The following is a 212,986-nucleotide window of genomic DNA, read 5'->3' as shown; positions in this document are numbered from 1 at the left end:
ATGCAGGAATTCACTGGTGTGGTAGAAGCCACTTCAAATTTCTTCCAAGAATATAAAGGTTATAATGTGCTAAAGTACATTTTCTGTTGCAGATGGACCCGTGTTCCCCTCAGTGACCATGGATACGGGAGGAGAGAAAGATGGTTTAGTCTTCTAAAGACAAGTTACCATAGCTGGGGTGGTGATGGAATATATTAAAATGTTTTTGATCCATGCATTAAGTTACATATCTATATAACTCTACTGGTTGTTAAATATTTTAATAACTAGTGGCCCAGTGCATGAAATTCGTGCACGGAGGGGGGGGTTCTCCCTCAGTCCGACCTGCCCTCTCTCCAATCTGGAACCCCTCGGACATTCCTCTCGCAATCTGGGACCGCTGGCTCCTAACCGCTCACCTGCCTGCCTGCCTGATCGCCCCTAATCACTCTGTCTGCTGGCCTGCTTGCCCCCAACTGCCCCCCCACCAGCCTGCTTGCCCCCATCTGCCCCCCCTGCCAGCCTGATTGCCCCCAACTGTCCCCCCTGCTGGCCTGCTTGCCCCCAACTGCCCCCCCCCCACCAACCTGCTCATCCCCAACTGTCCTCCCCTCCTGGCCTGATCACCTCTAACCACCTCTGCCTCGGCCCCGCCACCATGGCTTTGTCCGGAAGGTCTCCCGGTCTAATTAGCATATTACCCTTTTATTAGTATAGATACTTCTGGCCTTAGCTGGTTTGGTTCAGTAGATAGAGCATCGGCCTGCGGACTGAAGGGTCCTGGGTTAGATTCCAGTCAAGGGCATATGCCCAGGTTGTGGGCTCAATTTCCAGTAGGGGGTGTGCAGGAGGCAGCCAATCAATGATTTGTCTCATTAATGTTTCTATCTCTCTCTGATAGAAACATCATCTCATTGATGTTTCCCTTCCTCTTTGAAATCAATAAAAATATATTTTAAAATAATAATAATAATAATAATAATAATAATAATACCTCTGTATACCTTATAGCAGTTTTATAGGGATTAAAATTATAGGTATTACACAAAGACAATGTAAGATCTGTGTAAGGCTTAGACAACAGGAAGGAATATAGTACCTTTCCTGTTTGTATGACTATATTTATTGTTATTACCAATCTTACCAATATGGTGAGTTACAGTGGACCACGACAATGTGGGTTTGGCATGATTTGGGCCCCCAGGAATGTGCCACATCCATATACGAACTTTGTTTTTTTCCATTTCAGCTGTCACTTCTGGTTTATTGTGTAACTTTTAACAAATTACGTCCCTTTTCCTGGGGCCTCACTAAAGTGCTCCTAGCAACGTTTACTAACAGCTGCAAGTAGCACTTCCTCTGGTTTCCTCTGCTATACTTGTATCTAAGCTGTGGTCTGCAAGCTTCCTGCCCCAGCTGAAACATTCCAGACACACAAATGCCCCAGCCATGTCAGCTTTTCTGAAAGGCACCCAGTCTTCTCAGGCACAATGGCTCTCAGGGGCCCAGCCCCACCCTCTGCCCAGGCACGAATGGATGAGATGCTGGTTGGTAAAGTGTCAAGAAGAAAACCTCCAACACCCTTAGCAGAAACTCTGGCATTCCCAGGGTCATCTTACCAGAGATCAAATTTGTGGGGTTCTTTTCCTTCCTTTATTGAAAGAAATTGCCAATAATATCACAATGTGAAAATCACCATCAATCACTGAGTGCCGTCTTTCTTAGGAGAGTTGGTGCCCAGTAGTAAATTTGACTGTCAGAAGGGAATTAGGACCTTTTGCAAACTGAGGGCTACATAAGAGGATTTGCTTCCAGACAGTAGTGGGCCGCCAGGGAAGCAGTAGGAGTGGCAGCAGCTGGCCCTGGCTCCGTTCAGACCCCAGTGGTGGCTAGGTGCGGGACTGGGAATGAATGATCACCATAGTTGATAGTAGAGGTTGGAGAATGTCCTAGAACAGGGGTGGGAAACCTTTTTTCTGCCAAGGGTCATTTGGATATTTATAACATCATTCACGAGCCATACAAAATTATCAACTTAAAAATTAGCCTGGTATATTTGGTCAAACATGTAATTAACTTACCCCTAATGCCTCGGCAGGGCCAAACCAAATGATTTTGTGGGTCTTACGTAGCCCTCGGGTCGGACGTTCCCCACCCCTATCCTAGAACAACCCAAACCCGGGCAGGGACCTGGCTTCCCCACAGAGAGGGCACCTGACCACAGGAACGTGCGAGACCTACAAGGCCAACCCTGGGTGGCAACAAGAATCAGTAACCCAAGCAGCCCAGTCACAGTTCCCTCCACTTGGGAAGCCCCTCAGCACTTTCCAAGCCCCACTTCAGAGTGGCGACACCGGAGTATGTGGTTTTATCTGTGTACACTTCACAGAGCCTGGAGAATTCTGCATCAGGTAGAAGTGAACCACAGTACATTCTGGGATGTAATTGAGAGACTCTGAGACAGCTGGGGCCCTTGTTAAAATTCAGAGTCCCAGGTTTCATCCCCAGTAAGTGTGGAATAGGGCCTAAGAATCTACATTTCACAAAATCAGGCATTTCTGATGCCATGCTTGTGTATGTCTGCTCTAGACAGTCAATATTTGTTTCCCAAGACTAAAGCAAATTTCCATTAAGTTCCTTTTGATATAGGCCAAATCCAAAGAGAGATGATCAGGTGGGTTTTCACAAAGACAACACAACAGTCATATTTTTATCCCTCCCCCACCCCGCCCACACACACACAGTTCAACTTCCCATCCAACCTGAGTTAGCACAACCTCCCACATCTCTCTCTCTTCTTACAAGAAGTCATTGAGGAACACGTGTTGGGCAAACCAACCAGTCGTATTATGCCAAGCTTATGCAGGCAACTGTGATCTCTATAACTTGGTCTAAAAGAAGGAAGTTCTCTAAGTGACTCACCACTATGGTGCCACCACGCCTCCTTTGTCCTCTTCTTCAATTTCATTCGGGAGAATGTGAAGCCATATGAACAGACAAGGGCATTTTTCTTCTGTCACATCTAAAGCTTGCATCTCAAAACCAAACTGTGATGTGGAAAAAGAGTTTTTTTGTGTTTCTTTTCTCTCTTTTGACTCTAAAAGCAGAACTGGATTGTGAGAACATGAAAAAAACAAACAGTAAGTTTCATTTACTTCTCTCTCTTGTACTGAAACCGTCTTCACCAAAACAGTAGATGGTCAGCTTTAAACATGATCTTTCATGAATAAGTTTTTCTATGCTTTTAGATGAATAACCAGAGTAAAGTCTTTTCTATTACCTGCTGTTTAAAATGAAGTGATTTTAGGGAGGGGGTTGGAGTATCTTTCCTGAGACTCAGAGATAAATTATTGTTAATTGTTAGACATGATAACGGTAATTGTTATGTTCACAAAAGAGTCCATATCTTTTAGCGATACAAACTACCAACATCCTCCAGCCAAAGATCACCAGGGATACACATGTAGTTAGTTGAACAAAGCTGGGTTTGGGGAGAAAATGTATACCAAGAAAATCATGGGATGTCTCAGCAGGAGGGTAATAGAAAGGTCTTATGATAGGATTTAGATCTGTGTTAGGTGGTTTGGAGGAAGAGTCAAAGCAGCGGCCTCTACTCTGGATTGGATCCAATTAGAAAGTGGAAATAATGATATAATTGGGTATGTTAATAATTCTGATCTGTGTCCAGACATGGTTATGGAGTTGTCTTGTTTTTGTCTTGATCCAACATGGTCATAGAGTGGCCTTGTTTGGTATTGGTATTCTAGCTGTGAGTGGCAGGCCAGTTCCTAGCCAGGCCAGTCCCCAACTGTCAGGGGCTGTTTTTCTCTTTCTCAATACTGAAATTTATGGATACAAAAACATGCGGTCTGTGATTTTCTTTAAAATAATGGAAAGGGGTGGGAGGCAGATGAAACAGGATGGACCATGAGTTGATCATTATTGAAGCTGGGTGATAGGTCCATGGGGGATCATTGTACTCTCTTTTCTACTATTATTTTGAAAGTTCTTATTTTCCAAAATAAGAAATTTAAAATAAATAATGGACAAAACTAGCTACCAGACATAATGGTTGGTCATAGAATCTAGAACTTTACTATTTTTAAGTCAGCATAGCCAGTCTTTAGAGGGTCCACTTCAGGCTCTTACTGGCCAGAGAGATAGCAAGCACAAAAAGGCTTGTTGAGGCCACCATCTCTCATTGGGTGGGGCCTCTGAAGGCCCTGAGGCTTCCTCACACACTGATCAGCCAGGCTATGTAGGCAAGAAACGCCCCCTTAGGAAAGTTTGCCAAGAGCATTATCTCCACCACTTTGATCCACAAAATGTGGCCAGACGATTATTATCAAGGGACATTAACAAGAACTTTCTCTTATGTTATTTTGTTTTCCAGAATTCAATTCTCCAAGTTTGTACTCAAAAACAAATATAGTCATGAAGGGTCAAAATGTATCTCTAAGTTGTTCCCACCAGAACAAAGAACTACAAATCACCTATTATTTGTTTCGGGATATGAAACACATGGGAACCCAGGATAGCAAAGGAAAACCTGTGATTTTTAATTTAAGCATCTCAGAAGCCCATGATTCGGGGCCCTACAAATGCAAAGCTGAAGTTTCCAACTGTTCAAAATACAGTCACGAGGTCAACTTCACAATTGTGGGTAAGAAGAGCACTCGTTCCATGGGGCCCTGTGACGTGTAGGACCCTCTTCTATTCTATAATGGTCTCTCTGTTCCCCTTGCAAGCACTCACTCGAGAGTTTGGAAAGTATGTCACTGAGACCTTTATTCTTAACTAGAGGCCCTGTGCATGAATTCGTGCACAGGTGGGGTCTGGCCGGCCCTCCCCAATTGGGGCAATTGGGTGGGGCTGGTGGGAGGGAGGGGCTGAGGGTGGTTGGTCAGTTGGCCCCGCCTCCCAGTCAAGGGGACAATTTGCATATTAGCCTTTTATTATATAGGATAATTCCATTTCACTTTCTCCCCAAAGACTTTTTGGCTATTTCAGATAATAATAGGCTGGTTTCCGAAACCGGTTTGGCTCAATGGATAGAGCGTTGGCCTGCGGACCGAAAGGTCCCAGGTTCGATTACGGTCAAGGGCATATACATTGGTTGCGGGCACATCCCCGGTAGGGGGTGTGCAGGAGGCAGCTGGTCGATGTTTCTCTCTCATTGATGTTTCTAGCTCTCTATCCCTCTCCCTTCCTCTCTGTAAAAAATCAATAAAAATATATTTAAAAATAATAATAATAATAGGCTGGTTATCTAAGACAAAAAGTCTTACATCAATGATTTGGAAAATTGTTGAAATCTTTTCTAGAGGCTTTACTCTAGGATTCCCAACAGGTAGGCAAAAATGACTTTTTCTCTGCAGATTCGAGTGAGAAGTCTGAGAATCAATGTTGGGCCTGGTGGCAAGGGTCTCCAAAGTCCCAGGCTTTGCCCACCTCTTCCCTTCGCAATGACCACCCACCAGCCCATGTTCTTCCTGCCCAACCACATCTTATTACTTCTATATTTTTCTCTCCCATATCCCACCCTAAGCCTCTCACAACCTAGCATTAATGGGCTCCTCTATAAAGGTGACGTTGATAATAAACTCCCGGGAGAGAGGGTTTCCAGGTAATACATGTACAGTGTACCTGGATTCTTCTAAACATAAATGCTCTGATACTGGTAAAATCTTTGAGTGGTTCTCTAGATCTATATTCTCCATTATGGTAGCCATCAGTCACACATGGCTTTTTAAATTTAAATTTTAATTAATTAAAATTAGATGGAATAAAATAACTTAGTTCCTCAGTCTCCTTAGTCACATTTCAAGTGTTCAGTAGCCACAGGTGGCTGCCATATTAGACACCACAGACATAGAACATTTCTATCATTACAGAATGTTCTATTGGACAAATCTGCTCTAGGTCCGTGGTTCTTAGCTTTTTAGATTATCGCTATTTTAACAATCTAATGATAGAGTGGTCATTGGCCTTTCCCAATGGTTGCAAGCTTCTTGACTTCTCAAGAAGGGTGTCCATCATCCCTGGGACCACATCGGGGAATAGAGTAGGGGTTCGATCCACATTTATGGACTGGGTGAGTGAACCCAATCTGTATCCCTGTAACATGCACTTTCATTTTTCTAGACCCAGTGACCACTCCAGAGCTGAACATTGTCGTTCAAAAACAGACAAACCTTTATATAACACTAAGCTGCATCTCCTTCAACGGTACTCTGCCCATCAATTATACTTTCTTTAAAAAAGGCATCGCCCTGTCACCAGTTATTTCCAAGGACGTAAGGGAACCTGCTGAATTTAATTTAACCAAGAGCAACACCAGAGAAGGGGAAGAGTATAGATGCGAAGCTAAAAACAGCCTGCCTGACTATGCAAGAAACAGTCATCCCGCCACCATGCCTTCAACAAGTAAGGACTACCTGAGCTCTTTCCACAGGGTCTGGATTTGCTCCCAGAAACGTCTTCTGCCAGTCCACTTCCCACTTTGGCCACCTGCTTCCAAGTGCTTTTCCTTTGGTAGGGTCCATACAAACTGTGATGGGATTGCTTTCTGCCATAAAAACAAAACAAAAAAAGTCATAGAAAAGCCTAGACACTGTGGCAGGAAGGGACCTTGCAATGAGACTTCCTGACTGGACCCTGCTTCCTGCCTTGACCTTCCACTGCCTGGGTTCTGAGCAATCACACTAGAATTTGCATCGCTCTTGGAGCTGCCAGGTCTCTTTTCTTTTGCTTTTTCGGTGACTTCTAAACGCCTACGTGGCTGTTTATTGCCCCGCTGCTAACACTTGGTGAGTCGAGACTTTCGGTGCCACCCTTGGCTTGGGGCAAGAGGGGCCCCTGTCGCTTCCCTGGGTTTTGGAGGGTACTGCTCTAGTGTCTCTTGGCCATGCACATTCCCACAGGCTGAGGAGTCCAGGGGGCCATGGGAATATGCCCACCTGGACCCTGTATCCCCACTTTTTTACACCACACTCTTGGTACCTGGGTCCAAATTCCCTACCCAATCAGATCAGAACCCACCCACAGGGCCCGGGCAAGTCTCTTTCCCAGTTCATCCTCCCAAGGGTGGACCACAGTGAAGAAAGTCGAGCATTCCTGGACCCAAGCTAAGGGAGCTGCTTGTGGGGGAGTGGGGGGTGTAAATGGCATTTGGACATGCAGGCTAGAGTCCACATGCATGCAAGGGCCCTTAGGGTGCAGGTCAGAGCCTGGGTGGGAAGGGGGGTCAGGCTGGAAAAGGGGGGTCAGGCTGGAACTGGGGCTGGCTCTCACCCATGCTGCCATGTTCCAGTACAGAACTCCCAAAAGCCTGTGAATGCTAGATTCAAACCTGGCCAAAAGTTAGGTTAGCAAAGGCAATAGGCACACTTGGGCATGAACGCTCCACCCGGCCTCATCCTTGGAAGAGCCTACACCCTAGCTTTAAGTCCTAAAAAGTGAAGCAGTCTGTGGGAGTCAGACCCCAGAATCAGGCTTTTGCCCACAAATCACAGCCTTTCCGTCTACTAGATGTGTGACCTTGAGAAAGTCACTTAACCCTTCCTGAGCCTTACTCTCCTCATTTGTAAAATGGGAGTGACACTAATAAGACAAATAAGGCAATGCATGTGAAGTGCTTAACACAGTGTCTGACAGGCAGTTAATAACAAATGGTAGCTGTTTGGGTGCCGTAAATTATGCCAACACGACTAAGGGCTTTGTCCAATAAATGGCCAGGCCATTCGGAAGCTTATGATGACCCTAACATTGTAGCCACGATTTGGTCTGTTAAATGCTGCCTTGTCTCCTTGTGTGACCCGTGTGGAAGATGCCCTTGGTCGTGACTTTAAGAACTTCACTGGGAGTTACAGATGTCCACAGCAGTGCAGGGATAGGGTGCACAACACATTGGTTACCATGGGAGACAGCCGCGATCACCTTTTCCAGAACAATTCACAGTCCACCGTCATTAGGAAAGAAAGCTGTGCGCTGACCTGTGAATGCTGTCTTCCTCCAGGTGGAGACAGCTGTCCACTCTGCCTGCAGCTACTGCTTCCGCTGCTGATGCTAATTGTAATCCTACTTCTGGCATTTTGGATCCGACAGAAGTACAAAGCCAGTAAGTTCTATTGGAGCTTTTCCATTGTTTCCCACGGGTTTTGGACACAGACCGAAGGGGAGGTGAGGAGGAAGGGAAAGGGGAATCAGAAATGGATGTGAAGAAATAAAAAGAGAAGAAAAAGCTGAGAAAGGGGAAGGTAAATGAAACAGACTTGCTGTCGTTATTGGGTCAGAGCTTTTCTCATTTAGATTGCTCAGCCGTGGGCCCTGTGTAGCCACACAAGGCCTGGGCTAAGAAGAGCCCCACACTTGGTTTAATGCTCCATGGCTGTCACTGGCTTGAAATTCTTAATACTTTCCTTTTCACTTTTTAAAATTAATTTTTAAAAATATATGTGTTTTTTTTTAATTTCAGAGAGAGATAGAAACATCAATGATGATAGAGAATCATTAATTGGCTGCCTCCTGCACACCCCCTATTGGGGATCAAATCTCAACCCAGTCATATGTCCTGACCGGGAATCAAACCGTGACCTTCTGGTTCATAGGTCGACAGTCAACCACTGAGGGAAAATTACTTTTTAAATTGTGGTAAAATATATATGACCATAAAATGTACCATCTTAATCAGGTTAAGTATACAGTTCAGGGGCATCGAGTATTCTCATTGTTGTGCAACCATCACCACCATCCATCCCCAGCACTTTTCTCATCTTGTAAAACTGAAACTCTGCCCCCATCAAACACTAACTCACCAGTCACTTCCCTCTTCCCCTAGCCCCGGGCCACTACCATTCTGCTTGTCTACTCTAGGGAGGACCTCATATAAATGGAATCATAGAGAATCTGTCCTTTTGTAACTAGTTCATGTCAGTTAGCATCATGTCCTCAAGGCCCATCCATGTTGTGCTCTTGGGTTATTCCACCTTTGGGCTATGAATAGTGTGCTATGAACATAAGTATATAAATATTAATAATTTTTAACATGAGGCCCCACATTTTTATTTTGCCCTGAGCCCTGCAAATGATGGAGCGGTCCTGATTGCCAGCACCTCAAAGGCAAGAGCTTTCTTTGCCGTGTATTTTTCAGCCACTCGGAGGACACCCAGTACATGAAGACAAACATGAGCAGCCTTCCTCTCCGCTCCACCTTAAGTGCTGTGTCAAGCCCCAGTGACTAACCTCGTCTTATGGCCACCTCTAGTTAAGATTTCAAAACGGCCTTTTCATTGGGCACACAAGTGTAGAAAAATATTGAGATTTGCACAAAAGATACTTTGTGTCTCAGCGCTGGCACCCACCAGTGAACATGTCTGAGCCTCAGCATTCTGACCTGTAGAATGGGGTCATGGGAGAAACTGCCACAACTGGGGAGAGAACTAAGCGATAAATGTTAGGCTCCTGTGCCTCATCCACCTCTGGATTATAATTCAGAGAAATCAGGGACTCAGTTAGTATGAAACTTGAAAATTGCTGTCAAGCCCCATCCGGTTTGGCTCAGTGGATAGAGCGTAGACCTGCGGACTGAAGGGTCCTGGGTTCAATTCCTGTCAAGGGCACATGCCAGGGTTTCGGGCTCGATCCCCAGTAGGGGGTGTGCAGGAGGCAGCTGATCAATGATTCTCTCTCATCATTGATGTTTCTAGCTCTCTCTCCTTTCCTCTCTGAAATCAATGAAAAAAATATATATGTTAAAATATATATATACTAGCGTTCCCGTTGCAGGAAAAATCCTGCAATAGGGTTTCCTGCTGCACTCTACCCCACCCTGCCTGCTCTCCTCCCTTGTCCCCCGCCCCGCGTTCTCCGCCAGCCCCCCTGCTTTTCTAACTTCTCCACCAGCCGGCTCTCCTTCCTTCTCCCCTGGCCCCGCCTCCGCTCCTCCCTTCTCCCCCAGCCCCGCCTCCGCTCCTCCCTTCTCCTCCCCTCGGCTTGCTTGCTTCTCTGCAGCTTTGCTCCCTTCTGCAGCTCTTGGCTTCTTTCTACGCTGTCGCGATATGCAAATTAGCCGCCATCTTTGTTGGGATAATTTGCATATTCGTCCTGATTGGCTGGTGGGCGTGGCTTGGGCGTAGCGAAGGTGCGGTCAATTTGCATATTTGTCTATTATTAGATTAGATATTTAAAAAATAGAGGTAAAAGTGTATACACCTCATACATTTTTTTCTTTTTTGCACAGATGTGTGTGTTTTATCCTCACCCGAGGATATGTTTTTTATTGCTTTAGAGAGAAAGTGAGAGAGAAAGAAACACTGATGTGAGAGAAAAATATCAATCAGTTGCCTCCCATACACAACGCTCCAACCAACTGAACCTCCCAGCCAAGGCTGACATCGCATACATTTTCAGAACCTGTCTCCCTTCCTACAAAAAGCCTAGAATTTTGCAAAAGTGGAATTAATATTCTTTGAGTACTGGCCACAGCTAAAGAGAACTCAGCTGGGTAATTTACTATCTGTTGCAGATATTACAAAGCCTTTGACAGACTGCTCTTTTCAGCGAAGGAAAGAAAATGTGTCTCTGGCCATCTCAAGCGTAATCTGATAGGCAAAGGATGTCACTTGCAGAGCTGGGAGAATAAATCAGAAGGGTTCTTGGCTTGGGAAAGCGGGTGCTACGGACTCCTTACTGAGTCCACAGTTTTCCTTCAATAGACAGCAAGGCCATTGGAGCAGCTCATTGTTTGTTTCAGAACTTTGGGGAATTCTGCTCCTTGGCAGAGGAGATCAGAAAAATGTGGCTGAATTGGTTTAATTTAATTAATTCTGCACAATTTATACAGGAAAAGCTATGAGAAATAAAGCACCCAGAGACTATGGAAATACACCCATAGAAGTTGGAATATATGCAAATGTCCATGAAAATCAAGCAGGTAAGATAACTTTTGGGGGTATTTTCATTGGTTTGGTTGGTTGGTTTTCATCTTATTTTTTTAAGGTCATACAGACACACAGGTACAATGTTTCCTTCCCACTCCTGATGCCCAGTCCCACTTTCCAGGGACAACAATCAGTTTTGAAAATCTTTCTACAGATAGTCTATGTGTGTGCTGACATCTAAACACGGGGCAGAAATGGCGGCATGTCACAGAGAGGCTATTCTACATCTTGATTTTTTTTTTCACTTAACAACATATCTTGGAACTTTTTAAAAAATATATTTTATTGATATTTTACAGAGAGGAAGAGAGAGGGATAGAGAGCTAGAAACATCGATGAGAGAGAAACATCGATCAGCTGCCTCCTGCACGCTCCCTACTGGGTATGTGCCTGCAACCAAGGTACATGCCCTTGACTGGAATCAAACCTGGACCCTTCAGTCTGCAGGCCGACGTTCTAGCCACTGAGCCAAACCAGTTAGGGCTCTTGGAAATTTTTTATATCAGTTTGGAACGATCTTCACTGTGCCCCAAGTCCCTTTATGATCACTTTTTAAATATATATACACATATTTTATTGATTTCAGAAAGGGAGGGAGAGGGGAACAGAGAGAAAGAAACATCAAGGATGAGAAAGAATCATTGATTGGCTGCCTTCTGCACGCCCCGCACTGGGGATTGAGCCCGCAACCCAGGCACGTGCCCCAACCAGGAATCTAACCGTTACCTCCTGTTTCACAGGTCAACGCTCAACCACTGAGCCATGCCAGCTAGGCACCTTTTTTTTAAAATTGATTTTAGAGAGAGAGGAAGGGCGAGGGAGAGAGACAGAAACATTGATTTGCTGCCTCCTGCAGGCCCTCTCCTGGGAATCGAGCCCAAAACCGGGCATGTGCCCTGACCGGGAATGAAACTGGTGACCTCTTGGTGCATGGGGCGATGCTCAACCAATTGAGCTACCCTGACTGGGCTATGATCACCTCTTAAAGCAGCCATTATACACAGCTTTATGGTAAACAGACCCACAGCCTTGGCCAACAAGAACAAATCCAGTTAACACGGACTGAGGGCCAGCCATGTTCCAGGCACAGTGCTAAGCAATTTACCTGCCCTGTCCAACATAAACAGCCCTAACTCCCAATTTATGTCGTTCCCATTTTACAGATAAGGAGTCAGTGCCAGGCTTGGAACCAAGACAGTGTGTTTCCACAGCCCAAGATGGTAAGCACTCCCTGCAAAGTCCAGAGGCTACATGCCATTGCGAGGGCAGCCAGCTGAGCCACTGCCCTTGAGTGAGTAGGGATTCAGCTTTATAAGCCCAATAACTCTGTTTCTTGTCTTTTGCCCAGAAACTGAACATTCTCATGAGATACATTATGCCACCCCCATGTTCCTGGAGGTGACATCAGGTGAGCCACAGTTTGGGATAAGAGATACTAGTGAATGAGACAGTGGTCCCTGTGAGACCACCATATTCTAGGACTTTAAAACAGGTGAAGGGATTAAGAAGTACAAATTGGTAGTTACAAAATAGTCATGGGGATGTAAAGTACAGCATAGAGAATATAGACAGTAATATTGTAATAACTATGTCTGGTGTCAGGTGGCTATTAGAAATATCGGGAGAACACGATGTAAAGTATATGATTATCTAACCACTGTGCTATATACCTGAACCTAGTACAAAATAATATTGAATTTAAAGTGTAATTAGAGAATAATTTTATTTTTAAATAATAAATTACTTGATATAGTCCAGGAAAAAAGTTCACCCTGCTACTAAAATAAAAAAATTTAAGCGACTCTATGGATATATATTCTAATTTTACTAAAATATTTCTTCTTTTATATTTCAGAAGCCCATAATGATGATAAAACTGGATGTGTCTATGCTGAACTCAGCTTATGAAATTTAAAGATACAAACTACATCTCAGGGTAAGATAATTTTTACAAAGCTGATTTACATGAAGAAAAGGCAAACTTGATTTGACATTTTAAATATGTTTGTATTGATTTCAGAGAGGAAGGGAGAAGGAGAGAGATATAGAAACATCAATGATGAGAGAGAATCATTGATCGGCTGGGGATTGAGCCCACAACCCAGGCATTTGCCCTGACCAGGAATTGAACCATAACCTCTGGTTAATAGGTTGATGTTCAACCACTAAGCCACACCAGCTGGGCTTGACTGACACTTTAAAACATCTCTCTTGCCCAGCTGGTGTGGCTCAGCAAATGAGCATCCACCTATGAATCAGGAGGTCACAGTTTGATTCCAGTCAGGGCACATGACCGGGTTGTGGGCTCGATCCCCAGTAGGGGGCATGCAGGAGGCAGCCAATCAATGATTCTCTCTCATTGATGTTTCTGTCTCTCCCTCTCCCTTCCTCTCTGAAATCAATTTTTTTTAAATGTCTCTCCTGGAGTATTATGCTAAGTGAAATAAGTCAGTCAGAGAAAGATAAGTATCCCATGATCTCACTCATAAGTGGAATCTCAGTAACAAACTAACTGATGAATGGAGTGGATCCAGAGACTCCAAGCCTGGAACAGAGTGCGGAATCTTGGAGGGAAGGTGGGGGAGGGTGAGTGGGTGGGAGGTAATCAACCAAGGACCCGGTATGCATATAGGCATGCCCCATGGACAAAAAAAAAGTCTCTCCTGGTTACCTACAGTGAATCACTGGTTCTTATGATTAAACACTCTCCCTTTGGCACATTCAGGTACTGCCAATCCTGTCATCAGACAACAGCTTTGTCAGGTGGGATCCTGACTGGTGACAGTTCTTAAATGCTTTTGCTATTTTTAGGCATGAACCGTTCTCCCCATTTTCACGTCACTTAACCGTTAGGCCACTGTGCTTTTCATAAATGCATCCTGAAAACATTATGGTCATCTTTCTGGTTTCCCTGGCCCTGTGCCCATTAAAGGTTCAAAAGCAAAAACACAAAGGTCTAAATTCTAAAAAAACGGTGACCTTGAAAATATGTCTGAGGAAAACAGTGAGAGGCAGGCAAGATTACTCAACAAGTACGTGCTTCTTACTCATTGCCATTGAAATTTGTTCTCAAATTTTCAGAGGCTGCAAAAATATTTATTTATTTATAACATATTTTTTATTTATTTCAGAAATGGAGAGATAGAAACATCAATGATGAAAGAGAATCATTGATTAGCTACCTCCTGCATGCCCCCTACTGGGGATTGAGCCCCCATCTGGGCATATGCCCTGACGAATCAAACCAGTGACCTCTTGGTTCTTGGGTTAAGGCTCAACCGCTGAGCCACACCCAGCTGGGCTGCAAAAATATTTATATTGATTTTTCAGGGATTTTTCTGTCCTCAAGTCTGAGCTAATGTCAAAGGCATGCCTGTATGTGTTGCATATCCGATCAGTGTTCTGTGGAGAGAACAGCCCAGAGCTGAGTTGGTGGAGAACAAAGAATGGATTAGTTTCCTAAGACTGTGGTAACAAATTATCATTAACTGGTGAATTAAAACAGAAAATTTTTTCTCACAGTTCTGGAGGCCAGAAATCCAAAATCAAGGTGCCGGCAGGCCCACGCGCTCTCCAAAGGCTCTATGGGAGAATCCTTGCCTGCCTCTCCGTTTCCGGTGGCTCTTGGTTCCTGGCAGCATCACTCCAATCTCTGCCTCTGTCTTCATGTGGCCTCCCCTTCCTCTGACATTCTCTTATAGGAAAACTGGTCACAAGATTTAGGAACCACCTGGATAATCCAGAATGACCTCATCTTAAAATCCTTAACCTAATTTCATCTGCAAACACCCTTTTTCCAAATAAGGTGACATTCACAGGTTCCAGGAGTTAGGACTTGGACGTATGTTTTTGGGGAGTCACTATTCAGCCCACTACAGGGGACAAATGAGAGAGAAATAACACCTATGTCATGGAGCTTCTATGAGAGTTAATTCAGGCTTCTTCATGTCTTAACCTGAGCTCCTTCCTGAAGCAGAGCTGAGACAAGACTTGGGTGCAAGCTGTTTATATGGGAGGTGATCCTAGGGAGCAGGAGAGTTCAGGGAGAGTGAAACAGGGAAGGAAAAGAAGCCAACACAAAGGGTAGGGAGGGGCTACATCTACACAATGAAATAGTACACCACTATAAAAAAGAAGGAACTTTTACCATTTGCAACAGCGTCGGAGAAAGATAAATATCACATGATCTCACTCATATGTGGGATATATAATGATCAACATAATTTGATGAACAAAAATAGATCCAGAGACAAATGGCAGGGGAGGTGGGAGGGGGGGCGGGTAGAGAGCAACCAAAGGACTTGTATGCATGCACATTAGCATAACCAATGGACACAAACACTGGGGTGGTGGGGGCTTGCCCAGGATGGGAATGGCTGCGGGGGGGGGGGGGGGGGGGGAAGGTGTCAATCGGGGGAAAAAGGAGACATATGTAAAACTTTAGACAATAATAAAAATTAAAAAAAAAGAGTAGGGAGGGGCTAGCAAATGAGTGACCATACTGGTAACTGGATTTGGTCCTATCTAGACCTCCCAAGGTCTTAAAGTGCAGAATGCTGCTGAGTTGCACAGCTTGCCCTCAACCTATCAATAGCCTCTCATTTTCTCCTTGCAAAGCTTCTAAAGTGGTTAGTAAAGCCAACCAACACCACCATCCATATAATTACCATTGCCCTGTGTCTTCCAAGTGCTAGAACTATTGCATAACCTAGTGCTCACTATCTACTTCCACAGCGGAAAGTCTTACTAAGTGTGAAGCTATGGCGTGTAAGAGTTATCACAACTCCCCTTACTTCCATCCAGGAAGTATTTCACTTTCTCAGGGCTGCTTTCTAGGACCTTCTAATACCCTGTCTTAGCCCTGAAAGCAGAGCCTGAGATAAGATCTGGGCAAGCCCTGGCCAGTGTTGCTCAGTTGGTTAAGCATTGTCCCAAGGATTAAGAGATTGCTGGTTCGATTCCCAGTCAGGGCACATGCCCAAGTTGTGGGTTCGATCCTCAGTAGGGGGCATGCAGGAGGCAGCCAATCGATGTTTCCCTCTCCTATCAATGTTTCTTCTCCCTTCCTTGATCTCTAAAAATCAATAAAAATATATTTTTTAAAAGACCTTTCGGGCAAATAATTTATTTGTGAGGAAACAGGCATGAGGGACTGGAGAAAAAGCCAGTCCAAGGATGTACTGCTGTGTTGAGCACTGCTGTGGGCCACTGGGGCTGGATCCCACTGGAACCTGCTGAGGAATGAAAAAGGTCTCTCTCAGAATTGTCCACTTGAGGAACATAGTGAGAATCATGTATCCAGGAGGTGAAGAACACCCCCCACCAACCCTCCAGCCCGACTTCTGGGCTATGCCTGTGGGCATTCCAAGCAGTCTTCCAGTAGTCTCTCACCCAGGACACTGGGAAGCCCCAGGGCAGAAAATGAGTGGTATGTGTTGTACACTTGAAGCATGCAACTGTCAACACAAAGTGAGTGAAGTCGCAGATGCAGCTGGAGTCAGAGGTGAGGCCCAGAGGATGTGACACAGGACACAGAGGTGGCTGGTATGCCATCTCTCAACATTTCCTGTATAACAACTATAAGGACAATAACGATCAAGTGTTGAGCACGTAGCAGGTTCCAGGTACTTCAGTGCTTCGTGTACTTATCCTCATGTAGTCCTCAAAATCCCCTTCTCCCCCAGCTCCACCTCAGCCCTGCACAGACATCAGCAACCCCTGCCATGTGCCACCCACCATGGCTTCTGGACTGAATTGTGTAGGAAGGGAAGAAGAAAAGGAAGAGGAGAACCTACTGGATTTTCATTTCAGTATCTACTTTTTTTCATGTCTAGAAGTTTCACTTTGATTCTTTTTCAAATCCACCAATTCTTTCAATATTTTTTTTGTTGTGAAATACAGCACACATTATATGGAGATGAATAAAAATATATATGCCGTTTAATAAATTATATCAAGTGAACACTAGTGATAAAATGTCACCAGCAGCCCAGAAACCCTTGGCAGGTCTCTTCCCAATCACAACCCCACCTCCCCAACTTAACTACTCTTTTATGGGATATTTAGGTGGTTGTGAGTTTGGAGCTAGTACAAGTAATGGGGCTATGCCTGGCTGGCGTGGCTCAGTGGTTGAGCGTTGACCTGTGAATCAGGAAGTCATGGTTTGATTCCTCATCAGAGTACATGCCTGGGTTTCAGGCTCAATCCCCAGTAGGGGGCGTGCAGGAGGCAGCTGATCAATGATTCTCTCTCATCATTGATGTTTCTCTCTCTCTCTCTCCCTCTCCCCTCTCTGAAATCAATAGAAAAATATATTGTTTAATAAGACAAAAAATGGGGCTATGACTACTCTTATGCTAGGGCCATGTCTCCTGGTTCCCATGCACATGCAATCATGTTAAATATACACTGAGTGGCCAGATTATTATCATCTCTGAACGCATAATAATCTGGCCACTCAGTGTGTCTGTGTGTGTGTGTGTGTGCGTGTGTGTGTGTATATTAGAGGCCCAGTGCATGAATTTGTGCATGGGTGGGGTCCGGCCAGCCTGGCCAGGAGGAGGGGACATGGGCGGTTGGCCGGCCTGCCTGCTGGTTGAACTCCTGGTCAAGGGGACAATTTGCATATTAGCCTTTTATTATATAGGTTGTATACTGAGTGGCCAGAATATTATGCATTCAGAGATCATAATAATCTGGTCACTCAGTGTATGTACAAATGGGTCATGGGCTATGTTTATCTCCAGTCTAAGCAGACGAAGCCACACTATTTTCCAAAGTGGTTCTATGTTGCCCATTATAGCATTCTATGATCAGAGACCATGAATACAATCCTCCTGTGAAGGCTGAAGTCCCTAAGACGAAGTACCTGAATAAAGGTACCTTTGGGGAGAACTAAGATTTTCTTCAGAAAAATCACTTGTAAAAAATAAACTTTTAAATCTCTCATAGTTATATTAAAACAAAGTATTGAACCCCAAACTACAAAAATAAAATTGAAAATTTTAGATAGATATATGGTGGTAATATTGGTCTTTTAATTCTGAGACTGCTGTGATTACGATGAGACAAAGCAAATGAGCATGGCATGGCATTCCAGTATCCTCAATATTCTTGAGAACTGGGATTCTTGCCATGAGAGGAGATACAATGTATGATAGAAGAGTTAAGTAAAAACCCTAAAGTCCTAAAGGGGCACAAAGGGACTTTTTTTCAGTTATGGAAATGTTCTATATTGTCATTATGGTAGTGGATACACATTTCTCAAAACCTGTATTTGTACCTTTAAAATAGGTCAATTTATTGTATGTAAAATTATGTATTAATAAAGTTGATTAAAAAACACCCACATTTTGCAATCCTGAATTCGAATTGAAAACATCAGTGTGGCCTTAGCTGGTTTGGCTCAGTGGATAGAGCACCGGCCTGCGGACCAAAGGGTCCTGGGTTTGATTCCAGTCACATACTGTGGTTGCAGGCTCCTCCCCAGCCCTGGCCCTGGTTGGGGCACATGCAGGAGGCAACCAATCGAGGTGTTTCTCTCACATCGATATTTCTCTCTGTCTTTCCCTCTCTCTTCAATTCTCTCTAAAAATCAATGGAAAAATATCCTCAGGTGAGAATTAAAAAAAAAAAGAAAGAAAGAAAATATCAGTGTGAATTCATTATGAATTTTTTAATTTGTGGGGAAATACACATACACACAGATATGTTTGCTAGCTCTAAACACTGAAAAGGCATCCAATTTAGCATCCAAAAGATTAACTTTAGAAGTGATGAATCCAATATTTATCCCAAACCTTTTCCACACCACTAAGCAAACAGTAGATGAAACATTTTCCTTTATAGAATTACTAGAGGCCCGGTGCACAAGATTCATGCACTTGGAGGGTCCCTCAGCCCGGCCTGTGCCCTCTCTCAGTCCAGGAGCCCTCAGAGGATGTCGAATTTTAGCGCTGCCACGAGAGCAGAAGAGGCTCCCACCACCGCTGCTGCACTCGCCAACTATGAGCCTGGATCAGGGCTTCTGGTTGAGCATCGCTCCCCCTGTGGAAGCGCACTGACTACCAGGGGCAGCTCCTGCGTTGAGTGTATGCCCCCTGGTGGTCAGTGCACGTCAGAGCGACCTGTCGTTCTGCCGTTCAATCGATTTGCATATTAGCCTTTTATTATATAGGGTAGTAATCTAGCCAACAAAAGAAGACAGAATCAGAATATCACCACTTTGCCATCTCTAAAGAACTGACTGATCTAGGCATTGATCAATGACTGCTAGCATCCCCACAAAAGAAACAACCAGACATTACTGACTCCTGATGGGAGAATACAACAACCTAAATAATCTGGCTACAAAAATTGAACTTAAAAGCTGATCAAGCCTTCTGGATTCAATTTCCAATCTAGAGGAACAGGTTAAATAAACTACATCCTGGGGATGTAATAAAATCCAAACAGTAAAAAACCCGATAATAATTCAATTCTGAGAGAGAGAATGAACCTATAGGATAAGAGAGCTAACAACCAATTTCAATAAATTAATATGACACCCAAATTAAAAAACACAAATATTTATTACACCAATATTGAAATTTATACATTCTTAGCTGATGATATATACTTGGTTAAAAAGTCTTTTACTTTGGATATATGCATCATTTCCTTCATAGTGGTGTCTCTACTTCTCAGATGTATTAATCCATTCTCCAAAGTAGCATCAGTAATCAAAACTGTGAAGAGGATACTCATTTCATCATATCTAAGAAAAAAAGGTAGTTAAACAAAATACATGCACACAAACATAAATTGTAAATGCACATTAGCAGCTTTAATTACTTTAGAACTCATGACACTTTCAGAGTCATGAAATTCAAAGCAGGGCTGGAGGGCTAGACGAAAACCACTTTTTTCAAGTTTCTGAATCACATTCAAAGTAAAATTTTCAGAAAGTTTCTGACTCATTGTAATAGCTGAAAGTCATAAAAAGAAAATAAAATCTGAAATAATCAAAATACCATTTGGGATGATATTATAGGTAAACCTCAGAATAACCTCCACCTTTTGGAACTTTAATGCAGTCCAAGAAAATTATTTTAGATAAAAGTCTCTTATAATGCTACCATAATAAAAGTCCAGTGCACAATATATCATACTAAAATCATGCTTGATATGTAACTTTGTAGGCTAACACTTTTTAGCCAGTCACACTATCTCATTGTTTCTTTGCTTTGTTGAACTCTTATCAACATTATCTTACTGATCTATTTACTTGTTTATTGTCTATTTATCCCACTAGAGCATAAGCTGCATAAGGACAGGAAACTTCTCTGCCTTTTTTACTGCTATATCAAAGTACAGAAAACACACTAGGTGCTTAATAAATATTTGGATAAAAATATCCTAAAACAATAAAGCCTTTACTGTATCAAGAACAACTATAACTTGATAACGTCCACATGACTCAAAAGATATAATTCTAGAACCGAGAGGACTGGAAAGTTTAAATACCATCCCTTCATTTTGGTTTATCTTACCCATAGCAACCTACTTTCTTTTTACATCATCTGAAAGGTGGCTTTTAACCAGTTATTAGAGAACTAAGGAGCAAAATACCAAGTTTGACAACTTTTCACCCAAAAGATATGTATTCAACACAAAAAGCTACATAAAATAACAAAATAAACCCAGAGGGAAGAATGAATTCCTTTATTTAAAAACAGAAGTTTTAAAACTAGAGACAGAAAGGTCAATTAGGAGATTACTTCAATAATCCAGGCAAGAGATATTGGTGACCTTCACTTGGTTAGTAGCAGTGAAGATGGAGAGATGTGCATTTGAAATGTATTTAAGAAGCAGAGGACAACATTTAGTGACGAAATGAATGTGGAGAATAAGGAAGAGGGAGGAGCTAAGGATGACACCCAGGTTTTAATCTTGAGCGACCAGGTAAACACAGGTGCCAATCACTGAGGAGACTAGTTTTCTGTCCTCTGGGATGGAATTATTTTCCACTCAGCCTCAAAATAAACCACACCAGTAAGGAAAAGGCACTCGATTCAATAAATGCATCCAATGTACATAATTCCAATCCTGATAAATCGATAAACTCAGGTATACATACTTCATGACATTAAGTCTTGAAGATGCACATAGTATGTACTCAAGTATGCCTGATGAAGAGTGTTTCCTGCTGTAGCAATTAACTATGGGCATGTGGTTCTGTAAATGGAAAAATTAGGAATACTTTCAAGTTACATTATATAAAGATATATTTAGAAGGGAGATCTGTTACTCATAAAATAAAAAAGGAACATCTAAAAAAAAAAACAACTCTGAAAAAAATACTGTTTTATCGAAAGGAAGACAATTCTTACTTTGAATAAAGTTGTTCCAATGAGGATTGTGCAGTTTCCAAATAACCAGGCCACACAGAAATTCCACTTTCTAGTAATTCATTAAGCAGCCCTTGACAAACCTGGAAAAAAAAATTCAAACATGAAATAAAAGTAGCTAGAGTGATTACTCTATTTTTTTGAAACCACAAGTCACCTTTTTCAATCTTAAAAATGGGCATAAATTCCCTTAATTATGTGATAATATTGCTTATAATTTATATATTGTACACTTAAAAATTGTATACTTTCTCTGAAAATAAAGAAATTAAGCTCTGCAGAGCTAAATATTAAATGCAAGTCTTCTGAGAGAAAATTTTATACCAAATATAAGAATTTTTATCATCATTATCATTCAAAACACAAATAAAACCAAAATAGGTTTATTCAGAGAAAAACGTAAGTCCAAAGGGCTATCTGTGTCCACTCTAAACTCCTCTGAGTTGAGAAACGGAGCCTGAAGGTTTTACTATCATGTCAGGAAGAGAAGAGCGAGCCAGAAAAGGAAACTATGGAGAAGCCACCAGAGAAGTATGAGGACAACTTCGAGAGTAGTATTCTTGGAGCAAACTAAAGAAAATGCCTCGAAAAGAAAAGATGATTGATTAGTTACAGTGGAATGCTGGAGACAAAAGCCTGACTGGAAATAGAGACGTAATAATGAGTCAATGACATAGTAAATTTACTGTGTTCTTAACAAGCAATGGTGAAGCAAAATGAAGCAAAATTTTATTTTATTTATTTTTTAAAATATTTTTATTGATTTTTTACAGAGAGGAAGAGAGAGGGATAGAGAGTTAGAAACATCGATGAGAGAGAAACATCGATCAGCTGCCTCTTGCACACCCCCTACTGGGGATGTGCCCGCAACCAAGGTACATGCCCTTGACCTGAATCGAACCTGGGACCCCTCAGTCCGCAGGCCGACGCTCTATCCACTGAGCCAAACCGGTTTCGGCAGAAGCAAAATTTTAAATGCCCCTGCCCGGTCAGTGTTTTTTAGTGGTTGGAGCATCGGCCAACCACCCAAAGGTCTCCTGTTCAATTTCTGGTCAAAGGCATATACCTGGGTTTCGGGTTCGGGAGGCAACCAGTCAATGTGTCTCTCTCACATCAATGTTTCTCTCTTTCTTCCTCTTCCTCCCTCCCTCCTTCCTTTACTCTCTCCCTTTTCCCCTCCCTGAAAAAACAATGGACAAAAATATCCTCCAGTGAGGATTAACAACAACAACAAAAAAACACCAAAAAAAAAAAAGTGGTTTGTTTTGTAAACACCCTTAACAATCTAGAGCTAAAACATTAGAGCAGGATTTCTCCCATTCGGCTCTGCTGACATAATATGTTTAGAAGCATCCCTGGCCTCCATTAGATCGATTCCAATAGCACCCCTTCCCCACTGTGACAACCAAAAGTGTCCTACTTGAAGAAAAAGAATTGAACCAAAATAAAATTCTAAATGGCAAACTCATTTACTTGAAATAATGGTTATAATTAAAAATCATGACATCAGAACTCATTTAACGCACCTGTCTTAGTTCCACTGTTGGGCCTTTTCCCATATCCAAAGCAACCTTAATAGGAGCTAGACAAGGGTGAAGCTTAAGTACCTAAAGCAAATGAAAGGGGTGGGAGAACAATACATCTTATGTAAGTAAAATACAAGCACTAACAAACATGGGCTTCTTGAACGGTAAAATTTTCTGTGTGAAAATGGAAGCTAGCTGGGGCCGTACAAAATCCTGTAATGATGTCTTCAGTTGTGTATATCCAGCTGTTCATGGATTTCTCCAGATGTTCTGCAGAAATGAGTTCACCTGATAACTCTCCCATTTTCTGACAACTCCATTTTTTGTCAGTCAAAATGCCTCCTGGCATCATTGTTTTCCCACTCAGCTGGGGCCATATGGACTTACCACTTAGAAAGAGTGGAGGTGGGAAGAAATGATCAGATTCAGGATATATTTTGAAGGCAAAGTCAATTAGGTTTTGCTGATGGTTTGATGTGGGGTATAAGAGAAAGGATCCACCTTGTTTGTATGCTACAGACACCCTATAACTCCCATCCCTCAGAGCAGTTCTATAATCTGACTTTCTCTATGGCCACAGGTTAACTGAGCACTGAATAATCAATCACTTAACTACACAGAGTGGTGCTACAAACTCACGATTTCCAAATCCAGTTGAACACTCAACATGTTAAAACTTTGATTTGGGACAGCTGCCTTTCACATTCAAGGGGAATATGACTATTCTAAACTCTTGCCACTTAAATCCCTACTCCTCCACATTTTAAGCTAATACTTGCCTCCTAATTTCCTAAGAAAATACAGTGTATCAGTAAAACTTCCTGCAAAGGCTAACCAGTCCTGGTAGCCTATTTATATCTATACCATCATTTCTTTCCTCCCTGTTTCAACTAACTCCTTTTCAAATCCCTCCACCTATACTCTTGATTCTGTCTTGACTCTTCCTGTTTCTTCCAAAATTTTACTTCTTTAAAAAAAATTCATCTTTATTGTTGAAAGTATTACAGATGTCCATTTTCCTCCCATTAACTCCCCAAATCTTACTCTTTAGTAATTTCTTTCCTTTCCTACATAGTAATTTCTTTCCTTTCCTATAGCATTAATTCCTTCTGCCTCTTGATTTTCAGTGCACCCTCCCCTCCCGCACCAAAAAATTGTTTGTCCTAAAATAAGCCTTTCCCTTAACCCATCCCATATCTAATCCCTATGATCCAGTGATCAGCCACTCGGAATCAGACCAGAAGCAGAGGTCAATACCACAGTTTTGACCTCGTCTGTCTTATTTACTCTTACTTAACCCTCAGCTTCTGAGGCAAATGGAAGCTATCAATGGAAAGGCTTAGAGGCTAAAAATCAGAGATAGCTGTCTAGCTCCCTAAGATGAAACAGAAATGCCTTTGGGATTACCCAATAGGAATTTCTTGTTCTATTCTGTGAGCACCTGCTTATTATTCCTGCAGCCAGATTCTAAAACAAACTGAAAAATACTCAAATTACTTGCACTAAAATAAAATTATTTTTCAGACTTTATGTTAGAAACTAAGCACACTAACATTAAAAAAAGGAGGGAAACTTATATATTTTTTTGTTTCCCAAGTCTATCTCTGAAATATCAAAAGCACCTTTCTATGAAGATTTTTCTTTCTTGTAAAGGAGTTCTCTGTTAGCTGGAAAGAATCGTAGAGGTAAGCCAGCATGCCTCGGTCTAGATCTCCATTTATAGATAAAACAGAAGGAACCACATTTTTTCGTCCATCTCGGCCCTTCACAGAAAAGTAGAACAAAAACAAAGTATCATTTAGCAGAGCTATCTTTTAAAATTACATATTTTAGACTTATAAAATCAGAACATAAACTGACCAATAAATCTAGAAGAAATGATAAAATTAATTATTTAAAAATCACCATTTGGCAACCCTTTGTGGTAATAATTGATTTGGGCAAGAATCATCAATGGAAGCTGCAAATGGTAGGTCAAAATCAAATAGTCTTTAAGTATCTGCCCACAAAAGACTTATCAATTACTCATCAATTAATAAATACAACTTTACATTGGAGAAACTCAGCAACATCTAGCAACATGTTAACCAAGTGATAAAAGTTAATATTGCCAATAACCAATTTGTATCACAAGCCTCCTGTGATATAATGAATGGGCGGCACCATTTCTGTGGCTGAAGAAATATGAAAGAAACTCAAACTAAGGAACATCCTACAAAGGAACTGGCCTGTACTCTTCAAAAACATCAAGATTATGAAAGACAAGGAAAGACACAAGGAATTGTTCATTTGAAGGAGACTATAAGGATACACGACAACTGCGCGAAGTATGTGACTAGATAAGGTCCAGAACCTATAAAGGGCATACTGGAATAATCGGTTACATTTGAAGGGTTGTCTGATTGGATGGTAATCCTGGATTACTGTTACTTTCCTCGTTTTGATGGTTGCATTGTGGTTATGTAGGTGAGTGTCCTTCCACTCGAGAAATACACACTGAAGTATTAAGAGATCATGTGCACATGTCTGTAGCAGCTTACTAGTATTTTCATTCAAATGGTCCAAAAACGATCACAGAGAATCAGGATAAAGGATACATTAGGAGTTCAAGGTAATACACACATGTAATTGAGACACATTTCCAGGATACATGTGTAAAAGTTCCTGATCTCCTAGATTCCACAGGGTTTCTATTGGCTCCTTTCCCCAGGGAAAATTGTAGTAAAGTTTGTTTCCTTTTCGTCCCTCTTCATCCTGACAGTCACTGCTGCTGAAGTTAGATGGACTCACAGCAAACTGAAAAAGAAAGTTTGTCTTATTAACTTATTAAAATAAGTGTTGAAAAGTAAGTTGCCTAAGGCTATTATGCAGCAGCTGAATAAAAATGGTCAAGCCCAAATCAAAACTACAGAGAAAAACTGTTGATGATTATATATATATATCCTAATTAATAAGAGGGGAAGGCAACAAGAACTAAGTGAGATGAAGAAGTAAGTATCACATACCATACTTATCCTTTTGTAAAGAACTTGATTGTTTGTGATTATTCCACTTAATTTAGGTTGGTGTTTTGGGGATTTTAAGAGTTGGAGAAATGGGGAGACAGAAATGCTTACTTCAACTCTTTCGTCTTCAGCATATACTAAAACTTGATTACAAATTATAGAACCATTTTGACTAATATGGAGAGTTCATGGAGATAGGGAATAAAAGTTAAAGCAGTAAGAGTGGACAAGGGTCAAATTCCTATCAGCCAGGAATGCCAGGTGAGGAATGTGAACTTTACCTTGAATGTAAAAGCTTATCAACAAAGGCTTCTGAGCAAGAGAGAAATATTAACAAATGTCTTTACCAAAGTAACTTTGTTAGAAGGAACAATGAAAATCATTAGAGTTTTTTATTCGTATTTGTTGATTTAATATAGCTGTATCTTATAAATATAACATAGCTCCATCAAAAATGTTCATTTATTAAAAAAATTTTTTTTCATTTATTAATGATAAATATTACCTCAGACACGTTAAGACAACATACTGATTAACTACTGAAATAAGGGTAATTATTGTCCTACCTTTCTCCACCACAGGAGTCGATGACGTAACCAGAAATCAAGCCACTGGCTGGCAGTTCTTGCTGAAGTAAACCATACCAGTGAAGCTTCTGTCGTCTCACCGATTCTTCGAATATCAGAAATATCAAATAGTTACTTATTTGAAAGTTATATAATCTATTTCAAAGTGAAAATGACTGGTTCTTGATTATTTAAACACTAGCCATTTTTCTGTACCTTTTAACGCCATTAGGTGTCTGCTTAGTATCAGAAGCAGGATGAAAACACACTCCAATCTGAGCGAGGCCATAAGGCAGCCTCTTGTTTACCAGATCCAAGCAATTAACATAGTGCTCCAAGGCACCTGTCAAAAGGTAAATCAATCATCATATAAATCTATTCTAAAGAAACCCATATCATTTTGGTCAATTCACAGACAAATTAATAATATATTAATGCTAACACAACAGTACAAGCAGCGTGGAACTATTTATTAAGGCAGATCTTAATTACCACTTAATTTTAGGTAGCTTTCCCCTAACTTTTCAGTTTGAAGATTTTCAAATCTACAAGGAAGTTGAAATAGTACAAGAAACAAATATCTGTAAACCTTTTACCAACATTCACCAATTATCAACATTTTGCCACACTTTTTTGTTCACCCCAAAAACATTTCAGCATTCATCTAATTTTCTGTTATCATAAAATTAATTTTATACCATAAAATTAATCATAATACCATAATTTCACCTAACATATGGTCAATATCCTTATTTTGTCCCAATTATCACCCAACATGTCATTCATTGCTGTTCTCCTTCTCCCTAAGGTTCAAACACCATTTTGACCAGGTCTCTTTAATCTCTTTGAATCTAGAACATTTCCCCTGACTCCTCCCTCTCTAACTTTGCTTTTAATGACATTGACTTTTGAGTCCAAGCCAATCATAGATTATCTCACATTAGCTATTTGTCTGATTGCTTCCTTATGATTTAATTTGGGTTAATTATTTTTAGCAGAAATAATACTACGTAGTCGATGTGAATGTCTTAGTCATAGTGGATCTTAACAGGGGGAACAAAATATCAAATTATCCTATTAATGAAACAAATTTGATTACCTGATTAAGGTAATCCATTTCCTAACAATACCCTGCTCCCCAATAATCTTCCACTTATATTTTAGAATCCACTGATGATCCTTGCTTGAATCAATTATCCCTTTGGGGATTATAAAATCATAGCATGGTGATTTTTCTAATCAATCTTTCCTTCTACATTTATTGCAGTTTCTGTACTGGCAAAAACATAAATTTTCTAGAGGAGAAACCAAGATGGCGGCATAGTTAAACACCTAAACTGCAGCCTCGCACAACAATTTCAAAAATACAACTAAAAGACAAAACGGACATCATCCAGAACCACAGGAAAGCTGGCTGACTGGAAATCCTACAACTAGAAGGAAAGAGAAAACCACAAGGAAAATCAGAGGAGCTGTAAAAGCCTGAGGTACGGAGACACGGGCGGCTAGTGCCTGGCTGTCGTTCTCTAGCGGGAAGGAGATAAAAGATCCAGACTGCGCTGAACCCCAGTTCCGGGTGAGACCCTGGGGACCCAGGCTCATACTGGGGGAATCTGGGCTGTAAGGCAGAAACTCAGGGGAGCAGCAAAAGGCAGAGCTCCGGAGGCGCGCACGTGAATGCGCGCAGAGGACAGACTGTTGACTGTGCCACTGAGTTGCCCTAGCGGGAAGGAGACAAAAGCTCCGGACTGCGTTGAACCCCAGTTCTGACTGCACTGAACCCCAGTTCTGGGCGAGAATCTGGGAATCCAGATTCATTGGGGGAGAGACTAGACTGTTTGGCAGCGGGCGAAACTCCAGGGCGCCTTTCTCTCAGAGGTGCTTGCAGCAAGTACTGAGGGACACTGAGACCCAGGAACCTCATAGGGCGGGGCTGACGGAAAGCCAAGGCTGTAGGCTCCACCCTGAAGCTCCACCCTGAAACTCCGCCCCATCCAAGCTGAGCACAGAGGCTTTTACAATTTTGCAAGTCTAGCCGAATAAGGCTGTCTCCCAGCATAGACACAGCTGATCCTCACAGCCAATTGGACTGGAGGTCAACTCCTCCCACTGATACCAACAACAATCAAGACTTAACTACAACAAGGCTGTACACACAGTCCACAAAGGGGTGCACCAAGAGTGTCCACCTCAGGTAACTGGGGAGGCCGAGCCACTGGCCCATATAGGACAACTAGCACACAAAGCTACCCTCCCAACTCAGGGAAGCAGCGAAAATGCGGAGACAAAGAAACAGATCAAAAACCAAAGAAATGGAGGAAAATAAACGACTGGAGATAGAGTTCAAAACCACGGTTATAAGGTTTTTCAAGAATTTCCTAGAAAAGGCCGATAAATTTAGCGAGACCCTCGAGGATATGGAAAAGGATCAACTAGAAATTAAACATACACTGACTGAAACAAAAAATATTATACAGACACCCAACAGCAAACTAGAGGAACGCAAGAATCAAGTCAAAGATTTGAAATACAAAGAAGCAAAAACCACTCAACTGGAAAAGCTAAAAGAAAAAATAATCCAAAAATTTGAAGATAGTGTAAGAAGCCTCTGGGACAACTTCAAGCATACCAACATCTGAATTATGGGGGGTGCCGGAAGAAGAGAGAGAACAAGATACTGAAAACCTATTTGAAGAAATAAGGACTGAAAACTTCCCCCACCTGGTGAAAGAAATAGACTTACAAGTCCAGGAAGCGCACAGAACCCCAAACAAGAGGAATCCAAAGAGGACCACACCAAGACACCTCATAATTAAAATGCCAAGAGCAAAAGACAAAGAGAGAATATTAAAAGCAGCAAGAGAAAAACAGTTAATTACCTACAAGGGAGCACCCATACGATTGTCAAGCTGATTTCTCAACAGAAACTATGCAGGCCAGACGGGAGTGGCAAGAAATAGTCAAAGTGATGAATAGCAAGAACCTACAACCAAGGGTACTCTACCCAGCCAAGCTGACATTCAGAATTGAAGGTCAGATAAAGAGCTTCACAGATAAGAAAAAGCTAAAGGAGTTCATCAACACCAAACCAGTATTATATGAAACTAGAGGCCTGTTGCAGGAAGATTCCTGCAAGAACAGGGCTTCTGGCGGGCTTCCCTCCCGCCCCCCCCCCCCCGCGCTTTCCCTGCCGCCTCTACTCCCCACCCCCCACCCCACGATTTTCCTCCCGCTGCCGCTGCCCCCTCATCCTCCACGCTTTCCCTCCCGCAGCTGCTGCCCCCCCTGTGCTTTCCCTTCTGCTGCCGCCCCGCACTTTTCTGCCACCCGCCGCCGCCTGCCCCGCCCGCCCTGCCCGCTCTTTCCCTCCCGCAGCCTTCTTGCTTTCTGCTTTCCCTCCCTCTTCCTTCTATGCTGTCTTCAGTCTTCACTCCTCCCTCCCTCAGCATATGCAAATTAACCGCCATCTTTGTTGGGTTAATTTGCATACTCGCTCTGATTGGCTGTGGGCATAGCGAAGGTAAGGTCAATTAGCATTTTTCTCTTTTATTAGTGTAGATGCTGAAAGGTATTCTCTAAGAAGAGGAAGAAGAAAAAGGTAAAGATAAAAATTATGAACAACAAATACATATCTATCAAAAAGTGAATCTAAAAATCAAGTGAATTAAAAATCTGATGTACAGAATAAACTAGTGAATATAATAGAATCAGGAGCATAGAAAGGGAGTGGACTGACAACTCTCAGGGGTAAAGAGGTGTGGGGGGTGCAGGAAGAGACTGGACAAAAATCGTACACCTATGGATGAGGACAGTGAGGGGGAGGTAAGGGAAGAGGGTGGGATGGGAACTAGGTGGAGGGGAGCTATGGGGGGAAAAAAGAGGAACAACTGTAATAATCTGAACAATAAAGATTAAATTAAAGAAAAATAAAATAAAATATAAGGATTAAAAAAAAAAAAACATAAATTTTCTCCACTTTTCCCTCCAACAGCAGCCTCAATTATTTACTTCTTTCATTAACACTATGGTTTAAATTTAACATGTTATGATCCATTACCATCAATATTTAATGTTCAATTCGTCTCAAATTTAGCCAGTGGGAGTCTCCTTCAAGCCAACATGTGTCCTTTTGACAAGTTTTCAAGTAATTCATTGCTTTCTAGCACCATAAAATGTCCCAAACTCACCTTGTACTTTCCCTGCCCCGGACCTGGAATCAGCCATTTCTCCAAGCACTGGTTTATTTCAGAAACCAAATATTGGATACTAGGTGTACTCATTGCTATTGTCATTGCTTCCAGGTCCTTTCAATGAAGAAAGTTAGGAAATTTTTTTTTTAAATCCTGAGTTCATACTGATATTGCCAATTCAAATTTAGCATTACAAAATTTATTGTATTTTTTTATATTTGCATATTTTCTATTACTGAGAAAATCTTGGTTTTTAACAACATTAATCTATTTGCTTTATTCTATAATATATATGAAATAGCCTCAGAGTTATAATTCCAACATTCCTACTTAGAGTAAACCTAAGTTCAAAATTTCTTTGTAGTTGTCTATGCTAGTTATATAAAAGGTTATATCCCACTAAATGACAGGAATGTGTTCAAAAGTTACTTGAGATTCCCACTAGCTTGGTGATAGCTGGTCCAGAAACTTAAAAAAAAAAAAAAAAATCTGTTTAAAGACACGCGAGAATGCCCTAGCTGGTTTGCTTCAGTGGCTAGAGCGTTGGCCTGTGGATTGAAGGGTACCGGGTTCGATTCCAGGCAAGGGCACAATATATATTTTTTAAAAAGACACAGGAGAACTATCAAGGCAGTAAGGACTTGAGGATCCAAATTTTGGAGAAAAGGAAAGAACATAGAGAATCCAACATTCAGTGCTACTTTTCCAATTCTCAAGTAGCAGAGCTGAGCAGAGCTTCCTGACATTTTATGTGATTGGAAAGTACAAAAATTATGGTTCCTGCCCTAGCCGGTTTGGCTCAGTGGATAGAGCGTTGGCCTGTGAACTGAAGGGTCCCGGGTTCGATTCTGGTCAAGGGCACATGCCCAGGTTGTGGGCTGGATCCCAGCAGGGGGTGTGCAGGAGGCAGCCAATCAATGATTCTCCCTCATCATTGATGTTTCTATCTCTCTCTCCCTCTCCCATCTCTGCAGCAGCGCTAAGGACCCCTAAGCCGCGGAGCAAGCCTAAGCCAGCAAGTGGACATCCCCCAAGGGGTCCTGGACTGCGAGAGGGCGCAGGCCAGGCTGAGAACCCCTGCCCTAGTGCATGAATGTCCTGCACCGGGCCTCTAGTATATATACAAAATTATAGTTCCTGGTTCATCAAGGAGGGGCCCTGTGTAAATAGCCCCACCTTTTACTAGGGACACTACATACACTCTAGGGGCAGAGATGACTGATATGACTGAAGCCCAGCCTCCAAATAAACTTAATCCTGGATTGTTATTAAGAAGACATGCTCCCACTCTAGCTGCCTTCGAAAAGCAAAAGTAAACCCTCCAGAAGAAGGAAACACCACTCAAAGCCTCAATTTCTCTCTACAATTTTCACAACTTACCTGGAATATCAGGGAAGTCCAAATGACCAAAAGCCCAGAGAAAAACAGATAGTAGAAACAGATACATGTGAGTTACTGGACATGGACTTTAAAATGGGATTGTGTTTAACTAAAATATGAAATGGGATTGTGTTTAACTAAAATATGTGTAATTGTTACAGAAAGGCAGAAGAGAATGAGTAAAAATATTTGAAGACATAATGGCCAAGAATTTTAAAATACTAATAATAAAGAAAGGAAGGGTGCCCAGCCAGTGTGACTCAGTGGTTGAGCATCGACCTATGAACCAGAAGGTAAAGGTTCAATTCCTGGTCAGGGCACATGCACAGGGCAATTTCAGGGTTGCAGGCTGGATCCCCAGTGGGGGACGTGCAGGAGGCAGCCGATCAATGATTCTCTCTCATCACTGATGTTTCTGTCTCTCTCTCCCCCTCTCTGAAATCAATATATTAAAACAAAACAAAACAAAAGGAAAGAGAGGTTATTGGAAATAGAAAGCAATGGCAAACCAGGTGACTCTAAGCTAAAAACACTAGATTACCAAAGGATTTGGCAAATAGATAAAGTTTCCTACAGGCAACAAAAAGTCTGGCACAACATAGATGCTTTGATGGGTGGGCATCTAAGAGAGCTAAGTTTCATTTTCCAATAAGGAAGAAAAGATTGATTTGTTTTGGGACATGGTAATGAGCAGTGGTTTAACTCCCCCAAAGTAAAACCATCATGGAATAAAATAATGTAAATAAAAATTATCACACTTATTCATTTGTTTCCATTTGATTTATTCCCTTAAGGAAATCTTTAACAATTTATAATTTAAGTACTGATTTTCAGAGAACCATGGACATTGGTTATTTTAAATTATAGTACCACTTAATGAAAAATGGCAAGGATAGCATTTTGCAAAGATGAGATGCTGTGACCCTAATCGGTTTGGCTCAGTGGATAGAGCGACGGCCTGTGGACTGAAGGGTCCCAGGTTCGGTTCCGGTGTCAAGGGCATATACCCTGGTTTCGGGCACATCCCCAGTATGTGTGCAGAAGGCAGCTGGTGGATGTTTCTCTCTCATCGATATTTCTGGCTCTCTATCCCTTTCCCTTCCTCTCTGTAAAAATTCAATAAAATATATTAAAAAAAAAAAAAAAGATGAGATGCTGTGGCTGCAAGTTGGTCCTTTAAAGAACCTGAGTTGTTTTGTTTTCAGCATCTCTGCAATCATGTTCTATTTGACTTTAAAGGCAAACGGTCCCCTATAAGTTTGTTTATCCACTCAAAAATCACTTATAAAGCTTGATTAGTCCTATTTTGCCTACATGACTCTCGAAACAAGATTGTAGATCAGAAAAACCAGGGAAGGGCATTTTCTTTTTGCTTTAGAAAAATGTTGATTTTGTGTAAAACTGAAGGGTGACTGTGGAAGTACTTACAAGCATTTTAGTAACAATGAACAAATGATTGAAATACAGGCTTTAATTTAGGTCCTAATTCTAGGGCTGCTCAATTAACTCTAAAATGATAAGGGTTGCTCTGTGAAATGGAGAGCATTACCAGGTTGGTCCTTCGGTCAGATTCTTTAAGTAACAGTAAGGATTACATGGACCAGTTTTCTCCAGCGCAGAAGCACTGTCAACACACCCAACTACTTCAAAAAGTTGAGAACCACGTAACTTCCTTTCCACGTGATTGAAGGGCCAGTTGCAATTCGCGGAATCGCACGAGATTGCCTATCCACCCCGACACCTATTTTGAAGCATGAAATCATGAAGCATACCGTGAAGAAGGTTCTCCCGTAGTTTCCCAGAAGTTTTTAATAAGTTCTCAAGAAATGCTACTAGCTGTTCCTTACTCAGTTCTTTGTCTTGCAGGATTTCGCGTAGAGTTTCTGCGGCAACTAACCTGAAGGCATTGTCCCCGGGCAGCGAAGGGCCCGACTCGTGGTGGAGGGCGTCCACCGGAAAGACCTGTTCCCTGAACACCACCACGGAGGACCACCATTCTGCCACCAGGTTCTTCCGCAACTCTAAGCCCAAGGGGCCAAAGCCGGCGTGGCACCCGCTCAGGAGAGAATCTCGGCTAACCCGCCGCTGGGCGCCATTGAGGAAGTGCCTTCTCTGACAGATCTCTACCAGCGTTTCGCTCCCCTCTCCAGACTCTGGGGCTTCTCTTGGTTCGCTCCCCCCGGGCAGTTCCGCGTGCGAACTCGGGGGCCCTCCAAGGAGGCTACGCCCTTCCGTCAACGGTTCTGGCTGGCCCCCATCTACTCGACCCCCAAAACCAGACAACAGGCATCTGCACACTTTCTGGCAGGACCTGACAGCGGCCCCAGAGCGCATCGCCCTCGGGAGTTAAAGCACACAGTCTATTAGCTGGCAACCCCTACGAACAGCCGCAACTGTAAGAACCCGGAAACTAACTTCGCAGCCGCGTCGGAAGTGAGCTTGCGTGCAGCTGGCCCCGCCCACGGAAGCGCGTCGGGATCCCGGCTGCGGCCGCCCGGGGCCTACCTCGCTCGCCGAGGCAGAGACAGGCCCGCCTCACCTGGTCCCCCAGCCATTGTTTTCATCTGTCATCAGCAGAGAGGGGGCATTCCCATCTACTTTTCACTATCGTGCGGTAGCCGCAGCTGCATCAGCTTCACTTTCCTTCTCCATTCTCTTGCGTATCAAACGTGAAAATACTTAAGATTGAGAAGGTGATGTGGAGAACATCTTAAGTGTTAACGAAAATAAACTTTGGTTCCCTTTTTAGTCTTTTGTGGTATAGAAACCCAGATCTTCCAAATGTACCACCAGCGTGCCTACCTCTCAGTTCTCTCCTGGATGTGAATGGGGTTGTAACTGGGAAGAGGTAGGGTCACTTTACTGTCTCAAGGGGCAGTGCGGGGCCAGTACCATCTGCACCACTTGGGAACCTTAACCTGAGGGACTCAATGTTTTAAATAAGCCCTGCATGTGAATGCATTCGTAGAAGTGAGAACCAATAGTAAGTTGCTTTACCAGAGGTTCCTTTTAGGGTTTCATCAAAACATGCAAAACTTGACAACCCAAGATTGCCTAGCAGGCCTGTTAATTTAAAAATCTCCATTTTATAAGTAAAAGCCCATAAGAAAATTGCCCAGAAAGTGTAAAAAATGAAAATGGTTCATCCCCAAACCCATGATTCTTGTCTTCCAGGTTCCCTTCAAGTTTGGTTAGGAAAACCTTGAAAAATTCAGGTGAAATGAACAAACTACTAGATTCCACTGGGGCAGTTTTCGGAGGGTAATAGAACAGCTAAAATTTTTCATCACTATAGTGCTGTAGGGACAACCTCAGAAAATCATTCCATACAGCAAGTGTGTAAGTTTATAAAAAGAGAAGCTAGAAAATGGAAACAATTGCTAGAAAGCAATTACATTAACTGCAAAGCTGGGCACTATTAATGTACGTTGCCCACACTCAAGAAAGAACCAAAGAGGCCTACACGCAAATAAATCAGAGAGCGAATGGGGAGAAAAAAAAAACATTTATTAAAGACAACCACAGGCTGGACACAACACACATGCTAAAAAGTGGACTGTCTTTTAAAACTTACTTCAAAGGTAAATAGGTAAATGTTTCCCACAGCCCCACAATCATTGTTTACAAATTTAAAGGCCCCACATTAGACATTAAACAGTAAAATATGTAATAGATACTCCAACCTACCCCGAAAGCTTATGAGTTGTCATTACGAATTTGACCTATCATGCTATTGAAAACTGTTAGAGGTTGACCAGTTTTCAATGTATTAGTCCTAAAAATACCACTCCACCCCCCTCCAAATCGATTTCAAGGATAAGGCATTAACACCAATTAAAGCCTGTTTAATAATCAGAATTTAAATATCTTAAGACTTCTCTCCTGGCAAGAACATAAATACCACTTTCTGGGTAGACAATCAGACCTACTTCTAGCCATTATTGAAATAAAGTATTAAGAAATATTGGTGAGCTAAAGCTAGTTCCTGGTTCTTTCTAGCAATAAACCCATGTTGACACTAACAAGACTTGTACTATAGTCACTGTGCTTTTGGTTATGTTACTTCCTCTTGGTTAACCATTAACTTTGATGAGGATTTTTTTTGTGTTCAAAAGATGAGTAGACCTTAGTTTGAAGTGCTGTAGAGAGTTCCCTGGATTATTGGAAAGACATTCAATGATTCCCAGTGTGACTGCAATTAAGAGTCCCTGGGAGCCTGTGAAGACTAGAATCTGCACTAAGAAAACAAATTAAAACAGCTCCTGCCACCCTTATCTTTAAAGATGTAGTCTTAGCTTTGCTCAACATTCCAGTAATTCACAATAGACAAGAGCATGAATATAATCTTCGAAAAAGCAAGTTTTTGAAGCTATTAAATGATAAATTTTGCAAAAGGAACAAAGTCATCCATGTTCCCACACTAACCAGTTTGAAGGTGGGGCTATTCAGTTGATTATTTCCTATCTACTTTAATATCTCATTTCACCATTCTAACAAATAGGCTACTAAATGACTCACATTATGTTGGGAGGTACTGACAGAAAGCCATTACGCAATTTAGCCTAGAATTATAAATTAACCTAAATCTCACTTTAATTCTTGCAATATAAATAGATCACTGCAAAGGCCTTCTGATCTCCCCACTTCCCAAAACTAAATTATGAAAAGCAGTTTAGTTTTTGATTAAAAAAACAACAAAAAAAAAACAAAAAACAAAACCAACAGACCACCTAAGCAGTTTTACATGACATTATATATGTAAAATAAAGTACAATTTCCACTTAATTCAGTCTTCAAATATTTTTTATTGGAAGGCCATGCATTGCCTTCATTCATTGTATTTCAAATCACTGTACATTTACTTTGTGAAAACACTGCCTGCATTTTCTAGTACAAAAAAAACCTAAAAATTGTTTCAGGAATGTAGAGAAATATCCAACTTAAATAGCGAAAAAGTGCACCATAATTACTGCTGCACTGCAGTCATTTCTGCATTTCCCATGTTTCTTAAATAACTATCTTGTCTGATAACACACAATATAAAGAGCAATTATGAAAAACAGACATTTACATATACTTCTAAAGTCTTATTGAGAATATCCTGTTGGCATGGGATAACCAATCATAGGTGCAGCTGCAGTAGCAGGATATGCATATGCCTGTTGGTTCATACCATTGTGCATATTTGGAACATTACTTCCATATTGCTGAGTGCTATCATAACCATTCTGGTAAGTCCCTGTTGGATTACCAGTCCTAAAACTGGTCTGTAACCCAGCCGACACAAAATTACTTCCAAAGCTCCCATTGGTGTAATTTGTAGCACTGTAAACACCATTCTGGGTCTTTGCCCCAAAATCTCTCTTAAGCAGACTAGAGTAACCTCTGTCATAATTTTCCCTGTCTCTAAAGGTATTAAATCCACCCCTTTTGCCTGCAGAATATCTGTCCCGACGGTCATCCTTCATGCCTCCTCTACCCCTGGAACGACCTGTTAAGAAAAAACAATTGCAAGCTGATTATTTGTGGCACAAATAATTTTTAACACAGAAGGAACTAGGTACCTCTCACTATAGACGAGGATCACTTTCTCAACTTGTGTCACACCCGTTTCCTTCACCTGCCAATCCCTTTTAAAAATGGGTTTGTAGACAATTATGAAACCCAAAACCACCAATATTTATTTCTTAATGAAGATTAGTCTTACCTGAACCTCTGTCTTCAACCAACTGAAGCAACTTGGGATTAATTGCTTGATTAGCTTCACGAAGCACAGAGATAAGGTCGCTCACTTGCTTTATATTATTAGGTGTAAAGAAAGTGTATGCTGTGCCTGTTTTGGTACTGCGAGCAGTTCTTCCAATTCGATGAATATAATCCTCTGAGGAGTTAGGGTAGTCATAATTGATGACAAATTTCACATCTTCCACATCTGTAAGGTGTTGCAGTGTGGCAAAATAGCAATGTATGGAGTTTTGCACACCACAACAGCCAGACCAAAAATAAAAAGTTAGACATTTGTATTCCCAAGAAGGTATGGGCTGCAAAAAATAGTTAAAATGGTTATCCGTTCCCTGTAGGAATTCCATTGAGGTTGGGGGGGAAAAAAAAAAGCACACTTCATGTGTTATTGCCCACCCAATGATAGAACCTGTCAAAAGGATGTATGTGTATTCCCTAACACATTCCCAAATCAGCAAGTCCCCGTATAGGTCATCAAGTGACATCTGAATGCTTCTGTGCAGTAGGGCCACTTAAAAGGTTCACAGCAACCTCTTCATGTGCTCATTTTTAGGACCTTTAGACAAAAATGTACATGGGTCCTTTGCATTACACACTCATCAGAAGTTCAAAATTCTGGCCACACTGCTTGTCTTGCCAAGACCTTACAACTGCAGCTGCAAGAAAAACATACCTGTCCCCAAAAAGTTGTTTTTATGCACTGTGTCTCGTCTAGGCAAGCACTTCCAAGAAGCCAGGATTCACTTGAGAATGTGTCTCTCTCTGGCAGGTCTCGACATGACGACTACTGTGTAGGTGAGGGAGGAACTTTCAAAGCAGTTTTATTTTCCCACTGACTAAGTGTGGGAAGTTGTTCCTGCTCTAGAGGCTCATGTGCCAGTACTCACCAATTTGTAAAAGGCTTTTAGTACCTTTTAAAGCTGCTCTCTCCATTTCAAACTTGAACAAAAATGTCATTGAACATTGAAGTTTGGAAATATTTCTTCGACATTTCAGCAAACTCACTGAAACTCAAAGACTCACAGATCACAGTAAACAGTCTGAAACAATGCAGTACCATGGCAGTCATGCAAAGCATGGGACAGAAGAAATACCACGGCAGTGACTGTGAGGATAACTTCCATTTTTTTCCCCCGGAGAGAACAGTTTATGCGGCAGAGGTGGTATGTTCTGCCTTTTGAAGATTACTGGCACACTTTCAGTTTTTCACCTCTCTAATCGACTGGAAGCAGCCAGCCGATCACTAGTCCTCCATCCCCCTCGAGTCCTCCGATTGTCATGCCTAGGCCTTGCCACAAAGACTGCACCTTTATATGAAAAAAAACTTAGAAAAATGCAGAGGTTAAAGAAAGCAATAAACTTTCTTTAAAAATTGTATGGAGATCTTCCGGAAAACTAAGCCATGAATTCGAGTTTGTACTAACCTAGCCCTCTGGAAGCCACATCTGTAGCAATCAGAATAGGAGCTTTTCCATGTTTGAATTCTGCAAAACAAGGTATATATATGATCACTAATCTGAGCAAAATCCTATGTTGTGGGGAGGGGATCTTCATTTGAAATACTTACCATTTAGAACCCAATCACGTTCCTGTTGACTCTTGTCACCATGAATACCCATGGCAGGCCACCTAAATTAGAGAGGTTATATTAGTAGACTCGCATATAAAACCTGATAGATTTTAGTTTTAACACCTAACCATTCTGGGGGTCACAGATCCCTTCAATTTCCCCTGAAATAAAGTTATACAGTTTTACCTACAAGATGACTCTCATCCACAAAACTCAAATCTATCACTCCTGATCTAAGTTTGTCCTTCCCCTAAACTCAGCTCTAATACATCTGCTCCAATGGAAGAAGCCCACATACCCGTCTCTCCTCATTTTTCTAGTAAGTTCATCACATCTCCTTTTGGTTTCAACAAAGACAATGGTTTTATTCTCCTTCTCACTCATGATCTCTTCCATCAGACGAATAAGTCTTGAAAGAAAAAAAAAAGATGGTCAATTTTAAAAGAAGTCCACGGTGTGACCATAAATTTATGGTCAATGTAAATGGTTACAAATAAAAAGGCAGACACCTGATTAGTAATCACTTATCAAGCAATTATACCCCTTTGCCTTTAAACCACAGGACACCATTTTCTACAGGGATTCTGTAGTGATAGCCAATTATTTGAACGAAGCAAGAATTTTTAGAAATACCGACAGGCTAATTTTAAATTAACATATTCAGGTTACACACACCTGCAAGTCACTTTTAAGATAACCTATAAAACAGGAACTGAATTTACACAGTAGTTCTTTTTGTGTAAGACATAACTTACTTTTCATCCTTTTCTACATCATGACAAACGTCCACAATCTGAAGAATGTTGTGGTTTGCACTCAGTTCCAGTGCACCAATGTTTATATGAATATAGTCTTTCAGGAAATCTTCAGCAAGCTGTCTTACTTCTTTTGGCCAAGTTGCACTCCACATTAGGGTTTGCCTGTCAGGCTAAAGAATTTTCAATTAAAAAAACAAAAACACACAAAATAACCACACCAATCTTGTATTCTAAGAATAAACTTAGAGCTAAGTTTGAAAAAATATATGTATGGGCACTTACTCTTATCTGATCCACAATCTTTCTTATTTGGGGTTCGAAGCCCATATCAAGCATTCTATCTGCTTCATCAAGGACAAGGTAGGTAGTTCGTCTCAGATTTGTTTTTCCACACTCCAAAAAGTCAATCAGTCTTCCAGGTGTTGCAATGCAGATTTCCACACCTTCAATTAAACACATAGACTAAGACGTCTAGAACTTTTCATAGCATCAGTGACAAAAAGAATCTTTTGTTACGTACCTCTCTCCAAATCTCGTATTTGTGGTCCCTTGGGAGCACCACCATAGATGCAAGTAGACTTCAATCGGCATGCTCTACAGTACTCAGCAGCCACTTGCTGCACCTGCTGGGCCAGTTCCCGAGTTGGTGCCAGCACCAAGCACTAAAGAAAGAGGAACAAAAAAGTAGAGCAGCTTTTAGCAGAATCCTGAAGCCTACTTTTAAACTATTATACCAACAAATGACAATATCCAACTAAACCAAGTAAGATAATTAGTATCTCTACATAAAATCACAAATTGTGTCTTTTGTTATATATTCTACAGTATCTCCACACTAAACTTCTGGCTAAAAATTGAAAAAATATACTTACAATAGGTCCATCACCTCTCTCTAGGAACGGCTGATGATTGATGTGGACAATGGCAGGCAGCAAATACTATTTAAGGGGTAACAGAGAACATAGGTAAATTAAAAAATATTTCTGGTTTCATTTTATTCCCAATCTATTCCCTCCAAACATCTCAAAAGTTCTCCAAACTTACAGACAATGTTTTCCCAGATCCAGTCTGTGCTACTCCAACCATATCCAATCCACTTAGGGCAACTGGCCATCCCTGAGCTTGAATAGCAGTGGGTTCAGTAAAGTTCTGTCTTGCAATCACATCCATGATGTTTGCTGAAATTAGTAGCAATTTAGAAAAATTAGTAATGCCAAGAGAAAGAAGGGCATTTTTTTAAAAAGAAAGGAAACGCAAAACTAGCACTTACCAGGAAAGTTTGCTTCATAAAAATTCAGAACTGGCTTTGGGCAGTTGTGACCTCTAACTGTAATTTCCTTGCTTCTTCTGTATGTCTCTACCTCTTGCTACAAAACAAACAATTTAGTTAAATCTTTTGACAGTTCCCCTAACTTAAATATGCAACTAGTAAACCCCTAAGTTTATAAATGATTAGGTACTTCAACATGGCCATTTTAAATCTGGATCCACATATAAAAACCTCATTTAACACCCAAAACGCCTATTGTGTTATACACAATCATCCTAAGTAGAAAAATTCAAAGCCATCTGTTTCCAAAAGTAACACTTCTTCCCCAACAAATTAAGCATGAATTTCCTACAATTTGGTCATTTGGAAAACATTTTTTTTCCTGATTTTGATTCACTATGTTATTTTTTAGTTTAAGCTTGATGAAGCTACATGAAATTACTCACCGCTGTGCGCCTGGCCAAATCAGGATGTTCTTGATAAAAATTCTTCTCAAATTTGGGCAGCTCATCAAGATTCCACTTCTTTTTAACTAGTTTCTCCCCAGGGTTTCCAAACTTCTTTCCTGATAGAGGCCCTGCCCTACTTCCTCCAAATCGAGGTGCACCAAACCTGAAATTAAAAACAAAACAAGTAAGAAAACCTCACGCTTTCAAATGTCTACAGAGCAACCTACCATCCGCTTGGCACACCCTAAAGATCAATAAAAGACTTGTAGTTGTGAGATAGAGCGCTGTCCTTAGCACCCCAGGTTTCATTTCCCGTTGCCCTAAGTACACACTACAGAAGCCAAGTCAATAGCCCAGGATTTATCTGGTCGGAAACTGGCTGCCCAAAGGCCAAAAGCTTAGATTACACGGGTAGACTACAGCTTGTGGCTACCAGTCTTTCCCACGAGCTCAGGAATTAAGTATCTGGGAGAGACAATACAAGAAGGGAGGAGCTTAGCGGTGATATTCTTTACCAGCTGTTTTCAAGCCAAGCAGCTTTGGTTTTCATGAATAACGGGGTAGAACAGGCAAGGAGAGCAGAACGTGGACGGTGGGGGGGTCTCTGGGACACTTAAGAAAGCCAATCGAAATCCCGCGGAAGGGCTCCCGATCCCGGTAGCAAAATTATATAACTAAAAAAAAAAAAAGAGGAGGAGGAGCCGGCGACTACCGGGGGAGGAGTCGCGGCCCGGGCGGAGTCGGCCGGGCGGCGTTCCCGCTGGGGCGGCGCTTCCCCCTTTGTCTCGCATTTCTCTCTGCGCCACATTTTCTCGCCGCTGCCATTTTGAGCTCCTCCGCCGGGCGGGGTAACAAAGGCGCCGCCATGTCCGGCAGCGGCATTTTGTACCCGCGGCCCCGCCACATGGCCGAATCCCGTGGCGCCGGCCACCGTCCTGCCCCCGCCGCACCCATGGCTTTGAAGGCGGCCCTCTCCGCTCCCACAGAATTCCTGGGGCCCCTAAAACGCCTCTCGAAAGTAGCACCTAGCAGCGGCGACTTCGCCCGCCTCGAAGCGTCGCGCCTCTCCCCGTTTACAATCGTACGTTCCTCAGAATTCTCCTCACAGCGGCCTAATCGTCGAGGCCCCAAAGCCCCCTCCCAAACTAAAGGCGAAGTTGACGGCCGTTAACAGAAAATTTTTCCAGTCAGCTTTGGACAAAAATCGAAATGGCGCAATCCTTCGACGGATGAGACCCAAAAATTCGGTTGAAAACATAGGTTCCCATCGCTACCCACCCCTCATTACCTCATCGGCCTCCCATCCCCCACCCGTCGGGCCTGACAGGTCTGTTCCCACACTCACCCTCGATCCCGACCGCGGTCTCGGTCACTCGAATAGCCCGACATGGCGTCAATGATTGCGGTTGGCGGGGAACGAAGTGGAGAGAATCGGGTGCGACGAGTCGCAGGTGGAGGCTTCGGCGATAGCGAAGCCTTGCGGGGGCGGCAGCGGCGGAGGGACGGCGATGATAGAAGCCGGAGCTGCTCGCCTACAGGCCGGTGGAAATGAATGAGGTGCCGGCCGCGTCCCGGCAGCCGGTTTTATAGGCTGGACCGCCTCCTCTGCCGCAGAGGATGCTGGGAACCGCTCTATGACCTAATCACCCCGCCCCTGCGCAGAGGCCGCAACGCCCGCCGGCGTTCCGGAATCCGCCATGTTCTCGCCCCTCCCCCCGAGCCCCTCCCTCAGATTCGCCCGTTGTTGTTTTTTTGCCCCTTTCTTGGCTGGGCCCACCCACCACCGCGATGCCTCAGCCGGCACTCTCTTGACTTCACCTTTTTCTCGTCTTTCTACACCTCGAGGAAGCCACACCACCCTTTTTCAGGTCCGGCCCAGGCGATAAAATGGCCAACACAAGACAACCCACTCCGCCTCCTCAGAGTTGTTTACGTCTCCAAAGAGCCTTCAAGCCCAGAACCAAACGAGACGAGAAGGCGGAGCCCGTATTGTCACGTGGCTGCCCCGCCCACCGGGTGAGAGGGCCGCACTATTTCCTCAGTTGGTGTCGGCGGAGGAATACCAAACGAAAAGCTCCCCGGAAGTGCCGCGCTAAGGCCGCGCTAAGGCCACGGGGAGACCACCAGGGGCTGTTGGTGACCCGCCCTGTCAAACCCACCCACCTGAGAATCCCTCAGCGCGATCTTGCCTGAGGAGAAATAGTATCTAAGGTCCCCAAACCGCCGCCTCGGCGCGCGCGGCGAGAGGAAGTGCTCTGATGACCAATCAGCAGCGAGAAGCCGTTTTACCGTTCCTCCCTCTCTCACCCCTCCTTTCCTTCCCCTCTCCGTTCTGGGTGTGCGCCGTGCGACCCTTCCCGGACACCGTCCCTCGCGCGCCCAGCTCGGATTCCGGCCGCGACCGGCCTCCGCGACATGGCCGGCTCAGAGGCTGGTGAGTCTCGGTCTGGAGTCCGGGTTTGTGTGGACTAAAAGCCTTCCAAGTCCCCGGACGCCCCGGCCCGCTTTATATTGAGACCTCAGGCCAGCTCTACTAGGTCTGGCTCCTGACGGTCTCCCGTCGCATTGGACGTGTTCTCTGGATAGGGTGTCTCAGCCCAGCTCTCTGTCCGATGGGAGGCCGGGGAGTGCGATTTGGGGATAAGGGTAGAGAAGGCCCGTGGGACACCCGCATCCTGGCTGCAAAAAGCAGTGGAACGTTTCTGCCCCGGACTCGTAGTTCTCTGCGGAATCTAGCCGCTGTCAAGGTGCTCTCTGCTCGTGCATTGCGGGGGCTGAGGTCGTGCCTGCGTCTGGACTTAGAAGGAATGGCACTTACAAGAAAGACCTGTCGGTGCCCCTGCCAAAGTAGAAGGGTTGTGGGTTTTTCTCGTTAGTGCCCTATGGAGTTACCGTCTTTGTCTAGCACCGCTTTTGAAAGCGACTTGATCGGGTTGTCTAGGACGCTTTCATCCTTTGCTCCAGGACAGCGTTCAAACCAGTTGTCATGGTTTGGTCATGTGTGAGAAACGGGCATGGGAGAGAGGGAGATAATGTGTCTTTAACACACAATCACACGCATGTCTAGAACATATTGAAGGTAATCGAAGACAGAATAAAATAACTTTCCCTTTAATCACCAATCACTTCAGGGAATATATTTCAAGGTTTTTAAGCTACCTTGGTCGAGAAACCTTAGAAATAACTTCGCTAATTCCAACAATATGGGTGGGGGGAGGGTACACAGGAAATTTAAACAGTATTGGCAATATGCTAATTCTGAATTTAGGGACTTTTGGTGTGTATTTTCCATATTTTCTTTAATATAATCAAATATAAAAAACTAACAAATGCACTAATGTTGGACAGCCTAAGTTAATCACTACCTATTTGGGCACCAGAGAAATTCTGTCTTGCACAAGATAAGTGGATAAAACTATGACTAATGCTATTGGGAATTTGAAACAACATCCATTAATTAGTTTCTAGTAGCCTCAATATCATTAACATGTCTTGTTTAGGACATAATCGCATTTACTTGTAAACATGTTCTAAATAAAAAAAACACTAAAGTATGGCTTGCAAATTGGAACTACAGTAAATAACAAGATTTAAGGTTCCAAACAGTGAATATTGGATTTGCATCATATTTTTGACTGCACTGGAATTATAGAAGTCTGGAAGACATTCCAAGACATTATAAAATCATGCCTTGGAGGGTCTTTGAAATTCTGTCATAATCAAATTTATACAGAGTTCAATCCCTATTCTTTGTCAGTTTTGTGAGGATTGGTGTTTTAAAAATGTATGACTTTTTCTAGTGCTATTTAAAGCTGAACTTTTCCCTATCTTTCCCAACAGAGTGGGTAACGGTTGCTAATAATCTTCTCCTGAAATGTCACATACACCTGAGGATACATGAACTAGAAGATTGTGATGCTAATGTCTTTATTGCTCTTTATCAATCCATTTTGGGAGAAAAGGTACCAGGTAAGGATATTAAAAAGTGGGAGTAATAATGTTTGTATCTTGAGCCAGAAGTTTCTAGTGCCTTTAGTTAGAGCCTATAGTATTTATAAAACCTTGAGTTTTCTCTTTGTCTACATGTTATTTCTTCTAAATTATTGCATTTATTTCTGTAATGATACCTTCTTAGACCAAGGCATAATAACAGCGTAGGTCAGATCTGTTTGACTGGTCTTGGTCATCACTGTTTAATCTAATCATGCTAAATGCCCTGTGAAAGTCACACCTTTTCTGTAAATGTACCTTCAGAGGTTCTAAAATTGAGTGGAACTTAAATATTTGTCAGGTTCTCTTATTTAACCAATATTATGGATAAGAATTGGTATTTGTACTGTATCCTTGGACATTCAGTAAGTCTCCTTTCACACCTGTTGTGGGGTTTTTTCTCTCATTGAAAGGAACCCATGATTATTGGTTCAAGTCTCACCCTCATGTATTGCCTCACTTATTATCATACTAGAGGCCCGATGCACGAAAATTCATGCAGGAGTAGGCCTGCCTTCCCAAGCTGCCCGCACTGGTTTCCCTCTGGGACCCCGGCTTCCCTCCTCCGGCCGCTGGCAGGCACCTAGGACCCGGGCTGGCTTCCCTCGGGCTGCCTGCAGGCACCTGGGACCCGGGCCACTTTCCTCCTGGCCCAGCTTTGTCAGGAAGGACATCTGGAATTGATGTCGGTCTAATTGGCAAATTACTCTTTTATTATTATACTAGGGGCCTGGTGCACGAAATTTGTGCACTGGGGAGGGGTCCCTCAGCCCAGCTTGCCCCCTCTCACATACTGGGAGCCCTCAGGGGATGTCCTACTGATGACTTAGGCCCGCTCCCCATTGGGTTCGGACCTAAGTCGCAGTCTGGCCTCCCTTTGTGGGAGGCGACTGGGCTGATCAGGGGAAGGCGCCAGCCCCATTACCCCGCTGCTGCAGCCACTGCCAGTCACTGAAGCCGCCAAGGTATTTTCATCAACACGGACTCCAGTCCCTTCACCATGAAAAAATGACAACTTTCTTTTAGGCATTTTCAAGATGTCTTTCATAAGATATGACATTTCTTTCTTTATTTTCCTTTTTATCCTCTCCTGGGGATATGTTTCCATTGACTTTTTTCCCTTCCCTCTGATCCCAGGCTCGGCCCCTCCCCACCCCCTGCCCCTCTGATCGCCAGCTCAGGCCGTCCCCCACCCCTCCCATCGCAGGCTTGGCCCCTTCCCAAGCCTAAAGCCTCCGCCCAAGGCTTTAGGCTTGGGAAGGGGGACCCCCGCACGTCCGATGGCCTGCTGGGAGTGACCTGGGTGCTGAGGAGGTTCCCAGGACCCAGGTATGTATGCAAATTAACCGCCATCTTTGTTGGGTAAATTTGCATACTCACTCTGCTTGGCTGTGGGCGTAGCAGAGGTACAGTCAATTTACATGTTTCTCTATTATTAGGTAAGATATATCATCTCCTTGAATTTAGGGACCTTTTTTATCTTTTTTTAGCATGGTGCTTAATGTAGAGCATCATATCCTATATAATATAAGGCTAATATGCAAATTGTCCCCTCGGGAGTTTGACCCACTAGGAGTTTGACTGCTTGCTATGATGTGCGCTGACCACCAGGGGGCGGCACAGAACAAAGGAAGGCCCCGATCGGCCCTGCTCTCCAGCCAGGCCTAGGGACCCTACGAAATTTCATGCACTGGGCCTCCTGTGTTCATATATTTACTAAACTATATTCAATCAATAAATAGTCAACCAATAAAGATTCTGTGTGGAATTCATGTATGCTCTGTTACCTTTATCTGTACTTTTAAAAACCTGTTCTATTTGGAGCAGAGTTTACTTTTGTGATAGGTGAGCTTATTTAGAAGCCTAATCAGAGACAGATGAAAATATGGACCCTCATAGATGCAAAATCATGTAGCTTTCTCCCTCTCCTCTCCTCCCCCCAGACCTCATAACTAATCCCAGGAGTCAAGAGGATGAAGCTCACAATGTACAAGCAGTAATTGATTCTTTGGCCTTGGATTACCTGCAGGTCAGCTTGTCTCACATAACAGGTTGGTATATACTTAACCATCAGATAATTTTGCATTCTACTAACATAACTTGTTTAGAACCCTAGACATTGTTTAGCAAAATGACTAAGCTTATGATATAGACCAAACAACAAGATTGAGCCAAGACTGGGTATAGTTAAGGCAGCCACCCTTGAGAGCTTTTCTAGGACAGTCAAACATCCTATATAATAAAGAGCTAATATGCAAATGGTCATCACACCCTCACGCCATCACGGTTCAGACAGTCAACATTGGGGAGAGAGGAATGGGGATCAGCCAGGCTGTGGCCTGGGAGAGGGACAAGCCGCCTGCTCTGCGGTCCTGGGCGCCAGTAGCTGCACCTGCGCCTGTGGCCGGGAAAGGGACAAACTGCATGCCCCATGGTCCCAGGCACCTGCAGCTGCAGCCTGGGCAAAGACGCCTGCCCACGGTCCCCTGCAGCTGCGGCTGGCCTGGGTCCTAGGTGCCTGTGGCCATCCAGAGGGAGGGAAACCTGGGTCCCGGGTGCCTGAGACTGGCCGGAAGAGGGAATCCTGGGTCCTGGGTGCAGGGCAAGGCAGAGGCGGTTAGGGGTGATCAGGCCAGCAGGGGAGCAGTTAGGAGCTATCAGGCCAGTAGGGGAGCAGTTAGGGGCGATCAGGCAGGCAGCCAGAGGTGGTTAGGGGCAATCAGGCAGGCAGACAGGCGCACGGTTAGGAGCCAGCGGTCCCTGATTGCTAGAGGCAGTTGGACATCCCCCAAAGGGTCCCGGATTGGAGAGGGTGCAGGCCGGGCTGAGGGACCACCCCCTGCCCCCGCACAAATTTCATGCACTGGGCCTCTAGTTGAGTTTATAATTTATCTGGGTCCATAATCCTAGCTGGTAGTTTGAAGTGTGATTTTTTTTTTATTTTAAAGCTACCATGCTGCTTGTTTGTAGTAGCTAAGAAACACTTAGATGTCCATTAATGGCAACAGGTTAAGTAAATTATGGTAGCTCCATAGAGGGAGCTACTCTGCAGGTAATTATGATGCTCTTTATGTACAGTGTTCCATGTTAGTGAAATAATCTCCAGTAGAGTGTGAGAAAAAGGTGGTGTAGTTACAATGACAATATGTAGAGTATGCTGTTATTTATAAATACAAAGGTAGGGACAACATATGTGCAGTTGATTTCATGCAGAAGGACAGAAACCCATGATACTGTTTGCCTCCAATAAGAGGAACTAAAGGGCTCCAGGACAGGGAGGATGAAACTTTCCATTGTATGTCTTTTATACTTTTTGAATTTTGACTTGTGAATATTATCTATTCAAAATAAATGAAACTGTAAATTGTTTCTGAACCTTTCTCTTAGAGTGAATTATTTCCAGCTAACAAACAGAGGGTATCTTGAAGACTTGAAACTATATTTAAATCACTTAAGAGAAGGTTTATATTGTTGATCTATTCTTTGACAGTAGTTAAAGGAGATAAATGTTAATCAGGATAGGTCATTTACATCTCTTAATTTGATATTGACAAGAACAAATTTTTGTAAAAATACTATCTTAAGTTTTTGAGTACAGTTCTAGGTGAGTAAATGTGATAAATTAGGTTTGGAAATAATTTATTTTGAGGGATAATCCTGGGGTTTGTTTCCCTGTTCTTTTGCAACTTAGAATTGCTTTATCACTGGAGTAGGGCAATTTCTAGTATTTGTGCTTTTTAAACATACTATATAGCAATGCTGTGTCTGCTTACAGAACTTTTTTTATTGTAGAACTTCCCCTGATAACTCATTCCCACCCCATGAAAAGTTGCAAAACTGCTTACCTCTTCCAGTAGACTGCAAAGCAGCTTTTTACTCCTTGTGTTTTGTTTAAATCAGTTTCCATGAATTACTGGATTTTGGCAGGCAGTCTTAGTTGCTGGGTTGACAGAGTATACACCCCTTCCTGGAAACTGGGAAGTCCTAAGTATGCCCTTGGGTATACCTGTGTATCTTGTTAAGCCAGAAAAACATAAAGCTACAAGATTTCTGTTCAGTTGTTTTAAACACAAAAAATCTGTCAAATATTGTTTGACTAGCAGTATTGCAAAACATTAAGTTTCTGGTTGGTTTTGCATCATAACTAAAGTTATAAATGGCTAGATTCTCTCAAATATCAAATTTCCACTCTGCTTCTTCCATGCTACTTTGAACACATGAGAATGCCAGGCATGATGTCCCATCTTGAGTGTCTCAGAATTAAGTTTGTCCATACCTGATGTTGATTGGAGTTTATCTTATGGGACATTTAACATGTCAAGTTTCCATGCTTTTAGTAACCCATTTCTTGTCAACTCTTTCAATTTAACTTTTATTAAAAATCTATTCTGGGCCAGGTGGTGTGCTAGGTTCTATTTCAAGATTAATTTATGGGCATAAAGTGGATGTGGTGGGAGATGAAGCTGGAGAGGTTGAGGATGAGGTGAGATTAAAAAGGGTTTTACAGCCCTCGCTGGTTTGACTCAGTGGATAGAGCATCAGCCTACAGACTGAAGGGTCCCAGGTTCGATTCCGGTAAAGGGCACATGCCTGGGTTGCAGGCTCGATCCCCAGTAGGGGGCGTGCAGGAGGCAGCCAATCAATGATTCTCATCATTGAAATTTCTCCCTCTCCTTTCCTCTCTCTGAAAGCAATAAAAAATGTGTGTGTGTGTGTGTGTGTGTGTGTGTGTGTGTGTGTGTGTGTTTTAAGAAGTGGTTTATATGTTGGGAGCCATTGGCGGTTTGTTACTCGTTTGTTTTTATTGATTTAAGAAAGAGAAACATCAACCCTAACTGGTAACCGAACCCACCACCTTTGGTTTTTGATGTACGGAGATGAGGTTCAAACCAACTGAGCCACACTACCAGGGTGCATTGATAGTTTGTTTTTGTTTTTTTGGTAATTCTCACCTGAGGATATTTTTTCCAATAATATTTAGAGAGTGGAAGGGGTGGGGTAGAGAAAGAGAGAGAAGCATTGATGTTAGACAGACACATCAATCAATTGCCTCCAGCAAGCATCCTGACTGGGTCTGGGATAAACCTGCAACCCAGGTATGTGCCCTTGATCCTGAATTGAACCCTCCACCCTTCAGTGCTATGCACACCAACACTCTACCACTGAGCCACACCAGCCAGGGCCCATTTACAGTTTTTAATTTTTAAAAAATAACATATTTGAAAAAATTAGGAAATCTGATTAAAGTATCCCAACACATTTTTTATTGTTTTCTTTTTATACTTCTTTTTTTTTTTAATATATTTTATTAATTTTTTTACAGAGAGGAAGGGAGAGGGATAGAGAGTTAGAAACATCGATCAGCTGCCTCCTGCACACCCCCTACTGGGGATGTGCCCGCAACCAAGGTACATGCCCTTGACCGGAATTGAACCTGGGACCTTTCAGTCCGCAGGCCGACGCTCTATCCACTGAGCCAAACCGGTTTTGGCTTTTTATTCCTCTTTATTGCAATTATCTCCAAAAATCCACCATCTAGGAGTAGGATTCCACAATCTGAAACAGTGTTCTCTCCTGCCATTTTTTTTTCACCAGCCAAATAAAGTTCTGCTTAGCTGTTTTATACTTTGGTATAAATTTTATCAGAGCATGTTTTCTTAAGTCCATTTATATTGCTTCTTGATAAAGGGGGGAATATGCCAATGAATTATCAAACACCATATTCAAGCCTACCCTCTTTGTTTCTTCAGATAAACTCAGGTATCAGGAAATTGATGTTTTTAGTACAGTAATCCTTGAGCAACACAGGAGTTAGGAGTGCCAATCCTTGCGCAGTCAGAAATTCAGGTATAACTTAAGTTAGCACTCCACATGTGCGCCTTCCCAACCACAGATAGAAAATACTGTTTTCGAACTGTGTTTGGTTAAATTCGCAGATGTAAAACCCGAGGATACAGAGGGCTGATGGTATATTTATTGGGGGGAAAAATCTGTGTAAGTGGATCCATGGAGTTCAAACCTGTGTTGTTCAGGGTCAATAGTATTACATTGTTTCTCCAGTGTTGTTTTATAGCCCTTGTATCTTGAACAATATTTTCATAGTGGTATATCCATTTCAAAATTATGAGGCTTTTGATTTCTTGGTTAAATTTTTTAATAGCTCTGTATTCTGTGTCCAGGAGAAAATATAATGAAAGGAGATAAAGAATCTATTAAGAATCTCCTAGAAATATTTGATGGGTTGCTGGAGTATCTTACAGAACACATCAGTGAAGCATCTCACGAGAAAAGTAAGTTTACGAACAGAAACTTGGTTCAGTTTATTTGTTATGTCCCTTTCTGCCTCTTATATTTGGACCTCCCTATGTAGTCGTACCTTAGTTGGACAGTGTTTTCTAAAGTCTGATTGTTACCTTTGCAGGTCTAAGTTTATATGGCAGTATTACCTGTAGCTGATCAGATTCCTCAAAACACCAATTAATGAAGGGAAATAAGTCTTTATTAATACTAGTCCCATCTGGTGTGCAGAGCAGCTTCTTCGGTACCTGACCTAGCATTTCACTTACCAATGATTAAAAAGGTATTTGAAGGCAGACCATGGGCTAAGTGCTGTTCACTGTATGACTGAAGCTCTCTAAACCTGTTTTCTCATCTGAAATTCACTTACAGCTGTAAAGAAGGTTAAGTAAGTAGATATGCATAAATAGTTTAGCACCAAGCCTAGCTCAGAATAAATGCACAATGATTGTTACCTAATGTTATTAAAATGTTGCTTGGTAAATACAGAGGGGTAGATCTGAATCATAGGATGTTTTACCCACATACCTCCTGAAATCCCTCCCCTGGTGAGTTAATGCCTCTAGTGAAAGCGTATTCATCATGTATGTTGGGGTAGAAAAAGGTTGATAGTCCTAAGGAAAATATTATCCAAGACTTGATGTGGTCTCACTCTTAGATAGAGCTTAAGGTAGGCTAACACAGTCATTTTTTTCTGAAGCCACACGCTAGTCATCTTGCCTCAGACATACCTTACAGATAGAGAAGTATAAGAAGAATAAATAAATCTGCTACCTAACTTAACCCTTTGCACTCACTTGCTTTTTTTCTCGATTCCTTTATTCTACTCGGGATTTAATTTTTTAAATACCCCAGATTTTACAAAGCACGGCAGTAGAATAAAAAACTGGAGTTTCTTTTCATACAAACTTATTTATTTGGATTTTTTTATATTTCAAATTATTGATACATTCAAAGAGTAATTTGCACTCGACATCCGAGTGCAAAAGGTTAAATAATAAAACATTGCTAATACAACTGTAGACCCATCTTTTTTGTTTGTTTTTTGTTTGTTAATCCTCACCCAAGGATATTTTTCCATTGATTTTTAGAGAAAGTGGAAGGGAGAGGGAGAGAAAAACATCTATGTGAGAGAGACACATCGATTAGTTGCCTCCTGCACGCACCCCATCCAGGGCTGGGGAACCTGCAACTGAGGTACGTGCCCTGAACCAAAATCGAACCCAGGACCCTTCAGTCCAAGGGCTGACGCTCTATCCACTATGCCAGGGCTAGGGCTAGAGCCTGCTTTTGTGCCCTAGCTGGTTTGGTTCAGTAGATGGAGTGTCAGCCTTTGGACTGAGGGGTCCCAGGTTCGATTCCGGTCAAAGGGCACATGCCTGGGTTGCAGGCTCGATCCTCAGTAGAGGGTGTGCAGGATGCAGCTGATCATTGATTCTCTCTCATCATTGATGTTTCTATCTCTCTCTCCTTTTCCCTTCCTCTCTAAAATAAAATATAGCTAAAAAAAAACACAACAATACTTGTATTGTTTCTTTGTTACCCAAATAATACATTCTCATTATAAGTGATGATTTGGTCCTTTCAAATTTCACTTTTGCAAGAGCCAAGTTTACCAGGAAGCATTGAGGGTGCCATACTGTTCTTACCTTTACCCACTCCTGTATAGAAATAGTAGTATATTAACTTGGGGTTTTGTGTGTGGTGTTTTTGGTATTGTTTTTATCTATTCTAAACAGGTGAAACTGGAGAGTGTTTTAAAGAATCCCATGGAGAAGAACCTTTGGAAGAGTCAGAAAGTACTAAAGAATCCAAATCATCATGGAAAAGAGTTTCTTCTGGGAGGTACCACTCAATGTCTGAATTTAATCATAACAAGTTATACTTTTTCCTTCTCCTAAGAATTAAAATTGTACACAATATACCAGAATGGCAGCAAAAAAACCACACACACACACAAAGCCAATGTGAAAATTTTACTAACTTTTAAACCTCTCTGAGGGAGTTTTAAGAACCTTGAGCTATATACACAGAGCTTAATTCTCAGCATTAACTACCTACTTATTTTTTTAATTTTCCACCACCTTCCAAATAGTTTACATTCCTTGCAAAAAGCCTGGAAAGGAGAGAAATAAAAAAAAAGAAAAAAAGAAATCTACCATTTAGAATAAATAGCTACTTTAACAGTTTGTTATACTTCAGTTTTCCTTACTGTGTTTTTTTATTTAGTTATATTGTTTATATAACTTTGTTTCCTGCATTTTAAAATTAGCATATCAAGTCTTTTTCCAACTTGTTAAACTCTTTTTTTTTTTTTTTAATTTCTTTATTGACCAAGGTGTCACATATTTGTCCTCATCCCCCCATTCCCATCCCCCACCCCTCCCCTTGGATGCCCCAACCCTCTGTTGAACATAAGCATTGATTAGGCTCATATGCATGCACACAAGACCTTTGGTTGATCTCTCCCCCCTCCCCACACCCTCCCCTATCCTCCCTCTGAGGCCCGATAGTCCGATCGATGCCTCCTTGTTTCTGGTTCTGTTCTTGTTCATCAGTCTATGTTGTTCATCATTTCCCCTAGATGAGCGAAATCATGTGTCAATAGAGATATACTTATAAGAATTGAATGTGCGACGAGCAATAATAGTTATGCTGACAGGCAAATGAATCAGTCTGTAGTGAGTTTCTTTCTGGACCAACAGTTCTTTTGAGACCCAATATCAATGTCCATCAGTTCCCTATGAGTACATGTCGGCACTGACCCCTCAGCTCTGGATGGTGGACAAATGGTGGTAATGCAGGTCCGACTCCCTCTGGTTTGGTCTCGGCCGGACCCAGGGGCACTGATACACCCGGATCCAGGGGCCCACGGGCTCACCCGGACCCGGGGCCAGGCTCACCCGGATCCAGGGGCCCGCGGCCTCACCCGGACCCGGGGCCAGGCTCACCCGGATCCAGGGGCCCGCGGCCTCACCCGGACCCGGGGCCAGGCCCACCCGGATCCAGGGGCCCGCGGCCTCACCCGGACCCGGGGCCAGGCCCACCCGGATCCAGGGGCCCGCGGCCCCACCCGGACCCGGGGCCAGGCCCACCCGGATCCAGGGGCCCGCGGCCCCCCCCGGACCCGGGGCCAGGCCCACCCGGATCCAGGGGCCCGCGGCCCCCCCCGGACCCGGGTTGTTAAACTCTTTATAATCATTTTTAATCACTGTGATAACATACCATTCTTACGGGTGTATCATAATTTACTAAACCACTTCTCTAAAGTGGAGGTGGTTGTTCCTGTGTGTGTGTTCTTTTTAATTTTATATATATATTTTAAAGAATAGTTGATTGATTGATTGATTGATGGGGGGGAGGAAAAAAACATTGATGCGAGAGTGCAACATTGATTCGCTCCCCCCTCCTCCCCCGTGCGCACCAACCGGGGATGGAGCCCACAACCCAGGCATGTGTTTATATTATTTTTTAAATGTGATCTGTACCTTTGTTTATTCTTTCTTCCCCTTCCCTCCCAATATCTTTAAGTTGCATTCAGAGTCAAAGAGTATAAATGCTACAAAGCTGTCAAAAGTTGTTAAATTGCTTTCCCAAAAGGTCATGACTGATTATACACCCACTAGCAGGATGAAAATGCTGGGTTACTGAACCCTCGTGTACCAATATCAGAGTTTTAAAATTTGTGCTACTTTCATAGAAAAAATAATTATTACAGGCTTGATTGTACTTCTGCTAACTAGATGTTGAACATTATAATATTACTTTCTTTTAAATATCTGATTCTCAGATAAGCATCAAGAAGTAATAAGTGATAGGAGGGGGTATCTTTCTCTTTCTCTGTATAGCAATGAGCAATCTGAATACTCACAGGCAGGCTGCTTGAAGCAGCTCTTGGGGTTCTCATGGGAGGGGCCCTCTATGGTCAGGCTGGGCCCTGAGTAACTAAGGGAACTCTTTCAGGTGTTCCTGGTCATCTGAGGCTTTGGACCCCTCTTGGGATGGAGATGAAGTAGAATCTACTGGTGAAATAATTAGACTTGGAGACACAGCACACACCTTTTCTCTAAGAAGTAATGGTGAGTAGTTAAACTTTAAATATCAGTTATTGTTATTCAGCATGCAACTATTAAAATGTAAATAATTATATTTAGAAGTGTTTAAAGTTGAGAATAGAGAGAGCTCTAACTGGACTTAAGAATTGAAATCCCTGAATACCACCATTACCCACTAAATATGAACAGTTATCTGAAATCTGGAAGTGGGAATCATAGGCACATGGGCAAATAACGAATGCAAGTTTGTCCTGTAATATGTGGGACTTGATGCCATGGGAATGGAATTCTAGATGCAGCTTAACAATCTAGTCACATTCAGAGTACCCCTTAAGTATAGTTTCCTGAACTGGGTGACTCTTTTTTTCATGGTTTCAACCAACAGGTCTGTACATCCAGTGGCAGTTTTTCTCTCAGGCTTCAGCACACATATCCTACAATCTACTGCTTATATACAATAAACGTGAATATCTTTCAGGCCCATTTTGAGCCTTTCTCCTTACCCTCCTCCAACCATCCCAATTCCCTGTGCTGTCCACTTGATTGCCATGCTCTTTTCTGATATTATATTGTTTCTTCTGCAGGGATGCTCTTCCTTTCTATTCCTGGCAAATTCACCCTACAAAGTTGTGTCTCTCCCTGACCTGCCTCAGGCTCTGAGGCTCTTTAACCCTCAGTATAACCCCCACCTTACTTGGGTAACACCATTTTATAATTTTTTTATATATCATGAAAGATGAGTTTAAATTATGAAACCAGTGGTTTCTCAAGTATACAAATCAGAGATATCTTATGTAACATTTTAAAAAATATATATATATATATTTTTTTTAATTTAATAAATCTTTATTGTTCAGATTATTACAGTTGTTTCTTTTTCGCCCCATAGCTCCTCTCCACCCGGTTCCCACCCACCCTCTGCCCTTACCTGCCCCCCACTGTCCTCATCCATAGGTGTACAATTTTTGTCCAGTCTCTTCCTGCAAGCCCATATCCCTTTCCTCCCTGAGAATTATCAGCCCACTCCCTTTCTATGCCTCTGATTCTATTATATTCACCAGTTTATTCTGTTCCTCAGATTTTTAATTCCCTTGATTTTTAGGTTCACCTGTTGATAGATATGTATTTGTTGTTCATAATTTTTATCTTTACTTTTTTCTTCTTCCTCTTCTTAAAGAATACCTTTCAGCATTTCATATAATACTGGTTTGGTGGTGATGAACTCCTTTAGCTTTTTCTTATCTGTGAAGCTCTTTAGCTGACCTTCAATTCTGCATGATAACTTTTCTGGGTAGAGTAATCTTTGTTGTAGGTTCTTGCTATTCATCACTTTGAATATTTCTTGCCACTCCCATCTGGCCTGCATAGTTTCTGTTGAGAAATCAGCTGACAATCGTATGGGTGCTCCCTTGTAGGTAATTAACTGTTTTTCTCTTGCTGCTTTTAATATTCTCTCTTTGTCTTTTGCTCTTGGCATTTTAATTATGGTGTATCTTGGTGTGGTCCTCTTTGGATTCCTTTTGTTTGGGGTTCTGTGCGCTTCCTGGACTTGTAAGTCTATTTCTTTCACCAGGTGGGGAAGTTTTCAGTCATTATTTCTTCAAATAGGTTTTCAGTATCTTGCTCTCTCTCTTCTTCTGGCACCCCCATAATTCTGATGTTGATAGGCTTGAAGTTGTCCCAGAGGCTCCTTACACTATCTTCATATTTTTGGATTCTTTTTTCTTTTCCAGTTGGGTGTTTTTTGCTTCTTTGTATTTCAAATCTTTCACTTGATTCTTGAGTTCCTCTAGTCTGCTGTTGGGTCTGTATAATATTTTTTATTTCAGTCAGTGTATGTTTAATTTCTAGTTGGTCCTTTTTCATATCCTCTAGGGCAGGCGTCCTCAAACTACGGCCCGCGGACCACATGCGGGTGTTTTTGCCATTTTGTTTTTTTACTTCAAAGTAAGATATGTGCAGTGTGCATAGGAATTTGTTCATAGTTTTTTTTAAACTATAGTTCGGCCCTCCAACGGTCTGAGGGACAGTGAACTGGCCCCCTGTTTAAAAAGTTTGAGGACCCCTGCTCTAGGGTCTCACTAAATTTATCGGCCTTTTCTAGAAAATTCTTGAAAAACCTTATAACCATGATTTTGAACTCTATATCCAGTCATTTATTTTCCTACATTTCTTTTGTTTATGACCTGTTTCTTTGTCTCCACATTTTTGCTGCTTTTCTGAGTTGGTAGGGTAGCTTTGTGTGCTAGGTGTTATATGGCCCAGTGGGTCGGCCTCCCCAGTTACCTGAGGTGGACACTCTTGGTGCACCCCTTTGTGGACTGTGTGTACAGCCTTGTTGTAGTTAAGTCTTGATTGTTGTTGGTATCACTGGGAGGAATTGACCTCCAGGCCAATTGGATGTGAGTATCAGCTGTGTCTACACCAGGAGAACTTCTGTGCTGGAGACAGCCTTATGGGACCAGACTTGCAAAATTGCAAAAGCCTCTGTGCTCAGCTTGGATGGGGCGGAGTCTCAGGGTGAGCAGACAGTCTTGGCTTCCCGTCAGCCCTGCTCTTGTGCACGCACCTCCAGACCTCTGCCTTTTGCAGTTCCCGTGAGTTTCCACCTGACAGTCCAGATTCCCCCCGTAAGAGTGTGGGTCCCCAGAGGCTCACCCGCAACTGGGGTTCAGTGCAGTCGGAACTGGGGTTCAGTGCAGTCGGGAGCTTCCGACTCCCTCCCACTAGGGAGAACCAGCAGCAACCTCGGCAGTCTATCTTCTTTGCGTGCACTAATGCGTGCATGCTTCCAGACCCCTGCCCGCCGCGGCTCCCCCGAGTCTCCGAATCTCCGTGTGCCTTTCTCTCTACCTGACAGTCCAGACTCCCCTCATGTGAGCCTGGGTCCACAGGGTTTCGCCCGGAACTGGGGTTCAGTGCATTCGGGAGCTTCCTTCTCCCTCCTGCCAGAGAAAGCCAGCCAGGCACTCAGCCGCCCTTCCTCTCTGCGCGCGTCTCCGTACCTCAGCCCTTTGCAGCTCCTCTGATTCTCTGTGAGCTTTTCCCTTTCCTTCTAGTTGTAGAATTTCCACTCAGTCAGCCTTCCTGTAGTTCTGGATGATGTCCATTCTGTGTTTTAGTTGTAGTTTTGAAATTGTTGTGCGAGGCAGCGGTTTAGGAGCTTACCTATGCCACCATCTTGGTTTCTCCTTTAAAAATATACTTTATTGATTTTTTTACAGAGAGGAAGGGAGAGGGATATAGAGTTAGAAACATCAATCAGTTGCATCCTGAACACTCCCTACTGGGTATGTGCCCTCAACCAAGGTACGTGCCCTTGACCAGAATCGAGCCTGGGACCCTTAAGTCCGCAGGCCGATGCTCTATTCACTGAGCCAAACCGGTTAGGGCTATAATTTTTTGAATGTGTTTTTATTGATTTTAGAGAGAGAGGAAGGGATAGGGAGAGAGAGATAGAAACATAAATGATGAGAGAGAATCATTAATTGTCTGCCTCCTGTATGCTCCCTACTGGGGATCAAGCCCACAACCCTAGCAGGTGCCCTGATCAGGAATCAAACCAAGACCTCAGTTCATGGGTCGGTGCTCAACCACTAAGCCACACTGACCAGGCTTGGTGGTAACACCATTTTTACTTTGCATATTAACTTTGAGTTTTTCTATTATATTAACTGTTAAGTTCCAAGAACAGTAGCCATATCACGCTCATTCAGTAAAGAAGGACATTTCATAATGATAAAGGGATCAATCCAATAAGGGGATATAATCCTTGTAAACATTTACACACCCAACATAAGAGCATCTAAATATATAAAGCAAATATTGACAGACGAAAGGAGACATCAACAGTAATACATTATAGTATAGGAAACTTTAACATCACGTTGAAATCAATGAGTAGATCATCTAAACAGAAAATTAACAGGAAACTGGCCTTAAAATACACATTAGAACAGATAGATTTAAAGATTTAAATGATAATTTTAGAACATTTTAGTCAAAAACAGCAGAATATGTATTCTTTTAAAATGCATATGGATCATTTCCCAGGATAGACCACATGTTAAGCCACAAAACAAATCTCAATTTAAGAAAATTCAAATTCTATCAGGCATCTTCTCCACAATGGTATGAAACTAGAAATCAGCTACAAGAAGAAAACTGAAAAACAAATGGATGAAGGCAAAATAGCATGCTACTAAATAAATGGGTTAACAATAAGATTGAGGAAAACATCAAAAGATACCTTGAGACATGAAAGCATGACCCAAAAATCTATGGGATGCAGCCAAAGCAGTCCTGAGAGGGAAATTCATAGTAATACAGAGCTACCTCAAGAAACAAGAAAAATCTAAAATAAACAATCTTAATTCCTTACACCTAAAGGAACTAGAAAAAGGAGAGCAAACAAAACCAAAGTGAGGAGGAAGGAAATAATAAAGATCATAGTGAAAATAAACAAAATAGAGTCTAAAACAACAGTACAAACAATCACTAAAACCAAGAGCTGATTATTTGAAAAGATAAAAACAAAAAACCTTTAACCAGACTCATCAAGAAAAAGAGAGGACCCAAATAAATAAAATCTGAAATGCAAGAGAAGTGACAACTGGCAGCACAGAAATACAAAGGATTGTAAGAAAATACTAGAATATCCTGGCCAGTTTGGCTCAGTGGATAGAGCTTCCACCTATGGACTGAAGAGTCCCGGGTTCCATTCCTGTCAAGGGCACATGCCTGGGTCGCAGGCTCAATTTCCACTAGGGGCCGTGCAGGGGGCGGCCAATCCATAATTTTCTCTCATGGATAATATTTATATCTCCCTCCCTTCATCTCTGAAATCAATAAAAATATTTTTTTAAAAAAAGAAAATACTAGAATAATTAGTTATATGCCAACAAATTGGACTATTGGGAGAAATGGGTAAATTTTTAGAAACATTCCATTTTTTAAGATTAAAACAAGAAGAAACAAAATCTGAACAGACTGATTACTAATAAAATCAAATCAGTAATCAAAAACTCCCAACAAACAAAAGTTCTGAACCAGATGGTTTCACAGGTGAATTTACCAAACATTCAAACTATTAACCATTGTCCTTCTCAAACTATTCCAAAAAATTGAAAATGAGTGAAGGCTCTCAAGCTCATTTTACAAGGCCACTATTACTCTGATTCCCAAACCAGATAAAGACATTATAAAATATGAATGTATATATATCACAGTATCACGGAACATAGATGCAAAAATCCCTAACAAAATATCAGCAAACTGAACCCAATGTGTTAATAAGATCATATTCCGTGATCAAATGGGATTTTTTTCTTGTGATACCATACATCTATTAAAGTGATATGCCATGTAAACAAAGGATAAAAATCATGATCAAATCAATAGATGCAGATTAAGCATTTGACAATATAAAGCATTTGTGTTAAAAACTCAGCAAAGTGAGAATAGAGGGAACATATCTCAATATTGTAAGAGCCATGTATGACAAACTCAAAGCTAACATCATACTCAATGGTGAAAAGCTAACAGCATTTTCCTTACAATCAGGAACACTGTATTGGAAGCCCTAGCCACAGCAGTCAGACAAGAAAAAGAAATAAAAGGTATCTAAAAAGACAGAAGTAAAACTGTCATTATTTGTAGATGATAGGATACTATATCTAGAGAACCTTAAATATTTCCAAAAAAAAACTATTAGAATTGATCAATGAATTCAGTAAAGTAGCATATTACAAAATTAATAATCAGAAATCAGTTGCTTTTTTTTTTTAATCCTTGCCCAAGGATATATTTATTGATTTTTTTGGAGAGGGAAGAAGGACGAGAGAAAGAGAAACATCAATGTGAAAGAGAAACATGGGTGAGTTGCCTCCTATACACACCCAAACTGGGGATCGAAACCACAACCTTTTGGTGTATGGGAGGATGCCCCAACCAACTGAGCCACCCGGCCAGAGCATTAGTTGCATTTTTGTATACTAATAACGAACTACCAGAGAGAGAAAACAATCACATTTATAATTGTATAAAACAAACAAAATGAAAATCCTAGGAATAAATTCAACCAAGAAGGTTAAAGACCTGTACTTAGAAAATTATAAGATTTTGCTTGCTATCTGTTGAAGGAGATACAAATAAAGGAAGGATATACTATGCTCATGGATAGGAAGAATTAAAATTGTTTAAATGTCCACACTACCCAAAGCAATCTATAGATTCACTGCAATCCCTATCAAAATACCAATGGCATTTTTCACAGTACTAGAACAAATAATCCTAAAATTTGTAAGGAACCACTAAAGACCTCGAATAACCACAGCAATCTTGAAAAAGAAAAGTTGGAAAAAAAAAAAAAGAAAAGTTGGAGGTATCATATCATGCTACCTGATAACAAACTATACTAGGAGGCCATAATAATAACAACATAGTACTCATATAAAAACAGACACATAGATCAATGGAATAATAAAGAGCCCAGAAAGAAACCCACACCTATATCATCAATTAATCTATGAAAAAGGAGGCAAGAATATACAATGACAGTGTCTTGAATGAATGGCATTGGGAAAACTGGACAAATAATGCAAAAACTGAAACTAGACCACTTTCTTACACCATATACCAGAATAAACTCAAAATGAATTAAAGACTTAAATGTAAGACCTGAAACTAAAACTCCTAGAAGAAAACAAGCAGTAACTCTGATATTGCTCTTAGTAATATTTTTTTGTATACATCTCCTTAAACAAGGGAAACAAAAGAAAAAAAACTGAGACTACATCAAACTAAAAAATTTTTGCACAGTAAAGGAAACCACCTTCAAAATGAAAAGATAACCTACTGAATATGAGAATATATTCACCAATGGCAGATCCAATAAGATTTAATATTCAAAATTTACAGCCCTAGCCAGTTTAACTCAGTGGATAGAGTGTCGGGTTGCCAACCGAAGGGTCCGGGTTCGATTCCAGTCAAGGGCATGTACCTTGGTTGCAGGATCCTCCCTGGCCCGGGCCCTGGTCGTGGCTCGGGCAGAAGGCAACCAATCGATGTGTGTCTCTCACATCGATGTTTCTCTTTGTCTTTCCCTCTCTTCCACTCTCCCTAAAAATCAATGGAAAAATATCCTCTGGTGAGTATTAACAAAAAAAAATTCAAAATATCCTTGGGTGAGGATTAACAAAAAAAATTCAAAATATTAACAAAAAAAATTCAAAATACAACTTAACAACAAAAAAATTCCAATTAAAAAATGCACAGCTGCCCTAGTTGGTTTGGCTCAATGTTTAGAGCATCAATCAGCCTGTGAACTGAAAGGTCCCAGGTTTGATTCTGGTCAAGGGCACATGCCCATGTGTGGGCTCGATCCCAAATGTGAAGCATGCAGGAGGCAGCCGATCAATGATTCTCTCATCATTGGTGTTTCTATCTCCTTCTCTCTTTCTCTCTGAAATCAATAAATATATATATAATATATATATATATTAAAAATGCACAGCCCTAGCTGGTTTGGCTCAGTGGGTAGAGCGTCAGCCTGCAGACTGAAGGGTCCAGGGTTCATTTCCGGTCAAGGGTACATGCCCAGGTGGCGGGCTTAATCCCCAGTGAGGGGCATGTAGGAGGCAGTTAATCAATGATTCTCTCTCATCATTGATGTTTCTGTCTCTCTCCCTCTCTAAAATCAATAAAAATATATATATTTTTTAACTTTACTTTTTTTAAATTTCTTTATTGATTAAGGCAGGGGTCCTCAAACTTTTTAAACAGGGGGCCAGTTCACTGTCCCTCAGACCGTTGGAGGGCTGAACTATAGTTTAAAAAAAACTATGAACAAATTCCTATGCACACTGCACATATCTTATTTTGAAGTAAAAAAACAAAACGGCAAAAACACCCGCATGTGGCCCGCGGGCCGTAGTTTGAGGACGCCTGCATTAAGGTATAACATATGTATCCTTATCACCCCATATCCTCCCCACTCCCCCACTCATGCCCTCACCCCCCTGTAAATGCACAGAGACCCTGGCCGGGTAGCTCAGTAACTTGGAACCAAGGTTTTGGCTTCAATCCCAGTCAGGGCACATACAGGAATTAGCCAGTGAATGCATAAATAAGTGGAACAAATAAGGGGGGGGAAAGGAGATACTACAATAATGTCAACATTAAAAATTTAAATAATTTTAAAAATAAAAATTGAAAAAGGGATTAAAAAGTCAGGAGAGGAGAAGTTATGAATCCATTTCATTTATGCAAAGTTTGTGTATGGTAGATTTATAAAGGAGCAAAGTGGATATCCCCTCAATTGCAATAATATTTTAATATAATTTGTTTGATCTATAAATCTTTGATTATGGTATCATCCAAGACTCCTAGCTCAGAGCTATACCTACACAACAGTCAGCATTTCTACAACTCTGGCATCTATTTTTCTAAAGCAAACTAATGAAACACTAGTTTGTAAAACTTATCTTTCAAGTTGTATACATGATTCTGGGCTACAGAACTACATCTTGCTATCTGACAGTCATTAAAAATAATTGTTAATTTGAAAAATCACACCAACATAGTTCTATTATTATGTCATTCCTGAGATTTTTATCTTCTGGGTACAAAATTTTTGTTTCAGTATGACATTCACAATTTTAAAAATTTACCTTTAATATTTTTTAGGTACCCAAGATCCTAACAAAATGCATTCTGAACAGTCCTCAACTGTACCATGTTCTAAGTCAGGTGAAGAAGTGTTGAACCCTCTCTCACCCAGTATTTTGTCCAAGAGTAAGACATCCTTTCTTAAAGACAGTGAGTAGCAATGTTATTAGTTCTTGGACAATTTCTATGTGTTGGAGATAATAATTAGTTCCTGGGACAATGCTGTTGCTGTTAGCCCTTTTCCTTTTGTTGCTCTACACTTTACGCAGTTTTTTTGAGTTTTACATGATCTTATTTGTAAACTAGAGGCCCAGTGCACAAAAATCGTGCACTCGGGGGGTGCCTCAGCCCGGCCTGTGCCCTCTTGCAGTCTGGGAGCCCGCAGGGGATGTCCAGCTGACAGCTTAGGCCCGCTCGGCAGTTGGACATCCTTAGCACTGCCACAGAGGAGGGAAAGGCTCCCACCACTGCCCTTGCGCTCGCCAGCCATGAGCTCGGCCTCTGGTTGAGTGGCCATCCCCCCGTGGGAGGACACTGACCACCAGGGGGCAGCTCCTGCATTGAGCGTCTGCCCCTTGGTGGTCAGTGTGCATCATAGCAACCGGTCGTTCTGCCGTTTGGTCGATTTGCATATTAGCCTTTTATTATATAGGACTAGGGGCCCAGTGCACGAATTCATGCACCTTGAAAGGAACTGTGGGCCGCGAGGCTGCAGTGAGCACAGGGGTGGGTCTCATCCCATCCTCCACACCGCTGCCCGGCCCCTCCTGCTGTGGACTCCAGTCCCCTCTCTACTGGCAGCCCTGGTCCCACTGCTGCCGCTCCCATGTGCTGATGGTGCCAGCCCCACTCGTACCCGCTGACGGCACAGAGCAATCAGGGCCGCCAGCCAACGCTCGCACCCGCTGACAGCACCAAGTGATCTGGACCGGCGCCAGGCGCCAGCAGCCAGGTGCAAGCACCAGGCAGGACCACGGCATGCGGGAGCAAAGAATTTTCAGTAACCACCAGAGGTTCTCTCCAATGACAGCGACCGGTGCCCCACCTTGGTCTGGTGCTCCTGCTCATCTGCTCCACCATCCCTCTGCAGCTGACACCCGCCATCTTCCACACATGCCCCTTGGTGGTCAGCGCACATCATAGTGACCGGTTGTTCTGCCGTTCGGTCTATTTGCATATTAGCCTTTTATTATATAGGAGAATGTTTGCTATTAAGTATGAGCTCTGATTTCTTTTTAAGATGTTCTTTGGGCATACATTTTACATCCCCTATTTTATTACCTAAGTCCTCTCTTCTCAAAGACTTTAAGACAATAAGAGTCCCTGATATATTAGTTTATCAAGTGGTAGTCTTCAAATTATTCGTGAATGACAAAATGTAGTAACTTGAAAAATATTGTTTCTTATTGTTATATCTGGGATTTTCATGTGGTTAGTATTACATAAAACCATTGTTATTGACTGCCTTTATAACATGTGGACAACCATAATTATATAATTATTCTTCAAGCCATTTAGGGTTTTTAGTAGGTTTTTCATTGCTTTTAAATAACTTCTCAGGAAACTTTTATGATAATTAAAATTACATTCTTCCTAATTTAATTAGATCCCTACTTGTTTACTGAGAATGAGTCCCTGATTTGTTTTTTTGTGTGCTTTTTTAAAAAAATCAAGTTAAAATATATTTCTAAGTAGTATTTTGAACATGTTTATATAGGTATATGTATATATAAGATGATTTATTTCTTAGAATTTCATTTTAATGTCCACTTAAATTCATCCAACTAGCAGAAATTCCTTCTGTGGATATGACTCCAAGTGCTAGGAAGCTAGGAGAGCCTATCCAATCAGCTATTCCTTTACATCCACCTTATCAGCCTTCAGAGCCTCGTGCACCCTACCCAATAGGAAAAGAATACTTGCATTCAAGTCACTGCTCCCCTGCCATGAATTCTATTGGAGAGGGCACAGAATTTTCTGTGGTAAGTAAAAAAGCTTGCTTTCAATTGGTTAGATGTCTATAGATTTAAAGAAGCCTCTGCTAGAATAGTAGTCAAGGATATTACACTAATCAGAGCACTGTACTTCTTAAACTTTACCACTGCATACTCCTAATGGTCTTACTTTAGGAATATAGGGGCAGGATGAATGTGTAAAAAGGGGAATAATAAGAGCCAACACATTTACTTTGTACCAGGCACAGTTCTAGTTACTTTACAAATAGTGAATGATTTACTCTTCTCAGCTCTGGGAGTAGACACTATTTTTATTTCCCATTGAGAAGCTGATCTTGTCCCAGGTCACACAGCAATTGTAGAGCCAGGATTTGAACTCAGGTATTCTGGCTTCAAAACCCACATTGTATGTCCCTGATTAAATAAAATGTTTAAAAGTATAAAAAGTGTGAAAAATAACCTTTTATTCAGCATGAACTACTATTAATATCTTGGCCTATTTGCTTCCACTCTTATTCTTTAAAAGAAAAAAATTTTTTATAGAGTTAACCTGTCCTTTATCTTCCTAGAAATAAGAACAGGCAAGTATATGCAAAGAGTAAATTTATAAATAATGATATATTCTCATTTTGGAAAAAGTCAAACAATGCAGAAAAAGTACAGAGAAAAAATGAGCATCATTAGCGTTAGGTGACCATCATTTTAAACATTCTATGTATCTATTCAGATAGGATGGTGGATGAAAGAAAAGAGAGAGAAAAGGAATTATAGGACAATGATTGCATTTGGAAGAGGCTTGGGGGGTGCAGTGGTGAAAGGACTTATGAGTTGCTGGTAATACTCTATTTCTTGACCTGAGTGGCAGGTGGGAATATTCATTTTGAAGTAATTGTTGAGCAGGACACTTAAACTTCAATTAAGTTTTTAAAGTATTTTTAAAGTTTTAAAAAATATTATAGTTATTTACTAAAAAATATTAAATTTAACTTCAAGAGAAGAAAAAGATACTGAAGTGAAACTGAAGACATTGTTAAATATCAAATATTCCTTTACCGCAAGAAATATTTTCCATAAGATTCCCTCTGAGGTTAAGAAATAATTAAAAATGTTACGAATTTATATTCATATTTTAGGAGATTTTGTCTTTAACTGTTTCAATTTTGGACAATTTATATTGATTGCTTGATATGAAAGATAATGACTTCAATACTTTCCACTTGTGATTTGATCATTTTTCATTGTTCAGGTTTACCCATAATCCCTGAATTTTCATATTTGCAAATACCTCACCTGCCTTTATAGTTGAATGGCATCCTGAGCCACGCTTTTTCTCCCAAGTACAAGTTTACAGACATTGCTCCATTCTTTTAGTATTGAGGATCCATAGAGTATTTTGACAAATTCTCTATTTTATTAAAAAAAAGGAAAACATGGAGAATAAAGGGACCTAGCTTTGTGCAACAGATCCTCCCCCTCCCCCACACTCAAAATGTTATTTTTATGTGTCTTCCTTATAGTTTTTCAAATCAACTCTCTTTTGTTTTTAATAGGAACCAGATAATAGAGTTTTCTTAACTTCCAAGTTGCCTGAAGATAGCAAACAGGAAACACGCTCAACTCAAGTCCAGAGCCCTAGGACAAGGAAGCTTCCTAAAGGAAAAAGGTAACATTACTGCTGGCTTCATTGTTTACAATCTGGTAAAGGGATTTGAAGTTAGGGGTATTCTCTCCAAATTTAGCTGTGAAGACCAGTATGAAATACTTGTTAAAGCACATTTTAAACTAAGTAATGTACAGTTGGCTACCTAAATATCACATGGCCATTTTTATTACAGATATGAAAACAGAGCTGCAGTCTCATCCTGGGATTCTCCTTTCTCCCAGAAGCCAGAAGATAGGTTAACAGGACAAGAATTACACGCAGTATCAGAGAAACTCTCTCAACGGCTCTCTGAACTAGATTGGGCAAGTCTTGTTTTTATCTATATTGATATTGCCATAGTTAGTGATCATTAAATCATTTTATAATTGAAAGTGAACGCTAAGCTAAAAAAACAGAAAGCTACTTGTGTTTTAGTTGCTGTGAAAATGTTCCTTAAATAAGATAGAACATAGGATGAAAAACAATATAGCCTTTCGTGATATAACCAAATTTGGTACAGACTTACCCAAATTTTTATTGAATTCTGATGAAAACAAATCACTTAACGTAAGTGATTACATAGTCATTTATCTTTTTTGTTTGTTTTAAAATATATTTGTAGGAGCTCCAGTGGCGCAATCGGTTAGCGTGGTACTTATAAAATATATTTGTATTGATGTCAGAAAGGGAGAGGGAAAGAGAGATAGAAACATCAGTGATGAGAGAGAACCATTGATTGGCTGTCTCCTGCACACCCCCCAAATGGGGATCAAGCCCACAACCTGGGCATGTGCCCTGACCAGGAATTGAACTGTGCATGACCTGGTTCATAGCTCCACACTCAACCACGGAGCCACACTGGCTGAGCTAAATCATTTATCTTTTGATACATCTATAATATAGTTTCCTTTTGTCACTAAAATTATATAGATCTCTGATTCTCACAAAATACAATATAATAGTTTGGGGTTATCACTGAATAAATGTATTAAATCCTTATTGAATTACTCTAATGTTTATTGAAACTGAATAGTCCATAGCACTGGTGTACACTCTTTAGAAATTAAACATGCATAAACATCTGAAAACTTGTTATTAGTGCCTAATTATCAGGGGAAGCTTTCTAAAGGTTACATCTGTCCTGTCCTTCCAACTTGCTTTCTGCTAAAATCAATGAAAAGATGTTGAATTTCATTGGTAGATGTTAAAAAGTGCCCTGGGTGATCGAATTAAAGAAAAGACTCACCACAAAGAAGATACTGGAAATGAAGAGGTGAAGAGTGCAAATGATGAGATACTGTCACAGCACAGTGACGGCATCATAGAGCATGGGCCGAAGAAGCGAAAGCCAGGTACCTATCCCAGAGGGGCAGGATGAGGACAGGCTAGGGAACCACATAGGCACTTCTATGTGTTTATAATGACTGTCTTTCTCATCTTAAATAGTTCATAAATATAAAAAGGATAAAAAATAATATCAAATACCTGTATCTTCACCATCTAGAAGTAGCAGATGTTAATAGTTATATTTACTTTACACCTTTGTGTTGATATCTTATCTGTCCTTCCCACAGTCCATTCTTTTTCCTTCCCTCAAAGAAACCCCTCAAAATTAGCATATTTTTTTCTTATTCCTGTTTTTATTTTTTCTTTGCAGTTTTATTGAGATATAATTGACATATATCATTGTATTAATTTAAGGTGTACATCATGATGATTTGATATGTGTATCTACTGCAAAATGATCCCACAACTTTAGTTAACATATAACCGTTAAGATCTAATCTCTTAGCAACTTTCAAATATGCAATACAGTATTTTTAACTAAAGTCTCCATGAAGAACATTACATCTCCAGAACTTAGAACAGGAAGTTTGTACCTTTTGTCCACCTCCACACATTTCGCCCACTCCTAACCCCTACACCTTTGACACCCGCAAATCTGTTCTCTGTATCTGAGTGGGGTTTTTTTTAGGTTCTACATATGAGTGAGAAAATACACCATTTATCTTTTTTTGTCTGACATAATTCATTCAGCATAATACCCTCAATGCCTGTCTATGTTGCCACAATGGCAGGATTTCCTTCTTCTTTTATGGTTGAATAATATTGCATTGCGTTTATATGCATTCTTTATCCATTTATCTGTTAGTGGACACTTAGGTTGTTTCCATGTCTTGACTGTTGTAATACTACTACTTTTCACGTGGGGGTATAGATATCTTTTACATTACTACATGTTTGAAAGTAGCAAACAAACCAACCCCCAGCACTGTGGCTCCAAGTCCTTAGCATCCACATTGCCTTGAATTCTCTCATTTAGATGACAATGTTCCATCACTGTGGTTTCTGGAGTTTTGCCGTTTTCTGTTACCTGTGACCTTGGTTATTCATGGTACTTGATGGGTTATTCCTCTGTTGGCATATTTGAAGTAGTGAACACCTTTATTTAGGTATAGTCTTGATTTTAACAATCCAGCAGGTTGATAATTAGGTCTTTCTTTTTCCCCCCAGTAGGTGGTGCTATAGCACAAGTTTTTGTTTTCTCTTACCTGTGCTACTTTGCACCTCTGGGATTGTGGTTGGTGGGGGTGGGGTGGGGGGGGGGGGGTTGTAGGAGTCTCCACCTGGATGACTGGGTGTGTGTCCCTGCTGTGTATTAGTCACCTGGATCTCCAGACATCACCTTCATGGTGGGGAGATGTGACATGTGGGGATAGGCTGGATTTTCGAGCCTGCTACACTGCTACCTGGTTCCCTGTGGCTGCTGGTGCCACTGTGCTATAGCCAAGAGGCTGTAGACATGTCTCCACTGCTGCTGCACAGCCCACTGCAGTCAGGGGAGGGAGCATATTCTCAGGTGCAGACACTGCTTCTGCCCCTCTTACCCTCTGCCAGGCTGTAATGTGTGGGCTGCACCCCTACTACACCACCGCCACCACTGTTGTGTTAGCTGGAGCCATTGGTCTAGCCACAGCAGCAGGGAACTGCATCTGCAGGCATCATCCTTGTCCTTACCCCATCTCCCCTCCCCTATACTAGTACATTCTATCTAATACACCCACCTTCAGATGTACCAATGTATGGATCTCTCAGGCGTGGTAGTGTTGAACAGAGGAACCTTTGTTGGGTTATAGATATCTGATTAGTTGTAAATTTAAGGGTAGATACATAGGGGTCTTCCTACTCCACAATGATGCTGACATCACTCCTATACTGCCATCTTGAACAGGAACCCTTTTAACCCTGTGTTTATATGTCTCTTCTGTGTTATAGCACTTACCATGCCTAGAAAGCCACCCTACAGATCTCATTCGCGCTCTCCATCTCCAGTTAACAAAAACAAACAGTTCCATATGGAAAGAAAAAAGCAGAGAAAGCCAAAAGAAACAGATACCCGCCAATTCCAAGCTAAGGTACATTCCATCTCTTGACTACCATTGGACAGCAGGCAGTATCATTCACCCTCAGCCAAATGCAATAATGAACATGCTGTTGGTTAAAGGCTAAAATGCATTTAATATTATTGAGCTAAGTAGATGATAGGAAATTATGTGACATGGCTTTTATGTCCCCCATCAGGGAGCATAAAACTTGTACTCACAAAATTTTAAGAAGACTAACCTTGTCAGATATAGACCAGTACTGAAGGAAATTAAGAAAGAGTTGATAGTTTCAGAGAGAGCTTTAGACATTAACAGAATTTGAGGTAGATTAAATGTGACAGGCCACTTGCGGTACAGATAGGATGACAGTAAGCAAGACAGGAATGAGAGGAGATGGTTAGGATTCAACAAGGAGAATGTATGATTACTAAGGAAGACTTTCTGTTATGGAATAGGGATTTTGAAATGTAATATAAATTTAGAACACTTAAGTTGTTTTTTATAGTATCCTATATAATGAAAACCTAATATGCAAATTGTGCCCTCGGGTGGTTATTCACCCAGGAGACCGGGAGTTTAACTGCTTGCTATGACATGTGCCGACCACCAGGGGACAGCGTGGAAAATGGCAGGAGTTGGTGATGCACTGCGACCTCTCGCCGGCTACCTGGGGGTGGAGGTGACGGGGATAGAGGTGCAGTGAGAATGTGGGGTGTCCACTGAGCTCACTCTCATTCCCCCTGCTAACTTCCCCCGGGACGCCAGGGCTCAGGTGCCAGGTGCCTGCAAGGAGCCCTTCCCACACCCGTGTGGCCTCTTTCGGCTGAGCCGGGCCGCAGCCGCCAGAACCGCAGGGACTCGTTGGGCTTCCCATGGGTTCATGCAGGAGCCGGTCTGCAAGGCTGGCTGGGAGAGAGTGCGCTGCCCGCCCCATGGGGACTTGGGCACTGTGACTCAGGTGGAGAAGGGCGTGTGGGGGCCCAGAGACCCAGGTGCTGCCCAGGGCCCAGAGATTGGCTGGGACCTGCCTTTCCACGCCAGACATTCACGCTTCGATCGCAGGCCAGGCCTAGGGACTGCACCGATGCACGAATTCATGCACAGGTGGGGTCCCTCAGCCTGGCCAACAATCGGGGCCATCTTGCCCAGTCCCAGTCAGGGCCGATGGGGGCGGGCCGGCTGAGGGAGGGATCATGGAAGGTGGAGGTTGGCTGTGGGAGTGCACTGACCACCAGGGGGCAGCTCCTGCACTGAGTATCTGCCCCCTGGTGGTCAGTGCACATCATAGCTACCGTCCAGTCATAACGGTTGCTTAGGCCAGCGGTCGCCAACCTTTCGGACCTCATGGACCACCAGTGGTCCGCGGACCACCAGTTGGCGATTGCTGGCTTAGGCTTTTATATATAGAGATGTGTTACAATAGCATGTAACTTCAATTCAATATGTAAATTCCACTCAAGGGAGTATCAAAATAATTTCAAGAACTATGAGAACAAAAAATACATTATGTAGAATTTTATTTTATGTCTCAAGTACATGTCTATTAAATAATGTATATTTGTGATACAGAGCCTGAAAGGTACTTTTTAAAAAAGTGAATACATTGGCAGGATCTTAGATGGATTTTCTTCCTTCATTTTCATTTGTATGTTTTTTATAACTAAATGTTATATGGCCTTTTCCTGTGTAGGCACTAACTGAGGCATTTGAAAGGGAACTAAGAAGAAATAAAGTTCAAGAGAATATTGGACCTCCAGAAACAAATGAGGAGGAAACAGTGGGTAAAAGTCTCTACTGTAATAAATGCCATTTGATCAGATCAGTGGAAAGTACAGAGAGATGAACTTTTTAATCTGAAAAAGAATCAGCAGGGCATTAGCTCCTTAGAAAAAGGCGGGATTTCATTTCATGATGTGGGATTTTTCTCTTACTTATAGGGTATCCAAGTTGCTGAAAATAGCAATACATTATACCAAAGAACACGAGCATTTTTCCTTCCTGCCCAGAGGTTTAATAGATAGTCTAGGCCAGTGGTCGGCAAACTCATTAGTCAACAGAGCCAAATCTCAACATACAACAATTGAAATTTCTTTTGAGAGCCAAATTTTTTAAACTTAAACTTCTTCTAACGCCACTTCTTCAAAATAGACTCGCCCAGGCCGTGGTATTTTGTGGAAGAGCCACACTCAAGTGGCCAAAGAGCCGCATGTGGCTCGTGAGCCGCAGTTTGCCGACCACGGGTCTAGGCTAACAAGTTAAAGGGACGTGAGAGAAGACAGGAAATCTCAGTTGTTACATACCTGGTAGGAAGAAACCCAAAGCATCAGTTTCCATTGCCTTTCAAAAGGATGGCTACAGAAACTGAAAGCATGGAAAAAATGCTTATGCTAAAGAGTTCATAAATAAAAGAGGATACAACTAAACATTGGGAACTTTGACAACTTTTTCCATGTAGATTTAAAAAGAAACAAGCACACCAAAACATTATTAGTTGTATTTAGGGTGTAGGAATATGGCAACTATGAAATTTAAAAAAAAAAATTCAGTCCTTTTTCAAATTCCAGAGGGTGCCAAAAGTCAGAGATTCTTTTTACTTAGAGTAGATAAAAACCAGATTTTAGAAATCTAAAGTAAGATGATTTGGTTCGGGATTAGTTAGCTATTTTTGTCAATATGTAATATTTAAGATGATGTATTAACAAATTATTAGACTTCTGTCTTACTTCTGTTTTATATCTGCTTTTAAGGAAAAAATATACAGAGAAGGTGGTCATAAAAGAACTCCAAAACGTAGTCAACCCTGGAAGATTTACTCGAGAAACACCACAACTCCAAGTCCAAGAGGTGGCTTGCCAAAAGCAAATAAAGTAGTTCCAAGTAAGAACCACAAAATTGTACTTTGTGCAAAACTGGCACCCTTTAAAAGTGTGTGCTACATCCCAAGGACATGCACTGAAAACTGACATCCACAAGTTAGTTGCAGAAAGTTACCTCTTTTGTCACTGCCATGCACTAGATTTCTGTAAAAAGATAAAACTCTTCAATGAGGTATTTATTTAAAACTCATCAATAATATCTTAGGGAGGCTTATATCTTGCCACCAAAGGAATGCTAGGGCCACTCACTACCTGCTGCTCCGGCTTTTGCTTTACTCTGCTCATTTATGCTGGCTGCCTTTTCTTTGTTTCTGGGAAGTTGGTAGAATCAGAGGGATGCGCCAAAGCAAGCAGATGACCTGTCCAGCTCCTGTTATACTGACAGTTGGTGCCAGTGAGTACTAGAGTCCTGTTACAAGGAAAATGAGGTCATATGAAATGCCAAGGTGCGGTTTCAAAGACGGCTGGCCTTCTAACTACATCCCATCAGACACACACTTTGCCAACCAGTAGGGCTGAGGAGTCTGTGTGACCACACACACAGCATCCACCCAAGGCAGCCGAGTCAGCTGAGCAGTTAGGAAGGACTTCACAAGACCAGCTTGTCATCAATCAGAACTGTTGAGCTTATTTTCATTTGTACTAGTAGTTGGCTCACTCTGAGCAGGGATGCAAAAGTAATAACATACTTTTAGAATTGTTCTTTTCAGGATCAGAACCACATCACTTAGGTAAGCTTTGATCTATCAGGAAGGTGGGATGAGAGTTCTTATTAAAAGCTGTCAGCAGCTCTCTCAGAGTAAGAGCTTTTTTTTTTTTTTCCTTGCAGTGAAAGTAAATGAACACAGTCTCCTGCCCCTGATGCTTGAGCAGTTTCCATTTCTCTATGTTTCTGGCCAAACACTAAGCAAAATGTGGAAACAGCAAATTGCACAGGTTGAACAGCTCAAAAAAGATGCATATAGAGAAGATCGATCAAAGAAGAAACTCCAGGATGAAGTAAGCTGTCAATTTTAAGCGTAGGAATAATCAAAAAGGGAAAGAACTTATCCCTGAAATTTTAATGAACAGAATTATTAACCTCCTTCCCTGTTGTCCCACTTAAAGATAGAAGAAGCCTTAAGAAGGCATGACCTGCTTACTGCACTTGTCAAGAAAGAATATGAACATAACAAGAGATTGGTATGTCAAGAGCAAGTTGGTATAACTTTGAATTTATAACTTGTATTAATTACTTTTACTTGTACCAGCTGGGCAGTAGCCCCACAGATTGTTACCTTGAACACTTGCCTGTGGAAGCATCTGGGACTTGAACCAAAACTGATGAGGGGGAAGTTGTTAGGTGCTTTTTAGCACACAGTTTTACTTAGTCTTTATTGAAACAAGATGGACACATTTTCTTTATATCTGCTTTATATCTGAAATGAAAAACCCAAGGCTTTGAGATGTTAACTTGCCCTGGATCCCACCATAATCAGTAAGGAGCAAGGTTGAGATTTTAATCCAGGTCTGTTTCTATCTTCATGGCCCCTTTGAGGTACCATGTGGTTGTAACTAGTGCTTTAGTCCTCTCCCAGGTCCCAGGTAGAGATGAAGTAGTTTACCAGCCTCCATTATAATTTGGATAGAAAATCATACACAGCACGTTATCCTCTGTTGAGAATAATGAAGGGAAAGGACAGAGGTCAGAGACAATATGCCAAAGAAAGAGATTTAAAAACGATTGGCTGAATGTAGAGATAAGCAATGAGAACCATAATCCCAAACATTTCCAAAGAAGGGGAAGCCATCTGAGGAACTGCATTTGGTACTTTGATATGAGGGAAAGGAAATAGATATCTGAACACCTAGTTAGAGGGTTTATGTACATGACCTCATTTCATCCTCACTACTTTGTAAGAAGATAGTGCTTAATTTCCTTAGTATTGATGTAAATACTCTTGGTAACTCAAATTTTGCTTGAAAGAGAGCCATTTTTCTACTCCTAAGCTGGCATGTGGTGTGGAATGGGGAGATGAGATCCTCAGCTCCACCAGGTCTCTGCTGCTCTCTGCAGCAGAGGGGGCTCATTGGGGCAGCTCTTAGGACTGAGGCGATGAACCACCAAAGGCTAGAGGACATCTGGGGGCTGAGTCTTTCACACTCTGTGCCCAGGCAGTAGGCCACTGGTCCTCCATACCCGGCTGACTGCTGGAAGACACTGGTGGGGAGTGGGACAGATGAGAATGCTGGAGTCTGTATTCCTCTTATCCTTACTTCTGTTTCTCTTTCCCTTTCCCAGCAAGACTTCAAGGACCGCATTCATAGGCAGAAGTTGACCCAATCAAAAATAAAAGAAAGTCGACAGCAGATTGTTCGAGCCCGAAAATATTATGATGATTATCGAGTTCAGTTGCGTGCAAAAATGATGAGAATGAGGACACGAGAAGAATTGGTAAATATGGCTTTTCTAGCTAACCCTGTTAAGAAGGTGAATTTTGTCTGTTACCTTTCAGGACCACCTTCTTTGTTTGTAACTCTTGTCCCAGTTTGAATCCAAAATTCAAATACAAGTCCTAAAATGCTGGCTGTGAGAGTTCAGACTTGACCATACCTCATATTATTATCCCAGTCTCTTCTCAGTCTCCACTGCCCTCATCCGAATTCCCTCTGACTTACTGCACACAGGTACTTCTCCCATAAAACGGCTTTAGGGGCTTGGGAGCATATTATCAAAGACAGGAACTTAAGATGTGATTAGATGGCCTCCGTTTCCACATAAAATCAGGAAAAGACACAGGGCAGATATGCTTTGAGATGTTTCCACAAAGTATTTGCTGTCTCATCCAAATCAGGCTGAAATGCTTAATATTTGAGATTCTAAACTGGCAATAAATTTCATTCCTAAAGTAAAACTTTAAGGTAATTATAGTTAACTGGGCTGAATACTCTGAAGTGGATCATACATATATTTTCCTCATTTCTAGAAGATACTAAGAAGGCTTTGAGAGGTTAAGTGACTTGAGTAAGGTAATATGGCTGGCTAGTGCATACATGGCTCTAAGAACCAGTTCTTGATCAAGAATTCTTTTAATCACTGGAGGACAAGTGGGCATATCCAAATCCATTGAACAGTTTGCTTTCCTGTGGCCTGTTATGTGCTAATCAACATCACCCTCAGTTATTCACAAGAGTAGATGCAACAGTTGTTTCTGCTTTGGGGTTTTTGCCCTATATACATGGCTGCTTTAGATATCTTTTCTGAAAGCAATAAAGAATCTTTGGGCTCCAGGAAAAGATGCTGAAACATCATTAGTCATAATGGAAATATAAATCAAAACCACAGTGAGATACCAGCACACCCACTAAGATGGCTAAAATAAAAAAGACAAGTGTTGGCAAGGATGTGAACATGGAACCCTCATGCAGTGCTGGTGGGGCTATAAAATAGTACAATAACTTTAGAACAGTCTGGGAGTTCCTCAAAAGGTTAACATAGACGTACCATATCACTCAGCAATTTCACTCCTAGGTATCTGTCTACACAGATAACTTACACACAGGTGTTTGCAGAAGCACTATTTATAGTAGCCAAAACGAGGAAATAACCCAAATGCTATGCTGATGAATGGATAAAAGAAAATGATATCCATACAGTATAATAAACTTTGGCAATAACAAGGAATGACACATTGATACATGCTACGATATAGATGAACCTTGAAGACAAGACATGCTAAGTGAAAGAAGCCAGATACAAAAGGTCACATAGTATATGATTCCATTTATATGAAATGCCCAAAATAGGCAAATCTATAGACATAGAAAGTAGATTAGTGGTTGCCTGGGGAGGGCAGAATGGGAAGTAGGGTTTCTTTTTGTAGTGATGAAAATATTCTGAAATTAATGGTTGCACAACTCTGAATATAATAAAACCTACTGAATTAAACATCTTCAGAAAGTGAACTTTATGGTATGTGTACTGACTCAACAAATCTGTTACTTAAAAAAAAAAATCTTTGTGCCCTAGCTGGTTTGGCTCGGTGGATAGAGCGTCAGCCTGTGGACTGAAGGGTCCCCGGTTTGATTCTGGTCGGGGGGCACATGCCTGGGTTGCGGGCTTGATCCCCAGTGGGAGGTGTGCAAGAGGCAGCCAATCAGTGATTCTCTCTCGTCATTGATGTTTCTATCTCTCTCTACCTCCCCCTTCCTCTCTGAAATTAATAAAAATATGTATTTTTAAAAATCTTTGTGAAATATAATGAGTATATACCTCCATTTGGGTAAAATGATTATATTCCTCCATGAAAAGTTCAGCATAACTTAATTTTTCTAATTAAATAACTTACAGATATTTAAGAAACTGTTTGAAGAAGGCTTACAAATTCAAAAGCAAAGATTACGAGACCTAAGAAACTATGCCAAAGAAAAGCGAGATGAACAAAAGAGACAGCACCAGAATGAACTGTACTCGATGGAGAACTACTATAAAGACCAGGTGGGCTTACTGCTGCCTGCTTACATTCTCATGTGCTTAGTACTGACCACCCTGTCAAAAGTCAGCTCAGTCTGCTGAACAGTAGCTCTACACATTAATTCAGAACTTGTGACTATACAGGTTAGACTATCCCATTTTCAAGATTGAAATTTAAGACTAAATAAGTTAGTGCTTAACTAAAGTACAGGTTCTGTATTGCCCTATTTCTATTAAAATAAAAATATAGAACTGTTACATTTAGACTACAAATAAAATATTTGATTTTTTTTTCTTCCCTGTAAACAGTTTTCATTGCTGGCAGAAGCCATATCACAGGAACATCAAGAACTCAAAGCCAGAGAAAAATCCCAGGCCCAGGTAATGATTAACAGGATAGAAATTTATTTACATTTTTAAGAAGTAAAAAAACCAATTATATTACACCTTAAGGGGAACGGAGATAATACTAGTAAGAAGGTTCATCTATGGTCCAAAACATTTATCCTGTGATTTCAACTTTACCTACTAAGGCCTCTATATATTAAATTATTAAAATTATTGCAGGAGCTTGATCAGCTGTAAGTTGGAGAAGGAATAAAAATAGTGAGGGTGGCCTGGCTATATGTTCTGAATAGCAGGATGACATGAATTCTCTTTTAGACATTATATAAGGTGAAGAGGGAGCTAAGATCTAAGATGGAGAAGGAAATTCAACAACTGCAGTACATGATCACACAGAACGATGAAGATGCTTTCTTCCGGGAATTAGAAGCTGAGCGCTTCAAATCTCGGCTTCACCTGGCTTCCTTTCAGTACAGTAAAAGTCCCTTCCCCTGAGGCTACTTCCATAAGTGGTCAAGTCTTCCAGACTTGACCAGGGCAGACTTAGAATTGAGTAAGTAAACTAAACCAAAAGAATCATTTCTAAACGTCTTGTCTACATATTCATTCTAATACTTTTAATGAAATAACATAATAAAAATTGTTTTCTTAAAATATATTGCTCTTAAATTTATGAACTAAAACCTTAAAGGCACACATTCTTCATTAGTCATTTGTACTAAAGCAATCAACAAGCCTTGATTGAGCAGCCAGCTCCTGAAGCCTATTGTGGGTCAACAAAAATAGAAAGGGAAAAAAAGTGCCCGAGGACAAAAAAAACTCTCTAATTCAAAAAAAGGGAAGTGTGAGCTTGTATTCAGAGATGGGACATAGGAGTAAACCTTAAAGACAGGTTCAGTTGTATGTAGCTTTTTCACATGGTGGCCAGAAGAATAGAATTTATGCATATGGCTTCCAGCGGTTGGTAGAGGATAGCATGAGGAGAGGCCAAGGTGGAAGGCCAAATGGTGTGTGTCTCAAAAGCAAATTAGTGATGGCAGGTGGGATAGAGGCATAATGGACTTGAAGCAAGCAAGAGTACACCAACCCTAGTGTGGGGGAACATGAGAAAAAAGAAAACCCACTTGGTGTGGTGTCTTCCATGGAGAAGAGGGCTTCAATGAAGGCCAAGAACTAGAGGAAGGCTTCAGAGCAGTTGAGGATATGGGGACTTTTGCTGATCAAAGCCACAGAATGGCAGAGGACACAAGGAAAGGATGGTTGGAAGGGAGAAGAGAGATTCCCATTAGGGCGTGTAGAAAGGAGCATGGCGCCCTAGCTGGTTTGGCTCAGTGGATAGAGTCTCAGCTTGCGGACTATAGGGTCCTGGGTTTGATTCCTCTCAAAGGCACATGCTGGGGTGGCGGGCTCGATCCCCAGTAGGGGGCATGCAGGAGGCAGCTGATCAGTGATTCTTATCATTGATGTTTCTATCTCTTCCCCTATGAAATCACTAAAAATATATTTTTTTAAAAAAAGGAAAGTAGCATGGTGATGAGCTTATGAACAGTGGTCAATGGAACAGAACAGCCCGCACATATATGGTCAATTAATTTATGACAAGTAAGCCAAAAATATGGGGCAAGGACAATGTCTTTAAATGTTGGGCAAACTGGATAGCAACATGCGAAAGAATGACACTGGACCAGCAGATCTTACACTGTACACAAAAATTAACTCAAAGTGGATTAAAGACTTGAACATAAAATTACAAGAAAACATAGGTGATGAACTCCTTGACATTGATATTGGTAACGATGTTTTTTATTTGACGCAAAAGCACAATGAAAAAGTAAACTATATCAAACTAAACAGCTTCTGCATAACAAAGGAAACCAACAAAATGAAAAGGCAACCTATGAAATAGAAAATTTTTTTTGCAAATCAGGTATCTGATAAGGGGTTACTATCCAAAATAATAGAGAACTCATACAACTCAATAGCAAAAAATCAATCCTATTAAAAAATGGGCAGAGGAACTGAACATTTTTCCAAAGAAGACAAAGACAACCAAAGGTACATGAAAAGATGCTCAGCATCACTACTCATCTGGGAAATGCAAATCAAAACCACAAGGAGATACCTCTCAACTATTAGAATGGCTGCTACCAAAAAGACAAGAAATAAATGTTCAGGGCATCAAGAAAAAGGAGCCCTGTGCACTACTGGTAGGAATGTAAATGGATGTAGCTACTGTGGAAAACATGAAGTTCCTCAAAATATTAAAAATAGAACTACCTAGCACTTCCACTCTGGGCATTTATCCAAAGAAAACAGAAACACTAACTGGAAAAGGTATCTGCACACCCTGCCCATGTTCACTGCAGCATTATTTACAATAGTCAAGATGGAACAAGTGTCCATCAGCAGATGAGTGAAGAAATGTGGTGTATATGTATACAATGGAATATTACTCAGCCTTGAAAAAAGGACATTTTGCCATTTGCAACAACAAGGTGGACCCTGAGGGCATTATGCTAAGTGAAATAAGTCAGAAAGAAATACCATATGATCTCACATATACTGTATGTGGAAAACAAAAAAACTGAGCTCATAGATAAAAATAGCTGATTGGTGGTTGCCAGAAAGGGTTGGGGAGTTTAGTGAAAGGGGTCAAAAGGTATAAACTTGCAGTTATGAGATGTGATGTACAGAATGGAGACCATTGTTAATACTGTATGGCATAAAAGTTCCCTTCACACACAAAAAAATCTATGTACGGTGGTGGGTATTAACTAGATTTATTGTGGTGATCATTTCAGAATATATACAAATCATTATGTTGTACACCTGACACTAATGTTATATGTCAATTACCCTTCAATTAAAAGAAATACCTTTTTGGTCTTGATAGTTCTCCACCACCTGGCCATGCCAGCATTGTCTTTGGGGGAAGTGAGTAGTCTGAAAGGTTGAATCTGATGTGCTCTCCATCTTCACTCCCAAATCCGGGGCTGAAAGTGAGACAACTTCATGAACACTAAAGTGGGCAGGAAAAACATCTTGGAAGGGTCCCTTGCCTACCCCACGGGCTGCTGTATTTGCCTCTCTCCACTTCTTTTACTTATAAAACACTCACCATAAGGGAGACAGAAGTGGGGTTTACAGCTCATATTAGAGACTAATTGATAACCCAGATAAGCCCCAGCCCAAATATTCACAAGAGGTATGAAAGAGTTGAGCGCATTACCTTGGAAATGCAGCCAACTGTATGATGAACTTGAACACAAGGAAGGAGCTACCTGTCCTGGAGACCAGTGTCTCTAGATCTGAAGTATCATGAGGGCAGGAGGTAGGAGAACAAAACCGATTGTTTTAAAAACCACGTCTGGGACTCGAGGCCTTGCTGAAGAAAGCTATTTAATCCTGTGCTCCCATCATGACGGACTTCTTTGCTATACACAAACTGAGTTGTGAGTACCTAGGTTTGAATTACAGTTTCTAACAACTATCCTTAGCTAGTACAGAGCCTGACACATGGTAGCAGCATAGTAGTTATCTGCTGAATGAACAAAGAACAAGTCACATTTAAGGCAAATACCTTTTAATACAATGTAACTTTAAAATCTGCTTTGTCTATTTAGCCAAGAATATTAATGTAGGACTGTAACCCTTTTTCTGTATAATTACCTCTGTCCTGTCACTAGGCTCTTGTTATGTTGTATATTTCCTACTATAAGAATTTAGGACAAATAAATGCAGTGGGTGCCAAGGTTAACCTTAACATCACATATTAGTCAAATCAAACTTTTGGGTAATTTATAGATTACTAGAAGCCTAGTGCACGAATTCGTGCACCACTGGGTCCCTCGGCGTGGCCTGTGGGGATCGGGCCGAAACCAGCAGTCCGCTGCCTACACTCCTGCTCATCCTGGCCCCACTGCACCTGCCACCGCTGCCGCTCAGCTGCAGTCTCCGGGCTGTGGTGGCCAGCCGCAAGCCCTGCATCTGGTGCCCATCAGTCAGCTGAGTGGCACTCCCGTTGTGGGAGCTCACTGACCACCAGAGGGAAGCTCTTTCGTTGAGCGTCTGCCCACTGGTGGTCAGTGCACGTCATAGCTAACGGTCAGAGTCGCTATGACACGCACTGACCACCAGGGGGCAGACACAACACAGGAGCTGCCCCTTGGTGTTCAGTGTGCTCCCACAGCCAGCCAACCTCTCACGGTCCCTCCCCGCCTCCCCCCCCTCTTCCCTCCCCCCCCCCCCCCCCCCCCCGCCAGCCGGCCCCCATTGGGACTGTGCAAGATGGCCCCGATTGCCAGCCAGGCCAAGGGACCCCACCCATGCATAAATTCATTCACCAGGCCTCTAGTATAGGTAATACTAAATTCCTTAATGTACTAAAACTTTACAAATTTTTTATATATTTTTTTTAAATATGACTTTTATTGGCACCAAAGCCACAGGATTTTTTTAAATATATATTTTATTGACTTCAGAGAGGAAGGGAGAGGGAGAGATGGACAGAAACATCAATGATGAGAGAGAATCACCGATCGGCTGCCTCCTGTACGCCCCCCACTGGGGATCAAGCCCGCAACCCAGGCATGTGCCCTCGACCGAAATCGAACCTGGGACTCCTCAGTTCACAGACCGATGCTCTATCCACTGAGCCAAACCAGCTAGGGCTATGTATTTTTTTTTTTTTATTGCTTTCAGAGAGGAAAGGCGAAGAAGAGATAGAAACATCAATGATGAGAGAATCATTGATTGGCTGTCTCCTGCACACCCCCTGTTGGGGATCAAGCCTGCAACCCTGGCATATGCCTTTGACCAGAATCAAACCTGGGACCCTTCAGTCCTCAGACCAATGCTCTATCCACTGAGCCAATCCGATTAGGGCGAATTTTATAGATTTTAGATAATAACCAGTAAACGTGGCAATATGAGGCAAAGCAAAAAATAAATTTCAAAAGGATAAAAATGGACAGCATGCCCACTCCTGGAATTTTAATACACTGCTGCTACATCACTATTTCCCAGACCTTTACTGTGGAGAGACAACACAGAATACACTGTGGATGAAGAAGCATCATCTCCATTCTTTTCCCACCCATGTGTTTAAGCTGGGCTTTCATCCACTATCATGTATAGAGTTGTGAATAATTACCCTTAATGAAAGTCATGGCTTCATTTCATTCTGAGGATTCCACTGCTCAACACCAGGGCAGGAAGTGAAGCCCCGACTGTAGCTCTGCCCTCCAGAGCCCTGGCACATGGTTTGCTGGACTGGAGCACTTCCCCAGTAAGCCCAAGAAACCCATCTCTACATGACCACACACACACACAGCAACTATTGACCAATCCATCTGCATGGCAGCACAAATGCCATTAGGCACCTTCCCTGCTTTACCTGAGCGCTCTGAAGCTCCAGCTCTCCAACGTGACAGAGGCATCAACTAAGGAAGGTGTGTGAAACTTCTTAAACTTCTCACTTTATGGTTCACATGCTGTCACTTTTCATAGAGCCAATCAAGTTTTTTTCAAAACAATTCATTATAAACTCAATCTTCTTTAAAAACTTTGATGCTGTGACAGTGCAAACAGCATTCATTTTATTGCTCAACTTCGGCATGGGCACATACATAGTTAATTTTTTAAAACCATTTATACAGATGTTATTGATAAAGCTCATGTAACAACTGAGTGAAAATACAAAGAATATCAAAGCTAAAACACTCTGTAATAAATACAAATACAATGAAAATGATAAAACTTTGTTTTTAAAGTCAGTTTGAGAGAAGGAAGAATTTTACATTAAGTGAACTAATTACATCGAGAAACAAAACAACTCAGCATCTGGTACAATCATCACCCTAACAGAAGGTTAAATACCACAAATGGTACCCACGTGTGGTGCTGCAGCTTACAAACAGAAGCGGAGGCTGCTCTGTCAACGAAAAGATGGCTGGACAACCTCTAACTCCCATCAATGCAATCAGCTCAATGCACCAGAAGTTCAAAGCGGACTTAGTGTTGTAAAATAAAGCAAATTACATTGTATTTAAAAGAAAGGAAACTTGTGCTCTGGACTGTAAATACAAGAAAAAAATGACAATAAAAATAAAACTCATTCAAGGCAACAAACTATGTGCAAAACAAGATGTACATTATACACAGCACTATTTAAAAACTCTTTACACCGAGAAATAAGACCCTCTAAAATAAAACTCACCTCTGTACTGCATATGAGCTCTACAAAGTAACCACTGTTCATAATTAAGAATTCATGATGGAAAGGCAATGCACGGATACACGACAGCACATATCTGAAATAACACTAGAGGATTAGGAAAAAACCCAGTTAAGAGGGACATGTGGAAATAAATATTCACATTAAACATGAGGTGCAAGTCTAAGGTTCAAGGACACATTGGGGGGGTTTTTGCTTAGCACCTATTTGGAAATAATTAGGTAACATACTTTTGAAAATGAAATCTAAATCATGTTTTTATAAATTACGTTGGTGATACCACAGACTATTAGGGTAATTTATTTCTTTAAAGCTCTATTAAGTCATTTTATAAAATTTAAAAAGGCACTCAGAAAGCGATAGTATTTGCCTGCTTGATATTGTCCATTATGACAGTAGCATTTCATTAGCACTGCCTCCATCAGCTATGATTTCTCTAAAGTGTTCATGTACTTAATTTTTACCGAAAGATTCTAAGAGTAGGCACAATGACACTGCACTAGTGCTGTAATACGAGAGAGATGGACCTGCGACTGATTATCAAATAATATACAAACCTTTTCTGTACCTTTCAAGATGTTCTTCCGTACTACTAAGAATGCAGAGGGAAAGCACAAATTGGTAAGAAAAAGGTCAGTAAAAGCACAGTTAAGATTATAACTAGGTCTGCATGTAACAGTCAAATTTGGCTGAATACAATGAATTTAAATTCTTAGAAACTACACAAGTAGTTTTCAACTTTTTTAAAAAAGCAGGTTTCTACTTCTTTTATCCTCCCCTACCCTGTGAAAGCGTACTTGGAATTCCTATAAAAGAGAAAATCTGGAGCTGCTCTGGGTAAAGGTTGGGAGTGGGGAGTTAGAAGCCCCTGCTGAATACCAACTAGTCCTTTCCTCTCCCTCACTCTGTCCCTCCTCTCGCAAACCACTATTCTGAGGCACCTCTGAGGAACCCCTTGGCTCCATGAACAGACTGAAAACCAGTCCATCCCATGAAAGAACACATGGGCCTATTATTCACTTGATAAGCCACAAAACTTAAAGCTATATCATCAAAATTTGCTATTGTTGGTTTCACATCAATATATTTTAAAAAAGAATAGTTCAGACTTCCAATGGCTGAGTTTAAAAAAAAATCTGCCCATGATTTCAGATTTTTCCAATCCCTCACTCCAGAATTTTGGTTGCCTTCTGGATCATGCGACATGCCACACCCTGAAAGCTAAATCTGGATATTTCAAAATCAGAAGCTGATCTTCAACACCAAGAGAACTGGGATTCCCTTACTTCCAAAATTCACTCTTCGGTTTAAAGTCATTTATACCATAGAGTTAGAATCACTGTTTCTTTAGTAATCACATCCCCTGCCCCACCAGCCGCACCAGCCCCACTTCATTTTGTTAAGTAAAAGCAGGGTTTTTTAAGTTTGCTAAATAATCTTTAGAGCAAATTTTTTTTCCTATTTCATAACTTTAGCTGATTAAAATATGAGCAGCTGAATAAAGATTTACGATGATTTGCTTGATAGAAACTTACACCATAATTAATATATAATATAAACTAGGTGTATTGGTCAGAGGAGACTTTGGTTTACAAGAAATAGTATATCTATTAAAGTTAAGTTGACCCAGCAAAAGAGTTAAAATCCTATCCCATCCACATGATCTGAGAAGCTATAAAAATGCAGGATTTCCATTTAAGATGAAAAGTAAAATCCAGAACACCTGGTCATACTGATTCAAGATAAAAAATTAGGATTTGTTTTCAAAGTCTTAAAAATAGGGAGCCCCTGAAAGCATCTTATGTAGCAAATAAGCTACTAAGTTTAGACTAAATGGTTGCATTAGGAATTTGACAACCAAAATTATATAGCTGTATTTCAGGTAATTTGTGCTTGAAAAAATATTTAAAAAGACTCACCTAGGCTAGGTTGAAACATATAATGCTTTTAAAATATAATGCTTTGCTATAAAAAAATGTAATTAAATGTGTAAATGGCTTACTTTTTTAAAGACAATGATTCTTTTAGCCAATTGTTTACAAAGGTAGAATAATTCAAAATAATTTTATTTCATTTTTTTTACAAAGAGCAAGTACAGGAGCTGTTCAAAATCATGTATTCAATCAAAATGAAATGTGACTTGTACCGCCTGCTGAAGTTGTCTTGATGTCTGAGACTTGAAATCTGTGAAGCGATGTGAATAGGTTACCTTTTATAAAAATAGTAGTAGTCTTTAAGTGTAGAATACTGCCTAACTCTGGAAATGTAGGAAAAGTCAGCATTCTTTAGGTTCAAGATATTAATTTTAAATAGCAGCTGAATGCGGCCTCATGGCAATGCATAAAGACCTGTTTTTTTCCTTGAAAAGGAATTTCAAAATTGTCCTTTCCCCTCACAGTGTCCTAAAACTTAAAAAGGGGGAGGGGACACGTTCCTGCACTTCAGCATCCCTTGAAACTGCTGAGAGGAGGCTGTTGAGCATAAATAGAGTCCGTGAAGTCTGTCATTCCACAGCAAACCCACACGTTTCTTCGATGGCTGTTAGCAGCTTCTCATATAACTTTTCATAGCTTTCATAGGGCGGAATGTCGATTCGATTGAAGCTGTAAATAAGCACATCAGGTTTAACACAGTTCCTTCAAAATAAGCAAACCAGCCTCATCTAGCCACATCGCTCTTTGTGTCACACAGAGAAGTAAAGGAATAAGGTTCTTTCTCGACAGCAGAGATTACCACTTTTGGGTGTTCCTACCAATGTCAGAATAACCTTAAATCACTGAGTTGCTTATCATTCCTTTTAAAGGTCCAGTTAATAGACCAATAAATGAAAAGAACAATAAATGAAAAGTCACCTGCTTAAACTAATACACACATGGAATAAGGGGGGAAAGCTACAAAAATAACTCACCACGTGTGGGCTTTGGGCAGGTTGTTAGTGCAGGCATCAATTTGGTGGATGGTAAAGAGTCGTGGGCCTGCAGCACCTGCCAAAGAAGCAAGCATGGGTCAGGGCAGGTGCCTGTATTCGTCTCTAAGATATCACGATGAATCTGGTACATAAACCACAGGGTCTAGGGATAGAGGAAAACTGGTGACTCCACACAAGCTGCCAAAAAAAATTCTTTTGCCAGGAAAAGAATCTGGGTTTGAAAGCTGGAATTGACTTTGGATAAGGCTGGATTCCTTAATATCCTAGCATTTCAAATTTGAGAAAAGGTTCAGGATTGAAATCCTCTGCCAACTTCTTTCTTATATAGGATATCAATGTCCCAAAAGCATGAGAAGAAAAGTAAATGGGCAAATCCAAGATTAAATATACACACATTCAGAAAGATGATGGCCTAAATGCAAATTTAGGTTTCAATGACTCAAACTTGGCTGAGAGCAAAAGATCAGCAGTCTACAGAATAAATTTGTTAACGTAAGACAGCCATACAAATATATGTGGAAATACAACTTCACTTTATGGGCAGGCTGGTAAGGATGAGTTCTCCAAGTAGGGACAGTCAGCACAACTCCAGGTATGCTTTCCCCAGGGACTCTGACTCTGCCCTGTGGGCAACAGTGTCGGAGCAGGTACTGTCTGGCTTTGTATGTCCTCAGTCATCAGCAGCAGCAACTTGGAAAATGAAGAGCTTCAAAGATAAAGCACTACCATCCAGTGAAGCGCCATCGTCCAGTCATTAGCCATATTACCAACTCATCCAAAAGGTAAGCAGCTATTCCACAGAAAACTATGCTGTAAAACTGAATATGTTTGTAAGTAAACAGGCTGATGCCATGCAGTAATGCACATGCGCTGACCCAACAAATGGCTTCCACAACTCATGCTGCCTTTCTGTTAAAGGATGCAAAAGGAGAGGAGAGAGGCACCCCAGGGGGGGAACCTTTTGCCAGGCTGAGATGTGGAGATGGCAGTGGGCAGACTTCCCCCACAGGAATGTGCAGCAGAATCGAAAGCAAGGGGCGTGGAGAGGCAGAGCATCACCACACACAGTCCAGCGTGCGGCACTCACTACAATCACAGAGAACCCCAGCAGAAAAGGCTCTTGGGAGAATAACAAAGAAGAAGGAGGGTTCAAGATGTGAGAGTTACAGATCAGAAACAGGGTGAAAAGCGAATCGATGGATGGATAAGCACCGGTTGTAAACCAGCTAGATAACCCAAATACAGACCCTCCCCCCAATCGTGTGGTGCCAGGCGCCGGGCCGCTGGCTGGCTACCTTGTAAAGCTTTGAAGCCCTGCAGAGGCACTCGAGACGATCCCGTCACAAACTGAAGCAACCGTGCTCGCTGCTCTTCATCAAAAAACTCCACGGCTTTCCAGAACCACTTGACCACATTGCTGTCCGGAGTGCAGTGTTTCAACCGGGTGTTGACCTTCCAGTCGTTAACATCTATCTTTCCAAGTCCACAAATAATGAGCTGTTAAAATATTGCACAAAGCATGAGCCAATGGAAACCCAAGTTAAGCCAAAAATTCCTCAAAATAGGACTTCAGATTTGCAGTGTTGGCTCTCATAGGGTGATTCTTAAATTCATTGAGGGTACACACCAGAATCATCTTGAAAGTTTTTCAAAATACACACACCAGGTCCTATGCGTGGAGATTTTAATTCTGTGGATTAGGGTGATACTCAGAAGCTGTGTTTTAAAAAGCTCTATAGGCACCTATATTCACTTTCAAATTCCCCACCCAGAGTCTGAGAACCACCCCTGTGAGCGACTCGGCAAGACGGAAGTTCCATAATTTCACATAATTCTACCTTTTTTTTTTATGGACAGAAACTAGACACCACAAGTAAATACAATTTATATGTGCCTTCCTTAAGACCTGCATCATATTCTAGTTTCAACACTTATTAACTTGGGGATTCTGAGCAATTCAGTACATCCCTTGGCCAGCAATTAGTTCCCTATGGCAGTAACATCTATTTCACTGCATCCTTGACAGCAACCTGTGGTGTATAGGAACTCAAAATATGTTGAAAATGAAAGAAATGTGTTGAAAAGTGATGCAATATGTTTGATAATCTTACAATTGTATCAAAGTACAAAATACATAAATGCACTGATCTAGCGCTCTGTGCGGTGTCCTGATGCAGGGTCAGTGTAGGTGAACTCTATCAACATCACCTCGACGCTATTAATACTTAGGGTCCTTAGGTCCAATGCTAGCTCATCTCAGTAATGTGCTTCTAACAGTGAATTAGGATAGTGTGTAGTGTAAAACATAACTTGCAAATCCTATCATTATATTAACCCAGTATAACACTAAAATAAGTTATATATTTTTGTTAAACATAAAAACTAATTTCATTAGCAGCAGAAGCTATATAATAAACCCTATCTCTATTGAATAAAATCTCCAACAAAGCTTCTACAGGGTTCTGAGGATTACGGAGCCACAGCCACACTGAAGAGGGAAGTGGCTATCCAAACAGGATCACAGAAGTATTTATACCAAAAAGGTAACTCCTAAATTATTTTCTTCAGACGAGTGGTAATTATAAGGCCAAATTCCTCATTCATTGTATGAACTAATGAAAATGCATTGTATTTCAACTTTATTGTCAATCCTGTTTTCTTCCTCCTCCTGACTACTTCCGTCTGACCATTCACTGTTGAGTAATTCAATTACCAAGAGGAAAGGGGATGGTACTGAGTCAAATCAATTTTTACACTTGTTTGCTAACAGGTCTGCTAACAGATTTAGTTTAAAAAGACACTGAGGTTAATAAATCATGTAGACTTTGAATATTTATGCTCTCCATAGTTAAATTTGGAACCTCTGGTAGAATAAAACCTCATTGATTTTTTTTTACAAAGTAGTTCAATGAAAATTCAGATGTATTTGTTAAAGGTCTTAATTTAAAAACCAGACCTAACGTGCTTTAAGGACCAGCTTTAAATGAAAACAAAACCCCCAAAAAGTTAACTGTTTATTATTGCTACTGTTACTAATGAATGTTTCCAAAGAGACTGAGGATGTTTAGATACAGTTTATCCTAAATGTTTTAATTATTTCCTCTATGATCTTGTTTACCAAATGCTTTCTTGCAAAGCTTCCTGTAAATCGACTGAGCTTAGTATTTCATTCCAAATAAATTTCAATAGAAAACAACATTGGAAGAAGTTATACATAAGACATGAAATCTGTTGAAAGCAAGAAAGACTAATATGAAAAAAATAAAATGTTCACAATATAAGGGAGATTGCTCACTTGTAGAAATTCCACAGCAAGATGGACTTCCTGTGAATAAGAATGCTCACAGTACTGTGCCATGAAACTTCAAAAGTGCCAGAAATACAACTTTCCTCTAAAACTAAGAGAAAATTCCTAACCTTTCCTTGTTACACTAGATGTCATGACATTAATATACTGACCTCTAACTCCTTCTCGTCAAATGTCTTCAGCAGATGCTGTGGAATGACTTCATTAAATCCTTTCTGCAGAGCCAGGAACTGTGCCTCAATGCCTCGTAAAAACCTCCAGTTCACATAGAGCCTAGAAACATGGGGCAGGGTTTCATATGATCCGATATGTTCAGATTTGGTCATTATGATGAATCTCTACTTTAGCAATATTAAAAGGTGGTAACCTTCCACTAACAAAAGCTGCATCAGTAAAGCAACTCTTCACATCACAGAAATTCTGAGTAAACTGGAAGTTGGCTGGAGCTTGGATGGGTCTGAAGTCACAATCTGGATGAGATTTCCTTCTAAACTTCTAGCCAAAAGCCACAAACAAGAGCCCATTCAAAAAAATCACTATTTTTCTGGTTTCACTTGAAAATATGGTCTGAATATGTTAGGTGTTTTGTTTTTATTTTGGGAGCACTAGATGAGGGAAGAGGAGGTAAAGAGAATGAGGAGAAATAGTAAAAGCCAATAGTAAGCACCTTTTAGTTAAATATTCATTGTTCCCTGGAGGCTTTAAAACCCCCAGAAGATGTAATTTACCAACAAAAAGTACACTACATCCAATGTGTAGCCTTTTTGATGCTTTTGACTTGTAATTTTATAAGTGAATTGCTTTTTTAAAAAATCTACCCAAGAAAACCTCTCCATCTCACACATCTCAGAACTATTCATCTTCCAAGTTTGTCAATATATCCTTTTCCAAATTTGGAGAAATAGTTCTCTACTTTAAGAAATAAGTTACTTAACATTAATTATATGCTTTGGGGGACCTCATTTTTGTGTGTTTGGTTAAGGGGACACCAAAACTGCTCATCTGTAAAAAGGTTTTCTTTGTCTCAAAACTCTACTGGATGAAGGATATTACTAAGCGCTATAAACACAACCGACTCCTGGAGAGTGGGAGCCAGGGACTGAGCAGTCCACACCAGGTCCTGGAAGTGATGCACGCAAATTCAGGAAATGCCCATCCGTTCTTTCATATTTTAATTAGAAATATCATAGATGCTTGTTAGATAAAGAAGAAAAAAAACCCCTAACTGTGGAGACAGAGTAAAAGCTGAAAGTCCATTATTTTATCTTTTCCCTCTCTACTCCCAGGCCCGGCACCTCCGCTCCCTCATCCCAAACACTTCATTTGGTGAACAGCCTTTCTGAACATCTTCCATATGATTATAAAACACAGACTTTGTCCCTACATAATTTTTCTAAGACTTGCTTTTTATTTTTTTAGACTTGCTTTTTAAATCCAACAGCTTATACAGAGTCTCTCTTCCTTTTAAAAATCCACATACTATTCTGCCAAATATATGTATTTAATCATTCTCCTCTAAAAACACTTAGCAGTTTTTAATTTTTTACAAGTAATATTTAGTTGAACATCCTTTCTCGTAATTACGTAATTACATGTGTTTCCACAGCACAGATTCCTAAAGCTGGAGCTGCTAGTTAAAAAGCATACACATTTTTATTTTGGAAGCTATTATCAAACTGCTTTCCAAAAAAAGCTAACTCAATGCTCACGCCCATCAACTGTCTGTGAGACTGATGGGCCTTGTGTATAAAGTGGGAACATTTTAGCCAGTAAGACTTGAGGACATAATCTATATAAAGTAGTATAGATGCATGTTTTTATTTATACTCTTAATGTGGTTACCAGTTTTATGTTCAGGTGAACTTTAGTTGCCACAGCCAAATGATCTAACCCACTACTTTTAAATTCCTCCATCAACAGGTGATTTTGTAAAACTTGGAGAACATTTTCTTGTATCTACCCGTAACCTCACAGCATGCTTATTTACAACAGGGCAGGTGCTAGAATACAGCACACAAGTGCTTCTGCATAGCCAGCCCTGGTAGCTCACGGCACACGCCCATGCACCACGTTTCCTGGTATCTGTGCCTGTGCGGTCTCCTCCACCCTGAACCTGGGTTGGCATGTGACTGGCTCTAACCAAAAATATACAGCACAGAGGTGGCGCCAGCCAGTTCTAGGCTTAGGCCTTAAAAAGCTCCGACAACTTCTCTTGTGCTCTGGGAAACAAGCCATCCACCCTCTGATTCCACGTGGGGATAACCATGGAACCCAGCCAACAGTGAGAACGAGGCCCCAGTGGCTGGTCCAGCCAGCCCCAGCCCTCGGAGCCACCCCCACTGGGTCATCAGACATGTGAGCGAGGAGGCTATCTTGCCGTTTCCGTCCCACCAACACCAGGCGGAGGAGCAGTGTGCTATCCTGTTATTCATCCAAACTCCTGACCCTCAGGACTGAGCAAGAATAAAATGAGAGTTGTTTTTAAGCCACTAATTTCTGCAGAAACCTATTTTGTAGCAATAAGTAACATGACCTAAATACTGAAATGTTTTTCTGTTCTGCTACTCTAGAACATTCAAACAGTTCTCAGTTTGGGGAACATAGAAGTGTTTACCTGACATATTCCTTTTTATTTTCTTCGGTAACGGGGATACTCTTGCCATTTGGCTTAAGTTCATGCTGAATAATTTCCCCATATGCATTATGTTCGACACAGAAGGTATGGTCCAAAACACCTGTAATATCATTCTCACTAGAAAGGAAAGATACTTAATTGGAAAATCTAAAATACAGATGTATTAACTGTGAGACAAATAAAACTAGAACAGTTTATGGCATGACAAATACAAGATCAGATTCCTCTGAATATTCCTATACTCCAAACCTCCTAGTTCTTGGGCAGAAAAGTCAGAGCTTTAACCCTCATCAACACAGGAAGCATTTCACTTCCTGAGCAACGAGAAAGGGCGCTGGCCACGGCCGGGCTTTACACGGGGAAACTTCAGTTGTGTCTGGCCCGCAGGTAAGAGGCCCTACTTGAGTCTCATTGGTTTGGCAAATAAGTATGGCCAATATATCTTCATAAGATAATGCCCTCCCACAAAACAGAACTGGTTCTTACAGATGCCCCTTTTTAAAGCATGGCTTCAACAATCCACTTCTGCAGGAATCTGCTATTCTAACACATGCAGGACTGGAAACAAACTTGCATCACTTTGAGAAAATCACTTACATATAGTAGTACTTTTTACAATAGAATATATTAGATATTATTTTCCTTTTTAAAGTAATAAAGTTCACTAACTTCTAGGAATTTGAAATATACAGGAAAGCAGTAGACAAAGGAAAAATCTAATGTGGTCCTATCATTCAAATAGTCACTCTTCGTATTTTCTATATTTTTTAAATTTTAAAGAAGTACATCCATTGAGACAGGATCTTTTTTAAAAGCTCAGATTCTAACTATAATGAACAAGACTCAATACATACAGTATCCACACTAAACTGTTATGAAGATCTGGATCAACTAACTCCATGTCATCCAAAGTAATTGACTTCCCAAGCAGCTGTTTATAAAACGGCAATGTGAAGCCACCATCAATGTAATGTCCATGAAACACAGCCATTCCCATTATTCGTCCAACAAAATGGAAATATGATAAGTGTTCCTGAAATGGAAAAGAGTTTATATAAATACTGAATATATTAGAATGAAGTTAGACACCATTCAGGGAATTTTTAATAAAAAATTAAATATTTAAGCAACATTAATCGTTTCATAATATCAACTTATACTCTAATTTACAACTATTTCAATGGAATAGGCTATCATACCAAAACTCAGTAATCATTAGGGAGAGTTTCTATTGGGCATGTTCAAGATTCCCTACATTGCTATAAAATGTTACAGAGTCAAGCCTCTCTCAAAGGATATAGTTACTTTGTAAAATTCATCGTTAGAAATTAAGTCCAGACAAGAGTCCCATTGCAGCTTCATTAAACCACCCATAGATCCTGTTCTCTTCCTCTCACATCCTGCTAAGCCCTTTACAATCTTGGCTGTCACAGAGAAAAAAAAAAGAAAAAAGCTTTCAACCCTAAACCTCCCTATTTCCCTGACCTAACCAGAAACTGAAATTCAAAACCTCACAGATTTAGGGCACAGATTTCATGTCTAACTTGGACTTGAGTCCTGATTCTGCCAGTTACTAGCTATGCATACTTGGGCAAATTACTTAACCCCTATAGGATTTATTTTCCACATCTGGAAAAATAAGTAATAATAGTATCTAAAAAGGATCTCTGTGAGGAGTAAAATGAGATAATGGAGCCCATGGCACTGTAGCTGGCAGAGGATAAAAGCTCAACAACAAACATGAACTGTTATTACTACAACTACAATGGCAGTAATGGGACCCCAAGCAGAACCTTCGCCTAAAAATCTTCCCTTTATGAAGGATTGCCTGCAATGAATCTAACATTCCTACCATGTTTGGGTATATCTGGTCTTTCCTGATAAATTGTTTTGCTTATTAGTATTTTAAACTTCTTTTACTTCTCTATTTAGTAAGTAATCTTTAAACCCCCCCTTATCTTAAAAACAGCATTTGTTTCTTTGTAAAAAGTAATATATGTTCACTACCCATAGTCTAATACCCAGAAGTAACTAATGTCAATATTACAGGGTAGAGCCTTTCGATGTTGACACATATACAAATTTATCAAAATTGTATCATACTATTTTCCAACCATCTTTTCACTTAATACATCACAAATACCATCTTGACATGTCATTAACTTTTATCCCACAATGTCATTTTAGTGGCTATATAGTATGCCCTTGTATGGAAAGCTAATGGAAATAATGTAGTAACAAATTAGTAACAGCTGCTAATTTTGTTGAGTGCTGAATAATTTTTATATGGTTAATAATGTAAAGCGCAATGCTAAATAGTTAATGTGCAGAATCTCATTGAATTCTCACAGCCCTTCTCTTAGGTACAAACTATATTATTATTAGCAACTAGAGGCCCGTTGCATGATATTCGTGCAAGAATAGGCCTTCCTTCCCCTGGCTTCACTCCCGGCCACCCAGGAGCCTGCAAGTCCTCGCTCCCTGCCAGAGCACCGCTCCTGTAGCTCCCTCCGCCACCCCTCTCCTCCTTATAGCAGGTGTCCCGCCCCTCCTGGCCACTCTGTGTCAGCATATGCAAATTAACCCGCCATCTTTGTCAGGTTAATTTGCATACTCACTCCTGATTGACTGTGGGCGTAGGGGAGGTACAGTCAATTTACATGTTTGTCTATTATTAGGTAATAAAATTGAAGCTCAAGTCAATGAATTTGCCTGAGGTCACAAAGCTATTAAGTAATAGGACCTGGTTATGATCTCATGTCTAACTCCAGCATTTATGTTTTGTAACTGCTAATGTCATTCTGCTTCATGTCACAATGTAATAAACCCTCTGCTTATGGACAATGATGCTCTTTCGAATTGGGGCTACTACAAACAAAGATGCATGCATGTCAATATCCCTAGGCCCAAATTGCTGAACACATCCATAAGCATTTACTTGAGAAGAAAATAATCCAGACTGCATTGACATTTTAAAGATAACAAGTATTGTAGGTCACTTGTTAATTCACATCACCAGAACAGCAACCATACCGGGTTAACTGCAGAATCAGGATTGATCTGCAATGTATAGATATCATCTCTTGAATACTGGAAGAGGCCATAGTATGGATTCAACATTTCATGCGACAAGAGATATAACCACTCCCTAGAAAACAAGGCATGACAAAGGAATTTTTTGTTAAAGAATATATTTTTATTAAAATATGCTATTGATCATTTTAGCAAATAATTTTTTAAATAAAATAAAATAAAGCACTAACTAGTTATAGATCACACTGGAAAAATCTACCATGCCCAGAAAGCAAATGGAAACGCTTGTTTTATTATTATGCAGTCACTTCTCAATCACGCAGGCAACTTATAACATAGCAGCAGAGTACAAAGGTATTACCCAGAAGTACCAACTATTAATTACGTAATGCATCCCAGCAGTCTGCTCCTTTTAACTGCTAAATAAATTTTAATCCATCATAAATATAAAATAAAGGGAAGGGAATAGTTCAAAATATCCACGTGACCTACACTTCCTGTCTGCTGCTGTCACAGCAGACTTGTACTCAGATAATGACACAGCAGTAATTTACTCTCGTTTTCGGATAGGGTGTGCTTGCTGTTGGTATTGTTTTATAAGGAAATTTCATTCCATCATCTTTTTTGTGTAAACCTTGAAATGTGGCGTGATAAAAGTGTAAGTGGTCACTTAAAACCAGGAAGTGGTATAGAACATACCAAAAAATACATGCTTGTCCTCACCTGTATTTTTTGGTGTGTTCCTTACCACTTCTTGGTTTCAAGTGCTCATCAATATTTTTAAAACCTCATAATAAATAGTACTATCACCTTAAATTTATTAAATCCTTCATATTTTTCAAAGGATGAAAGCTAACACTCATCTTGAGGAAACTGAAATACAATCACTAGACTATCACAGATGCAGTTCTCATCCCAATTCCTGTCACTCCTCAGCTAGGAAAGGTATTTAAATGGTATGTTCTGTTGTTATGGATTAAACACATTGAATAACACACTTTAAGGAAATACAGTGAAATACTTTTAACAAAAAGTTAAAGAAAAATGTTTCTCAGTTCTATAATGTGATGAAGTCTAGCTCAAATCACCACCATTTATGTAATATTTGAAAAACCCTAGAGATTAAAAACAAAAGTGAGGTCTCCATATAAGCAACTTTCACAACACACATAACACTCACAGACATGTCTTGTACGTTTCTTATATATGTATGTGTGTTTTTAAAAAAAATCCTAATTTTTGTTTTGTTTCACCCTGTATTTAGAACACACGTGAAAGCAGAACCCAACTACTTTTGGCTTCTAGCATGGAATTAAGATCAGAAAAAGCAGTTTTCTGCCACATCCCTTTTACTCTGCCCAAACCCTGAGAATAGTGGGGTTAAGAAATAAATAAATAACAAAAACGATTTATTTGACTTATATATATAATATTATATGCTATAATGCATTTAGATCCCATCAGCAGGTAATTAATAAGTTTTCACAATAAGCATTCAAAACCAAGTTATAAACAAATCATAAAAATACCACAGAAATGATCAAGTCCTGAGTATGATGTACAAGCAATCAATTCTAAAAATCCAAATTAAAGGTACTTCCATTCGCAGGTAAAGAGGTTGCAGAATGAAAATAAGTCTACAGGTAAAAACAAGTAATGCTAAGTAATAATTATGGGACTTGGTGAAAATACAATTTAATTAATCCTGGATTTAGATTAGGGTAAGTGGAATTATCATGATGGTCCTTTAGAATGTTTCAATACGGAGCTATAATGTTTCTGCTACATTTACATAACGTGAATTTTCACACCTAAAAAAATACTTTATGTATGAATTTAACAACAGGACCATTGAGGGGACACACACACTCCTTTAACAAGGTTAAAAAGCATGTCAATGAAAGCAAAGGGAGCAGTATTCCGTTTAGATTATGTCATTAAAGCCTGAAGATTGCCCCCGACAATATAAAGCAGAGGGAATAACATGCACTAAAGGGGAGATGAAGAACATACAGGGCCTGCCGGTCTACCAACAGCCCCTGTATGGTTGCAGCTAGTTTTCAGAGGGCGTTCCATTGGGCTCTATGATCCATTAAGGAGTCCCAAATGGAAATTCCAAAAGAATGTAAGTAATCATTAGTGTCCTCTTCTGGTGAAAGTACTATCCTAACCTCATTATGAATGTATTGATTAGGATATCCTCCTTTTTCAAACACTGGGGAATATTATACTAGAAAATACTTATCAATGAGAAGTTTACACCACAAGGAGTCTCTTAAATTTGTATATATAAGGATTCATGTGCCAATTCCTGATGAGCGAGTCTTTACCTGGCAACCCCTCCATAGTCAAGACCTTCTTCTCCACGAAATTTTATCATCAATCGCTTCCAAAGATCTTTTGGTCTCATTTTCATGACCTGTCGATAAGATTCCTAAAAAAAAAATTAATATACTATAATTACTAGGTGCTTTTAACCTGTTATTTAAACTCTTCCTCCCATTCCACCTACAAAGCATGATTATAAATAAGGTGAAATTCAACAATCAAATCAATGGATAAACTCCAAGTGTTTGAAACCTCTTTGGAACTTCTAAAAACAAAATGAATATTGCTTAATGCTACTGAAACCAATTCACGTGATAAATATTATATTAAAACCTACTAAGTGCAAAACTCCATAGTTAAGTTCTATGAACCATAGCAATTATTTCACTCATATTAAAAACAGAATTTGATAGAAGTACCAAAATTTTCAAGTTGATTGACCTAAATCTAGGGTCACAGGCAACAATAGAAAGTAAAGGTAAGAAAAAGAAAATTCCAAAAGAATATCAGTAATCATTAGTGTTCTCTTCATTAAATGAATAATGTTATTATTTTAAAATACAAATGATGGACTACAGACAAGGCCAGGACGGTTCTGAGAGAAAAAAAGTTCATCTTTTGGGAAAAGGGTTCTCAAGTCCCCAAACCTCTTGCCCAGGAATCCTCTAAAGAGTGGAAGTCCCTGCCTTGGAGCTCTGCCACAATTCTGTAAGAACGCTGAAGGTGATGTTAGGGGTATAAAATCTAAAGATAAAAAGTATGCTAGGAAGGAGGATTTTCAGTAAACGAAGGAATGAAACAAATGATTTTCTGAGTTAAAAGCCCCTTACCTTGGGAAGCGTTAGAAAGTAAGAGGTGGGTGATACTTAAGGTCTTTCAAAACTCATTATTAACCAACACTGGCAATGCAGAGGCCAAGCGGAACCACTGGAACCCCACACTCTCTTCATCCTATTTAAACGTTTACCTTCTACGTTACATCTCTCCCAGGTTATTGCCATTAATCCCCACAATCGAAAAAGAAATTAATGAAAACTTTCATTCTAAAGAGTCTCAAAAAGTTTATTGGAAAACAGAGCAAAAACACTAAAATGTCATTTTTCAGTAAGACTTGAAAGTTTACCTCAAAAATCTCTTCCCTGGAAACCTCAATTCGGCAATGGCCAGCCTGAGGCTGTTGTTGGGAAAGTTCTTGCCGCAAAATTTTTAGTTTCTGGACCAGGTCTCGCTTGTACCGTGGGACTGTCAGACACTCAGTGTCGTCAGGGCATAACGATACCACCTGCTGTTGCTGTTGATCTTTCAACTGGTTCTGCCGACTAGAAGTAAACAAAAATACTATTGAACGAAAAAGATTACAATTACACATTTAAAATAGCCATCAACTATAAAAAAAATCTAGCTGTATCATTTCCACACCTTATGTGTTCTTGGCTTGTCATTTTTGACAACGATAAACTAGCTCCCAAGTTTATTTCTGAGAATCCATATGACTGTGTGGAGCTGGAAAACGGAGTTTTATCCATCTGCCCCATAAAGCAGCCTGTCTCTTCAGGTGTGCCACGGTGAGGTTGCTGCTTAAGCACAGCAGGATTACAATACTCAGATATCAAAGTAAAAGCTGTCATATTCTTATATAACATTCTGTTCAACAAAAGTAATAATTGAAGACAGCAGTCTATCACATTTATTACAGAAAGCACCATCAGTCTTCTCTTGTTCAGACTCGCATTTTCACACATATTGTTTCAAAAACTTACTTTAAAACTAAATGCAAGTTAGCAGAGAGCCGAGGATCTGTGAACTGTGTTGTTCTGTTGTTATGGTCAACAAAATAAACTCTGCCTGTTGCCGTATTACGGATCTCCCATCCAGGAGGCAATGGACCAAGCTCTTCACAATTGATGTTGCTAAGATCCCTGCAAAAACAAATAAAAAATAAAAAATACCTCATTGCTGGGCCTGCTGAGCCAAGCAAGTGTAAATGACACAGAACAATTCCATGAAGTCTGAGAAAATGTATTGTTTCAGAAACTTGAGATGTTCAGCTGGAATGTTTAATTCCCAATGGTTTAACAAACTTGCATATTGAAAACTCAATCCATAAATGGCCCAGAAACTTATCACATAGCCTACATTTTTTAAAAGTTTGTTCCTGGGCTTTAATGTGACACAGATTTTAAATTAATATAAAAGCAATCACAACACTTGCCAATATAAACTGTACTTCAATCCTTATCTGACAAAATATTGTTTTACAAATGTCAGTGGTATAAGGAATGAAATGTTTTCTAAAATTTCCCTTCAATTTTTCTTTTATTACTACACTGTAAAATGTGGGTAAATAAATGTTCATTCCATTATTAATTTTAAGCTCTCCAACAAAGCAAAACTTTAAGTTATATTAAAATCCGGATCCTTAAAATAATCACAGTATATATTTTAAAGAATAACATCTGCATTTTGAATTTTTAAGCTAGTGAGTGAAGAACCTGTTCAAGATACGTAAGGAAGAATAGTCTAAGGCTTGCTGCTACAATTAAAAAAAAAAAAGCAGAAAGACGTTTAATGGACCAATCCCATTGTTATGTATCATACATTCTTAAATATTATTATATACAAAGATTTACAAGACCTTAAGAATGAAATAAGAGCAGCATGTCTAATGTAAACTTAAACTATAACAGATAATTATAATGACAAATATCTTCAAAATCATGTTTTAAAGGTTAAACTAGGAAAAAAATCTGCCTGGTCATAATGAAACACAGCTATGGGCACATAAAGCACCCACAGATTTGTTGAAACCACAATTCTGGCTTCTGCTTATGGGTGCTCCAGGAGACTCCTGCTACAGAACGACAGCTTGACAAGAACACACTATTTGAGACACTGCTAGTCTCAAAAGAGACAAGGGCGAAGTTCTAAAAATCCTTCTCAAATTAAAAAAAAAAAAAAGTAGACTGAGCTTGCCCTAGCTGACACGGCTCAGTGGTTAGAGCGTCAGCCCAAGCACCAGAGGGTCGAGAGTTCGATTCCCAGTCAAGGGCACGTACCCGGGGTGCAGGCTCAATCCCCAGCCCTAGTCAGGGCACATGCAGGACGCAACCAATCTGTGTGTCTCTCTCACATGGATGTTTCTCTCTCTCTCTCTCTCTCTCTCTCTCTCTCTCTCTCTCTCTCTCTCTCTCTCTCCCCCCCCTCCTCCTTCCCTCCCCACATCTCTTCCACTCTCTAAAAATCAATGGAAAAAAAACAAATATTCTCAGGTGAGGATTAAAAAATAAAGTGGATTGAAATGGAGCTGGTACCCAAGTGGCAAGAAGGCACAGGGGTAGGACTGCCAGTGGGTAGCTGTTAATTGGAAAACAGCCTCAGGTCAGCAGCAAGGTTGGAAAAGGAAATCTGACACTTCCTCCCTAAGCTGGAAACTAAAAAAAAAAAAATGAAGGGATCCCAGGAAAACTTCCTAAATTCCAACTTAGGTCCACAGAACTCAAACTAATTAAGATCAAACAAATTCACACAGATCACCAAACACTTCAGAAAGGAAAGTCATGCTGACTGAGAGTCAGTGGAAACAATAAACCACAGAATCAGATCCCTAAGTACTGTCAGAGATCAGAGAACAGCTATGACATGGGACATTAAAAAAGTAAGGGGAAAAATAATAATAAAATAAGGAAACAATTACAAAGGCAAACTATCAATGAAGAGATTATTAAAAATGAACAGCTGGATTTTTAAGTGGAGCTTTTAGAAATGAAAAGCAAATACTGAAATCAAAGGACAATTTTGATATAATGCAGATTTTTATTTCATATACTTTTACTTCGAACTTTATAAATCTACAGTTTTATATGGAGAGCTCTAAAGAATTGATTAAAAGAGCAGAAAAGTGGGAACAATATTTATTTCCACTTGGAAAATGATTGAAGAAAAATGTTTCATAGCCATAAAAAGTAATACAGAGCTGTATTTCAAGACTACACAGTCAGGATACAATGGCATTAATCACTGTTTTAAAGAGATATGCAAAACTTGATGAAATGGGACTTCTCAGATAAACCTAAGTTTACTGGATATCTTGAAATGAAGTATCTGAGTTACACTATTTTATAAATGTCTTTGAATAGTGATTTTTTTAAAATGTACTTTTATTGATTTCAGAGAGGAAGGGAGATGGGAGAGAGAGAGAGAAACATCAATGATGAGAGAATCATTGATAGGCTGCCACCTGCACATCCCCTACTGTGGATTGAGCCCGCAACCCGGGCATGTGCCCTTGACTGGAATCAAACCCCGGAACCTTTCAGTCCACAGGCCGACACTATCCACTGAGCCAAACCAGCTAGGGCTGAATAGTAATATTTTAACAGAATCTAGATATTTATACTCTGCTTTGATAAAAGATCCTCCATACAAACAGCATGTTTACTAAAGGATCCTCCAAAAACAAGAGATATGATGATACTAGGGCCATTCGTGCACATTGAAAGGAAATTAATTAGAAGAAATATTTTATTATCGCTATTCGCCCTTTCTCTATAATAAAAGTGTCAACCAAATTCACGATCGACAATGACAGATGAGAAACACACACGTGACTGGCGTCAGTGAGAGCTTTATATGTATTGCGCATGCGTGAGTCAACTTAGCGTTTTATACACACACACACACACACACACACATATATGTGAATATATATATATATATATATATATATATATATAGAGAGAGAGAGAGAGAGAGAGAGAGAGAGAGAGAGAGAGAGAAAACCTGCTTTCTGATTTAGCTAAACTTTTCCAGCCCAGTGAAACACCCCAACTTCTTTTTCAGGTAATTGTCAGCAACACAGCAATAAATATCAACATGAAGCAGATTATTACTGTAGATCACGCAGGGAGAACAAAGGGTAAAATATTTAACTGCAGCAGTGTTTGACTATATTCTGTGCAGTGAGAAAACCTGAAGTCATTTTCAAGGTCCACCATTTCTTACTTCTTTTCAGTCGGGTCAAGTTTCTAAGCTTTCTAAATCTCCATTTTCTGGCTAATGAAAAGAAAATAGGATTCCACTGAGTCTCCTATCTACCTACTCCAGGACTTCTGTGAGGATCAAATGAGATGAGGCACGGGAAATGCTTCACAGACATTTGGTTACAGTGTAAAATGTTTCCACCTGGCTAAAAAGCAAGTCGTGTTCCTGGGCTGAAGAAACTCCAAGGAGGCTAGTCATCACTAGGGAAAGGAAGCCAGGTGTTGCTATGTGACATCATTACCTGGACGAACAGTTAGCATATTAGCCTTTTATATATATAGATATGATGATATGAAGATTGATTGTTAAGATAACAATTTGGAGCATAGAGATTAAGGAAAAGAAAAATAATCCAGAGCATGATTTAATAAAGCCATTATTCAGTACTCAACATGAAATATTCTTAAACCTTTATTGAAACCACATATACATTAATGAAAAACTGACACGTTTCCTTAGGAATAAGAACATATTACCAACAGTGCTGCCAAGACCTCTCTCTATTTCATCTTCTGATGCCAACTTACATACTATTCTTTCAACAGATAACTCAAGATCTACTTTCTCACTACTGTAAAACATTTAGTTTTTAAAAATCACTTTCTTCTATACATTTCCTTCTAATGGTTTTAAATTATTTTATTGAAAAGCTCATCACTGACCTTCAATTGGACCCATACCACTTTTTATAATTTACATAATAAAAGTCTTGTTGCTAAAAGTCAGGCCCATGGATTTTTTCAGTGAGCTTATTAATAAAACAAAAATTTCCTCCCCATGACTTTCTTTAAACTAACAACTTATATTACCAAGACAGAGAAATGGCAATCTTGATACGAAAGTTAGTGATAGCACATTTCTTTGGTTGCCAACCTCAAAAGACTAAGCTCTATGACAAAGTAAAGCATTTTTATTACTTTGCTTTATTTATAAATAAAGAGAGGGTATCAAAGCAATCCAAAATCAGCTAGTCACATCTGGTTTTGACATGAATCTTGACAAATAGAGCTCTGAGTATAAGCTTTGGAATTTAATAGAAATTTAATTTAATTAGGTTATTTCTTTTCTACATTAAAATGAAGTTTTATTAAGGAACACATAAAGGAACACTGGATACACTCATATAAGGTTAAAATAAATAAACCCTTTGTAAAAAAAAAAAAGCCTAACCAGAGATAAAAATATCAATTTACTACCCTTTAAAAAATGGGTATATTTTTTGTAAGATTTTGTATGTTTTTTCCCCAGGTCAGTTTTCAAACTCCCGAAAGACTCATGTTTTTGCCCAGACTTTTTATTATTTTTTTGATTTTTTTAATGCATTTTATTGATTTCATAGAGGAAGGAAGAGGGAGAGATAGAAACATCAATGATGAGAATCATTGATCGGCTGCCTCCTGCACACCCCCTACTGGGGATCTAGCCTGCAACAGGGGCATGTGCCCTGACCGGGAATCAAACCCTGATCTCCTGGTTCACAGGTAGAAGTTCAACTACTAAGCCACACTGGCCAGGCATTTTGCCCAGATTTTTTAAAAGGGAAGAGTGGTGAGGGACTGGTTAGGGGTAGGACACTGGGGTAGGATTGCAGAGAGATAGGTAAGACTTTCTACAGACATCAAACTGAAATGAGTATTAGAAAGATCCAACTTTTACATAAGCTATTTTAAGACATTAAAGATTAAATAATCAAAGAAATCCTAAGTAAAATGGAGATTCAATGGTATGAGGAACATTTAGAATGTGTTCTTACCTAGGCACTCTTGGATCATGCCATGTGCTCACACCAGTTTGAGTATGTAAGAAATACACCTGACCTTGTTGTGTTGTCCTCTGTTCTGTAAAATTAAGAAACACTAATAATAAAGACATATTCAGAATGTCCAAATCAAAGATAGCTATAGACATGAGAATATTATATTAAGTTATCCAAATGACCAACCTGTATCATTACAACAATTTTGTTTCACAAATCATTTGTTCTGAACTCAGAATACATTTTCTCCTAAAAACAATCTTATAAGTAGTAATGAGGGATCACAGGTCAGCTATTTATTTATTTATTTTTAATATATTTTATTGATTTTTACAGGGAGGAAGGGAGAGGGATAGAGAGCTAGAAACGTCAATGAGAGAGAAACATCGACCAGCTGCCTCCTGCACACCCCCTACTGGGGATGTGCCCGCAACCAAGGTACATGCCCTTGACCGGAATCGAACCTGGGACCTTCCAGTCCGCAGGCCGACGCTCTATCCACTGAGCCAAACCGGTTTCGGCCACAGGTCAGCTATTTAAAGCCAACTATACTTATAATATGGCTCAAATACTAACCATGGTGCAATGCAAAGTAGAAAACATGATTGTGACAGTACCAATAATTCAACAAGACAAACGTGAAGAAGTGATCCTTTATTTGTCTTGAATGTGGAATGTGAGGGAACAAGAGAAGGCTCAGAGAAAGAGGCTAGCCAACTTTGGGAAGATTTTGAGGAACTTTCAGAAACTTTCAAAGGGCTTGCAGGACAGTAATGTTTGTTTTTTCTTATGCCTAATTCTTCTCCTTAGGTATATTCTCAAGACTACATTTGGACTTAAAAGGGAGACACTCTATAGTCAAAAATAGGCAAAGATGAGGACTAAAGAGCAGTGTACATATTGGGGAGTGAGGAAGCCAGGGCAGAGAGGGGGTCTGTGAAAGGTTCCCTCACTCGTGGTTTCGGTCTTTACTTATCCATTTTTTAAAAACAAAATCTAATGAAAAATTCCAACATATAAAATGACAACACTATTGCTAATATTTATTAGTATAAATTTGTTTATAAACTTATAATTAAGTCAATGAACTTCAAGTTTAAACTTTTTAAAATTATAAACATAAAAATATTTAAAATTCGTTATAGATGACAACTGCCAAGATTTCAGCCTTGGTACCCACTTTACTCCTATGTTTTGGTTGGATTTTTAAAAAATTTAATCCATACCGTACAAATATTATAAAAGTATAACCACCCTCACTCCAAACAGCTTGCCTTATAATCTCAATTAAAGAGAAATGGCAGAAAATACTTTATTCTGAGGTCTGAGCATTAATAATAGCAGCTACAATTTACTAAGTGCTTTCTATGCCAGACATTGTGTCAGGCACTTCAAAGGAAATTACCATTTATTTCTTGTAACAAGCCTACATGGTTGGTACTATTATTTTCCCCTTTTTCTAGAAGATAAAACTGGGGTTCAGAGAGGTTAAATAATGTGCCCACTATTACACAACTAATATGTGGCCAAGCCAGGATATAAACCATGCCTGCCTGTCCCCCAAGCCCAAGCTGTGCTGTAAGTTTACCTGTGTAGCATAGCACAATGGAAAAAAAGGGTATTTAAAATTTAAGTAAAGAGTTAAAATACGTTAAAAAATAAAGTTAAAATCGTGTGTCTGTAGAAAAGTTTTAAAAATATCCTACATTAAAAATAAAAGTTAGAGCAGGCGATTCCCAATATTGGCCACTAGGTGTCACCAGCAGTCCAGGACAGTTTATGGGCAGGCTGTTGAGAGTACAAGGTTGTAAGTAACTGATTAGCATTTAGCAAGAAAGAAGAGGACAGTTGAGTTCATACTATCTGCAAGTGTTCACAAGTTGTGATTTTGAAAGTTTCGTATTCAACTAGAAGATTCATGTCATCCTTCACATGAAATTCTACAATTCAGGAAATTATATAAGATTATAATTTTATACAAACAGAAATTACTAAATCATTTATAAGAATAACCCAATTACTCAGATAATTCAAAATTACAGGCAATACAAATATATAAATACCATTAGAAATATGCTTTTGAAATTATTTCTAAAATGTATGTCTAGAAAATTACATTTCAGGTCTAACTGCAGATTTCCATTATCAATAACAATACCATCTTACCTTTATACAGTGACTATTTACAAGGAAGTAAATTATTTCATATGCTGTTCACAATACTTTTGTGATACAGAGAGGTATCATTCATCTTATTTCATTATAAAAGAGCAAAAAGGCCATGGCTGGTTTGGCTCAGTGGATAGAGCATCGGCCTGTGGACTGAAGGGTACCAGGTTTGATTCCTGTCAAGGGCACATGCCCGGGTTGTGGGGTCGATCCCCAGTGGGCGGCCTGCAGGAGGCAGCCAGTCAATGATTCTCATCACTGATGTTTCTCTCTCCCCCTTTCCCTTCCTCTCTGAAACCAATAAAAATATCTTTAAAAAAAAACACAGAAGAGCAAAAAGGCTGAGGTTAAATGACTAGCCCAAGGTCAAACTATTGGTTAGGCAGTCTTCTACCACTTCAAAGACTTTTCAAAGTTGGGAGGTTTTACATTTACTTTTATTTTCATGCAGAATTCCTAAACCCAGATTAATAACTTATTTAAAAAGTTGATTTTCCGGATTTCTTTGTAAACCACACTTTATTTTTGAAATTAATAAACCACACTTTATTTTTCCTCTGCTAGTTGTCATACCATAGCCTTCTGGTAGGTCTGGAGGAGTATGTAAATGTGTCCTGCTCATGTAATTTCTATGTCGCTGTGACCTGACTCTCCTCTCTGCCAGTCTGGGATCTGAAGATTGTCCACATGTTGCACCATTTGTTCCACTAATTGGAGTGTTCTCATCAACAAAGCAGCTAAGAGGTCTGCCAGGACTAGAATATTCAGATGCCGGTCTATTGAAAAGTAACAGGGAAAAAAGGTTACTCAGTTCAAATGTCAAAAGTAGAGCTCTCTAAACAATGTATGTACTTGCAGTAACAATCACTTATAGGAAAATGGAATGACTAATACAAATATAATGATTTCACAACCTCTGAATAAAAGCCTGAAACCTCTAAGCACCAATGAAATTCAAGTGATCAGCAGAATGTCAATTATGTCTTTAAATCATTTAATATTTATTTTAATTACGTTTTATATGAAATCCACATATATCTGTAGATATAAGTACTAGCTCATCAAGCACGATTTGACTTAGCTACAGCCCACCTCTCAGACCTGACTTCCCACCACTCTCCCACTCTGCTTCTGCCACACTGACATTCTCCCTGCTCCCTGAACTTGCACAGGCCGGCTACCTGTAGTTCTGGTCGGTAAGCTCCTCCTTCCACCTAAAATGTGTTTTTTTTCCTATTCCACCTAGGCCAGGGTCCTTTATTTTCTTTCTTTCTTTCTTTCTTTTTCTTTCTTTCTTTCTTTCTTTCTTTCTTTTCTTTCTTTCTTTCTTTTTCTTTCTTGTGTGTGTGTGTGTGTGTGTGTGTGTGTGTGTGTGTGTGTGTGTGTCTATCATTCAAATCATAGCTTTAGCTTTAATGTGGCCTTGAAGAGGTCCTTCCTGACATTAGAATCTGAAGTAACCAGCAGGCATTTGATAGTACATCACCCTAATTCATCAGCATAGCAATTATTTCTGATATTGTTCTTATTTGCATCCTTGTTTTGTCCGTCTTCCAGCACTAGAATACTTACTGAGAGACTAGAGTGCCTAGTTTGTTCCCCACTACACATACCCCTACACCCAGAATAGTGCATGGCATACATGTAAGAGCAGCTCAATAAATATTGAATAAATAAAAGAAAGAAAATAGTCTGTCTCTTCAAAGAGCTTCCAGTCTATTGAAGGTCATCCAAAGTAAGAGGATAATCAAGAGTTAATTTTTAAACTAACATTTACAACACCATCAACTTTATACATGTGGAAATTAAAGTCAATTTTATCAGTTTGAATGAAGTAGAAGGAAACGGATTTCGCTAAAACACTGACATAAGTACACATTCGTTTACACTCAGGTATAATAAAAAAGCTATCTGACTTCAATAAAAACCTTGGTCATTTAATGCAACTCTCAAGCATTTTTTTTTTAAGAGACTGGGGTAGGCTTTTATTTCAGAAAGGCAAGTCTGATAAACAGAGTGAAGGCTGGGCATGGGAGTAAATTCTATCAGCAGAAAAAAATTTTCTGCTAGATTCTCAAAGTCCAGGACAATAACCTGACACAAAAACCAAAATGCTAATTTGCTCATTGTGCTATCAAGCATTTTTTAAAATAGTAACATGAGCTAAGTCTTTAACCAAGAATCACAACAGGGAAAACTGTGATTCAATGAGTTAAACAATTAATCCCTAGCAAATAAAAGTACGTATAGCTAATGAGAAGCATTTGATGTTCTATGTCTGGTGCCAGCCAGGCCTGCTGGGGGGTGGGGGGAAGAAAAGGGTGGGGGCAAAACAAACACTGAGTACAGGTGGCAAATAAACTTTGTTCTTACTTTTTTTTTGGTTATTGAACTTTGTTCTTACTTTAAAGAAAATGAAAAAATATTCAGCCACTTATCCTACTCATTTTCAGTTACGTATAAAGCACTCCCTTGGAGTTTCCAAAAAATATCTTGCATCCCTGTCTTTACACATTAAGCTCCATGAAGGTCTTTCCAACGTGTTCAATGTTACAGCCCAAATGCTGAGCACAGTGCCTAGCATATAACTATTGGTGCACTGCACGATAGCTGTGAGCACTACTACCTTCCCCTTACCTGGCTAAATCCTAACATTTTTCAGGATTTAGTTCAGAGATTCTGCCCCTTCAGACTTTTTCTCTGCAAGTTCCACCATCCCCTTGCTCCCCATGCTAAGCCAGGTGCCCCTCCATATAACCTCAGAGCATCTGGTTCTTATCCTGATTACAGACCTTACTGGATGCAATATAATATATTCATCCCCCTACATGACTGAACAAATGTAGATCCTGTATACATATTTTGTTACAGCTATTCAATAATGGGCTCAAAAAATTTTAAGAGTCCCAGAAATAAGATGACTTCTCGATTTATTCATTTACCTTATTTAATAAATATTTATTGAGTATCATCGCAGGCCCTGCAGCTACAATAACAGGATAACCTGCTAAACAATCCTTATTGAAAATTACTTTTAAAAATAATAATGGCACTTGCTATAAGATCTACTGATCTACAGCAGTATAAACCAAGATAGGAAATCTGGTAAAGCTGATAGCTAACCAGAAAGGAACGCCTTCAGGAGGGTGAACAACACAGACCATGGGAAGATATCTGTATGTTCTTACCGTGTTGGGCGTTCCCATTGCGTAGTTCTTGTTATGTGGTTTAGATACTGGATTCTTCCAGAGGCAGTTCTCCTCTCTTCCCAGCTTAAACAAAAACAGTGAAAGATAAGGTATTAGCAGGAAGCTGGATACAACATGTTTTTAGTGCAGTAACCAAGCCAGGAAAAGATTTGTGAGTATGAATCAAAAATGACAAATTGAAAGATCAAGCCACAGACTATAGGAATTTTTTCAACTTATTTTTAAAATGTACAATATATTTTCTGGAATTCTGAAGCTTCTAAAATATTTACATTGAGGTGTAATTAATATTTTCCATCAACCAAACTGAGAATTTTTCAATAATGTCAATTAAATTACACTAATTTATCAAGAATTTAGTGGGGAGGGGGGGTGCAGACCATACTAAAATCCACATAATTTTTTAAATATTTAATTTAACTAAGAAAATACATAAAAGCTTTTTAAAGCATTTAGCCTACTCAAACTAATTTTTTAAAAAGCAAGAATGTCATCCTCTTTTATAAATAAGTATAAACCAAAACTTACAGAATTAATAAATTTATTATATTCATACAGCTAGTAAGCATAAGAGTAAGGATTAGATACCAGATCGTCTAATTCCAGAACCATATGCTATGAGAATTAAATTATATAAATGCATTATATAAGTGCTTATAACAGTATTTGACACATGTATGCTCAATAAATGTTACTATGTTATTACAATTACTATTATATAGATTCTCAATCCTATACCTCTAAACAGAGCAATGTTTCAGATTCAGTAATTACTAGTATATAGCCAGTTTTGAGTAATTTTTTAACATATATTTTATTGATTTCAGAGAGGAAGGGAAAGGGAAAGAGAGATAGAAACATCAGTGATGAGAGAGAATCACTGATCAGCTCCCTCCTACATGCCCCACACTGGGATCAAGCCTGCAACCCAGGCATGTGCCCTGACCAGAAATCAAACCGTGACCTCCTCGTCAGATGCTCAACCACTGACCCAAACCGGCCAGGCTTGAGTAATTTCATAAAACAAAATGTTTTCTTTTGAATATATAATATTTACAAAAGAGTTCTATTTGTCAAAAAATTGTTTCCTAATCAAAACTCTTAAAAACCAAGTTTAGCATCTAATTCTTGGTTTATTTTATAAATTTATGACAAGATCCCTTACTAATTTTCCAGTACAAGGAAAACCTAGATTTTGGAATTGATCAGCAAATTTTTAAAGTTACGTATACAATAAACACCAACTTCTTTCTCATTATTTTAAGGATATTATCCACATATTTCTCTAATGATTTTAGCTTACCCATCTGGTAAATCGTTATCAAACAAGCGACTGCAGTCCACAACTTGTCCTCCTGTGCCTATCCGGTCTCTGGACTGAAGACTTACTATTAAACAACAGAAGCATTACTAAGAGTCATAGATAAGAAAGAATTGTTACAATTTCGTAAGACATCTGGCTTAATTTAATATTTTAGAATGAACTCTTTAGTAATTTATTTTTCCATGAGATTTTTTCCTTTACGAATGATATTAGAATTTTAAGGTTTCCTACGCTTTATCATGTTCATGGAGAAGAGTCTAATTACTTTTTTCCACTATAATGGGCAATGCAAAGCTACTACTTCATTTAAGAAGAGGCGGCACACATCAACGGTATATTCATGTACAGAAGAATTTGAAAAGATCACATTAATTTCAGTTTAATTTTTGACTCATCTTTTTTTTTAAAATACACTAGATTCTGGCATTGGGCAATATCTGAATTCCATGAGTTAAAACAGTAATCATCATCCAGTGTAGTATAAAACTATCACTATAAACTTGGCAGCAAGAAATGTGAACTCTAAACCAGGCTATACCGACTAGTTTAGCTCTGTGACCTTGAACAAAACACTTTTAAATTTTTGAGGGTAAGATAATCCCAATCTGAATAATGAGGAAGTTTGGCTAAATAATATGCCTGAAATTCTTGCTGCTCTATTATTCTTTAACTAGAGGCCCAATGCACGAAATTCGTGCAAGAGTAGGCCTTTCTTCCCCAGGCTGCTGGCACCGGCTTCCCTCTGGCACCTGGGATCCAGGCTTCCCTCGCAGCCCAGCTTCATCTGGAAGAATGTCCGGTCTAATTAGCATATTACGCTTTTATTATTATAGATTGTATTTTTGGCAACTCTCTCAAATCTAGAAGGAATACAGGAAAACTTGACTATAGCCCAACTTCTTAAAAGAACACTACATAAAGTATGACATCTTAAGACCCTTCATTCTAGGAAGGGTCTCAAAATTCTGAAATTTTCCAGGTCTGTAAAAATTTTGAAAAATCAGACAGTTCAATGCACTGTTCCATTTACAGGAGATAATACCCTAACACACCTTCTCAGTGAATGCAAATAAGACATTAGTGTTAGAATTATACTAGAAAGGCTAAGTGAAATGCTTACCACAATACAATCCCAGCAGAAACAAGGTATTTTCTCATTAGCTTTGTTTAGAATAATATTAAAGATCAAAGTTACAGGATTTCATGAGCTTCAATGTACATCTCCAGAATGCTGTCTTACAAAAGACCTAAGAAATTTTTAGATGATACTCTGATTTTAAGTAACCTAATTCTAGCAATATATAAAATGAGTCATAGAAACACTATGTTTATCACAGCACTGCTCATAGTATTAAAACATCAGAAACAACCTAAATGTCCAACAATAAAGACTGGCTAAATTAGTTATTTGTCTTACCACAGACTACCAAACAAAATTTTAAAATACTATAGAAATGTATCCATGTTCCCTGACTGGGCATCGAACCCATGACCTTCCTGTGCATGGGATGATGCTCCAACTAACTGAACCACACCGGCCAGGGCTGCACTTTTATTTAAAAGGTATTTAGAGTTTAGGTCAGCTTAAATGAAGGCAAAAATTCATGTAACTTTGAGTCCCACACTTACCTACTATCTGTCCTCTAACTGTATCATTGTCATTTGGCCCAAGTTTGCAGAGATCCAACCTCTGATCTATTTCAAATCAACAACAACAAAAAGCAATTAAAAAAGAGGCTGGTTGCAGAGATTCTAACAGCTATTAAGTGATAGTAAATTTCCACAATCCACTGGAAATCAGGCCTATCATTTAAAGCAAGCATGTCAAACTCACGGTTGGCGGGCTGAATTTGACATGCTTGATTTAAAAAATTAATCATGTTTTAATGATAAAACATGTTTTAAATTTTCTGACTGTATATACAATTAAAGTAAATGTCTCAACAAAAGTTTTGATAAATTTAGATTTCAAAAACCGTGAGACACTGGTGTGATACTGCCAATATGCAATTACTTTCTCTCCAAAGATTTCAGACCACTTCAGTCTGTGTCTTGGCTTGACACTTAAGTAGTTGTTGTTCTTAAGCAATTTATCCCTGAGTAACATTCAATAAATGTTAGTGTCATTGTTTTTCTCTCTAACCACTGCAAACATCCCCCACCACCACCACCACTACCACCACACACAAAGTAAGTACTAACAAGCAGCCAAGTATAAACTGTAAGATAAAGGTTTGAGTCAGTTCTGCTACTAACTCATGTAGGGGCAACTGATTCTCTCATGCCTCATCTATAATGTTTACCTTTCTATAACTTTAATTTTTTCAGTTTTATATATCATTTTTATTCACTAGTAATTCCCCTTTAACTGCCACCTTAAACACTCCAATTGCCTAAATAAAACTCACTTTATTTCACAAATCCACCAAAACCAGAGAAGGGTGCTAAGAAATAAAAAAGGCACATATATTCTGACATCTTTCTTTCTTTCTTTCTTTTTTTAATATATGTTATTGATTTTTTACAGAGAGGAAGGGAGAGGGATAGAGAGCTAGAAACATCAATGAGAAAGAAACATCGATCAGCCACCTCCTGCACACTCCCCACAGGGGATGTGCTCGCAACCAAGGTACATGCCCTTGACCGGAATCGAACCCGGGACCCTTGAGTCCGCAGGCCGACGCTCTATCCACTGAGCCAAACCAGTTTTGGCCTGACATCTTTCTTATTACTCTGGATAGCAATCATTTCTGAACCCTTACATATTCACTGGAAACCTAGCACTAGCTCTGATTCAGTTTTAGGATTCACATATCTAAAATGTTTCGTTGCTTCTTTTAAATAATATGAAATAAATTTAGACCAGGAATTATTACCAGTGTTTCAAACATGCACATAAGTTTTTGAACTCCTCCCCAAAACATGTATATATGTGTATGTATATATGTACATTTTAAAAAGTACTAGTATCTACTCACAACCAGTGTCTTTGAGGCGGTTGATGGCATTGGAAAGAAGACGAACACAACCAAGAAATCCAGCACCTTGTTTTTTATGGATCTTCTTGTGATTCCATACACTGATTGTAACTGAATCAGACTTTCCAATATACCTAAAAACACAAAAAGACTACATGAGTAACTTGGTAATTATAAGTAAGCAGTATAAAATTTTCATTTTGCTTTTGTAGCCTAGAGTCACAAATGTTTCAGAGTATAGCTAGGTAATGTACAACATGTTTTGAGTTCAATCAATCCATAGTATTGAATTTAAATTTTTTTTTGTAATCTTAAGAGTAAAATCTAAAAAGAATTGGTTTTTTAATTGCTTTTTAGAGAGAGGAAGGGAGAGAGAGAGAAAGAGAGAGAGAGAGAGAGAGAGAGAAACATTGATGTGTTGCTTTCCATAAGTGCCCCAACTGGGGATTGAACCTGCAAACTTTTGGTGCATGGAATGATGCTCCAACCAACTAAGCCACACCGGCCAGGGCTAAAAAGAATTTGTAATATATCCTTTATCACATCTGCCACTCTCAGGCTGAGTTACAATTTTTGTTAGTGAAAAAAACTATTTTAGTAGCTGGTGTTAAATAACACCATGAGAGTGTATGGTTATTCCAAGAACAAAATCTTGTAAAAACATTTTATAGTAACATTTTAAATATATCTCAATGATATGACCTGCTACCTCATCAGTACTCCGTTCATTTTCAAGGGGCAGTGTCAAGGCTGACAGACCAAAAATCTGACATACCTGTTATGTTTTTAAATGCTGTAGAACAAAAGCTGACTGTAACGCTTTTTCCCTGCTTCTTTCCTGTATGCAGGCCTTGAGCGAGCAGGACTCTTGCAGATTTCACTTCACTGCCTGCAGACAAGCAGAGCAGGGAAAAGCGTTACTACACTTGTCTGTGCATATACCTGCAAGCATGTAAAAGCTCTACCACAGCCAATTGTTCACATGGTGTCATCCCATGCAAAAATATAGTAAGATAACATAATGCTATCAGCAGGACGACCCTAACTATATTTCAATGTCTCTAAGAGGTCAAATTTTTGGTCCAGCAACCTTGATCTTAATGTCATTTAATAAAGCAGCAAATTCAGAAAAAATCACCTAATACATTAAAAAGCCTAAACCAGTAAGTGAGGACTAAAACTTTTACATGAGGAACATGGAAGCCACATGTGTGTTCCTGGATCCAGCTGTGTTTAAAGCATGCCCACCCCATCCCCTAACTTTTAATTAAGCCAATTTGAATTTCATGTCTGTTGCTTGAAATAAAATATCTGAACTAAAGTATCACTCAGTATGAATGTACCGATTTTCAAATAAACCTAACAGACCTAACATGGCAAGTATCTACCACATGACATGTTAAAATTCTAGAACCAGATCATGTATTAAATAGCTAAATACCCCAAACCAAACATTTTTATTAAATCAGTTTCCCAACTGGGAAGCTGATTTATAGGTATGCTAAAATACTGATCCCCTCAGATCTGAGAACAGCCCACCATGGCTAAAGTAGCCTGTTGGGAAGCTAGATGTCAAGGCCCATAGAGACCCTGAGACCACACACTGCAAACAGGGAAGCTTCAGTCAGCCTGCATTCCTGAATGACTGGCAGTGTCTCACCTCCCTGCCAAATGGACTTATACATAAAATACTAGTACACTTCTACTGTATTAAGCCAATGAAAATTTGATGCTGTCTGCTCTAATCAATAGAGAAGACAAGTCATAAAGGGCCTTGTCAGTCATGGTATGAACTCTGGCTTCTACCTGGAAGTTAAAAATGTGAGAGCAGAAATAAGGGAGCAGAGAATTGCATTTTCCCATTAAAAGTCTCACAGTGGTATTATTTGCCTTTTTGAAAAAGTACATATCCTATCCTACATAATAAAAGCCTAATATGCTAATTGTCCGATTGTCCGTTCAACCAATCAAAGCGTAATATGCTAATGATATGCTAAGGATGCTCAACCGCTCACCATGATGTGCACTGACCACCAGAGGGCAGACAGTTGACCGGTAGACCAGTTGCTATGACGTGCACTGACCACCAGGGGGAAGATGCTCTGACAGGTAGGTGAGCTTGCTGCTTGGGTCCAGCTGATGGGTCTGAGCAAGACGGACCAGACACACCCCGGAGCCCTCCCGCAGTCCCTCCCTGGCTAGCCAACCTCCCACGTCCCTTCCCAGCCCCAATCATGCACCGGTGGGGTCCCTGGGCTTGGCCTGCGCCCGCTCACAATCCGGGACCTCTCAGGGGATGTCGGGGAGCCAGTTTCAGCCCAATCCCACAGGCCAGGCCGAGGGACCACACTGGTGCACCAGGCCTCTAGTATTATTATGATTAAAATAAAATTTAAAGGAAAGAAACCATCCATACAGAAGCAAAAAGAATGCCTATGAGTGAACCTCAATTATGATTTCTGGTTTTATACTTATAATTGGCCTAAAGTGAATTAATACCTTCATTTAATTGATAGAAGTGGAGGGAGGGAACTGTGTATACATTTTGTTCTTCATAGAGTCATCATGAAGGTTACTTCATTTTACAAAAACCAGCTATAAATTAACCAAAGTACCTTCTCAGTAGGTTTTATATCCCTCTGTGAAGAACAAATTATACCATAGATCAAACCCAGATCTTTTTTAGTGTTTCTTTTCCAAGCCTATCAAATAATACTGATTTCTATGTTTCATTTCAGATTAATCATTTAAACCTACAGGTCATAATGCTGATTCCACTTTGGATCGAGTGTATTCTTCACAGTATCTGTAGAATGGCATTGCCCAGATCCATCAACCACCACCTTAGCAAATGGGTCTGGAAGTCCTGTGAAAAAGGAGATGATTTTTTTTATTAAAAAATATTTGACATAAAGATTATTATTTGCTACAAAGATAACTTCATTCTTTATAAAAGTTTGTTTACCTAAAAAAGTGATCCATTTAAAAACTAAGATTAAAGTTAATTCTACGTTAAATACCAAAAACTACATTTTTCTTATTCCTACCTCAAAACATTCTCAGCTCTAAACTACCTAGGTCTAGAGGTTACCTCAAATGTGGAAGTTTTTATAGATCTTTACCTCTGACCCCAGAAAGGAGAATGCTTAAAACACTCCTGGTTCTCAGAGCTTTTCCAAGGTCTCCCTGGGTAGCTTATTTAAAGAAAGAGCTTACTAAAGGTTTTCACACAGGAACATGGGCCATGGAGAAATTAAGTTAGCCAAAAAGTTTTACTGAGTAACTTCCATGAGTGTTGAGAAATTGAAACAAAAAATCTAATACCCTGCCTTAAAAGAGATGAATATCTAATTAGGGAAATAAGAATGCCACACACTCACACACACACACACACACACCCCTGAGAATAAGTAAGTGTTTGATTGTACTGATCTGTAATACTATGAATGTTTTACATATGTATTAAATCTCTTAATCCTCACAATAACCCTATGGAGTATATAATACTATTATCTCTACTTTATCTATAAGGAACCTGAGGCACAAAGGGTAATTAACTAGTCCAAGGTGACAGCAGTAAGTGGCAAAGCCAGGGTCTAAAGTTTAGATTCTAAACCCAACCACACACAATCTGGTTCTAGATTTCATGCTTTTAACTACTATGCTGTACTATATCTCTCTCTTACTATGTGATTCACCAGTCTGTACAAAAGCTCCGAAAAAGAGAACAGTTTGAGTTTGAACAGTAAAGAAAAACTTTTTTTTTTCTTTTGAGGGGATGGGACTCATTTGGGCTTTAAAGAATAAGTAGGAAGAGCACCAAGGAGAGTATTATAATATCTGAAAGGCTCAGAGTAGTCTAACCAAAGGGTTTGTGCTAAGGTGTGAAAGTAAATATGGTTGGAGAAATAAGACTGATCCAAGAGAGGCTGAAAAGTCAGAAAATCCAGGCTGAGAGTGCTGAGGTAGATAGCAGGGAGCCATTTTAGGTTCCTGAGCTGGCTGTGAATATATTTTCATAATTTCTATTAGTGGTATTCAGATGGGCTAAGCAGCATAAAGAACACTAAGATGAGTAGACCCTGAACTAGTGAAGTCACATGGAAAGGAAAAGGAAATGACAGTGAAGAAAGCTACTCTCAAAGATCTAATTCTATTTATAAAAGAGAAACATGCAAATTGACCATACCTCTGCTACGCCAACAAGCCATGCCCACCAGCCAATCAGGAGCGGGTATGCAAATTAACACAACCAATATGGTGGTTAATTTGCATATCCAGGTGCAGAGCGAAGACTGAAGACAGCACAGAAGGAAGCCAAGTGCTGCAGAAGGGAGTGAAGCTGTGGAGAAGCAAGCGGGGCGGCGGGGAAGCAGGCGGGGCTGCAGAGAAGGGAGGGAAGCAGGCGGGGCGGGAAGCAGGGGGGGCTGTGGAGAAGGGAGGGAAGCAGGTGGGGTGGCGGAGAAGGCCGCAGGAAGCCCTATTCTTGCAGGAATCTTCCTGCAACGGGCCTCTAGTATAATTCATAAGAAACTAACGTCAAAAATGACACTACATTTTTCAGCCCAGACAATACTTCAAATAGTGGCCCTTTTGGCCAAAAAAAGTTAGAAGAAAGTAGAACTAAATAAAATATTAAAAAGACAAAAATGACCGTTTAGATGTGAGACATATTGGTATATGGTATAGATTTCCTATGGAGAGCTGAAAATACTACAACAAAATTTGGTTAAGTGTTAATAATTGGAGAAACTTTGCACCTAGACATCTATGCTAGTTTCTTTTTAAAGTCACGATACTAACATGCCAAGATTCAAGGTCAGACAGAAATCAGGACATCTGTAATGGTGTCAACAAAAATAAAGTTATTTTTAAAAGTATGAATGCCTGAATCTCACCTTCCTATGTCTCTCTTCTGTTAAAAAACACAAAATACAAGCTCTATATCCTAACCAAAAAATACCTCTTTCAACTTACCTAATTATATTATTCTACAAAATTTTCACCTGAGAGCCAAGTTAATCTAATGTTGTCAAGAGCTATCAAGTTTGCTAAAATTAGTGAGACCTCTAAGAGTGGTAAATATAAAGTGGCTAAAGTATTTTCTGTATTTTTTTTAAATTTCTCAATTCTCCCCATCACTCCTGAGTCATATAAAATAGCTAAAGCTCAAGAACTTTTTCACTACACAAATTTACTTAATGAGCTGAAAATAATAATAAAATAAAAATTTCAACTTAAAACTGAGTTACTTACTGGGGAAAAGAAAGCTTTGTTTTGATTAGGGGAAGAAAAAAAAATTCAGCTAACCAATCGTGGTTCTGAGTGACTTCAGTATGGCCCCTATACAACATCTCAACAGAGTATGTTACACACAGATATTTAAATGTTGCATATGAGAAAAAATAATTTGATGCTAATAGCATTCTTTTAAAAATAAAAATAATGGATATATGGATAAAGTTAATGGTAAAATCAAATGGTGAGTTTTCAGTGTAAAATTCTTTATATGGTCCTATATGTTTGAACATTTTGCTGCTAAAATTTTGGAAGAAGGAGAAGTACCTATTTTTAAAAGCCAATAAGCTGGTAAACAGTTCTAAAAAAATGACTGAGCAAAACTTTTCTCAGCAAGGGTAGATACCCTGAATTAAATAGTATTATCTCAAATTACTCTACAAAAGATCACACATGGCAGTACATTTTTTCCTATAGTTAAATATATATAGTCCCCTGCCTCATATTAAAATTTACTTTTCTCATACAACACGATTTAAACTGAACTACAACAAAAAAATTAGCTATATTTCAGTAACAATGATAATTACATTCTGGTTTCACTCAAACTTAATTAAGAGATTTAGGAATTATTATTTAATTCTTTCTCTGAAATTAATGTGAGCAACCTTCAACTTATAAACAGAGGGAAATAAGTGTAAATCTACCACAGCGGGAGGACCGTCATCACAGTGTGAACCTGGGGATGGTCCATCCTGGCTGATTCCCTTCTGAAGCCTCAGGACTGGCTTTCCTGTTTCCCTTTCCAGGGCCATCAAGTGTTTCTTCTACTCTGGGTTTTAAAGATAGTCACAGTTTCCCCTAATTTTCTTATCCCTAAACACAAGCTCTTAAGAATCTTTAACATGGCTATCTGGATATTCCATTGGAGAAGCTGTATCTTGGGGCTCTGAAGGAAGGAAAACAATTTGGGGAGGAAGGCTGGAAGACAAAACTGAAGACTTTATCTTTAAAACCAGAGCAGATGTCTTGGGAAATATGCAGCTGAACGTGTGCAGTCCTCACTTCCCCATCCTTTTCTCCTTGTCACCAACCTATCTGATCCTACTTGCCATATTGCAGTCCTACTAGGATAAATCCTATCTCAGACCAACCTTAAGAAGGGTAAAAAGAGTACACACTGGCCCAGCGGGCATGGCTCGGTGTTTGAGCCTCCACCTATGAAGCAGGAGGTCACGGTTCAATTCCCGGTCAGGGCACATGCCCGGGTTATGGGCTTAATCCCCAATAGGAAGCATGGAGGAGGCAACCAATCAGTGATTCTCTCTCATCATTGATGTTTCTATCATTTCTCTCCCTCTCCCTTCCTCTCTGAAATCAATAAAAATATATATTTTTAAAAAGAATACACACTGGTTACTAGGTTATTAGAGACAGGGTTGATTGAGGTGAGTAGTCCAGCACCAGCTTGTGAAGACAACAGTAATTAATGGTAGCCCAGAGAAAGACCACTGGGTACAAAACTGGGGCATAGGGTACATGGTACATCAAATGCTGATATCTTTCTTCTTAACTATGTTCTACTAGAGGCCCAGTGCATGATTGAATCATGCACATGTAGGGTCCCCCACACGCTTTTGCTTTTCGCGGTGGAGCTGGGTGCCTGTCCGCTGGTGCACCAGGCACCCAGCTCCCCCACTTTTGATGGTCCGCGGCCACTGAGGGGGGCTACCCTGCTGTTGAGAGGCACAGGGGGCGGGACTCCCGCCGCCTGCGCCTCTCAACGGCCGCTGAGGGGGGCTGCCGCGGACACCTGGCTACCCTGCCGTTGAGAGGCGCAGCTTGGTGTCCACGGCAGGCCCCCTCAGCGGCCGCGGATCTGGCCGTTGAGAGGCACAGGGGGCAGGAGTCCCGAACCCTGCGCCTCTCAACAGCAGGGTAGCCCCCCTCAGTGGCAGCGGATCCGTGCCTCTCATTGGCCGGATAGGCCACCCCAAGTCCCGCCCCCCAGCCTCCCGCCGCCCAATCGTGGGCATAGCGGAGTGATGGTAATTTACATGTTACTCTATTATTAGATAGGATAGCACAGATACCATACCGATTTTTAATTATAGAGTTTTATAAGAAGTTATTTTATAAGCTTTAATTCAGATTCTACACTAGGAAGATTGGAAGTAGTAAAATTTCAAGTGGAATGAATAAGTATGATTTAAAAATATATCAAGAGCTTGTTATTTCTTTTAACCAAACCCTCAAGAATTATCTAATGTCATATTAAATTAGCACTTACAGCTAGTTTTTGCTGGCTAGTAGGACATGAATTTCTTAAAATATATTTTTCTTAATTTCAGAGAGGAAGGGAGAGGGAGAGAGATAGAAACATCAATGATGAGAGAGAATCACTGACTGGCTGCCTCCTGCACGCCCCCTACTGGGGATCAAGCCTGCAACCCAGGCATGTGGCCCTGACCAGAATCCAACCTGGGATCCTTCAGTCCACAGGCCAATGCTCTAGCCACTGAGCCAAACCAGCTAGGGCTAGGACATGAATTTAAAAATCTAATAATTCTTTATTTCTAACTTCAAATACTTTACATATAAAATTTTGTTGGCTTAGAGTTTTTAATAAAATTTTTATCATGTTTTACTCAATAAATTAAAGCTACCCACAATCCTTCTTCACAAAACTTAATCCTAAATAAAGCCACAAGAAAATTTCACAAGAGATCAGCAAAGAGACTGCAAATGCGGGAACCAAATGTCCACTTCGGAGTCTGAGACAAGAGCATCTATGATCAAATGTGGCAGAGATTTCTTTCCTACAGCCTGGAAACTCCAAGCAAGCTGAATGACTTTGCTACTTTCCAAGGAATCCTGAACGCATGGGTAAAATTTGCTATAAAATGTTAGGGAGGAAAGTGTTTACAAAATAATCTCATACCTTTTCTAGAAATCTAGTAGCATGAACACCTTTAATATACATTACACACATCTGCATATACACAGCAGCGCACGCACACACACACTTCACACGAATATATGGGAGGGGTGACTAAAGGGAAAAGGGTTAAAACTAAAAAGATCAAAATCCTCTAAAAGCAGAAAAAGTGCTCTAGCTAGTTTGGCTCAGTGGATAGAGCGTCAGCCTGCAAACTGAAAGGCCTCGGGTTCGATTCCAAACCAGGGCACATGTCTGGGTGGCGGGCCAGATCCCCAGTGGGGGGCATGCAGGAGGCAGCTAATCAATGACTGTCGTCTTTGATGTTTCTATATCTCTCCCCCTCTCCCTTCCTCTCTTAAAATCAATAAAAAATATATTTTTAAAAAACACAGAAAAAGTGATGCCAAAAGGCTCTGAACCAAAAAAACAAAAACAACAACACTGAGTATATTTCTGAATAGAAAAATTCCTAAATCAGACAATTTTGAAAATGATATCCAAAAAATTCACATACAACATACAAGATTTAAAGTTAATTTTACTTACGGAAAAAATCCTTTTTCACCAAGTTTTTTGCACAGAGTACTGTAAAGGAAACAAAAAATACATAGGAAAATTAAAATAAAATGGTAAAGCTGCATTGTCAAAAGTGTCATTTTTAAACACTGAAAACACCACTGAATAATAAACACTAACTACAGCAAGGTATGAAATATGATCACAAACTTTCATTAAAAGACTAGCAGAAGACAGTTGAATTAGTTAGTGGTTGCAACTTTAGCAATGTAACAGCTGAGGACAGAAAGTTTGTAAATCTGGTATTCTAATAAGGACCCAATTCCTATCTTCCATCAAGATCTGTTCTCAGGGTAGCTTAGTGGCAAGGGGAAAACAGTTCTAAGGCAGAAATATTTAAATTCGGGTTGACTTATATTTTAGGACAGTGGTCACCAACCGGTGGTCTGTGAGGTCCGAAAGGTTGGCAACCACTGTTTTAGGAGATAAAGTAATTTTATACTGAAGAGGATCATAAATAAAATAAAGCTTCCCTGATATAGATGAGTTTTTTTAAAATAACACTCTGTTATTTACTCTGCATCTAAATGCCACAGAAACTTTACAAGAGAGATAAATAACCTTCTAAGTTATCAGCTCAACTAGTGGCCCGGTGCACAGATTTGTGCATATTGAAAGGAAATTAATTAGAAAAAACATTTTAATATTGCTATTCGCCCTTTCTCTATAATAGAAGTGTGAGAGATGAAAGAAAATTGGTAAAATGTATATGAGAATAATATGTAAATTGATTAATAAACAATATGATATAACAATAAAGACATGATATAAGAACAACTAAAACATGATATAAAAACAACAAAAACATTATATAAAAACATTGATAAAAACAATGACTGATAAATTGATTAAACTTATTCTAATATCTCCCTGTATACCACATTAAGAGTAAAAACACTTTCAGAGTGTTTGACTAATTTCCCTTGTGATGAAGTATTTACAACTTTAATGTCACATGCTCTTCAAACTCAAGAGAGAGCAACATATAACTGACCATGTCTGAAAACGGGTTCAGGTAGGAATATTCCTACTCTGTCTAGAGTTTGTCCTTATGATTTATTAATAGTCATCACAAATGCTGGCATCACAGGATATTGTCTTCGAATTAATTTAAATGGGAGGCCAGGCATAACGGAAGAAATGTTTTAAGGAGAAGATGGCGGCGGAGGTGAACGGCTGATCTGCTGCCTCGCATGGCAGTTTTGGAAAAACAACTAAAAGATGGACTGGTGAGCGCGGCGACTCCTGCTCGTGTCTCCCCAGACCGGGCGGCGGCTCCTCTCAGCCAGCACCGCAGCCGGGGCCATGAGCTCGTGGGCGCCGCGGCAGCTGCTGTGGCGGCGGCCGCGGACTCGGCGCAGCGGCTCTCGGTGAAGGAAGAGACCATCTTTCTGCGAGACGGGCCCACCCGCGTCACCGACCTGGCCCAGCTCCCCACTGAGATCCTCGGGGCCCCGGAGACCGCCAACACCGACTTAGAGGATTCTTAAGACTTCCTGTCTTACACTCAAGTCCTCTAGCCATTTTGAGAGAGGAGAAATAAGAAGGCAGCGAAGTCAAACAAAGGAACTTCGCGCACAGCAATTTCAAAGTTAAACAAAGGAACTTCGCCGCGCACAGAGCGTCTGCCACCCAGAACCACAGGAGAGCTGGCTGAATGGTGGATTTACAGCTAAGAGAGAAGAGGAAAGAGCGAACTCTGGAGAAGCTGAGACACAGAGGATCTGCACGGCCAATTGGCCTGGAGGACAATTCCTCCCAGCGACACCAACAACAATCAAGACTTAACTATACAAAGGAAGACCAAGATGGAGGCATAGGGCGGAAGCCTGATTGCTGCCTACCACAACAATTTTGAGTCTACGACGGGAGAGCGGAGCAGACACCATCCAGAACCACCGGAGGGCTGACTGAGCAGACGCTCTACAACTAGAATAAAAGAGAGGGGTACTCGGGATGATGCTGATGCCGGCGACCCAAAGATCACACTTTAAGAACTACGGCTCAGACGACACAGTGGCGGCCTGGAACGTGCTCGGCGCAGTTCCCCCGGCGGTCTCCGGCTGAGGGGAAGGCCCCACTCGCTGCCGAGCACGGACAGACGAGCCCCTGGGAGTCATGGGGTGGGAGACTCCGCGCTTGCTGACCTCCGAGTCCTTCAAGAATCTCAACGCCCCGGAAGCGGCCAGGTGCGCACGCTCGGTGACTGGCCACCGCTGCAGACCCAAGGGCCGACGCAGCCACCCCGGACCAGCCCGCTGCCGCGCACCGGGCACACCGGAGCTTCGCCGAGCCCGCCGCCCAACGAGTTCTGCGGCGGCTGCCCTGGAGCTCTGAGAAAATGGCCGAAGGAATTACTGAGATGGAATTGACCAACAGGAAATGGGATCAAGAAGACGAAACCCCGCTGGGTCCCGGATCCGGGTGAAGCTGCGCGCCCCTGGGTCCGGGTGAGGCTGGGAACTGGGTCAGGGTGAGTCTGGGTCCCGGGTCCGGGCGAGGCCGCGGGCCCCTGGATCCGGGTGAGCCTGGGCCCCGGGTCCGGGCGAGGCCGCGGGCCCCTGGATCCGGGTGAGCCTGGGCCCCGGGTCCGGGCGAGGCCGCGGGCCCCGGGTCCGGGCGAGGCCGCGGGCCCCTGGATCCGGGTGAGCCTGGGCCCCGGGTCCGGGCGAGGCCGCGGGCCCCTGGATCCGGGTGAGCCTGGGCCCCGGGTCCGGGCGAGGCCGCGGGCCCCTGGATCCGGGTGAGCCTGGGCCCCGGGTCCGGGCGAGGCCGCGGGCCCCTGGATCCGGGTGAGCCTGGGCCCCGGGTCCGGGCGAGGCCGCGGGCCCCGGGTCCGGGTGAGGCCGCGGGCCCCGGGTCCGGGCGAGGCCGCGGGCCCCGGGTCCGGGCGAGGCCGCGGGCCCCGGGTCCGGGCGAGGCCGCGGGCCCCTGGATCCGGGTGAGCCTGGGCCCCGGGTCCGGGTGAGGCCGCGGGCCCCTGGATCCGGGTGAGCCTGGGCCCCGGGTCCGGGTGAGGCCGCGGGCCCCTGGATCCGGGTGAGCCTGGCCCCGGGTCCGGGTGAGGCCGCGGGCCCCTGGATCCGGGTGAGCCTGGGTCCCGGGTCCGGGTGAGGCCGCGGGCCCCTGGATCCGGGTGAGCCTGGGTCCCGGGTCCGGGTGAGGCCGCGGGCCCCTGGATCCGGGTGAGCCTGGGTCCCGGGTCCGGGTGAGCCTGGGTCCCGGGTCCGGGTGAGGCCGCGGGCCCCTGGATCCGGGTGAGCCTGGGTCCCGGGTCCGGGGGAGGCCGCGGGCCCCTGGATCCGGGTGAGCCTGGGTCCCGGGTCCGGGGGAGGCCGCGGGCCCCTGGATCCGGGTGAGCCTGGGTCCCGGGTCCGGGTGAGGCCGCGGGCCCCTGGATCCGGGTGAGCCTGGGTCCCGGGTCCGGGGGAGGCCGCGGGCCCCTGGATCCGGGTGAGCCTGGGTCCCGGGTCCGGGTGAGCCTGGGTCCCGGGTCCGGGTGAGGCCGCGGGCCCCTGGATCCGGGTGAGCCTGGGTCCCGGGTCCGGGTGAGGCCGCGGGCCCCTGGATCCGGGTGAGCGTGGGTGCCAGGTCCGGGTGAAGCCGTGCCCCCCCTGGGTCCGGCCGAGACCAAACCAGAGGGAGTCGGACCTGCATTATCACCATTTGTCCACCATCCAGAGCTGAGGGGTCAGTGCCGACATGTACTCATAAGGAACTGGTGGACATTGATATTGGGTCTCAAAAGAACTGTTGGTCCAGAAAGAAACTCACTACAGACTGATTTTTTGCCTGTCAGCATAACTATTATTGCCCGTCGCACATTCAATTCTTATAAGTACATCTCTAGTGACACATGATTTCGCTCATCTAGGGGAAATGATGAACAACATGGACTGATGAACAAGAACAGAACCAGAAACAAGGAGGCACCGATCGGACTATCGGGCCTCAGAGGGAGGATAGGGGAGGGTGGGGGGAGAAGGGAGAGATCAACCAAAGGTCTTGTGTGCATGCATAAGAGCCTAACCAATGGTTAAGTTCAACAGGGGGTTGGGGCATCCATGGGGAGGGGTGTGGGATGGGAATGGGGGGATGAGGACAAATATGTGACACCTTAATCAATAAAGAAATTAAAAAATAAATAAATAAATAAATAAATAAATAAATAAATGGGAGGCCAGTGTCAGATGGGGACAAATCAATTCTTGGAATCAGAACAACCTCTCCTTCTGCAGATCCTGTTAATACTTCAGCTTTGATTATGTTAGGTCACAATCTTTTGATAATAAATCTAGTACCATTACAAAGACCCCATTTACTATTAAGATTTCTCATATTGCACCTACAGATTTATGACACAGCATTCCTGAAGGGGTAATACTATTAAGAAATTTGATGGGAATATTTTCCTTTTCAGCATCATCTGTCGAATTGATGGAATCATCACTCAAATAGTGCTCATATTTACACAGATGCTCATATTTGTAAACCTTAGAATTATTTGTAAACTGTTATATGTACATGAAAGAACTCAGTTTTTTTTTTTTCTGGGAGAAAGTTCAGAGTTTAATAGACTGACAAGTTTCTTCCCTCTTAAAATATACATCTGAAAAGCCATTTCCATCAAGTATATCCAAAATTTCTTCATTTAATTTATGAACGTGCTCTTTTTTAGGTCAAAGAATCACACGTTTAAATGTATTTTTAATATTATCTATAGATATACTATTTCCAAAGGTAGCTTAAATAATAGATCCATTACAAATCATTTCACGGGGGATTTCAATAATATCCATTCTGAGAGCTTTATATGTATCATGCATGTGCGAGTCAACACTTATTTTTAAATTGCCAGTGCACGTCAGATGTACTAGCTGGTTGGTCAGTTGGTCAGTCAGACGGTCGGATGGATGGTCAGTCACTTAGCCTTTTATATATAGGTGACAAGATAGATCTACTATATCTTAAAAAAATTAAGAATTAGTATACTGAGCTAGATATCCCAAATCTACATTCTCTTGATTACCTTGCATTAAATTATTATTTATAGGATGATAGATGCACAATCTTGTGAATATATTAAAACCACTAAATTGCAGCCCTGGCCAGGTGGCTCAGTTGGTTGAAGTGCCATCCTATACACCAAAAGGTCTGGGGTTCGATTTACAGCCAGAGTACACAGCTAGGTTGTGGGTCTGAATCCCAGTCAGGGTGCATATGGGAGGCAACCAACTAATGTCTCTCTCACATATCAATGTTTCTTTCTCTTTCTCTCTCTCCTCCCTCCATCTCTCTCTAAAAATCAATTTTAAAAAAATAACACCATTGAATTACACACTATAAAGGGGTGAATTTTATAGCATGGGAATTTTATTTAAATTAAAATATTACTGCTTATACAGAGTCATAAACTTCACTTCTTTAATTCAAGCCCAATACAAGTGAAGGGGAAACATCAATTTCCATGTGTTTATAATTTAATTTATAAAATATCTATGAAAGTAATGACTGATTAATTTCTACCCACTTCTACTCACCATTTAAATAGTATATTCAATTAGTTACAATTATTGGAAGTTTAGTGTGTAAAAATTCATTTAACATTATAAACCTTGGGAACAAATCTAAATATAACTAATCACTTTTCAAGTTCAAATAAAAGTCATTTTGAAGACAGAGCCCATTAGTAAATGAATAAAATTATTAAGTAAATACAAGATATTTACTAATCAAAGTCTCTTAGAAACAGTTTTATTTTTCAAATCATGGTAACTCAATCATGAAAACTATGGCCATAACTAAGAGTACCAAATCACAAACTTGATTTGAAGTCTTCTCCAAATTTTTACTATCATCAGATAAACTAAATAGAATACTCAGGATCAACACATATACAATATAAATACAAATTATAGTCTTCAGTATTAAAGAGGTGATCATAATTCAAGAAGTGAAATGATTTCACATCCTACTTCAGAGAAACAGAAAAATATGCAAATTCTCTCAACTTCTTGTTACTAAACCTACAAACTTAATGTTTTGATACTCATTCTTTTTTCTTCTTTTCACTTATAATGTCTACTCTACTCTCCCACCTAACTACTCTTCTGCCTTTGCTCTGGATCTTAAAACCAACTCACCACTTTCTCAGGGATAGTATCTCTCTTCTCCTCTACTAAACAGTCTCGTCAGCACTTAAACATATTCAAGTCTCACCCATGTCTCCTACCTCCAGCCACCATCCAACCTCTTCTCCTTTATAATGAAACTACTTTAAAGAACTGTCTACACTTTGTGGCTCCACTTCTTTACCTCCCACTATATAGGGCTTCCTCTCCCACCATTTCCCTACACTGCTTCTCCAAAGCCCTGGGAACCTAATAACTAAATTCATCCAATGGACACTTTTCATTCTTTATTACATTTGACCCCTGAAGGGCATTTGCCTCTACTGACTACTCCCTCCTCTGGAACCTCTCTCTTCTTTTGGTTCTGTTTAACCCTTTGCACTTGCTTGCTTTTTTCTATTCCTTTATTCTACTGCTAACCGTGTCGAGTCACACTCGACATCCGAGTGCAAATTAACACCACATCCACCTGGTTTTACACCAGGCATAAAACTCATTCTAAGTCTTCCTTGCCAGATTTTTTTTCCTGTGTACCATCCATGCAAGTTAAGGTTCTTCATGGTTTTGCCCTAAGTTTCTTTAAATCTATAACCTGAGGAACACAGATGCTCATATTTGTAAACCTTAGAATTATTTGTAAACTGTTATATGTACATGAAAGAACTCTTTTTTTTTTCTTGGAGAAAGTTCATAGTTTAATGGACTGACAAATCTCTTCCCTCTCAAAATATACATCTGAAAAGCCATTTCCCCATACATTCCTCCCTGATCTGTACCATTTTAATGACACCTAAATCTATAAACCCAAACCTTTGCTCTCTCCTAAACTCCAGGTCCACACAGGCAAACTAAATATATCCCCAAAATAAAATCCCCATCGTCTCTCTCCCCCCAAACTTCCCATTTACTTTTTTTCAATAAATAGCTTTGCTTTCCACTCCACTGCCTCAGACAGAAACCTTCATAGCAGCCTTCATTACTCCTCCCTCTCCTCACCTCCTGGCAATTACCAGTTCTAACTAATATCCGTCATCTGGCCACTTCTTTTATCAGTGCCACCACCCTAGTCCAGGCCACATAAACCACTATCTATGTCATTACAGTAGCCTCCCAATCAGTCCCCTGCCTCAACTCCCTCCAATCAGTTCTCCACACCGGACCCAAAGTGATCTTCCTAAAAATATGATTAAGTCCTTCCAGCCATTTCCCCTCCTAATAATATTACAAAGCATCCTTAAAGCATTCCTCAAAACTATCATTTTACCTGTGCTCTGTATCTCATACCCAACCTACCACTTCCTTAGGGACCTTGTCTCTGTCTCCTCTGCTGACCTTCATCCTTAAAACATTCCCAAGGTCTTCAGGCCCAAACTTTACTTTGGTTTACAATACCCTTCTGGCCCTGGTCCTGCTTACCTCTCTGACTTCATCTTTCATCACCGTCTCTCTCCTTCAAACCCCCAAGTCCAAGATCCAGACACTCTAAACTTTCACTTTCTTAAATGTACACCATCTCTCACCCACAACCTTCCCAGGCCTGACACATTTTTCTCAGGCTTCACCTTCTCATCATTTAGGTCTCAAAAGGGAAAGAAGCCTTTTAGAACATGTTTCTCTCAACCCTCCACCCACTTGTATTTTCACAGAAGCCCATTGTTAGCACAAGCATTCATCACACTTCATTATAACTGTTTAAGTGCAGAATCTACAATAAAGAGGTAACATGCTAATTGGTCCTAACAGTGTCACAGTCACGACCACGCTGCGCGCGCACAGGAGCTGGTGGGCAGGGATGGGGTCGGGGACTTGCGCCACCAGGAGAAGAGGCTGCCACAGGGGGCAGCCCCCCCAGTGGAAGCGCGCACAGGCCTGCGGCACCACCTGGCCTGGAGGGGGGCATCAGGACGGGCCGCAGCAGTGCCCCCGGCGGAAGCACGCACAGGCCCACAGCACTGCCCGGCCCGGAGGGGGGCATCAGGACAGGGGCTGGGCCTTGGTGGAGAGCTCTCAGCACTCCTGCGCCAGGGTCTGAAGGCGCAAAGAGGAAAGGAGAGCAGATAGGCAGTTAGGGGGTTTAGGCCAGGAGGGGAGAGCAGATAGGCAGTTAGGGGGGGTCAGGCCAGGAGGGGAGTGCAGACAGGCAGTTAGGGGGATCAGGCCAGGAGGGGAGAGCAGATAGGCAGTTAGGGGGATCAGACAAGGAGGGGAGAGCAGTTGGGGCATCAGGCAGGCAGGAGAGCAGTTAGGGGCATCAGGCAGGCAGGTGAGTGCTTAGGAGCCAGTGGTTCTAGATTGTGAGAGGGATTCCCAGATTGGAGAGGGTACAGGCCAGGTTGAGGTACCCCTCCCCGCCCCTGTGCATGAATTTTGTGCACTGGGCCACTAGTCTATACTATAATAGAGGAATATTTAAATTGTCCAGGATGCCGTCACAGTAACAGTAACGGCCAGCTGCCTGGGGTGACAAGGCCAGCAGGGGGGTTAGTGAGGGACAACCAAATGACTAAACAGCAGGCTGCGTGGGGTGACCAGGCCCGCAGGGGAGGCAGTTGGGGGCCGACCAGGCCAGCAGAGCGGGGCAGAAAGGGGTAACCAGGCCGGCGGGAGCGGGGGGCAGTTAGGGGCTATCAGGCAAGCAGGCAGATGAGCAGTTAGGAGCCAGTGGTCCCGGATTGTGAGAGTGATGTCCGACTACCAGCAGTTGGACATCCCCCGAGGGGTCCCGGATTGGAGAGGGTGCAGGCTGGGCTGAGGGGACCCTCCCTCCCATGCACAAATTTCATGCACTGGACCTCTAGTGTTGCTTATAACTATAGAGGTGGTAAACTCCATACAGCAAAAACCATGTCTGCCTCATTTCTTTGTACTTCCAGCCTCAATTACACATTGCCAGCCATTTGATGGGCCCTCAATAAATACTTATTGAATGAATGAAGCAGACTTCAAAAAAATCTAAAATAATTTCATTGAAAGAGGAACTTTTATTCTGTATGATAAATAAATTGCCAATTCTCAAGTAATCATGATTTTGACTTATGAAATCTTATTTTTAGTGTATCCGTTTATTTAAAACATACTCATCAGACAAATTTTCTTTTAAAAATCACAAATAAGATGTTGCTAATATATGAAAAAGTTTCAAAGGGCAACTGAAAAATCAAAATAACAAATAATTTTAAAATCAAGTTTAAAGTTTATGAAGAGAAACTGAAATTCAGTAACCCAGAGACTAGGGAAGATAAAACAGGGTCCTACAAGAGGTTCATTTAGAGGTTAATTTAAAACATAAAGAAATACCAGGATTGGTCAGATTGCTAACCTTAACACTAGATAGACGGCTCCAACCAATTTTGTTTTAAGATTTTTTATTGATTTTTAGAGAGAGAGGAAGGGAGAGGGAGAGAAACATTGAGACACTGATAGACTGCCTCTGCACACTCCCAACCAGGGATCAAGCTACAACCCAGGCATGTGCCCTGACCAGAAATCGAACCATCAACCTTTTGCTGCATGGAATGACGCCCAAACAAATGAGCCATACCAGCCACGGCCAGCCAGTTTTTCCTTAAATGATTTTATACCCTAAAAGGAAAAAAACTCTCAGTTGTATATTTTAAAAGACTGATTCTTAAACATAATTTGAGATTTGGTTATTTGCATAAATAAATAATTTTCATGCCTTGGAGTCTTTATTGCACTGTTCTTTTTCTTGGGAATATACTCTGGGTACTTGAACCAGCGCCCATCGCTCTTTCCATCCTTAGTACCAATTATAAGAGCTCAGGAAATGCTCAGTGAATTAATGTATTAATAGGACAAATCCTATTTGTCACCATAATAAATTCTCAACAAAGGGGTTACTGTATATATCAGAATCTCCTGGGGAATGTATGCACCATATTATAATGTAACTTTATATGTATAACAAATTTATATTTGTATAAATTTGTATTTGTAAATTTAACATTTTTTGTAACAGATACAATCGAAATTTGAAACAAGATTGGAAATCGTAGAGCTAGGGAGGGGTAGCAGTGTGGAAGAACTTTCATTTTAGTTTTCTAAATGATTATTACAGAAGAAAGGTAAAAATAATTTTTAGAAACACCAGACTAAGCTACTAGAAGGTAGACTAGCAGGAGAGAAAACCTGTAAGGTGGATGGGACCAGAGCAAAGGCTGGAGAGTATATACTTTCTCCTAAATAGTTACCAATATTTCAATAATTTTAATGTTTAGTAAGCTTTCTACTGAAGTAACATATACATAAAGGTGCAAAAATCTTAAGTATATAATTCAATAAATTTTCACTAATTTTTGTACTAAAACAAAACATTAAACTGGACTCTAGATATTTATGTAACAGTCATGTGTCAATTTGATTAATGCTAACCACAAATGTAGCATTACACCAGCACAACCCCATTACTCCAGAATCCATTAGGGACCATGTCTCACATGGCCTATAGATTTGCACTAGATTAATCTTACTCGGCTACTTTGATCATGTACCTTTCTCAAATTCCTTCAAAGCATTTCTCATTCTTAAGTTTACACTCCTAAAACCTAACCTGTTCTAGCTATTCTAATCACCCCTTCTACAGATAGATGGTTTGAAATAGGTGGAGGAGATTATCAAAATAAGCTAAGGTTGGCCTCATTGGTATACGGGTAATTCCTATTTCACACAGATGCAGATGTGACCATCTTGAGATGCTTAATGAGAAGGGATCACTGCCTACATCATTCATTCATTCATTCATTCAACATTTCCTGAGCACCCACTTTGAGCCAAGTGCTATGATAGATTCTGCAGATACAAAGATAAATAAGATGTAGTCCTTTGCCCTGAGAGCCTGCAAGTCAAGTATAATTCAAATATGCTATAAATGCCTTTGTTGTTGTTGTTTTCTCAAGAAATGTTCTCAAATTTTGCAAAAATCCCCTTTTAGTAACTTTTATTTGAGGCAGTAACTGAAGGAAATCATTTGCAGAAGTGCAGATGTAATAAATATTACCATTTCACTTAAGTCAATAATTCTTTTCTGGATGGAAAGGAGTTACTACATGCAAAACACTATGTAATAATATCAGAGTATAAATCCCAGCTGTAGAAATAGAATGCTATTGCTGTTCTTACTGAGTTGTACTCATAATGAATGGCTGTCTATGCTTCATCTGAATAAAACTCCCAACTGCTCAGTGTCTTCTTGCCAAAAATTCCCTTTCCTCCTCCAGATTGGAGTTGCATTCCAATTACACTGCTGATTGGAATGAGACTGCTTGAGAGAAAGGAAAAAGAAACACTCAGACATCCCGTCTTCCTTCGTTGTACAAAAACAGATTTTATAATACTGTTCCTGCAACTCAAAAGTTGTACAGACTATTTTTGAACAGAGTAGATTTCTCTGGGTTTTCTTTGAACTTATATTATCATTGTAAAATAAAACTGAAGTTCAGGATAACATTCCTATGCAAATTCCAACAAGATGGGCTAGTGTTTTAAAAATGTCTACTAATATGAACCCTTCCTGATTGCTGGCACATAACAGCAATTGAGATTTTTCTGCTCCAAGAAACAACCTCTACCTCAACTCTTAAATGTGAAGTGAAAATGAAATAAGTTCTACAGAAAACTTGCACACAATATAATTTTTATAGGTTTTGTTGTAGTAGTTATTGTTGCTTGAAACAGGAGCACTACACAAAGGGCCACATTCAAGAGCATTATTATAAAACGAGAGGCCAGTGCACGAAAATTTGTGCAAGAGTAGGCCTTCCCCCAGCTGCCGGCACCGGCTTCCCTCCGGCACCCAGGACCCGGGCTGCTTCCCTCCTCCGGCCACCCGCAGGCACCCGGGACCCAGGCTGGCTTCCCTCGGGCCACCTGCAGGCACCCGGGACCCAGGCTGGCTTCCCTCGGGCCACCCGCAGGCACCCGGGACCCAGGCTGGCTTCCCTCGGGCCACCTGCAGGCACCCAGGACTTGGGCTGGCTTCCCTCTGGCCCCGCTTCATCAGGAATGATATCCGGAAGATGTCGGTCTAATTAGCATATTACCCTTTTATTATTATAGATGTTGCAATGAGCAAAAATATCAGATACAACCCTATTTGCCCAATAATAATCAAATGGATAAGGATGACAAACAGCATCTTGAAATATTACAGAGCCATTAAAATTATGTAAATATGTTTACTAACAAAATATTTTCTTAACATGCTATTAAGAATAAAAGTCCAACCATAGCCGGTGTGGTTTGGTGGTTAAGCATCGACCCATGAACCAGGAGGTTTGATTCCTGGTCAGGGGACATGCCCACTTTGAGGGCTGGATCCCCAGTAGGGGGCATGCAGGAGGCAGCCGATCAATGATTCTCTCTCATCATTAATGTTTCTATCCCTCTCCCTTCCTCTCTCTGAAATCAATAAAAGCACTTTTAAAAAGGTTAAAAGTCTATTTACAAATAGTACATTTAATACAATGTAATTTTAGTAAGGAATATAAAAAGATTGTATAACGTTTACTGAATATTTACTATGTGCAAGTAAGTATGTATCAACCACTCTATGAAGTCAATAGTATTACCTACATTTTATTTATTTACTAGTGGCCCGGTGCACGAAATTCGTGCACATTAAAAGGGAATTAGAGGAAATAATTTAATATTGCCCTTTCTCTATAATAGAAGTGTCAGAGATGAAAGAAAAGTAGTAAAATGTATATAAAAACCTTCCTCCTGTCAGAGTCTGGGGCGCACCACAGGACCCAGAGTCAAGTCCCTGCCTACCCACATGCGCCTCAAAATTGCATGAGACCCAGACCCAGCCACCCCCACCCCAGTGGGCTAGATCCAGACCCAGCCAGTCCCACCCTTGTCAAGCCCCACCGGGCAGGGGGCGTAGCCTCAGGTCCCCTGGCCCGGCGCCAGGACGGGGGGCATAGCCTGAGGTCTCCCAGCCCAGACCAGGGCGGGGCGGGGGGCATGCCTTGAGGTACCCCGTCAAGCCCTGCCAGGCGGGGGGGGGGGGGGGGGGCGGGGCGGGCACAGCCTCAGGTCCCCCAGCCCAGCACCAGGAGGGGGGTGCAGCCTTAGGTCCCCCATCAAGCCCCACCGGCAGGGGGGCGCAGCCTCAGGTCCCCCATCAAGCCCCGCTGGGCGGGGGGCGCGGCCTGAGTTCCCCCGACCCAGCACTGGGGGTGCACCTTGAGGTCCCCTGTCAAGCCCCACTGGGTGGGGGCATGGCCTGAGGTCCCCTGTCAAGCCCAGCCAGGCAGGGGGCACAGCCTCAGTGCTGGGGCGGGGGGCGCGGCCTGAGGTCCCCCGACCCAGCACTGGGGGTGCACCTTGAGGTCCCCTGTCAAGCCCCGCTGGGTGGGGGGCATGGCCTGAGGTCCCCTGTCAAGCCCAGCCAGGCAGGGGGCACAGCCTCAGTGCTGGGGCGGGGGGTGCAGCCTGAGGTCCCCAGTCAAGCCCCGCTGGGCGGGAGGTGCAGTCTGAGGTCCCCCGGCCTGGTGCTGGGTGGGGGGCGTGGCCTGAAGTCCCCTGACCCAGCACTGGGGGTGCACCTTGAGGTCTCCCGTCAAGCCCAGCCAGGCAGGGGGGTGCAGCCTCAGGTCCCCTGGCCCGGTGCTGGGGCGGGGGGCACAGCCTGAGGTCCCCTGTCAAGCCCCACCGGGTGGGGAGTGCAGTCTGAGGTACCCCGGCCTGGTGCCGGGGTGGGGGGCGCGGCCTGAAGTCCCCTGTCAAGCCCCACCTGGTGGGGGGGCGCGGCCTGAGGTTCCCCAGCCTGGCGCTGGGGCGGGGGGAGCAGCCTGAGGTCCCCTAGCCCAGCACCAGACGGGAAGCGCACCTTGAGGTCCCCTGTCAAGCCCCGCCGGGTGGGGGACACAGCCTGAGGTCCCCTGTCAAGCCCCACGGGAGCGGGGGAGGGCATAGCCTCAGGTCCCTGCTGATTGCTCGTTAAGGCTCCTTATGGGAATTTGGCCTCAGCTGTGGGTGCAGCCATCTTTGTGATGGAGTGATGGTCAATCAGCATATTCCCTCTTTATTAGATAGGATTTTTGTATTACCTACATTTTAGAAATAAAGAAACTAAAGTTCAGGCATAAAAGACTTGCCAAAGATTACACTAAGTTCCAGAGGTTAGATTCCAAGTCAAATTAATCTAATTACAGAACCCAAACTCTTAACCATCCTACCTAATAATAGACAAATATGCAAATTGACCATACTTCCGACACGCCCACAAGCCATGCCCACCATCCAATCAGAGCGAGTATGCAAATTAACCCAACCAAGATGGCTACAGCCAGCGAGAGCAAGGTTTCCTGGGTAACAGAGGAAGCCAAGCTTTCCGCCTGCCCTTGCCAGGCCTAAGCCTCCACTCAAGCTACAAAGTTTCAATTATAGAAGGTAAACAAATTCAAACAGAAATGGCGGCAGAATGGAGCTTGAGAGAGCAGGCCAGCGTTGCCCCCGGCAACAGGGGAAGCAAAGCTTTCCGCACACCCTGGCTGGGCCCACCCGCTTAAGGCTACAAAGTTTCAATTATAACCCCAACAGAAATGGCTGCCGGCCGCGGAGGGAGCCCCAGGCTTGGCTGCGCTCCAGGCTACAAAGTTTCAATTGTAGAAGGAAAATAAATTCCAGATACCAGGGACTCTGCTTGGGTTGCCAGGGGGCGTGGCCAGCCTGCAAACCACCACAGGCCCCTCGCTCAGGCCGCCCCACGCCCCAAGGGAACCCCACCCTGATCAGGGACAACCTTCAGGGCAAACCAGCTAGCCCCCACCCCTGTACCAGGCCTCTATCCTATCTAATAAAAGAGTAATATGCAGATTGATCATCACTGCAACACACAAAATATAGCTGCCCCCATGTGGTCAAAGATCCTGCCCCCATGTGGACACAAGATGGCCACCACAAGATGGCCAGCAGGAGAGGGCAGTTGGGAGGCACCCGGCCTGCAAGGGAGGGCAGTTGAGAAGGACCAGGCCTGCAAGGGAGGGCAGTTGGAGGTGATCAACCCTGCAGGAGAGGGCAGTTAGGGGTGACCAGGCCAGCAGAGGAGGGAAGTTGGGGGCAAACAGGCTGGCAGCGGAGTGGTTAGGGGGTGATCAGGCTGGCAGGCAGAAGCGGTTAAGGGCAATCAGGAAGGCAGGCAGGCAAGCAGTTGGGAGCCAGCAGTCCTGGATTGTGAGAGGGATGTCCGACTGCCCGTTTAGGCCCGATCCCACTGGGGTCGGACATCCCTCGAGGGTTCCCAGATTGGAGAGGGTACAGGCTGGGCTGAGGGACAACCCCTCTCCATGCACGAATTTCGTGCACCGGGCGTCTAGTCATATATAAAATGAAACAGTCCCTCAGGTCAGCTCTTCCTTTTCAAAGCAACTTAAAGCAATTATTGGTGATACAGTTTCACAAGATGGTTAATAAAAACTTAGATTGCAGAAGAGCCTTCTACAAAACATAAGAGCTTTCTCCCACCTTCATGTAATCTTCCCTCCTTAATTCCAAATGCAGAAAATAAACTGCAAACTGTTATTCTGGGAAGCACTGTTCTCAGTCTGTTGAAATCTTGCTTCCAGATATACCCTCTGTTTGGCTCAAATAAACTCTTTAAAAAAATACACATAGGAACTTTCCTCTTTCAATAGATATAATAGTTTACCTCTACAACCATATTAGACCTACTTTTAGCTAAATATCTTGCTACAATGCGATCTAATCAAGGAATTTTAGGCAATTCATGCTGCAAAACAAACTGGACCTCTAAGTTTAACTTACTGTACTTAGTACCTGGCAGGTAATTTAATTAGTGTATAAGATGATGTATTAAAAGACACAGGTTCTACCACAATGAGGTAAATATTCTTACTAAAATAACAAGCAATATCAGCATTTAAATATTTCACCAAAGGAAAAACTGGTTCTCAAGTTAACCAATTAAAAATGACCTTTCTAGCCCTAGCCAGTTTGGCTCAGTGGATAGAGGGTGGGCCTGTGGACTGAAGGGTCTCGGGGTTTGATTCCGGTCAAGGGCACATACCTCGGCTGCAGGCTCCATTCCCAGCCCTTGCAGGGCCTCACTGTGGGAGGTAACCAATCGATGTGTCTCTCTCACATCATGTTTTTCTCTCTCTGTCTCTTCCCCTCCATTCCACTCTCTAAAAAATCAATGGAAAAATATCCTCGGGTGAAGATTAACAACAACAAAAATGACTCCCTTATATCAAACGTATGAAGATTTTAGTCAAAAAGTTTCCCAACACGTGTAGTTTTTAACTGAATAAAACTGAAACAAGATTAGCATATACAAATAAGCCTTTTTGAAGTTAAGTGCAAGTTTATTAACTTTCTCAACACAAAAACAATGTTCTACTTTGATATAATAAATGCAGATATTATTTGTTCTAGCCAGCCACAAGTGTAAATTGTTACCTTACAGAGATCAGAGGTAGCTTTAAAATAAAGCTTCTCTTAGGAACATAATAATCATGTTCTGGTGTAAATTCACGTTAAAAAGTAAATAAGGTTCAGCTAAAGCCAAGCAAGACATTGAGCACGAAATAAATGCAAAGCAAGTAGTCTAGGTGCCTGGCACATAGCAGGCACACTGTGGAAGCTATTACTGCAAGAAACTATCTGAAAGCATTTCAGCTATATATCTTAAATCAGTATTTCCGTAACTTAATTTCTCCAACTTGAGGATGAAAACACATAAAAGTACTTTCATTCACTATGACTTAAGAATCTCCTATGCTAATTGTAGACTGAACACTATCCTGGCTAGTGCTATTGGAGACTAAGCCACCCACTACCTTCTCTCTACTGGTCACCTTCATTCAAACAGACCCACTTCCTTATTGAGGACTAGAGGCCCGATGCACGAATTGTGCACGGGGCGGGGTCCCTCAGGTTGGCCTACAGAGATCGGGCCCCAGCTCGCACCCCCAGGCTCGCAGCCCTGCAACCCTGCTTGGCACCCAGCCTTGGCCTGGCGCCGCCCCTCACCTGCTCCACCATTCTGCCTGCAGGGCAATAGATCGGGGCCACCCTCCCCCCCGTCACACCCACCTTGGCCTGGCGCTGCCCGCTCACCTGCTCTGCCATCCCGCCGTGGTCCCGCTCTCATCGGGGCCCATCGGGGCTGGCAGCACCTCCACTGCCGCCCACTGCCAGCGCTGCGTCACCGACGCCCACCATGGTCCACGCCGCCCCCTGGTGGTCAGCACACATCATAGCAAGTGGTTGAACTCTCGGTCTCCTGGTCAAACGACCGCCCGAGGGGACAATTTGCATATTAGGCTTTTATTATACAGGATGACTGTTCAAGAGATTTGATACAGTATATCTAAATTTAGCCACACAGTAATTTCTTCATGGGAACACCAAGAGAAAGAAACCTTATTATATGATTCAAGTATATAGTTGCAATGAAGCCACAACACTATTCTGTATGTAGGGGGGAAATTGCATCACTTTCTGGGCATTCCTAAATTTCTCTTCTTTGCCTTCCTTTTCTATAGACACTCATAAAAGACAGCATAGTTTAGTGTTAAGCTATCTATAATAATAAAAGCCTAAGCGACCATCGCAACCAAAAGGACAACCGAACAGACTGCATGGGGCAACTAGGCCAGCAGGGGGGTTGGGGAGGGACAACCAAACAACTGAGCAGCAGGCTGCGTGGGGCGACCAGCCGGCAGGGGGGTTAATGAGAGGTGACCAAATGACCGAACAGCAGGCTGCGTGGGGGAACCAGTCCTGCAGGGGGGGCAGTTGGGAGCAACCAGGCCGGCAAGGGGGGGGGGGGCGACCAGGCCGGCGGGGGGGGGGGGGCAGTGAGGGGCAACCAGGCTGGCGGGAGGGGGGCAGTTGGGGGCAGCCAGGCTGGTGGGGGGGGGGGCAGTTAGAGGCGACCAGGCTGGCAGGGAGGGGGATGCAGTAAGAGGCGACCATGCCGGCAGGGGCACAGTTAGGGGCAACCAGGCCAGTGGGGTGGGGGGCAGTTGGGGCAACCAGGCCAGCAGGCAGAGGCGGTTAGGGGTGATAAGGCTGGCGGGGGGGGGGGGGGCAGTTAGGGGCGAACTGCACCACATGCTTCCCATTATCCAGAAAGCAAATGTCTTTGCCTGCAGTTAGGCAGGCAGGCAGGTGAGCAGTTAGGAGCCAGTGGTCCTGGACTGTGAGAGGGATCGGGCCTAAACTGGCAGTTGGACATCCCCCAAGGGGTCCCAGATTGGAGAGGGTGCAGGCTGGGCTGAGGGGAGCCCCCTCCCCCCCGTGCACAAATTTCATGCACCGGACCTCTAGTAAGACTATATAAAGTTAAACACTTAGAGTCAGATGCCTGGGTTTTACTGTCACTTATTAACTTGTGACCCTGAACAACTACTTAATATCTCTTTACCTCAGATATCTTATCTGTAAAAATGAAGGTACTATGAGACAGATACCTAATAGTGCTGATTTAAAGATTAAATAAATTGAAATATAAAACACTTGGAATATTACCTGATATACAAGTGCTCAATAAATATCAGCTATTATTATTCCTTCTACTCTAAAATTTAAAATAAAATTAATCCACCAGGTTGTAAATCTTAAAGAGCAAGAAAGGGATCTTCTCACAACATGGTGAGAAACCTGTTTTTGTTTGGACTGCCATAACACAGAGGTGGCTTAACATTTATCTCCCAAAGTTCTGGAGGCTGCGAAGACCAAGATCAAGGTGTCAGCAGATTCAATGCCTGGTGAAGGCCCTCTTCCTGTTCTGCAGACAGCGCCTTCTTGCTGTATCCTCACGTGGCCAAGAAAATGGTGACCTCTCTTAAGTCTCTTCTTATAATGGCACAAATCCAAATATAGGAGCTCCACCCTCTGTACCTAATTACCTCCCCAAAGCCCCACCCTCAAATATCATCACATTGAGGATTGGGGCTTCAACATATGAAATTTGGGGGACACATTCAATCAATAACAAAGTTTATGCATCTAATAAGCTTTCAGTAAACATGAATAAGTTCAAAAAACCACAAAACTCTGTATGTCTAGCCTCACTCCTCTCTCAAGCTCCAAGCCCACATTTCAATCAACTACCACATACCCACTTTGAAATCTTACCAGCATTTCAAATTATATTTACTCAAAGTTGAATTAATCAGCTTCCCTAGTGAACCAGCTCTTCTTTCTTTTTGACCTCCCTGGTTCTGTGAACTGCACCACATGCTTCCCATTATCCAGAAAGCAAATGTCTTCCTTATCTCTCCCTCTCCCTGGCCACCCCACATCTAAAGCAGTTGCCAGATTACATCAAGTATCACATATCTCTCTGCCTATTTCCATTTCCAGTATTCACATTTAAATAATATATCTATTTTATAATGTGCCAAAAGAAAAAAAAAAGACCTCCACACAAAGTTTCTTGCTTGATCCTTAAAAGTTTGTGAGTTATGTTTTAATATCCACAGAAAAGGAAATTACAGCTGAGAGCTGTGGCTTGCCCCAACCTGTCACTAGTAAAATGAGCATTCTGAATCCAGGCTCCATCCTCTTTTTTCTATAGATTCCTCACACAAAAGGCTATCAATGATCCCAGCCTGTCTCTCATTAATCTATAGACTGAAAATCTGAACCTCTTTGTTCCCACTAATAAGCCCAGGACTTTTCTGCCTTAGCCTTTATTCAAAATATTCCCCTCATCTCAAGTGCTATAATTCTAACCACTGACCCTCAAAATCTTATCCATTTATTAAATTTTTTGTTGTTTTGTTTATTAACCCTCACCTGAGGATATTTTTCCATCGATTTTTAGAGAGAGTGGAAGGAAGGGGGAGACACAGATAGAAACAAGAATGTGAGAGAGACACATCAATTGATTGCCTCCTGCACGTTCCCTGACTGGGGCACGGGATCAAGCCTGCAACTGAGGTACGTACATATGTGCTCTTGACTGGAATCGAACCCAGGACCCTTCAGTCCGTGGGCCGATACTCTATCCACTGAGTCAACCTGGCTAGGGCACCATTTATCAAATTTTAATTCCATGTGAAACCTTCTCTGATTCTCCTTTTTCACAATCTGATTTTGTTCTCTCCCTTCCTGTGAACTTCCAACAACATTTTGACTCGTTTTATATGTCTCTTCTCACTTGCTAGTATTAAAGTTATTCAAATGTCCTATCCTTCCCCTTATGTCCCATTAAGCTCTAAATTTCTTAGAGATAATGTTGTGACTTTTTAGCTCTCCTACAGTTTATTATATAATATCTTAAATATAATATGCACTCAAATACTTGCTGAATCAAGACAATCCTCTAAAAACCACTGCCAAGGTGGTTTTTTGCTCATAAGGATGAGCAAACTAAAAGGTAAATAATAAAGTCAAACTCACTCCTGGCTTTCCTTAACCTAGTAAGTCTTTTTCTTCAAATTAGGATTGCTTCCTCAACTATTTATAAGCTTACCCTAGGGCCCAACTACCCTTCCCCTAGTATCAAACATGTCAGTGAGCCTTCTCTCTAACACAGTAAAAAGGTATATTGTCACATAATGTTCTCCAATTATATAAACCGTATTTCTATGACAAGGATAAGCTCCTTGGTCTTCTGCATCCTTCCAACCTCTAAAAATCTGTAGTCACTCAAATACCTGATGACCTACTCTAATGGAGCAAAGTGGCTGCCAAGATATTTAGTTTCCCATATAGGCTCCATTTGTAAGCACAGGCCAGTCACTAGTATAAACAGGGAGGAAAAAAAACTTAAAACTATAAAAAGCTGTAATTTATAATAAAAAATATTTCTGCCCTAGCCAGTTTGGCTCAGTGGATAGAGCGTCGGCTTGCAGACTTAAGGGTCCCTGGTTCAATTCCAGCCAAGGGCACATGCCTGGATTGCTGGCTTGGTCCCCAATAGGGGGCGTGCAGGATGCAGCCAATCAATGATTCTCTCTCATCATTGATGTTTCTATCTCTCTCTTCCTCTCCCTTCCTCTCTGAAATCAATAAAAATACATATTTTAAAAAAACAACTTCATACTTTTTAAAAATATGTTTTTATTGATTTCAGAAAGAGGAAGGGAAGGGGAGAGAGACATAAAAACATCAATGATGAGAATCATTGATCGGCTGCCTCCTGCACCCCTCCCCCCTTTCTGAGGATTGAGCCTGCAACCTGAGTATGTGCCCTGACTGGGAATTGAACCAGCAACCTCTTGGTTCATGGGTCAATATTCAACCACTGAGCCACACCGGCCAGGCTATAACTTCATAATTTTGAAGTATTTCCTGGGTTAATAGGGAATTACTAAATTTAATAATTTTTTTATTTAGAATAATTTTAGATTTACAGAAAAGTTACAAAGATAGTATAGTGTTTTACTATACGCACACCCATTTATCCAATTATTAATATCTTACATTTGTCACACTTTAATGAACTAATATTGATACCTATTAACTGAAGTTCATATTTTATTCAAATGTCCTGAATCATCACATCTTTTATCTGTTTAAAGATCCCAATGAGGACACCATATTACATTTAGTCATCATGTCTCCTTAGACTCCCCTTGGCTATGAGAGTTTTTCAGATTTTTTATTGTTTCTCAGACTTGTTATTAATGACCTTGACAGTTTTTAAGAACAATGGTCGTTTTGTAGAATGCCCCTCAATTAAATTTGTCTGATTTTTCATGATTATTCTGTGTTCATGGGTTGTTAGAGGAAAAACCACAAAAGGTAACAGTACCATTTTCACAATATCCTATCAAGGGTATATACTATCAACATGACTTACCACTGTTGATATTAACTTTGACCTGACACAAGTTGTGATTTTAAGGTCTCTCCACTGTAAAGTTATTCTTTTATACTCCTTTCTATACTGTACTCTTTGGATGGAAGTCATTATGTGCAGCCCATATTAAGAAACAGTGAGTTACTCTTCCCTTCCTTAACAATGGAATGGCTACATAAATTATTTGGAATTCTGCATGAGAGATTTGTTTACCCTCTTCCATTTATCTATTTTTTCAATCACTTATTTATATCAGTATAGATTCATAAATATTTATTTTATACTTTGGGCTATAATCCAATACTACTTTATTTTATTCTTCAAATTATTTTAACTTTGGTATTGGGGAGCTGTTACAGTTGGTTCCTGTGTTCCTTTGACATACCCACATCACCGGGGAGAAAGAAGCACACTTCCATACTTTCTGACTCTAGAAAAAGCTATAGGCTTATCTTGTATGTTCCCTGGCTCAGCCCAGGAATCAGTCATTTCTCCAAGAAGGCCTAAGAATTACCGAACTTAAACATTCATAAAGACCCACATTTTTCAAACAAACAGTTAAGCCAATTAACCCTTCAGTTCCTAAGGTCTTCTCAACTACAACATTAAACTCCATGAGGTCAAGAGCTTAATTTTGATCTCTATTGCAGTGATGGCGAACTTATGACACGCGTAGCCATTTCTGATGACACGCGGCCACTGAGGCTGCCGCATGCCGAGGATGAAACATTTGCTGCTCCTGAGGATGAAACATTTGCGAAATAATGTTTTTTCCTCAAAGTGACACACTACCCGAGTTATGCTCAGTTTTTTGGCGAAGTTTGACACACCAAGCTCAAAAGGTTGCCCATCACTGCTCTATTGCATCCCCAGAGCCTAAAATACCATGCACAGAGTACACAATTCAGTAACTATCATAGATACTAAAGTCTCAGAAATTCTGAAGTTCTATAGCAGGGCTCAGGATTGAGTCACAACATAACTCACCATTCCAATGGAATCTGCCTAGATTTATCATATTTAGACTCCTGTTCTAACATCACTATGTCTAATTCACTGCATTGTTTTACAGTAAACAAAAGGCTTCCTTTTTCCACTGTTCCTCCCTCTTATTCCACTGCAAGCCAAACGTGTGTTAAGTATTCCCCAGGAAAATTTCCAGTGCAAAGGACTAATGCATCACATTTCCTAGATTTTTTTCTATAATGGCATATTGCCATTTACATCATTCTGCCCAAGCTCTATTCAAATGATCATTTTAACTTCCTATGTGTAGTTTAAATGAAAGGCATAATGCCAAATTCTTATCAACATTGGCAGAAGAAAAATCACTGACAATGAAAATGCCAGAAATTCACTGATACCTGTTTATACATAATGCCGCCTCAAACACCCAGTTAGTATGCATGTAAAATAAAGCACCTGAAACCTACCAATATCTTTTTATAAATCTGTAAATATGTAGAAAGAAAAAAGCATAAGCTAAACATATACTGTCTTATGTGTATAGTGTTTGATTACAATTTGAAGGCATGTTTCCACAGTCTATGCAATTACATGCAAAAATAAGCCAAGATTATAATAAGACTAGAGGCCCAGTGCATGAAATTCATGCACTGGGGGGAATCCCTCAGCCCAGCCTGTGCCCTCTTGCAGTCCGGGACCCCTTGGGGGATGTCTGCCTAAGCCGGCAGTAGGACATCGCTCTCACAGTCCAGGAACCCTCGCTCCTTACTGCCTGCCTGCTCGCTGTTCCTTACCGCTTGGCTCACTGCTCCCTAGTGCTGCCGCAGAGTCGGGAGAGGCTCCTTCCACTGCCACTGTGCTCACCAGCCATGAGCCCAACTTCTGGCTGAGGGGAGCTCCCCCGGTGGGAGCACACTGACCACCAGGGGGCAGCTCCTGCATTGAGTGTCTGGCCCCTGGTGGTCAGTGTGCATCATAGCGACTGGTTGTACTGGTCATTCTGCCCTAATGGTCACTTAGGCTTTTATTATATAGATGGTTCTACTAAACTTTGTATCTACAATTTAATTAAAATATTCACTAAATAGCGTGTGACACCTTATTTTTTAGAGAAAGTTTCTGTAAGGAAAAAGAAAGCTACTCACTACTGACCAAAAGGAAGACACATTTATATAGTGTGACCTTTACTCTGGCTAACTTACTAGGTTAAGGCTTGTTCTGTAGATAGCATTGTCTTGCTAAGACGTACCCTCCCTGCTTGCATTTGGTGGCACTTTTCCACTCACTCTATAGATCCCACATGCTATGTAATTTTTATTATTTATAAACAACATTCAATAATTTGTCAACTGAAATCCTTTTTTATTAAATCCTTTTCTGTTCACTTTGCATATCACTCTTCAACTCTTTATTCAAAACTTAATTTTGCAACAGTACTCCCTCTTTAGATGAAGAGGAACTACATGATTATTTAGCAATAACTCAAAAATTAATATGCCAGCTCTAATCCTAAAACTACCTCCTATTGTCACCTCTGATTTAATATAGTTTGTGGAATGACTTATCTTTAAAATAACCAAAAATAAATAAATAAGGGCATTTCCTGTGCAGGATACACTGTTACCATTAAACATGCAGCCACTGAAGCAGGTTCACTGCTTAATAAAACATAGGGAGTCCCTACCTTACTGTCAAATGACCAAGAAGTTTGTTTCACTGGAGGATTTAACCACAAACTGGGTAATATCCTTCTCTTAACACAGAAATTCCACTGTTCATATCATCCCCAAAGTTACAGAAACCTTTCATGTTTCCCAGCCTAAAGTTTTGCCACTTGCACTAATGGCCATGTAGTTGTTCCCTCAGAGCTCACACAGACTTTCTACCTATGAAATCATTATAATGTGCCCAATGCAAATGGGATCAATTCCACTAAAAACTTATTCTGTACTCTTATATGAAAATCTAACTAAGTAATAATGTCAGAGACTAACCTGATTTACTCAGACTTATACTGAACAAGTGTAAGTTACACCTTTCTTCTCTAGAAAGGATCTCACCTAAAGGGATCATTTTCAGGTTCTCCTGTCAACAGCTACAACAGTCAAGCTTCAAAGTGTTGACACATAAGTTTATGTGTCACAGTAAAAACAAGCTACCAATCCAGACCACCAGATTTCCATGCCCCTGAGTGATCTTAAACTGAGTCTAATTAAAAGGACTCAGAAGCAGATGACTCCAAGAAACACACAACTTGCCCTGAAACTGCAGCTCAAGCTCATGACTACATATACTGACAGATGCTGCACAAGATTTTGGAACACAACAGAATTATACGTTCTTTTTTTTTAACCATTTGTACACTATAAGCATCTATAGATGCAAGCAGCGGACCTTTTTTAATTAAATTCAAAATATCGTGGCAGTTAACTGGTTAAAAAGGACTGCTATAGTATTTTTCTTGTGATTTAATTTAAATATAAAGTGATATTGTTTTCTCTTAGTATAGTGGAACTGAGCTTAACTATGTTTAATTCCTGATACACTTCAAACATATGTTTTCAGGTTAGCCTGTGCGTTGGCAGCTATCTATCTACACACCATAATCTCAAGACAGGTACATATGTATATACTCAAAACATATACACAGACCACTTCTGGCCGATCTACTCGTCTGACCAACAAATCCATATGTCACCAGCCTATCAAAAACACTCAGGGGCCCTAACACGTTTGGCTCAGTGGATAGAGCGTTGGCCTGCAGACTGAAGGGTCCCAGGTTCGATTCCGGTCAAGGGCATGTACGTTGGTTGCGGGCACATCCCCAGTAGGAGGTGTGCAGGAGGTAGCTGATCGATGTTTCTCTCTCATCGATGTTTCTAACTCTCTATCCCTCTCCCTTCCTCTCTGTAAAAAAATCAATAAAATATTTTTTAAAAAAACACACACACTCAGGGACTTTGCTTTCCTAATATAAACCAGAAATATCTCAAGGTCTTCTAGGTACTCCATTTCTCCTTCCCAAAAAGTTGTCTCCAGCCTACCTAGACTCAGCTAGATCAGGTTCCTTGCTTGGCAATGCTCAATTTTTGTTCTCTAATAGTCTTTGTTTTTCTCTTTAGTAACCGTTTCTAGGATTCCCCACTATTAAATTCTTACTCATCTTTCCCTCTCTCCTTCATTTAACAGCATCACCCATCCACATAGTCATCAAGGAAGCCTAGAAATTTACCCATTATCCATACACTTTCCATAGTAAATTTTCTAAAACAGAACTCAGACTACATCACTTATTGCTTAAAATCTTTCAATGGCTTACCAAAACACCTTAGCACACACAGTACTTTATCATTTGTTCAAGCACCCTTCACCCACTATACTCTTTCAATACTGAACGCCTTCTTCCCTTCTTCACTAACCTCCAACTTACATACCTGGTTAAATCCTACTAATACTTAAAAATTGATGCCGAAACCGGTTTGGCTCAGTGGATAGAGTGTCGGCCTGCAGACTGGGAGGTCCCGGGTTCGATTCCGGTCGGGGGCATGTGCCTTAGTTGTGGGCACATCCCCAGTGGGGAGTGTGCAGGAGGCGGCTGATCGATGTTTCTCTCTCATCGATGTTTCTGGCTCTCTATCCCTCTCCCTTCCTCTCTGTGAAAAATCAATAAAATATATTTTTTTTAAAAAAATTGAGCAAAACCATCACTTCCCAGTAAAAAGTGATCCTTAACACCTATTCAGACCTCTACCGATCTAGCCAAGTTCACTTTTCCTTTCTTAGTCTCCTCACAGTATTGTTTATCTCTACCATATTAAAATACCACACTGTAAGCTACCTTAAAAACAAAGGTAATATCTTCTGAAACCTCTTCTGCTGCCATAGTGCCTGACCCTTAACAAGTACTCAATAAATAATTCTTTACTGAATGAATGAATGATGCTCTCAGTATGTTAGACTGTCTCTGTTTCTCTTACCTCCTCCCCCAGTTTTATTAAGACACTAGAGGCCCAGCACATGAAATCGCATGCGGTAGCCCACTGCTGCACACCGCCCCACTCACCTGCCTGGGGCCCGCCCACCCACCCGACGCTGCTCACCACGCCCACTGCCCCCGCCTTGCTGCGATCAGAGCCTGTGGGCCGAGGGGGAGGGACCAAGGGGTGCTCATGCACCTCATGGAGACCAGTCATTTGGTCATCCTGGTCGTCACGACACTGGCTTTTTATAAATATAGATTACTGACATATAACATTGTGTAAGTTTAAAGTGTACAACATGATGATTTAATATACATATATATTGCAAAATAATTACCACAGAAAGGTTAACTGAGGTCCAATTCTTAAGTGGAAATAAAACCTTTGGTATGTAGATGCGCACTATCTTCTAGACATCATCTTTTATATAAACTGTCCTTTTAGTCCCACAAAAATTATATGAGGTATATATAATTTTACTGATGAGGAAACTGAGACTCAAGAGTCTCAAAACTACCAAGTAGAATAGGAAGATATAAAATTAAAATTTTTCTCAGTTCAAGATCCATACTCTTCCCATTACATTTTGCTGTTTATTTATAGGTAGAATCTAGAGAGAAAATAGCTCCCTCATGTACTGTGGCAACTTTATCCCCACCCAAAACATCATCATAAATTGTAAAGGGTATTTAAGAACACATAAGGCAAATTAGAGCAATTATCACTGCACTAGAATTAAAAGGAAAACCAGACCAAGGTAAACCACGAGTTTCTAAAGAGATGGAATTTCTAAAGGAATCAACTGATGTCCTGGGAAAGAATCTTAAGAGGTTGGGACTGATGTCCCAGGGCAGAATCTTGAAGACAACTTTTTAGTAACACTGCAGTAAAAAGGCTAGAACAAATGACAAGTAAGTGAAATTTAAGAAAAGAGGCTAAGCCTGGCAGGTGTAGCTCAGCGACTGAGCATCGACCCAGGAACCAAGAGGCCGCTGATTCGATCCCCTGTTGGTGGCGTGCAAGAGGCAGCTGATCAATGATGTTTCTCTCTCTCTCTAAAAAAAAAAAAAAAAAATCAATAAAAACGTGTTTTTTTTTTTAAAGGAAAAGAGGTTAAGATGAACAGCATGTTAATAGCATTTTAAAAACAACATAGCAAAAGGAAACAGAAAGCAAACAGAAAAACAGAACTAAGAGAACAGAGGCCAGGAAAAGCAATCTGATAACAAACAGGTAAACTATTCAAAACCAAAGTAAGTCTATTCAGAAACCTCCTACAGGAAGAGCCTAGAATACTCACCAAAAAAGGCTGCCTTGACACATGAATTTTGGCCTAAATTCTATAGGAAATTAATTTGATGAATTGACTGCAAGAAAAATACTTATTCAGAAAGCTAGGCTACTGGTAGAGAAAATAAAGGGTTAGTAGAGACAACTTATAAAGACAATAAAGCTTAAGTGTTAGGTTTAGGAGAATGACCTGAGAAATCACAAAAGGTACCTGGAAAGAACTACTTAATATTTGAAACAAGGTTCAACCTGAGAGACATGAAACTATATGTAGTTTGAACCCAGAAATGCTCTCGTAATATGAAGATTAGCTGTAAACCTGACTTAGGTGGAAAGGATGGTTTTACAAAAAGGGATAATGAATGACAAGGAAAGATCAGCCACTTGAGGTGACTGGAGAGAATAATCATCTGCTTTTGCCCTTAGGTAGTGAAATATAAACTTAATGCAGATGAACTGAACAGCAAAAATCTTAGAAGCTTTTGCTTGTTTGTCTGTTTATTTTATAAACTTCCTAAGTCTTCATACCCGCATCAAGTAGAAAACCACTTCACTTGAGAGAGATTATCAGTCAACTGGGAATTTCTAAAATATACAATCCCAATCCAATTAAAGGTCACAAAAGATGTTACTCTGCAAGTGAGCAGAGAGCTAATCTGCCCAAACACAATAAATGAGTTCCTGCTACCACACCCAAACTGGTGCAACAGGTTGGTATAAGTAGTAAGACAAAACTATCTGTTAATACTGTTCAACCTAAAAATTTCTACAGGCTCTAAGACAATCATCAGGGGAGAGAAAACAAATGATGGTCCATCCTCAGTTGAAACAAACTGAGTCAAGTTGGTTTTTTTAAACTGTCCTTAGAAAACTATAAAAGGGAGAAACCAAGATGGCGGCATAAGTAATCACCTAAACTCCTGCCTCACACAACAATTTCAAAACTACAACTAAAAGACAAAACGGACATCATCCAGAACCACGGGAAGGCTGGCTGAGTGGAAATTCTACAACTAGAAGGAAAGAGAAAAGCACACTGAGACTCAGAGGAGCTGCAGAAGGCAGAGGTACCAAGGCGCGAGCACGGAGAGGGCTGGCAACTGAGTGCGCGGCTGGCTCTCTCAACCGGGAGGGAGACAAAAGCTCCCTACGGCGCTGAACTCCAGTTCTGGGCAAGACTCTGGGGACCAAGACTCATATGGGGAGAAACTGGACTGTCAGGAAAGAGAAAAGCACACTGAGACTCAGAGGAACTGCGGAAAGCAGAGGTACCGAGGCGCGCACGCGCGCATGCACGCAGAGAGGGCTGGCAATGGAGTACGCGGCAGGCTTTCTCAATTGGGCTTTCTCAATCAGGAGGGAGACAAAAGCTCCCGACGGCTCTGAACTCCAGTTCTGGGTGAGACTCTGGGGACCCAGACTCATTCAGGGAGAAACTGGACTATCAGGAAAGAGAAAAGCACACTGAGACTGAGAGGAACTATGGAAGGCAGAGGTACAGAGGCACGCGCGCGCGCATGCACGCAGAGAGGGCTGGCAACTGAGTATGCGGCTGGCTTTCTCAACCGGGAGGGAAACAAAAGCTCCTGACGGCTCTGAACTCCAGTTGGGGTGAGACTCTGGGGACCCAGACTCATTCAGGGAGAAACTGGACTGTCTGGCAGCGGGCGGAACTCGAGGGCGGCTTTCTCTCAGAGGTGCTTGCAGCAATTACCACGAGACACTGAGACCCAGGGGCCTCTTAGGGCAAGGCTGACAGGAAGCCATTGCTGTCTGCTCCACCCTGAGACTCTGCCCCATCCAAGCTGAGCACAGAGGCTTTTGCAAGTCTTGTCTCATAAGGGTGTCTCCAGCACAGAAGTTCTCCCAGCATAGACACAGCTGATCCTCACAGCCAAATGGTCTGGAGGTTAATTCCTCCCAGTGATACCAACAACAATCAAGGCTTAACTACAACAAGACTGCACACACAGCCCACAAAGGGGTGCACCAAGAGAGTCCACCTCAGTTAACTGGGGAGTCTGAGCCACTGGGCCCTATAGGACATCTAGCACACAAAGCCACTCTATCAACTAAGGGAAGCAGCCAAAATGCGGAGACAAAAAAACAGGTCACAAATGCAAGAAATGGAGGAAAGCAAAAGACTGGCTATAGAGTTCAAAACCACAGTTAAAGGCCGATAAATTTAGCGAGACCCTCGAGGATATGAAAAAGGACCAACTAGAAATTAAGCGTACACTGATTGAAATAAAAAATAATATGCAGAGATCCAACAGCAGACTAGAGGATCGCAAGAATCAAGTCAAAAATTTGAAATACAAAGAAGTAAAAAACACCCAACTGGAAAAGCAAAAAGAAAAAAGAATCCAAAAAGTTGAAGGTAGTGTAAGAAGCCTCTGGGACAACTTCAAGCGTACCAACATCAGAATTATGGGGGTGCCAGAAGAAGAGAGAGAGCAAGATACTGAAAACCTATTTGAAGAAATAATGACAGAAAACTTCCCCCACCTGGTGAAAGAAATAGACTTACAAGTCCAGGAAGTGCAGAGAACCCCAAACAAAAGGAATCCAAAGAGGACCACACCAAGACACCTCATAATTAAAATGCCTAGAGCAAAAGACAAAGAGAGAATATTAAAAGCAGCAAGAGAAAAACAGTTGGTTACCTACAACGGAGCACCCATACGATTGTCAGCTTATTTCTCAACAGAAACTCTGCAGGCCAGACGGGAATGGCAAGAAATATTCAAAGAGATGAATAGCAAGAACCTAAAACCAAGATTACTCTACCCAGCAAAGCTATCATTCAGAGTTGAAGGGCAGATAAAGAGCTTCACAGAGCCGAAACCGGTTTGGCTCAGTGGATAGAGCGTCGGCCTGTGGACTCAAGGGTCCCAGGTTCGATTCCGGTCAAGGGCATGTACCTTGGTTGCGGTACATGCAAAAAGTCAATAAAATATAAAAAAAAAAAAGAATTTTCCTTGGATGATTGGGGAAATTTTTAAACACCCCCTGAGGCCCTACTTTCAACAGCCCTTAACTAGCTCTAGGATGACCTTAAAAAGCAACTACTAGTGCCCTAACTGGTTTGGCTCAGTGGATAGAGCGTCGGCCTGCGGACTGAGAGGTCCCGGGTTCGATTCCGGTCAAGGGCGTGTACCTTGGTTGTGGGCACATCCCCCCCCGTGGGAGGTGTGCAGGAGGCAGCTGATCGATGTTTCTCTCTCAGTGATGTTTCTGACTCTCTATCCCTCTCCCTTCCTCTCTGTAAAAAATCAACAAAATATATTTTTTTTAAAAAAAGCAACTACTAGTCAAATGAAGTACATGGTGAGGTCAAGAAAGGTAAGACAGAAAAGTCTCCATACATTTTATCAATTAAGGAACTAGTATCCTCACCAAAAGCAGCTTTATAAGAGAATTGAACAAACACTGAATTAGCACTTAAACCAGTGATGGCGAACCTATGACACTCGTGTCAGCACTGACACGCGTAGCCATTTCTGGTGACACATGGCCGCCGCATGCCGAGGATAAAACATTTGCTGCTCCTGAGGATGAAACATTTGGGAAATAATGTTTTTTCCTCAAAGTGACACACTACCCGAGTTATGCTCAGTTTTTTGGCGAAGTTTGACACACCAGGCTCAAAAGGTTGCCCATCACTGACTTAAAATGAAAGGTGGAAAATGTGGACAGAAATGAGAGTAGACAACTTTTTTCTAAAAGTCAAACTTGAAAAGAATAAATACAAAAGCCCTGGTCAATGTGGCTGAATTGGTTGAGTGTCATCCCCTGCGCTGAGAGGTCACTGGTTCAATTCCAGATCAGAGCACATGCCCAGGTTTTGGGCTCAGTCCCAAGGGGACCTGCAGTACGCAGAGCCAATCAATGTTCCTCTCTCACTGATCTCTCTCTCTCTCTCTCTCTCTCTCTCTCTCTCTAAAAAAAAAAAAAAAAAAATCAATAAAAACGTATTTTTAAACAAGAATGCAGGAGTTAAAGAAAATGGCCTGAAGAAGGACTTTTTAATAAGGAAAGCACATGAGAATATTTAAATTCTTTTTTTTAAAATATATTTTATTGATTTTTTACAGAGAGGAAGGGAGAGGGATAGAGAGCTAGAAACATCGATGAGAGAGAAACATTGACCAGCTGCCTCCTGCACACCCCCCACCGGGGATGTGCCCGCAACCAATGTACATGCCCTGACCGGAATCGAACCTGGGACCCTTCAGTCCGCAGACCGACACTCTATCCACTGAGCCAAACCGGTTTCGGCAGAGAATATTTAAATTCTGAAAGAAATAGAAAAATGTACTTGATAGGGCAAAGTTCCAGATCCCAAAAGGAAAATTAATTGCCTTGATGTGGAACACACCGTGACAGGTGTTCTTTGAAAACCCACCCAAACTCCTATGACCTACTCTTTCATGACACCAAATGCACTTAACCAATGCCCTCAAAGAAAGAGAGAGGTAACAAGATCCTAAATTCTACTTCTGAACTCATTTCACACCCTCTTTATTGAATATAAAAAGTATTTACACAATAATAACTAATATTCATTGAGCATTTACTACTTCACAAGTACCTTATATGATTAGCTCATTAAATTCTCTGGGTTAATAATATTTTTCCCATTCTACAAAAGAAAAATAAGGCTTGGAGAACAGCCACCCAGTGAGGTTGCGCTTTACTATCACATAGTGAGCCTCTCATCATCTGTTAACCACCCATCATTCTAGTTTTCCTCTAAGCCTCTCTTTTTAAAAAAAAAGGGGGGGGGAGGAGGCAACACTTTCATTCTCCACAAGCTTTGACTTGATTAAGTTTTGGCACATTAACCACAAATTTCTCCATTAGCTTAGAAGTCTAAAGGTACAATGGTCAAAGTATCCTGAGTAATCCACACCACATGGTTAATAACTCACCACACCCAACATACTCCTAAAATCAGTCTTCCCAGGGAATATTTGCCAGTTAAACAAAATGAATCTCCAACTGACTTAACATTCAGTCAGCTGTCAAAAGAGACATGGGCAGAGAAAACACAAACATCTCTTAATCCAAAACACTCAGCCTATCTGATCTAAACCTGGTTCTAAGGAAGTTACAAATGCTTCTGTCTCCCTTTTCTTTCTTTTTTTTCTTTTTTTTTAGCTGGAGGGAAAACTGAGACAAAAAGGAACTGCTTAGGGGGAAAAACTGTTCAAAAGCCTCCAGTTCTCTCTGTCAAGAGATCTTAAACAACTTAGGAGACAGAACAACACAGAGCTTAGAAATGAGAGAAAAACACATCTGTTTTCAAATTCTAGCTCCCCCACACCTACTAGCTTTGAGCCCTTGGAGAAATTACTTAACCTCTCGAAGATCAGTGTTTGCTGGTAATATTTGTATCACCTATTTCATAGGATTACTTTGAGAATTAAATGAAATGATTTAGGTAAAGAATTTCTTAATAGTCGGCAAATAGAGGTACTTGATATTTACTATTATAATAAAAGGAAGAATACCTAATGGCAGATTCCTCTGTATCCAGGAATTGATCAGGATCCCTTAAATCAGAGCAAGGGAACAAGAACTTCAAAGAATATAAAACTGAAATAGAGGCAAGAAACTCCCTTCCCATTGACTCCTCCACACCCACCCAAGTATCATTCCATCCCAGGTGAAATGTTTGTATTAGCTGGGTAAAAATAATAACTTTATTATTTTTAACATATAAATTATAATAAATTTATTGTTATTAATATGTTAATAATAAAGATAGTAAAATGGTCATTTACATAAATCCCTTAGTATTTATTTACAATCCTCTGGTGAGAATCAATAACAGCAACAACAACAACAAAAATCTACACTAATAAAAGAGAAAGATGCAAATTGACTGTACCTTCGTGACGTCCACCAGCCAATCAGGAGTATGCAAATTAACCCAACAAAATAGCAGGTTACTTTGCATACACAGGCCCTGGGGGCAGGATGCTTGAGTCATCGCCATGGCGACAATGCAGGCGTTCCACACCACCCCAGCTGCCCTGGGCCTCTGGGCAGCGTGGGAAGGCAGAAAGGCGGCTCCGGGCCGGAGCAAAGGCGCTGCCGGCAGCCAGGGGAAGGAAGGCCCATTCTTGCATGAATCTTTGTGCATCAGACCTCTAGTATGTGTGTGTGTGTGTGTGTGTATACACACACACACACACATATATATATATGTGTGTGTGTGTGTATATATATAAAAGCATAGACTTCATAGAAGTAAATAAAAATATAAATTGAACCCTAAACCCTTCACAGGATGATACTCCAACCAGCTGAACCACCTGGCCAGGGCTCATGATAACATTTTTAACCAACCAAATTGGCAAAAATTTTTTTAAAATCTGTTAAAAATGAGCTTTTTAAAAGTATAATATGTATACATTATGGAAGGATTCTGAACGTATACATCAGACATATTTCCTGCCCTTAAGAATTTTATAGTCTAGTAGAGAAGCCATGACTAAAAATCATAAAACTGCCATGCCTGTTTTGGCTCAGTGGACAGAGCATTGGCCTGCGGACTGAAGGGTCCCGGATTCGATTCCAGTCAAGGGCACATGCTCGGGTTGCGGGCTCGATTCCCCAGTAAGGGGCATGCAGAAAGCAGCCAATCAATGATTCTCTCTTCATCATTGATGTTTTTATCTCTCTCTCTCTCCCTCTCCCTTCCTCTTTGAAATCAATAAAAATATATTTGAAATAAAAACATAAAACTACCATCAATTTAGTGCACAAAAGGTAGTCCAAAATAGGAAAGTTCAATTAACTGAATAAATATTTATCAACCACAAGTACATAAAAGCACTATGTGTGGGAAATAAACACCATAACTATCTATATATATATAAAAGGCTAATATGCTGTGTCCATCCGGGTAATGACGTCACATAGCAATGCCCGGCTTCCTTTCCCTAGCGACGACTAGCCTCCTTGCAGTTTCTTCAACCCAGGAACACGACTTGCTTTATAGCCAGGTGCAAACATTTCACACTTTAACCAAATATCTGTGAAGCATTTTCCCATGCCTCATCTCATTTGACTCTCACCTTAGTCCTAGAGTAGGGAGATAGGAGACTCAGTGGAATCCTATTTTCTTTTCATTAGCTGGAAAACGGAGATTTAGAAAGCATAGAAACTTGACCCAACTGAAAAGAAGAAATGGTAGACCTTGAAAATGACTTCAGATTTTCTCATTGTGCTGAATATAGTCAAACACTGCTGCAGTTAAAATATTTTACCCTTTGTTCTCCCTGCATGACCTGCAATAATAATCTGCTTTGTGTTGATATTTACTGCTGTGTTGCTGACAATTACCTGAAAGAGAAGTTTGCGTGCTTCACTGGGCTGGAAAGAGTTTAGCTAAATCAGAAAGCAGGTCTAATTAAGCAAGTTTATTCTATACTAGAGGACCGATGCACAAAGATTCATGCAAGAATGGGCCTTCCTTCCACTGGCTGCCGGCACCGCCTTTGCTCCGGCCCAGAGCCACCTTTCTGCCTTCCCACGCTACCCAGAGGTCCAGGGCGGCTGGGGTGATGCGGAATGCCTGCGTTGTCACCATGGTGACAACTCAAATGTCCTGCCCCTGGCTCCTGTGTATGCAAATTAACCCGTCATCTTTGTTGGGTTAATTTGCATACTCCCTCCTGATTGGCTGGTGGGCGCCACAAAGGTACAGTCAATTTGCATCTTTCTCTTTTATTAGTGTAGATCTTACCTAATAATAGACAAACATGTAAATTGACCATACCTCTGTTAAGCCCACAGCCAATCAGAGTGAGTATGCAAATTAGAAGGCCAAAGATGGCGGCCGCCCAGCTGCTCCAGGTGTGGAGTGGCCAGGCGGGGCAGGACGCCTGCTATGAGAGGGAGGGCGGGGGGGCGAAGGGATCTACAGGAGCGGAGTGCCGCAGCGAAGACAAGACTGCAGACTCCGGAGTCTGCAGCGAAGACGAAGATGGCAGACGAAGACGGCAGTCTGCAGCGAAGATGGCAGACTCCAGCAGGAGTCTGCAGCAAAGATGAAGACGGCAAACTCCAGTCAGAGTCTGCAGCAAAGCAGCGAAGACGAACCGGCCGGAGTCTGCAGCAAAGACGAAGATGGCAGACTCCAGCCTGAGTCTGCAGCAAAGACGAAGAAGGCAGACTCTGGCCGGAGCGAAGGCCTGGGTCCCAGGTGCCGGAGGAAAACCAGTGCTAGAAGCCAAGGGAAGGAAGGCCTATTGCACGAATCTCTTTGTGCAATAGGCCTCTAGTATATATATAAAAGGCTAAGTTAACTTGCACATGCACAATACATATAAAGCTCTCACGGGCACCAATCATACATGTGTGTTTCCATCTGTCATAGTCGATCGTGAATTTGGTTGAAACTTCTATTATAGAGAAAGGGCGAATAGTGATATTAAAATATTTCTTCTAATTAATTTCCTGTCAATGTGCACAAATTCGTGCACCGGGCCACTAATGTTATATAATCTAGCAAGGCTGGTAAGACAAGCAACAATAGAAAGCAGTAAGTGACAAGTGCTTTAAGTACAAGCAAAGAGTTCTGAGATTTCAGAGCAAAGAACTCAAACTAACTTCCAAATTATTTGAAGAAGCTCTACAAGAAGGCACAATGTTAACTGAACTCTTAGGATGGGCATAATTTTTAACCAGTAGAGATGAGACTAGAGAAAGGATGACCCAGGAGAAAGAAAGAAACAGACAAAATTAACAAATGGAATGGGGCTAAAAACATGAGAGGGTAAAAGAAAAATTCCAGTTCGCTAGAATCCAGGTTAAATAAAGGGGAAAAGGTAAGGCTTAAAAGGTAGACTGCATTAATTTTTAGAATGCCTTGATTGGCTAAGAAGTCTGGATCTTATCCTGTCAACAACAGGGAGATACTAAAGGTTTCAGAGAAGGAGAAATATATGATCAAAATGAAACTCTAGGTAAGATTAATCTAATACTGGTGTCCAGAATGGGCTGCAGGACAAAGGGCTTAAAGCCGAGAAATCATTTATTAACTATGACGGCAGCAATCTCAATCTGATGTACGAAGGACTGAATTATGGTATTGGAATGAGTAAGAATGGAAAAGGAAGGGATGCATTAAGAGAGTTTTCAAAGGAGAAAAAGTAGGATTTGACCATTAGGGCTGAGAGGAATGGGAAATTAATTATAAATTTTCCCCTTGTTTGGAAATGTTTATTAACTCCTGACTACCTACTGGATAAAACCCAGGCTCCTTAGCCTATCATTCAAGTCACTGTACAATCTGACCAGGTGTTCTTTTTCTCCCCTCTCCCCCTGCCCCCCTACTCCATATACATAACTTGGTGTTTTATAGCCTGTGCTTTTTTTTGCTCATGCATCTCTCTACACCTGGAGATTAGAACAGCTTGAGTCAATGAGGTGGGCTTAGACCAGTGGAATTACTTGGACTGTGAGTGAGACAGAAGAGGTTCCCAAAAGAAAAAGTAGGATAAGTTACCAACAGAAGGGGCAAAACCACAAGCATCCTCTACTTTAGCAGTTAGCAATTTACAAAGTAGGTGAAACTGGTAACATTATATCTAGGGGAGCACGTTCAGAAACTAGGCACACATGGAAATTAATCTTTTCACTGCACAGTCTCTGTACAGGCTAAATTTGCCATGTATATACACATTTTAGCTTATTCTATTTTTTTAACTTTTTTAAATTGTGCACGAAAGACATAGAAACTGGGTAACAACTTTTTTAAGTCACCTCAAATCAATCACAATATCAAGAACATAGTTCAAGCCAAAAAACATTACCCCAAGATAATTCTGATCCTTCCCTCCCTCACTGTGTAGCAAAGTTTAAAAAAAAGAAAAAGAAAAGACAAGAGAAGAAAAGAAAAGAAAAAAAGAAAACTTTTAAATAGGGGGGGGAGAGAAATTTCTTGACAGTATATCAATATAAATCTATTTTTAAACTTAGAGGGGAAAAGTACCATAATTTCCTCATCAAAGAACATTTCTGGGCCAAAAACTATTAAACAAAGAAAATGTTTAAATATAACCCAAAATGTAAGGTAATCTTGGGGTAATGATTTACTTTACTTTTCTAGTACTTAACAGTAATTTTCAAAATTTCTAAAATGTATCTGCATCATGTATTCAATCCAATTTCCTACATTACTTAAGGCCTCAATGCTAACATGCATTCAAACTGACATTCAAACTGCAAGAGTGGGAGATCATGGAACAGCCATGAAGACATTACTAACTAGGGCAGAAAAGGAGATTTACATTTTAGAAAAAAATTCAACACAGCAGATAAAACAACCCAAGTTGTCCCTAAATACTCATTCTTCAACAATTCTAAATGTGTGTGTGTGTGTGTGTGTGTGTGTGTGTGTGTGTATAAAGTGTGTGTAAGATGTGCTTTATTTATTTATTTTTAATTTAATAAACCTTTATTGTTCAGATTATTACAATTGTTCTTCTTTTTTCCCCCGATAGCTCCCCTCCACCAGGTTCCTACCCGCCCCCTGCCCTCCCCCTCCCCACTGTCCTCATCCATAGGTATACGCTTTTTGTTCAGTCTCTTCCCGCACCTCCCACTCCCCTTTTCCCCTGAGAATTAATTGTCAGTCCACTCCCTTTCTATGCCACTGATTCTATTATATTCACCAGTTTATTCTGTTCCTCAGATCTTTTATTCCTTTGGTTTTTAGATTCACTTGTTGATAGACATGTATTTGTTGTTCATAATTTTTATCTTTATCTTTTTCTTCTTCTTCCTCTTCTTAAAGAATACCTTTCAGCATTTCATATAATTCTGGTTTGGTGGTGATGAACTCCTTTAGCTTTTTCTTATCTGTGAAGCTCTTTATCTGACCTTCAATTCTGAATGATAGCTTTGCTGGGTAGAGTAATCTTGATTGTAGGTTCTTGCTATTCATCACTTTGAATATTTCTTGCCATTCCCGTCTGGCCTGCAGAGTTTCTGTTGAGAAATAAGCTGACAATCGTATGGGTGCTCCTTTGTAGGTAACCAACTGTTTTTCTCTTGCTGCTTTTAATATTCTCTCTTTGTCTTTTGCTCTAGGCATTTTAATTATGAGGTGTCTTGGTGTGGTCCTCTTTGGATTCCTTTTGTTTGGGGTTCTCTGCACTTCCTGGACTTGTAAGTCTATTTCTTTCACCAGGTGGGGGAAGTTTTCTGTCATTATTTCTTCAAATAGGTTTTCAGTATCTTGCTCTCTCTCTTCTTCTGGCACCCCCATAATTCTGATGTTGGTACGCTTGAAGTTGTCCCAGAGGCTTCTTACACTACCTTCAACTTTTTGGATTCTTTTTTCTTTTTGCTTTTCCAGTTGGGTGTTTTTTACTTCTTTGTATTCCAAATCTTTGACTTGATTCTTGCAATCCTCTAGTCTGCTTTTAGGTCTCTGTATAATATTTTTTATTTCAGTCAGTGTATGCTTAATTTCTAGTTGATCCTTTTACATATCCTCGAGGGTATCGTTAAATTTATCGGCCTTTTCTAGGAAATTCTTGAAAAACCTTATAACCGTGGTTTTGAACTCTATAGCCAGTCTTTTGCTTTCCTCCATTTCCTTCATTTGTGGCCTGCCTCTTTGTCTCCGCATTTTAGCTGCTTCCCTGAGTTGATGGGAAGTTGGTGGCTTTGTGTGCTAGGTGTCCTAGCAGGGCCCAGTAGCTCAGCCTCCCCAGTCACCTGAGGTGGACACTCTTGGTGCACCCCTTTGTGGGCTGTGTGTGCAGTCTTGTTGTAGTTAAGCCTTGATTGTTGTTGGTATCACTGGGGGGAGTTGACCTCCAGGCCAATTGGCTGTGAGGATCAGCTGTGTCTATGCTGGGAGAACTTCTGTGCTGGAGACACCCTTATGAGACAAGACTTGCAAAAGCCTCTGTGCTCAGCTTGGATGGGGCAGAGTCTCAGGGTGGAGCAGACAGCCTTGGTTTCCCATCAGCCCCGCCCTAAGAGGCCCCTGGGTCTCAGTGTCCTGCAGCAATGGCTGCACGCACCGCTGAGAGAAGGCTGCTCTCGAGTTTCGCCCACTGCCAGACAGTCCAGTTTCTCCCCGAATGAGTCTGGTACCCAAAGTCTCACCCGGAGCTGGATTTCAGTGCAGTCGTGAGGTTTTGTTTTCCTCCCGAACAAGAAAGCTAGCCGCGTGCTTACTGCCCGCCCTCTCCGCGCCGCACATAAACCAGCCGCGTATTCAGCCGCCCGCCCTTTCCGTGTGCACGGGTCTCCGCACCTCCACAGCTCCTCTGAGGCTCAGTGTCCTTTTTCTCTTTCCTTCTAGTTGTAGAATTTCCACTCAGCCAGCTTTCCAGTGGTTCTGGACGATGTCCGCTCTGTCTTCCAGTTGCAGTTTTGAAATTGTTGTGTGAGGCAGCAGTATAGGTGTTTACCTATGCCGCCATCTTGGTTTCTCTCAAGATGAGTACTTTAGCCCTTTAGGAATTTTTCTAGAATTTTTCTTCACAGTTCTTTTCCTTCACAAACAGCAACGTGTAAAAATTTTGTTCTCCATAATGCTAAGGACTATTTGAAATGTCTATTTTAGGCTGTCACTTTTTTAAATAAGGTGTTTTAACATAGTACTATAATACTCAAAAGAAACTCACTGGTTCTTAGAGTCATCTTATTTATTATTCACTGTTCAAAAAATTTAAGTGACCACGCAACAAAAACTATACTAATTCAGAACCCTGAAGACAGCATGATATAACAGGGAATGTACATCAAAATAGGAGTCAGGAGATCACTGTTGAGTAAGCCACTGAACCTTTCTGAGCTTCTTTGTGTGAGCTGAAACTGGACCCTATGCCAGGGGAAAAAAAAAAAAACAACCTGTCCACATATACAAATTTACATACAACCCAAGGGATTCACAAATTCTACACAGTCCCAGGAGCCAATCCACAGATTTTTGAAAGGTCTACATATCCCAGGTTAAGGTAACCACTTGGTTCTCAGCCAGCTCTAAAACTTGAACGTTTCTATGAGTAAGTATTTTAGCAATACATCCATAAGGTAATTGACAAAGCAGATAAAAAGAAAAAAAAGAAAAAGCTCTAATAGTAAAAGTAATCAACTTTTAATAAGAGACTTTCAAACTCAAAAATTTTAAAACATACCATTTCACTCACCCACAAAATTGTCAAAAACTAAAAAGCTGATAATGTTCATGGCTGGCAATGCATAAGTTTGGCTTTTGGTCATCCTTAACAAGAGCCCCAATGCAGACCGTCTCCCAAGAAAATATATACAAAACGTTGCATAGAATTTCAGTCTCTTGCCCTAAACTTTAGGTTCACTGTCCAGGGACTTCCCTTTGCCGCTCTCTGCCTTTTCCTCTGTGTACAGGGATACAATCACCTGTGTGTTCCTCTTTGACAGTGTGCTCCCTCTCTTTGATAGATACATCCTTCAGTAGCTTCCTAAAAAGGGACAAGTGGAGATCTGGCAGGCCCCCAAATGCCTTTATTCTGCCTTCACACTTGACTGATCAAATGGTTGGGTTCTAGGCCAGAAATCATCTTCCCTCAGAATTCTGAAGGCATTGCTCCACTCTCTTCTCCCTTCTGAAACTCTTGTTGAGAATTCGGGGCCATTTCTAATTGTTCATATAAGTATAAAGAATGAGTGGTCGCCCTAGCCGGTTTGGCTCAGTGGATGGAGTGTTGGCCTGCGGACTCAAGGGTCCCAGGTTCGATTCCGGTCAAGGGCATGTACCTTGGTTGTGGGCACATACCCAGTGGGGAGTGTTCAGGAGGCAGCTGATTGATGTTTCTCTCTCATTGATGTTTCTAACTCCATCTCTCTCCCTTCCTCTCTGTAAAAAATCAATAAAATATATTTAAAAAAAAAAAAAAAAAAAGAATGAGTGGTCAACCCTAACCGGTTTGGCTCAGTGGATAGAGCGTCGGCCTGCAGACTGAAAGGTCCCAGGTTTGATTCCGGTCAAGGGCATGTACCTTGGTTGCGGGCACGTCACCAGTTGGAGGTGTGCAAGAGGCAGCTGATGGATGTTTCTTCCCTCATTGATGTTTCTAACTCTCTTTCCCTCTCCCTTCCTCTCTGTAAAAAATCAATAAAATATTTTTTTTTTTTAAAAAGAATGAGTGGTCAGACTCTTGATCCCCCACCTGTCAACTGATAAATTTCACTGTAGGGTGTTTGGCAGGGTGATCTAGCTAAGGAGACTTTAAATATCAGTATTTATAAGTGTTTTCTGTTAATTGCCCAATTTTTTTCCATAAAGGATAAAAGACACAATTGGCTGCTAGTGTTCTTGAAGCTGAGCAGTGCAAGGGGGCTGAAAGTTTCACTATTTAAGATGTTGCCAGGCCCTGACCAGTTTTGCTCAGTGGATAGAGCATTGGCCTGCAGACTGAATGGTCCCAGGTTCGATTCCAGTCAAGGGCATGTACCTTGGTTGCAGGCACATGCCCAGTGGGGGCTGTGCAGGAGGCAGCTGATTGATGTTTCTCTCTCATCGATGTTTCTAACTCTATCCCTCTCTCTCCTCTCTGTAAAAAATCAATAAAATATATATATTTTTAAAAGACGTTGCCAGGCCCCTCATTTTCAGGTGAGCCCTTTCCCTCCTACCTTCTACAGTGCCAGATACCCTGGGTCTAAACCAGTTTGGTTAACTTTCTCCACAAAGTAAGTCTAATTTTTTGTGAGGGGTGAGGAAGAACAGTCACCAGGCTGCCTAGAATGAAGTATGTACAGAAGTTTTCAGCTTCATATACCACCTGCACCCAATTAAGCCCATTTTTTTATTTTTTTTAATGAAGCTGCTCTGTGGAAAATGGATTATAGAGGGCTAAAGAAAAACAACGCAGACCCAATAGGGAAGCACTAAAATTATTTTATTCTTAAGCCTGAATTACAATATTTTTAATTATAAAAATAATTACAGAGAATTATTTTATTTGAATAAAATTATTTCATTTGAATAAAAATGTATGCCTTCTTTCCTTTTACCAGTCTGCTTCTGTTTCCATTGAGTATCTTTATTCTTTACCAAAATAATTTATGGATTTTTATACTATAGTAACAAACTATCATAACTTTTCTAAAAGCTGTTAAAACTTTCTATGCCATTTAAGTGCTCTGTAATAAAATTCCTAGAAACTTCAAAGGCAGAACAACTAAATTATAAAATCTGGGAAATGGTATCTATTAGATAAGAATACCAAAGAGTATGTAGTCCGACCCAAAAATCAAAAGGTAGCAGTAGCAGCAGCCACTGCTACTGCCATCTATAAAATTTTTTTTTATTTTTTATTTTTTTATTAATTTCAGAGAGGAAGGGAGAGGGAGAGAGAGATAGAAACATCAATAATGAGAGAGAATCATTGACTGGCTGCCTCCTGCATGCCCCCTACTGGGGATCAAGCCCGCAACCCAGGCATGTGCCCTTGACTAGAATCGAACCCAGGACCCTTCAGTCTGCAGGCCACGCTCTATCCACTGAGCCAAACCGGCTAGGGATATGAAGTTTTTAAATGACTGCAAATTCTTGATACTTTTTCCATTAAGAGATGGGGTCCAAAAAAAAAAAAAAAAAAGACCCTGCCAGCATGGCTCAGTGGTTAAGCATCAACCTATGAATCAGGAGGTCACGGTTAGATTCCCGATCAGGGCACATGCCTGGGTTGTGGGCTCGATCCCCAGTGGGGGACTTGCAGGAGGCAGCCAATCAATGATTCTCTCTCATCATGGATGTTTCTATCTCTCTCTCTCCCTCTTCCTTCCTCTTTGAAATCAATAAAAATATATAAATAATTTTTTTTAAAAAAGGAGATGCAGCTTTCACCTTGCTCACTGGGCAATTCCTGTTGGTGCCCTGGGCCAGTCATAATTAGCAGTGTAACTGCCATAAAACTAGCCCATGAAGACAGACCACCTGAAAAGAGATAAATGCTCAGCCAACCCTCAGCTATTCCAGCTCCAGCCACCATCTGAATAAAACACAGAAGGGACCCTGAGCCAAAAACATCTAGCAGAGCCCTTCCCAACTTATAACCCACAGAAACTATGAGAGATAATAAAAAGTATTGTCTTAGGCCTCTATATTTTGGAGTAATTTTTCATGCAATAAAAATAAGCCTTTATAGCAAATATATGACAATTAATTCAACTACTTGGGGGTAGGAAAGAATTTCCATCAATAAGGGTGGTTTTCAATAGGGTGAATTTTCCAGATAGAGACCAGCTTTCACATATTTAAGAGATTTGAAAAAGCTATATAATAAGGCACATTCTTCCTGAAGTCAACATTTTTTTCTTATAGCCTCTACAGATTCTTTTCCTGCATCATGATTTTTCTATAGCAAAAGAAAGTGCATAAATATAGTAACCAGGCCACTGAGCAATCAACTCAGAGTCCAGCATTATAATTCTTCTAAATGTAGTAATCTATTATGGCCTAAATTAATCCCTGGCCTCTCTTCAACCAAAATGAATGAGCCAGTTATTGCAGAAGCATCAAAACTGCCAAACAAAGCAAATATTATTAGATTTACTCTTTTGAACAAAAAATCACCACACACAAAAAATGACCACACTTTACCACTAAATAAGACAGATTTTTTAAATTATGCATCTCACCCATCTTTTTATACTTTTATTCATTTAATTAACAAATATCTAATGAGTACTGTGGTTATACAAATATAAATAAGATAGTTCATAGCTCTAAAGAAGTTCATGGTGCTATGGGAAAAACATTAATACAAGCAATGAATTTTCAGTCAATATGATAAACGATACAATGAAGTATGCTAAAGTGCCAAGATAATTCAATAAAGGAAACAAAAATATTTTAACAAATAGTACTAGGAAAGTCAGGTATATATATATGGGGGGGGGGGAGTGGAGAAGAACTTGACTCCTACCTCTCACACTATATTAAAAAATTAACTTTAGAAGAGTCATAGATCTAAACATAAGAGCTAATATTCTAAATAATGCAGAAGAAAATATAGAAGAAATCTTTAGCACTGACAATTAGGAAAAAATTTCTTAGCTATGACATAAAAAGCATAAACCATAAAGAAAAAAATGACAAACAGGTCTTAGTCAAAATCCAAAACTTCTGCTCTTCAAGATACTACTGAGGGAGGAAAACGTCACAATATAGGAGAAAATACTTGTAAAGCACATATCTGATAAAGGACTTGTATCTGGAATACAAAAAGAATTCTCAAATCTCAATAATAAGAACACAGCCCAATTTTAAAACTATGAGCAAAAGCCCAGCGGATGTGGCTCAGTGGTTGTGTCAACCAATAAACAAGAGGTCATGGGTCGATTCCTGGTCAGGGCACATGCCTGGGTTGCAAGCTTGTTCACCAGTAGGGGGCGTGCAAGAGGCAGCCGATCAATGATTCTATCACTGATGTTTCTATTTCTCTATCCCTCTCACTGCGTCTCTCTGAAATCAATTTTTAAAAAGCACATAAAACTATGAGCAAAAGATATGAACAGCTATTAACCAAAGATACAAGGATAACAAGTCCATGAAAAAGATGCTTAACACTGTAGGTCAATAAGAAAATTACAATTAAAGCTACATTAAAATATCTCTATATACCAATCAGAATAGCTATAATCAAAGATTGACAACAGCAAGTGTTGACTAAGTTTGGGAGCACCTGGAACTCTCATAGACTTTTTTAAATTCTTTAGTGTTTAAAGTATTACATATAGTATTACATATGTCTCATTTTCCCCCCATTGACCTCTCCCCGACCACTCCCACCCCCCAGCACATGCCCTCACTCCTCTACTGTCTGTGTCCATTGGTTATGCTTATATGCATGCACGTAAGTCCTTTGGTTGATCTTACTCCCCCCCGCCCGGAACCCTCCCCTCCCCTGCCTTCCCTCTGAAGTTTGACTGTCTGTTTGATGCTTCTGTCTCTGGATCTATTTTTGTTCATCAGTTTATGTTGTTCATTATATCCCACAAATGAGTGAGATCATGTGATATTTATCTTTCTCCAACTGGCTTATTTTACTTAGCATAATGCTCTCCATGTCCATCCATGCTGTTGTGAATGGTGGTAAGAGTTCTTTTTTACAGCAACATAGTATTCCATTGTGTAGATGTACCACGGTTTTTTAATCCACTCATCTGCTGATGGGCACTTAGGCTGTTTCCAAATCTTAGCTATTGTAAATTGTGCTGCTATGAACGTAGGGGTGCATATGTCCTTTCTGACTGGTGTTTCTGATTTCTTGGGATATATTCCTAGAAGTGGGATTACTGGGTCAAATGGGAGTTCCATTTTTAATTTTTTGAGGAAACTCCATACTGTTTTCCACAGTGACTGCACCAGTCTGCATTCCCACCAGCATTTCCACATCCTCGCCAGCACTTGTCATTTGTCGATTTGTTGATGGTAGCCATTCTGACAGTTGTGAGATGGTACCTCATTGTCATTGTGATTTGCATCTCTCAGATGATTAGCAACTTTGAGCATGTTTTCATATGTCTCTTGGCCTTCTGTATGTCCACTTTCGAAAAGTGTCTATTTAAGTCCTTTGCCCATTTTTTGATTGGATTGTTTATCTTCCTTTTGTTGAGATGTATGAGTTCCCTATAAATTTTGGAGATTAGGCCCTTATCGGATACAAATATGTTTTCCCATGTTCTCATACACTTCTGATAAAAATGCAAAACTGTACGTCTTTGAAAAATAGTTTAGCAAATTTTTTTAAGTTAAATACATATTTACCATACAACCCAACAATCCTAATCACTGGAAATAAAAACATTCATAAAGAGAGGCCAAAACCGGTTTGGCTCAGTGGATAGAGCGTCAGCCTGCGGACTCAAGGGTCCCAGGTTCGATTCCGGTCAAGGGCATGTACCTTGGTTGCGGGCACATCCCCAGTAGGGGGTGTGCAAGAGGCAGCTGATCGATGTTTCTCTCTCATCGATGTTTCTAACTCTCTATCCCTCTCTCTTCCTCTCTGTAAAAAATCAATAAAATAAAATTTAAAAATTCATAAAGAGAGGTGTACTCAAAAGTTCATAGTGACTTTTTTCATAATGTCTAAAATCCCGAAACAACAAATGTCTGTGAATATATGTGAATGAATAAACAAAATGGGATATATGTATACAATGCAATATTTCTCAGGAATAAATAGGAACAACTGATACACAACATGAATGGACCTCAAAAGCACTGTGTTAAGTGAAAGAAGCCCAATTACACTTACATAAAATTTTAGAGAAAGCAAAACTATAGTGACAGAAAGTAAATTAGTGGTTGCCAAGGACTAGAGATGGGAGAAGGAGACTGGCTAAGCAAGGGCACAAGGAAACTCTGTGGGAAGAAAGAAGTACCCTTTGTGTAATCATCTATGTAGTAATTCCTTCTAGGATGAATTCAAGATTTACTTTAAAATTGAAGTTTTATGTATGCTGACAAATTTTAGTAAGAAACTAAACTGCCAAACTTGAGATACATGTTGCTACTTAAAGCCTTGTTAAATGTAGGTTTTTTTTTAAAAGCATTCAATGCTTTCAGAAGTTACTCTAAAACAAATTAACATAAAATTCCTCTTTTTATACTAATTATACATTAGTGGGAAAACCGAAAAGAAAAGAAAAATGTTAACATTCAAATGCAAAAACTGCCAGATACTGATACCCAGAAAACTGGCATCAAGTGGAAAATTAACAGGCTTAGTGTTCTGCAAAACTCTAATCAAGAAAAAGTATGTATGATGGCATTCCTAAATATAAGCAATAACTAAGATTAGAAAATACAATAAAAATGCCACAAATGTAAATTAGCTGGAATTACTTTAAAACATAGGAAGAGCTCAGTGGATAGAGTGTTGGCCTGTGGACTGAATGGTCCCAGGTTCAATTCCAGTCAAGGGCACATGCCTGGGTTGTGGTCTCAATCCCCAGTAGGGGCATGCAGGAGGCAGCCAGTCAATGATTCTCTCTCATCATTGATGTTTCTCTCTCCCTCTCTCTCCCTCTCCCTTCCTCTCTGAAATCAATAAAAATATAAATTAAAAAAACATAGGAAGAAAACTATTAAACTATCCTGAGCAATACAGACAAATGCTTAAGTATAAAAACATAAAATGCTCCTAGGTGAGAAAACTAAAAACTGCACTTAAATGCCTCCTTCTCCCAAAGTAATGTAATTCTAATTACAATCCCAATTAAATTTCTTTATAAATTTAACAAGTTTAATATTCATATAGAAAAGCAAATATATAAAATAGCAAAAAATATTAAACTAAATTATAAAACTACTATAATGAAAAAATATGGCACAGAACAAGAGATAATCTGATTCTACCATAACTAATTTAACGTAACTAAAAAGATATATCACCGTGGAAAGGAAGAATTGGTTAATAAATAATGATGAGGTGGCTAAATAGCAATTTGGGAGGAAAGAACCTCCTAAACCATTTTTTTAAAACACTAAAATAAAATGTACTTAAACATTTACTAAGCCTCTTGAAGAAAAAGGCCTTCCTAAGTATAGAAATAATAGAAAAAACAAAAGAAAAGTTGGACAGATTTGACTCCTAAAAATAACAAATTTCTGTGTGTCCAAAAATGGTCAAAATTAAAAGACAAATAACAGACTGGGGAAAACGTTTGTAGCAAATATGACAACAGACTAACATCTTTTTAATTCTCAAGCAAATCAATAAGAAAAAAACTAAAACCCTAACAGACAACTAGGACAACGCCAAACAAGTCAACAAAGAGAAATATAATTAGAAAACAGAGAGGAAAATATTCAACTTCACAAAGAAATGTTTAAAACTATATGGCAACTCCTGACCAGTGGCACAGTTGGTTGAAGCATCATCCATACCAACAACAAAAGGCTGTGGATTTGATTCCCAATCAAGGCATATACCTAGGTTGTGGGTTCCATCCCCAGTCGGGCACATATGGGAGGCAACTGATCGATGTTTCTTTCTTTTTCTCTCTCTCTCTCTTTCTCTCTCTCTTTCCTTCTCCCTCTCCCTTCCTCTCTGAAATCAATAAAAATATATATTAAAAAGACATAGGAAGAAAACTATTAAACTATCCTCTCTCTCTATTTCCTTTCCTTTTCTCTCTCCCTCCCTCCCTCTAAAAATCAATAAAAAATTGTCCTCGAGTGACAGAAAGGGTGAGGATTTTTTTATTTTATTTTAAGTAAGAGTCAATGCTTGTAATAGAATAAAAAGAGATATATACTTATCCATTGCTGCTCTGAAATAGGCACAATTCTTTCAGGAAGCAGACTGAGAAAAATTAATCAAGAACCTTAAAACCATCCATACCCTTTAACACAATAGCACTCTTTCTATAAAATATCCTAAGAAAATAATCCTTAAAACAAAATCAAAGTTATCTACATCAAGATGTTTATAGCAATTATCTGTAAAAACGACATTTGGAAATAAACAAAAGTGAAAAGAAGAAAACCACATGAACAATGGTTTCTGTGGCATCCTCTTAACTGGTTATCCTAAAAAATCAGTCTTCCCGATTTCCATCCCAGTCCATCCTCCCTATTGCCCCAAGATTAATGTTACTAAACATCAAATATATCAAAGCTTATAATCCTCACCACCTTAAAAAACAAATCAAACTTATTGGCAAAATATAACAGGGTCTTAAATGGGTTTGTCCCTATCTGTTGCCTCATGTCTTGCCACTCACACGCAATGCATTAGCCGTAAAGAACACATACAGAATTACATAGAATTACTTCTGTGTCTCCATCATCCTATATAATAAAAGCCTAATATGCTAAGTGTCCGTTCAACCAATCAAAGCGTAATATGCTAATGATATGCTAAGGCCACTCAACCGCTCACTATGATGTGCACTGACCACCACGGGGGGAAGACAGTCGACCAGTCGCTATGACATGCACTGACTACCAGGGGACATACAGTCGACCAGTCGACCAATTGCTATGATGTGCACTGACCACCAGGGGGCAGACGCTTCGACCGGTAGGTGAGCTTGCTGCTGGGGTCCGGCCAATTGGGACTGAGCGAGATGGGCTGGACACGCCCTGGAGCCCTCCCACGGTCCCTTCCTGGCAGGCCAACCTCCCGCGACCTTCCCCGGCCCCATGCAGGAGCCACTCCTTGGTGGTCAGTGCGCTCCCACAGGGGAAGCACCACTTAGCAAGAAGCTGGGCTTATGGCTGGCAAGCACAGCGGCAGTGGCGGGAGCCTCTCCCGCCTCGGCTGCAGGCGGGCAGTAAGGAGCAAGGGGTCCCGGACTTGAAGAGCCCCGGAGTGCGAGAGGTGTCTGACTGCCGACAGGCGGACATCCCAAGGAGTCCCAGACTATGAGAGGGTGCAGGCCGGGCTGAGGGAACCGCCCCCCACCTCCCTACCCCCAGTGCACGATTTTTGTGCACCAGGCCGCTAGTTGGTTCAATAAAATGCCAAAATGCTCTTAATCTATGCTGAAACAAGGATTCTGCCTTCATGAATTTTACAGATAGAAACAACAAATGCCCTTCTGTGAGTTACAGAGGAAAGGTCAACTCAGGTCAAGAAAAGTTCTAAGGATAAGGGTAATCCTGGACTTGAATCTTAAAAGACAGGCAAGGATGGCAAGGGTAATTCCAAATAAATGGAAAGTATTTGTGTTTCCACACAAAATCATGTAAGTTTGTAACAGACTTTCTATACAGACAACTCCAAGTTAACCTCTCCAACTTTCTATCTGTTGGAGCTATTGTGAGAATTAAAGCTGATAATAGTATCTGGCACTTAATAAGCATACAATACATGTCAGTTATATGGAAACGTAACAATGCTGGTTACAAACGTATATTTCAAGGGTCCAGCATTCTTAGAACAAAAAAGTAACAGTAAACAAGACCAGGGCAAAAAGAGAAAAGCAAGAACAGGATTAATTAAACAACATATCACCAAATAGCCAGGGTCAAACAGTTCTCTCTACACACCATGACAATATCCTCATACTACATATTACAACAGCACAATAATTTATACTCATAACTAGAGGCCCAGTGCACGAAATTCATGCACTCGGGGGTGGGGGTCCTTCAGCCCGGCCTGTGCCCTCTCGCAGTCTGGGAGCCCCGCGATTGATCGCCCCACAGAGGGAGGCCCCACCCACCACCGCCGGCTGGGTAGCCTGGGCCTCTCTCTTTGGGGCAATTGCAGAGCCCCCTGGCCGGTGGCCTGGGCCTCCCTCTGTGAGGCAATCTTGGGGCAATGGCAGGGCCTCCCAACCAATCACATCACACCCGCCTTGGCGGCGGCAGTCAGTGCTGGGTCGCCATAGTGCCTGCGACCCAGGAGGGACCAAGAGGTCAGCAGTTCAGCCCACTCGCCAGTCCCCACCCACCTGAGCCTGCTGCGCGCGCAGCCTGGCGTTCGGTCGTCCGTTCGGTCGTTTTGGACGTTACGGACCCTGGCTCTTTATACATTAGGATGATACTGAATCTTGAATAAAACACTAAGTTCTGATAAGTATGATCTATTTTAAAGGAGTAGGACATATTACATCTTTAAGAGTCTTCAAAATCTTTAAGACATCAAAAATAACTAAAATACGCCGAAACCGGTTTGGCTCAGTGGATAGAGCATCGGCCTGCAGACTGAGGGGTCCCAGGTTCAATTCCAGTCAAGGGCATGTACCTTGGTTGTGGCACATCCCCAGTGAGGGGTGTGCAGGAGGCAGCTGATCGATGTTTCTCTCTCATCGATGTTTCTAACTCTCTATTCCTCTCTCTGCCTCTCTCTAAAAAATCAATAAAATATATATTTTTTTAAAAATAGCTAAAATAAGAATCTTGTTGCCTAAAATATAGTCCTTCATTTACCTTGAAAATTTAGTTATATGCAAAATACACTAAATTATGTGCTAAATAAATGACACGTTAATATGCTATGATAGCCGAAACCGGTTTGGCTCAGTGAATAGAGCATCGGCCTGCGGACTCAAGGGTCCCAGGTTCGATTCCAGTCGAGGGCATGTACCTTGGTTGTGGGCAACATCCCCAGTGAGGGGTGTGCAGAAGGCAGCTGATCGATGTTTCTCTCTCATCGATGTTTCTAACTCTCTATCCCTCTCTCTTCCTCTCTGTAAAAAATCAATAAAATATATTAAAAATATATATATATATATATATATATATATATATATATGCTATGATAGTTACAATTCAACCAAGAGGAAAAAAGTAGATCCATGATTAAAACACACACACACACACACTTTACTTGCCAATGAAAACCAAACTACATGTAGCACCTAGGCAGGTCCAACTGCCTGTCTAAAGGTTACAGTAGACGAAATAACCTAAAGAGAAAAGGAAGGGGGTAAACTAGGTTGCCTTACAGGCAATCCTCAGGTTACGTCGGACTCGACATGCATCATTTCAAGGTTACGTCGCCATCTCCCATTTATTTATTAGAAGGAAAAAAAAAGGTTTCATCATTTTGACATATGTACATATGTGCTTTATGTTTTTTATTATTTATTTACCACAAGTAAAGGTCAGGAATTGTTATCTTTTAAATTTTTTTTACTGTGTCACTTCATTACTGCTGTGTATGTGCTCCATGTGAGTGACGTAGGTGCTTATGTAGGTGGGTTCCAACTTATGGCGAAAATCAGCATTACGTCGCTCTGTAGGAACGAATCTCCGACGTAACCCGAGGACCTACTGTAAAATGAATTGGGGACATTCAAATCACTAATACCCCTAGAATAAGTCATTATGGTATACAGGCACTTTCCTACTCAGAAACCTGTCAGATATAATCAAGTTGTGATTTTTAAAGCCTTGAATCAATAAAATATGCAGGAAAACAATACTAAAATACCAGCATATCTAAGGTGAGGTTTTTAAAGTTAATTTTTCTTTTTTTTAAATTATTTTTATTGATTTCAGAGAGGAAGGGAGAGGGAGAGATAGAAACATCAATGATGAGGAGAATCATTGATCGGCTGCCTCCTGTATGCCCCCCCACTGGAGATCAAGCCCACAACCCAGGCATGTGCCCCTGACCGGAATCAAATCCGGGACCCTTCAGTCCACAGGCTGACGCTCTATTCACTGAGCCAAACCAGCTAGGGCTAAAGTTAATTTTTTATTAGCAAGACAAGGTTAACCTCATTACTGCCAAGGGTTTTATAAATTAATAATATGAGGAGCAACATACAAAAACATTTAAATTACAAAAAGGTCTGGAAAGGTCTTCTGTTACTTCTCCATATCTAAGAATTTTAAATATTAGGAGTTATTATTAAACTGCTTTTTCCAAATAACTAGGGTCAAACAGTTCATTGGTTCTCAAAAACAATAATAAAATGAAAAAACACACACAATAATATTAAAAAATTACCCCCAACTTTTTACTATAACCAAAATACAAAGAATATGTAAGAAAAGCCTATTATCAGATATTCATACGTGTAATGTATATAAATTTTATAATCAATTTGCTCTAGAAGTACTTGTTAAAATTGATATCTTTACCACAGAATTCATTGTAATGAACAAGTATTAATACATCATAAAGATCAACAGAAGTAGCTTAATGGACTCAATCTGATTTTAACCACTAATGGCCTGAGGAATCTCAAATTTGGGTTTAAATTAGCCCTACCTTCTTAGCATCAACAAGTACCAAACTGTTCACTAGTTGATTGTGGTCTTCAGAATAGGTGGAAAAATCTAATATCTGTTGTGGGCAGAGATCTCATAGCTCAAATATTTCTTCTCCTTCAGTTTGTGTGTATGTGTACTAGTAAGTGAGTGAGTGTGTGTGTCACCACGTAAGAATTGTTGACACCTTTCAGTAAAGGGGCACCTCTCCATTAAGGATATAATTGAGTAACTACAGTTCATAAAGCACCCTGAAATCAAAGACACTAAAAATTTTAAATACTGGTATTGTATTAACATAAAGCAAAGAACAATAATCTAAAGCATCTTACAGCTCCAGTGTATTGTAAAACATATAAAAACTCACTGTGTGATCTGCCTTTTTTTTTTTTTTTTTAGTGATTTTCCTTTATTATGGAATCCGGATCTAAATGAACTGTTTAACACTTAGTCTAAAGGTATGCCAAACATTTCTTAAGGTCTTAACAAAGAATCAACTTTTTTTTTTCCAGAAAACAAAATGAGGCCTAGGTTAAATATTTTATTTGGCTTCTCAGGATGGACTGAAAAGTTGGGCACCAGCTCCAGACCAATTCCTGGACGCACATCAAACACAGCCCTGTCATTTATCCAGTCAGTCAAAACAATCTTTTCCATCTAACCCTTTAATGTTTATGTCCTAAAAAGCTGCTAATTGAATCCAGCTCTTGAGATCTATTTGTTAAAATATATACCATCTAATTTGTAAATGAACAAAAAAGAAAAAAATATGTTAACTTTCCTGGCAAAACAGAAGAAAATCCATCACATGTAACCAAAAGGGAAAGAGCAGTGTTTTTAATATTTGAATATTTTTCTCTTAAAATACGACAGAGACAAATTCCCAATGGTTTTATGCAATTGAGAGTACCTTAACTGTTTTTACAATTACTAGTAAGGGGACACAGTATATTTAAAATTCCTCAGAAAAATCTAAAAATACAAAATCACTCTATAAATTTAGTCGTGTTCCTCTCCTCCCCTCCCCAAAAAAATAATAAGTAATCTTTTCTCCTAACTTTATGTGTGAATTTTTCTAATATATCATATGCAGTCAGGAAACCACAGATAAACACTTTAAGATCTAATGAGTCACACAAAAAACCTCAAACTTATTTTATCTGCAGAAAATCAAAATCCCTGTTTTCTCCCTCTTTTTCCATCATGTGTAGAGACTAGAAGGAAGTCAACGCCAACAGCCTCTTTCTGATGCTTTCTGCATACCTGGAATCCCAGGTTCTTTTCACAATCACTGACTCAGGACTGACGCGGAGAGGCACAGCAGTAGATAAACTCTAAAGCAACAAAGATCCCTTAGAAAGGTTTCCATTGATTCATAAGAAAATAAGGAAACTGAATGGGGGAAACGGGAGACAGACAGGCATTCCCCCAATCCAGGTTTTCCATTAAGAACCACTCAGTTAATGATTCTTTGCAGTTTTCCCTAGGGAAAGTAAAACTGTCATGGAAGTAATATATTTTTTAAACTGCAGCCAACACAGGCTACCTTCTCAAATACCAAATTCACTGCAAGTTTGTATCTTGCAAGTTTGTATCTCGCAAGTTCAGCCAGTGGGCTGGGATGTGACACACAAGCATACAATTACAAAAATTAGTCCATATAAATCTCAAAGTCTAGTGCAGGCAAACATAATTACAGTTTACTCGTACACATGCACACACACACACACACACACACACAGAGATTAAGGAAAACCATCTTTCTCACCACACATCCGAAAATCATGGTGGGTAATTTATGAATAGTGAGTGGTAAAATCGCACTTCAGTTACACTTTTCAAACCAAAAATTAGTTTTTCCTTAACATGCGTATCACGGCTGCGTAAGAATACCAGAAATGGCAGGGTAAGCAAAATGGACCTGGGATGTTCAAGATTCAATGCCCTTGGACTCCTCGACACTTTGTAAGGGAAGCCTTCTATCTAGCAACCCCTCCAGACATTCTTTTCCATGACTGGAGGGGGAAAAGGGAAGAGGGGGAAGTTGAAAGGAAACTTCGCCTGAAAGTTTGTATGAGCACTTAGACATGTACAAAAAAGAAAAAAAAAGAAAAACTGTGTTTGTAAAGCCGGTCTAGAGTTAGGAGTGAGACACAGTTCTGCGGCCTACAAGGAACAACCCCAAACATGCTACCCTGCAATCAAACACTTCCAAAACACAGTGTACGACGAGCCGGAGTCGTCGGAGCGGCAGACACACCGGAACAGTCCACCTCGGCCTCCCTCCCGCCCCGGGACGTGCGGTTCAGGTGTGCGGCGCGGGCTCCCGCGGCTGGCAGCACAGTGCGGCGGGGTTTTGCACGGAGGCACAAGTGGACGAGCAAGTTAACAACCAGGGAACACACACACACACACACACACACACACACACCCGCCCGTTAAGCGCTCCATCTTTAAGGAGTGTTTACAGCGCGCAGCCAGCCACCGGATTCAATAATCCCCGCCCGGGAGCCGCTCAGCCCCGCACCGACCCCACCTGGGCTGCCTCCCGGGGCCGCTCCCCGAGGCCCGGGAGAGAGTCGTGTTCCTCGGCCACGGCTTTTCGGCCCCAGACCCGCCTGGAATTCCAACCGGGTCCCCCTCCCCTCCACAAAAGACCCCGAAAATCCATCACCTTTAGCTTTTTCGAGAATTTCCAAACAAGGGCGAGCGGTCCGGCGGCCCTCGCGCTCCCTGAACTAGGCCTTCCCACGTCCCCGACCCCCCCAACTCACCATTGATCGCGACCCTGGCCCTTCCCAAGGCCACAGGCACCCCCCGCCGGCTCGCCCACCCGGGCCCGCCCGCCCTGCCCCCTCACCTGTCAGGCGCAGCTTGACGGGCCCGTTCCTCCGGCCCCCGGGGTTAGACATGTCCCCGGCGGCGGGGGCGGCGGGGCTGCGGCCGCGGCGCGGGGCCCGGGCCGGCGGGCGGCGGGCGGGGGCGACGGCGAGGCGCGGCGGAGTCACCACAGCGGCCGGGGCTGGGGCCCGAGCAGCCGGCGCCGCGGCCGCCACGGCCGGAGGGTCCCGGATGTGCCGAGCGTCGTCGCCATGAGCCGCGGAGGGAGCGGGACGCCGAGCTCCCCCCTCCTCCCACTTCTCCTTCCTCTGCCCGGGCCGCACAACAAAGCGGCAGCCGCGGCCGGCCGCGCCGCCTCGGCCCGCGCCCGCGCCCCCGCCGCCTCCGCGCAGCCGCCTCCGCCTTTCCCTCCTCTCGGCGTGGCGGGGCCCGGAGCCGACGGGGCTGGTCGGCTGCGGCGGGCGGTGCTCGGCGGCGCCGGAGCAGACTCGGGGATCGGCCGCTTCCTCCTCCACCCGCCCTCTTGTCTGAGCGAACCGGGTCCTGCGGCCGCGGCGGCCACTCGTCGGCTGCGGGGGGCAGGGAGCAGTCGGGGGGAGGAAGCGGGGGGAGCCTGGGGGCGGGATCAGAAGTGATGGGCGGGGAGTGGGCGGGGCCTGGGCGCGCGCGCGCGGAGTGCCCGGGGCACGGGGCGCGAGGCTGGGCTCTGCCCGGGCGCCCGAGGGCCGCCGGGGGTCCCACGCCGAACTTGAGGGGGAGCCCGCCGGGAAAGTGGCGGCGCAGAGCCCTCTGGCACCCGCAGGGGCGCCGGGTCCGGGCCACGGGAGGGAGCGCTTTTGTCCGCGCGGCGCCGACTGCACTTACCGGTCGCCCACTGCGTGCCGCGCTCCCGGAGAGGTGGGGCGAGCAAAGTTGGAACCGCTGCCCTCTGGGAATGGAAGAGACACTATTTCCATGCCGAGGATTCCAGCAAAGGCCCCCCGGGTGTTTCGCTCCCGGTACCGCAGCTGCCACCTCCATCCAGGACTCACCTGGGTGAGAGAGATCGGGTTACCTGCCTGCTCAGGCTCTTTGCCGCTCTAGCGCAGGGATCGGAGGATAATGACACTGCCTTAGAGGATTATTAACAAGACAAACCTTAGAGAGAAATGTGTGAGCAGCCTGACATACAGTGCTGTGTGTCGTTATCTCAGGAGGGCAAAACAAAAACAAGTGTACCTTATCCTTTGCCTCTGTCATTGCACTCTCAGAAACGTCTTCTTGACGTAGAATCACACAGAAGATGTTCTTGGCGAAGTTTGGTTCATAACAAAAGGGGGATTGAGCAAATAGCCTGGTGATTACATTGCATCCACCGCATGGGGTTCTGTGCAGCCATTTACATGGCAGTTGTGAAGATCATATATTATGGGAGAGTTTACAAATAATCCAAGTTTAAAAGCACAATAAAAAGTTGAATGTATGCATGCAAAAGTGTCCAGCACAGTGAAAACTAAGGATTACAGCATGGGGGATTTTTTTTTTTGTATGCTTTGTTTAAGGCTGGTAGAACATTAATGCAATTTTAAATGTTTAATAAAGTCGAAGATCTTTTCATCCTAAATCAGTGTCAGTTGTTATTTCGAACTCATCAGTGATGTCACTTCATGATCCAGATGAAGTTACCTCCAAGAGCATCTCATCAGTCTGAGTACAATCTGCAATTAAAGTGGTCCAAAAATTATATAAAGCTCTAGAAATACTAGGCAAATACTAAATGCCTACTATGTGCCCAAGAGTGAACAAGACCCTTTTTAAAAGCTTCTCTTGCTACAGAAGCTCTGAAGATACACTAATCAATTCGAACAATAGCCGCTATCACCATTTAAGAGACTAGATGAATAATGGAAGTAAAAGTTAGCAAACTGATATATACATACACTTTTGCCTTATTCTTATGGCAAACACTTGGTTCCCAACCACCCACTAAAGTAATTTGCAGATTTTTATTAGGTAGAAGTTAGGATTTCAGAACGTGATGGGAGAGCTGGGGAGACTGCCTGTTGTGAAGTTCAAAGCAGTGCATCTATATATAAAAGCCTAAGTGACCTTTATGACCGAATGACCGGAACGACTGGTCGACCAGTCGCTATGACATGCACTGACCACCAGGGGGCAGGCACTCAATGCAGGAGCTGCCCCCTGGTGGTCAGTGCACTCCCACAGCCAACCTTCGGAAGCCCCTCCCCCTGCCAGTTTGGCTCCTGTTGCTAAACCATTGGTAGAGACCAGCTTCTAGGTCGGGGTTTCCTACGTAGCAGAGCAGCTTCCTCACTGCGATCTAAGGGTTTGTCTCGCTCCCATCCTCATGGTGGCAGCATGGCGGCAAGGGAAGAAGAGGGGGCAGGGAACCACGTGATGGTGGGGCATGACGGCAGCATTGGCGTCTGGTGTCCGTTCCTTCTGCGCCTGGCCCAGTAACCATTGCCTCCTCTCCTGACTCCGCCAGGGCCCTCGGGCCCGGGCTGGGATGGGGAACCGGGTTGGGTAGCGGCAGATGCGGCAGTTTCCCAGGGGAGCTGAGGGCCGGCTCCCTCCTTGGGGCCAGCGGCCAACCTCCCACAGTCCCTCCCCTGGCTGGCCAACCTCCCGTGGTCCCTTCCTTGGCCTCCCCCCTCCCCCCGTGCACAAATTCGTGCACCGGGCCTCTAGTTCAACTATAAGGGACACTGCAGAAAAATGCACACATGCTTAATATGCAGGGAAGACTCTGTTTAGGCTTGTCTATGTGTAAGTGTAAATCTTACTGCTTAAAACAAAAGATTCCGATAAGAATAATACTTTAAAACCATTCATACATTAAGGAGAGCTAACCTTTCATTGAGTTAAATTTTAGCATTAGATGTGTAGCGTTGGCATCATCATAATTTTAGTCATATTTTTTGAAGGAAAAAAGGAAGAATAACAATTCTTTGGAAATTCACCTTTTTCTTTCTTCCTAAAATAGAAACCCACTACCTATACATGTCACTAATGGGTATGGGAATTACAGAAAATATTTCAAAGCCTTTTTATTCCCTTATTTCTTCTAATTTGCTCTCGGTTGAATTGTGCACCTTTATCAAACCATTGGTTTAGGCATCTGTCTCAAGTACACAAACTCCACCTATTTCAAACCGATAAAATGTCTTTTTCCATGGATGTCACTAAATAGAACCTTCCAGTAAAAATGCTGTAACAACTCATTAAATGGCAATTTTGGGCAAAAGTTTTCAACTTTTTTTATTATTGATCACTTAATGTTGCATTCTTTATGATATATCCTAAACCAGAGGTAAAAATGGACATCAGGCTATAAGAATATTTAAAACCTTTTGTTTAAAACATGTTTCTGTTTTCCAAGGCTAATGTTAAATTTGATGTAACTTTGCAAGCAAATGCTTACCATCTGTAGTTGGTATTTTTCTTCTGCTCCAGCCATTAATATATTTTTTACATAAAAGAGTTGTCTCCAGTAATAAAAAATCTGTCTGAGGTAAGGTTATGTTAATAACGGTACTCCTGTGAAGCTATTTTTATAGTATAAATTTCAAATTTAATGCCGTTTATGTGCCATGGAAAAAGCAAACAACAGGCACGCAGCGATTTCTACCCCTGCTGAAAATTCAACTTCCTTTAATGTTTAAAATGTCATGAATTGAATTTAATATTTAGTTCTAGCTTCCTCCAAACGAGCTTATAACTGATGAAGCAGCCAAGCACAGCCCCCAAGTACTCGCAGTTGTCAATCGGGCCCTTCCTTCCCCATTTCCACGGATTTCCTTTGCCTTCCCAGGTCCTCAAAGTTAGGATCACCAAAAACCCTCATGTGCAGTCCCTGTCCCGACATGGTTTAGGATTAGGTCACATTCCAGGCCATTTTCCGTGACCCCTTTCCTGTCTCCTTCCCTGCAGATCTGGTCCCCAGTGATGAAAACTGAGGTCACATCCGAGACCCGTGTCTCTCCACGTCCGGGCTCCCCCATGCCACTCTCCTTGGCTCTTGCTTCTCAGCCTCTACCTTGGTACACCAAGATGGTAGTCCTTACCCACATCCCCTTCTAAAGGAATCTGACCTCACCTACCGCTCTAACATAGTGTCCTAGGCTCCATCCCTACAGACACTGATTCAACAGGTTGTGGTAGGGCCCATGAATTTGCATTTCTAAATGCTGCTGGTGGGGAGAACCTACTCTGAGAACCACTGCCTTACACCGGGGATGAACTTGGACAGCTCTGTTTGTAATAGTTGAGCTTGGCCTCAACTAACTGAGCCAAAGGTAGGATGGCTCACCAAGAGGCCAATCACATTTTCTCTCCTTGGAACTTGAAATGGGGACACTGGGACACGGAGTTAGCGGTGGGCAGCTGGGCTGAGAGGTCACAGAGTTAGCAGCTGAGAAAGCCATTTTAAGTTCAAGTAGACAAACCAAAGAGGAAATGAGTGTGTAGAAAATACTAAAAAGTAGACAGAGAAAAGTGGAGATAAGAGACGTCCTAACCCCAAAGAGGGAGACCAAGAGAGTGACTGTCTGACAGATTTCCTGCCCATACTCCCGGCCCAGGTGTGCCTTCTTACAATTTATTTCCAAAGGATCTCACTGTGCAGAGTGACCCTCTAACTCCCCCTTCCCCTGACTGAGACAAGCTTGCATGGATCCTTGTCCCTTGCATTCACTTTGTCTCTAGTCGGAACACTGGGCCTGTTTCATCTTCAGGCCTGTTCTAAGCTCTTCCCCAAAAACCCTCAATCACCTGCCTTGCTCTGCTTGTGTTCTTCCCCAGAGCTGAGCCTTACCTGCAACCCAGCTGGTGGCTTGGATCCTCCCACCGAGGGGCCGCACTGCTAGAACCTGGAGCGGTCCAATACATATGGCTCTGGTGCTCTTGAAATATGGCTAGTGATGTGCTGCAAGTATAAAATGAATATTGGATTTTGAAGACTTGGTATGGGAAAAAAGAAAGCAAAATATTTTAATTTTTTTATACTGATGACATTGAAATGATAATATATGGGATATATTGGGTTAGGTAAAATATAATATTAAAGTTCATTTCCCCATTTCTTTTTACTTTTTCTAATATGACTACTGGAAATTTTGAAACTACAACTGTGACTCTTATACTCAATCATACAGTGGTGATCTAGAGGATGATGACCATCCCACCCATCTACCTCCTCAATGTTTGCCACCAGCTGGATTCCCCCATCAGTGGGCTCTGTGCTCTGCCCAGCACCACACTTTCTCTGCATCACTTTTTATTTTATTTTTTTAAAATATATTTTATTGATTCTTTACAGAGAGGAAGAGAGAGGGATAGAGAGTTAGAAACATCGATGAGAGAGAAACATCAATCAGCTGCCTCTTGCACACCCCCTACTGGGGATGTGCCCGCAACCAAGGTACATGCCCTTGACCGGAATCGAACCTGGGACCTTTCAGTCCACAGGCCGACGCTCTATCCACTGAGCCAAACCGGTTTTGGCTGCATCACTTTTTAGACCTTATCTTACCTACCCAGCCCTCCAACCAATATCTATAGCTAAGTCGGTTCAACAGCAACTATCTCACCACAGTGAGAATGGGAAGATATTCTTCAAAGGTAAGTTTAAGTTCTAAACTGCATCCCCTGTACCAGTAAGTGTGGCCTTACTTGAAAATAGGGTCTTTGAAAATGTAACCAAGTTAAGATGAGGCCAGTAGGGTGGGTCCTAATTCAATGTGACTCGTATCCCTATAATACGAGGAAAACACCATGTGAAGGCAGAGACACACAGGAAGAATGTCATGTGACAACAGAGACAGAGATTGGAGTGTGTAGCTGCAAGCCAAGGAACGCCAAGGATTGCTGGCAACCACCAGAAGCTGGGAAGACGCAAGGAAGGAATCTACCCAGTGTCAGAGAAAGCATAGTCTTGCCAACACCTTAATTTTTAAATTTAGGCCTTCAAAAATAAATAAATTTCGGCCTTCAGAACTATGAGAAAAAAACTTGTGTTGTTTTCAGCCATCCTGTTTGTTATACTTTGTCACAGGAGCCCTCGGCAACTAATACAACCTCTAAGTCCCTTCCACACTGTATTATATTATACACAATACAAGTGAAAAAGCACACAACATAGCTGATTTTCATTACTGTGTTGCATTTACAATACTGTGTTTCTTAAAAACTAGAAAACCCTGTAAATCTAGGCCATTTTTATGCACCCATTTTCAAATGTCTTAAGTATGCAGACTGCCCTGTTACATTGTGAATTCTGAGTTAAAAGAGAATATAATTTGAAGAGCTTGCATATTTTCCAAAGCCAATTTGGTGATTTAAGCATGGAAGTATTACAATTAAATGTTTGAAAAGTTATCTGTGCATGGTTTGCTGTAAGCTGATATCATGAAACAACACATCTTTTCAGGATGAGGTAGCAGCCCCAGCCCCCGGGGGAAAGGGAGCGGGCGCATCACTCAACTGCAACTACTTTGGACAACTGAGCAACATGAGCAGGCACAAAAAAATAGTCATATCCAATCATCTTCAAAATAAAAACTGTAGTAGCTACAACACGATTCTCTAAGGGCAGGATGGGAGGAGATGTGGAAATACTTGTATGATGCAGTCTTCATGGGTAATGCAGAGAATATGGGCCAAAATGAGATCAACATGGCTCATAAGCCAATGGGTCAATGTCAACCATTGCTTAAAAACTTTCAATGGCTGCTCGTTGCCTTTAGCAGCCAATCCAAACAGCTTTAATGACATAAAGGAATGTTCATGATTTAAATATATAAACTTTCAAAAAGCAGAAAACAAAAATATATGTGAAGAATGATCCCAATTTTTAAATAAATATACTTATGCATTCATTCAAAATGATGTTTACTAAGCATATGTTAGCTGTTGAGTACAGCTAACTAGTGGAGGAAGACAACCAACAAGAAAACAATACATAAAATACAAAGGGTAAGACGGTATTATCTGTTGCTTTCTAGAGTGCATTTTCAATGTTTAAGTCAAATCAATCCCAGTGATTCTCCAAAGTTTAACTGAAATGTTAAGAAAGATTTTACCTCGCCCTAGCTGGTTTGGCTCAGTGGATAGAGTGTCGGCCTGTGGACTGAAGAGTCCTGGGTTCGATTCTGGGTTACAGGCTCGATCCCCAGTAGGGGGCGTGCAGGAGGCAGCCGATCAATGATTCTCTCTCATCATTGATGTTTCTATCTCCCTCTCCCTTCCTCTCTGAAATCAATTTAAAAAAATATTTTTTAAAAGAAAGATTTTACCTCTTCCCATTAGACACGAAGCTACAAAGGACAGAAATTGCTATGCCATATTGTGGCCCTCCGTGGCAGACAATGTCTAAGACTGAAGTCAACACAGAAGAAGAGAGGCCAAGAGATGGAGAATGCAATTTGGTCCTGATTACCCCATCTGAGTCCCTGTATCCAGCCATTCCTAAAGCTACCATGTAGTTGGGTCAAGTTTTCAGTCACTTGCCCACAGAGAGTTCTAACTAACACATCCAATGAAGCAGAATCTCGGGTAGAAGCTGCAATCTGCATTGTGAACGAGGTCCCCGTGTGAATAATCATGGAGGAGGTGAAGACTTGGCTGGAGAACACAGGCCGGCAAACTTTTTCTGTAGGGGCCAGAGAGTAAATATTTTAGCCTTTACCAGCCACTCAACTACTCAACTGTTGTAATGCAAAAGCATCCATAGATGAATGTGCATAGTTTTATAAACTTTATTTGTAAAAGCCAACAGTGGGCTAGTTTTGGACAACTGGCCATAGTGCCAACCCCTGCTCTAGATCTAGAGCCATAAATAAAAAGAACAGTACCATTCCTGGAATGAAGGGCCAGTAGAATTCAGTGTTTTTCCAAGATCTGTGAAATCTGAAACTATTTAATAATTTAGGAAAAGAAGCCAATACAATTATAAAAAGAACTAATGTTCATTGAGGGTTCACTATGTGCTAGATGCTGTGCTAATGAACAGATCATTTAAGATGCTTTGGTTAGCAAGGGACAGAAAAGCTGACTCAGATAAACTTAAATAATAGAGAAGATTTGTTATTTCATCTAACAAGTAGTTCTGAGATAGATTGATTCCATAATTGGAGTTTCAGTGATTTAGTGATATGTTCAGGACCCAGGTTCTTTCCATCTCATGCCTCTGCCTTCCTCTGGGCTTGGCTTTGCCTTCAGATAACTCCCTCCATGACCACAAGATGGCTACCGCAGTCCCCGACCTCTCATCCCAACCAAACAATATTCTGAAGAAACAGACCATCTCTTCCTCTCTCTGCTTCTTAGGAGTGAAGACATCCTTTTCAGAAGCCCCTCCACATCAGCATCTTTCCCTCTCATCTCTCATTGGTCAGAATTTGATCATATGCCCACTCTTAAACTAATCACTGGCAAGAGCAATGGACTTTCCAAGATTAGCGGAGACGAATGAGGAATCCCCTCCTGATCTAGGTTATTTAGGTAGAGAGTGCAGAGGAGGATGTGGACGATATATGAATACCTGAGCGAAATCAGGGTTCTGTTAAAAACCAGGAATGGATATTGCATAAGCAGCCACAACTGATATTAGTAAGTGATTCTCTTTTTCATTATTATAGACGAGAAAATGAAGTTCAGAGAGAGGAAAGTGACTTGCCCAAGGTCATACAACTAGTAAGTAAAAAAGGCTGGATTCAGTTCCAGGTCTGAGACTACAGTGTGCAGTTCCTCCACCAACACACGAAAGGGCTATTGTAGAGCGGAAGATGTTAGGGAAGAGCTGGATAGCTCCAAAGGCGGCCCCACAATCAAGTAAAACTGAGCCAGTTATGAAACCTGTGATGTGACCAGACCTCCCTAACAGGTCTGGGCCTTTGCTGTACAACAAACAACCTCAGAAGTCAGTGTGTAAAACCACAGTAATGTATTCAGTTCACAATCACTTGATTGTTGACATGGGAAAATACTTTAAGCATGCTCTGGGCTCAGATGGACTCACCCATACATCTTCGGTTAGCTGCCAGTTAGCTAGCAGCTCAACTGGGGACTGGCTGGTCTAAGAAGGCCTCGGTAGGTGGCTTCCCTTCACTCCACGTGGTCTCTCATCCTCCAGCAGAGTGCCAAGAAGGAGAGTGAAAATATGCAAGGACTCCTGAGAACTAGCTCAGATCTAGGAAGAGTTCCTTTTTGACTAGGGACTGAGGTGGAAAAGGATTTTCTTTCCTCATTCCACAGGAAGATTGATGCTATAACACTTGTGCGACAACATGATGCCCCATTCCCATGTTTGTAGTTCAAATAGGTTGGCCTATTTTATGGCCAACATATTATCTAGGCTCCCAGATGACAAAAACTCTTAACTAGACATGGCAGCTAACATCCAGAGGTGGGACATGGATTTAGTATAGAGTGTTAGAAAAGCAGCACTATGGTCAATGGATTGAGGCTGGGATAAGAAAACATGAGGAGAGCATCTGAAAACCAAATATTTAAACCCAAACACAAAATTGCACCATCAATTTGTGTCATCCGCCCTCCAAAAAACATTCCATATGATAATAAAGAGACCAGAGCCATATTTTCTACTATCCTGGTAAATATAAACTATATATTCATTCATCAAATATATTTTGTCAAATGTGAAATGAATTAAATTCTTACTTATCAAGTTGCTGTCTTTTAAAATATCCTTCAGAAGGACTTCTGTTATCTTTATAGCAACCAAGAAAGTTTTCCCTAATATCAGAATTGCTTTATGTGCAAAATTATTAAAACATGTGATCTAATCTATCTGAAAATATTGATATCTTTTTTTCTGAATTCATTCACTGCTATCATTAGCGATTTAAATCTATGGCTGTATGTAGGCATTTCAAACATTTCCTTAATTTCCAAGGAAAGGTAGTGAGCACAAGCAAGTTGTATTTCATCTTATGAACTCATTCAGAAATTTACAGTCTAGGTATGAACTTACACAGCATGAAGCTTGGCCCACAGCATTTCTGAAAGTGGAATTTGGCTCATGCGAATTCTCATAACAAAAGAGGAATTGCCAAAACAAGCAACTTCCTCTACGTACAGGTGAAATAATATTCTTACAGAGTAAATCCTCACAATGTGAAAATATACAAAGTTCACTAAACGTTCTCTAAAATAGTTTTCCATAGAACCGAAGCCATGAAAAGCGATTGAGTCACTGCTATAGAGGGAAGTCCTCTCCTGCTTCATTATGCGGGAGATACAAGAAAGAACTCAAGCAAACCAAGGTGGAATCACCTAGCCCTCTGGTAGAGGAGCCTGAAAGAAGAGGTTCTATTGGCTTGAATTATCTCCACTTCTGCAGCTTGAGAAAAGGCGCAGATATAGAAAATGTACATGAATATGAATGTAGAAAATATGTAGAATATAGAAATACAGAAAATAAAAACAAAAGATATTTACTGTATTATTTAATGTTCATTGTGAACTTTCTTGTTGAAAACAGCAATTTCTAATGTGCCATTCATGATTATGTTACAGCTAAGCAATTTATGATGTATTCAATTAAGAGATGGCCATATGGGCCATTAAACTACAATAATACACTGAAATGTATATTTGTAATAAAGTTATAAAAATGTTTAAGAACATTGAGTTAGGCATCATTGAGTTAGGTTTTACACACCTACTTATGAGGGTGTTTTTAACTTCTTTGTTAATAGTAAGTATTAGCAAAGAAGTTAAAAACACATGACCTAGTGGAGTGATTCTGTTTAGAATAAAAAGGTTGTATTCCAGCAAGAAAGTTTAAACTATCTGAATATCTAATCATATAGGATCAGTTAAATAAATGATGGCACCTTCATATTATAGAATACCTACAGCCATTAAAATATTATAGAAATGTATTTTTAAATATAAGATACATAGCACATATAATATATAAACATATTAGTCATATGTCTATTTCTTCACTTGATTATAGCCAAAAGGCCGAGAAGTAATTATATGTCTACTTCTTGACATAGGAAAATACTTTAAGCATGCTGTCAAATGAAAAAAGCTTTATAATATTACTGTATAAATTCTTTTCTTAACAGAAAAATAAAATATACATGCATATTTAAACATCTTAAAAGAAACACATCAAAATGTAACTAGAAGTTATTTCTAGATAATGGGGATTTCTATTTCTTCTTCTTTCATATACAATGAGCCTCTATTACATGTAATAACATAGTAAAAATATTGGGTTTTAGCAAGCTGAAATTATACAAATAAAAAAATGGGGGAAAAAATGCACCAAATGTCAACAATGATTACCACTAGATGACGGCATCATATGGGATTTTCATTTTCTTCTTTAACTTTGATGTTTTCTTAATTTTTCACAAAGGGCATATGTTAAAATTATACTATATATTACTGATGTACATAATCTCACCACATATTGAATGAATGGGCAGGAGAAAAGAAATGGTTACATAGTTAGGAGAAAGGTCCTTTCAATAAACTAAAAATAAAAACTTCTGCATTATCATCAATTGCTATAAATTCTTTCTTCAGAAATGTCTGATTTTCAGTAGCAGGATTCCTAAATAAGCTGATAAAGGTATAATTTGCAAATACCAGTGACACCTTTATATTGGTCCAAATGGTGGTGGGATTCCCTGACTCCACACTGCCCCCTTCCTGTAGTCATAGCATCTTTCTCTGAGACAAGAACAGCCCTGTCAAATTCAAGAGAGTAACTGGAGCTTAAGAGGGGTTCCTTGGGTAACTTGGGTTCAAACAATCAATTGCTCAAGTACAACTTGAGGGAGATGTGAATCAACAGCAGCTCCTGTGGAAATAACTTCAAGATCTTAATTGACAATGAGCTCAGCATGAGTCATTCTAGTGAAATGGACTTTAGCTGAATTCAGAGCAGTATTCCATTGGGAATGAGAGTCATTATGGTCCCCCTCTACTTGTAGTCCATCAGCCTACACTATAGCAATACTTTGGATGCTGTACCTTACAAAGGACAAGGGGTATTGGAATAAAAAATGCTGAGGGGGGCCTGGCTGTTTTTTTTTCAGTGGTTAGAGCATCAGCCCTCGGACCAAAGGGTCGTGGGTTCAATTCCCAGTCAAGGGCACATGCCTCAGTTGCGGGCATGCAGCGGGCAACCAGTCAATGTGTCTCTCTCACATCAATGTTTCTCTCTGTCTCTCCTTCCTCCTTTTCCTCCATTCTCTCAAAAAAAAAATAAATGCAGAAATCAGGTGAGGATTAAAAAAAATAAAATGCTGAGGGGCTTTAAGTCATGTCCCATGCAGAATGCCTGGAAAAGCTGAGAAAGAAACCCAGAGGAACACATCAGCTGCCTTAAAATAAGACATTCAGGTGAATTAAACTTGTTCATACGGTTTTACAGGAGGAACTATGACCAGTGTGCTGAAACCAAGATTGAAATTCTACCGAGACAGACCTTGAGATAAGAGGAAGGCTTTTTTAGTAGTTTGAATGAGCAGAAGATATACTGGCCTTGAACCTGCTCCACAAAGTGTGGTCCATGGAACCACAGCGTGGAATAATTGGGAAACCTATTAGAAAAGTGCTGGATCTCAGGACCAGTCTAGACCTAAATTAAAATGTGCAGTTTAAAGAAAATGGCCAGGCAACTCAAATGCATATTATTACAGACATGATTGATTTTTTTAAAATATATTTTTATTGATTTTAGAGAGGGAGAGACAGAAACATCAATGATAAGAGAGAATCATTGATCGGCTGCCTTTTGCTCACCCCACACTGGGGAATGAGCCTGCAACTTGGGCATGTGCCTGACCTGGAATTGAACTGTGACCTCCTGGTTCATAGGTTGACACTCAACCACTGAGCCACCCCAGCAGGGCTATGTAATCATATTTATCCATTTATTATTTTATGGATTCTGGACTTAGTATCATACTTGGACAACATTTTCATTTATAAAATAAAACAATATTCTTCAATGGAATTTTCAAGTACTTTTATAGTTCCTTTTGTGTGTGTGTTTTTGTTTTGTTTTATTTTGTGGTGTTTTGTTTTGGTTTGGTTTGGTTTTGGACATCTAAATATTTAGTGCATATGAAATTTATCCCAGTAAAAGATAAGGATTTAAATATTCCCCCCCAGATGGCTATTTAGTTGTCCCCAACACTATTTTTAAAAAATTATCTATATTTTTCCATTAATTTATACACCGTTATCCTACCTTAAATTTCACTGGCAACATTAAAATGATAGTTTCTTTATTTGAATGTTAAAAAATACTGGGTGTAGGCACTTCATTTCATCCCCCTTCCCCCCTGATACATTGTTAAATCGATATCAGGAACACCTTCAAGATTACGTCAAAACGCAGGGGAAATGCTTCTGATGCAAATGACAAGTGAAAAGGGAACGAGAAAAACTTTATGCAAACTGAGAATGACCACATTGAGAAAGCATGTGCAGCAAGGAGTCACATGCGCAATACACCAGAAGGATAATAATGGTTTTGTCGGGATGAGAGACAAGAGATTCCCCCCACATTTTTCTTTTCTGAATTTTCTGTAAAGCGGTGGTACCAGCATAATTTTTAAATATATTTTTTAATAATGGCAGATTGTCCACATGGTTGTTGTTTTCCCCTCGGAAGAACTCACTAATATGATAGTAAAGAAGTAAAAATATTATAAACCTACACAGAGACAGAGAGAAAAAGAAAAGGGGAAGAGAAAGATCTCATGGTTGAAAAATTCCAACACTTTTTGGGAGAGGGCAAAGCTCATGGAGGAGTGGTAACAGACACCACAGAGCTGTGAAGGGACCAGAAGACGCTGGGTGGGGTGGTGATTAAAATAAAACATGTCACTTAGGGACAGGACTCCAGACTCCCCTCCTAGGAGACATCTCTGACTCACTGTGTGTGCCCTCGAGCCAAGACACTTAGAAGTGCGCTTGCCTCTTCTCCCAACTGAACAAGGAACACTTGTATTTAACATCTCTAGCTTCCACTTGGGGCTGTGGGGAGGTTAATTACTGTGTGAGAATGTATGTGAGCTGGTGGAATAAAAGACCCAATAGGCAGGAGGAGGGTTATTACCAGTCAAGTAACCCTTTAAATCCTGTGATCCTCTCATGCACCCAGAAGGTCAGCACTCGGGTTTCTACCTTGGCAGCTGCAGGTGCAGCTTAATGCAGACTTGGCCAAATACTCACATCGCTGTAAGAACAGGGCAGGCGTGGCCCACTGTGCAGATATGAATGGGTGTAAGACTCCCAGCTGGGACACCAGCCCAGGCACATCCTTATACTCCCTATAGAGCCAGTCACATGTCTTCCTTGGTCTCCCATTCAGTACCCTTATTCATCCCCAGATCTGGGGCCCTGTCTTAAACTCTCATCTAGAGCCCCTCACTGCCCTGCCTTGCTCCTACGTATCAAGACAAGTTCAGACCTAGCTGGTTTGGCCCAGTGGATAGAGCATCGGCCTGCGGACCAAAGGGTCCCCAGGTTTGATTCCAGTCAAGGGCACATACTTTAGTTGCAGGCTTCTCCCCAGCCTAGGCCCTGGTTGGGGTGCGTGCAGGAGGCAACCAACCAATGTGTTTCTCGCACATCGATGTTTCTCTCTGTCTTCTCCTCATCGACTCTCCCTAAAAATCAATGGAAAAATATCCTCGAGTGAAGATTAACAACAAAAAAGACAAGTCCAGTCTCTATGTATTGAGAGCTTCGATGCCCTAGAGTTGCTGCTCAGAATGCAATGGTCTTGTCAAGATACAGAAATGTGGTACAATTTCATTATCTCTAATAAATTGATGGTGTTGGCAGTTACATCTACTCAGGAGTGCAACGTGCACACACACACACACACACACACACACACACACACACACACCTGATTTCAAGAACTTGCTGGTGGGTTTGTATCCAATCTCTTTTCTATGGCTTGAAAACCAAATAGAGCTAAAATTATTCATCCATTCATTCCATCAGTTGTCTTTATTCTTTCTTTGAGAGAATGAATTTCTTAGCCCAGAAACACAGCTTTAAAGACCACAATAATCACTTATTGAAATTCCACTCTATGGGTCAGTCCCTGTCCCAGACCCTATGAAAAAAAAAAAAAAGAAAAGAAAAAAGAAAGAAAAAAATGCAACTCCTATCTCAGAGTCAGCCAGACTATTCATAGATCTTTTAAAGATCTAAGCATTCTTTTCTCGAGAAAAGCAGGAACCACGTCTGTCTTATTTGCTGCTGCATATTACGTTCATTCATCAAGTAAATATTTACTGAGCACCACTGTGTGCCAGGTCCTAATTCAAGCACTGGAGATTCAACAATGAACAAAGTATCTGTTTTCATGGAGCTCAGACTCCAGTAAGAGAAACAGGCAATAAATAAATGAACAAATAAACCCATAATATGGGAAGCAGTGAAAAATGCTTAAGAAAAATAAAGAGGGTAAGGGACAAGAGTGGTAGGGGATGTTATTTCACATAGGTTCATCAGGGGAAATTGCTCTGATAAAGAGAAGTTCAGGCAGAGACTTGAATTAGGCGAGAGAGTGGGCTGCAGGGATATCTGGGAATAGACAGAGCTGTCAGTGCAAAATCCTCAAGGAACAACCAACATTGATATGTTGGAGAACAGTCATGAGAAAATTGTCAGAAGAGTGGAGTGAGCCCGGCGGGAGTTGCTCAGTGGGTTGAGTGTTCTCCTGTGAACTGAAAGGTTGGCAGTTCACCCTGGTCAGGGCACACACCTAGGCTGCGGGTTTGATCCCGAGTTGGAGCATATAGGGAAGAAAACCAACCTCTTCTCTCTCTCTCTCTTTCTCTCTCTCTCTTTCTCTCTCAACATGTTCTTGGGTGAGGATTAAAAAAAAAAGAGTGGAGTGAGCAAAGTTGGGGTTCAGCTGGAAATGGGGTTGGGGAGAGGGAGTGGCATTATCATGTAGAACAAGGACTTTGTGTAAGCTTCTAAAGGAAATATAACGCATGTAGAGAAAAGCACACACATCATAAATGTACAACGCAATGAATTTTCACCCACTGGACCATCTACTTAACTATCCATCCCAACTGAGCTATAGAGCATTGCCAGCAGCCCTGAAGTCTCTCCTGCCTCCTCTGTCATTATCCCCCAAGGACAACTACTGTTTCAATGCCTATTACCACAAATTAACCTTACCTGTTTTTGAACTTCATGTAAATGGAATCATACAGTATTACCTTTGGTGTCTGGCTTTATTTGCTTAATGTTTTGTTTGTGAGATTACTTTATGTCTTCGGGTATAGTCATTGCTCTTTTTTTTTTCATTATTGTGTAGTATTGCACTGTATAAATAAACCACAATTTATCTCTCTATTCTACCACTGATGAACATTTGTATTGCTTTCAATTCGGGGGCTATTTCTTTTCTTTTTGGTTTGTTTTTATTGATTTCAGAGAGAAAGGAAGAGGGAGAGAGAAATAGAAACATCAATGATGAAAGAGAATCATTGATCGGCTGCCTGCTGCATGCCCCCCACTGGGGATCGAGCATGCAACCCGGGCATGTGCCCTTGACCGGAATCGAACCTAGGACCCTTCAGTCTGCAGGCTGACACTCTATCCACTGAGCCAAACTGGCTAGGGCTCGGGGGCTATTTCAAATAATATTGCTATGAGTATTCTCATCTGTGTCTTTGGAGCACATGAGTGTGCATTTCAGTTGAGTAGTATTCAGGGTGGTATCACTGGGCTTCAGAAGATGCTACTAAACTACCTTAGGACTTTGCATTTTATTTTACTTATTTATTTATGTATTATTTTTATCTTCACCTGAGGATATTTTTCCACTGATTTTTAGAAAGAGTGGAAGAGAGAGGGAAAGGGACAAGAGTGGTAGGGGATGTCATTTGATATGAAAGAAACACATCAATTGGTTGCCTCCTGCACGTGCCCTGACCAGGGCCCGGGCCAGGGAGGAGCCTGCAACCGAGGTACCTAGCTGGTTTGGCCCAGTGCCCTTGATGGGAATCAAACTCAAGACCCTTCAGTTCATAGGCCGATCCTCTTTGATTTTAATCTGAGTAGAAAGGGAAATCATTTGAAGGTTTAAAGTAGAGAAATCACATAATCTAGCCTACCTCTTTAAAAGAGGGTCACATGTTAGACCTTTTTTAAAAAATTTATTGATTGATTTCAAAGAGGAAGGAAGAGGGAGAGAGAGATAGAAACATCCACGATGAGAGAGAATCATGGATCGGCTACCTCCTACAAGTCTCCCACTGGGGATTGTGCCCACAACCCGGGCATGTGCCCTTGAACAGAATCGAAACTGGGACCCTTCGGTTCACAGGCCGACGCTCTATCCACTGAACCAAACCAGCTAGGGCAAGTTACATTTTTAAAATGTTCATGTGAAATGAAACCCAAGCTCGTCAGTGCCAGCATGAAAAGCATGACTCCAAATCGATATCTGTAGCCAGGACCACTACTCTGAACCACAGATTCATGACTCCAAAGCCTACCTGGCAACTCCATGTGGATGTCTAATAGGCACCTCCAACTTTCTATGGCCAAAGCCAAGTCCTCCGACAGGGTTCCCATCTTAATTGATGGCAGCACTGTTCTTCTATTTGCTTGGGCTGAAAACGTTGGTGCTATTGGTGTTATCTTTATTTCCTTGTATTTTTTCACACCTCATAGCCTGTCTATCAGCAGACCCTGTGAGCTCTATCTTCAGAATATTCTGGAACCACTGCTCATCACACCCCCTGCCACTACCTTTCTGGGCCACCATTATCTGGCTTTCACATCCTGCCCTCGCCTCTTCAGGCTACGATCTGTGCAGTTTCTCCAGAGATCCTGTTGAATCATAAATTAGATCCTGTTTAAACTCTCCTGTGGCTTTCCATAACACTGGGTGAACACCAAAGTCCACACTACACTCAGAGCATGATATGGCTCCTTAACCTCTCTGACTTTAACTCCTCTGCCTGCCTCTCTCTTCTTTAGCCACACTGGCCTGTCTCCTGTTCACCACAGCCCCACCTCAGGGCCTTTGCACTTGCAGTTCCCTCTGCCTAGAATGCCCTTGCTCCCACTGCTTGCTCCCTTGCTTCCTTCAGAACTTTACTCAAAATATCCTTTCCTGCCGAGCCGGCCTGGCTCAGTGATTGAGCATCGACCTATTAACCAGGAGATCACAGTTTGATTCCTGGTCAGGGCATATGCCCAGATTGTGGGCTTAATCCCCAGTGGTGGCATGCAGGAGGCAGCTGATCAATGATTCTCTCTCATCATTGACCTCTCTCTCTCTCTTCCTCCCTCTCTCTCTCTCTCTCTCTCTCTCTCTCTCTCTCTCTCTCTCTCTCCCCCCCTCCCTTCCTCTCTGAAATCAATAAAAATATATTTAAAGCAAATATATCCTTTCCCGGCAAGGATGTCTCCAGCCACCTTGTTTAGCGTCCCATGCTTCCGCCCATCCTCAACATCATGTATTTGTTTCCCCGGCTTTGTTTTCTCAGCTTAGCATTTATCACTATCTTACATGCCATAATGTTTTATATTTTTTATCTTATTTATCAGCTGTCCTTCCCAGTGAACGTAATGGCGATGAGGACATGGATTTTTATGTTTTGATGTTTCCCTCCGTAGCTCAGCATTCAGAATAGGGCTTGGCACGTAGTAGGTACAATAAATATTTATTGCAGGAATGAATGAACGGACGGATGGATCCTTGCCCTGGATCCTTTCCTCATTACCTGTGCCTGAGAAGCGGTGGTTTCTCAGCACCTCCAGAGAGTTGGTGTTGCCAATAGAAACATGCTCCTTCTATACTCGCCTTTCCTGGCGTGCAGGGACTTGGGAAAAGCGGAGATGCTGATTGGTATCTCTGGCTGGGGAGGAAGATGGGATTAGGTACGAGGAATGAGAGGAAGGATGTCTCCGCCCGTCTGCTCCCAGCACCAGAGCCGGCGATCTGCCTGGCAAGTCGCCTGCTCCCAGAAACAGGATGTGTCCGGAGAGGAAGTGACTGCAGACACGGTTCGGGGTGGGGGGAAACACGCCGTGCCTGAGACAGAACACTTGAGGCTAGTCATTCTGGAGCCTTCCAAGGGTCCATTCCTGGGGGATGAGTAAATTCCGCTGCATGGTCCCGGGGTGACTCAGTCTGTATCTCGGGGAATTCGCAGCCCATCCCTAAGACAGAGTGGACAGGTGTTTCCTCCTTCGGGGTTCCCAGCTTGGGTGACTGGATGCCGACAGGGAGAGGATGCCCGTGCCAAGCCCCCACAGCCAGCTCAGGTGGGCTGAGAGAATAACCTGCTTCTGTGCCAGCACCTTCCCGGGGCGATGGGGACGAGGAAATGAGCACTGGACAAGGCAGCGGGTCTTTCTTCTTTTTATTGATTTCAGAGAGGAAGGGAGAGGGAGAGAGAGAGATGGAAACAATGATGAGAGAGAATCATTGACGGGCTGCCTCCTGCACGCCCCACAGTGGGGATCGAGCTTGCAACCCAGGCATGTGCCCTGACTGGGAATCAAACTGCGACCCCCTGGTTCATAGGTCAATGCTCAACCACTGAGCCACACTGGCTGGGCAAGGCAGCAGGTCTTAATGCCGTGCCTGCTGCGGCAGAGAGGAATACTCAGGGCCAAGGAGAGAAAAGAGCGCCCGTATTTAAGGCTCCGCAGGAACTGTCAGAGGGAGAGGCTTTCTGGCAGGTCCTCTGACCAGTCTTGTCTTCCTTGATTTGAGGTCAGAGGTGAGATGGTTTAGAAAGCTATTGCCTGGGGTTCTCTAGCTTCCGGTACCTTCCCCAGGAGTGGGCAAGGAGGCGAGCTTGGCCTGCCCATCCCTGGGACCTCACGCGCAGGCACCCCAGCAGTGGGCTCTCCCAGCTTTAGGGAGGGTCTCCAGCCTCAGCACCACGGAGGCCAGGGCCTGGCGTCTTCTTTCGCAGCAGAAGCGAGAGAAACAGCGCCCACAGACTCTCCACAGCAGCTCTGCCTTGGTGGGCGCTAAGATGTGGACTCTGCATTTTGGCCAGTAGGCATTAATGTCATCAAACCCATACCAGGAAACTTGGTGAAAAACAACGTGGCTGTTTAAGAAGAAAAAACCACAAACCCAGTGCTCAGCATGGAAATGGCAGATGCATCAATTTAAGTTCCCAGAAGAACAGAAAAAGAAAAAAAAACTCCCGCCACGCCGCGTGACCACAGAAATCTCCAGATGAGCTCTGGGCCTTCTGTTGATGGTGAAATGCAGCGAGCAGCTCAAAGCTGGGAAGGTGACTTAGGAGCATCACAATTATTGTCATAAAAGCTGCAGCATTTTTGCTCTTCCTCTCTGAAAACCAAAGCAAGCATCTTTAAGCTTGTTTGTGACAAGAGATTAAAGATAGCGGGAGGTGTCATCCTGCAGGCTGCTTTTTTATTCACAGAAAAGTGTTCAGATGGTACAAGCCATTCTGCAACCCGCTTTTTTTTTTTTTGCTTGAGCAATGCATGGTGAGCTCACATGTGTATTGGTGATGTGTGTGTTGTATATACATCTACGTCCTTCTATGTGCTTCCTATCGACTAAGAAACTAGTCATCTTGGGGTGGCCTGAGGGTGGGCCCCAAGCAGACATCCATTCTGCCAAATGACCTGCTCCCAGCCCCACACCATGGGCTCACCACCCCAGCACTTCCTCATGTTAAGCAGAAACTGGCCCGTCTTTGTCTGAACCCCCTCTTCCATGTGACAGTCGAAAAGGTGGGGAGGCTACCTCCTCTTGGCTGTCTACTGCTCCCGCTCTCGCAACTTCCCCTCACTTTGCTCCCACCTCACTTGCTCCTTCTAGAAACTGGAGATGGAAGGCAAAGCAATCCTCTCCCTGGCAGAGGGAACAACCCTCCTGGTTTGCCTGAAAGTGAGAGGGTTTTCCTGGGACACGTGACTGGGTTTTAAAACGAGGACAGTCTCAGGGAAACCAGGAGGGTTGGTCACCCTGTTCCCAGAATTATGGGGTTGGGAGGGTGTGGCCAATCCTGACTAAGTTGCTGGAGATCCCCTTTTCACAGATCCACCAAGGTCAGGCTGGAAGTTTCTGGAAGGCACGCTCAGAGATTCCCGTTGACTGAGCCTGCTTAAATCCACCCTGGGAACAACCGCCAGGACGGGAGATGGATGCCTGGGAGGCTGAGAACCATCCACGAGGAAGGGGGTCAGCTCAGGTCACTGACCACTTCCCACTCTGCGAAGCCTTCACGTGTCTGAGCCAGCCACAAGGTCTCCCCAGACTCTCTAATGTGTCACCAAACGAAGGGGCTCCCAGACCCTTCCCCAGCCCAGTCTGTGGGATCAGGAAAACGATCCGCCTGGGAGAAGACCTGCAGCTTTTTCTCCCACCTGAGTGTTGGTATCCTCCAAGGAGCGGAGCTGGGAACCAGACAGAGCCCAGGAGGGGAGGAGCCACTGACAGGCAGGACGGACTCCACTCCTTCCCCATGGAGACACGCGTGGAGACATACTCCGGGCCCGCACAGTCAGAGACCGGGATAAATGCACGTTTAAGAAGTATGTCAGGGACACTTTCAAATAACATGCTCCACATGTTTGAATACCACTATTCTTTAAACCAATGGGGAAATACATAATACTAGCACACAAATTTCCTGTGTTTTCAGACTTTCTGGATATTCTGTGGTACACATACTGTACTTTTTTTGGCTTAACGATTGAACCCAATAATTTGTGGCTCACGGTTCGATTCCCGGTCAGGGCTCGATCCCCAGTAGGGGATGTGCAGGAGGCAGCCGATCAATGATTCTCTCTCATCATTGATGTTTCTTATCTCTCTCTCTCTCTCTCTCCTTTCCTCTCTGAAATCAATTTTTTAAAAAATAGCAGACACTTTAAAAAATAAATTACTGAATAAATAAATGGATGGAAAACAAAAGATAAGCTTCCCATACAGAAGAATTCCAAATAATTGATGTAGTTACTCCCCACTCAGGCAGAGGAGCGGAACTGCCCGGTTCCTGGCTGTGCATCGCGACTTCCTTACACAGAGCACAGTCTGGAAAGGGGGTGAAAAGGTAACTTTACATGGAGAAACCTGACAACACGACCTCAGCCAGGTGATTCCAGGGGAAAGAGCTTGTCCTATGTTCCTGACTTCGCTGGACACCATAGAACTGTGGGGAGGCAGTCTGCTGAGGCACAACAACCTTGACTCTGAGTTCCAGTCCTCCCTCTGTGTGTCCTGGGGGCAGTCACCTCACCTAATGGAGCCCTGGTTCCTCATCTGGAAGCGGGAAGAGGAATGGAACGTGGTGACACATGTCTGCTCTGAGGTGCCAGAGCGGAGTGCAGGGGATGGCTCCGCAGAGGGGCACGCTGTCCCCACCCCCCAGCCCATTTCCCTCCCGCCTCCCCATCCATCTGGCTGCTCACTCATTCTCCCCCAATGTCAGCAAGGTCAAGGGCCTTTCAGACCCTCTTAGTCAATTTGGTTAGGGCAGGGGGTGGGGTGGGGGGTTGCACAAAGCTCCGCTTGTTCACTTGAAGGACCCAGAGGGCACGCTTTACAGAACACAATGTTCATGCCAGCGTCGCAGACCACAAACCCCAGGAGTCTGCATGCTGAGACACTCAGGAAGTCGAGAGGGCTCTCTCATCTTCAGAGGCCCAGCCCAGCTCACGGGAATGGCATGCATCAAAGGCAGGAAGTCCCTGCACGTCTGTCCCGTCAAGCCACCAGACACTGGTTACCTTTATGTGGCTGCACAAGAGGTTGCGTTCTCAGGGAGGGGTGAGGTGATCTGGGACCTTCAGAGCTGGGAGGAACTGGCGGCTGAGAAGGGAGGCCACCACAGGAAGCCGGGCTCCCCGCCGCCGAAAGAGGGACTCAGAGTTGGGGGGGGCCTAGGCTCCCTTCCGGGATAAGGGGCGTTTGGCTCCTGTGTCCTCCCCTGTCTGTTTTTCTGTTTTCCCCTCATACCTTCTCCAAGGAAGTCTTAACCATGGACTGCAACCCCCAGGAACAAGCTCCCCAGAGTAACACCAAGAGTGGGTGGCCTTCCGTCAAGATTGGATGTACCAAAAGCCAGGGACAGCCCTGGCTGTCGCTCTCACCTGCTGGCTGTGCCTCACCACTGGCTCGCCAGGGCACCAGCTCCCTGTCCTGGGCTTCCCTGGGAGAGGGGACGGGGGAAAAAAGAGAAGGCAGATGGCCGCACTGAAGAGACGGCCTGAAAAGATCACGAAGTCGCACTTAGTCACAACTGCCTGTGGGAATTTCTCTGCAGTCAATGGCCCATGATGAGAGAGAGAATCTCTTAAAGAAGCCTTTTTGTAGGAGGGAGAAGAAGTAACAGTTGGCCAGGGAGACCAGCCTGCCTCCTGAAGGCAGCTATAGGTAAAACACCCCCGTGGCCACCTGAGTCCTGCTTAAGACAGAAGCGGTCCAGGAAGGGCAAGGAAAGGAGGAGGAACAGCACAGCAAGAACAGGAGGAGGAGGAAAGGCAGAGAGGGAGACGGGGAGCCCCATGCAGCCTCTGGGCGCCAAAGCCCTCCTCTGGGCCACGGAACGCCCTGGATCTAATTATCATTGCTCCTTGCATCCTCACACCATTGACAGATAAGAAAACCGAGACCAATGAGGTCCAAGCCTGCACCTCGGGGCCACAGGTTCGTGAATCTGATTTGAGCCCAAGACTGTGTGACCCCAACAACCTCCGGGGCTCAGCGGTAATTGCCTCGGAGCTGCAGGCTGCCTGCTTGGGGTCCACATGTGACCCATGGCTGCCTCTCATTGCTTGTAATTTTCAAAATAACCAGGTAAAAGAAAGGGGACAGCCGGGGAGTTTGAGCGCATCATTTCTCCTCAGGTTGTACAGACAAGAGTCATAAGAGCCACATCTAGGGGCAAACAAATGACAGGTGAGCCAAAAAGGGGATCCCCCTGCTCTTCGGACAGCCAGGGGAGGCCTGGCCTGGTGGGTGTCTCCCACCATAAGCAGCCTGGTTTATTAACCCAGGATCCCACCTGGCCTCTACCCTCCTGGAATTCGGTTCTTCTCATTGAGATCAAGGACTCTGATTTCTTTGTAGCGTTTCTGACCTCACCTCCAGCCCACAATGGCATCACAGCACCCCCGAAGGATGCTGGTGCCTTTCTTAACGTCTTGGTAAAGGAAATGTGCTCAGGCCTTGGGGTGGGGGGAAGGGAGGTATGGTCGGGATGGCTGAGAGGTCTCATAGAATTGATGCCCTTAGACATTCCTATTTCTTTGAGCTTTCAGACTCCTTCCTCTGCACTCAGCATGCCAGGGCATTTTCAGCATGTCAACCTCATTAACTTTAGGTCACTATTGAATCTAGTCTGAGTTAGAATTAGTGTTCTTCATTGTAGGAGGTGATTTATGCCAAACTCCAATGCCCAAACCTGGGTGAGTGTATCCATGTCAGCGAATTCAGCCCAATCAAGCCCTTAATTTATCCTCCTCGAGCTATAATGCAGAGTTCATTCCCAGACATGTTCTCAAGACTCTGGATTTAAATTGGTTAGGTCCTGCCCTAACCGATTTGGCTCAGTGGATAGAGCGTCAGCCTGCGGACTCAAGGGTCCCAGGTTCAATTCCAGTCAAGGGCATGTACCTTGGTTGCGGGCACATCCCCAGTAGGGAGTGTGCAGGAGGCAGCTGATCGATGTTTCTCTCTCATCGATGTTTCTAACTCTCTATCCTTCTCCCTTCCTCTCTGTAAAAAATCAATAGGTCCTGCAACTCGTTCCATAGCTGATAGCTCCATTTTGAAAATGAAATGTATTTTAATAAACACTGCCTGTATAATTATTCAGTGTGTGTGTACATTTTTGGAGGCACCCTAAATGTAGTCCATCTCTTTCTGGAGCAGGGCTTGTACCTCCCCATCTGGGCTATGTTGGGATCAAACTCTCCTTTTGGGCTTGGAGGGCTGAGGAGGAGGTTTGACATCCCTTCTGTGAAGCGACTGTGCTGAGTGCAGTCATGGAAGGCTCCTAGGCCGGAACAGTTGGTTCCCCAGATGACAAGAGAGTTTCAGGGGCATTTGAGACTTCAAACCTCTCAGCCTTGTCTGCGACTTCCCAGACACTCCCATTGTAAGTCTTGGGGCTCCACTACTTCCCTGCGGGGCCCTCCCCTGAGCATTTAATTTCTGCTACATGTTCAGTGAAGCCGTGGGCTCAGTCTTCAGCCATATACACTCTGCAAGGGCAGGGGATGGGGTTCCTTCACAGCTGCCACCAAGCCTCTCTCACTGTCCACTGCATTCTCAGTTCGAAATCCACAGCTTTCAGTTTTTCCTTTTCCCTGCGTATTCTCTCTAGGGATGTCAGTAGACACAAGTGACTCCACAAGCTGTCTGATGGCCATTATTGACATAGTATCTAAGTGCCCAAGTCACTCCAAGTCCTAGAGCCTTATCCTCCACTGCCCTTCATCCCATGCCACTCCTGGTAAGTTGAATGACTATAATGCCACCAAATCCCATTGGTGACACCTGACCCATTCCATGCCCACTGCTTCCTTCAAGGAGGTTTGGCTCCGTGGATAGAGAGCCAGCCTGTGGACTGAAGGGTCTTGGGTTTGATTCTGGTCAAAGGCACGTGCCTCAGTTGCAGGCTTGATCTCCACCCCGGTCAATTGGGAGGCAACCAATTGATGTGTTGCTCTCACATCAATGTTTTTCTCTCTCTCTCTCTGTCTCTCTCCCTTCCTTCCACTCTCTCTAAAAATCAATGGGAAAATATCCTCAGGTGATGATTAACAAAAAGAAAGAAAGAAAGAAAGAAAGAAAGAAAGAAAGAAAGAAAGAAAGAAAGAAAGGAAGGAAGGAAGGAAGGAAGGAAGGAAGGAAGGAAGGAAGAAACTGAAAAGAAGTGACAGCAGCAGGAATCCAGGTGACACAGGAGCGGGGTGGGCATGAGGGGATGAAAAGACAACCCACAGAATGGGAGAAAATATTTGCAAATCCTATATTTGATAAGGGCCTAGTATCCAGAATATATAAATAACTATTACAACTCAACAATACAATGACAATCCATTTAGAAGGTGGGCAAAGAATCTGAATAGACGTTTCTCCAAAGAAGATATACCAGTGGCCAATAAGCACTTGGAAAATACTAACAAAATCAATAGTCATTAGGGAAGTGCAAATCAAAAACATGAGATACACCTCACACCCACTAGATGGCTATACTCAACTAGATGTATAATAAGATGTATTGGTGAGGATGTGGAAAAATTGGAACCCTTATACATTGCTAGTGGGAATGTAAATAGTGCAGCTACTTTGGAAAGCATTTGACAGTTCCTCAAAATCTTAAACATAGAGTTGCCCTGCAACTCAACAATTCCACTTCTAGCTATATACCCCAGAAAACTGAAAACATATGTCCACATAAAAACGTGTACACCAATATTCACAGAAGCATTATTCATAATAGCCAAAAAGTGGAAATAACCCAAATGTCCATCGACTGATAAATGGGTAAACAAAATGTGATATAGCCATTCTATATATTAAAAGGCTAATATGCAAATTGACTCTAATGGCAGAACAACTGGGAACGAATGGTCGCACTGACCACCAGGGGACAGACGCTCAATGCAGGAGCTGCCCCCTGGTGGTCAGTGGGCTCCCACAGGGGGAGCTCCGCTCAGCCACAAGCCGGGCTGATGGCTGCAAGTGCAGCGCCTCCTCAGCAGCACTAAGGATGTCCAACTGCGGCTTAGGCCCACCTAAGCCGTAGTCAGACATCCCCCAAGGGCTCCTGGGCTGTCAGAGGGATGTCTGACTGTCAGCTTAAGCCCAATCCCCCGGGAAGTGGGCCTAACCTGGCAGGTGGGCATCCCCCAAGGGGTCCTGCACTGTGAGAGGGCACAGGCCAGGCTGAGGGACCCCCCCCCAAGTGCACAAATTTCATGCACCGGGCCTCTAGTCTATATATATATAAAAGGCTAATATGCAAAGTGTCCCCTCAGGAGTTCAACTGGGAGACCGGGAGTTCAATCGCTTGCTATGACGTGCACTAACCACCAGAGGGCGGTGCAGAGCAAAAGAAGGCCCTGGCAGGCAGCCGGCAGCTGGGGGAGGAAGGCCTCGGCAGGCAGCCAGAAGGCCCCGATTGGCCTGGCTCACCGGCCAGGCCCAGGCATCCTACCTGTGCACAAATTTCATGCACGAATTTCATGCACTGGGCCTCTGGTACAATAGAATATTATTTGGCAATAAAAATAAATGAAGAACTGCCCTAGCCAGTTTGGCTCAGTGGATAGAGCATCAGCCTATGGACTGAAGGGTCCCGGGTTCAATTCTGGTCAAGGGCACATACCTCGGTTGCAGGTTCGATCCCCAACTCTAGTTGGGGCCATGTGGGAGGTAACTAATCAATGTCTCTCTCTCACATTGATGTTTCTCTCTCTCTCTCCCCCATCCTTTCCACTCTCTCCAAAAAATCAATTTAAAAAATAGCCTCAGGTGAGGATTAACAAAAAAATAAAAAAATAAAAAATAAATGAAGAACTGACAAATGCTACAACATGGATGAACCTAGAAAGAATTATGCTAAATGAAAGAAGCCGACACAAAATTCCACACACTGTCTGATCCCATTTGTATGAAATTGCAGAATAGGCAGATCCATAGACACTGAGGCAGATGAGTAGCTGTCTTTGGCTGGAGGGGAGGGTGAATGGGGAGTGACTGCTAATTGGGGACGGAGTTTCTTTTTGGAGTGACGAAATGTCCCAAAATTAGATAGTGGTGATAGCTGCATAAATGTAAATATACAAAAAGTACTGAATCATACATTTTAAAAGGGTCAATTTTATGGTACATGAATATACTTCAATTTAAGAAAACACACATTAAAGATCCTGTGTTGGAGTCTGTGGCCTGCTCTGCCCCTCCCCGTCTCCCTGGAGGGGGTCAGGACAGCATATGGGAGCATGACTTGGCGGTTGCTCAGAGGCTTGTCCTCCCACGAAGACCATGAGGAAATGAAGCTGGAACCCTGTGTCAGAATCCAGTTTTACAGGCTGCAGTGTGGCATCAAGAGTGTTTGCGTCTTTATCCCATAGCCAAGCAAAACACGTGCTGATTACAGGAAACAAATGATCTCTGAAGGGAATGTGATGGTTTAAAAAGTCTCTGCATATTTTCAACCTGTGTAATTGCCCTGAATCCTATATAATAAAACCCTAATATGCAAATCGACTGACTGGCAGAACAACCAGTCACTATGATGCACACTGACCACTGGGGGCAGACACTCAATGCAGGAACTGCCCCCAACTGGCAGAGTGGTTAGGGGAGATCAGGCAGGCAGTCAGAAGGGTTAGGGGTGATCAGGCAGGCGAGCAGCTAGAAGCCAGCAGTCCCAGATTACGAGAGGGATGTCTGACTGCCGATTTAGGCCTGATCCCAGATTGGAGAGGGTGCAGGTGGGGCTGAGGGACGCCCCCCCCATCCCGTGCATGAATTTCATGCATCAGGCCTCTAGTACATAATAAAAGGGTAATATGCAAATTGTCCCCTCGACCAGGAGTTCGACCAGAGTTCAGGGGCCCCTCCCTCGTCTGGCCCCACCCCCATTCGGCCCCCCATACTCCAATCAGGGGCAGGGCCAGCCCACCAACCACCCAAGGCCCCTCCCCCTGGCCAGCCCAGCCTGATCGGCCCCAATAGGGGCAGGCCAGCTGGACCCCACCCATGCACAAATTCGTGCACCAGGCCTCTAGTTATTTATAATAGCCCAAAGGCAGAAACAACTCAAATGTCTATCAACAGATGAATGGATAAATAAACATGGTTCATGTGTATTATGTGTGTGTGTATCCTATCTAATAAAAGAGTAATATGCAAATTGACGATCACTCCAACACAAGATGGCTGCCCCCATGTGGACACAAGATGGCCGCCACAAGATGGCCAGCAGGGGAGGGCAGTTGGGAGGGACCAGGCCTGCAAGGGAGGGCAGTTGGGGGCGACTGGGCCTGCAGGGAAGGGCAGTTGTGGGGGAATAGGCCTGCAGGGGGGCGGGGAAAGTTAGGGGTGACCAGGCCTTCAGGGGAGGGCAGTTAGGGGCAATCAGGCTGGCAGAGGAGCAGTTAGGCATTAATCAGGCTGGCAGGGGAGTGGTTAGGGAGTGATCAGGCTGGCAGGCAGAAGCAGTTAGGGGCAATCAGGAAGACAGCAGGCGAGCAGTTGGGAGCCAGCAGTCCCGGATTGTGAGAGGGATGTCTGACTGCCTGTTTAGGCCCAGTAGGATCGGGCCTAAACAGGCAGTCGGACATCCCTCAAGGGGTCCCAGATTGGAGAGGGTACAGGCTGGGCTGAGGGACACACACCCCTGTGCACGAATTTTGTGCAACGGGCCTCTAGTGTATATATAATAGAATATTATTCAGCCTTAAAAGGGAATGAAATTCTAATACATGCTACAACATAGATGAAACTAAAAAGCATTATGCTAAGTAAAATAAGCCACATACAAAAGGACAACTATTATATGATTCCACTTATATGAAGTAACTAGAATAGGCAAATTAATAGAGACGAAAAACATAATGGAGATTGGCAGGTGCTGGGGAAAGAGGAGTGGGAAGTTACTGTTTAATGAGTAACGAGTTTCCATTTGGGATGATGAAAAGTTCTGGGAATGGACAGGTTGATGGTTGCACAGTATTAAGAATGCACTTAATGCCAATGTATTGTACACATAAAAATGCTTAAAATAAATTATATATTATGTATATTTTATAATTAAAAAACTGGAGGAAAAAAAAGAAGGTAACCACTCAGAACAGCCAGGAGACAAGTTCCCATCCCCCACATTTATCAGAGAAGGTGACATTTAAAGATGGTGGGGAGAAATCTGCATAAATGCCATCCGAGAGCAGACACTGGGAATGAACATGCTTTTACAAGATAATGAGATCATATGTCTAAAACACTCATCTGTGGAAAAGACTGCCTCTGATGTGGTCTAAAGCAGCACTGTCCAATAGAAATACAACGTGAGACACATAAAATTTTACATTTCTAGTTGTCACATTAAAAAAAAAAAAACAGGTGGGATTCATTTTTGCAAGATATTTTTTTAACCCAGCATATCCAAAACATCATCTCAGCTTGTAAACAATATTAAAAAATCATTAATGAGAGTCTACATTCATTATTTTTTTCATACGAAGCCTTCAAAAGCCAATGTGAGTTTTGCACTAGCAGCATAGCTCAATTAGGACTCGCCACATTAAAAGGCTCAATGGCGGCCCTGGCTGGTGTGGCTCAGTTGGTTGGGTGTGGTCAGCACGGAACCGGTTCAATTACCAATCAGGGCACCCATGCAGGTTGCAGGCTCCCTCCCAGTAGGGGGCATGCAGGAAGAGCTGATGGATATTTCACTCTCACATCAATGTTTCTTTCTCCCTTCCTCTCTCTCTCTAAAAAGTCAATTAAAAAAAAAAAAGGCTCAATGGCCACACGCAATCCGTGGCTTCCATACTGGCAGCTTCAGGCTAGAAGGAGGAGTGAGGCTCTGAACCAGCGCTGGTCTCCTGGCCCCAGCTCCACCACTTAAAACCATGGGACCTGTGGAAAGTGCCTTAATAGTTGTAAACCTCGGTCCTCATCCTGGGAAATTCCTAATAAAATAGAGTTAGCAGTTCGCCTGCGCATATTACAGTTATTGGGAGACTCCAGCAAGATGACATCAAATAAAAAGGTTCATACAGTTGTGATGTCTGATGGAATCTATGAATCAACCCCCCAGTGCAATGTGCTAAAATTCTAGTGTTAGGCAATAATAGCCGTAGGCAAGACAAATACTTCTGTGCATGTGAAGTTGGGGGAGGCATGCAGAAAGGGTAGAAGGGAGAAGGTTATGGTATTATCAGCAAATAACTCCACAGCAGGCTTATCCAAGAAAAGGAGCCCCAGTATGTTGCGCCCAAGGAACACAGGGTCATAATTGCTTTGTAAGTCAATTTTCTTTAAGGTTTTAAGATGCTATTTCTTAAAGGAAGGAGCTCAGAAGTTCCTCGTTTGTGAACTTATTTTTCGGGGGTGGGGTGTTTTAAAGAGCCCGGGCCATTTCCT

The 212,986-nt window shown here is 41.8% G+C and overlaps 5 protein-coding genes across 9 annotated transcripts; 2 read left to right on the top strand and 3 right to left on the bottom strand.

The window, feature by feature from the left end:
• The first annotated feature begins 2,926 nt into the window (after window positions 1-2,926).
• On the top strand, window positions 2,927-15,158 carry MILR1 (mast cell immunoglobulin like receptor 1). The gene is made up of 9 exons (XM_079797918.1): window positions 2,927-3,119; window positions 4,373-4,642; window positions 6,124-6,405; window positions 7,997-8,098; window positions 10,823-10,912; window positions 12,083-12,139; window positions 12,268-12,327; window positions 12,775-12,855; window positions 14,442-15,158. Exons 1-8 carry the CDS (start codon window positions 3,032-3,034, stop codon window positions 12,825-12,827), a joined length of 1,002 nt encoding a protein of 333 aa, XP_079654044.1. The 5' UTR covers window positions 2,927-3,031; the 3' UTR covers window positions 12,828-12,855; window positions 14,442-15,158.
• Window positions 15,159-19,508: 4,350 nt separating this feature from the next.
• POLG2 (DNA polymerase gamma 2, accessory subunit) lies at window positions 19,509-36,617 on the bottom strand (the record flags this gene model as incomplete). Its single annotated transcript, XM_079797917.1, has 8 exons — window positions 33,747-36,617; window positions 26,621-26,747; window positions 26,405-26,510; window positions 25,456-25,629; window positions 24,456-24,596; window positions 22,834-22,914; window positions 21,290-21,390; window positions 19,509-19,674 (listed from the first exon to the last, which is right to left on the bottom strand). Exons 1-8 carry the CDS (start codon window positions 34,306-34,308, stop codon window positions 19,509-19,511), a joined length of 1,458 nt encoding a protein of 485 aa, XP_079654043.1. The 5' UTR covers window positions 34,309-36,617.
• A 142-nt stretch (window positions 36,618-36,759) lies between these two features.
• On the bottom strand, window positions 36,760-44,032 carry DDX5 (DEAD-box helicase 5). 3 transcript variants are annotated; one of them, XM_079797916.1, is made up of 14 exons: window positions 43,927-44,032; window positions 43,109-43,295; window positions 41,761-41,926; window positions 41,315-41,411; window positions 41,089-41,222; window positions 40,917-40,982; window positions 40,565-40,706; window positions 40,327-40,487; window positions 40,042-40,214; window positions 39,585-39,695; window positions 39,284-39,345; window positions 39,141-39,200; window positions 37,682-37,906; window positions 36,760-37,465 (listed from the first exon to the last, which is right to left on the bottom strand). In XM_079797916.1, the coding sequence occupies exons 2-14, from the start codon at window positions 43,150-43,152 to the stop codon at window positions 37,062-37,064; spliced, it is 1,845 nt and encodes a 614-aa protein (XP_079654042.1). In that variant the 5' UTR covers window positions 43,153-43,295; window positions 43,927-44,032; the 3' UTR covers window positions 36,760-37,061. The 3 variants fall into 3 exon arrangements, with proteins under 3 accessions (XP_079654042.1, XP_079654041.1, XP_079654040.1); XM_079797915.1 differs by lacking the exon at window positions 43,927-44,032 and adding an exon at window positions 43,582-43,737; XM_079797914.1 differs by lacking the exon at window positions 43,927-44,032 and having other exon boundaries at window positions 43,109-43,350.
• A 20-nt stretch (window positions 44,033-44,052) lies between these two features.
• On the top strand, window positions 44,053-83,609 carry CEP95 (centrosomal protein 95). Of its 3 annotated transcripts, none has more exons than XM_079797912.1 (20): window positions 44,053-44,197; window positions 45,604-45,732; window positions 47,697-47,804; window positions 51,933-52,043; window positions 53,790-53,895; window positions 56,014-56,129; window positions 64,791-64,922; window positions 66,564-66,754; window positions 68,278-68,390; window positions 68,563-68,692; window positions 69,571-69,721; window positions 71,646-71,785; window positions 73,446-73,532; window positions 74,503-74,632; window positions 75,461-75,630; window positions 75,739-75,813; window positions 76,913-77,065; window positions 78,962-79,108; window positions 79,394-79,465; window positions 79,748-83,609. In XM_079797912.1, exons 1-20 carry the CDS (start codon window positions 44,179-44,181, stop codon window positions 79,922-79,924), a joined length of 2,457 nt encoding a protein of 818 aa, XP_079654038.1. In that variant the 5' UTR covers window positions 44,053-44,178; the 3' UTR covers window positions 79,925-83,609. The 3 variants fall into 3 exon arrangements, with proteins under 3 accessions (XP_079654038.1, XP_079654037.1, XP_079654039.1); XM_079797911.1 differs by having other exon boundaries at window positions 66,561-66,754; XM_079797913.1 differs by lacking the exons at window positions 44,053-44,197; window positions 45,604-45,732 and having other exon boundaries at window positions 51,914-52,043; window positions 66,561-66,754.
• Window positions 83,610-85,005: 1,396 nt separating this feature from the next.
• On the bottom strand, window positions 85,006-182,403 carry SMURF2 (SMAD specific E3 ubiquitin protein ligase 2). Its single transcript, XM_079798424.1, has 19 exons — window positions 181,859-182,403; window positions 125,098-125,136; window positions 119,130-119,238; window positions 116,373-116,506; window positions 115,024-115,089; window positions 113,374-113,458; window positions 112,050-112,133; window positions 109,435-109,637; window positions 106,690-106,774; window positions 101,657-101,815; window positions 101,020-101,215; window positions 99,899-100,002; window positions 97,569-97,683; window positions 95,390-95,568; window positions 94,515-94,652; window positions 92,053-92,173; window positions 89,889-90,090; window positions 88,573-88,648; window positions 85,006-88,267 (listed from the first exon to the last, which is right to left on the bottom strand). The coding sequence occupies exons 1-19, from the start codon at window positions 181,908-181,910 to the stop codon at window positions 88,168-88,170; spliced, it is 2,247 nt and encodes a 748-aa protein (XP_079654550.1). The 5' UTR covers window positions 181,911-182,403; the 3' UTR covers window positions 85,006-88,167.
• Between the last annotated feature and the right edge of the window lie 30,583 nt (window positions 182,404-212,986).

The sequence above is a fragment of the Cnephaeus nilssonii genome, assembly GCF_951640355.1.
Source record: "Cnephaeus nilssonii genome assembly, chromosome: 19".
Lineage (NCBI taxonomy): Eukaryota > Metazoa > Chordata > Mammalia > Chiroptera > Vespertilionidae > Cnephaeus > Cnephaeus nilssonii.
Note: the sequence above shows the minus strand (reverse complement) of the source record. Positions and strands in the feature narration are given on the sequence as shown.

What these genes read in the sequence shown, in the direction of transcription:
- MILR1 (XM_079797918.1), top strand. Translation starts at nt 3,032, where the DNA reads ATGTGGAAAAAGAGTTTTTTTGTGTTTCTTTTCTCTCTTTTGACTCTA. An exon ending in CGCCACCATGCCTTCAACAA is followed by an intron (nt 6,406 to 7,996) that starts GTAAGGACTACC and finishes GTCTTCCTCCAG; the next exon opens with GTGGAGACAGCTGTCCACTC. An exon ending in TGTCCATGAAAATCAAGCAG is followed by an intron (nt 10,913 to 12,082) that starts GTAAGATAACTT and finishes CCCATTTTACAG; the next exon opens with ATAAGGAGTCAGTGCCAGGC.
- DDX5 (XM_079797916.1), bottom strand. Translation starts at nt 43,152, where the DNA reads ATGTCGGGCTATTCGAGTGACCGAGACCGCGGTCGGGATCGAGG. An exon ending in AATACGAGATTTGGAGAGAG is followed by an intron (nt 40,488 to 40,564) that starts GTACGTAACAAA and finishes GTTTAATTGAAG; the next exon opens with GTGTGGAAATCTGCATTGCA. An exon ending in GGTTGAAGACAGAGGTTCAG is followed by an intron (nt 37,466 to 37,681) that starts GTAAGACTAATC and finishes TTTTCTTAACAG; the next exon opens with GTCGTTCCAGGGGTAGAGGA.
- CEP95 (XM_079797911.1), top strand. An exon ending in CAGCTTGTCTCACATAACAG is followed by an intron (nt 47,805 to 51,932) that starts GTTGGTATATAC and finishes TTCTGTGTCCAG; the next exon opens with GAGAAAATATAATGAAAGGA. An exon ending in CCCGCCAATTCCAAGCTAAG is followed by an intron (nt 71,786 to 73,445) that starts GTACATTCCATC and finishes TTTCCTGTGTAG; the next exon opens with GCACTAACTGAGGCATTTGA.
- SMURF2 (XM_079798424.1), bottom strand. Translation starts at nt 181,910, where the DNA reads ATGTCTAACCCCGGGGGCCGGAGGAACGGGCCCGTCAAGCTGCGCCTG. An exon ending in GGTGAAAAAGGATTTTTTCC is followed by an intron (nt 119,239 to 125,097) that starts GTAAGTAAAATT and finishes CCTTTTTCACAG; the next exon opens with GACTTCCAGACCCATTTGCT. An exon ending in CTGCCCAAAGCCCACACGTG is followed by an intron (nt 88,268 to 88,572) that starts GTGAGTTATTTT and finishes GCTTATTTACAG; the next exon opens with CTTCAATCGAATCGACATTC.